Source organism: Podarcis tiliguerta (genome assembly GCF_965153285.1).
Source record: "Podarcis tiliguerta genome assembly, chromosome: 11".
NCBI classification, from domain to species: Eukaryota; Metazoa; Chordata; class Lepidosauria; order Squamata; family Lacertidae; genus Podarcis; species Podarcis tiliguerta.
Window position 1 is genome coordinate 3,650,871 of NC_139544.1, and position 256,488 is coordinate 3,907,358.

The window sequence follows — 256,488 nt, forward strand, 5'->3', positions numbered from 1 at the left end:
CTATTTTCATCAGATAAATGGGGGGGGTTATGATGTGTGGGTCCACAGTGCATGTGCGCCATGGAAGGGGGCGCTCCACGTCCTCTTTTTTGCTCTTCAAAATATGGCAACCCTAAGTCTGAAGAGGGATTTGCGTCAGGAAATACCTTACACAACCCTGAGCTTCCCTTTCAGCTAGCAGCACTAAAAAGTGTGTGTGCCTACTGTACAATTTGACCTAGTGGAATAAATGGGAGCCTTTTTTTTTTTTTTTTTTTTTTTTTGCTTCAATGATAGGTAATTGTAAAATTCTAGCATGGGTCCATTGATACAAATTTGTGTACAGCTTGCATATTCTAATTTAGAATTTAAAAAGATTTACAAAACCAAAAGACAAGGCAACTAATTTTGTATCCAGATTGACCAAAATTCAATTAATTTACACCTGACTCCAGATCACCCCTAAAATATTCCTTTATCCCCCAGTTACTTTCCCAACATGTCCTGCTCAAAATTAGTTCCCTTCAATTATCTCCATTCATTGCCCTCAAATCAACTCTAAATAAGATCATGTTAAATTGATTTATTCTTACAAATTAATACCTTACCCAATAACCCAGATCACCACCACTCGAGTCAATTTCCTGAGTTTATTTACAGTATAATCTTATATATATATGCTAGTATAGGTAATCTTATATGCTACTCAGAAGTAAGTCCCATTGTGCTTAATGAGTGTTACCTCCAGGCGAAGAGGCATGGGATTCCAGCTTTTTGGTGACTTGAGGTGTAGGAAGCTGCCGTGATCCCACATGCAGAAGTAAGGCCCATTAAATTCAGGTATGAGTACAGGACATGACATGTATAGGACTGAACTGCTAATAATAATATAAAAAAATGTTTCCCCAAGCAGCATTATTCAGCTGAGACTTTTTTAAAGCAATCCATATTAAATTGTTTCTCTATAAAAATATATGAATATTTTAGCAGTTGCTTTTAAAGTCTGTGGGCTGAATGAAGCCCTCAGGCTTTTACAGTTTCGTAAACACTTTCTACATTTAGGAAATTAAACTGAAATCTATGTCAGTTTGATAATGGCATCACTTAAAAGCATAACAGTTAATTAACTAATTAACAACTTAATTAATTTTGCATTTAACTCACTTCACTTAAATCCCTTGATGAAATTTAATGACGTTGCAGTGTGATTTCTGACTAACTACACAAATTGCGTGATGGGTCATTCCCTTATTTAGAAGATATTTCATGAAATTAAATGACAGAGTTCATTCCTAATGAGTTAACGGCTCAGTTGAATCTTACACAGGAGCAGTACCCACAGCAAAGATAATCCCATAAGGCATGAAGAGCTTTGTTTATCCTTCCTCCTCATAGGTGCAGGCATAAAAACTGCCAGACCAGGAGTAGGAAGGCTGTGGGATGCTCACTCATTTAGGGAGCACGAGCTCCTTGGCTGGAATGTGCATGCAGGTCTCCCATTCCTCACAATGGTCAAACATGGTACCTGCACCTATGCTAACAGGAACTGAAAGGGGTGGAAAGGAGACAAGCAGGAAACATGACTCTGCTATGCCATGCTACTGCTGAGCCTATGTAGTAGGACATGACTGAGCCCTTCAAAATGGGTTCTTTTATTGTTATATGACAATTTGGGGGTGAGTGTCTGTAGCTTTGTTGATTACAGATTTTTTTTTTAATCTGCCAATCTAGATTTACTGAAAATGATATGGTAAGATGTGTTGTCCTTGAAAATATTAATTCTACAAGGGGTGACCCACAACAAAATCTGCATCCCCAGCCCCTAACTGAAGTGTTCCTTTTGAGGGGTGGGAACCTTTTGAGGGGACAGTGAAGGGGGGCCATTAGCTCTGTGCCCTGGGCTGAAGGACCTCTTGGAAGCCTCTGAAAGGCTACTGTGGAAAATGGGCCTTTGCTGGACTCTAGAGAGACCTTTTGTTCTTTGCAAATTCTCTGTTTGTATTATGCATCACACACATATACCCATGATAATGATCCCAAGCCTCTATTTTTAAAAGGCTGGTATTAACATTGGCTATTTTGAACTCCTCTGGCATGGAGGTAAATTTTAGAGGTGAGTTATTTGAAATTTGAGTTATTTTAGAACTCACAGGTAGATGCTGTCCAAACACAGTGATTTGTTCATTTTGCTTTTGTCAGTGAGTTCTACGGGGGGGGGGGGGGACTTCAGGCTTGGCTGGGGTTTGAATGTGGCCCTCCAGACCTCTCTATCTGCCTACAGAATGCTCCCCAGGCCACACCAGCATTGTTCCAACAAAGGCTAAAGTTTAATCTTGCTCTTAAATCCCAGTGCACACCTGACAACTACCTAAGAGTGCTTTAAAACAACCTCTTTTATTGAGCACTCATCCTGATTTTATTGCAGGGAGATTAAATAGTGCTAGCTATTAACTAAGCATCCATTCTGATTTGTTTGTTGAGGAGGTTAGACAATATTGCATCATAGTGAGTATTATTCCACATTTTCTACTTCATTTCTAAGTCACATTTTTCAGTGCAAAAATGCTTATTTTTCATGGAAATCAGCTTTAATTGTACAACCTGAATTTGTCAGTATGTGGTTGAATCCCAACCAAAAATAGTGACGGTGTGTAAGTGCCCTGAGTCTCACCCATCAGCTGGCACTGAAAGCGGTGGAAAGGGGGCTGCCTGCTACAATACAATTGGACAGTTCAAGCTCTGTCTTGCATCCCAACCAGCGGCTTTAGGAGAGCTGGCAGTCTTGAAGATCAGCTTGGTTCCTGAAAGCATCACATCCGCCTTTGTGATTTATGGGGGGCTGTTCCATCTGTGGTTTGGGGATCTTGAAGAAGGTCTCTCCAGCTTGCATAGAAGGACTTGGAGTGTTTCTTCTGTTGGTGCTCTGATTCTTTGATATAGTTTTAAATGCCGTTAGCTGTCATAGGAAGATTATTGCATTTATCCAATCAAGTCATTCCATTAGCGCAAAGACTTTTGTCTGCACAGTGGAGCTTCCTGTGTCTCTTTTTTCTGTGTGTTCTCTGCAACCCTCATGCCCCCACAAATCTGCTCCACATGGTTGCTGAACCCACAGAACAGTTTTGAGGGGTACTGGGCATGCAGGACAAGAAGAGAAAGAGGACATTCTGTTGTGAAGGTGAAAGTCTTTTCACTAAAGGAATGACTTTACCAGATAGAACTCATTGTAGTTTGAACAGTGGGTAAATAAATTGTTGGCATCTGTCTGTCTCAAAAGATAAAATGAAGAATGAAGTCTTCAGGGATTAAGTCAAACCATTGGCGAGTTACACGACCTGCTGTGGCTGTAGAAAGTGATATGGGAGAGACATGTTTTGTTGCAGCTAGGGCAGATGAAGGCATCTGGTTGTGCTGTTGCAGGTGTAGCATAGTGTTTCTTCTCTCTGCGCTCCTCCTGGGGGTCACTCCTCCTCTAGTCACTGCAGTGAATACACAACCTGACTGTCTCCAGGTGCCGCAGTCATCTGCAAGGGATTCCCACACAAATTCCCACAATGTATTAAATAAACATATTGGTTGCTATTCAACCAACTTATACTTAGAATATACCCATTGAAATTACTGGACCTTGCATAGTCATGTTCATTCATTTTAATGGGTCTACTCTGAATAAGCATAAGCTGAATGCCACCCATTGTGTTAGAGCAGGGGTCAGCAAACTTTTTCAGCAGGGGGCCGGTCCACTGTCCCTCAGACCTTGTGGGGGGACGGACTATATTTGAGGGGGGGATGAACAAATTCCTATGCCCCACAAATAACCCAGAGTTGCATCTTAAATAAAAGCACACATTCTATTCATGTAAAAACATGCTGATTTCCGGACTGTCCATGGGCCAGGTTTGGAAGGCAATTGGGCCGGATCCAGCCCCCGGGGCTTAGTTTGCCTACCCATGTGTTAGAGAAATTGGAATACTAACTCCTAACAGATCATTCTAGAGAAAGTTTTGCTTAAGGTTTCTTGGGCCAAGGCATAATAGATGTAACACAGATCTTCTACTCTTTCCAGGTTTGATAGAAACCATGTGGTGGTAGGAGGGAGACCGCAGCTCTGGAGGAAGTGGGTTTCTTGAGCCCGTGTGGCTGGCAGGGCTTTTTTTCAGCTGAAGCTCATCAGAACTCAGTTCCGGCACCTCTCAGGTGGGTGCCATGGCTGTTATAAGCGAATAAGGAAGGCATTTGTGGTGAGTTCTGGCACTTCTTTTTCTAGAAGAATAACACTGGTGGTTAGAGTGTCGGACCAGGACCTGGGAGTCCAGGGTTCAAATCCCCATTCGGCCATGAAGCTCCCTGAGTGTGACCTTGGGCCAGTCACTGACTCTCAGCCTCACCTGCTTCACAGCTTTGTTGTTCGAATTAAATGAGGAAGCTGAGAACCACGTACACCACCTGGAGCTCCTTAGATTAAAAGGTGGGACATAAACAAACAAACAAATATTTCCCCTAGTCACAATCCCAGCTAGCTGCTGTTTACCATATGGGGAGAAGTTTACAGGTACCATGGGGATATCTTCTGCCCCAATCCTCACAAACACAAAGAGCAAATAGTAGTTTGGAGGGGAGGGGAGATGCAGGGAGAGAGTACCACACTCCTTTCCCGCCCTGATCACACACATACATGGTTGCTACTAACCTTTTAGAAGGGGCAAATGCTCAGGTCATAGACCTCCCAATTGCATATAATCACATTGACTTTTAGTAAGTTTTAGGTATGAAAAAGTTTCTCTAGATTCCAAAATCTGCTGTACATGTTTAACTTCAGCTGGATCATGCCATTTCTCTGTGGTATTCAGCAAGTACTGTCACATTGTTCTTATTTATTTGGAAGGCATGCAGCGTGTTCCCTGCCATCAGATCATATTGAAAGTAAAGAATAACAACGCTAGAGTTAAAAATCAATCTGAAAATCCAAAAACCATATATAAAATAAGAAAAAGTAGTTAGCGCAAACATAGCCAGATAAAAAACAAAAAGAAACCAATTGTATCAGCCAACACTAAATACCTTCTCAGATAAAAGACCTGTGCCAACCTACTCATGGAAAAGCCAAGAGAGATGAACTCAAGCAAATCTCAATTGACAAATTTTTTATAACGTGATCATCCCCAAGGAGGAACCTGCCCTTAGAGTCCTCATATCCACAAAAGGTAAGACCCAGAGCAGTGCCTTTTTGGATCTTTGTGCTCCTTGGGTTTTGAAAAACTTGTCCATTTCTTCCTCCTCCTTTTAAAAGCACCTTCCAGGAGATCCACGCACCCATATTTTAGTCACACTCCCTTCTGGGAAACGTCTGGCTGGTGAGGAGGGCTAGGTGGAAGACTGACTGACTGAATAACAAACAAGAATGTGTTGGGTCTGAGGGGGTATCAAATTAATTTCTACCAATTGTGTGTGAAATCGTTGCCAAAGTCTACTTTGGGATACACAGAGATAACTTACTTAGTTATAGGCACCCTGCTGACTTAGGAAAATAAGCCTTACTACCCAGTCAGCCATTTAATGTGGATGTTAAATCATTTGTGATTACTAATGTCTAAGTGCTTTGTCATTGCCAAGCTCTCATTTTCCATCAGAGCAATTCTAATTGATTTAAATGGTTTGTTTCGCCTTGGTGCACGCATGATCACGTCGTAAGTGGTCTTTAGGACTATTTTAATTGCCAAGGATGTTTTTCCTTAAGAAAATCTTGGTGCCCAGAGCAGAACAAATTATTATTGCCATCTACAAATACACAAACATTGTTTTTTCCTCCCCCTCCTCTCCATGTTTTGTTACACCAGTCTCTCTCTCTCTCTCTCTCTCTCTCTCTCTCTTGTGTTTTGGGGGGCTTGGGTCTTAATTTATGCAAAATTAATTGATATATCTTTTATAATTGATGTGCTGTAAAATTAATGAGTAATTTATGTAATTAGTCAATTAAGGATAATTCCAGCATATGTTCAATATGCCCAGAAGGTGTACTTTACAAGTAGTTATTTGTCCAGGAGTTTGATGCTGAGAAAACTACCTAATTAATTTTTTATGCATATCAGCTTAGTATCTGTTTAACAGCTCCCTTTGTGATAGCAGATTTAATATTTATCTTTCTAACATGTCGGAGAGGATGGAGAATGGATTAGCCTCATGGTGCCTTTAAAGGAGGCCTTCCACTCCAGTACTAGCTCCTGGCTTTAATTGTAAGAGATCTTGGTTTTCACTGGCCATTGAAATCCAACTTTCTCCACCAGCAGGCTCCACTAGCCAGTGTGAAGAGGCAATGTAAACAGTGTAAAAACACATCATTACAAAATGGTTACATGCTACCTAAAGACGATCTGGGTGTGTGTGTGTGTGTGTGTGTGTGTGTGTTTTAATTGTTCCTACTTTCCCTGACAATGACCCTTTAAAAGCATTTTGGAAGACTTGGGCTGTAGATGAGGCATAGTGAGATAGATCTGTTGGCTAATTAATTGACACTGTTTTGAATATTCATACCTAATAGAACCAGTATGCTCTTAATTACATTGTTGGACTTTTCTCAAAGGAGGCTAAATCACCAAAGACTTAATTAATGTAATGTATTCCAGAGCTGGCTGGCTCAAAAGGAAGACAGTTGCTGTCAGGAGTTGCACCATGACACCTGGCTGCTGATGAACAGTCTTTTGTTATTACTCTTTGCAAGAGGAAGTTTGTTCCTTGTTATTGCAGGAGTTAAGTCAGACTTAAAGAGACAAAGGCCTTGGAAAAGCAACTCAGAGATCATGAAACTGCACCAATATTCATGTGGTTCTCCTAAAGGGAGGGGAAAAGTCCAGGCCCCACTAAAAATGCTGGGGACAGGGTAGGTTTGATTACAAGTTAACATGAATTAGTCTCAACCGCTTCATAAGAAATGCTGGCGTTGAGGCTGAAATACTCTCCCAAGAACAAATAAACGGGTCAGTGCGTCTGGCTGTTAACCAGAAGGTTGGTGGTTCAAGCCCACCCAGGGTTGCTGTGGGCAGAATTCCTGCACTGAGGGTTGGACTAGATGACCCTTGAGACCCCGCCCCCCTCTACAATTCTATGAATCTCTGAAACTGTTTCTGGAAATCAGGCTAGTGACTCGGACAGGCTTAGGAACCAGGAAGGAACAGGAAGGCGACGAGCCCCGGTTGGCCGTCCCATGAGCCTTCATTTGCTGATCGACACAAACTCGTGACTCCCACCCGACGCTGTCGGCTCCCTGGAAATGCTTTTATTTCCCACGTCGAGACCAGCAGGACCCGAAGTAAACTCGCCTTAGCACTGTAGTTGGAAGTTTACTGTCGAAGGGGAAAGAGAGAGTCAATATTTCTTTCCATCCAGACTTCAAGGCCTCGTCCTCACCACAGCAACCGGCCCGGATCCGGCCCGTCTCGATAAAATCTTTGCGCTCTTACTTGGGAGAGCCGGACTCAGCCAGTGGGACTCGCTGCGAGAAAGACGTGCAGAGGATCATCGAACTGCAGGCTCCACTGAACCCAAGGAAGCAAGACAAGAACTGGAGCGGCGCTGGAACAGATCTTAGTCCACTCCTCGCCTTCTTCCGAAGTAGCGTGCTAATCTTTCCCAACCCATCACGCATCAGGAAATCGGTCTTGGCTTTGTGTTTTTCCTTTTAAAAATAACACAAACGGTGTTCGTGTTTAAAGATGTTTTGCTCAGATTATTTTTCAGTGGTGTTCATGTAAACCGAGGAGGCTGCATTAAATATACGAATTATATTTTTGACACTGGGTCTTCTATCTTTTCCACTCAAGGCGACGAAGAGAGTTAGTTACCAAAGTCAGTTTCACACCCTGCAGCCTGACTTTTACAAGTTGTCCACAAACTAAGAACTTCTCCTCTAAGGGGTTATTATGAAGAGGGAAAACAAAGGACTGTCTATCTGTGATGAGAGCTAAAGCGCGAAGGGGTGGTTTTAAAACCCCGAAAGTGTCTCATGGGCTCGTGAACAGTGCGCGAGTCCGATCCATCTCAGCAGAACAACCAGCTCTTTCTCAGGAGCAGGTGTCCTTCGCTGTAAAAAGGGCCCCTTTGCCCACCTACCCATCTTCTCAGCCTCGTATTTTCCAACATCTGCATGTCTTTTCCATTAAAATCCACAGAATGGTAGTAGACATGAGAGGCAGTTCCTATTCCCTTGGGGATTCCGCCAGCCGGATTCAGCCCCGGCCAGTAGTAGAAAAGCGCTCTCTCGCCTCCGCAGCCACTTTTGCGCTCCCGGCTTTGCTCCAGGATGCGTGCAAGGTCTCTGTTTCCCGCACCGCTGCGGGAAGTTGCCCGAGGCTCTCGCCCGTCGCCGGAGCCTCTTCCCTGACAGTTGGGCTTTGCTGCTGCAGACGACGCTGCAGCCAGGCCGGCACCACGAAATCTGCTGCCTGCCATGCAATCTGCGGCGGCAGCGCCCAGGGACGCGGCGGTGGCCCTTTCCTTTGGCACCGACCTCGGGCAGGAGCTGCCAGACTCCCCGTGCAGAGCTGGCGCTGGCTCCCAGGGGGGCAATCAGCCTTTCTTGTTGGCCAAAGGGGGAGGGTGTCACTATAGAAGAAGACGCATCTAAGCGAATGTAGGGGGGTGTCGCGCTAATTGCCCGCGTCCAGGGGGCACAGCCTGGCTGCCAGCCGCCGCCCCCCGCCCTCGACTCGGCAGCAGCCAATATTTGGATAACGTGTAATTTCTACTGCCTCCCCCGCCCCTTTGGAAACCCGAACCGGTCTCTGACTGAAGCCCGTGCGATTAAGGGGAGATATTTTGCCTGCGCGTAATTGCCTCGCAGGTTTCTCCCAGCAGCTCACGCAGACGGGATGCGGAGCTTGGAGAAGTTCGATGGGTGCCCAACACCACATTCAGTGGGGGCGGATTGAGGAACTGAGGGTGGCCCTGGCAGCAAGCAACGTGTGACCATGGCTAATCTCTTCTCTTTACTATTTTGTAGCGCTCTTGGTTTCAATAGCCAGCAGAGCGGAGAACGGGGGACTTGATTGGTCAGGGCATGACAGTTTCTCCAGCAATGCGGAACCATCAGTTTAGGAGCACTTAATACTTTTTTTAAAATAAATAAATACGGGTATCCTTTTCTCTGAACTGAAAAAGCATAAGCGTCATTTGAATAACTTGCAGTTTAAGTCTGTTACAAGAACAAGAAAGGCATTCAGCGAATTTCGCATTCCTTGTTGCGTTTTTTCCCCATCTTACTTCGCCTTAAAAGCGAAATGATGAAGCCAGGCAGATGTGCGGTTGTGCTCTTAAAGAAGCGCTTGGAAGCTCCCCCCCCCCGCCCCGTCTCGCGAGTATTCCCCGCTTCTCTGTTTAGGAGTGAACATGAAGACCAGATGGAACCCGGGTCATCTGTCAAGAACTAAGCACGGTGAAATACGTGTTCGTGGGTAACGTGTGAGTGTGACTGTGAGAGACCGTTGAAACGCCGGGAGGAGTTCCAAGAAACTTCCTCTCCCAGGGCCTCCATATCAACTCAGGTCCTTTTAATCTGTGGCACGCGCAGGGCGCCTGCTCCTCAGTCGCAAAGATCACAGTGGGAAGCCTTTGGGGCACAACACTTCTTGCTCCCTTTTGTCGGGGCTGGCGAGACAACTAGCGAGCTGGATTTGATTGCTAGTTCTGCCACTGTTTAAAGTTTATCTAGTCATATTCAGCGAAGTCTTACACACGTGCTTCGAGGACGATGGAACATAGTTCCAATATCCTGCTGAGAACGAGGTAGACAAAATGACACACAACCCTAAGCTTTCGTTAGAATACATTGAAGCTGCCAGCGGACCAGACTCTCTGTTCTAAGCCTTGAAAATGTCTTGAAATGAATAGGATAGATTTCCAAGGAAGATGGGATGTAACTGATGGCGTTATCCACCAACCATCACTAAAAGTATCCCCATCATGTCAAGTGGGAAGTGGATCTCACCCCTCCTCCTCAATCCATTGTTTTAAGTGAACTGCTGTGGGCAGGAGTCCTGGGTTCGACTGGATGACCGCAGGGATCCCTTTCAACTCTATCATTCTATGATGTCCGCTGAAGTACTTCAGCGTCCATCTTTCATTCCGTCTTCCACGCTCTCATCACACACCCTTTTACTTGGAAGCAAATCTTGTTGGGTTCGCCGAGACCTAAATGCTCTTGAACGGGGAATGCTGGTCGGGGTATAAACAAAACAAAATAAAAACCTCTCCCACGCAGGTCTATTCAGTCGGAAGTATGCTCCTCTGAATTAAAGAGGACCTAGGTAGTTTATCCAGGATTCCAGCCTTCGTCGCTAAATACACGACATCTGTAATCCATTGCATACGTATCCCATTAACACACGGGTTCACTCCAAGAAAGCATTCTCAGGGCTGGACTATGTCGCTCACTAAGCCATGGAAAGGGAATTCTAGGTGGAAGAGGTGTAATTAATCTATTTTCTACACAAAGCCTAAGGCTGCCTCACCAAAAACCTTTCTAGTTCAGCATTTGAGAAGTCAAGACCCTGACTCGGGTTCCGAACAGGCGTTTCTGTTTTCCTTGGCATCGCTTCTCAATAACAAGAAAGCTCAGGCACGAGCCATCTCCATCTCTACAGAGAGGAGCAGGCGGGGGGAGATTCCCAGGACAGGAGCGAAACCGAGCAGCATGGAGTTCAAGCGGCTGTGAGTGGTGGGCGCTGGGGAGCCGGAGGAGGGAGGAGGAGGTCGTCTCCTTGCCATCCTGAGAGAGGAGGGGAGGGAGGCAGGGAAGCGATTTAACGGCTCCCTCCAGCGTCGCCTCCCTGCGCTTGTCCCTGGCCCCACCTTGTCCGCTCAAAGAGTTAAGCGGGGAGGGGGAGAGAGAATGCGATCCGTGTCTTCTGGTGTTCCCTAAGCCTTTGTCATGTGATGCTAAAGAAGCTGGAACTGGGCGGGGTGCTTCGCTGTCCCGGCTAGGGATCGTCACAAAACGGAGCCGGGAAGCTCTGCCGAGCCAGAAGCCCACCTGCCACGCTGCCTTCTCCAGCCACCGTCGCCGACCTCTGCGCTCTGCCTCCAGGCTGCGCGGCGGCCAAGCGCTCCGGACGCAGCTGCCTGGCACTTCCAAGCAGCTCCTTCTTTCCTCGAGGGGATCCCAAGGGCCAAGCACTCACCACCAATCCGCTCCCCACGTAAAGGCCACGGCAGAAACTCCAGCCACTAGACACCCTTGCCAGCAGTGGATCCGCAGAATCTGACGGGAGGGAGTCTTAGCTAAATCCAGGTGGCCGCGAGTGACTTCTCCGCCTCCTTCCCGGGACCGTGCAGGGGCCGCTTTCGCCCTGCGAGGACCGTGCGGTGCGCCGAGCGGCTTCTTCGACGGGCCCCGGCAGCTCTACTTCGAGCGGTTCCTGCGCGGAGGGAGGCGCTGCTCGCCGGGCATTGAGTTCTGCCGTGGGACTGACCTCCCCACTATGGGCTGAAGTTCTTCGCAGAGTAGTGAGACATGGCGAAGGGGGAAGTTCAGAAAAAGACCCGTGCCAAAGAAGTTGCCGGATTCTGTCCCGCCGGCGGTAGCGAGACGGTTGAGGATGCGGTTCGAAAGCACCTTGATTTGGGAGCAGTGAACCCGCTTTGTATGTAGCATTGCAGAGCCAGTCCTAGAGGGAAAGAAGGGGGAAAGAGGGGAGAGATACGGATTAAAGGGGGTGGGCTCGCAATATGCATTCTCCGCCCGGGGTCGCAGATCTGCGGGGAAGGACGTGCCGGGAAGGCTGGACGTACCATTGCCGCCTGCACCAGTGATGCCTTGAGCGGAGCAGCGCTCCTTCGTGGTCGGGGAGAGATCTGAGTGCGCGGGTTCTTCTTCTCCAGGCGCCTCTGCCAGGGGCTGGCCAGGGCCATGCCTCGCCCGGGCAAGAGCTCCTACAGCGACCAGAAGCCCCCTTACTCGTACATCTCCCTGACGGCCATGGCCATCCAGCACTCGGCCGAGAAGATGCTCCCTCTGAGCGACATCTACAAGTTCATCATGGAGCGCTTCCCTTACTACCGCGAGCACACGCAGCGCTGGCAGAACTCGCTGCGCCACAACCTCTCCTTCAACGACTGCTTCATCAAGATCCCGCGCCGGCCGGACCAGCCGGGCAAAGGCAGCTTCTGGGCGCTGCACCCCGACTGCGGGGACATGTTCGAGAACGGCAGCTTCCTCCGGCGCAGGAAGCGCTTCAAGGTGCCGCGGCCGGAGCCCCACATGCCGGCGGCGGGCAAGGCAGGGGGCGTCCTGCACCCGCACCTCAGCCACTATTTCCACCCGCACCACCCGCACCAGCCGCCTCCTCTTCCTCCTCCTCCTCCTCCTCCTTCTTTGCAGCCTCCAGGAGCTGCCAAGGGCCACCCAGACTCCAGCATGGCTGCTGCGGCAGCAGCTGCAGCGGCGGCGGCGGCGGCTGTGGGGAGGCTGCCCCAGTTCCAGCCCTACAGCTCCTCGCCGGGCTTCAAGCACCCCTTCGCCATCGAGAACCTCATCGGGCGAGACTACAAGGGCGTGATCCAGGGGGGCGGGCTGCCCCTGGCCTCGGTCATGCACCACCTGGGCTACCCAGTGGCCAGCCAGCAGATCAGCACCATGGTCAGCTCCGTGTGGCCCCACGTGGGCGTGATGGAGTCTGGCGGCGGCGGCAGCTTGCCCCTCTCCCCCGCCGAGTACGGACCCTTCGGCGTGCCCATGAAGGCCCTCTGCCACCCGCCCGCGCAGACGCTGCCGGCCATCCCGGTGCCCATCAAGCCCACCCCGGCCATCTCCTCGGCCACCGCCATTCCCGCCCTGGCCGTGAGCCAGGTGGCCCAACAGCTCTGCCCGTCCGCTTCGCCCAGCTCCTCCTCTTCCCTTCTCGAACAGACTCCCACAAACTCCTCGGAAGGCAAAAGTTCCTGACATTCCGCCTCGGCCCATTCCTCAGAGGGGGCGCCTACAAGAGCGGGGGCGGCAGTGCTTTTCCCTTCGCCTTTTAGGAAACACAGATATTAAGGGCAAAAGCCCGGCCACAGCGGAGTGTTTGGGAAGATCGTTGCTCTGTCCTTATTCTTATCCTCGTTGTCATCTCCATTCTTTCAAGCTCTGTATTTTAATTGTTGTACAATCAGTTTGTCGAGAGCCAGGTTCAGGTAAGGGTCTCTGTGTTAACTGTTAAACCATTTTTAAAACTCAGATTGCTGGTGATCATTTAGCAAGTATGTTGATCATCAAACTCTCAAAGCTGCATCCAGGCTTGAAATGCTACACAAAACGACACCCTCCCTGAAAAGAAAGAAAGAAAGAAACCCTTTACGATCGGGTCCTAAAACCAAGGTCCTTAACACACTTCCTTGAAAGTAAGCGCCACTGGAGTCACGGAAATAATAAAATACTCCCAGGTATCAGAATGTAAAGTTTTCAACGCGAAGCCGATTCCTTAAAGGAAGTTCCTTGGAATGTCTAATCAGCCCAGACATAATTTCAGATTGGGTTTAGAAAAGAGGTGCCGAATTATTTTCTTGTATGGTCTGGTGGCCGTGCTACTGACTTCAGTGAGACTTATTTTAACGTAGACTTATTGTAGAATAGGGTGTTGCGGGGAGGAGTCTAGCTGGTATTATTTCAGGAAGTTTTACCTAAAAAGTATTTTAAGCATGACCATCAATCTGTGCAATCCGGGGCTTGAAAAATAAATAGGAACGTCGCCATGGTATTCATTTGGGCTCCTTCCGTGAGATAGGCCGTGACATCTTTTACTGGAACTTCCTTTTGCTAGCTTTAGAGTTACCAAGAACTCTTCATCGCCCAGGTCTGCACTGCCTATTCCAAGCTACTAATAATAGATCCAGCCCCGGTGGCAAGTCTAGATGGAGGAGCACAGGTAGCTTTGAGAAGTGAGCCAATATAAAATTTAGGAATAGGGTTAACTAGGAGATCGCCTGGAATCATTTGCTCACTCTTTGGTGAACTAACCTTTCAGAAACCTGGTTCAAACTGAAATGTGTACTATGGATTGAGAAAAGTCCTGCATGGGTGTATTGGTAACCCTCTCAGATTCACACCGAATCTGCAACCTCCCCACCCCCCGCCAAAAAATGTGACCAAATATATACAGTATTAATGTTGACAGCAGCAACCAGCAACAGATTAAAACCCTAAACCTTAAAGGAGAAATGAGCGGGGATTAAAAGTGGAAATGGGTTTTGAAACCTAAGAACTGTCTGATAGTCTATCTCGGTTTGAAAAAATGTGTCGAACGATGACATATAGAGACAATTTTTTCGAGTGGAAATTTCACATAGCGTTCTTTAGTGAAGTTTACGCGTTTGGTGTAATATTGTTGTGTAAACGTGCGAGACCTGTCTCATCATTACTCTGTTCCGAAAGCATTTTTTAAAAATCCTCTTTCTTGTAAGTATGCTTATTACAACACCTTTATTATCCCTACTGGTATACATACATACATACATACATACACACACATACATACATACATACATACATGGCTGCTTTTCACAGACTCCAACGGTCTGTACTTACTCCACTTGAATTTAGAAATTAAATGCTGATGGAGGGGTGTGTGAGGGTGAGGACCTGCGGGGGGGGGGCACAACTCTTACATGATAAGCACTTTACGCAGAAGAAAGTTCTGTGAGAGCTAAAGAATGGGTCAAGCAGCCGTTTCCCGAGCACAACTTTCTTTTGGGTTGGATTTCTGAGTCCTAGCTGGTTTGTGAAGTATTGTTGTTGGCGCTTCCTGTCTGCCTTACTGTACATCATTGTTTCAATTAAAAGATGACTTGTTGGCTTCCTCCTTCTAACCCCGATGCTTAGGGGGGTCTTTTTCTCCCTCTTAAAAATCCGTGGTTTATAGAGCTGTGTGCGCTAGAAAGCTCCCACATATGCCGCACCCGAGTTTGGGATGCGTTCTCTTGAATTGAGGAAGGTCTGATCCACAGGTCAGGGAGTCCCTTCGGGCAAAGCGCGTAAGGCGTTAACCAGCGCTGGTCGCAACAAAACCGCGAGAATTCTGTTGAAAAGTGCCCTGGATCGCGCAGACCCGGAGATCAGACTTATCTTACAATAAACTGGAAGGAGGGCCAGTTTATTTCAAGAAGACCGACCGCTGTGCTTGGATATCAATGGGCCAGTTAGATCCGGAGTTCCTAGCTTGCCTTTAGTTCAAATATACAGAGGCTTTTGCGTCTCTGCTAAGGCAAGCACCGGGGTGTAAAAAGAGTCTCTATAGAAGGTAAAAACTCTTTCTGGAAGTATGGGCAGGAAGGATGTGTGTAGTAGAAAAGACTAACTCGTTTTCTGTGAATTTATTGGAAGTAAATAACGAGGGGCTTTACACTGCGGCAACAGTCTGCTCAGACACTGGGAATAGTTTTGACAAGGGAGGCTGACCTTTTCAAACACTTCTGCTCTTCATTCTGGCCCATGGGTTTTGTATTCATGCAATTCTAATCCCGCCCTTTACCTGGGATTGAATTCAATAGGACTTGCTTCTGAGTAGACATGGTTAGCCCTGGGCTGTAAGATTGCATTAGTCCCTCAGTACAAACTCAGTGATGGCTCGCGGTCCTACGTGGAAATAAGTGCCAGGAAAAAAACCGTGCTGAACGTGGAAGATAATTAAAACTGACGCTGGTTTAAATCTTAGTCGCATCTGCGCTGCCGGCTCTAATGTCGAGTTATGGCCATAAGCATCCTTGGTCCGAAGTTAATTCTGTTGCAGTCAATGAGGCTCGCTTCCGAATAAACGTGCCTGAATTGAGGGTTGGAGTGTCATGCTTCCTTTCCAGACACGGTGGCGGGGAAGTAAACCCATTCACTAGCATTGCGAATTCTGCCACTCCATTCAAAAAACCCGTACAGTATAAGAAAATGCATTGTTGATTTAAATAACTCTTTTAATTTTAATCCTTCAGTTAGATGTACTAAGGATCAGAGTATTAATAGGGCAAAGCCATTATCCTCTCCATGACCTCCTCTTCTAATATCTTGGCATCTTTAGGATCAGGTCACTTTTGAGCGACCAGGAATCTCACCTCATCATTCAGCAACCTAGAGGTTTAAAAAGTCGGGTGAGAACACGAGTCCATATTTGTAGTGCCAGGTATATGCAGTCCCATACATATGTACTCAAAATCAAGTTCCATTTAATTCAGTGGGACTTACTCCCAGGAAAGCGTGCAGCATTCCTATTGTGGAAAGATTATGCATTAGTTATCGTTAAACCCATCAATCTCCCCTTAAATCAGAAAATGTTAATCCACATGCCATAATTCATTTTCGGGTCGATTCAACTGTTTTACGAAAACCTGATACTTACTATATTTCACAGGTTTCTCTCCAGGTTGTGGGGCGAAAGTTTCTGTGATATTTATTATTATTATTATTATTATTATTATTATTATTATTATTATTATTATTATTATTATAAAAACTTTAAAGATAAAAATGCTCCCTTTTTTGTTTGTTTTCTACATTACTCATTTCAGTTTCCTAGTTTCCTAACAGAAAATAAATTAATAACATCGGACTTTGGGTTAAGTAAGAATAGAATTTGAGCTCACATTAGTTCACATTAGGCTTAAAGAGATTCCTTCTAAAAAACAACAACAACAACACTGTTTGGGTGGAACAAGTACGACCTTCTTAAGAGTCCAGGAGCGGGGGGAAGTTCTCTACGAATTCTTGGAAGTCAGTCTATTGATATTTTCCAGTTTTTCCATCCTGAGCTAAAGTCTCCGGCTAAAAAGCACGTTTGCAGTCTAATATAATTCACGGGTGGCTGAGGACTGTTTTCTACCCATTCTAAGCGACTGTGGCCACCGCACCGCTTCCCCGTCTCTTTTGCCATTCACTTGAGGTAACAAGTGTAGAATCCTTGTGATCATCTCCGATAACCAACAGGAATGACTGCAGATGATTTCTCGCCCCCGCCGCCCGCTTGTGTTCGCGTGGACCGTGAACAGATTTCTCGTCTGATGTCAGCCGCAGAGGAATCACAGCATTGTTTCGGTTTGGAAACTCGGTTCTCGGCACAACGGCGAATGGAAGACTTTTATCTTCCCTGCTTGTAAGAGGAAGTATTTCTCCGCTTGCTTTTTGGTTCAGAAGAGGCAGAGACCACGTGAAAGAGATGCAGCAATCAGGATATTCGTGCTGAGTTTTTTCCGGCAAAGGAAAGCGAAGTTAATTTCAGTTCAAGAAAATAGAATACACTATGAGGAAACTGTAGGAGCCTTAGAATCAATGAAGGAACACGAAGAACGAGGCGAAACCTGACTGATCTCAAGTGGACACTCTGATGTTTTTCGCTTCCGGGCTGATTTCTGCAGAACTTCCGAGCGAACGTTCCTGACTTTGCGATATGGAGTTTCTTATCGCAAGGACAAGAGACCAGCAACCTTTTTCAGGCAGGTTTCAAGGTCTTACGCCCCTCACTCCCCAGAACCATGGGCCCCAGCCGGTTAAGGCTTGAAATAAGTCGTGGGACTTGCTTGGAACAGGCAGGAGGGCCCACTGAAACCAAATAATAATCATCATCATCATCATCAGAACTTTAGCTGGATCGGAGCCACCCACGCACACACGCACCCCAATTCTATGGGGCTTAAGGGGTAAGAGCTGCTTCCAAGTTAAGGTGCCAGTGTTTTTTAAATGACATGCTATCTAGAAACCAAGTCTTTCCTTCCCTAGGTAACGCACTCCTAAAGGAAGTAACACGGCTTTTCGCAAGGCTTCCTCGCCCACGCTATTTGTCGTCACGTCAACTTGAACCAGGGAAGCGGGACGGGGCCGAAAGTTGCCAGGGTGGATGCCATTTCAAATTCAGATTTTTCGGAGACTATTAGACCTGAGGTAGTAAGCCTTCATTCTCCTGAGAAATAAAAGCACCTGCTAATTCCAGTACTTTCTATAATTCTTCATTTGAGAAGGACTGAGAAATTGAAAGTTGGGATACTGTTATTTTAAGACACCCATGAAATCCTGTGCTACATAGTCCATAGATTATTACATTTATCTCCCCCGGGCATTATGTTGGGGAGAGTTGATACAGGAATGAGTGAGAAAAATTATTGTGAACTGCTGCTAATCCAGCTGGACTTGGGCTTCGAGTCTGAGGCGAGGATTTGAGTTCGGAGAGACAAAAGACGGTCAGTTCCAAAGGGCAACTGTTGTCCTACAGAGAATAAAAACTCGGGGGAGGCGCTTCCACGCGCGGGTCCAGTTCTGTAGAAATAGGCAGGGTGAGGTAGTGATTTAAAACTCTGAAAGTGTCACATGGAAGTATGAACCATTTCCTGAAATCGCATTTAGGGTCAGGATTAGGGCACTGATCCAGCAACAGAACAATGGGATCAAGAACTGGAGGAGTCCTTAGCCCATTCTTTTTCTCACCCACGGACTCCCTGCATCTTCCACTGAAGCCTACAAAATGTTAGTTAAGGGATCCAGAGGTGCTATTCCGTTGGGATGTCTTGAGAGTAGTAGAAGTTAGCAGTCACTTGCAGCAACCTAAAGCACCTTAAAGAGATGCTTATTCTGGCGGCCCACTTTAGGAGATGCACCTGGTCCGCGAAAGCTTGCGCCTTGATGAAGCGGGATTCAGCCAGGACCGGAGGGCTCTGTTTCCCGCACCGCTGCGGGAAGTTGCCCGAGGCTCTCGCCCGTCGCCGGAGCCTCTTCCCTGACAGTTGGGCTTTGCTGCTGCAGACGACGCTGCAGCCAGGCCGGCACCACGAAATCTGCTGCCTGCCATGCAATCTGCGGCGGCAGCGCCCAGGGACGCGGCGGTGGCCCTTTTCTTTGGCACCGACCTCGGGCAGGAGCTGCCAGACTCCCCGTGCAGAGGAGCTGGCGCTGGCTCCCAGGGGGGCAATCAGCCTTTCTTGTTGGCCAAAGGGGGAGGGTGTCACTATAGAAGACGACGCATCTAAGCGAATGTAGGGGGGTGTCGCGCTAATTGCCCGCGTCCAGGGGGCACAGCCTGGCTCCCAGCCGCCGCCCCCCGCCCTCGACTCGGCAGCAGCCAATATTTGGATAAGGTGTAATTTCTACTGCCGCCCCCGCCCCTTTGGAAACCCGAACCGGTCTCTGACTGAAGCCCGTGCGATTAAGGGGAGATGTTTTGCCTGCGCGTAATTGCCTCGCAGGTTTCTCCCAGCAGCTCACGCAGGCAGGAAGCGGAGCTTGGAGAAGTTCGATGGGTGCCCAACACCCACCCAATTCCAATAAGGTGTGTTGCATGATCTAGGTGGGGAGATGGGAGGGGGAAATAATGAAAGGCAGCAGTGGGACCCCCCAATAGGGCAAGACCTGTGGTTCAGCGGCAGAGCATCAGCTTCGCATGCAGAAGGCCTCAGGGTCTCCAGGACGGGCTGGGAATGTTTCCTGTCTGAAAACCCCGGCGAACCGCTGCCAGTCAGAGTAGGCCATACGTAGCTAGATGGCCCTCAGTGGTCCGGCTCTGTATGTGTTCAGGCTCGCTGAACTGAACTGAACTGAACTGAACTGATAGCCAACAACCATCCTTTGAATAAGGTGCAGTCAGGTAGAAGAACAAGAGACTACTCAGTGACCAAACCAATCTTACACCTCTCTCTCTCTCTCTCTCTCTCTCTGTGTGTGTGTGTAGAGTCCAGTGTTTCCCAAACTTGGGGCTCCAGCTGTTTTTGGACTACAATTCCCATCATCCCTGACCACTGATCCTGCTCATTAGCGATGGTGGGAGTTGTAGTCCAAAAACAGCTGGCGACCCAAGTTTGTAAAACACCTGTTTAGTCATTTAGTTTCCCGTAGATAACGTAACAGAGACCCCAGGGCAGTTTCTCAGGAAGTGCTGGGCAGGGGTGGGGTTCCTCCGTGTCTCTACAGAATTTCCACCTGCTCCGTTTGTTTAGGAGTCAAAGAGAATCCCGAATGAAACGCAGTTAACCTGTTAACAATTACGGATAGTGAAATGCGTGTCCGTGGGTTACGTGTGAGTGTGACAGAGAGGGAGAGGGGGGACGACAAAGTGGCAGCAGCTCCAAGAAGCGTCTCGCTCCCAGATCACCGTAAAGATTGAAACTTTCTCGCGCAAAGGCGAATGGAGATCCTTCGCGTCCCCTCCGATTGCAAAGGCTGGCGAGACACATCCCGGTGCTGGAGCTGAGCCTGATCCCCACTTTGAACTAACGCCGCTGCTCGACACTGACTTAGCCACCTGTAACCTAACCAGAACATGCCCCTCATTTGACCAAGATGCGGCCCCCTCTCGTTCAGTTCACCCGAAGCAAGTGCCCCCCCCCCGCCTGCCTTCTCCCCGGCCAAAGTGGCTCTCTTCAGATTCACCTCGTCGCGCTGCCCTCAGCTTGTTCGCTCCTCTCATCTGATCCCTGAACAGGAGGTGAGTGAGTGAGTGAGAGAGAGATTTTGATTTACTGTCCAGGGCAAGAAGAAGGGTTCCAAAACGGAGCTTTGTCCAGCTGCTGCTACAACTGCCTCTCCAGCCACTCCGCCCCCCCTTTCTGCCCTTTCCTCCGGGCTTCTCGGCCGCCAAGCGCTCTGACCAAGACCCAGCTTCTTTCTTGCAGGGATCCAGCAGGTCAAGCTCTCTACTGATCCAGTCGCCAATCGCTTCCCGGCTTAAAAGCCAGCGCAAAACCTCCAGCCACCCCACGCTGTGGGGTAGATTGGGAGAATCCTAAAAACGTCAAAAAGTCTCTTCTTTGCTTTCTCCCCAGGAATAGACAGGCGCCTTTTTCGTCCACGCGAGGACAGTCAGAAATTCTGAGGCAGCCTCCGGGCCAGTCTGCTGCTTCAAATGGCTTGGGGAGTGTGAGAAGGAGGTGCTGAGTTCACTGGACATTACGTTCTGCAGCGGAATTCACTTCATTTAAATGAATACACGTCAACCTCTCTGCTGATACATTGCTCCCTCTGCTTTGATGTTCTTGCAGCAGCTCTCCGCACTACAACAAAGCTCTCTTCCCTGGAAGGGATCCAGATGAAATCTGGTGGTAGGCTAGGGGCTCCATACCCCGGACTAGATCCCCTGTGCAGGTGGTGTGCCAGGCAAGGTTTACTCCCCTCTGATTGGTTGAATCCTGCCACTCTCCCACCCCAAATCTACCTCCTGACACATAACAATTGCATTATTTGGGAAATATATTGTCCATCGTTCCTGGCCTCTTTCGTGATGGATCCCAGGTTCTCCCTCCACATCTATACATTAGCATCACCTCCAGTCCTCTCTCACATACACTTCCATGGTAAGGCACATATGAGGCAGCACTAATACATTTGGTTCCTATGCTGCTTTGAAAGATGAAATACACTCAAACATTTACATAAGGGACTCTGAAAAAAATGCCCTTTGAAGTTGGTACTTCAGACTGGTACAACTGGATAAGAATCTGCACATACTTAAAGGTATGAAATGTGAGAAGTAAAATGCGTGCATTATAGTATTCTTATACTTCATGAGAAATTAGAATTGAGAGTTGCAACTGACCAGAAAATTGGTGCTACAACTGGTCTTGGAAACTTGTGGAAAGCAGAGTGTGGAATAGAAATAAAAGAAAATTAGTGGAATGCTTTATGGGGAAAGTCCTCTTTGAAAGCTCCTCATCCCACACGGAAGAGACAATGTTGAATATAATCTATAGATCATACATCACTCCTATTAAGCTTCCTAAGATCAACGCAACCTTCTACCACAAACTGACAGAAATGATGTAATGGCAAAGGTCTATGTCCACTGGTGATGAAATTCTGGAAACATATATTTAAAGGAATACAGCAATGACAAAATACCCTAAAAGCACGAGAAGAGCCTGATGGTTCAAGCCAAAGACTCATCAGTCCAGCACTCTTTCCTCCCAGTGGCTAGCCTGATGCCGTGAGCGCAAGAGAACTCTCCCTGCTTGTGAACTGACTGGCATTCAGAAGCTCCAACAATGCAGGCAGAACAAAGCTACCATGGATAGTAGCCATGAACCGCCCATAATTTTTCTCATCCTCTTTTCAAGTCACCCACGTTGTGGCCACCACCATGTCTTGGGTGTGTGAATTTCACAGTTTAAGAGTGCCCTGGGTAAGGAAGTGTCCTGAATCTTCCAACATTCAGCTTCCAGGGATGTCCCTGAGTTCCAGCATTATGAGGGAGGGAGAAAAGCTTCTCTCTGTCCACTTTATCCACACATTACATAATGTTATACACCTTTATCACATCTCCTTTTACTCCCATTTTCTCTAAAATAAAAAGTCTCAATTGTTTCCTCAAACGGGAGTTGCAAAGTAAAGACATATTTCTGAATAAATATAATCAATCAATAAATGTAAGGAAACTCCCACAACAGATGCATCACTTTTCCTCTGCCTTCTCTGCCCCTGCAACAATTTGGTGGTACATTCATGTTTATGAAATGCAATTTCTCTGATATTAAGTGTCAACAACCAGCTGCAGAAAGGATTCCTTGATGGCAGTCAAAGTGGATTGACTCAGGGTTTCTTCTGTAATCCCTCCAATTCATCATTAGTTATGCCTTAACCCAAGTCTGTATTTGATACCTGCTTTAAGCCACCCCATAGAAAAATGTTATTATTGTGCTATGAATCATGGACACCGCTTGCCATGAGATTCATTCGTACTTTGTTTCAGGCTGTAACTATGGTCAGTTACTATAGAATAAATTCTATTTTATGCAATAGTGCTTTTTCTGAGTAAACATGCTTGGGATTGTACTTCAGTTAACAAAAGAAATAACTTTTTCTGGAGTCTTTTCTCAAATCAAAGAAGACCCAATCCAAAAGTCAGGGTAGCTGTTAGATTCAAAGCAGTACAAACTCTGTCATTCCTTTTATAAATACCATATTTGCCTGGGATGAAGTCTGTAAATCACATGTATAGGGTGTATATTTTCTTTCTGGGCAATGAGACTAGAGAAGGAGCAAGGGATCAAAGAGAGGCATGAAAGCGACAGAGACACAGAGGCTTCTGAGAGAGGCTTCTCCAGGTCCCTTTGCCAGGGTCTGTAGAATTTTCAAGAACTGTGCAGCCTGCAAAACATTTAGAGCTCTAAAAGAAACAAAGGATCTGTTGGGACCACCCAGATCTTTGAATACTATAAAGGACTTTCAAGGGCCTTTTGCTAAGTTAAAATTGTTCCTCTCAAGTTTCTCAGAAACCCTGCATGAGCAGTTATCCAACATCACCAAGTGACAAAGACCCTTTTCTCTAGTCTTCTTAAAATACTTGAGAACAATTGCATTGGGCTGAAACAGTTCGTGATCTCCCTTTAACCAGAACAGAGAAGAAAAAGGAAACCCATCTGTATAATACGTTTGAAAAATAAATGATTAGTTATAGAATGTTTTAAAATACCCCTTTTCTCTGTTTGATGAGTGTTTGGAAACAGAAGAAACGCCTTTTATTTTATTTTACTTTGTCATCTACAAACTCAAAGTCATCAGATACTGGAGAGGAAAGATAAATCTGTGACTATGAATTTGGCAAGCAACACCAAAGCTCATAGCTCATAGATTCCAAAATAACAGATTTTGAACTTTCCACTAGGCGGTTATGCATTTATACTCAAATACACATGCATGACATCTTTTTCAGAAAGAAATATAAAGCTTAACCATTATAGAAAGAAACATAGGATACTTAGGGCATATTTGTGTTGTGGTGTTCCTTGCAAAAGCAGCATACAATATTTCTTTGCATTGTTCATATAGCAGGTCAGGTGTTTATTTCTTACTCACATTTGAAAAGGACCCTTTCACGGTGGGACTGCATTGTTGGTCTTTGCACCTGCAAAATACAGGGACAGTACAATTATGACAGATTTTTCAATTCATATACATCTGTGCACTGGTGTGTCAATTACCAGATGCCACTGCGGACAGTACAAATCAGATTGTGTTAAAGGGACATAAAAAAATAAAGTACTGGCACACAGTAACCTCAGGGCCCCCCTGCCATCTCAGTCTGATCCTCCCCAGAAATGGCAGTGGTGCTGCAGCCCTCCTGCCATTGGCCAAATAGGCAGGCAAGCTGAAATCAACTTATCGGGCCTGGGTGAAGCCCAAAAGGGTTATCCAAGCCTAGGAAAACCCCTCACCTCCAGCACAACTGCCGGATCCAGGGGAGGCGTTTTCGCTGCCCCACAACGGCCCCCAACCTAGCAATAAGCGTCATTACACAACAGATGAAACGTGTACTTGTGGGTGAACAAGGAGCTTTAAATATACAAATATGCATGAACCAAGAAATAAGTTTTAAGGACGAACTACATTATCTCTGTCCAGCTTGAATATGCACGATAACAATACCTGTTGTGTTTTGCAGCATCCAGTTACAGGCAGTTTGTAGCCAAAACAAAAACATAACATTTCATTTCTGAATTTCACAGATAAATAACAGATTTGTTGGCTTGTCTTCCATTTGGCATACATAACACTTATGACACAGAGAAATTTGCAACAAATTATATTCCTGTAGCCTGATTGTGTAGCTAACCCATCTGATGAAGGTGGGGAAGGGAGATAGGATGAAGTTTGGGCCTCTGTCCTTCAGCTTCTGTGGGAAGAGAAGGGCACTCTAGATGGGAAGGGCAGCTCTGATGTGTAGAGGCCTGGTCTCTGCCAGAGCAAGGCTACCACTGTGAGTCCTCCTGCCGGGGGGAGCTGGTGTATGGCCCTGAAATGGAGAGCTGGCACAGCAAAAGCTGTCAAACACACCCACCCACCCCATCAATCCTTACTGGCAGGAGTTGTCAGAACTTTGGGTGCAGAAGTGGCTCAGGTGGGGTTTGTCATGGAGGGAGTCATTTCCCTGATTCCTCCCTCCAGGCTACTAATCAATTACACACAGGCACCAAGCGGGTTACCAAGCCTTATTGGCTTTTTCCTTGGCATAAGTTACAGGACATCAAACAAGTCCAATAAACAGCGTGTTCTCTCCTGCCCCTGGCAGGTTAACTCAAAGATTTATAGGGGCTGAGGGATCTGGCAACCAGCCAGCCCCATCACATGCTCCCACTTTGGGATACTAACTGTTTCCACCTGCCTGAGGGGCCTCACCCAGCAGTACTTGCTCCCAGGATCACTACTTCATGACAGGCTTAGGATTGCTCTGCTTGATCACTTTGGATAATGTGCCATTGAATTAAATTAGTCATGAATCATTTTAATATAATTTTTATGTAGTGTTTCCATGCACACAAGCACATATATAAGAAGATCCAGGTGTGAATGCTGGTTTAGGGCTGTATCCAGCGCTGTCATTCCACTTACACAGCAGACTTCTGCTTGCACAACACATTTCCTCTCCTCCGCAGCCCCACATGCTTGGGGTTGGGGAACAGATTTTGGGGGCATATGGGGAGAGGAGAGAAAGCGGAAGTCCTGAATGAGTGAAACTCTGCACATGCTGCATTGGATACAACTAACAGTGATTCGTTACAAAACAATTTCTGAAAACTGCATTATTTGGCTATTTAGAAACATGTACAGAGCATTTAATCAGAAAACTTTCTTAATTTTTGGTTTGCAGTGATCACAAAACGGTAATAAAATTCTATTGCTAACCATTAAAGTAGAGGAGCTATATGCTGGTGGTAGTAGAGTTACCACACAATTTTCCAATTTTTGATACCTATTTTTTTTCCAAACCACTGTAGAAAGGTAGATAATAAATGCTGAATGATATTAGCCACCTTGTGATAAATTTCAGTCGCCAAAATAAACCAGAGTAAGCTTTTATATGTGACACCAGCTAAATTCTTATTTAAAAGCCACCTTATTAGCATGCAGAATAATATTCTCTGCCTACAAGCACAAAAGACCGCAAAGAGTATATTAAGGAAAAGCTTCATTCCCAGTACCTTTCTGCAACCTCCCACTTGCACCTGGCGCCTGGCTTTTTGTGCTTTAAGGAGGGCTATTTTGACTTGTAGAGGGAAAGACTTTCATGACTTCAAACATGGACATTAATCAAGTTTTTATCTTCTTACATAATCCTGCCTTTGATGTCACCAGATTGAAGCCTCTCAGAACAGAAAGAGAAAGCTGTGAAAAGAAGCTCAGTTAATTTATACGTTTAAGTGCCACTGTTCTAATTTGCTTGTGTAGCATTTTCATCATTTTCTGCTTTGCATCCTAAAGACAGGCTTACGCCCAGCAATTATGAATGGCCCCTCTGAACAAATAATTGAAATTCACAAGTGGTTAAACAAAGTCCTGGTTGGAGGTGTGAGGTCAGACATTCTCCCAAAGGCATTATTCAATTGTAGGATACTGTTTTCCTTTGACCTGAAATACGTATGTTTGTCTTACATTAGCTTTATAGTAACGACTGATCAGACAAGCTACATGACTAAAATGGCAAATAAACTGTGTGCAGCATTTATTTTTTCCCAATATTTACCCACCTAACTTTTTCTAGCCTCTCTTTCTCTTGCTAACAAAATTATATATATATATATATATATATATATATATGCATTGTGCAATTGGAAGATACTTACAGGGCAGCATTAATTATTCTGTCTTTTAAATCGTTCTTAGCCAAAGACCTTTGCAAAAATCCAAACTGGCTCAAAGGTATACAACAAATCATATGTGCAAGAACAAATGCTGAAAATTTACTATATAAATAAAATGCAGTAAATAAAAGCCAGACTCAAGGATTTAAAAAAAGATTAAAAAGCAAATAAAATAAATAAGAAAAGTATGATCAAATGAGGACACCAACATGTCAGTTTATAGCGATCTCCGAAAGTGCTTTTGCGTGGATCCTTGCAGCAGCCAGAATAAAAAGAAACACCGTGTAAGTCACAGAAAACATCAGTATCTGTTAATGGATAATGATATCTTTTCTGGGATGATTTTTGAGTGCAATCCCAATAAAAGAGTATCCAGAAACTTAAAATGTACCCCAAATAGAAAGGACAAAATGAGATGTAATTTGAAGGAGCTCCTATCTGACCAGTTCCCTAAGTGGAGCTGAACCAGAGAAGGAAGATGATATTGGCTGACAATCAGGGCCAATTTCATAATTTGAAAATGAAAAACTAAAAAGACTTTCCTGAGCACTGACAAATTATTATTATTATTACTACTACTACTACTATATTGTCATTTATTACAATTTTTTGTCTCAAAGTTGCTTACAATTCAAAAAAAATAATAGTCAGAACCCATGATGTTCTACCATGGTCCTTTTTACACAGACAAAACCACTGGGAAAATTCTGAACTTAAAATTATTGTTCCATCAGGCAGTGTGCTTTGCTCTGAAATCCTGCAACTGAGTTCAGCATCTGCGCTGAGGGTGATAATAAGACTTTTAATCTCAGATATGGAAACTGGGAACCAAGGAGGCAAGCATGGAATGTCCAAAGGGAATCTTGGCCACTGCGCTGAAGATTGATTCCCGAGTATCTTATTGTAATGCACATGAGTCACTGACATATATCTGCATGTTAGTTAGAGCTTTAACTGTATATAATCTTGTGAAACAAGATCCCAAAAGTTGGATTATTTCTTTTTGGGTGCAGTATGTCTGAATTCACCTCATTTTTGTGCAGTGTGCACCCTCTTTTTTCTCTTAAAAGTGCCTTGTATTATTACTGTAATAACATCACATGAATCATTTTACTAGTGGCCCTGTCTTTAACAGGATCATCAAGGTCATGTCATTAATTCTTTATTTGTATGTCTACGTTCTTAGTCAAACTACCTCTGCAATTTGTGCATATAGTATGGCCCAAAATAGTTTGTAGGTGCTGAGCTGAACAATATTTTAGTAAGAATATAAAACATCCAATTCACTGCCAAGGCTTCCTGACAAAGTATCCTTTCAAACAACCCAGCTGTAGAAGAATGTTATGTGGGTTGACCACCAAATTAGATTTTCACCAGTTTGGACTCTGCTCCCTTATTCCCTCCACACAATAGACTGGAAGAGACCCAAAGTATCAATTACCAGAATTGATGGATAATAATCACTGTCAATCCTGTTGCAAACCTCAAACCTATTTGATAGCAAAATAAAGAGAAGGAAAGTGCAATCTAATAAATGGTACTAGCACCTCAATCAGAAAAGTAGGTATGGGTTCCTAAAGATATATCATACTTAGTACTATGAATGCAGCAGAGTTGATAAAAGGATAAGTTTAAGGAATTTCAGGCCTGTTTACAGCAGGAAAAGCAAGTATAAGGAGGTTGCAGGGCTACACTTTGCGGTGCTTGCAGTGCTTGTGCTGGTGACTCACAAGTTCAGCTAAGACTTCTTCAACAAGGATCCTCTTGTACTCATGGATGCAGCAATGTAGGGGGGCATGACTATCTGCAGCCCCCATGACCTCTATTGCTCACTTTCCCTCTTTGTGCCAGTAACGAGTGCTATTGTCTTGGGTGGAATCTACACACATATAAAAAACGCTGTGAAAATGCTTTTTTAAAAACATTTTGAAAAATAGATTGAATTTGCCATAGCTCACAATTGCCATTTAGTGTCACATTTGTATATTGCACTTTACAACACACTTAAAATGTTTTATTTGCAGCAGTATAGCTGAGTCCTTGGTCAATATATACACATTCTGCCTGTAACGGTAAGCTAGTAAAGTTTTATCAAACTAAGGCAAGGTGCAACTAAATGTTTCCCTCTGATGCCTTTCAATGAAGGGTGGGATATACAGTCATGTAGAATCTTCTGAAATTTAATGCCCTGCTCTCCTCTGGTTCCTAATCTAATCAAAACCACACTGTACCAGGAATCAATTGGAGAGTCCTGAGAAGAGTCTTGGGCATAGCTGTCACAGATTTGAAAATAAGGGACCAGCAGCCTCGAAAATAAGGGCTCAGCAGCCAAAATAAGGGATTTTCCCAGCACAGGTATGTTCAACCTCTGAGCCCCCCCAAGCCAAAGGCAGAAAGCCCAGCCAGCAGCCAAAGAAAGCCTCAACCGGTGGTTCCCACAGCACAGCAACCTGGCAAAGGGGATGCAGCAAGGAAAACCACCGTCATCTCTCCACTGGAAAGCACTGAGCAAAGGCGAGTCCCCAGGCAACGTGGCATGCAAGCTCCACCCCCCCAGTCACTCTTAGACTTCTTATTGGGTGAGAAACGCAGCCAAGCAACACAGTTGGAGCCTCCCTCCTCCCTGGCTGGCAGGGAAGGGAGGGAGGGAAAGGAGCTGCTTCCTTTGAAAACCGGGAAATTTAAGGGACGTCATCAATAAGGGACAGCAGTGGGAAACTACGCTGGGATAAGGGACTTTCCCACCAAATAAGGGACGGTTGACAGCTATGGTCCTGGGGAAGGACTGTAGCTCAGTTTCTGAGCATCCAATTTGCATGTAGAAAGTCCCAGGTTCATTCCCTGGCATCTTCAGATACAGCTGAAACCTTGGAGAGCTGCTGCTAGACAACATTGAGATAGGTGGACCAACAGTCTGATTCTATATAAGGAAGCTTCCTATATTCCTCACTTTAAATTCCACCTACTTCCTACTTCCTTTGTTCACAGAATCATATAATTGTAGAGTTGGAAGGAATCCCAGGGGTCATCTAGTCCAACTCCCTGCAATGCCGGAATCTCATGACAAATGGCCATTCAACCTCTGTTTAAAAACCTCTAAAGAAGGAGAGTCCACTGCCTCTCATTGGAATCTGTTCCACTGACAAACAGCTCTTACTGTCAAAAAGTAGTTCCTGATCCCATTAGTTTGGGATCTACATTCTGGAGCAGGAGAAAACAAGCTTTCTCTACCTTCCAGGTGACAGCCTTTTAGATATTTGAAAATGGCTGTCATCTATCCTCTCAGTCTCCTCTTTTCCAGGCTAAACATACCCAGATCCTTCAACCGTTCCTCATAAGACTTGGCTTCCAGATCCTTGATCATCTTGGTCACACTCCTCTGCACAAGTTCCAGTTTGTCAACATCCTTCTTAAATTGTGGTGCCCAGCACTGGACACAGTATTCCACTTGTGTTCTGACCAAGGCAGAATAGAGTGCTACTCTGACTTCGCTTGATCAGGATACTATACTTTGGTTGATTTAGCCTGGAATGGCATTAGCTTTTTTGCTGCTGCTTCCCACTGTTGACTCATGTTAAGCTGGTGGTCCACTAAGACTTCTAGATCCTTTTCACATATACTGAGGTGGAACCACAGAGGCACTTATACACACATACAAACACTGAATTGCTACTGTTCATTTGGAGGAGTCTTTGGCAGGGCTTTTTTCCATATTGAACTTACCGGAACTGAGTTCAGGCACCTTTTTGGTATGTTCTGACACCTCTGTACCATTGTGGCACAGTAGCACAGCACCCGGGCTCTCGAGGGTGCGGAGTGGAGGCTGCGAGTGGCACAATCAGTGTGTTGCAGTGGAGGGTGACAGTGTAAGGCTCCGAAATCATCGAGGGTGAGGGGGCAATCTCAATAATTTTGGCTGGGTGCTCCCCTACTAAAGCTCAACATGTGGGTGCACAGGTAAGAGCTGTGCCCCCACCTGCACAGTCTCAGTCTGCACAATGCCACCCAAGCAAGCAGCAGTGATGCCAGAGGCAGAGGGGTCTCCAGGGCTCCACCCCATGTGCTGTTACTTTTTTTTCTGTGCTCCCGCTTCACCCAGTAAAGCTTTGCCATAGCCAAGGAACATTTATTCCTTTTCTTTGGGGGAGGGGGACTTTCTTGGCCCTCTTCTTCCTTGGTTTGGATAGAGAATAAAGAAAGAAAGTGATCTCTCTCTCTTGCTTGCCCTCTTACTGCATTGAAATTCTCCCTCTTCTTCCCTTCTCAGAAGCTAAGAAATTGCTGGGCCCCTTCCTGGGGGTTGGCAGCAATTCCACGACTCACCCTGCTTTTACTCCTTTCATCCATTCTGGGATGGCCTTCTAAAAGCAACTATTAAATCACAACTTTTCTATATTTTCTTGATAAAATTCCATTTCTGATCTCAGCCTGTTGCTCCCTGAGTACTTTACAAGGTCACACTGCTATCTAGACTAAATGATCCACGGTTATGCATGCTGTACTCTTTTATGTTTGAAAACATGATAGTTTCTGGCCATCGGTGTAGCCAGGATTTTTTTGGGGGGGCAGGCTTTATGTTAGGGGGCAGAACCAAGTTATCTGTGAGACAGTTGGTCAGTTAGCATTTTTATTCATCCACTTTATTTAGGGGGCATCTGCACCCCCCTGACCCCCCTGGCTATGCCCACGTTTCTGGCAACAGCCTCTCCTCCAGCAGAAGAAATCACAAGTCACTGCAGGAAAAATAGTTCCATTAACACATTTAAACTAAACCCTGTCACAAAGTAATTTGTGCCCCAAAAGGGCTTACTCCCTGAAACAAGTGTGGCAACAAATGATATTTATATAATTCATTGTATTTTATTGACTTTGCCCTTTACTAGAAATGAATATAGCCAAATGTGTCTTTTCTGGTGCTAAACAAAATGTTATCTAAAGCAAGTCTAACCTATTCATCTTAACCCTTGATTATGGTCTTTCCTAATGGCTATTAATTTTTAATTTCCACAGAGACATGTTCCCTTTTTCCCCTACTCTCTAATGGGAGGTTAATACATTTAGACCCTGTTTATTAAAGGTTGCTGTTCCAGACTTTATTTCTCAGGAGAAATATTGCTGGCTTTTATAGCTGACCATAAAACAAATATTTGACAATAACAGCAACCTCTGAATCACTGTGTCTGGATCTGTGCTAGTATTCTAACACCAGCCTTTTACACTTTATCTTCCAGAATCCATCTAGCCATGGCTATATGCACACAACTCTGCCCTGATCCATAAAGACTAGGTGGTGTGATGGATAAACATATAGCCCACGCATGATCATTAGTATGAAAGGGTTGCTGGTGGTGATAGAATCTTAGTGGTCATTTAACATCCGTTGAAAGCCTTTGATATGATTGCACATGTTCATGATGCATCTGAAGGACCTGACAGATGTTGCTGAACTGCACTTGAGAGCATAATGGGTGGCTGATCAACTCTTCCCAGGCCTGTCCCTGGTTTTATGCTGACTTCTCCATGAAGCTCTATCCAGGGAACTAAGGAGGCCTGTTTCTCACTGATACCTGGGTAGGAAATTGGCATGTATTCCTATGGATAGTGTTTTGAGCTGTCTTTGAGCAATTGTATCCAGAAGTGTTTGATATCTGATTATTTGAGAGGAGGAGATCAGAAGAGTTGTCAAGATCCTCAAGGAGGCAATACAGTGAATTCAATGGACATAATCAGTAGGCTTATATGATAACAACTAGACACTGCCATAAATATGACAAAGGGTGACTCTTAAAAGGCCAGACCCATTAACTCAGTGGTGGAGACTGCTGAAAGAAATAACTTGTAAGTACCTCTTATACTCTTAAACATATGACCCCCACATAACTATGGGGAAATAGCATTAAAATGCAGCGCATGAGAGCTTTCACTAGACACAAAGGATATTTATTTTATCTTCAGGGTAGTGTTCTGTACTGAGCACAATCAATGGGTTTCTGATTATAATGAAAATCTAGAGTAGGACCCTGAGTTTTAATTTAGAAAGCAAAATAAAATGCTTTTATATTTTACCAGCATCACAAAGAATAGGTATTGCAACTCTTACAGCACAATTATCCTATGTATGTTTACTCAAAAGTAAGTCCCACTATTTTCAATTGGACTTACTCCCAGGTAAGTGTGCACAAAACTGCAGCCTTAAAAGGTTTTCCTCCCTTCATTAGCTAGTGAAGAACTGAGGAAAGCAGATACATTGTGACTGGAAATACCGGTGCTGGAAATCCTCATTGAAAATCAGGCTTTGTAATTAGGCCTATATTTTACTATAGTTTAAATGATGAAAGAAAACTTTATGCAAACTTGCTTTTGAAATGATGGCATGATATAGTCTCTCAATGTTTTAGATTCTTTTGGGAAGTGCATACATGGGATTATAGAACATGAAAAAATAATAGTAAAAACGATGTCTTTCTAAAGTTCAGATAATTGTTCTCCAGTAGGCATTTGACCTGCTGGGTTGAAGAATTTGATTGGCACTGAGTTTCATATTATTTGCTGTTTTTGTCTTCATTTTATTGTTTTGGAATCTTTATCACATTTTGGTAATTATTTTCAACTTGTAAGCTGCCCCCTGAATACTGCAGGGGGAAGGAAGAATATACTTTTGCAGGGGGAGGGCAGAATGTACTTTCTTTCTTTCTTTTTTAGTAAATTATAAGTCAATGGAGAGTTTCAGAGGTGATTTTGGAGAGAATCAAACTTCAGATTCATTACAACAACTCAAGTCCCCACAATTCACAAGGTGCTCATCTGACATATGCATTTATTGCCGGCATTTGATTACAATAACATTTCTGAAATAATGCACAATTAATGTCTATGCTTATGATTATAATTGTGTCTGGAGAATGTCTGGGTAAAGCAACAGGAAAATGGGAAAGAGCAGGCAGTTTGGTTATTGGTTTGTTTGGTTTTGCCACTGGCATAGTGAGAACAGGATTGTCATTAACAAAATATTATAAAGTAATGGTTACTATACTTGGAAAGTCATAATTAAATTGTAGAAATGCTTCATTTATATTGAATACACAACCCTGCGTTCATTGGACTAAAGAGGCTTATGTGACATGCCATGAATAAAAGACATTTAAGATTTCAAATATCAATGTTACATTTTTAAAATATCTGTTAAATATGAATATCTAAATGAATAAAATATGAGCATATCAGTAAATCACCCTGTTTTTGTGAACCCTGACTGGAAAATAGAGGTTTGCATTTTTTCCTGATATGTGAATGGAGATGGAATTCAAGATAAGGTATTAATCATAATTAGAGAGACTATGACAGGTCTGCAACAATAAATTCTTAACAACGAGAAATAATGCTCATCCATAATGAACTGCTTAATACATTAATTTTCTTATTAAAATTGGCCTTACACTAATAGGTTCAAGACAAAGTTGATATAACTTTATATTTGCATTCTCTATTTTTATCAATTTTCATTTAAGTAGTATATTATTCAGAAAATTAAATAAATCATTAAAACATATAATTGCATATATATATTCTCACAGATAATTCCCCTAAGCAATATTGTGGTTATAAGGTGTCAGTGTGCATATTAATTCATCATAGCAACTAAGTCATGTTCATTTATTTGCTAGTAGCCCTTGGAAAAAGCACGCACTGTTCCTCTTTGAAAGTGCAAGGAGACCAAGTATTTGCTTCCTGCAGTTTATCAGGACTTGAAAATTACTAATTACTGTTCTAATATGTTTGTATGCATGACTATTTATGAACATGTACTAAGTATTGCATAAAATGATGCTTTGTGCTTTAATCACTAATTCATGTACAGAGAAATAATATTTTTAAAATCTGAATACTTCACTTCAGGGTGAAAGTATCCACGAAGGTATTTCATTTGATGTTTCTCAGCTGAATAATTGAACTTCCTCTCTTAAAAAGTATTGTGTGAAAGCAAATGCTAGGTAGTGTGAATGCTCTGTCCACCGTGTTTGATTTCACCACTTACTGCTGCAGTAATCAAGGGATAAAAATGTATGTGCCGTATGGACCCTGCCTAAATGCTTCCCTTGCATGCATGGTAGGGTTGCCACCTATCTCTAGAAAAAGGTGATTGCCCTTTTTTGGGGGGATAAAAGTGTCCTCTGTCCTGTTCGGACTTCAAACGGGATGCCTTTTATCACATATTCTAGCTCTTCGTCCTCCTCCAAACTGTGGGCAGAGGGTGGGTCTGGTGGGAAGAGGAGAGTGAGGGCCTGAGCAGGAGTTTGTGCGGGCAGAGGGCGGTTCCATGAGGAGGAGAACCAAGAGTAAGTTATTGCGGGATGTGGGCAGAGGGTGGAGTGGGGCTGGGAGAGTTGAGAGAGAGAGTTTTCATGCCGGCAGAAGGCGGGTTGCAGAGAGTGAGAAAGGGGGTTTGAGGTGCCCAGGCCTGCTATGGTGGAATCTCTTAAGAAACAGATTCACAAATTTTAAATTTCACAATAAAACGCAGTTGCTTAAAAAACAACAACCCTGGCTTTGTTTAAAGCAGTCTTTAAGCTCTTCTTTGAGAAGACTTTAAGACTAAAGTCCAAAAATCAAAATCTGCTTTCAAATACAATGCTGTGATATACAGAACTCTTTCCACTCCATTATGTTGCCAAGGGGCTCCTATAAGGGAAACGTATTGTTCTATAGTTACACATAGTTTATAACTAGCTTAGGTATTTTCGATAAATTGAAGGTCATTGCCATAAGATGTTAAGATAATAAATCTGGCTTATCAACACACTCTCCTGGTAGCAAGGCCATATCCTCCTGAGATCATTTATCTCCAGTTCATTATCTTGTCTGCATTATTCAGCAGCCCCACTCATGCTCAATTGGGTTTGAATAGCTTTTAGCTGCTGAAGTCTTCTTCAGTTTTGACATAATCTTTTACTTGTTCTTTAGTAAGAATTTGAGATCCTACTTTAATCGCTATCTAGATAATTGAACTGATGTCAGTGTTCATTGTTCCTTTCCTGTGCATCTCCAGTGTTATTGTTAAACATTTAATATTATCTTCATGGTTCCAAAGTAAGTGTGCATTTAACTATTATGATATTTTACACACACACACACACACACACACACACACACACACTTCTTATCTATAGAGGAGACAGGAAAAGAAAGCCAGCAAGAAACAGCTAAATTCCAACTATCACCCATAGAAGAAATGAAGACTAAATTTCTCATGGTTATATTTTGTGTACTAGCAATAATGGGGGGGGGGGTGCAGCTCCAGAGTAGCTCTCCCTCCACACATTTCAGAACAGATTTCACTAAATACCAAACTTTCACAACTTGGAAGACTTCTGTGGTGCTGAATATAAAGCAAGCAAAAGTTTCTCAGTTTGCTAAACATTAGAGGTACATCATTCTCCTTCCCACAATCACACAACAAAGACATAATGTTATAAAATCTTTTCTGTGAAGTCAGAAAACAAAATGAGCAGTGTGCATAAATAATAAAAATATAAAGTATAATATTGAATATAGTCATGTTTTTCTCAGTATTGCAGTGTATGTATACAGAAAGAGAGGTATCTCTTGTAGGGTTGGGAATATGTTCTTGTTAGAGGTCAAGCATAGCGGGAACATGACTGGAACAAGAGCGTCACTGAAGTCCTCACTCAGAATTAAGTGTTCATAGGTGAAAGAGATCAGATCAGGGGTGGGGAACCTTTGGCCCTCCAAATGTTGTTGAACTACAACTCCCATCATGCCCAGCAATTGGCCATGCTGGCTGGGATTGATGGGCGTTGCAGTTCAGCAACATGCAGAGGGCCAAGAGTTGCCCACCACTTGATTAGATGATGAAAACAATGATGAATGATTGCTGGGGAATCTATATTAGGACCATATATATTTATCATAGTTAATGCTGCACTTAGTGTGCTGACTGCTAAAACTGTAAGCTGGAAACTTTTGATCACACCCTTTGGTTTTGATTATTATTACTTTTTAAATTTCCACTGGCACAAACATCTCACACCCATTCTGTGCAAAGCCTATCTTTATCTGAGAGAGGTAGGTGAGTTCCCTGCAAGAAGGCTCTATTAACCTACAGTTTCTTCAGTTCAATGTGAACCTATTTCCTATTGTTTGTACCTAAACCCCTAACACTCCTGGTAACAATGTTTGACTACATGTTTACTGCAACGCATAGGTGCCAACTCCATGGGGCCCTGAGTGCCTGAGCACCCACAAAATTCCCCATGGCCCCCACTGTCAGGGGGCCAACCTGGCACTCCTGCTGGAACATGTTATATATAGGGCTGCTTCTGAACACAGTTCGGAAAATTCAGCTAGTGCAGAATTCAGCGGTCTGGTTGCTCACTGGCACAAGATGTTTTGAGCATATCACACCTATCCTGGTCCGACTGCACTATTAGCTATAAATTAGCTTCCAGGTTCAATTCAAAGTGCTGGTTTTGAACAATAAAGCCTTAAACAACTCAGGACTGCAGTACCTCAAGGACCGTCTCTCTACGTATGAACCTAGCTGGACCCTGAGAACATCTTCTGAGACCCTTCTTCGTCTGCCTCCTCCTCAATAGGTCCAGAGGGTGACCGCATGAGAACAGGCATTTTCTGCAGTGGCTCCCTCCCCATTTGTGGAATGCTCTCCCCAGGGAGGTTCGCCTGGCGCCTTCATTATACACCTTTAGGCACCAGGCAAAATGTTCCTTTTTAACCAGACCTTTGGCTGATTGACATCCAATGCCCTTTTAAAATGGGTTGGGGAGGGGGGATTTTTGCGTTGTTCTTGTTATATTTATTACATATTTTGTGTTTTTATATTGTGATTTTATGTTGTGAACCACCCTGAGATCTATGGGTATAGGGTGGTATACCAATTTTAATAATAATAATAATAATAATAATAATAATAACAACAACAACAAACATGTCAACTCTCAATTAGGAGAAAACAGAGATGTGTAACAGGAAAGCAAGCATGCTCAACCTCCATCATTTACCACAATCCTGAAACCAGTGAAGAAGGCAACCTAAGCAGAGCAGATTATAATGATGTATGATGTTCTCTGGACCTCCTCATTTGATGTTTCCTGCCTATCAGCAAAAGAATATTATACAGAGATATATCTCTATCAGATATATAGGACACAAGTCAGATTATATGAACCAATTAAAAGAAGTTCATTTATTTACCAAAGGGCAAACAGAAGGAGAGTAACAAATTTAATAAGTAACGTGACCTATAGAGACCAAAACAACTCAGGACACAAAGTAGAAAAGCCATGTGCTGAAACCAAGCCAATGCTTCCAAAAAGGGAGGGAAGGGGAAACAACCACCAAAGGAGCCAAATTGGGGACCCATCCCCAAAGACACACAGAATTTATTTTTTAATTCCTTGAACAGGTATACAACATTAACCCTATTCATTAATTTCATACCTGCTTCTTAAATAATGCCAGAATTACATTAGTGTTTAATATGATAAACAAAGTCCAAGACCACAGCAGCTGCACAGATAAAAATGCAATCATACGAAGGGTTATTGGCATTACGAACAGAGGAGTCTTGACACTACTTGACATTCAGTCTCAATTACCAGGTTCAGGTTTTTCTCCTTCACTGAACAATGCTATAGAACACCTCAAGAAAACGAGTGGATACTATGCACTCATCATAGCAAAAGTAGCAATCTCCACTTTTTCGAAGGACCTGGGTCAGCTGACAAAACATCAGACATTAAATTACATTTGACAGCACACACAGACTATGGGAAATACAACTTGCTCTTATTTTTTCCGATGGAAGAGAGCACTCACTCTTTTATTACAACAATAAAGCCACTTGTAATGATTTATTTTTTAAAAGGAAGAGGCAGCAGTCTTATTATTATACATAGCAGCATCTTAATTTCTTTTTCCACACTTCTTTTCACCTACAGGTACTGGTGATGGTGTTTTTTCAGAGCATAGAATTAAGGGCAGGTGATAACGAGCTGTCAGAGTTTGTACTCAAAAAAATTGTACTAAAAAAAAAATTACAAAACTAGACATTCAATGTATTTGAGAAATAGGAGTTGTGCCCAACTTCAGGTACGGTAGGCAAGGGCCTAATCTGGCCCTAATTCCAGCCCAAGGGCCTAATCTGGCCTGACAGGCCTCTTCACTTGGCCCCTGAGACTGACATGATGCCCACGAAGCGCCACAAAGGAAGCCATCTCTCCTCAATGGCCCTCTTTCATCTCATGGTGCTGAGAAAGGGCTCCACTTTTGCAATGCACCGAGGGGAAATGAAGCAATCTCATTATGCAGAAATTTTCCTGTATTGCCAGATCATTGTGTTTCAATGATTTTATTTATCCCTTTTCTAGGAGCACGGCAAGAAACTCAACCTGTGTGTGAAGAGGGCTGCTTTGTGCGGCGGCGCCCAGGGAGAGTGCGCCGGGGGGCAGGGGACACAGAGGGCAAAAGGAGCCCAGCGCCCGCCCAGCCCAGCCCCCCTCCGTGCCATTTGGCAGGGTGGCCTCAGGAGGGTGGCGCGAGAAGGACTTGTGATGCTGCCGCCCTCCCTGAGCCAGCTCCGCTTGGCGAGGTTCGGATCCAGGGGGGGGGGCAATGTGAGAAGGGGGCGAGGCTGGGCTCGAAGGGCAACGGGCGTCCTGCTCAAGCCGCCCTCCCCGAGCTGCTTTGTGAGGCTGGGACCTCAGCAGGGCTGATCAGCGCCCCCTGCCAGAAGATGCGCCCAGGGCAATCGCCCTGGCAGCCCACCCCCCCTCCCAGTTCCGCCCCTGGTGTGAGGAAATGATACCATGTGTTTGGCCCCAACCAGTTTGGATATTGACACCACCCACTATAGGCATGCCGATTCAAATAAGTTGGGCAATTACTACAGTTTAATCCTATTCCTATCTACTCAACAGAAAACACCACTGAGTTCATTAGGCCTTTTTGTCAGTGAAATGTGCATAGGATTGCAACCTTAAGTTATGAGAAAAAACTTGTCCTCCAGCCATTAGGAAATCTGACCCAGTTTGGGTCCTATTTACACTATGGATTTCACCACCTTCAGATTTGTGGACATAAGGAGCACTAGGTTTTTCTTTATTTCTGCTCTTGCCTTACAAGGGACTTCAATCTTTCAACAGGTGTTACAAGCAGATCTGAAGCACTGCTGAATTAATTTCCAAATATTAAAGGGAGGGTGTCAATAAATTTTTCATCCAAGCAATACTTCCAGCTACTGCGATATTTTGGTCCTGGGTTTATGAGAATCTTATTAAGATCCTGTGCACACAACTTGTGAATCATCCCCATTGAAATAAATATGACTAACCTTTGAGGAAACATATTTAAGACTGGGCCAAACATGTGCAAATTACCTCAGCAGCTAAGATAGTTACAATCTTCAGACTGGGCTTCTCCATCACACCCACCAAATTCTCCATAATCTATTGATTAATTTGTCTACATATTGTGAATTCTTGAGAACTCAAAGCTTGTGATATTCAAATACTCAAATATCTTGTGATATTTCAGTTGGTCCTAATAAAAATATTGTACTATTGTTGAGTTTTGATTTTTTTAAGGTAGTAGACAAATATGGTATCGTATTTACATACGATATTTGTCTTACAATAAGCAATTACAGTTGATGATATCTGATTTGTTTTTTTGATGGAATTACAAGCTTGGTAGATCAGAGAAATGTTGTGGACATAGTGTATCTTGATTTCAGTAAGGCTTTTGACAAAGTACCCCATGATATTCTCTTGAGGTAGCTGGTAAATTGTGGGTTGAATGAGGTAACTGTTAGGTGGATTTGTAGCTGGTTGACTGACCGAACCCAAAGAGTACTCATTGATGGTTCCACATCATCCTGGGGAAAAATGACAAGTGGGATGCTGCAGGGTTCTGTCCTGGGCCCATTTTGTTCAACATCTTTATAAATGAATTGGATGAAGAATTGAGGGGATGTTCATCAAATTTGCAGATGACACCAAATTGTGAGGGGTAGCTAATGCGGCAGAAGACAGAATCAGAATTCAAAATGACATTAACAGATTGGAGAATTGGGTGCAATCTAATAAAATGAATTTCAATAGGGACAAACGTAAGGTTCTGCGCTTGGGAAGGAAGAACTAGATGCACAAATATAGGATGGGAGCTTACTAGCAGTACATGTGAAAAGGATCTAGGGGTCTTGCTGGACCACAAGCTTAACTTGAGTTAACAGTGTGATGCAGCAGCAAAACAAGCTAAAACTATTCTAAGTTGCATCAACAGATGTATAGTATCCAGATCAAGGGAAGTAATAGTCAGACAACACCTGTAATAATGTGTCTAGTTCTGGGCACCACAATTTAAGAAGGATGTTGACAAGCTGGAACGTGTGCCAAGTAGGGCAACCAAGATGATCAAGGGTCTGGAAACCAAGCCTTATGAGGAACGGTTGAAGGAGTTGGGTATGTTTAGCCTGGAAAAGAGGAGATTGAGTGGAGATATGATAGCCATCTTCAAATATCTTAAGGTCTGTCACATGGAAGAGGGAGCTTGTTTTCTCCTACCCTGGAAGGTAGGACTCAAACAAATGGCTTTAGGTTACGAGAAAGTAGATTCTGACTAAACATTTGGAAAAACTTTCTGACAGTAAAAGCCATTCGGCAGTGCAACAGGTTCCCTTGGGAGGTGGTGGGCTCTCCTTTTTTTAAACAGAGGTTGGAGGGCCATCTGTCATGGATGCTTTAGCTGAGATTCCTGTACTGCAGTGGGTTGGACTAGATGACCCTTAGGGCTCCCTTCCAATTCTATTAATCTCTGATTCTATGACTTGATAGATGGGCCTGATCCAGCAGGGCTTCTCTTATGTTAACAGACAGGATAGCTCAGCTGGTTAGAGCGTGGTGCTCATAGTGCCAAGTTTGCAGGTTCGATCCCCATAAGGGACAGCTGCATATTCCTGCATTGCAGGGGGTTGAACTAGATGAGCCTCAGGGTCCTTCCCAACTCTACAGTTCTATGGGTCTATGATATCCCACTAAGTCACACTCAGAGCAGAAATTCATCAACTTAGATCTAATGTACGATCACTCAATCTGCAGACAGTTTCTAAAATGTAGGGTGGTTGAGCCCTCTATCTGTCTGAAAGCCATGCTAACCTTCCTAATCTTGGATGTACTGGGCAGGCTGTTGTTGCTTATTGAGGAGGTTTAACTCTGCACATTCTGAGAGACGTTGCTTTCTAAGACTAAACCATGGTAGCAATGAATCCTTAGCCAAGGGTTAAGTAACCTGAAAATGCTGAATATATTCTCTTAATAACAAAATGCTCTTACCTAGCATGAGCAGGTGAAAAATAAGTTAGAGCTCCTGCACCTTTAATGCACCTTGTATGACAAGTTGCACCTGCCAAAATTCCCTCTTCAACACAATTATTAATGGGGCAGATACCACCATTAACTCAATTCTGTTCAGTCACAGGATAAGTAACTGATAGCACAAGCTTTGGGATTACGCCTGCTAAGTATGCACACTAAGAATGCACACTATTGCAACCTTAGCGCAATCCGTGTCTACTCTATCCATGCTTCAATCTCCCACTGATTTCAATGAGGCTTACTCTCAGGTAGACGAGTGCAAAATTGCAGCTGTAAAGTAAGTTCAAGTTGACAAGAAAGAATTGTGATATACTGTATATTTATTTTTTGCCCAAAATTTAATTTATTTCCATTAAAAACTGGGAACTCTTCTTCCCACTGCCTCAAGATGTATGGACATTTTGTATCTTTCAACTTTCAGAAATCTTTAAAACAGATTTCCTTATGTATGCATGACTGGGGCAAATGTTATTTTTTGTTGTTGATCCTCGACACCATTCACTGCCATCTTCTGGCCATATAAAAAAGAGCAAGTATTTTTAAAAGCCACTGGAGGTAGAAAAGAGTGCTCAGAATTTAGTAAAAATAACTGCAGTAACAAATTAATAAAACCTACTGACAGCTCACATGTAGAAGAATTCTATTCTTCAGTTTAATGATATTTTCTTTCACCAAATTTCACCAAATTTTCATCTACCAAGTTAACAAAAGTCAAATAATTTTAATAATTTTAATACTGCCGTACTAACAGGATTTTAAAACTGCAGCAATTACAATGATTACAGTGGCGTCTTTTGCAATATTGTGATCACAAGAATTGGTGTGATAATATGCAATGGTCTACAGGAGTATTATCTCTCACTTGCTGATTACAGTATATTCATAGTTATTTCAATACCATAACCCAGAGCTTTCCAAACTTTTCATGTTGGTGACACAATTTTTAGACATGCATCATCTCACAATATAGTAATGTTTGACTAGCAAACCAGAAGTTAAAATAACCCCTTTCCAGTCCTGGGAGGAGTGCAAGGAGCGTTCATGTGACACACCTACACACTGCAGCTGACACCCTGTGTCGTGGCACACAGTTTGCTGGCCCAGGGTGAAAACTTCAGTACATAACACTTGGGAAAATGTCGCCTATCAAAATCTCCCTGGTCTGTCTGGATATCAGCCAGAGGAGGTTACCGGTATGCAAGCTCCGAGGACAGTGAGAGGAGCCAGCCTCTATGGGGGGGGGGCTTGCAAACCGACAGGAACACCCCCAAACTGCCCAAATGAGGCCTCAGCATAGGGAGTAGCCAAAGACAACAAAGAGTCCTGGGGTAGCTTAAAGACTAACAATTTCTTATCACATAATATTTCATGGGCCAGAAGTGTTCTAAATTGGGAGGCATATACACACACATGGTTGGAAGATGGAATGAAGAAGAGTGTGGTCTTAAGGAAATGTGAACCAAGAGTCAATATCTGAAGATGCGTGGTGTAATCGTAAATTAGGAGGCATACACACATACATGGTTAGAGAATGGAATGGAAAGGAATGAGATCAAACAAAATGCAAATATAGTAAATAGTGATACTTACTTAAAAGCTAAAGAGTTACCAAGACAAATATGTGGCATCGGGTCAGCTAATTAACATGTGTAGTTTGATTAAATCTTGGTTTAAGTCACTGGTGATTGAATTGAATTTCCTGATTAATTGTAATTCAGCAGTTTCATCCTTTGTTTGAGGATGGCCACCTTAAGAATTGCTATAGTTGTTGCTATTGTTATTAATAATTCAAATTTTTACCTGCTTTCACCATAACACCCCAGAGAGGGTTACAGCAATTCAAAACACCATGTTAAAAACAGTTAAAAACAAATTACAGTCACAGGAATAGTTACAGTTCAGTTTTGCTGCAGATGGCCATCTCTTTTTCCCTCCTAGAAAAAGAGCCTGTAGAAATCATTGTGGTATCCGGGGACAGAAAATTCAAATATGCTGTCTGCCCCAAAAGGTGAAATAGTGGATTAGCATTGGAAAAATGGAGAAATGCACCTTGGAAGCTGTTCGACCTCTGAGGCGCATTTGAAAATGGAAGCATTCACTTCCAGGTTTTCGGCCTTTGGCTTCTGAAACATTCGGCATCCAAGATGTTCGAAAACCGAGGTTTGACTGTATTTCAGAAGGACTAGTCCTTCATACTTCAGCATGAAGAACCAACGAAATAGTAACCATGAAAGGGAGATAAATTAAGTGATTTTGAAGTATCCAGATTTCAAGCCATTATTCCACAATGCAAAACATAAAAAACACCTGAAAACTGGTAAGTAAAGGTAAAGGTACCCCTGCCCATACGGGCCAGTCTTGACAGACTCTAGGGTTGTGCGCCCATCTCACTCAAAGAGGCCAAGGGCCAGCGCTGTCCGAAGACACTTCCGGGTCACGTGGCCAGCGTGACATCGCTGCTCTGGCGAGCCAGAGCCGCACACGGAAACGCCGTTTACCTTCCCGCTAGTAAGCGGTCCCTATTTATCTACTTGGACCCAGGGGTGCTTTCGAACTGCTAGGTTGGCAGGCGCTGGGACCGAACAGCGGGAGCGCACCCCGCCGCGGGGATTCGAACCGCCAACCTTTCGATCGGCAAGCCCTAGGCACTGAGGCTTTAACCCATAGCGCCACCCGCGTCCCAGCAATTGGGTTTTTTGTGTTGTTGTTTTTTTAAAGTTCCCCCCTACACCAGTACCTCAGTTAAAAACTCCTTTACTTTGGAGTATGTCTCACAGATTTACTTAGTATTTGGTACGAAGTTCCACATAATAGCAATTCTAAGTCCTGGCCAGGGAACAGCAGAATGGAGTAAAGTCACAAAATTCAGTATTGAAACAAATTGCAGTCATTTGCACTGGCAAAGATGGAGGGTAGAACAGTTTTTGCGGTACTTCTTTTTTGCTGCACCAGTTCCAGGCTGTTCCAGGAAATAATTAAATAATTATTTAATTAAATAAGGTGATTTAAACTGCAAAAAGGCGCAAAAAAGCCTGAAAAGAGTGGGGAAAGTGTCAGAATGGTGCAAAAATAAATAAATAGGAAAGCTGCTAGCAAACCCAGGAACCTTGGCAACTGCAACCCCCTGAGTCTTTGCATCAACCTCTGAGGACTGTGAAGAGTGAGAGATTGAGAAAGGAGGTTGGGGGTTGCAATTGTTGTGGATTTTGGTGGATTTTCAGCCAACGCTATTGACCATACTCTGTTATACCAAGAATCATTGTTCAGCCCATCACTGGTTTTCCAGTGGAATAACAGCAACCATGAGTCTCACAAAGCTTTTAGAAATGGCATAGCTCCCATCAGTCATGTTGCCTACAGGCAACTCTCCCAGTAATTGCATAATATTATCACTAAGCTAAGAAGTCGGCAACAATGTTTAAAGGAGGCTCCAGATGAATATATTTGGGGAAAATGTGTATAAAAGTGAAGATATTAGTGAAAATAACAAACTTGCATTTTATTTGAGAAATTGCTTGCAAGAATGTGTACATTAGTCAAAACTGCATATAAAAATATGTTTATTAGGAGAAATTTGCACTAAAATGGTGATGAATTTCCAGGAGGCTTTTAAAGTAGTAATTATAGCAAATTGCTACAAAATGTTGAGAACAGAATTTAATACAGTGGTACCTCGGTTTTCGAACGTAATCCGTTCTGGAAGACTGTTCATGTTCCGAAACGTTCGGAAACCAAAAACTTAATACGGAAGCCTCAATACAATACGAAAAACTCAATATGGAAGCTGCGGGGCATGTTTGACTTCTGAAAAGTGTTCGAAAACTGAAACAGTTACTTCCGGGTTTACCACGTTTGAAAACCGAAACGTCTGTCAACGGAGACATTTGAAAACCGAGGTACCACTGTATTGGAAAAATGAAAAACTGAGAGAACAAAAATTGGCAGATCCTTCCATCTCTCTTTAAGAGTCATTAGTATTTTCTCATCGAAGACTGGAACCCTTTGAGAAAGTATAGGTGCCTGATACAGCAAGACAGTCCAATTTTTCAAAGAAGCTGGACATTTCCCCCCAAGCTGGGAAAGTGCTAACTAGGCTTTGAGAAGGGGGGTGGGAGGATTCTAGGACCATGTCAGAGCCCTCTTGCCTCCTTCCCAAAGTTCAGCATCTCGCTTACCAAGCTATTTCTATGTTTTCTTTCCATGTTTTATACATTTCTTAAAGAACCTTTTGAAAAGTACTTAGGGCATTCTCAATTTAAGAAACAACCTTCCCCAAACTGATCACTGAACATAGGTTCTTGTCAGGGCATTCTAAACATTTATTTTTCTTCTAATGTGAAAACTAATATACTTCTCTGTACCCAAGTATGCAAAAACCACTAGCTCATTTTTGGTGGATCAGTTTAACTTACAATATGATAGGCATAAGACAATCGTAAGTTTGGTATTAAAGGGCATGCTATATATGTCTACTCGGAACTAATCCCAGTGAGTTCAGTGGGACTCAGCATATGGCCAAAGCTTAACACTTAGTAGAAAGCTTCTACTTTCTAAGTAAGTCAGCATAAGGTTAAAGCTTAAGGCTTAGTAGAAAGCTTCTGAATTGGATATCTGTTTAAGAAAAAGAAGCTTAATTTACCAGAAAGTAGACTTGACATTAAACATGGTCAACTTAAAGAAGAAAGTGAATATACAGAGCAACATATACACCCAGGATACAATTATATTGCTAGGGAAAGCCAAACTGTCAATTTCAATAAAATTGTAGCTTGCATGATCAGCTTCTAACTTGTGCATTCAGTAATGGGTGACATACGAGTATTGAATCAATACAGCACTGGAGCTGGAGCATGGAGGCACGAGAGGGGATGCCTCTGAACAAGGAGTTTAGAACTGTGGTTAACACAAGTAATCAATTCTAATTAATAAAAACATTTGGGAAATGTTCTGCCAAAGGAAAAATAGGAAATTGTGTGTCCACCAGATGGTGCTATTTGAATCAAACAATAAACAATTTTCTTCATTTTTGCTAGAAATTGTTCAATTTACATTTTCCCAAAGAATTTGTAAAACATAATTATACTTCTGACTGCTATGTTCTGGAATGGTGTCTGTATTTTACCTAGTACTGTAAAGTTACTTGAAAAATAGTGTCAGGGTGATAAGTTCTGCGGCAATACAGCCCTTTGTCTTCCATTTGCCTTTCCTACAGAACTAATAACCTAACAGAAAGGGAGTAAAATGAATTCATCATCATCATCATCTTTCCACTGCCAAACTCAAATGCAGCATTAAAAAAGGCAGGAAATTAATTTTAAGCAAAACATGCCATTTCCCCCTTTGTACATTTCATGCAGAACAAACAATAGTCAAACTAACACATTCACTAAGCAGAGCCATGGCTACTGGGGTACTGGGGATGCTAGCTGGTGGCTTTTTTGCCCCAGGTGAAGCCTCCAGAGGGGCACCATTGAGGCTTCCAGCCTGTGTTTGTGTGTACACAAATGTGTGTGGGGTGGTGCCAAACTGGGTCACTGACCCAGGTGAAATCAAGCATTTTTTCGCCCCTGCACTAAGCTAAGCGCTGAATTTGCCTTACCCAAATGCCCATGTAGCTGTGGGGTTGAGTTTCCTTACATAAAGTGAAAACTAGACCTGTATACTTAAAAGATTTTCCATTTCCATTTCCTTTTGCCAAATACAAAAATAGCACACAGAAAGCATAGATTATTTTTGCAGAGCAGGATACCATGAATTATTTCAAAACTATAAATAGGTATAGCAGACCCTCCAATAGTCCCTATTTTTCAGGGACGTCCCTGATTTAGAGATGCTGTCCCGGTCTCTGATTTGATCCTGGAATGTCCCACTTTTCCATAGGATGTCCCTATTTTCATTGGACAAATGTTGCTGGGTATGTGATTACCTGGAAGTAAGCAGTACTACAGAAGAGGGAAATGATATCCACTCTAATTCATTTGGAAATCTAGATATGTCAGCTATTATACTGGAATCAGCAAGGGAATCAGCAACCCACATGATCTGAAGGTGCTGCTGTGCAATGCCAGGTCAATGATTCATAAGACCACTGCCATCCATGACTTGATCGTGGATGGAGGACTTGACCTGGCATGTGTAGCAGAGACTTGGTTGGATGAAGCAGATGGGCCTGTCCTCGCCGCTGCTTGTCTACCAGGTTCCTCTTATGCACAGCAACCCGGGGGGGGGGGGGTTGCAGTAATTTTTAGGAAGTCATGAGTTTGCACCAGGCATCCTATTGGGAAGACCCAGTTCTCTGAGTGCATGTTCTGGAAGTTGGGCAATAGGGGCAGTATAGCATTCCTTTTGGTGTACCGACCTCTCCGCTGCACCAAGGATTCGCTGCCCGAGCTGCTTCAGGTCATGGCGGATCTTCTCCTGGAGGCTGGTTTGGTTGTCCTAGGGGATTTTAACATCCATGCCGACATGACCTTACAAAGGGCCGCTCGGGACTTCGTGGAAAGCATGGCCTCCATGGGGCTGTCCCTTAATAAGTCTGGCCCAACTCATAGCCGCGGACATGCCTTAGACCTGGATGTTGGTGATCTAACACTAAGGAAAAGCGAAACTAAAGAAGTGCCACGGTCAGATCACTTCCTGGTACAACTGGACTTCTCTGTGACCCTTCCCCTCTGCAGGGAGGTGGGACTGATTCGGATGGTCCACCCCCACCACTTAATGGATCCAAATGGTTTCCAGAGAGTGATAGGAAATGCTTTATCCCATGTTGATGGTTGAGCGCCAGTGCGGTGTAGTGGTTAAGAGTGGTAGTCTCGCAATCTGGGGAACGAGGTTCGTGTCTCCGCTCCTCCACATGCAGCTGCTGGGTGACCTTGGGCTAGTCACACTTCTCTGAAGTCTCTCAGCCCCACTCTCCTCACAGACTGTTTGTTGTGGGGGAGGAAGGGAAAGGAGAATGTTAGCCGCTTTGAGACTCTTTTGGGTAGTGATAAATCGGGATATCAAATCCAAACTCTTCTTGTTCTTCTCTTCTTTCAGCTGATTCCCTGGTGGCCCGCTGGAATGTGGAGTTAACCTGGGCTATTGACTGTTTGGCTCTGAAGAGCCCTCTCCGATTACATGGAGCCTGGACAGCCCCGTGGTTTTCCACAGATCTGAGTGCAATGAAACAATTGCTGAGACGGCTAGAATGCCAGTGGCGGATAACTCATCCTGAAGCTGACCGGACATGGGTTAGAGCTCAATGTCGAGCCTACCAAGTGGCGGTAGCGATGGCGAAGAAGACTTTCTTCACCGCCTCTATTGCATCTGCAGAAAACAGCAGGAGACTTTTTCAGGTGGTTCGCAATTTAGCAGAACCACCTGCTTCATCAGGGCCCAGTAAGGGTCACATTATCTCCTGCAATGATTTTGCAAAGTTTTTTTGCAGATAAAGTTGCTCAGATTAGGGAAGAGGTAGACTCCACAGTGGGAACAGGGCCAGGGTGGGAGAGTGCTAGAGTCCTGTCTAGTCAAGTTGTGTGGGATCAATTCCAATCTGTTACCTCTGAGGATGTGGAGAGGCTGCTTGGACCAGTGAAACCAACCATCTGTCTCCTTGATCATTGCCCATCCTGGCTGATAAAAGCTAGCCAGGAAGGTCTGGGCGATGGGCTTCGCAGGGTGGTGAATGCTTCTCTCTGTGAGGGAGCCTTCCCAGACCTGCTAAAAGAGGCGGTTATCAAAGCGCTTCTTAAAAAACCATCTTTAGATGCAGCCAATATGGCCAACTATTGCCCAGTCTCAAATCTTCCATTCTTGGGCAAGGTGATTGAGCGAGTGGTTTCTGAACAACTCCAGGCACGCCTGGAAGAAGTGGACCATTTGGATCCCTTCCAGTCTGGATTCAGGCCTCATCATGGGACTGCCTTGGTCGCACTGGCCGATGATCTCCAGTGGGCTAGAGACAAAGGTGAGAGATGTTTCCTAGTTCCGCTGGATCTCTCAGCGGCTTTTGACCCATTGACCATAACATCCTTCTGGACCATCTAGAGAGGCTGGGAGCACTGTTATACAGTGGTTCCACTCCTTCCTCCTGGGCCGTGTTCAGAAAGTGGTGGTGGTGGGATGAGTGTTCAGACCCCTGGGCTCTCACTTGTGGGGTGCCTCAGGGTTCTGTCCTCTCCCCCATGCTTTTCAACATCTACAGGCAGCCGCTGTTAGAGATCATCAGGGGGTTTGGGCTGGGTGTTATCAGTATGTGGATGATACCCAGCTCTACCTCTCTTTCAAATCAGAACCAGTGAAGGCAGTGAAGATCCTGTGTGAGTGCCTGGAGGATGGATGGTGGCTAATGGATTGAGGTTGAATCCCGACAAGACAGAAGTACTGTTTTGGGGGGACAAGAGGCGGGCAGGTGTGGAGGACTCCCTGGTCCTGAATGGGGTAAATGTGCCCCTGAAGAACCAGGTGCGCAGCCTGGGAGTCATTTTGGACTCGCAGCTGTCCATGGAGGCGCGGGTCAATTCTGTGTCCAGGGCAGCTGTTTATCAGCTCCATCTGGTACACAGGCTGAGACCCTACCTGCCCACAGACTGTCTCGCCAGAGTGGTGCATGCTCTAGTTATCTCCCGCCTGGACTACTGCAATGCGTTCTACGTGGGACTACCTTTGAAGGTGACCCGGAAACTACAACTAAACCAGAATGCGGCAGCTAGACTGGTGACTGGGAGTGGCTGCTGAGACCACATAACACCGGTCTTGAAAGACTTACATTGGCTCCCAGTACGTTTCTAAGCACAATTCAAAGTGTTGGTGCTGACCTTTAAAGCCCTAAATGGCCTTGGTCCAGCATACCTGAAGGAGCGTCTCCACCCCCATTCTTCTGCCCAGACACTGAGGTCCAGTGCTGAGGACTTTCTGGTGGTTCCCTTGCTGCGAGAAGCCAAATTACAGGGAACCAGGCAGAGGGCCTTTTTGGTAGTGGCACCCGCCCTGTGGAATGCCCTCCCACCAAATGTCAAAGAGAAAAACAACCACCAGACTTTTAGAACACATCTGAAGGCAGCCCTATTTAGGGAAGCTTTTAATGTTTGATAGACTATTGTATTTTAATATTTTGTTGGAAGCCGCCCAGAGTGGCTGGTGAAACCCAGCCAGATGGGCGGGATAGATATAAATAAATAAATAAATAAACAAATAAATAAATAATAATAATAAATTTCTTGGCAGGGGACTAATAAAGTATTTCAACAAAAGGGTATTGTTGTATTACAAAAACACTTAAGAAATAAATTTCAGCAAGCTGCAGAGCAACCATACTGAAAGGTCATCTATTAGAAATATGCTTACCCCAAATTCTGAACTCTGAAGATTTTCCGTTCCTAGAAACAATCTACCTGTATATGTTACGCTGTCAAAAGAACTGGTCTTTTGCCTCCTAGTTCTAGATCTATGTACTAAGAGTGAAAATCAATCTCCTGATCATCTCAGAGCATCTTAAATAAATTTAAAATAAATTAGATCATAAAACTTTGACTGTAATTTTAAAATCAATGCTCAGTACTTCATTGACTTGTTAATGGGGTGTATCTTTTACTTTGGAAATGTTACGCTGATAAGATGCACCTTAGGTGTCTTGATTTTGGCAGAATGCCTTTCTTTATGGACAGTATGGGAAAGCTTCAATCAAGTTTCATTGGGGCAGTGGTTTGGGTGTTTTAATTCTAAAATGGAAGCACTTTCAAACAAAAGAAATTTTAATTGGTGGCGGGATAGAGAGCGGCAGGCGTTGAGGCTCACCGGGCTGCCTCTTCGACGGAGATGCGTGGAGCACCGTGCGTTTTGCGCATACAGGCTGCTCCCCTCTTACGTTCGCTTGGGGCGGCTCACATGTGCATTGCCATTGAAATCGTGTGCATGTGCCATGTCTTGTGACTGATTATGTGGGGATGGGTCAGGTGCATAGCGTGGAGGAGCCGGGGGCCCATGGCCCCAGGCACAGATTTCTGAGGGAGTGCAACCAGGTGCCCCACTACAGACTCCCTCATTAAGGCCAGAGCCGTGGAGACCCAAGCCAAGCTGTGCCCGGGCCAGGCCTTCGGGGCTGGTGCAACAGGCTCCATTCACCTTCTGCTCCCCCCCCCCCAGCGTGCATGTGCCCGCCCCAGGTGCTGGCAACCCACACTACACTTATGGGCAAGACTTACCTGCCCCTAATACTTTATTCAAGTTGGCACCCCTGCCTCTGGGCAAGGAGGGAGGACAGTTCTCTTGCATTGCCAATGGCCCTCAATTGTTTCTTAATGGTCCTAGTTTGGCCAGGTTGTTTTGCATAGGCCAGCCCAGGAATTCCTCTGCAACATGTATTTCTCCCTTCACATCCCAAATAAACAAAATCCTACCATTTATTCATTTCTAAGGTTTGGGGGTGGGTCTCCCCCCAAAGCTGTAACAATATTATGTGCCTTAAAAACACATCTAAATTAAATTAAAGGTAAAGGGGACCCCTGACCATTAGGCCCAGTCGTGGACAACTCTGGGGTTGCGGCGCTCACATCACTTTATTGGCCAAGGGAGCCAGCATACATCTTCCGGGTCATGTGGCCAGGATGTCTAAGCTGCTTCTGGCGAACCAGAGCAGCACACGGAAACGCCGTTTACCTTCCCGCCAGGGCAAATGGGAGCTCACCCCGTTGCGGGGATTCGAACAGCCGACCTTCTGATCAGCAAGTCCTAGGCTCTGTGGTTTAACCCACAGCGCCACCCGCGTCCCTCTCTAAACTCAATATTAATGTATAATTAATATTAACTGTATAACTTAGCCTATCTTATATGTTTACTTTTTAGTGCACTATATATTCTGTTTTGGTTAGCCATAGGGTAGGGACATAGTGATAAACCGGCAACTGGTTTGTTTCACACAAAGCACTAAGTCATGGTTTATTAAACCATAGTTTGAGTGTTCAAATTGCCCGTAAGTTTAACTATGATTGTTTACTACATACAAACCACAATATGAAACTGTGTGGGACAAGTTATGGTTAACGTGTGATTTGTTAAACAACAAATGACTTAACATTAGACGTGAATCAGCGTGTTTACCTGAAATCTTGCTTAGCCCCCACTCTCATTTCTGAGATTTCACTAAGCACCGTCTTTATATTTTTAAGCCTATATTTACAGTCTTCTGTAGAGAAACACAATTTAAAGGGAAAGTGAGTGTCAGGGCAGGTTGAATTTCATACCCAGGGCAGAATTTCATACCCAGTAGTAATTGGTGAACCAAATGCCATAGTCCTGAATCTTATAATTATGTATGGTAAAAATGGGCCTGGTCTAGTTGGAGGGAAATAATTTGCATTCTAATAATGGAATTTGAGGCTAATTCTCTGTTGCACGTTCTTCCTCACCCTGCCAGATCTCTGAAAAGTATTCTTCATAGATTTTTTTAAAAGTTGAAGAACAGTTGTATAACCACGCTAATAAAATAAAATTTAAATTGAATCAATTATCAAACCATGTTGGTCAGCACTTGCATTTGAATGTAAACCTCATCTCTGGCAGCTATACAAATAAACACTTCAAGGAACACACTGCAGTTTAATGGTATTGTTCCTGCCATTAGCAAAATAATATACTGTATTCTGATGGTCTATGTGTGTGTTTTGAATGCAGCTATTTATGGACATAGGAACTTTAAGCTATGCCCACCCAAAGGAAATGTTGAATTTTTCAACTTTCAAATTCCAAAAAGGAAGGGTTGCGACATGACTTGGGAATTGAAAATATATTTTGGATATAAATATAATTTAGTTTTGCTTGGTAAGTTAAATTGTGTAAAACTGCATCGAAATAAATAAAAATGATTGCCAAGTACTTGCAGTTATGTTATGTTATAATTACTTAGCATTACCTGACATTTTCAGAAGGTAAAATTTATTTGGTTTTCCGAAAGCAGTTTATGTACTTCTTCATCAAATGTAAATTTACCATGCTAAATGTTGCCCAGGTGGATGGCCATCTGTCAGCATGGGTGTAGCCAAGAGGGGGCATCCACAGATATTATTGAAAAGCATTTAATTAACTGAGGTTCTGCCACTCCCCTCCCCCGTAACGCCTTCCTTTTCAGAAAAAAAGTTCAACTGAAGGAGGTGAGGACAGGTGACCTCACCTAGGCCCGAAGTCAGCCCCCCCCCTCAATAATCACCCCAGGCCTCAAAACTGCCCAAAATTCCTTTTGTCTTCTAAAAATCCACAGCTAAAGCTTTCTTGTTTTTCTCATAAGATGCTGTGCATAGGCAAAATGTTACTTTTATCAGCACGAGAATGCTTCAAAAACCTAATGGATGGGCTCTGTTCAAAGCAAGCCTGAGAACTGACTTTCATCTCATTCAATTGCAACATCTTGCTGAACCACCAGGCTCCTCAAGCCCCTCTTGGTTTCTCACCCCCTTTCCTGGGAAGAGTCCCAAGACAGGAGCTTTCTGTTCATGCTCAGGGGAACTTGAGGCAGGACTTCGGAGGAGGAGGAGAAAGGGGAGGGAACGAGAAGGGGAATATATACTCTGTGCACATGACTGTGAACCCGTGCATGCTTTTTGTGAGTTATCACACTTGCCCCTTCTACCAGCTCATGGATGGTAGAAATAAAGCTTTTTCTCCGAAACTATTCCTTGAGTGTCTGTTGACTCCCATTTTCCCTTTCCCGGGTGCAATAGTTTTTCCCACCCGAGGGCAAAGCCTCATAAGGCTACACAACAACTTTGGCTGACCCCTCCCCCCCATGTCTGTCATGCATGACCTACTTGAGATTCCTGCATTCCAGGGGGTTGGACTAGATGACCGGGTTCCAACTCTAGAATTCTATATAAATAGTTTCTTTTTTTTTAATACATAGAAACGTGTAAATAACACCCAGAGGGCTTTAGAAATCTTGAAGTGACATCGACGCACCCGGGAATTAAAGGGCTGTGCAGCAGACGGCAACCCTCTCGGTGCATATTGCACCGGCGCTTTAGACGGTTCGCGGGTCCCACGGATCTCTAGGGCGGCATCACCCGCTGCTTCCTCACCACTCCCTTGGGGCAGAATTATGTGGCCCCCCGTTAATGGCGCGGTGAACGTGAGGAAGGGCAAGGCACCCGCGGAGGGGGGCGGGCGGAGGGGGCAGTTTAACCGACGCCACAGTCTCGCGCGACGAAGAACGCCGCCCGCCTGACGGAAAGGGGCGGGAGGCCGCGCGTGCGCGCCGCCGCCAGCCTATCTTTGGCGCTGCCTGGGCGCCGCCTGGCTGGGCGAAGGGAGCGGCGGGAAGAGAGCGAGCGAGGAGCGCTTTCCTCATGGCCGGCCCTCGGTAGCGCCCCAGCGTCCCCGGTGCGCCTGCGCGGCAGGGCAGGGCCAGTCTGGCTCCACAGCGCGCTGAGGCAGCGGGCGGCGGCGGGGCGACCTGTGTCCGGCGGGCGGGCGGGCGAGCGAGCCCGAGCAGGGGCTCCTCCGCCTCCCTTGGCGTCCTGAGGGCGGAGCGAGGCTCGCCGGGAGCCGCTTCCCAGGATGGTGTTCGAGTCGGTGGTGGTGGACGTTCTGAACCGCTTCCTGGGCGACTATGTGGTGAACCTGGACAGCTCCCAGCTCTCGCTCGGCATCTGGGGAGGTGAGTGAGGGGCGAGGCCGCCCTTGCCTGACCCCTCGCCCTCCAAGGCACAGGCGGCGGCGGCGGCGGCGCTGCTCCTCCTCCTCCCGAGGCCGCCCGGGGGCGCCTCTCGGCCGGTGCTGCCTCTGCGTGAGGGAGCCCAGCAGGGCGGCTGCCTGCCGAGTCCCACAGGCGGCTGGCGCTGCCTCTCCGGGCCCGCCCGTCTGGCCGGCGCTCCCGCGCGCTCCGGGGCCGCGCCAGGCCCTGTCACGTGCGCGGCTCCTTCGCGCGCCTCGCCCTCCCCGCCTCGCCGACCCCAGCTCTTGCCCCCGGCTCGGAAGTTTGGGTGGCCGAGAGCCCTGGCCGCACCGGGCGCGTGAGGCAGGAGCACGTTATGGGCCCGCTCCTTGCTCCTTTCCACGCCCTGCCCAGCTCGGTTGGGTCGAGTTCTGGAGTTGGGGTGGAGCCCACCCAGCGTAGCTGCTTTTGCCGTTGGCACTGCACGTTTTTTTCCTGTGTATATCTGACCGCTCACTTTGTAGAAGCAAAGCATTCGATGTATTTTGGAGCGGCAGCGGTTAAAAAAAAGTTTCATTCGCATCCATCTGACCTAATCTCTCTGCAGTTTATTTCATATCCATCCTTTCTGCTTTTCAAGGAATTCAGAGTGGCATTCATAAAGTTCCCAGGCAGCATTCCACTCTGATCATATAAAGAACTGCTTAGTTTCAGCGAGGTTGCAGTACTATTTGCTTTCTTTTTAAAAGTGGAATACTGTATATAGAAATTAGTGTGTATTTGTATGATCATTCTGCATCATTTTGGTCCCTCATTTTGTGACACTAACCTCTCAACATTTTTGACGATGCAGCTGCCATGCTGCTTCACTGCATTATTGAAAACAAGTAATAAGTACTTTTTAAAACTACATTTGCCACAAATGAGTGGCTGTTTTTTAATGGGGCCATTGCTTTACTAAACTTTTTGTAGAAAGAAAGAGAAACACTGAAGGCTGCTTTTAAAGATTACCACTTTAGCAGGTAGATCCTGCAGGTCTGTAATGTGTGTGTATATTTAAAAAGCTGATGTGACTCTATATATTCGCATAATAATAATAACAACATACATTGCATACAATGAGCAGATGGCTCTCAGCCACATCTATATCTCTCAGCCACATGTATATACCATTGTGTACATCTCATGTAAAAGGGAACACATGGCTGCTTCAGATGTTGCAGGTCTGTAATGTATACTGGCTTTGAATGCAATAGAAGGAGTTATGTACAAAATGTAGACAAACAGGTTTTCCATCTTGTCAGTGTATTGGCATGGTTCGTTTCAACCAAGCAACACAAAATTCAGTCTAATCTAAGAGCAGGCAAATTCTGGCAGCTGCACTAGTGTGAAATAGGGTCACATGTAAACCTAAATCAGAATGGTTACTTGGCAAGACTTGTCTTGAGGTATTAGTGCCCGGATCTTCAGTATATAGCTTGCAACTAAGCCAGATGAATCTTGAAAGCTGTGTGTAAAAGTGCTTGTATTTAAAAGTATCTTTAAAGTGTTTAGAGTGAAAATAACTGTTGGGAACCGAAAAAAAGATAAAGTAGACAGTTTTGTCTGAACTCTGTAATTAACAAGAGGACATGCTGTGCCTATGTAAAGGAAATTCATTTTTTCCTAGATTTAATGTAATGTCTCTTAAACCTTATGTGATATTAACAGTAAATATCACAGTAACAGTAAAATTAGGAAGTTTGCTTGACAGAGTTAATCTGTACCTTCAGTTCCATCCACAGAATTGGCACTATTACAGGTGCCATGTAATACTCATTATGTGTAAGAACCTAATTGTCTAGTATGGAACTCTGTTGATATAAAGCAGGTGCCTTCAATATATTATTTTCAGTGCCTGCTAAAAATTCTTGTTTAGTCAAGCCTATCCAGATGCTTAGAAATGCTGATGTGAATTTTAATCTGCTTTAGTATTTTAACTTCTTGTCTGTTTTAATTTATTGTATTTTCCCCTGATTTTATGGTGTTATCTTTTTGTAAACCGCTTTCAGGTTTACCACAACCAAGCCATATATGCATAAATAAGAGTGACAAGGAGGTTCAGTTTGGTTAGCACATTTAATTGGCATAGGATCTGGGCTCATAATTTAAGAGGTAGAGGAGTAAACAAGAAACTGGCCTCAGTTGCTCATGCTCTGTTTATATTCTAGACTTGGCTACCATAATGTTCTTTGTGTAGGACATCCTTTAATAACAGTTCAGAAACTTCAGCTGGTGTAAAATTCAGCCACTAGAAATCTTGTGCAGACTACTTGGTTTGATCAAAATTGAACTAGTTATCTATTTGGTTCCAGGTTTAGATTAAAGTGCTGGTGTTGACCTTTAATGTTCTGAATGACTTGAGACAAGTTCTTAGGTCCAAAGATCAGCCTGAGAGGCCATGCAGTCTGGGCTACCATTAAAGTTGATCAGGTTTGCAATATTAGGGCCCTTTTAATAGTGACCCCACAATTGTGGATTTTTTTTCTTTGAGAATTGCACATAGCCTCACATTTGCAGTCTTTAACTGGAACTCAGCCTGATGATGTGGACAAGGTGCTTGCAATAATGCAGCAAACCATCTGTTCCCTCATCCCTTGTCTGTCATGGCTGTCTATAGTTTCTGAGGGAGTATGACTGGGTGGATACATGGAATTGTGGGAAGGAGAGATCCTGGCTATCTTTAAAGAGGCAATGACTTGACAGATCCTGAAAAAGCCTACCCTGGACCCATTGGCTTGTGACAACTACCACCTGGTTTCAAATACCCACTTTCTGGGAAAGGTGATTAAGAGGGTTGTGACACAAGGGTAACCAAATACTCTTGCATGAAACTGATTATCTTGACCCATTCCAGTTGGGGTTCAGGCCTGGCTACGGGACTGAAATTGCCTTGTTCTCCCTAACCTTAACAAGAGGACAGCAGGAATGTGACCATATTATTCTTACTAGATCTTTCAGTGGCTTTTGATACCACTGACCATGGTATCCTTTTGAACTGGCTATGTGAGATGGATATTGGGGGTTGTTGTTTTATAGTGGTTCTGATCCTATCTCCAGGGTCAGTTTCAGAGCATAGTGTTAGGTGATTAACTCTCAGTCCTCCAGCAGTTGTGCTGTGTGGTGCTGCAGGGTATCATCTATATGAAGATTTTGGTAGCAGTCATTTGGAGCTTTGGGGTGAGGTGTCATCAGTACCTTGCTAATACCCAGCTCTGTGTCTTTGTGACATCCAAATCAGGAGAGGCTGTGCAAAACCTGATGCCTGGTCAAGGGCAAGTTAACTGACATTGAATCCTGGGAAGATGGATGTTATGTGGTGGGCAGTTCCTAACTTGGGGTAATTTGTCAGTTGCCTGCTATAAAAGAGATTCATGTGTTAAAGTAGTTTGCTAATTACAATTATATATATATATTTCATAACAGGAGCTGTAGCACTTAAGAATCTTGAAATAAAAGAAAATGCACTGGTAAGTTCAGAGCAAACAAAACTTTTAACTATGTACTGTTGTCAAGTGTTAACTTTGTAGTAGGCATGGGGAACCTGTGGTCCTCCAGATGTTGTTGGATTCCAGCTCCCATCATCACCAGCCAGTATGGCCAATGACCAATGATTAGGGAGTTGTGGTCCAAGAGCGTATGGAGGACTACAGATCCCCTGTCCCTGTTGTTTAGTAAATGAACCAATACAGTACAAAACCTATTGACCTTGTTGCCCTTTCTAAACCTTTTCTATTTCCTGACCTACTGTCTTAGCACTGGACGTGTGTTGCAGAGGGAAATGTAAGGTTTTAAGTCTATGCACATTTACTTGAGAAACTTAGCTTGGTGAGACTTAGCTCTGAGTAAACCTACAAAGGATTGAATATATTTATATCCGTTTAAATCATTAGACCTTAATACAAGTAATTGAATATAAATTCTCACAATTTTAAAGCTAGCAAAAACACTGGGGTAGTTTGAGACTCAGTCATAATTAGAATAAATCCATAAAATCCATGGAGCTAATATTAGTCATGACTAAGTCCCACTGATTTCAGTGGGTCTACTCAATGCATAACTACGTCCTGAGCCAACCTGCTCTATAGAACATAATATATAAAGCAATACAGATAAAACAGGAAACCCAATAATCAATGTAAAACACAGTCAGAATTTTAAATTAGAAATGAAACATCTTCGAACAGATTTCACATGTATTTAAACAAATCTGGGCCCGTCTTTTGCAGCATCAAAATGCCAAATGTATATTTTAAACATTTTCCATGTTTAAACTCAATGGATAATCATGCATATGGTTTAGTAAATTCTTTTTACTAAATACAATAAATATATATTGTAAGGTAGTCTTTCTGTAGGGTCATCAACAGAGTGGTCTCTTATTATAGCTTACAGAAAACATTTTGTATCTGCAATTCCAAACTGAAAACACAAAAACTTTTCTTAAATTAGCACATCAAAGTTCAATCAAATAAGCATGTAATATGAAATTTAATATTTGCAAAAAGGGACAAAGATCTTTATTTCACGATGCTTGCTAAATTTTGATGAATGTGAGTCATCATTCCTAATATTAGCTTAAGATGGCTGACTACCAGTTTGGAAGCCTTCTCCTGCAGTGTGGAGAAAAAGGGTTCATGCCGTAAGACGTACAGGACCCCAGCATTGTGACCCTCTATTAAAAAAAGGTGACCACCATTATTGTATCAACTATAATACTGTTTCCCTGCTGAGTACTGTGGAGAAAGCCTTGCCTAGGTAGTTCTCAACAGATTACCGTCACTTGCTGACAAGATCTATCCAGAGTAAAAATGCAGCTTTAGAGTTCAGCAGTCAACAGTTAACATGATTTTCTCACTTCGCCAGCTGCAGAAGTGTCGAGAGCAGAGATGCCCCTTGTGCATCGCCTTCATAGACATGACAAAGGCCTTTCACCTTGTCAGTTGAAAATGACTTCACACTGCTGAACAAGATAAGATGCCCACCCAAGCTTCACAATATGATGTGTCCTTCCACAAGAACATGCATAGCACCATCCAGTATGATGGTTCATCATCAGACTCCTTCCCTATAAAGAAGTGGTGTGAAACAGGGCTGTCCTCGCGCCAACTCTCTTTGGCATATTCTTACCCTTGTTGCTCTCCTATGCCTTCAAGGAATGATGGGTTCTTATCTAGGAGATATTGTTTGTAGATGATGCAGCTTTGACAGTGCACTCTGAGGAAGCTCTACAGAGACTTATCAACTGTTTTGCCCAAACCTCCATGGAGTTTGGCCTCACCACCAGCAATAAAACTGGATTACTACGGATTCCAGATGTTGCTCTTGGGGAGATTGCCAGAAGAATACTATTGGGTGGAGGAATGGTTCTCCCATGACACATGGGGAAAACCATATTTTTCTCTATGCAGTCATCCTGACAGTAATGTAACATCATAGGAATATAGAAAGCTGCCTCATACTGTCAGACCAATCCTCTATCTAGCTCAGTATTGTCTACATTGATTGACAGTGACTCTTCAGATGGGTCTGCGGGTTCCAGATACTAGTGAAGTAAACTGGGACCTTTGTCATGCAAAACAGATGCTGTACCCCAGAACTACAACCTTCCTTGTGAAAGTTCATAAGTTTCCATTGCCAAGGATGAATCAAAATGAAACCACTTGTTTCTGTAAGTGAAATGGCAATACAGTATATATGAAATAAACATTTGCACAACTGTGCAGAAATTCACTCAGGGACATGCTTGCAGCTGTGTGAAAAAGTCTGGGTAGGGAACCCATGGATATCTGGGTGGTGCTGGACCACAAATCATAGCATCCCGCACTACTAACCATTCTGGCTGGGGCTATTGAGAAAGTCCAACAATATATGCAGGGCCACAGGTTTGCCAGCTCTGATCTATGGAGTCTAAAGTGAACACTGGCATTATAAAGGGGAAAGAACAAGAAATCTCTGACTTCCTAACGCTTCACAGAGTGAACATCATTAGAGTAAATAAGCAGAACGGTTTGTGCATAGGCACCATATGTGTGATCTAGACCCTGTTAACATGATCAAGAATCCAGCTTTTTTCAAGGTCCCCAGTCATGCATGGAGAGTCTGTGCATGGACAGACAATATACATGTGAGTTCTGTGAATTATGCTGAATGAGTGTAGTCCAGAGACAATGGGCACAATCCCACTTATTTTGTTTTCATCAATTCTGTGTTGTCACATCGTATCCAGGCTCTTGGGCTCACAATATTTGACCAGCGTAGTTGGTACCAGAAAGTTGTCTCACTTGCTGCATGATATTTAATTATTTATCTTCAAAGCTGAAAAGCAGTAAAATATATGTGTATGTTTTGTACTGTTAAAATAACTAATTTTGTTGCTGAAATAACTTTTTTTTAAAAAATTATCTTTACAGTATCAGTTTGATGTACCATTTAAAGTTAAGGCAGGGCATATCGGTAAGTTGATTTCTATCATATTTTGCTGCAATAAACAATTATTATATTTAAAATTGTCAACTTGGAGTTGAGTTGATTTTAGTTTGTTATTCTATTTTATTGACCTGTATTTGGATAAGCAGTTAATTGTTGACTTATTAGATTTTGATATATTTAGGATTTGAACATTTACTATGCAATACCATGCCTGGGACACGGGTGGGCGCTGTGGGCTAAACCACAGAGCCTAGGACTTGCCAATCAGAAGGTCGGCGGTTCGAATCCCTGCGATGGGGTGAGCTCCCGTTGCTCGGTCCCTGCTCCTGCCAACCTAGCAGTTCGAAAGCACGTCAAAGTGCAAGTAGATAAATAGGTACTGCTCTGGTGGGAAGGTAAATGGTGTTTCCGTGCGCTGCTCTGGTTCGCCAGAAGCGGCTTAGTCATGCTGGCCCCATGACAAGGAAGCTGTACGCCGGCTCTTGGCCAATAAAGCGAGATGAGCGCCGCAACCCCAGAGTCAGTCACGACTGGACTTAATGGTCAGGGTCCCTTTTTACCATGCATGTCTCCTTGGAAGTAAATCCTATTGACTTTAGTAGGACTTTATCTCAGATAAGTGGAATGGAGGGAGGCAGTCTTAGTTGAATGTGCCCCTAATTAAAGAGCAAACAGATTAAAAAAGTAAGAAATGATTGTTCTTAACACAAGTTCTTATAAAAACAGTAGATGCCAGATGTCATCTTATAGACGAAGCATTCCACCTTCTCTTGCACACAGAAAGCATGTTTTTCGTTCACATGCCAATTTATGCATATTGAATCAACTAAAATCCATATGATTAATTGGTTTATTCTGTAATCCTACTCCAGTTTACCTGGAAATAGACTCATTGAACGGATTAGAACAGGGTTAGGGTACCTCTGGCTCACGGGCCAAATTTGGCCTGCCAGGCCATTTAAACCATACATACCTGCCCTACATCTGATGTCATATGTGAAGTCTGGTACGATAGCGAGTCAGCTGGATTGGCTACTGCTACAGGCACCAGGATTCAACTCCTGCTGCATCAGTTTATATGCAGGGAGTTCATTCCTGATTGGTTCAGGTGCACTAGTGAGTGGGGAGCTCACTGGTACACTTGAACCCTGCAGAAAGGAATGAACTCTGTGCATCAGCTGATGTGGCAGGAATTCAGTTGTACTTGGTTTCTATCGCCTCCCATCCTCATGGGCAGCTTCAACAGGTAGGTGGGACAACCTACCTGACAGTCACCTGAAGTCACTTTATGATGTCAGATGATTGACAGGTGGGTGGTCTCCCCAATGTTCAAAGTTGCCATTTGGGGTGGGGGGAGATAAAGATTTGGCTCACAAAGCCATTAAGGTCCCCCTTCCCCTGGCAAAAAAAAAATTATGAGTAAATATTTTTTTATTTTGTTTAAAGCATTTGTATACTGCTTTTTAACTGACAATGCACCCAGAATGAGTTACAGAAAAAAACACACCAACAAATACAGTTTCTTCTCTCGGGCAGCAATATACAAGGAAGAACTGAGGAGGACAGAGGAGGAAAAAAGGAAATCCAGGCACCATTTCTTAACATTGGAGTTCTTATAACTACTTGTGAGGCTCTGTAGCATGATAGAATATGTAAATCTAAATATTGATAGGATTGCATTATAAGACTTCCTTATTTTGGTGTCAGCTCTACAAATAATTATTGAATAGCATTTTAATATGCAGTGTAGTTTTATTTGTTGTGGTCTACTAAATGTCCCATTTTCATACAATTTCATTGTAGGTTAAGCATTCAGTTATTTTTGTTCATTAAATGTTGCTTTTCATTGATAGGTTATAAAGAACCCCGAATTTCCCAATTAATACAGCTTTGGACCGAAAAGTATATATATACATAAACATGAGAAAATGCACATTTCATTTTAAAATAGCTATTTTCTTACTTCCAGAATAATTCGACCCTTTTGGGCAACTAGCAGTACATATGATGACTCATAGTAAATTGGTTTATAACTGGCAGTTTACAAATGACATTTAATTTACAGAAAAGATAATGTATCTTCTTGGTTTTCTCATTCTGTTAGATTTATCTTTGAAATACAGACTTTCTATTATATCAATAAAAAATTCTTGAATTCTGGTTCAAATATCCATATTGTTTGTTTAAACCTTTTCTGTTTGTTTCATATATATTTTTCTTGCTTTCTTCATTTGGGGCATTATTTGTTTGCATTTATTACATCTATCAGATGTCAAGGAAATAAACAACTATCTGAATTTTAGAAGACATCTGAAGGCAGCCCTGTTTAGGGACGTTTTTAATGTTTGATGTTTTATTCTGTTTAATATTCCGTTGGAAGCCGCCCAGAGTGGCTGGGCAAACCCAGACAGATGGGTGGGGTATAAAAAATTATTATTATTATTATTATTATTATTTTATTGGAGAATCCTATCAGATAATGTTCGCTTTAAAAGAAAATCAGAGCTGTTTGGTTTCCTGTATGATTAAAGCAGCTTTAGACTGTGGCTTTTTATCTTTTACAAACCTAATTAGAACATGAATATTAATCTTTTTAGACTTCTGACTATGAAATGGTAATTCAGACTTTGTGTCTGCAGTGGGAAGACAGTGGGGTGATAGAATGTGAAGGAAGGAATGATGCAACCTGTAGGAACTTCATTAGAACAGGACAAACATTTATTTGCACAACTTATTTGCATTCAGAAGCACCATCCTGTCTACTGAGTGAAACAGGATGAATAAAAATAGTGGGTGATGTGAACCATCTGAGCGACATGCTAGTGACATGACAGATGAGATCTGGGTTGTACGTCTTGACCCTTAGGATTCCTTAAGGAATCTTTTTCTCTCCACTAGTCAGTTCATTATAATGACCTGTCTTGCAGACCAAAATTGACATGCGGTTAGGACCACCCACGTGTCAGTCAAATGACATCATAAATGATCTCAGATGATTTTTCTGTAGTCAGGGACATCAAAGCACTTCACAGACAGCAGGGCCCTACTAAGTGATTTCCCCATTTGTTTTAATATCCCTACATTCCTTATGTGATGACAGGTGTAAGGCAGGTGGGTGTGACTTGACCAAAATTACTTTGCGGGCCAGTTGGGGAAACTTGGTGTGCCAGGTTTGGTCTGTGAATCAGAGGTTTTCCACAGCTGCCTTAAGGCGACTGTTAACACTCAGTCCTTGCTGTTTTCTTTTTTAAAAGAGTCAACTTAAAGTTATGTTTTTAGTGTTGGATGTGTAGTGAGGCCCTGATTGTGTAAATCATTGTAATAGTAGGATGTTATATTCCTTGGTTTAAATATGCATTTGGAGATGTTGTATTGGCTTAACAAGTGACCAGAAACAGGGTTAATTTTATTTATAAAAATAATTACATATGATTAAACATAATACAAATATTTGCAGCAAGAGTATATGTTCCTTTGTATTCATAGGTCAACTGAATTTGCAAATTCCATGGAAAAATCTTTATACTCAACCAGTTGAAGCTGTTTTAGATGAAGTTTTCTTACTTATTGTGCCTACAGCCAGTAAGTAGATTTGTTTCTTTATGTAATTCTGTAAGATAAAATCATGTTTATTTGATTGAATTTCTTTTTGTTTTTATTCATGCAATAGTTTTAGTCAGTATGATCTATATATCAGATATTACCATGTTTTGACAAAACAAAACTTCCCCAGTGAGTTGAAAATGCTGCCAGCCTTCCCAAGTTACCAGCCAACAATTTGGCTGGTAATGTTCAGTATTGTCAAGTGTCTAGCGCCATTACTAATGCCTGAGCTATCTTACTATGCCTATAGCTAGGTTACTAGTCATGGTTAAAGAGGAAAGATGCCCCTCTCTGCCAGCTACTCCTAGTTGCAAATCTATTCTAATGCTCTTAGTACACAGACACTGGCAGCTCCTATAATCAATGGCCATCCCAGAGTAAGGAAGAACCACTCCATAGAGCTGGACAGGGGTGGAATGGAATGTTTTGTTTTGTTTTCAAAAGAAAAGGAATGCAGTGGCTTTTGGTAGGTTTCCCCTTACTCTTAAGAATGTGGACTCTAAAGCACAAACACAGGATAGGACAAAATATAGAAATTTTGAAGTTACTTTGTGATTGAGAAATTCTATTAAACTGGATTCAGCATTAATATGTGAAAATGTCTTAAATCTTATAGCTTCGATTTGTTTAATAAATCATTTGCCTGTTTCATCACAACTTGGCTTTATTGTGATCTTAAAAATGTGAACTACTGTATTAATTCATCCATTTTGTCAGGTATTAAATATGATGCAGAAAAAGAACTAAAGCAGCAGCTAGAAGCAAAGCAGAGAGAACTTCAAAGAATAGAAGATGCAAAGCAAAAGATCGCTGACATAAGTAAGGAAAAAGAAAATACCAATTTTTATTTGTGGGAGTAGAAGTTGCCAAACATCTAAAGCTGCAATTCTGTACCCACTCACCTGGAAGAAAGTCCCATTGATGGGGCACACTTCTCAACAGAGATGTAAAATATTGTGCTCTAAGAGTGATGAGATTTACTTTTCATTGAAAGTGCAGAGGAATGAGGGTACTTTTAAAAAAAAGACTTTCTGGTAAAAGTGAAAGTTGAAGCTGATGTTTTGTGAATAGTTGAATTTATGTTGCGGTTATTTATTACTCAACTGTGATTTATTTTAGAAGAGTCACATTCTGAGTCTTTGGTTAACCAACATTATTTTTTAATTGTGGTGCATGCTGTTGCTAAAGATAAGTGTGCCACGGTTTGGCTGCACTTTGCTAAATCTTCTAAGAGGCACAACCCATTATGAATTATGGTAGATTGGTTTCCCATTTTGTGAATTATTTAGGTAACCATAAGATCTCAAATAGTTATTTGTAATACTAACATGGGATCATTCAATATCAAATAGTCAAATTTTTGATTATTTTCTTAACCTCATGTTGTCAAATTTTCTTAAAATTTTGTACACTTGTTGAACAATTGGAACTAAGTTTAAATCTAAAAATTTAATATTTTATCTCATCCTGTTTTTGTGTTATGAGAGTTTTAAATTTAAAAAAAAGAAGACAATTTTGGCCTTGCTGGACTAGCCTGACTAGCTTTCCAGATACCTTTTAATTGAATATCTTTTTAAACATATGCCTGAAGTAATTGATAATATGGTGTGAAGTCTTGTTTATTCTGTTACATTTTACTCCAGCAAGACCTATTTATCCTAAACAGAACAATGTAAAATACAGTAGCACCTTGACTTACGTTACCCTCGGGTAACATAAACTTTGGGTAGCGAAAGCGGCAAACCTGGAAGTGTTTTGCCTCGCGCGCATGTGCAGAAGCACTCTACCACGCCACACACCACACTCTACCATCCCGTCCGCAACCGGAGGTACCACTGTGTGTGTGTGTGTGTGTGTGTACATATATATATATATATATATAAAAACACAATGTGATCCCATTGAGATCCCAAGATGAAATTTTGCAAGAAGCTCATAGAAATATGAAATAATCAATACATTTTTGGGGAGATTTTTAATCATATTGATGTTTCAAATCACTTTCTAAAATTTTAAATTATGTAAATTAACTTTGAAATTTAAAGTACCTTCTTCATGTGCCATGTCATATTAAAGCCCATGAAGTTCTGAACAGATTGGTATATTTAGTTTGGAAATATCTCAGTTCTGGGCTGAGCGTTTAAAGTTTTTGTGTAGTCCAGCAAGGCCAAAATTGCCATTTAAAAAAAAAATTCCAACTCTCATAACTCAAAATGGGATGAGATAAAAAATTAAAAACAGAGATCTGGGACCTTCTCTTATACTACTTTTAGGAAAGTGAAAATGAAAGTAATGTAAAATGGTAAGGTGAAAGTCCTTGGATCACTTGACACGGAATGACCCATGGAACCTGTCAGTTTGATGGGCATATTTCTCCTTCTGCATTCATCAAATTCTATGTAGGTTTTGTGGTATGTCATGCTGAGAAGGTAGAGGTTGAGTACCTGGGTGCTCTTAAACAGTTCAGTAGTATAGACACTATCTGGCACCTTTGTCATACTATGACCACTCTGGTTCAAATGTGGGAGGTAGTGGGGAAAGTATGCTTTTTATTCCTAAAAGGGCAGCAACCTAAATATCCTAGATCCAGCTCTACTACATTTGCTTTCTTGTGCAGTTTTAACATGTGCATAGTCATTACTGTGAATTGCAATTGCTTTTCACTGGGTGAGCTATTCAACAGTGTGTTTCTACAGGGTGAGTCCTTTAAAAGAGGCCCCCGTGGATACAGAGTACACGTGTTCCTCGGGGCCTCTTTTAAAAGACTCACCCTGTATAATTGGAAGTGGTAGAACAAAGGTAACCAATGTTACACATTCAAACATTTTGGTCTATAACTCCCTTTAGTCCCAGTCAGAGAAGCCAAGTTGAGAGGAGTTGCAGAAGGGCGGGGGGTGTTGTTGTTGTTGTATATGACAGGCACGGAATTATTTATTCCTGCCTTAAAACATAAGGAGGCACCCAACAGAACAACAACAAGAAGAGCCCAAATCACACCTGCAATTTAATGTTCTAATATTACTCATGTTAGGTCTCTGGTTAAAATATATTGAATTTAAGTACATCAAATTGCTAATCAGTCAACATTGGTTTAGTCTCTGTAGAGAATATCCAATGTTAGCCATACTCAAAGTAGACCAATGTGTATTGATTTCAATGGGTACTCAATTATCACTAACACTGGATGCCACTCCTTATGCTTAATCATACTAAGTATTCATTAGTTGTGCTTTAATTTAGATAAACCAGAAGAGAAGCAAGACACTTTCATAGAAAAACTAATTACTCAGGTCATCAAAAATCTTCAGTTGAAAATTTCTAACATCCATATTCGCTATGAGGATGATGTAAGTATTTGTGTATGGAATATCTATAAATAATTCAAGATGTGGTTACAGATAATTTGTTATCAAACTTGCAAGCCTACAAAGAAACTGAACATTGCACTGCTGCAGGGAATGACTGTTAGCTTTCTGCATGTGACTGTGCATGATTGCAGTTTGGAGCTCTCCGGGAGAGGTCAAAATAGTATGTTAATTTTTTATGCTTTGGGATATTTGGAGGAGAAAAAGCATGAAGCTGCTCTATTAATCTATTATTTTTGCTAGGCACTGTTCCCAAATCAAAATAGATAAGGCCCTGTCATCATATTACGAGCCAGTTTGTGGATGGAACTGGAAAATGAACTATAAACAACAGTGTTGCTGTCTGTGGCAAGTGGATCAGTCCCAAAACACACATTTTAGGAATCTTTTTTTGCAAAAGGGATTGTAAGGATACCTGGATGAAAAACCAGACCACAATCTTGGATCTTCATTTGCAAGGACAAATAACTAGACCAAAAATGAATGTTAAAAGCTTTATTATCTAAAAATATTTACACAGCAAGATGTTCTTTTCCCTTGTGAAGCTTGATCCTGGGGAAAAAGGAAGTAGAAGTTGGAGTGAAGATATTGCCCTACATAGTACACAAACGTGAAAATACACAGAGGATAGAGTATACTCACACATACACATATACCATGGACCCAGGCTAAGAATCATGTAACAAGCAATAACAGGAAAAAGGTGAGGCCTGCAGATACCTGTTGCATCTTCAGATTTCTGCTTCTTTTAAGTCTTTTCTTAAATTGTCATCCTTTCTTTCAGTTGCAATCCATTTTCCAATTGGCTTCTTCCAATTGTCCTTCTTGGAATTGGTCTTCTCAGTTCCACTTGGTCTTCTCTACCATTGGCTTTTCCGCCCCATATTCCCTTCTTGGGGTTGGTATTGAGAGGGAACTCTTTTTATAGTCACATGGTGCAGCAAACAAACATTTCCCCCCATAAAAATCCAGAAATCCAGTTGGCTTGTTTGAACATAATTATTCTTTGTCAATATTCAGGTCTGAATTATTTCAGTACAGTGGACCCTCTGGATATGGATTTAATTTGTTCCGGGGGTCCGTGCGCACCCCGAAAAATCTGTAACCAGAGGCGCCGCTTCTGTGCATGCGCAAGCGGCGGAACCCGGAAAAATGCTTCTGGGTTTGCTGCTTTCGCAACCCGAAGGTTACATATCCAGAGAGGTACGTAACCCGAAAGTCCACTGTATTGTCCTTTCCGCACACACAGGAACTTTTCTTAACGTAGCCAAAAGGCTAGATTGCTGACATCACAAGTATTGCCTGCTTGATCATCTGCTAGGTCACACCTGCTTCTTTGCTTCTTAGCCCCCATGTGAGCGTGCACGCGCACACACAAATATGTAACTGTTCGGTTCTGGTTGCTATGTAGCCACTAAGGACTGAACTATTTCTTAGAGTAGAGCTTTCCAAACTGTATGTTGCAACACATTAGTGTTTGGGCTGCAATTTGTAGGTATGTTGCCAAAACACTCCCTGCACTTCTCCCAGGGCTGGAAAGGGGTTAGTTTAACAGCGGATTTGCTGTTAAAACTGAATTACTCTGTCATGAAATGATGTATGTCTAAAAAGTGTGTCACCATCATGAAAAGTTTGGAAAGCTCTGTTTTAGAGCTTATCTGTTTTTACCAGAAGTAACTAAAACATTGAACATTTTCTTGCAAAAGTTTAAACTTTTAACTAGGTTACAAACACAGCTTTACAAATAATTAAAGAATAGCATAGAATTTGAGATGCTTCATACCTGTTTATAAAAGCATCTGAAAGCATATTATGTAGTAAAGAATGTCCTCTTGCTATGCTTAGAAGCGACAGTTTGCAGTAGTTTTAGTGGGATGAACAGAATCAGGCCACGCTGATCTTTTAGTTTTTCATTTTTTATTATCGTTTTATTACCCTGTAGACATAAGAGTCCCCCCTCTCCCGAGGGCTCCATGTTTGTCTTTTGCAGCAAATGTAGCATCCTGTAGTCAATGAAAGCTTAACATTCTTGCAGTGGTGGTCTCATTCCTTTTTTATCTTGACATTTCCAACATTTACTTGACTCTGACTTAAACATTTTTGCTAATGTTGTCAGGTACCATCTACAGATCATTTCCATGTAATTTCCTTTTTAATTTACTGGCTGTGACCCAGATCTCTCACCCAACAGATCATTGTTGATTTTACCATTTCATCCTTTGTTTCCCATTTCAACAGTAATTTATACACCTTAGATATTAATTTATCACTATTTTCTATCAGATACTTTGCAAAATTGAATTCTGATCAATGAAACCACATTTTTTACCAGCTTTGAGCGTTTCATTTAATTGATGTTATTGTAACCAGTCTGTCACCTGGGTACCAACATCTTCAAACTTCTTCAATTTGGCTTCTTGCTCCATAAAGACCAAAAGTTCCTTATATGCTATCCATCTCCTTCCCAGGTTAAGTTTTTTTGTGAGATTGCGTCAATTGGAGAAAGCCATAAAGGTGTTTTTTTCTCTAGCAGGTTTTTATACTTCTCCCAAATTCTCTGTATATTTTTCCTAATGACATTCTTTTTTAAAAAATGTATTTACCTTTACCATATCACAAACATGCATTCCAGCCAAAATTCATACCATAACCCTCCAGATCCAATACCTGAGTGTTTTCCAACATTATCCACTCTTTTAACCAACACAAACATGCTGCTTCATAATATAAATTAAAATCTGGCAATGTGAAGCCCCCTCTTTTTTAGCATTTATTAATATTTTATATTTTATTCTGGGTTTCTTCCCTTGCCAGATAAATCTAGAAATATCCTTCTGCCATTCTTTAAAGCAGTCTGTATTGTTAATTATTGGAGAGGTTTGAAATAAAAACAACATCTTAGGTAAAATATTCATTTTTATGGCTGAAATCCTTCCCAACACAGATTCTCCCCTATATTTCCAGGTCTTAAAATAACTTCTTTCCATATTTTAACATAATTATCTTTAAATATATTGGGGGTTTTAGTTGTTAGCCATAATCCTAAATACTTCACTTTTTTATTCATTTTCCACCCACTCAGTGATTCTAAATCCTTTTTTGCCTACGCATCCATGTTTTTAACCAACATCTTAGTTTTCAATTTATTTATCTTACATCCTGCTACTTTATCAAAATTATTTATTTCTTCAATCACTATGGCTATACTACTCCCTGGTTCCTCTAATGTAAGAACTACATCATCTGCAAATGCCTTCAATTTATATGTTTGACATTCTACTCTCACATGTTTTATATTTGCATTTGCTCTTATTCTTCCTGCTAGTACTTCAGTACTAAAACAAACAATAGAGGTGATAGTGGGCATCTTTGCCTTGTGCCCTTGGAAATCTGTTTTGTTTTATTAGATAAATAGTCACAAATCTTAACGTTATCTTATCCAAGTTGCAAATCGTGTCTGTTTTGGTGAATAACCTTTTTGTTTATTTTCAGATTACAAATAAAGATATTCCGTTGTCGTTTGGTGTCTCGCTTCAAAATCTTAGTTTACAGGTACATAACTTTCAACTACTGCTGCATAACCCTATTTTAATTTTTTTAATCATGTTCTACACTCAAAGGTAGATTTTTTTGAACTTGCAATAATGATTGAATTTGCAATCTAAATTCTTCAGAAAATGGAATGTTATAACAAATGGTAAAACCTACTATTAATACAAATATTTTGGTTTTTGGTAGTTCCCCTTAGGAAATACATTTTTATAGCTTTGGGGCAATCATAGAATGCTTTTTTGAAAAGATATCATAATGGAATGGGCTTGTCTAGGGAGTGGAAGAACTGTGGTGTTACTCACCAGGGATTTCACAGATAGCAGTAGCCAAATGGAGACTGAGAGACCTGCTGGCCACATTCTGCTAAAATAGATGGGGCAAGAGGCAGAAGAGGGTGAAGCAGCTAATGTAAATTTTACCTGTGTACACTACACTTGTTCCATGCACAGTTACATAGTTGTCTCTATATGATAGCCGGGCAGGAGATTGAGGACAAATTCCTACCTTACAAAAACATTCATGGAAGGTGCAAAGCAGTCCCAGTAAGGCTGTAGCATGGAGAGGGTCCCAAGGGCGAGTTAAAGGAGACTGGAGGGCCACATTCAGTCCCTGGCCTAAGCTTTCCCACCTCTGCACTCAGCTATGGTTTAACAAGATGTGAATGAGCATTGCTTTCTTTTTGACTCTCATGCCCCCCCATACAATCAGGAGGACAAGTTTGGAAGGTTTTGCTTCCACTTTCAGTTAACCATAGCTTGCTGTGTCACCGACTGATGAAGTGTAATTCGCATTAACTATGGTTAGTCTAAAATAAGCCAATTTCAAACCACGGTTTTTGAAGCTGACCATAATGAAGGTGGGGTGCGCTCCCGTCGCTCGGTCCCAGCACCGTACGGGCAGGGGTACCTTTACCTTTACCTTTAATGAATGCTTATCACAGTTTGTCAGCTTGGGTGACATGATAAGCTGTGGCTTATCAAAAGTGGAAGCTTTGCAAACTCATCTTTGGTAGTGCAGGAGGGGAGAGCGGATCACTTATCAATAACTGGACCAGACTCTGTTCATAGAATCATAGAATTGTAGAGTTGGAAGGAACCACAGAGTTCATCTAATCCAACCCCCTGCAATGCTCATCACATCATTTCTGTCGACGTTTCCCTTTTTTTAAGGGAAATTCCCTTATTGCGAATAGGATTCCTCGCAAGTAAAGGGACAAGTTGACAGCTATGCATCACAGCAGTGTTCACATCACAAAGTTCAGTGTGATATGATGCAGCTGATAAGCCTACTAGCCTGTTAGGTGGCCAGGGAGAGGGAAGTACATTTTCTCAAAAATTTAATATTGTGCTTTATTGTGGGAAAAATTTTCAAGCTCAGTTGATCTTTGTACAGTATTAGCCATGTGGGTTTTTTTATGTGTTTATACTAAAAATAGGGACGCGGGTGGCGCTGTGGGTAAAAGCTTCAGTGCCTAGGGCTTGCTGACTGGAAGGTCGGCGGTTCGAATCCCCGCGGCGGGGTGCGCTCCCGTTGTTCGGTCCCAGCGCCTGCCAACCTAGCAGTTCGAAAGCACTCCCGGGTGCAAGTAGATAAATAGGGACTGCTTACTAGCGGGAAGGCAAACAGCGTTTCCGTGTGCGGCTCTGGCTCGCCAGAGCAGCGATGTCACGCTGGCCACGTGACCCGGAAGTGTCTGCGGACAGCGCTGGCCCCCGGCCTCTTGAGTGTGATGGGCGCACAACCCTAGAGTCTGTCAAGACTGGCCCGTATGGGCAGGGGTACCTTTACCTTTACCTTACTAAAAATAGAATTAAGAGATAATTTTGTAGTGCTTCTTTTGTAATAACTTCCTGTTTGTCTTCTAGACTTCAGATCAAAACTGGAATCCATGTATACAGGATGCATCTACTAAATTGTTTTATAAGGTAAGTCTTAGCTTAGAATGCTTCCCATATAAATGTGTGTTCAGAATGTAATATAAATAGCATATTGCATATTGCAGTTGCATATTGACAACCTTTCTAAATGCATATCAGTTGCTGTGTGGCAAATCACATTTTGTTGCAGTACAAGCTTTCCATAAACACTTCTGAACGTATCTGAAGAAATGTGCATGCACACGAAAGCTCATACCAATAACAAACTTAGTTGGTCTCTAAGGTGCTACTGGAAGGATTTTTTTTATTTTGTTTCGACTACGGCAGACCAACACGGCTACCTACCTGTAACTATAAACACTTCTGTTACTCGCATTTCAAATTTTCAGTAGCTATTGTTTTGTTTTTCTTATCCTGTCTGTTGTATTGCATACTGGTAATTTTAAATTACCAAAAGGCAAGCATAAAGTTTATTTGCATTGGTTGGAATTCATTTGCTCATTGGGTATGATCTCAACACTCTGCCCTGATATCGACTGCTTTGGCTTAATCCATTTTTATTTACCCCTGCTTAAATTTAACAGCCGTTTCCCCCCTCACATAATTGTAAATTACCAGAAATCAAGCATAAAGTGTTTCCTGTAGGTTACATGTTTTACATATGACTTCTTAAAACCATTAAATTTTGGAAGGAGTTTAGGTGCAAACAGACTGGCTGGTTTTGTGGCCACTTAAAAATATTTTAGAAGGGTTTTTAATGTAATTTATGTTAGAGGTCAGTGACGGACTGATTGTGGTTAAACAAGCTGAGACATACTCCAGATGAGATGGAGGTTTTGTTGATTCAGCCCATCAAGGAATAAGTGTTTAACCTATTCTAGATGTTGAAGGCAAATCTTTTGCATGCCTTGGTTACATCCAGATTAAGATACTGCCGTACAGTCTTTGTTGGGGCAAGTATCTGGAAAGTTCAGTTGTTGCAAGGTTGTTGTTGTTGTTTGTTTGTTAGTTATTTTTTTTACAGCTGAATGCCAAACTGAGCTTCTAAGTAGTTTAAAAGTATAAAAACAATCCCACCACACAGTGTTAGAAGCTGAGATATGAAAGCTAGGAGCTAAATGGCACCTTAAACCTAGGTTATGGGCAGTGCTTTTTTTCTGGGGGTATGCAGGGGTACGCATACCCCTAAGCATTTTGTAAATCTAAGTTTGGCCTCATTGAGGGGCAGTATTTCAATAGGAGTAGGAAAATGAGAGTACCCCTAAACATTTTTTAAGAAAAAAAGCACTGGTTATGGGCACCGCAATGGAGTGTCTAGGCGTGCTTTTTTATAACAAGAATACAAAGCTGAAAATGAATGAACTGCAGCTAAAATCTTGTGTTCATTTTTCACATGGTCTAGTCCTCATCTGAAGACTGCAAAAAACAAAGCCATACTTCCCTTGCCCGCTCCCCCAATATTCTTATGAGGGTCCCTTCTCCAATCTTCAAAGAGTGGCTGGAAGTGGGGAGGTGGAAAAAGGTCCTCCTTTCCTTCCATCGGTGGCAGTTTTAATCTGAAATCTTAGGCACAGTATTGCACCCAGAGCTCAGAAGCTGCTTGCATTAATAAAATTCCCTGTCTCAAAACATTAAAAGATAAACATAATTAAAATATGCAATGAAACAATCCCATTAAAACAGTACAGCAGTTGAACTCTCAACCAGAGTCTCCTGGTTTAAGGGAATGGCTCTGTAAATAGGTGTATCTTCTAAAGTACAATGCCAATACAGATCGGGGCCTCTTGTATTTCATCAGGTTCTATAAGAACTACCGTATTTTTCGCTCTATAGAACACACTTTTTCCCCTCCAAAAATGAAGGGGAAATGTGTGTGCGTCCTATGGAGTGCAGGCAGGCTTTCGCTGAAGCCTGGAGAGCGAGAGGGGTCGGTGCGCATTGACGCCTCTCACTCTCCAGGCTTCTGGGATAGCCACCTGAAGCCTCCGGAACACAGCGGGAGGCCCCACTGTGCTCTGGAGGCTTCTGGTTCCTTTTGCTGAAGCCGGGAGAGCAAGACTCTCCTGGCTTCAGCAGAGAGGAAGAGCGAGAGAGGGGGGGGAGGAGGAGCGTGGTCCAGGTTCCCTGTGCATCCGTCTCAGCCCCGTTCCTTGCCCTAGGCGGCAGCGTCCCAGTGCCTCTTTCTTCCGCGGCAGTTCTGGCAGCTCTGGCAGTGCGGGCTATGGGGAGAAAGGAAGAGCGAGAGAGGGGGAGGAGGAGGAGCGCCGTCCAGGTTCCCCGCGCAGCCATCTTGCCCCCTGCCTTGTCCCGGGCGGCAGCGTCCCGGTGCCTCTTTCCTCCGCGGTGGCTGTGGCAGCAGCGGTAGCAAGCTCTGGGGGGGGGGGAGGAAGAGCGAGGGAGGAGGAGGAGTGCCGTCCAGGTTCCCCGCACAGCTGTCTCGGCCCCGTGCCTTGCCCCGAGCGGCAGCGTCCCGGTGCCTGTTTCCTCTGCGGCGGCCGTAGCAGCGGTGGCGGGGTGGAGCGAGATGCACAGGCAGGACAGGCGGTGGCCCGGGGAGTGCAGCGCGTCAGCCACCTCCCCTTTCTGGCCATTCATCGCTTCCTCCACGCTCCAGTTGAAGAGGTTGCTTTTTAAAAAAACAAACAAACCACATGCCGCCGGGAGCCCAGTAGGAAGTTGTTCGAGCTGACATTCTCCACCCGCCCCTGTCCGGGCTGGGTGAGGCGGGCAAGCGGTGCATCTCCCCCCCCCCCCCCTTTCTGGAGCGCATGGCCAATTTGGGAGGGAAGGGGTGCTCTTCTGGGGTGGGGGATCCACTCCTGGTTGCACCGCCGTTGCATTGGGGGAGGATGCGAACCTGAACGAGGAAGCAGATCCTGTGCGGGGCTGCACCGAGGAATGGCACGCTGCGTCGAAGGTTCCTATTGAACTCAATGGCGCTCGCGCTTAGTTCACGGGGCCAGAGGGCAAGCCTCTCTGGTCTATTCAGAAGCAAGTCTCAGCGATGCTGAGGGAGTCTCACTCCCAAGATAAGTGTGCCGGCTGTTTCAGCCTCAGGCGCAGCAATCCAACTGTAGCTGCACTTGATGGCACACTTAGCTTACGTGGGAACGAAACCAAAATCAGGGACGGCGAAGCTGTGACATTCCAGGTGTTGCTGGGCTACAAATCCCATCACCGCTGGCTGATGGGAGCTGGAGCCCAACAATATATGGAGGGCTACATCCTCCCCACAACCTATATGTAAAGGGGGAGAGAGAGATACTAGGCTATCAGAGATCGCAAAGCTCTTGCAAACTATTTTTAGCTGAGCTGAGAACTGGTGGTATCAGGAAATCCTTAAACGTGCTCATAAACCATGCAAGCAGCTTTAAATTTCACTTCTGTTTTTTTTTTTTTTAATAAAGAGAAGCAGGACAAACTAAAAGGGAACTCTGCACTGCTGGGACATTTAAATGTCTTGCTTTAGCCCTTTTGCAAAGAGGAATTTAAAATGCAGCATAGGTTTTTCTGGTGTTTTCTTTTTTTACCACCCTGGCATCTTTCATGTTTAATAAAAGTGTTCTTGGTGAAATATGGGGGGGGGGGGAGCAGAGATGGAGAGCTGCGCAGTGCCTCTTCAGCCAAGTGGGAGGAGAAATGGAAGGGGCTCCATTTCTCCTGCCGCTTCGCTGAAGGGGCGCTGAGCAGAGAGGGGGAGAATTTTTTCCCTTGTTCTCCCCCTCTAAAACAAGGTGCGTCCTATGGTCGGGAGCGTCCTATAGTGCGAAAAATACGGTATATTTCACTTGGTTCTATAAAATTGGTTCTATAAAACCAGTGCCAACAGTAAAAAAAGCTTTCTTCCCCACCATCGCAAGCTGATAATCATTAGGCCACGGTAAAACTAATTGGGTTCTATTTGCTGATCTTAGTGTCATTACCAGGCAAGGTGAGCAATTTAGCATTGTGCTAAGCTGATCATTTGGCTTGCCAGACAGAATAATCCCTGTCCTCCCAACTGTGTGCTGTTCTGGGGGTTCTCCTAAAGCTCCCAGAGCCAATTTTGAGTGGAGCGGGAGGGGAGTGAAGCCCTATATATAGTGCTGGGGAAACCCTTAAGCTGTGCTTCTGCTGATGGGATACATTAGTTGAATCTGACCCATGACATCTAAATTAGATTGATGCCTACAAAGTTGTGACTGTACTAGGAGACACAGCCTTTGAAGATGGAAAAATGCTATAAATAGCCTGTTGATGCAAATGCACAACAGAAATAAGGGTTGTGTACAGACATGCTCAATTATAAGAAGGTACAAGATTTATATAATAAGCATCTTGTATAAGTAATACAATGGTACCTCATGTTACGTACCACCCCCCCCCTTGCGAATGCTTCAAGTTACACACTCCACTAACCCGGAAGTAGGTCTCCTTGTTGCATACTTTGCCCTGGGATGCGAGCAGAAGTTATGCTCTAGCGGCGCGCACGCAGCGGGAGGCACCATTAGCAAAAGCGCACCTCATGTTATGAGTGGTTTCCAGTTATGAATGGACCTCTGGAACCAATTAAGTTCGTAACCGGAGGTACCACTGTATAAGGAAATAGTTAAACAACATGGAACAGCTGATGCCATCATAGCCGTATAAAATTATTTTTGAAACAGATGCATCTTGCTGTGTAGCATTTGTTTTGCACCGATGTGTCACTAATTTCAGACCAGCAGTGGAGGTTAACTTGTCTATATAAGTGATAAGATGTCAGATTTCTTCTTCCAAACAAACAGTGGTTTGTTCACTCATTAGCAATCAGCAGACAATTGGTCAAATTCTTTAGTGCCATATCTTCTGTTGTCAGGGAGACCACAGGTATGTTGCTATTATCAAGTTTTGTGCTTTATGCAGTAAGTATTTTGAATGCACTTAATCTTTTCAGCTGTTCAGTTACTTTTAAAAAATTGCCTGGATCAGTCATGTGTCTGTCATGAAGATAGACAAAGGAGGGTATGCATGCAGTTTTGTTGCCATCCTTTTTAGCTTGAATAGGCATTTTACATCCATTAGACAATTTCTTTTGTAGCAGAAATAATTAAAAGCCCTGTGGCACCTTGAAGACTAGCAAATTTATTACAGCATAAGCTTTCATGGAGTACAGTCTATTTCTTCAGATTCTTGAAATGTTAACCTGAAGTTTGCAGGCATGTGGATACATGGTTGGTGGACAGAAATTGTTGTTGTTGTTAATATATTTATACTCTGCCTTTTCCCCTAGCAGCGACTCAAGGCAGCTTACAGATAAAAACAATAAATAAATAAAAACAATCAAACATTGACAGAGTTAAAACTACATATATCTATCTCTATAGCTATCTGTTTCTATCTTTCCAGACATATAATATACAAATAATTAAAACAAAAACAGCACAGGACTAGCCCTTTCATTACAAAGCAGTCAGTTCCAAAAAAACCTGTTGGAACAGTAATGTCTTCACCTGCTGGTGGAAGGACAAGAATACCAGTCTAACTTCTCTAGAGAGGGAGTGCCAGATTCTGGGAGGAGCCAGTGAGAAGGCCTAAATGTATGCCAAATAATTGCTGTGATCATTTAACTAAGCAATGTTGATGATAACACCTACTATTACAGCTGGGGTGCCTCGTTATATGGACCTTATGGCACCAATCCTCCCAAGTTACTTGCAGAAAACTACTGACTTTCAGAGGAAACTACAATCCAATCCATTGACAATCTCTTAGAGAATATTATCCTAGCTGCCAAGAACTTTGAGGCTCTTGAAATCAACACCTTCATAAAGATGAGCTATAAGCTACATATAGGAGAAAGATAAATTGTGCAGAGTAGATGGTGTAAAACTGCTGTCTGACAATGTATGTGAATGGCACAATGTTTGACTGGAGTTTTTCTTAGTCTTGATAATTTTCTGATGTTGACATGTTTTGGGCCACCTCATTTTTAACTTTCTATAGACCACCTTTAGTCATTATTTCCACCTGATCTGGAATTTGCACATTACTCTTCATACTGTTTACTCTTCTATTTAGTGTCATTTCATGCACAAAGCTTCCTCTCTATGGTTGCAGTGTACAGATCTGGTGCTGAATTATGGCAAAATAAGAAGCATGGCTTTTCCTTTTCTCTTAATTACAGACCCTTTATCTGCAATGATTAAAAAGGTTATGGATGCATCACAGTAAATGAAATAACACATTACTTTGCCAAATTATCATTATTTATTAACATGATACAGCTTCAGTGACATGACTCTGGAAGGGTTAGATCATTCTTCCGCTATCTTGCACCTGTTTTAAAAAGTATGACTTCAGGAATTACAGTCTCTCACAGGTGTGACAATGAGCGGGAATGAATGGGCTACTAGTTAGAGGACATTTCTTTTAATTGGGAAGCCTCATGGCAGTCCCTGCATGATTTTGTACCTTGGAAGATCAGGGCTCTAGATCATGTAGGGAGTCTTCATGAGTACAGCAGGCTCCCCACTTCAAAAGTTTGCTCTGCAGCTTGCACAGGGTGACAGAACTGGAGCTTGTCTTCCCTCTCTGCCATATGATGCTACTCAAGTGAGGGCTTATAATGCCTGCAGAGCTCTTACGTCTCCTATTCACAGTCATAACGTGGTAGGAGTTAATACAATTTGGGCATCCAAACAACAAATGATAGGAAATAAGTTGAATAGCAAATATGTTACAAGCCTGAAATAGCTTGTTTAAATTGGATAAGAACTCATTACTTCCAAGGTACAAGTAATGTAATGTTTAAAATCAGCATGTAATTTCAGTGAGCTCTGTTTCTCACAAGGCGAGGAAAATGGAGGTGATAGCAATGAAACTTATTTACTGCTAAGCCATTGGGCTAGGGGTAATTTTCAAATAAATAATGCATTTCTACAGATTTCTTGGTTATGTATCTAAGTCACTATTAATTTAACAAGAACAGTGACTGCAGTTTTCACTTTGGCCTAAGTATAGCTAGTGTTCTGGGAGTGTCAGTTTTGCACTGTTTATGCCCTTCCCTTTTGGAAGGAATTTCTCTCTCCTCCTGGTGCTGATCTCTCAGTCCCAGTGATCCCTCTTGGAATATGAAGGATTAAGGAAAAGATACTGCTTGGAATATTGCTGGTGCTTGGAAAGATGAGACGAAAGGCTCTTGCACTTCACACACCACCACCTGACCATGTAATATGATAGTACAACACAGCCATGAGAGCTGAATCCCATATGAGATACGGCATTATGGAGTGAAATATTCAACTTCTAAAAAGCAGAGGAACACAAAAAACAGGCAAAATTAAAAACTGCAAGAGCATACTGGAGAATTTTGTAAAACTGCCATAGTAGCTCATAGAAAAGTTGTTGCAATGGATTGATGTCTAGAGTGTATATCTGGTAACTAATTTGTACTGAATACTTGAGCTATTTTTGCATATTAATAGAACCTGGCCAAACTGCAATATGTTGGTATTCTGGAAGAAAAAGAAAAATGCTGATCCTTAAACCAGTCATAGTATTCTGACCCTTATCCTTATTTTAATCGATTTCAACAGGATTTGTTTTTAATTAAATGTGTCTGTGATCAGATTCTGAGGGTACCATGTTTTAAAAACTTATATGCTTTAATTAATGGCATTAATCCCCCAAAATGTGGCATGTGTGCAGAAGCTTCCTCTCAAACATTTATATGTTTAATATACCGTATTTTTCTGTGTATAAGGCTAGGCTTTTTCTTTTTTTTTTTTTACCAAAAATTAGGTTTAAAATTGGGGCTCATCTTATACATGGATAGTGCTGAGGGATGTTTTCTTATTTTGGAGTTTCTAAAAACAGGGAGTGTCTTATACATGGGGCTGTCTTATAAATGGAAAAATATGGTATATGGATCCTATGTATTTCATGGAAAAGTACTGAAGGTGACAATTCGGTTGATTCTGCTTAAATTTTTGATTTCAGCTCGTTCGATTGGACAATTTTTTTGCATATTGGAATGTGAAGTCTGAAATGTTTTATCAGGGTGGTTTTAAAGAATCTTTGGTGAGTGAAAAAAGTATGATATTAATGCCATAAATTGTTTCAAGAGAAGGTTTGCTCAGTAGGGATTGCATTTTGTTGAATGTGTTGGATTTGAAGTCTTCGGACTCAAAATGTATTGTTCTTTCTACTGTATTAACATTGCAGTCCTGTCCTAAATTACTTGGGAATAAGCCCTTCTGAACTTGGTAGAAATTACTTCTAAATACATGTGATTTTATTTATTTAAGGCATTTATGTACTGTCCTTCATAACCAAGGCAGTATCAAATCATTCTTAAATATCTCTCACCTTCAAATGATGTAGGATGCCCAAATGCAAAATAGGAAAAAGTCTCAGTGCCTTTAATTATTAGAGAGGGTGGGATTTTGACAGGTGTACATTGTGTAGGGTTGGGAGAGGTGGGGCTTGCTGAAATTCTTTCTTCCACACAGTTTTTAGAAGGTTTGTTACAGAGTCAAGTCTGACCTGTTCCTGCATCTTTCTAGATCATTCTTCTGGAAATGGGATATATATATACGTGTGTGTGTGTGTGTGTGTGTGAGAGAGAGAGAGAGAGAGAGAGAGAATGAGACACTTTGATTAGACAATCAAACCTTGTATCTTGAAAATATTTTTATATAGCTGCTGAGCAGGAAAGTACAGCTTGACTTGAAGCATTCTGCTCTTGGATGTTAATATTCCATTTTTACGCTTCATTTCTATTTCCCCTTTCCCCTACAAAAGAATAACTTAAAAAGTGGAGTTGCGGGCACTAACATGATTCCAGAAGGCTACAGTTTTGGTAAGTTCTTCATAGTATCTGTAATTTCACATATGGTTTCTATGATTGTGTAGCTCTCTAGCTCTGGCCCTTCTGATCATGTGTATATTTATTTATTGAATTTATATACTGCCCTATACCCAGAGGTCTCAGGGCGCTTCACAGAACAAAATCAAAATATAAAACCATAATATATATAATCAAAATAAAAACAACAACCCAATAACACCCACCAAAAGAAAAATTTAAAAGGGCATCGAATGTCAATCAAATCAACCAAAGGCCTGGTTAAAAAGGAACGTGCCTAAAGGTGTATAATGCAGGTGCCAGGCAAACTTTCCTAGGGAGAGCATTCCACAGATGAGGAGCCATTGCAAGGAAGGCCCGTTCTCATGTTGTCACCCTCCGGACCTCTCGAGGAGGAGGAGGCACATGAAGAAGGGCCTCAGAAGATGATTTCAGGGTCCGGGCAGGTTCATATGTAAAGATGCAGTCCTTGAGGTATTGCACTCCTGAGCCGTTTAACTTTGAATTGGGCCTGGAAACTAATTGGTAGCCAGTTCAGTCGGACCAGGATTGGTGTAATATGCTCAAACCATCTTTCTTCCGTGAGCAACCTAGCCATTGAATTCTGCACTAGCAGAACCGTCTTCAGAGGCAGCCCTATGTGTAACGCATTGTAGTAATCTAACCTTGAGGTTACTAGAGCATTGACAACAGTGGTTAGGCTATCCCTGTCCAGATAGGGGCGTAGCTGGGTCACCAGACGAAGCTGGTGAAAGGCACTCCGGGCCACTGAGGCCACCTGAGCCTTGAGTGACAGCCAAGTATCTAGGAGTACTCCCAAGCTACGAACCTACTCCTTCAAATGAAGTGTAACCCCATCAAGAGCAGGCGAACTCCCACCCATCTGGTTTTGGGAACCACCCACTAACAGTGCCTCAGTCTTATCTGGATTGAGCTTAAGTTTGTTGGCTCTCATCAAGGCAAGGCACTGGTCCAGCGCTTCCACTGCCTCACCTGCAGATGTAATATCAGTCATACCTCGTGCTGCGTTTGCTTCAGGTTGAACGTTTTCAGGTTGTGTCCCGCGGCGACCGGAAAGTACCGGAAAGGGTTATTTCCAGGTTTCGCCGCTTGTGCATGCGTAGACGCTCAAAATGACGTCATGCGCAGAAGCGGCAAATCGCGGCACGCAGACACGGGTTGCGTTCTTCTCAGGTTGCGAACGGGGCTCTGGAACGGATTGCGTTCACAGCCAGAGGTACCACTGTAGAGCTGAGTGTCATCAGCATACTGCTGGCAGTGTACTCCAAATCTCTGGATAATCACACTCAGTGGCTTCATGTAGACATTAAACAACATGGGGGAAAGGATTGAGCCCTGCTGAACCCCACATTGAAGGTTCCACAGGGCTGAAAAGCATTCCCCAAGTTATCCAAGTAGGACTGGAACCACTGCAAAGCGGTGCCACCCAGCCCTAGTTCAGAGAGTCACTCCAGAAGGATACCAAGGTAAATGGTATCAAAAGCCGCTGAGAGGTTGAGAAGAATTAACAGGGACATGTTTCTGTGCCAAAACTGGGCCTAAAGCCTGATTGAAATGGATGCAGAACATCAGCTTCCAAAAGCGCCTGGATCTGGTCTGTGACCACTTGCTCCAGAACCTTGCTCAGGAAAGGGAGATTAGCAACTGGCTGGTAGTTAGTTAGGTTTTCTGAATCCAGAGAAGGTTTCTTAAGGAGGCTTTACCACTGCCTCCTTCAAACAGGCAGGGAACACCCCCTCTTGTAAAGAGGTATTGATCACCTCACTGGCCCAGCCAGCTGTTCCCTCCCTGCTGGTTTTTATCAAGAAGGGCAAGGGTCTAGAGTGCAACTGGTCACCCTGACTGATCCCAGCACCTTGTCCACATCCTTGAGCCTTACCAACTGAAACTCATTCAACACAACAGAACTAGACTGTGCTCTGGACACCCCATGGGATTCATCTGCTATAACAGCCAGTCAAGGTCTTGGTGGATGCAAGTGATTTTATCCTCAAAATGCTTTGCAAACAAGTCACAGCGAGCTACCATCGGTTCTATCACCTCCTTTGGGGCAGCCTGTAAAAGGCCCTGTACAACCTGGAAAAGCTCTGCCAGATGACATAATGAGGATGCAATGGAGGCAGCAACGTCTTTGCTGCCTTCATTGCCACTAGGTAGGCTCGATAATGAGCCCTTACAAGTGTTCGGTTACATTCATTCAGATCTTTCCTCCACTTGAGTTCAAGCTGTCTCCTAGCTTGTTTCCTTGCTGTAAGCTCTGGAGTGTACCAAGGGCCCAATTAGGTTCCACAAAGTGGGAGAGGATCCTCAGGTGCAATTGTGTCAATAGTCCGAGTCATTTGGGTGTCCTAGAGGTCGGCCAGGGCTTCGACGGGGTGCCAGTCATATCAGTTGGAATGCACCCCCCCCCCGAGCTGTTTGGAATCCCACTGGATCCATCAGTCTCCGAGGGTGGACCTTCCTAATAGGTTCCCTGCTTCTGTGGAGGGGAAAAGGTGCTGACATCCTAAATTTCAACAGGAAGTGATCTGACCATGACAAGGGACTGATGTCAATGTCCCCCACCTTCAAACCACCCTCTTTCTGCCCAAGAAAACAAGGTCCAGAGTGTGTCCTGCAATGTGCATTGGGCTGGTGACATGTTGGGACAGCCCCATGATTGTCATGGTAGCCACGAAGTCCTGAGCTGTCCCAGAGCCGGCTGCTTTGGCATGGATGTTGAAGTCTTGCAGAACCAGTAGTCTCTCAGCTAGGAGAATATCTGTAATAACAGCAGGTCAGGGACTGTTATGTTGGAATCTTTCTCCACTATGAGCTTCCTGTTTTTACATCCTCCTCCTCAATAATAACAATAACAGTAATAACAACAATGGTAATTTCTTTAAGTAGGTAGTGAGGTATATAGCCCAGGTGTGGTCAGAAGGTAAATCAGGGGTTATTCTTAGTTCCTGGGTAATTTGCAGTAGTTCAACAAAAAGTTCAGACTCCCATCAATGTGCTGCACTTCTTCAAGGGAGCTCTCTGGCTAACATAAGCTGATCTATTTTATCCTTATATAAAGTTTAAACCAATAAGTTTGACTGAAAGTTAGGAAAGCTAGTGACTGCCTCAAGGCCATATTGTGTTTTGTTGATGAGGTCTGTTGAACCACCACATTCCATCTACTGTACCACACTGACAGCTGAGGAGGTTGCCTCAGGGATATTGGCTCATTCATAGGTTCCCTCATTTCACAACAGAACCTTTGTTCTGTGCATAGTTCTACTCATATAGACTACATTAGCAAGCACACTGCTTGTGATTGGGGAAGTGTTCACGAAGACAAGCGTTATTACCTGGTGAGTAGCAGGGAATCCTGTTTTCTTCGCTCACAATAGTCAAAAAAGAGAAGATCTACTCATAAATTAAATGATAAAATTGTTTACATGATCCTCTTCCCTTTTGAGTGCCTTGTTCTAAAATTCTGTTTTTTGTTGTTTTTTTGTTATAGTATTCCGTCCAATATCAGCTAAAGCCAAGCTCCGTATGAATCCACGATCGGATGTTGACTTTTCTGCACCAAAACTAGATCTAGACGTGAATCTCCAGGATATAGCCATAGAACTTAATAAACCACAGGTAACTTTCAGAAATGATTTGAATTGAAATAAACTTCATTTTTCTCATGGACCCGGAAGCACATTATAACTTGACATTCCTAACACATTCCCTGTTGCAGATGAACTTTCTAAAATAATAATAATATAATGATAACACCCCCACCCCTACAGCTGATCTTCATATGTAGATGGTGTGCCCTGGCTTTCATTGCTTCCCACCCCCTCTCACTGCCCCAGTTTCCCTCCCCAGAACTGTAGTGTGTGTTCTTCCTCACTTCCAAACCACAAAAGAGTTGGGATGTCTCCTCTCTCTCTCCCATCCATAGCTTCCCTTCAAAAGAATCTCTCTTCCCACGGTACCCCATTTATCTTTCTTTCCCCCCTATTCCCATCATCTGCTACAAAATGTCTTCCTAGGGGCCAGAGAAGGTGCAAGGAGAGGCCCTCCGCTCCAGGTCACGGAAATACCTCCCTCTCCTATACTCCTCCTCGGGTGACCCAGTCAGACTCAGGTGGATTTCTGCAAGGGCTGAATTCCAAATTCAGGCTCATTCCATGTGCCTCTTGCACCTGCTAGTGGCTTAGACAGACAGTACAAATTATATAGAGAAAGAATTATCAAATTTGTGTTCCTCATGTTGTACACTGCCCTAGAATCTTTTGATAATCTTTTGATAAAGGGTGGGGAAAAATGAATTGAATAAATTGAATAAGTCCGGTTTTCGTCCTGGTTTTGGGACGGAGACGGCTCTGGTTGCCCTAACAGATGATCTCCGTGGACAACTAGATCGAGGCGGGTCAGGACTGCTGATCCTTTTAGATTTGTCAGCAGCCTTTGACATGGTCGATCATGATCTTCTGGACCACTGCCTCGCAGACGTGGGGATACAGGGCATAGCCCGTAACTGGTTGTGCTCTTTTATCTCTGGTCGGGGACAGAGGGTGGCACTAGGGAGGGAAATGTCATCGCGCCACTCCTTGGTGTGTGGAGTGCCGCAGGGCGCAATTCTCTCCCCGATGCTTTTTAACATCTTTATGCGCCCCCTTGCCCAGATTATCCGGAGCTTTGGGCTGGGCTGTCACCAATATGCTGATGACACTCTATCTGCTGAAGGATGGCCACACCGACTCGGCCCCGAACACACTGACCAGATGCTTGGAAGCTGTGGCTGGATGGTTTCGTGGGAGCCGATTGAAACTAAATCCTTCGAAGACAGAGGTCCTATGGCTAGGTCGGGATGGCATGGGGCTGAGGGACCAACTCCCTTCTCTTGCGGGGGCCGAATTAGTGCCATTGCCTTCCGTTAAGAGTTTGGGTGTAATCCTTGACGCCTCCCTTTCCATGGAGGCGCAAGTTACAGCAACAGCCAAGGCGACATTTTTCCACCTTCGCCGCATCAAGCAGTTGGTCCCTTACCTTTCCCGCCCCGACCTGGCCACAGTGATCCATGCGACGGTCATCTCCAGGCTTGACTACTGTAATTCGCTCTACGCAGGGCTGCCCTTGAAGCTGTCCCAGAAACTCCAGCAGGTGCAGAATGCTGCAGCGAGGCTCCTCACGGGGTCTCTGCCATGGGAGCATATTCACCCAGTGCTTTTCAAGCTGCACTGGCTCCCGGTGGAGTACAGGGTCAGATTTAAGGTGCTGCTTTTGACCTTTAAAGCCCTTCACGGCCTAGGACCCTCGTACCTACGGGACCGCCTCTCCTGGTATGCCCCACGGAGAGCCTCAAGGTCCATAAATAACAACACCCTAGTGGTCCCAGGCCCTAAGGAAGTTAGATTGGCTTCAACCAGAGCCAGGGCCTTTTCAACTCTGGCTCCGGCCTGGTGGAACGCTCTGCCTCATGAGACCAGGGCCCTGCAGGATCTGATTTCTTTCCGCAGGGCCTGTAAGACAGAGTTGTTCCGCCTGCCTTTGGCTTGGAGCCAATTTGATTCCCTCCCTCTCTTTCTTTTTTCTTTTCCTTCTCCTCCTGCGATGAGGCTACATCTTAATATTTTAATGTTCCATTATTTTAATGTTGTATTTTACTTTTGTTTTTAAGTTCATTCATCTTGTTTTTATTATTGCTTGTAAGCCGCTCTGGGGAGGGCTGGGGCTGGGGAGGGCGGGGTATAAATAAAAAATTATTATTATTATTAATAATAATAAAGAAATAATTTTAATGTAACTGAATTGTGAGGCCAACAGATTTCATTCATTTCTGTGTACATAATACCATATTATATAGTGAGAGCAATAATACACTGAATGCATAAATAACATACAGTGGTACCTCGGGTTAAGTACTTAATTCGTTCCAGAGGTCCGTACTTAACCTAAAACTGTTTTTAACCTGAAGCACCACTTTAGCTAATGGGGCCTCCCGCTGCCACCACTCCGCCGGAGCACAATTTCTATTCTCATCCTGAAGCGAAGTTCTTAACCTGAAGTACTATTTCTGGGTTAGCAGAGTGTGTAACCTGAAGCGTATGTAACCTGAAGCGTATGTAACCCGAGGTACCACTGTATATCAAAAGAGACTGAATCTAATTATACAATCAATTCAGCTCAGTATCCAAAAACCTGGCTGCATTGATAAATTATTCAATACACTAAACAGTAACAGAGAAAACAATGAAATAAACTATGTAATCTTATGGTCCATGAGAGGCTATCTCAGGGACTGTAGGAAGCATTGGACCATCCTTTCCAAGGGCAGAGAGAGTGTTCCAGCCTCAGAGAGGGAGATCCAGTATTGAATGCCCCTTCTCCAGTACCACAGAATCTACTGCGGATATCACCCTTATTATTTTGGTAAAACTGAAAAGGCTGTGTGCTAGGGGTAGATCCAGCAACTTCTCAGTCCTCTGACATGCCCTCCGCACAAGCAATGGCAAAAACTACCCCCGTCCAGCTCTGAATGACAAGGAAATTTTTTTTAAAAGGAAATGAAAGGAAGGAGGAGTGCAAGAACATTTGTCTGCCCTCATGCCTGCCCTGCTGGCAAGGAGCACAACAGGGCATTGAATGAAGTGTATCAGCTGCTTTAGGTCTTTCCTCCCTGTGCCTAAAATAGTACAGTGGTACCTCAGGTTAAGAACTTAATTCGTTCTGGAGGTCCGTTCTTAACCTGAAATTGTTCTTAACCTGAAGCACCACTTTAGCTAATGGGGCCTCCTGCTGCCGCCGGTACTTAACCTGAGGTACTATTTCTGGGTTAGCAGAGTCTGTAACCTGAAGCCTCTGTAACCAGAAGTACCACTGTACTTAAAATATACTGTAATAAAGTTTAGAGGCAACTTGTTGCCACCTGCTGGATATCAGAGCAATATGCAGGAAAAATAACAAGTGTGTTCTATACATTGCAGACATACTCACAGTGACCCCCACACCCAGAGTAAGGCCTGAGCCAAGAAGGGGGACAAACAGGACAGGAAAGTCTGGGATTTAAGAATTGGCCACAACTTTATTGATTCCAGATGTAGGCTGGATTTGGCCTAGGCATTGGGTGTATATCGCTCACACCCCCTCACATGACAGGGTCAAGCCACGGGTCTACACGTATGACCCTCCCAAGCCGCTGAAGTAAGCTCTATGGCCCATCTGCTGCACACCTTGGCTTTTGGGATAGGATGAAGCTGTTGAGGAAATTTCTTCTTTTGCCTGGCTTCTTATCAGAAAGAAGTTTCAGCTTGTACTTCAGCTCATTGGTCAAAGACTATATAGTGCTAGTATCAGTCGGACATCTTGTGATTCATTGGGAACATCACCAAGTCACAGCAAGAGCCTTATCAACAATTGTCTGGGTCAAATAGGGAAATTTCTATGTTATGTTGAAAAGCACTAATAATTTCTGTTTAAAACAAATAATGGTTTGGCTCAATTCCTTCTGGCAAGATTCTTAGGTCAGGGTCTGACATTAAAGGTTTTGCTTCTCTGTCTTTGCTTCTACAGCAGTCGTCCTTTTGAATGGACAATTTGCAGTGCAGCATTAGCTGCTCATTTTGGGATAAATACTTGATTATGAGCATTCACGTGTCTTCCTTCACTGAGTGAGCGAGAAAAATGAAATTTTCTGCAAATTTCCATTTACTCAGTAAAAAGAACAAAATTCTGTTTCACCCAGTTTCACCCAGTAGTTAATCTATAATTAGTTAACCTTTGTCTCTAGAGCAGAACATGCTTTCACTCACATATTTGTCATGTTTAGTGTGATTTTCTTTTTTGGTAAGATGATGGTTAATGCAGAATCCTACTTGTATACCTGCATTTCTCCATTAAATACATTATTGGCAGTTTAAAAAAGAAAGTTCTGCTAACAAATAGCTTGTACTAAAAATAATGTTTTTAAGGTTCTGTTATAATTCTTTTGTAAGAAAACTCCTAAGTGTAACATTTTTTCCTGCAGTATTTCAGTATTATGGAGCTTCTTGAATCAATTGATATGATGACTCGAAATTTACCATACAGGAAATACAGGCCAGATGTTCCTGTTCACAACAATGCCAAGAAATGGTAATGTATCCATTTTTTAAAATAACTTGCTTCTAAAAATTACCTGTGAGGTTTTTTTTTTATCAAAACAACATTGTTCTTTCTGAGAGAAAAATCAGGCATGAATTCATTTTCAAATATATTTTCCAGGAGGGTTTTAGCTCATCTCTTGTACATATTAATTCATATGTCTTTAAGCTGTGTATTGAAATGTGCACATCATAATTACAACATATTTCAGACTGTTAAACAAGATAAGTTCTGTCCAGTTGTCATACTTGGAGTAAAGTCTTTAAAATTAGTGGACTTAAGTTAGTCATGAATAACTCAAGTTCATTTCTAATAGGTCTGTTCTGAGCATGGAGATGAGCATATTACTTGCCGTAATCTGGTACAACCCTATGATTGGGTTGTATTGTATTGTATTGTATTTCTGTTCTACTGCTTTTCTTTTGGAGGCTTAAAAAAAAGTTAACGCTGCCTGTCTCCAGAAGGCCTCTATTCTTTCGAAGAAACAAAAAGTATCACCTAGAGCTACTTTTTTTTACTATGGCTTTTCTGAATTTGTAACTGGTTGGCAGACCAAACTCAAAGAGTAGTCATTAATGGTTCCACATAAACCTGAAATAAAGTGACAAGTGGGTTTCCTAAGGGTTCTGTCTTGGGCCCGTTGAGGGGATGCTCATAAAATTTGCAGATGGCAACAAGCTGGGAGTGGTAGCTAATACTGCAGAAGTCATGATTGGGGTTCAAAATGACCTTAACAGATTGGAGAACTGGGGCCAAACTAACAAAATGAATTTCAGTAGGGACAAATGTAAGGTTCTGCATTTAGGCAGGAAGAACTAGCTGCACAGATATAAGATGGGGGACACCTGGCTTGCCAATAGTACATGTGAAAAGGATCTAGGGGTCTTCACAACCTTAACATGAGGCAGCAAAAAAAGCTAATGCTGGCGGTTCGAATCCCTGCAATTGGGTGAGCTCCCATTGCTCGGTCCCTGCTCCTCCCAACCTAGCAGTTCCGAAAGCATGTCAAAGTGCAAGTAGATAAATAGGTATCACTCTGGTGGGAAGGTAAATGGCGTTTCCGTGCGCTGCTCTGGTTCGCCAGAAGCGGCTTGGTCATGCTGGCCACATGACCCGGAAGCTGTACACCAGCTCCCTTGGCCAGTAAAGCGAGATGAGTGTTGCAACTCCAGAGTCATCCGCGACTGGACCTAATGGTCAGGGGTCCCTTTACCTTTACAGTGGTGCCCCGCAAGACGAATGCCTCGCAAGACGGAAAACCCGCTAGATGAAAGGGTTTTCCGTTTTGGAGGTGCTTCGCAGGACGAATTTCTCTATGGGCTTGCTTCGCAAGACAAAAATGTCTTGCGATTCCTGGGGGTTTTTTTTCGCTCCCCACCCCCTTTTTCTAAGGCACTAAGCTGCTAATAGCCGTTTAGCAGCTAATCCGCTAATCCCTTAAGCCTTTAATAGCCGCTAATAGCCGCTAAACCGCTAATAGCTCTAATCCGCTAATGGGCTTGCTTCGCAAGATGAAAAAACCGCTAGACGAAGAGACTCACGGAACGGATTCTTTTCGTCTTGCGAGGCACCACTGTATTCTGACTTATGTCCAATTCTGGGCACTGCAATTTAAGGAGGATATTGACAAGCTGGGACGTGTGCTGCAGGAGGCAACCAAGATGATCAGGGGTTTGGAAAGCAAGCCTTATGAGGAATTGTTGAAGGAGCAGGGTATGTTTAGCCTGGAAATGGGGAGACCGAGTGGAGATATGATAGCCATCTTCAAATATCTGAAGGGCTGGCACATGGAAGATAGAGCAGACTTGTTTTCTCTTGCTTGGAGGGTAGGACTTGAGCCAGTGGCTTCAAGAAGGTAGATTCTGACTCAGCATCAGGAAGAACTTTCTGAGAGTAAGAGCTGATTTGAGATGGTTGCTGATTACCCAAAGGGGTTGGATATTATCCCTCGTCACGTGATGGAGGCAGGAGAGCAAAGACCTCTGGGAGGCAGGTGCAGTCCCCTCAGTTTTTCTCTCTCCTGCCTGATGGATCAGATCTTTTCACCTGGCTCTCACTGATCTTCCTTTTCAGTTAACTTTTTCAAATTTCAGCTGTTCCTTACTGTGGTTTTTTTTCTGGTGTTTTCCAATTTTTCTTATTTCCCTTTAATTTCCTGCTGAGTTTGGTCTCTAACTTCCCTTTCTCTCTCTCTGCTGAGGTAAAAAAAATAAAAAAAATCCTCCTGTGTCTTGCCGCTTCACTTTTTCCTTGACTTTCCCTTCTTTCCTTTCATTCAGCCTCTATGAGAAAATGTGTCATAGTCCTGTCATTTTACATTTTTAGTGCAGAAAGTATTGATCTCATGTGTAAAGATCTTTCCTATTCTTTTCTATTCCGATCAATACAAGAAACTACAAGAAGCTTCTGTGTGTGAGAGAAGCATGGGCAGAAGGGTTAACAATTGTTTGGGTTATACCTTCTGGGAAGCTGCTTTGAACTAGTTCTCTTATCTCTATTCTGCAGAGTCATGCTGACTAGCAATATAGGCCAAAAGGAGCCTGCGTCTTCCTTTTCTCTTTCTCTCTCTTCCTTTTGGTGTGGTGTTTCTTAGTGCTAAGGTTTAGTCTTATTATGAGTTAAGTTCATAAATGCCGCAACTGGATTTTATATGGACTGAGCCAATCCTGATTGTATTGGATTTGATAAACCATTACGCTCATTTGCCTTCAGTGCAAGGAAAGCTCTGCTGAATGAAGTACTATTAGGACAATTGGTCTTACCTTTTGAAGCGTAGATTTGAAAGAGGTTGCTGATGATGGTACCCATCTCTAATGTGTACCCATCTCTAATGTGGTCTGCTGTAATATGGGAAGGAGGGGATTTACTATCTATTTTTGTTTAGACTGCACATGTTAAGCCGGGAGTGGGGGAGGTAGGCATATGTACACATTTTCCTTTCTGGCTAAGATCAATGTCTAATGCTGTTTGGCTCCCTCAGGAGCTGTGGACTCTCTTTCACTGGAGGTTTCTATAAGCAGAGGTTAGATGGCCAGCTGTCATGTACAATCTAGCTGAAATTCCTGCATTGCAGGAGGTTGGACTAGATGTCCCATGGGGTCTCTTCCAGCTCTACTATTCTATGATTTTATGAAATGTTACACATTCCAAAAATGGAAAGCTGGACAAATCTGGATTCTGCTGAAATCTTGGAGCTGTTGTGGTAAAAAGTTCAAAAAATTTGGTGGTGGTGGTGGTGGTGGTGGGGAATTCCATAAGCATCCCATAAGAACATATTAAACTTTCGTGTGCTTTGTAGGAAAATCAATAACTGGGTTCTTTTGCACCAACTTAAGACTCATAATAAGATGTGCTTTAAAAGGAAAAATCCTTTTTCATATTGTGCTTTCCCAAAATGTTTTCTCCCCCCCCCCCTCATTAGGTGGAAGTACGTTATAATTGGCATTCTTGAAGTAAATGTCCAACCGAAGTTACAGATGTGGTCTTGGGAACATATTCGTTACCATAGGAATAAAGTGAAGAGCTATAGAGATCTGTACAAAACAAAAATAACATCAAAGAAGCCTGCCGAGGAATGTTTGAACATGCTGGAAGTTAGTACTTTGAAATTACTGTTAATTTGGAGATTAACTTTTATAATAAACACTAAAAATTCTGTCTGCTTTTCCTGATAGTTTTCTAAATGCTGGTGTTGCATATTTACTTACATATTATGGTACACCATTTTAGTTTGTGGGGCATCATATCCAGTGGAAAGGGTGTTCATCCTGTCGCGAGACACTAGACAGGAGCAAAGATGTGTGGGAAGCAGGCTGGACTCTCAGTTTTTCCTCCTGTCTAGATGCAGACAGTACATTCCTACTGACTCAGCTAAGTTTTTTACTAGTTTCTGAACCCCCTTTTTTCTTTAGATTTACCTTATCATCGTTTTAGTTTTACAGTTCTTTGTGCGTTGTGGGCCCCCCCCCAAAAAAAAAACCCTTTCCGTTGCTCTTTACATTTGGTTGTTTTGCTTATATGCCCCCTTTCTTTTATTCCTTAGTTGTTTACTTACATTGATAAATTTTCCAGAACCGGTGCCCTTGCCGCAGCACCAACGGCCGTTCCCGCCTTCAGGCGCAGCGGCCCACTGCCAGCGTGCTCTTTTTCTTTCCCTCAGCAGCCTCTGCGGCCACTGCCATTTTTCTGGGGTCACAACTTTCGTTTTGGTGTGCGCGCTACTTGTGTGATGGGTGTGTGGCGTTTGCGTTCTCCTGCCCTGATTTAAAAACAACTTGGCCACCTCCTCCCGGATTGCTGTTTTTACACCGGCAACAGAGTGAGTGTCCCTGTTACGTCCTGCCTGCCTGCTTCTCTTGGCCTTTGATCTTGAAGCCTGGCAGCGATGGAGTGCCTGCCCCTCGTCCTCATCCTCCTGGTTGGCGGCCGTGACAAGGAGAGAGTGCGTAGCTTCTGTTCCCCCCCCCCCCACTCCTGCTCCACGGTGTGGCAAACCAAGTTGAGTGGTTTGGTGTGAGGCTTTTGCCTGCCTTTTCTCCTGGTCCATGGAGTGGCAAACGGAGACCTTTGGGCTGAATATATCTATTCCTCCTCCCGGTCCATGGTGTGGCAAACGGAGTTGAGTGTTTATTTGGTGAAAATCAGAAGCTTTTTGTTTCTGTGTGTGTGTGTGTGTGTGTGTGTGTGTGTGTGTTTGCTGTTCTAATGGCACATGGAGAACAATTGTGGCTGAAGCAGCTCACCTCAAAAAAAAAAAAAAAAAAAAAGCAAAAACAGTATGGTGTCCTCTAATCTGGGGGATTTGCTAAGACTGCTCCCCCAGACCTTCCAAAGAAGCGTCTTTCTTCCATAATTTTACCTCAGTCCCAGGCTTGCAATACAAAGCAAGCCTCAGCTCCTAAAAGTGCTTCCACTCTGTCAAATGCTAAGACTATACTGCCGCCTGCTGGCGAGGGACAGATTGATGCTTTATCAGATTCTGAGCCAGAATTATTAGGTCTTTCCGCAGAACAGGGACAAGAGTGTCATGTTCCCTCGCCAGCCACTTAAGGTGCCCCACTCCACCCCCCCCCCCACTTCTCAAACCTTTCCAGCCTCATTGATTGAGCAGTTAAAGAAAGCCCTAATTGCTTCACTGTCCTCTGAATTGCATTTAACTTACTTCCAAAGAAGCAGCCTAAGTTTTTTTTTTTTAAGCAACCTGTTCTGCCACCGGGGGGGGGGGGCAGTTGGAATTGGATCTTAGGGTCTCTTCCCCTAACACCTTCATCTCTATGGGAAAAGAGGCTGAGGATGAGTTTTCTTTTCCTTCCTCTCCACCCTCTTTGTTAGAAGCAGAAGTTGATGATGATTAGAGTGATGGTTCTGTTCAAGACGAATCCTTTTCTATAAGACTGTTCCAAGAGGCTAGTGCCCTCATCCTGAAATGTAAGATAGTGCACACATTGGAATTTCAACTCAGTCTGATAAAATGTCAGCCTCAAAACCAGAGAGTGAGGTGTCTGTACTAATAGCAGCACCTCAGCTAACTTTATGTTGGTTCCATCAGTATTGAAGGTGGTTGTTAAGTCTGAGCTTGACACGCCTATGTTTTCTAGAAAGAATAATGCCCTGGCTGACGAGTTATATGATATGGCTCCTGAATTCATGGCATATATTAAGATCCCTGCCACAGACTGACTGGGCTTAAATCTTTCATCTGATCCCTCGGGAGGGAGATGCCCAACAGGACATGACTGACAGGAGGCTGGAGTTCGCTCCATGTAAATTCATGAAGCAGCTGCCCTTTCCTTAAGAGCTTCCTGGGTTGCTTCATCATGTGACCAAGCATCCATTGTGTGGCTTGAGGACTTATTGCAATCAACGCCAAAGTCTGAGTAAGCTACTAAAGGCTCAGGCCTTTATGGCTGATGCCTCTGGATTCCATTCAATTTTCAGCTAGAGCGGTGGTGTCCCAGGTAGCGGCTAGATGCACTTTGTGGCTAGAGCTGGAATGCGGATGCAGCATCTAAAGTGAACCTTTCTACCATTCCCTTTTCCGGCGGTCACCTTTTTGGGAATTGAAAAATGTCCTTATTGAATCAAAGGGAAAATGGAAAGTTTTGCTAACTCAGAGAGATTACAAGTGACCAGCCAGTTTCTCAACAAATGCTTCTCATTCTCAGTCCTTTCTCCTCTTTGAACCCAAATAGACAAAGGGACTTTAGATTCTGATCCCACCCCTTTTGTTAACACTTTCAAGGTAGGCAAGGGTTCCGGCGGTTCCAGGCTTCCTCAAATGCAGACAACCAAACAATGAACTCAGTGACGTCTCTTGTGGACAGCTCATCTTTCTAGCTTCCTTCCTGCCTGCAAAAGTCTGTCTCCGACTGCTGAGTTAAGGAAATTGTTTCAGAAGGTTACCTAATAGACTTCATTTTGGTTCCTCCCGATCATTTCGTCCCTTCTCCACTACCAAAAAACAAACTTTGTCTTCAAGCTGTTTGGTCTTTGATTCACTGTCTTTCCATGGGAGCCATAGTTCCAGTTCCTCCCCACCAGCGTCTTTGTGGTCTCTACTCCATATTCTTCATTGTGCTCAAAAATAGGACAGAAGAAATGGCACCTCAGTCTCCTAGTGAAAGCGCCAACCTTTCAAGAAGCTCTCAAAATAGCATCCTTCTCAGCACCTTCTTGGATACAGTGAAGGGGGAAGTGTCTCTCCAGAGAGGATAGTCAGGATCAAAGCAGCAGCATCCCTTTTGATTTCATTGAAAGTAATGTTCATCAAATTTATTATGAGGCAGCCTGGTATATTTCCAGAATTCTTCTGTGCTCTTATTTCATTTATACTTCCATTCTGACCCCTGAAGCCCTAATCTTCCTTCATTTTCCCCAAAGCATTTTTCTATTTTCATAGCCCCTATTTTGCCTACTCCAAATTTCAAGTCACCATTTATATTTAGTCATTAAGTTTGAATTGTACTAGTACAGAAATGAATAATTAATAAATAAAGAAGGACTCCACTGGACTCCATTCTTTACTTTTCTCTATAGCATTCTGTAATTTGATTTCTGGTCTCCTGCAATAGGACCTACCTAAAGCCACCCAGCCTCTTTCCTATATCCCCTGTGTCATTCCCTTCAGTACTCCTGAAATTTGTATTTTACTATGGTGCCTTTTCAGAAAAGAGTTTGGTAGTAATTTAAATACTAATAAATTTATTATGGCATAAGCTTGTGTGGACTAGAGTCTATTTCTTTAGATGCAAGAAGTGTTACTTTGGCAGGTTGATGGAGTAGAGGGAGGAATTGTAAACAGTGAGATTAGAGGGAAATGAAATGAAAATTACAGTGGTTAATTGCTACATTAAAGTTTAAATATATGTAACTATTCACACAGTAGTGTTCATGATAATACAAATATCATTTAACCTTGATAAATTGTAACGCAGCTGTTTCACAACTTTCTCTCACAACTTCCTCTAACTCTGACCAGAGTGGTGGGGGGAGAGATCTACCATAACATTTCTCTTTTCATAAATAATTATGGAGGAGCCATTTTGCCATTTCTCTGTGTAGTGACATTTTATGTTACTTTCAACCCCCTTTATAGGAACTAGAGAAGACCTTGGACATATTCAACATCACTCTGGCAAGACAACAGGCAGAATTTGAGGTAACTGCTCTAAAGTGAATTTGATTTTATGGAAACCATGAGTTGGTTGTTTAACATCTTTGAGGTTAAAAAGATTCTATTTGCTCCTAGCTTGGAGAAATGCATAGAAGTCTTCAACAACAGCAAGCTCAAATTAAACTTCCGTGGAACAGCTTCTGTGTATACATTTCAAATAAGTTCCAGGACCTCAGTCTTGGCATCTCCTTTTGGAATGTCTATAGATTCAACAATTAAATTTTCAAGTTATAGTTACTTTTTAATATGTTTCCAATATAATTTAAATTACCAAGCAATAACATAGGGGTGCACTTGCTCCTCCAGAGCTCCCACATTCTGATACAGATCTTCTACACACTTGCTCTATTCAGGGCTTTTTTGAGCCAGAATGCCCCTGGAACAAAGTTCTGTCACCCCCAGGAGGCCTGGGAGGGAGTGGGGTAGAGACCTGAGCAGCCTCAGCAAAACTCTGCTGCACCTCTGGCTCATGAGACCCTCCCCAGATCCCAAAGCAGCCGTCTTCTGCAGCTCCAGAGAGGGTCTCCTCAGGAGCAGGAGGTGCAGTGGGGCTTTGCTAAGGCTCTCCCACCTAACAGCTGACCTCCCTCTGCTTCAGCTTTGCAAACAGCCCTGCTCCTCCTGCTTGCTTGCTTGCTTGCTTGAGCTGGAGAGGCAGGGCCTCTCCGTGAACCAGCTGAGCAGAGGTGCAGGGAAGTTCATTGCACTTTGCAAGCTGTCCTGTCTCTCCTTCTTTCTCAAGAGGAAGAAAGCACTTTTTCATGCAATTAAAGCTCCCTTTGCTGCATTTTGCCTGTTTGTGAGCTGAGCTACCCAGCTCAGGAAGCAGGATACTGCCTTGAGCAGGGGTCGGCAAGGCTTACTGAGCATGGGCTGGATCACTCCCGCCGGAGATCCCCTGTGGGCTGGACTGGCGCAGCGCGATGCCGGAAATCGCGTCTGCGCAAGTCCGTGGCGCCGGAAATCGCGTCTGTGCATGTCCAGATGCCGAAAATTGTGCCTGTGCCGCTTTAGCGCAGCGCACGGGGACTTGTCGAGTGGGCAGCTCGGTTTGGGGCCGCTCATGGGCCGGTTAAGCGACCCTCATGGGCTGCTTCTGGCCCATGGGCCTTAGGTTGCCAACCTCTGGCCTTGAGCCTTCCCTTCCCTCTTCCAGAGAGAAGCTGTTGCTTAAAATTAAGGGGTGGAGGAGGAAATTGCCATTACTTTAAATGCCCCTTTGCTCCATTCTGTGTGTTTGTGAGGTAGTGCAGTGTTTCCCAACTGGAGGTCATATGGTTATTCCAGGGGGGGCCACAGGTGAAAAATGTGTAAATGGGCCATTGCACAAGGCTGGGAGGCACAGGGAAGAGAGAAGTGAAGAAAGAAAAAAAATCATTTTTTAAAATCCTGATTGGCTGGCTATCTGCTTAGCCAATCACAAGCAGGTAAGGGGGCAGCCCACCAGGGCCTAGTGCTCCTTTTTCTTGGAGCAGTCCCGGTTTGTTTCCAGGGGAGGAGAGGGCTATTGCTGAGGCTCCCGCTTTGATCCAGAACCCCCATGTGGGGGTACATGTGGGGGTGGGGTGGCAGTGGGTAGGGCTGGGTGAGCCAGAGCTGCTTGTTGCCAGTGCTGGACCTGGTGGCAGCCTGGGTCTGACTCTGCAAGGCACAGGGTGCAATCCACCCCAGCACCTAGCAGAGTGGGGTCGCTTGCTGCTGCTGACTCCTTAATGTCCCCTTTAAAGCAGCTCATTTAAAAGTTAGGATTGCCTCTGAAATGGGAGAGAGCTCTGTTAAGGCTTGAGGCAAAACATTGGATGGAAAGGGGGGAAGGGGAAGGAGCTTCTGACGGGACACTGCAATCCTCACCATGTCTGCTCAGAAGTTAATCCCACTCAGTGCAGTGGGTCTCGCTTCCAAGTAAGTCAGAGTCAATCTAGGATTGTTGGTTTTGAGAAGATAGGATGTAGAGAAAGCAAAGCAAGGAGGTAGTAAAGAAAGAAAAAAGGGGGAAACCCCCTGAAGTGGACCTTGTGTGTGTGTGTTGGCTCTTGTGGATTCACAACAAGGGAAATTGCCACCTTGAGCGAAGGTGGAAGAAGCAAGGGACCAGACACCTAGTGAAAGGCGCATACTAGGAATCTGAAGTCACAGTGCAAGCCTAGCCATGTTTACCAGGAAGCAAGCTTTTTAAAGCAGGAACTTGGGGGAACTGAGTTCCCTTACCTTTTTAAAATTAATGGGGGGGACGGACTGGAACAGATATATACACCCAATGCCCAAGCCAAAAATCCATCTGCCTCTCTAATCAATAAAGTTGTGGCCATTTCTAACCCAGATCATTGTCTGCTTGAGTTTATTAATCATTTCTTACATTTGGGGGGTGGGGGTGGGGGGGGGGGTGGCACAGCATCTGTCTATCTAGCCATTTATTTATTTATTTAGTGATGAGTTCTACTTTTCCCCCCAGGAAAAAAACACTGGCTCTATTGAATGTTAAACTTTAAATAAGATTGTGTTGTTTTGCGTAATAGGCAACTAAGGCTGGATTAAAGATTTTCAAAGCAGGGGCTAAACAAGATGATGAAGAGTCTGGTGGCTGGTTTAGTTGGATGTGGGGTTGGACTGGAGGAAAAGGCAAAGAATCCACACAAGAACCCAAAGGTATGTATATGTCTATTTTGATTTAGGAATATTGTGAATGTTCCCAAATTGCACAGGTTGGGAATAATATGCTGTCAACAGAGGCCTGCTGAAACTGACAAGTCTTCAAATGGTGTATAGATGCCATCAAAGAGTATGGAGTTCACATCTTGCAATATTGCTGTGGGGAATACCCTGATTTTTTAAAAAAACAGCTAGATGCCAAAACCTGCAAAGAAATCCTTTTGTAGACTGGAGATCCAGGGACCATCCAATTGCACTGCAACTATTAAGAACGTAATGAGTTCTTTATGTTAAGAGATTTAACTCTTAATTGAAGTTTTTTTTTAAATCTTGAAATTTCTATTTCCTAAGATAATACAAGACCTTCAACTTCTGTATCAGTACCAGCCTTCCTATAAGTCCTCAACATTGAACATAAATCATAACCAGATTTAGCAGGTGACTGGAAAAGCTGAAATTGTTGGATTTCTACCTATTTAATTTATTGTTACTGTTACTGTCCAGACTGCTTTTTTCCATGATGAATATAAACCCAAATCAATTATCTGTCAGAAAGTCATTAGGCATATCTGTAACAGGTGAATAGGAAAGTTGTATTTGCTGAATTTCTGCTTATTTACTGAATTTCCCCTGAATATTTAGTACATTTTAATTCCTTACAAATTCGAGGTGATTTGTACTCTCAGTATGAAAATTGGTACAAAGGATCTCTTGGTAAAGGGATTGAAGCATTGGTAACTTTGAGGCTGGGCTACTGTAATGCACTCTATTTGGGCTGCCTTTGGGTATGATTCGGATGCTCCAGCTAGTACAAAACGTGGCAGCCAGACTGCTGATGGGGACTTCTGATCGAAAACATGTAAAATCATTGTTAAAACAGCCACAGTGGCTGCCCATCTACTACTGAAACATGTTCAAGGTTGAAAGCTCTGAGCAACTTAGGTCCCTGGTGTCTTAGCCATTACATCCCTTGATCACTGAGATCATCTGCAGGAGTGTTGTTGGTCATTTCCCGTGTTGGTGAGGCTCATTTGACAACAAGATACTGACTGAGCCTTCAGTATCTACTGGAAGCTCAAAGTCCTCTAAGTGGGAACAGTTGCAAGAAAGGGTTCTTCACATGGCCATATGTAGAGGCAGAGGTCATACATAAGTAGTAATCGCAGACGGGCAACTCCTCACCGTCTCACGGCGAAAGTAGTACAATGGATCAGAAGACCTGTACTCCGGATGTTAAGCAGGTTTCGCAACAGCTTCTTGGAGGGAGGGGCCGCCACCACTTTATTAGCAATAGGGAAAGCCAAGGGCCGTTCTTGTAATTTCCTTCACCCAATAAAAAGGATGCTTGTTAGTGGAAAACAAAAATAAAAACCCAGCCTACATGCCTGCTCCATGGGAGAATAATACTGTCAGTGTGTGTGTGTGTATGTGTGTGTGTGTGTGTGTATATATATATATATATATATGCAGGTTTTGGTGTCCTCGGGTGTCTTCCCGTGTAAAAGTTGGGGTGTCTAGGCGACGTTTCGACGAGGTCTCACTCGTCATCTTCAGGCTGGTGCTTTCGGCTTCTTGTTACTGGAACAGAGCAGGATCTCAGTGTTTGAGTTCCTATAAATACTGTTGAGGAGGTGTGGTGTATAGCCTCCAATGTTCTGGGCAGAGAGGAGGTTCCCAGGCTAGTGTGCCTTTTCTTCTTTTGTTCCTTAATTACTTGAGGGATATCTTGAGTGATTTCTTGAGTGATTTCCTGAATCCCACTTAGGTGGGTCATTAGGTGTGGATTAGTTGCTAAAGCCTTCGTGTCTTGAACTCTTGAACTTTGTGAAGAGTTTTTCTGAGAAGATGGCTGTACTGCACTTGGTTGTGCAGTACAGCCATCTTCTCAGAAAAACTCTTCACAAAGTTCAAGAGTTCAAGACACGAAGGCTTTAGCAACTAATCCACACCTAATGACCCACCTAAGTGGGATTCAGGAAATCACTCAAGAAATCACTCAAGATATCCCTCAAGTAATTAAGGAACAAAAGAAGAAAAGGCACACTAGCCTGGGAACCTCCTCTCTGCCCAGAACATTGGAGGCTATACACCACACCTCCTCAACAGTATTTATAGGAACTCAAACACTGAGATCCTGCTCTGTTCCAGTAACAAGAAGCCGAAAGCACCAGCCTGAAGATGACGAGTGAGACCTCGTCGAAACGTCGCCTAGACACCCCAACTTTTACACGGGAAGACACCCGAGGACACCAAAACCTGCATTCCTGTACCCGTGAAAATCTACGAAAGCATATATATATATATATATACACATATATATAAAACACATATGGAGAAGATTTTGTAGAAGGGAAAAAAGCAGCTCACCCGTAGCTGAATTAAGTATTACACAACAATGAAGCATCCAAGTTTATATATCAGAACAGTTTAAAATCTGTGCCCGAATGCTGGAAGATCTGGATTTGACAAATAGAGTTGAATGTCATCAGCGTACAAATGATATTGAAACCCATGAGAATGAATAAGCTGGCCCAAGGATAAAACGTAAAAAGAAACGGCAGGAGACCCAAAAGAGAACCTTGGGGAACTCCAACTGTAACAAGAAAAGTAAACGATGAATGACCTCCTGTAGAAACAATAAATGAATGGCCTACAGATACTAGGCAACCCACCTTAGAATATCCCAGGTCACTGAGAAACCCAGCAAAAGAGCTTGATCAACCATATAAAAAACTGCAGAAATAAAAAAAGGATTAAGGATAGAATATGAGCCTTTTGATTTGGCAATAAAGTCTTTACTGATCTTCATAAGAGCCATTTCAGTGGAGTATAGGGAACAAAACCTATATTGCAGGAGATTGAGGGCCAAGCTAGAAGAAAGAAAATCAAAACAGAAAGAATAGCGTGCTCCTAAAGTTTAGAAGCAAAAGGCAGCAGAGAGATGGGATGATAATTAGAAAGAGAGGAAGGCTGAATAGGTAAATGGCTGCTGCTTCCTATACAGTAGCTGTATACTATTGCTGGTGTTAAAATTTGAGCTGGACTTTCAGATTTTCTTGTATCTTCAATATTTATATGTGGGGTGTAATACAAGACTGCTTTTTGGCTCACTATTGTTTAATCTCTACATAAATGAAGGCTTTCAGTAGCTGTCTTGGCCCCACCCCCCAGTTGGCAGTCAAATTATGCAGACAATTTGGCTCTTATTTCATTATCTGAAGTAGGTGTAAGAACATTGCCATCTAAATTTGAAATTTATTCTAAGCAGGAAGGCTGATCTATTAGATATAAGAGCAAAATAGTTGTGTTTGCCAAAAAGCCTAGGCAGAATAAATGACTCTTAGATGGCTATACAGTGGTACCTCAGGTTAAGTTCTTAATTCATTCCGGAGGTCCGTTCTTAAGCTGAAGCACCACTTTAGCCAATGGGGTTTCCTGCTGCCACCGTGCGATTTCTGTTCCCATCCTGAAGCAAAGTTCTTAACCCGAAACACTATTTCTGGGTTAGCGGAGTCTGTAACCTGAAGCGTATGTAACCGAGGTACCACTGTATTATCAAACAGTGTAACTAATTTAAATACTTGGAGCTTAAATGTGGAAGCCACTTACAACATCTGCCTTTTTACTGGAAGCTATAGAGGTCGTTGTCTGATAGAATCAGTAATAAATGTTTTTGTTGCTAAACATTGTGACTATATTCTGTACAGGGCAATCACAATTTACACTGACTTACGCAATCACAGCTTCATGTAGACCACCACAAAATAAATAGAAAGGGGTGGGAGATTCTTGGCTACTAATCTTAAAGGCTCTTGAGATCTTGCAAGGAAATCTCAAGTTCTCTTGAGATCATGCAAGGAAAACCATGGAAACAGCTTGCATACTGAGCTCTGGGGCAGTTGTGTGAGGTCTCTGGGAGGCTCCTGCAGTGTCTCACAGGATCTCAGACAACCTCAGTCTCATGAGATTCTAGACAGTGGGGACAGTTCCTGGGGTTGTTCTGACTTTGCACAATTTTGCCTTTCCTCCAGGAATGTAACCCTTGCTTAAACTGCAGTTACATGTATTGTCCTTTATACAATTTTTTAAGGAATAAAGTCCTCCATTAATTTCAGAATTTTGTAGAAGGTCAATCTGATTGTTTTCAAAGGTGATTTTAAAATTTAAATAGTTTAGGAAACATTACAATTTTAAATTTTGATTATTTGCAGTTTTCTTTTGGGCAGTAGGACGCCTTGAAGTGGGATAGTATTCCTCCTGTTGCTTGAAGGCAATAAATCAGCACTCCAAAGGAACCTCTCTATTATCTGTTCCTTCTGAAAATTCATATACTTTAACTTTTTTGTGATTTATCTTGTAATGACAATTCACTACAAATAATACAAGTCTGACTGACAGACACATTGGGGAGCAGCCAAAGGTTCTCTTCCTCTGATGGAAGGAGGCTCTTCCATTCACAGAAAAGTACATTTGGATTCATCCATTATTCTGTACCCTTGATAATGCAAGGTTTTAAATTGGTGGCTGAATGAACTTGCTCTGAGATCAAATGCCAAGTCTTCAGTCTTATGACATTGCCTCTATGGAAAGGCAAAGTAGCATAAGTAAAAGCGGTGTGTTTACAACTTTTACTAAATTATAATAATAAAAAACCAATGTATTGATGTAGTGTGTCAGGTATGCCATGATGCATTATGAGAATTGAGGTGTTTTTTATACTGAACGCATTAACTGCATGATGTCTACGACAATAGTGTGTCATACAGAACGTAAACAAACTGAAAAAGACACTATGAATAAAAAATTGAGACACTATATGTACTTTTCCTTGTTTGTTTGTTTGTTTTGTGACATAAGAAAATATTTAATAAAATCTAATAATAATAATAATAATAATAATAATAATATCATTATTGTTTTAAATGGTAGGCATTGAACAGCTTATGACCCCACAAGAAAAGGATAAATTATATGCAGCAATTGGTTACAGTGAAACAGCTGTTGATCCAACATTGCCCAAAACGGTAGGTATTATTCAGTTTGTATAGTATAGCATTTGACTTTATCTAAAGTCATGGTATCTTACAAAAGAAGAACAATGATTTTCAAGTTTTCAAATTCACATGATCAGTATGCAAGAAATCTGTAGTGCTGGCTACCTCCCAGAGGTAGCAATATATGCACTCTATTTGCATACAAAAGTGCTCTAAACATTCTATATATAGTTGTAAATATACTGGAGAACAATCACTCTGTGTTTTATACATTTATACATATTTTTGGCAATGTCAGTGATTTTTAAGGTGTTAACCTGGTGATTACTGTTTTTCTCCAAATGCAACTGAAGAGGGAGAAAATGTCTGGTGAATTCTTTATTTCTGATGTAGCACTGTCTCATCATGTAATAAGGGGGGGGGGGTGAAGTTTTGACCTGTGTACTTCACTGCAACACTGCTTTATCTTTAGTAGAAATTCACTTGAGTCGTATCATGTCAAATAAAATTTGGAAGGCCATGTTTTAAAAAAAACCTTTTGCATGCCTTAAATTCTGAATACAGTTTTAATATTTTTGTTCCTCAAAATCTTTCATGTTAGATGCAGTTACAGTCATATGCTAGTCTAACAGTATTACATACATGTCATATATCTAACTCTCCCTGTGCAATGAATTTTTGAATTGTGAGCTGAGTTTTTAAAATCCAGTTCAGCATTTTCACATTAAAATACATGTGAAAAAATGCAGTTGCAACTGGACCTCATAATGAGTTTATTTTGGTTTCCCTGCCTATCCTTTTATCTTTTGTGTGTATGTTTGAAAGAAAGGGTGCATTTCCCCCTTTACTTTCTGTTTGTTCAAAAGCTTGTATAATTGATTTTATTAGTCAGGTATCAATATGAAACATCTTACATGTTGACCACATATATATATCTTGCAGGGTCAGACTATTGTCCAATTTTAGGCTTGTCAGAATTTTTTGTGAGCAAAATCCTGAAACCAGGGTGTGATTTCAGGGTATGTGGCAAAGTAGGGGAATTTGAGGGAAAGCAAGCAAGCAAATGCTTGTCGAAATAGCAGCTCTTCTTCTGTGCCCCTTTAACTCTAGAAGCCCTGCTTCTCTAGCAAAAGGGGCAACCAGAACTCTGCCACTTCCATATTTCTTCCGCCCAGAAAGTTCCTTTATAACTGTTAGAAAAAGAAAAGAATGAAGATATGCTTTCATTCACCTCCCCTGAACCCCCCTCCCAAAAAGGCTACTGCAATTAGGAATAGCAGTTAGGGAACCTATTTTGGTTCAAGCCTACTGTCATGGGACTCTGAATTTCATATTATAAAACTGTATTCAAGTTTGTATTTTATTAATATATTTTGCTAGTCATGATATATTTTTGTCAATTTGTGCAGTATGAAGCCATCAAACTTTATGTAAAACTATTAAGCATGACTGTATCAATAAGGGAAAACAATCAGAAACCTGAGCTGCTGAAACTTGCACTAATTGATCTGCGTACAGCAGTAACTCAACGACCTGGTGCTGAAGCAATAAGGTAGGCATTTGTTGCATTCATATTTATTCCTTGAAACAAAATTAGTTGATACTTCTGATTTGAAAACATAATTTTAAAATTTTCCAGTTTCATAATAAGCTATAGAGTGCATGGCACTTGGAAAATGTTACTAATTTATGGCGGTTGCTGATTATCCAAATGGGTTGGGTTACTACCCTCTTTACGTGACGGAAGCTAGGAGAGCAACAAATTGGGAGGTGGGCACAGTCTCCTCAGTTTTTTCTCTCCTGCCTGATGGAGCAGAACATTTTCTCCAGGCTCTCTCTGTACTTCACAGCTAAGTTCCTTTACTTTCAAGTTCTCTTTCTGGTTCCCACTTATTCTCCTTAACTGTTCTGTGATTATGTGTGTTGATTTCTATCTCAGTTCTTGTTTGCTTTCCTCTGTTGAGGTAAAAAAAAAGAAAAACTCACTTTGCTGCTTCACTATTACTTTTGGTTGCCTTCTGTTCCTTTGCTTCCCTTTTCCTCTGCTGCTGGCAAGGCTTTATTATTTTACTATTTCTTATTTTTCCTGATTGGACAAACTATTCCCCCCCCCCCCTTGATTTGTCCATTTGTGGCTTGGATCAATTCCCACCACCAATGGTTGCTGCAGTCTCCTGATTGGCCGATTTCAGACCAGTGCGCTGTGCTGTGCAGCGCAGCTGCGTACTCAGCATTTGGCCTCTTAACAGCCATTGGTTTACCACTGCAGTACCAGCTGCTTCCACTACACCAGAAGCCGCTTTTCTCCTCCTGAGTTGCCAACTGCTACTGCGCTGCATGCACATTTAAGTCACCTGAAGGACTTTCTGCCTGTGTCCACAGTACCGTATTCGCCAGAATATAAGCCGCACCTGCAATTAAGCTGCATCTTTAAAATTGAAGGGGGCGGGGGGAGAAAAAAAGACAATACACGGGCTGCTTTCTGTGGGGGGAGCCACGCTGCTTTGCTGGCGGCCTTCTCCGTTCTTTCCAGTGGAGGCTTGAGAGTGGCGGGTGGGCTGCTCTCCATTGCCACGTGCTCCTGGGCTACCCTCGGAGGGGGTGTGGGGGGGAGCCACGCCACTCTGCCAGCAGCATAAGGTCGCAAATATAAACTGCACTTATATATTATAAACCTTTCTGTCTGAATTTGGAAAAAAAACAGTGTGACTTATATTCGGGCCAATACGGTATTTGGCATTACCTCAGCAGTCCGCAGCTGTGTGCTGTTATTCGGAATGTGCAGTAGTGTTTGGGCCAACTGCACTCTTAAATAGCTCGCTCTCTAATGGAATCCATGGAGGTTGTGCATTGCCCTGTTAATGTGGCACCAAAAAAGGCAAAGAAGAAGGCAAAGCACATGGATCTGTCTGCAGAATTGCTTAAGTGGCAGAGATTGGTTATTAAAGGTTTGCATATCAGGCAACATCATGCTTCTGGATTGCTGTTAAGATCTAATACTCCACTTGGTCCTATTGTTGGAAAAGTACCTGCCCAGACTCAAAAAAAACATCAACAGTGGATTGCGAGGTACTGCTGCCACCATGTGGTAAACTCAGACCGGATAGTATGTCCTCTGGTTCTGAACCTGAGTTCATGGGGTTTTCAGTTAGTCAACTGGGGCAGGGGATGTCACACAGCCTGCCACCTATCTCAAGACTCTGCAAGCCTTCACTTAGCTGCTGGCATGATTCATCAGAGTAAGGATGCTTCCATTGCTTCTATTTCCTCAGAACTTCGCATGGGTTTTCAGGCCCATGATGCAAATTCCTTGCTTAAAAAACACAGCTCCAAGGTTAAAAGGGCTGTGGGTGACTCGTCCCCTAATGCCTTTCAAGGACCGGAGGAAGAGGTGGTGGCTCATGATGGTCTTTTACCATCCTCTCATTCTCAACTATTTGCTTGTGATGAGGAGGATGAATAGGGTGATGGTTCCTTACAGGATGAGAAAGTTACCACTCTGCAGTTTACTGAGTCCAATTTTTGTATATTGCTCCACTCTCTCTCCACATGGATGCGCCAACCTCCCCTTCTAAACAAAAACCTCAGTATTCTGGTTAAATTGCCGTGTTGGCACTTTGTGATAAATAAGTGGGTTTTGGGTTGCCGGTTGGGCACTCGGTCTCTAAAAGCTTCATCATCACTGGTCTAGAAGGAGCACCACTTTGGCAGATAAGCTTTATTGTCTGGAGCCAGATTTTATGGCATATCTTAAGACTTCATCTGCAGGCCATCCAGTTGTAATTTATTGCCTGAGGAAGGGGATGTTCAACTGAGGGATATGATGGATAGGCGTTTGGATTTTGCCTTGCATAAGGTGCATGACGCCACAGCATTGTTTATGTGGGCGGTGTGTACAGCTTCCTCTTGCGCAAGGGCATGCATGATTGGGTTGGAGGCTCCAGCAGACCTTAAATAAATTATTGAAGGCACAAGCCTTTATGGCTGACTCAGTTTTCTGCCAGGGCAATGTCACCTCAAATTGTGGCATGCCTTATGGTTAAAAAGTTGGCAGGCGGCTGCGGCATCTAAAGTCAATTTGGCCACTGTTTCCTTTGTGTGTGGGGGGGGGGACACACACCAGTTTGAGGATGGGGCATTGAAGGATGTGCTTATTGAATCTAAAGATGAAAGAAAGCTAATGAGTCAGAAGGAGAATAGGAGACATGCCAGGTGTTTCTTCCCATATTCTCAACAGCCTCAGTCCTTCTGCACCTTCTGCAATCAAAATCAGCAAAGGGACTTCAGGTTTAGGCCACAGGAGTTCAAACCTAGATTCAAAGGCAGACAGGGCTCCCAGTGTTTCTCCAGCTCTGCTGGTCCCCAAAAAAGGGCAAGAACACTACAAGGAGCTCAGGGTCATCTCCAGGCAGTGATGATGGCCCTTCAGTCACATGGATTCTTGATAAACAAGGGAAAAAGCTGCCTTGTTCCATCACGGCAGATTATCCATCTGGGAGCCATGCTGGACACAGTTCGGGGGTTGGTGGCTCTGTTGCCAGAGCGCATAATCAAGATCAAGGTGGTGTAATCTCTGCTGAGATTGTCCAAGGACATGACATCAAGCATCTGTTGGCAATTTTGGGTCTTTGTATGTTAGCTTCGCAGATCGTGCCATGGGTAAGACATCATGCCCATCTCTTTCAATGGTTTCTGCTTCCCTAAAGGGTAAAGGTAAAGGGACCCCTGACCATTAGGTCCAGTCGTGACCGACTCTGGGGCACTCATCTCACTTTATTGGCCGAGGGAGCCGGCATACAGCTTCCAGGTCATGTGGCCAGCATGACTAAGCCGCTTCTGGTGAACCAGAGCAGCACACAGAAACGCTGTTTACCTTCCCGCCGGAGCGGTACCAATTTATCTACTTGCACTTTGACGTGCTTTCGAACTGCTAGGTTGGCAGGAGCAGGGACTGAACAATGGGAGCTCACCCTGTCGCGGGGATTCAAACCGCCGACCTTCTGCAAGGTCCTAGGCTCTGTGATTTTACCCACAGTACCACCCGCGTCCTCTGCTTCCCTATCAATGGGTAATTACACACAACCATCACAAGGTGCTCAAGTTACCTCCACTACTCAATTTGTCCATGAGATGGTGGACAGTGGAATCAAATCTTCAGAAGGGAACTCCTTTTCACTTGGCGAAGTTCACCAAGGAACTGTGATCACAACAGATGCCAGTTTGCAGGGTTGGGGTGTGCATTGCCAAAGGCACTTCATGCAGAGGCTATGAACTACAGCAGAGCAGGTGCACTCCAAAAATTGATTGGAGCTGAGGGCAGCCTTGTTAGCATTGGTCCATTTTGTTCAGTTCCTGAGCATCGATCATGTGCTGGTACGCACCAACAACTCCACTGCCAAGTCACATCTGTCATCAAGGTGGAACAAAATTGACATGCCTACAGAGAGAATCATCACTCCTATTCAGTTGGGCAGAAAGGAATATTCTCGGTATCACAGCAGAGCATATTGCGAGGGAATGGATGCTCAACAGGCAGGTCTTCCTTGTGATTCAGGAGTGCTTCAAAGTACTGTTCTTGGTGGCCATCACCTCTACATGTCGTATATCAGAGTTATCTGCCTTGTCAGTGGCAAAACAGCTATGCATCTTTCACAAATATAAGGTGGTCCTCCGAGCAGACCCTTCATTTCTGCCAAAGGTACTTTCACATTTCCATGTCCAGCAGGAATTGGTTTTACCAATCTTTTGCCCAGATTCTAAGCATCCGAAGGAGAAAGCATGGCATTCCTTGGATGTTCGCCGTGTACTGAAGGTGTACATTCAGATAGCAAAGGACATTAGATCCACTGATTACCTATTTGTATTCTTACATCTATCAAGTATGGGAAAGAAAGTTACACGCGTCACCCGTGCGAGGTGGATTTGGGCTTGTATCATACGAGTGATACAATCTATCATACGAGTCACTTAAGTTACCACAGCCAACACATACATTGGCTCATTCTATTAGGTCAGCAGCAGCTTTGGCTACTTTTGCCGCTAATATTCCATTACTATTACTTCCATTTGTAAAGCAGCCACTTGGTCTTCACCAAGTACATTCACCAGGCATTACAGAATGGACCTGCTCGCTTTGGCTGATGCTGCTTTCGGCCGCACGGTCCTTCATCAAGTGGTTTAGATACTATAACTTCAGTTGGGGAAAGCTGTGGTATGTCCCGACACATTCGGATCATCAGCAGCCACTGTAAATAGGACGACTGGTTTAGTAGGTTGCTGATGATTTGTGGTGGTCTGCAGTTCCATTTGAAAGGGGCCCATCCCTATAGTGGTCTGCAGTTCCTCGCTTCTTTCCTTTTCTGTTACATTGTTAGTGTTAACTCTTTCCATTATCTTATTTGAGCTGAGCCAGTAGTGAGGTAGGCAGATATGTACAGATTCCTTTCCCGATATGTACAATATCTGATGCTGCTGGGCGAATCTGAAGAAACTGAGGGGGTTGTGCCTGTCTCCCAGAGTTCTTTGCTCTCCTGCCTCTGTCATGTGAAGAGGGTAGTAACGCAACCCACTGGGATAATCTGCAACCTACTAAATTTCTGCTTCAGGTAAGACCAATCGTCCTTTTCATGTGAGGTTAAGTACCATGTCTGCATTATCTTCAGCATTGTTTCCTTGATGCTGCTTGATACAGTTTTATAGGCAAATGTGCCCCCCCCAACAGCTTACTCCCAAGATTCATCCTATATTTTCATTTCCAAGTCTTGTTTCCCACATATGCTTTAGTCCCCCTGCTGAACACATACCTTGTTTCAGCAGTATATCATGGAGCTATATTCTTCTTTTTGTGTCTCTAATATCTGTTATCATGGTTTCCAATCACACTTTTATATATTACCATCTACTCATCAAATCATGGGATGGTAATATCGTAAACTTTTTTTTTTTTAAGGGCAATATAACCAAGAGTCATCTGCGACAGGACTTAACTGTCAGGGGTCCTTTACCTTTACCTTTTATTGAAAAAAAGCCCCATAGCAAAACCCCAACCTTTTGTTGGTACAACTGTATGTATATATGCTCATGTAATTTTCATAATGTGTTTTACACAGATTTGAATCTAGTGTAAGTGCATTTGAAGTTGAAGGCATGGCTCGGGAAAAAACAGTACCTTGCTTACTGTCATCTCACACAGTCCATTCAGAGCACAGTGCATCACTCTTCACCATTATGTTTGAGACCAATCCCTTAGATGAGACTGCCAATCAAAAACTAAGAATAGAGTCACAGCCTTTGGAAATAAAATATGATGCAGTAAGTAGAAATGAGTTCTAGAAGTTTTCAAAAATTAAATTATATATTACATTACCAATACATTTTCCTGACCTTTTATACTTTTTCAGATGACTGTGAACAGCATAGTAGATTTCTTTCGACCTCCAAGTGATGTTCATTTAGAGCAACTAACATCAGCAACTTTAACAAAGCTAGAAGAATTTCGTGAAAAGACAGCAACAGGTAAACATCAACCACTTGGAATAAGTTTTTGAAAGACTAAATTCTGTGTATTCATAGCACAATGAGCACTAGTGCCAACTTTGTACTGCGTAGTGTACATGGGTAGTTCTCACTATGTGGAGTTTATCTTAACATGGCTAAGTTCTTCATGGAATTTTTAAGGGTATATGAATTGGCCTTATTTTTCAAATATCTGCATCTGAAACTCATGTAATACTGTTGCACTGTAGAATGGTGAGGAGACACTTCCAGCCCATCAGCCTTGTTAAACCCTCCAGGTCTCCCCTTTAGTGGAGGAGGCTGTTTTCTCTAAGCCACATACATCTGCCTTACGCCTAGTGTCATATATGACATCAAGTGTGGGGCAGGTAAATAGGCAGTTTCCTCAAAAGAAGCTTTGTAGGCAAAATTAGTCAGCTGATTGGTGACAGCTGCAAAATGCTGGATACCTGCCTTTGCCCCACCCAGCTGTCAAACTTGGTCTGCAGGGATGGGAGAGGTGTGGCCCACCAGTCAGATCAAGTTCTCCATCTCTGGTATAGAAGGTCTTTTTTTGCTTAAATTTATTCACTCATAAATACAGTGTTCTTGTGATCCTTCTTAATTCTCATGCTTTTCTTGTGGTTTTCTAGGCTTAGTGTATATTATAGAAACACAGAAGGTTCTAGATTTAAGAATAAATCTTATGGCTTCTTATATCATTGTACCACACGGTGGATTCTATGAACCAACATCAAATAAGTTACTTTTGGACCTTGGTAACTTAAAGGTAAAATTCTCAGAAATATCAACTACTTAACACTTATTATTCATCTCCTAATTATGACTTGTATTTTATTGTACCCGATATGTGGATAGTTACACTTGTGCATGTGGTGATGACTTAAAATGGGAATTCAGTGCCATCTAGCAATAGCAAGCAAAATTGCAGCTCCAACAGAATTTTGAATATCCCTCCCTCCTTGGAAGCCAGTTTCTGATTTTGCCTCTACTGAATCTGTACTCAGAACATTCTCTGTCTCTTCATTCCTGCTTCAGTGTTTCTCAATTTGTGTTTTTTTTAAGAGTGTGTGTTTTATCCTGTGTCTTCTAGAGCCCCCTCCCCCCAGTGTTTCTTAATAAAAAAGAATAATTGGAGTGAAAAAGAATTTTTATCTAGTAGGCGTATCATTTCAGGAGGGTGTTTCTGGGCTCCTGAGTTGGGCTTAGGCTCCGCCCTGATGATGAGGCAGGAGGAAGGAGTTCTTCAGGGATGTGGTTAGCTCCCAGTCAGCTTTTTTCTCCTGCCTTCAACAAGCAGATCACTTCCGCTTCACTCCCATTCTTTCTGTAATATTTACTTAACCTTTTATCACTATCTTTTAAATTTTAACTTCTCCTAATCTCTTATTAGCTCTGCTGATAACAGTTGCCCATCATTCCTTTCTTAAGGAAAAACAAAAGACAAAAATATTTACTTCATATTCCCTCTGTCTCTTTCCTTTTCCTAAGAAAAAAACAAAAAAACACTTGCCTCAGATTCTCTCTGTATTCTGTGTTCCCACCATTTAAGTTCCGCCCTCCCTTTGCTTGGATTGGTGGCGGCTGGTTTTTTCATCTGCTCTTTTGGGTGGGAAAGAGAAGAAGGAGCATTTGAGGAGGTCTGTGGCCTCAACACCAGTCTCTCCAGAGCTTTATTTCTCCCGGTCTGCAGCCTCAGAGTTTGTCCCTTGATTCTCTACACGAGCTGCTGAGCAATGTCTCCTCCCAGTCTACTGAACTTTTCCTTCTGGTCTACTTTTCTATCCATTATCTGTCTGATCAGTCTGGCCTAAGGGTCATTCCACATCAAATCAATGCAAAAAATGGGTTTCGCCGCTTACTGTCTCAGATTTTGATGAAACTTGATGTACACTCATCCCTTATGGTTGAAAGAAACCCCCTTAATTTTTTTTCCTCTATCACAAATGGTTTTTATTTTATAGCACTTCAAAGTTTCGTGAAATCTGCATTTCTGTCCCTCTTGAGATCCTCTGCCTTCTGTACATCCCCCCCCCCCCCATAACCAATGATCCGATCTCTTTGAAATTTTACACTGGCTGTTTCTCCAATACAGAGATGGAGAGAACAGTGACGGCCTTTCATCCCACCCAAATACATCAGGGGGGTTGCATTTGAATTCTCAGTTAGTCAGATCAAGAATGCCTTAATTGCATCAATTGCTTGTGAGATGTGACATAGCTCCCCTTCTCAATTTGGGAAGCAGAAGCAACCGTAAGAGAAAACCCTCCTTCCCAGATGCCCCGTTGCCTGATGGTCATGGTGGTATGTCTCTTGGCTCTCCCAGTCCATGTGTCTTGCCCCCGGGTGGCACAGCAGGGAAAGTGTTTGCCTCATTGGCTATGCAGTCTCCTGGGAAAGGCTGCTTCCTTGAGTTGGAAGAGTGTGTGTGGAGTGATGGTAAGGTCGCTGAGGAACAGCAATCGCACCATCGTTTTCAGGAGGCTCGTTATATGCGATTACTTTGCAGAGCCCTGGCTGCTCTAGGTTTAATCTCCCCCTCAAGAAGCCCCCCCCCCTCCTTCTAAGGGAACTGCAGTGCTCCCAGGGCCACAGTCCTCTTCCAAGTTTATTCCAACCTCCACTCTGTTTTAAAAGTTGGCTAAATTGGAGCAGGATACCCCACTCCATCCTCGGTTTAAAAAGTGGTCCAGATTGTGACTAAATATGTTATTCTGAACCCTGAATTTATGTCTTCTTTAAAATCTCTTTGCTTGTGAAGGGGATTCTCAACTGAAGGACACCACAGAGAGTCTCATATACTTTGCCTTACGCAGAGATCACAAGGCTACTGCTTCTTCTTTTAGAGCAGCTTGTACTGCCTCCTTTTTCTCAAGGGCATCGATCATTTTGGGTTGGTGAATTACTGAATAACCCACAGCAGGATCCTGCCAGGGGTAGGTGACACCCCCCCTCCAAAAAAAATCCAGGGTGGCAGCCTTTATTGTTGATGCCACTCTGGATGCTACTCAATTTCCAGCTCAAGCCATGACAGCACAAGCTGTTGTTTGCTGCACATTGTGGCTCAATCATTGGGAGCCTGATCCATCTCTGGGAAAGAAAGTTTCATCTGCCACATTATCCAGATGCCTATGTGCTTGTATATCTTTGGCTTATGAGTCTCTCAAGTTAGCTTTTCCATCACTTACATTACCACACTCTACCAGATCAGTGTCAGGGAAGAGTTAGAAGTTTTCAGTTTCTCAGAGGGAGAAAGCATTCCCCAAGGGGGGAGGGAGAGCGGTGAATCTAATAGAAGGGAGCAAGAGGAACAACAGGGAGGGACTGGCTGTTCACAGGAAAGGCAAGGGTTCAGTTCTAGCTCAGATTCGGAGGAGGGGAGATACAGGCCAGCTCTAGCCAGGAGGTTAGAAAAAAGAGCGGGAAAGCGAAGGGAGAGGCGCCTTCGCCATTTTGAGGGTGGCTGGTCACGGAGAAGCAGAGCTCAGAAGGTATCTGAAATAAGTGACTCTGAGGAAGAATAGTTAAGAACCGTTTATAAGAATGTTTTGTTAATACACAATAAAAAGTTTTATAAAGAACAAGAAGCATTTGTGTGGTGATCTGAAGAGGACAACGACCAGTCCTGACAATCAGCATCTACGTCGGTGGCCTTTGCTGCCAATATGCCTCTCCTGGATATCTGCAAAGCAGCTAATTGGGCATCGGCAAGTACTTTCACTAGGCATTGCAAACTAGATCTATTATCCTCAAGTGATGCAGCCTTTGGCTGCACAATTCTTCATCAGGTTTTATAGTTAGCTCAACAGCAGTTGGGTCCTGCCCAGTTGGGAATCGCTGTGGTATGTCCCAATCTGAAGACTTCATCGTCCACCGTAATAAATAGGATGATTGGTCTTACCTGAATAGTAGGTGGATCATCAGGTGGATGATGCAGTCTTATCCTCAAAGTTCTCTTTCTGTTAGCTGTTACTTCTGTTCTTAGAGTATCTGGGTTGGAGGCATTCATCAGAAAAGCATTTATGTGTTTTCATTAAGGGCAGGGTGGTTTTGAGAACTGATCCCTTCTTCCTACCCAAAGTTCTGTCGAGATTCTCCTTATGTTTTATCCCAGCCTTTCTCACCCATTGGAAAAGGCCTGGCATTTGTTAGATTTGTGGTGGACCTTTGAGGTGTACATAGCCAGGACAAAAGAGTGTAGATTAACTGACTCCTTGTTTGCTTCCTTTAATCCCACTCCCTTGGGCAAAAAAGTTTGCTCTTCCATCTTATCTAGGTGGTTTAAAGCTTGTAGTGTAATGGCACGGGGAGCTTTGAAACTTCCTCCACCATCTTCTATTACAGCTCATTCCACTAGGACAACAGCTAGTTAGGCAGCTTTCTCTGCTGACAACCCTTTGATTGATATCTGTCAGGCAGCCACTTTGCCATCTCTTACTACATTCACGATGGAGGCTTACGCTTCAGCCGAGGTTGCCTTCAGCTTTATGAATCTGCAGCAAGTTCTTCCACCTTAGTACTCCCCATTGCAGTTGGGAACCGCCTTAGTTGGGTATGCTGTGGTACGTCCCAACGCGCTAGCCCAGTGACACCCTCCTGAAATAATATAGTTGGTTCTTACCTGAACTGTAGATTTGGGAGAGGTCACTGGACTATCGGGACCTCACTCTGGTGTGGCTGCAATGGCCTATAAGTTTGTATTGGATTGTCTAGATGTTTTTCCTATAGTTCTTAGTTTTTCCTTATTGGGATGAGAGTTTACTATCATTTTACATACCCTTACTGTGTTGCTCCGATGACTATCGAGCTTCACAAGTCAGTAAAACTGATTGAGAGCCAACCACATCCCTGAAGAATACTTTCTTCCTGCCTTGTCATTGGGGTGGAGCGTAAAGCCAACCCGATAGCCCAGCTATCCCTCCCAAATCTACAGTTCAGGTAAGAACCAACTGTACTGTTTCTTAATGGTTCATTGTATTTCCTAAAATTTCCTTTTGATATTCTGTCTTTAATTATCAGTACAGGATATCTCATTAGATCATCAAGAAGTCTGGAAAAGTCTTACAGGTTTTTTTCTCTTGGGGACAGTTTAAAAGTAAGCTTTATTTCAATAAATACTTAAAGATGCATATTTGGAAAACTAACAACTGATTATTGCTGTTATTTTCTTTTTAAGATGACAAGTAAAAGTCGGTCTGACATGTGCAATATCAAAATTGGTGAAAACACTCTTGAAGATATTATGTCAAGAGCATATGATATGTTTGACATTCAGCTCAGCAGCATACAACTTCTTTATAGCAGACATGGTAATTATTCATATAAATCAATGCTACACACACACACACATATATTAAAAAGTATGACAGGTTTAGCATAAGTTACTGTTAGTCTGATTCCAACAGTATGATCACTATTGTTCAGTGCATGTTGTCGGGTTTTATCTGATTTTAAAAATTTCTGATGCTTTATATTTATTTACCTGGCATTTAAAAAATAAATAGTAGTATGTGCATGAAAATGAAAATGAGAGAGATCTTTACATCACCCCAGTGAGCAAGAGGATGGTGACCAAACAGGACCCAATAGCCTAAAATTCATTTGGGGAAAAATACTTTAATTACATGTGCAAAAGACCAGTGATTGCATCTTAGTTTACTAAAGATGTATGCTTAAATATCGAAGAGGAACAAAAAACATAAAAGAATCTTGAGAAAATGGGGGGGGGGGGAATAATGTGTGCAGGAAAAATACAATACATTGGTTCAATGAGGGGGAAAGATGTACAGTATACAGTATTAGATTAATTACAACTTAACCATGGTTGACCCTTTCATCAGCCCACCTGAACACCACCTGACCTCTAGATAAGTTTACTACATTCCCAGCTGTTTTACATAGCTTTTTAAGGGAAGAATATAGCTTACCATCAAAAGTAGAATTCAGAAAACAGGCTCCTATAGTCTTAAATGCATATCAGCAGATAATTATCAGTTTATAATTATCACAAGGATCAAGAAAATCAACTTAAATGATATGCACACCACTTACGCATCTAGATGCACCCATGCATTTTGACTTCACAGTAACAAAAAAATACTACTAGAATTAATTAACAAATAAATTTGTGAAGTGGTCCATCATCTCTTTAAAACAACACGTGCTTTGGTGTGTATGCAGGCTGTAGGGAAAATGTGCATGAAACTGAGACTCAAGCATTGTAATAGACATCTTTTCTATCTTTAGATGAAAACTGGGAGGAAGCTCGAAACTTACGATCCTCATCTCAGCATATCATACAGCCTCTGGATGTGAAAATGGAACTGAGCAGAGCAATGGTTGTAACAGATGCAAGAATGCCCAAGTATGACATTCTTGCTGTTAAGTGAATTTTCAGGTTGCTGGCTTGGTAGGGAGCACAGTCGCTGCTTCCATTGTCCTTTACTTTGAGAACAGACCATTTATTTTCAGTTTCCTGTTCTTTAAGAGCTATTCTCTAGAACAGCTCTTATCCCATGACTCCTAAGTTTACTCAGAAGTATTTGTTGAGGGACATTGTCAAAAACTGTTTTGCCTGACAACAGTTTCTTTGAAACTGCTGCCCTGAATTCCTTGACAGAAAGGATGTAAGTTTTAAATAAATGCAAATAAAATAACATTTAAACCTTGGCAGAGCTGATCAGTGCATGTTCCATTTTTATTATGTCTTTCAGATAGTTATTTTAATGCATAGGTAGGGCTGAGGTCCTTTTGCCCTCCCCCCCCCAAAAAAAATTGAGGGGGCCAGCTCCCCCACGTTAATAGGCATTGCCATTCAAATGGTATGTGTGTGTCATGTCAATTATGTGCGGTGAGGCTTACCTGCCCCCCAATATTTTATTCAAGTTGGCACACCTGTTTCAATGTTAATTGTTCTTTTAAAAAATCATATATGCCTACCTGGAACCACTTGCGTTGTGGGGCTGGATTTAATTTATCAAATAGATTAATTCCCTAGTACATGGCCCCCTTTGTTTTCTAATTGCTTTGTCTCTTTGTGTTATAGGTACAAAATGTTTGGTGAACTGCCATTACTGTCTTTCAATATCTCAGATGAGAAATTGAAATGTATTCTGGATCTTATTGATAGTATTCCTTTACCAGAAGCTCCTCCTGAAACTACTGCTCCTACACAACCTTCCAAGGCAAGTGTTGTATTGAATTGGTAGAAACATTTGGTCAAGCTTCAACAATACTGGTAATTCATCTGCCACTTCATCATAGTGCTCTTTTTAGCAATGGGATATTTCTTAGTGTGGTAGAGGTTCACACTAAATGAGTTTTTTTACCACCATGTATTTGCTGTGGTAGTGCTACTCAGCAGGACTTTGTTTCATATCTGGCTTGTAAGCTGAGGTTAAAGCAGAATTTCCCAATTCAGATATAATAGGAAACTGTGGTTTAAAGAAAGCATGATAAAAATAGCAATGTCAGATGTACAAGAGGAGGGAGCTCGTGACTTGTTTGTGACCTGATAAAATACTGGAGCACTGACCCTATTGATAAGTTTACATCCCTCACCTCCAAATATTGCCAAAATGACTCCCTCCCCAAGTTTATTGACCGCAAAGTTACTTAGGGTTAGCAATATGTGTGTTTCCCTTTTACAGATAACATATTTCTAGATTTCCTGTTTTAGCAGTAAAGCAATTCCTCTTCTTTTCTGAAGCCTCTTTGCTATCCTTTATGACTTAGTCTGCTGCTCCTTAGAATGTTCTTTAAGTTTATTTACGGCCATATTCCCTTGAGATGATTTAAATCATTCATTTTGTCCAGATAGTTTCAGTAACTGGCAGTGTAGTTTAGTATGTGAATTCTTACACTTTAGAGTTTTCTGAGTGTGTACCAATACAGAATCCTGAAGAAATGTTACAGTTAACATGTAACTGCAGAATAAAAGTTCCCTAGTCTGGAAATCAAAAAAGAGAAGAACATTCCTCTTCCGCTGGACCTCACTCAGCAGCTTTTGATATTTTATTTATTCGTGACATTCATGTAAACAATCATGGTATCTTGGAATGGCTTCCCAGAATGGAATTTGAAGGTGTTAATTTTATACCTGACCATCCTAGACAGTTGTTTCCAGAAGGTAGTACTGGCTCTACGGCTGGCCTGTGACTGGTTGGGGCTGACGGGAGTCCAGCAACATCTGGCTAGCCAAAGCTTCCCTATCCCTGATTTATGATACCTATTTTGTCTCCTAAGCTGCTTTAAATTCTGTATAAAACTGGTGGGAGAAATTGTCCAGGGATTTGAAGTGCAATGTCTTTGGTATCTGGATCACACACACACATACACGCAAACTGTCTGTCTGTCTGTGTCTGTCTGTCTCTGTGTTTTTCTTTGCCTCCATCTCTCCTTGCAGCCTAGGAAGAGATCTTGGGGCTGGGTGTGGGCAAAGAAATAGAATCTTAATCCAGACAGGACAGAGGGACACCTGTTCTGTAGAACTCATGACCAGGGACAAGGATCCATCCTATGTTGGATGAGACTATACTTCACCTGAAGCCACAGGTTCATAGTCTGTGGGTGTTTCTGACCTTAACCCTGGATGCCCTAATGACAAGTGTTCTCAAAGGTGTCTTTGCCCTACTTGGGCTACAGTACCAGTTTCATCTGTTTCTTCAAGTCTCAGTTCTGCCCATGTTAACACGTGCCTTAATATCATGTCTAGAGTATGTAGTCTGCCCTATGCAGAAATTTAATTCATCAGTAACATAGCATAGAGGTTGTTAATTAAAGCTTCCTATTGGGAGCATGTAAATCCCCTTTTAAAGCAATTACAATGGCTGTCCATTTGTTTGAGACCAGTTCTCATGACCTTTTAAGGCCTTTGACAGTTTGGGACCAAGATATCAGAAGGACTGTCTTCTCTTGTTCAAAGCTGCCTGATCACAAAGGTAAACTCTAGAAGCTCTCTTGTCTGTTCCATCTCATCTATTATATTACTCCCAGACAAAGGAGAGAGCATTGCATTTGTGGTAGTCATGTCTAGGTTGTGGAAATCCCTCCCCATAAAGGTTGATTCCAGCTTCCCCTTTTGGCTTTCCACTGGTGAACACCTTCCTCTTTAGGAATGCCAATGGTGTTAAACAGAAAGTCAATTTATGTTTTTGGTGACTTGTTTCATTGTTAGTATTTCCTGTTGATGTTTTTAATTTCATTTTAATTGTCTATATTTATTGTTGTTATTTTTGTATCTTAAGGTTATTGTTAGCTGTCTTGAACAATCAATAAAGATGACATTTAAAATTGTCAAATAAAAAATATTAAGAAATAATAGTCATTTTGTACATATAAATTATTATTTTTTATTATTATTTATTAAATTTGTGTACTGCCCTTCAATCATAGATCTCAGGGCACTTCATAGCATAAAAATACAAGATCAAAATACATAATAAAAACAAGAACAAACCAAACTAAGAACGCTCCCCTTGCCCTACAATAAATACGTGTTACATATTGCTTTCTGTTTTAGCTTCAGGTATCATCACTGATAACAACACCACAAATGTCAACCTCTGTACTTCCATTTCTAGAATCTCTTTCGGTAGCTGGATCAAGTGGTAAATATTTTCTTCATTTTGTTTTTGGTTAATGTATGTTCAGAAAATGTTTATGATATCCTAATATTTATTATCTACATGTTTAAATTTTCAGGCAGTTTCTTTTCTAGGACCTAAACCAGACAAACAGATATGGTGCAATTTGGTGTGTGTGTGTGTGAAGAATTAGAGTAAAAATCTCACAAAAGTTGAACTTTTGAACCAGAGGAGTGTAGCTCAGAAGTGGTTATAAAAAAGAAAAAAAATCAAGCTGTGGAGTCATCCCACTGGAAGGATCCATCAGTTATCAGTACCTGCTCAAAGAAGTTGCCTCTGCCCTATTTCCAAGAATCCCTTCTCTCTTTGCCTCCTGTGCCATAATAGCTGATCCCATTCAACAAGATCCTCCAACGATTGGGATAAGTTTTTCAAGGACAGGAGTTGACATGAGAAGGGGAATGTGGGGAAGCCGGTCACTGCCAGCCCCATGATTTTAATCCATAGTTCATTTTCTATTGTATATTTAAAAGATCTTTAAAAAATAGATAAGCGGTTGCATTCATCCAAAATTAGTTGTACTTAAACTCAATTAAGTCAAATGTGAGACAGGCGCCATCTCTGTTGCCTTTTCAGCAACCACTGAAGACCTTTTAATCAACAAGGCTTTAAAGTAGAATTCTTTCCCAGTAAGCATCTGTATTGCAGCTGTTTAGTTGCTGTGCCTTTTATCTGATCTGTGATCCTTTACAGTTTTTTCTTCAATCCTCTTTTTATCCTGTAAGAATATGCTGGTGAATATGCTTGTGTATGTTGATGCAGAACCTGTCCTGCAAGGAGTTAAAAGATATCTGTCCACTTACAGTAGATGTTACCTTAGTGCTGTTCAATTTGCTAGAAATGTCAGAAGAATCCATCTCTTTATTATGCCAGACTCAGAACCTATGGGCTACTGTAGTCGTAGTTCCATGGCACCCATGTCTGACAGGATCAGCAACATCTAGGATGTGGTCCTAGCTATTCTTCCTCTAAGAACAGTAGGCCTCATGACCTTTACTCAATGGCTTGCTATGATAGCTTTCTGTACGGTCCATCCCGTGGACACACATCACACACACACACACACACACACACACACACAACATTTAGGATGGCTTCTCTTCCTAAGCCAGAAGAAGATCAGAGCCAAGCACCACAATCCATTACTCCTCTCTGCCCTCCTGAAACAAACTCTCATCCGGTGGCTGGACGCTGATCATCTCACATAGAACATTCCATTAAAAGGGCCTCAGAGAGCAGTAATCATTACTGATACAAGGCTTCATGGCCGGAAAGCTCATTATCTGCATCTTACAGCTCAGAGACAGTTGAGCCACTTAGAAAGGGAACACAGCTTAAAAAGGCTGGAGCTCAGGGTGGTGCACTTAGCTCTCAGACACTTTAACAACAGGCTTAAACAGATGCACATCCCGGTCCTAATGGACAGTGTCACCACTAGGGTAGTTCTCATCTGCAGCCGATCAGCAGGGAGGCTAGGAGAATGGAACATTGGTCATTTATTGTACATAGTTCTTATTTGGCAGCCAAATGAGCCTGTCACACTGCACCCTACATATGTGCTGCTCAGTCTTCATTCCTCACTTCTCACTGATTGGGCCTTGCCCTTTTCACACAATGGAGGATTCCTATTTCTTTCATTTCTGTTGGGGGGTGCCTTGGCTCCTGGTTCAAAAAGTGTTCAAGGGATTTTCCATGAACAGAAACTGTGGACACAGTTGAAATGTGGAAAAATATTAAAATTAATCTACAAGTTTCCTGCCTGGGCTGTTAGGAGATGATGTAACCCACAGTGACTGGCTCACATTATCTGCTAGAGAAGACCCTTTCATTATAAGCAACCAGTGCTCCGTTTGCAGTTGTGAAGACTAGCATGTGAGTTTACAAGCAAGTTTACAAGCTGCTGCTGCTCTTGCCTGCAAGTAGATACCCCAATTTATCACTTGATGTGCTAACTGGACAGATCTGCTTGGAAGGGACATAATTGGAGTGTTTAGATCATCATCATCATATTTATACCCCGCCCATCTGGCTGGGTTTCCCCAGACACTCTGGGCAGCTTCCAACAAAATATTTAAATACAATGGTCTGTTAAACATTAAAAGGAAGAAGACAGCCTTCAGATGTCTTCTAAAAGTCTGGTAGTTGTTTTTCTCTTTGTCATCTGGTGGGAGGGCGTTCCACAGGGCGGGTGCCACTACCAAGAAGGCCCTCTGCCTGGTTCCCTGCAACTTGGCTTCACACAGCGTGGGAACTGCCAAAAGGCCCTCAGCCCTGGACCTCATTACTAATTCATAAATTAGTGACTTCAGCAGCAAAATCTGGGAATTGTTATAGTGGAGATACTTTCTGTGATGAGGTCTTGATTGCATCAGCTGTTCCTGGTATGCCAGTGTTTCTCAAACTTCTCCAGCTGTTGTTGGACTAAAACTTCTATAATCCATGATCACTGGCCCTGCTAGCTAGGGATGATGGGAGTTGTAGTCCAACAACAGCTGGGGATCCAAGTTTATAGTTTATAAAGGCAATTACAGTTATGTAATTATTGGATTATGTTAAATATATTTATGGCTTAAGTGTAAGCATTTCATGATAACCATTTAAACTATTATCATTATTAGAATCTGAAGAAGAATTTTTTGATGCCCCAAGCAGTCCTATAGAAGACTGGCCATTTTTTGAAGCTTCTTTGGGGTCCTCAAGTAGGCCTGGCAGCTTAAAGAAAAAGGCAGTGAGACGGGAATCGTTGAAGAATATGATTGATTTCCAACTAAGATTTGAAATACCTGAGGTAATATACTATTTTACCTTACCGTATGTCTCTTCGTGACTGATCCTAACATACTGCTGTGTGTTTATCCTTAACTATGTTCCATTCTTTATCTCATTACTGCAGTCATCTATCTACCTATCTGCTTTGGAGTTCTCTTGACTGGACATGTAGAGGATTGCATTGTTTTGTAGTAATTGCCTGTAAATTTAAATTTGGTTCATAAAATATGAACATTGAAGAAATAAATACATTTGGAGGCAGGGCCCTTCATGACCAAATAGCATGCACTGGCACTGAGAATGAAAAAAAACCCAACAGCTTTTCTTCTTTATATTTCTTACTGGATGCAATTGACAACTTTTAACGGAATAATGGAATAAAAGATGCCTAGAATGATGTTCCAAATCAGTTTTGTAGGAATGTGTAAACCAAGGAGGATTTTTGAAACTGTCTTCTACACCATATTCTAAAAAGCTTTTAAAGCTTTTCTTACGTTTCTTCTCTTTATAAGCAGCTGCCCACCCCCAGCATGTCTGTTGGTTTGGTTGACTTAGCCCCATATTTTGTTTATACATAGGTGTTCCTTCAAGTGTCTCGTTTTACTGAAGGTGTTGAAAAGCCAATTCTTCGTTTGGAGATTTATAGTTTAGGCACTGAGCTTAAGCTAAGAACATATGATATGGCAGCCACTGCTTTTCTTAAAGAGATTTGCTTAATGTGTCCAGAATACATGGGTAAGTATTTACCTCTGTGTTAAAATAATTATTAATTATTTGTGGTTGCTATTTAGGTTTCTGCTGGAAAAAAGAGTTGTTGGGAAAATTAGTGTAAGGCATAGGAGGATTGGCAGACAACTCACAGCAAAGGCTTGCTCTTGAATATAGTCCTTCTTATCATTAGTTTATTTCTATGCCAGTTTTCCATAGTAAAGCACACTGGCGCAGCTCACACCAGTGCCAGGAAAAAATGTGTAAGTTTCTGTTGTGAGCAGAATAGCATAGACAGCACCTGGTTCAGAACCACCTCTAGACTGTGCACCCGTCCTTTCAGGAGAAGTATTATTCCATTCAGAGTCAGATCTAGACTTTGATTTTGATTGGCAGCTTTCCAAGCCACATTACTTCTGTCATAAGCAAATTGAGCCTTAGCTTGAGCCTCATTCATTCCAGTATCTCCTTCCCTCAGTATCCGTTCAGGGTTTCGACTGTCTCCCTGGAGTTACTAGGTGGTGGAAAAGAGAGATAGAGCTGTGCTATCATCTGCAAATTGATAACTCTTCAAGCCCAATCTCCTGATGAGTTATTTCAGTGCTCAAGGGATGGAATAGAACTACAGTGGTACCTTGGTTCTCAAACTTAATCCGTTCCGGAAGTCTGTTCCAAAACCAAAGCATTCCAAAACCAAGGCACGCTTTCCCATAGAATGTAATGCAAAATGGATTAATCTGTTCCAGACTTTTAAAAACAAGCCCTAAAACATAAATTCAACATGAATTTTACTATCTAACGAGACCATTTATCCATAAAATGAAAGCAATAAACCAGGCATGTCCAACTTCAAATAGGCTGCAATCTACCAAGTATCAAATACTGGCAGTGATCTACCCATTGTCATTGGAGGGACGAGGAGCACACGCGGGGTGTGTGTATGGAAGGAGGTGGCTAAGTGGACACGGGAGGTGGGAGTTTAAGTGGCGGGAAGGAAAGGGAGGCAAAAGTTATCTCTCCCCCCTAAAGCAGCTCGCTCCCCCTCCAATCCAGCCCTTTCTTTCTCCCCCCCCCCCAAGCAGTTTCCCCCCTCAAGCCAGCCCTTTCCCTCCCGCCCAAGCAGCTCTCCTCCCCGCAAGCCAGCCTTTCTGGATCCCTCCCCCCCGCAAGCACCCCTTTTTTTTAGTTTAGCTTCTGAAGCTAATTATAGAAATGATCTTACAATCTAATGATGATTAAATCATATATTGAGATCCTGTTCTGTCACTATTTATTGATCTGGCAACATAACTTTGAAAATACAATAAGTAACTCCAGTGAGTATGTCATTTTGGCTATACTGTTCTTTGTTTTTTTAGATGATAAAAATAAGCCAGTTTACCTCATTTCAACACTGGATAATTTAATTGATGATCTTCTAGCCATTGAATATGTAAAGGTAAGAGTGCTGAAGGGAAGATACAAATTTTTTCTTCACCATAATACTGATGTGTTTTAAATACTATTTAAATTGACAAATAATCTTAATTATCTAATAACCTAGAGACCTGATCCTGTTTGCTGTTTTAGCAAATGAACATTAGTTTAGGCACTCCATCTCAGAAAGGATGCTGTAGAATGGAAAATGTACAAAAAAGGACAGCTTTAGGGGGGGAAATGACTGGGGAGGATACCATTGATGTATGATGTGTATATACTTTCTTCTCTCCATTTACACTAGAACTCGAGGTCATTTAGTGAAATGTATTTATTTAAATTATTTTCATCCCACTCTTCAGCAAAGTGGGGTGGGGTGGGGAGGCTCCCAGGGTAGCTTCCAGATACCAGTAATAAGACAGGACAGACAGAAGAGAGTATCATTTCACCTAAGACATTAATTTATGTATAATTGTGTCACAAGATGTGGTGATGACCACAGTTCTAGATAGATTTAAAGTGAGATTAAGTAAATTTAGGAAGAATGGCTAAATGGAGCTTCCATGTTCACTAGCCATGTGCCTCTGGAAGGCAAATGACAAGGGGTGCCATTTTTCTTGCCTTTCGTTTTTGCTGTGGACTTCCCAGTGGCCAAGGTTGAAGACAGAATGCTGGATTAGATGGGCCCTTGATCAAGTCTAGCAGAACACTATTTAAGTTAGTATGCTAGTATCAGAACAAATACTGAGGAGCAGATGTAACAGCATTATCTATATTTCTGGATAGAGCTAGGTTGTATGGTATATAGTGTTTTCTCATTTTAACTGTCTTTATTTACCTTCTGAGAACAGGCAGATATTAATTGCCCAGATCTGAAAACTACTTATAAGAATGTGGTACAGCTCATAAAGGTAATAATGATGGCTTATTTTTGTAATTTTTGCTATGTCCAGGAAAGTGCATTTAAAACATATTCTTACTAAGATTACTTTGTTGTTAGGTTACTTTTTCTTCTGTAGATATCCATTTACACACAGAAGCACTTCTGAGTACCATGAATTTCCTAAATAGTCTTCTACCGAAACAAGAGACAAGTACAGTAGAGATCGTCCAGGAAAAAGAAGAAAAGAAGGAAGTTCTTAAGAAACTTAGTAAGGTCTTTCAGTCTCAAACTCTTGTATTGCTAACTTTCTTCTAGCCTCATTTCACATCCTAGGCTTTTAAAAAGTGCATGCAGGAAAGTGTTTCAGGCTGGATGACAGCAAATGAAAATTGTGGGTCATGTTCATTTGCCCAAACCCTAATCTAGAAAATAATTCTCGAGTTTCTGTATAGAGTCGGAGTGGAAGTGGAATGTGCTTTAAACATGGTACTTCAGAATCAATAAAGTGCACATGGCAATCAGTAAAGTGCACATCAGTTACTCTGATAGTGTAAGCATTACTGAAGTGTATTGCCTACACCTCAGGAGAACTTTGTTCCTTCTTATTTCCATGTGTTATTTGAAGGACGTTTAGTTTGAAGAAATCTCTCATGTACAGATAGAAAGTTGCATTTTGCCAAATCTACAGTCCTTAACCAAATCTACAGTCCTTAACTAAAACAGTTGGATGGCACCTCGTACGTCTCCTTCTGGCAGCTCTGGCAGCTAAGCTTGTGCCAAGCATATTGCTCTCCTTTCCTTTGTATCACATCAGCAAAGCCGAGGGGGGTTGGTCATCATCTGGGCAGCCCAGGACCTCCATACACACTGCACACTCCATACACACTACCCAATGGAGGTGCACTCCATTGTCTCTCAACAGATGGATGCCAACAGCACTGTCTTACTCAGCTTTGGAATCCTAGTATGTACTGAGGATTAGAGAAAACCTATGAAGTGACAGCCTCTTCTCTGCTTATGTAGCCTTGCCTGTGTCAAGTCATGCCCCAAGGAAGGAGGCATAAAGACATTATTTCTTGGTAATATTTAGTCATTTCTGTTAACTTGAAAGATACTGCTTTAACTCTAATGGCATGTTGCACACAAAAATAAAACAAACCAATCTGTAGAGCTACTACTTTCATAGTTTGCATTCCTCTCTGTATTTGTGCACTCTATGTTTTTGTACAACTGTGATCCTCGTTGGAATTCAGATCTCTAATTCCAAATATAACATTTTTTGCTTTCAACTTTCCCATAGCTTCAAAAAAGTCAAAGTATGAAGATGTTTGTGATCTCCATGTTTGTGCAGACATGTCCTGTTTACGCATTTTTATAAGAGAACAAAAAAGCTGGATATCTGAAATCCGCATTGAAGGTAAGACTAAAATGCCAATTGCAATATTTAAAGGTTACTAGAACCCAGAGGAAGTACCTTGAAGATTGTGCCATATTAGATTTGTTAATGAATACTGTTAAATTTAGGTCTTGATAGTGAGGTGAAGATGAAGAAAGAAACAACTGAAGTATCAGCAAACTTAAAGAATATCGTTATTTTGGATTGTGATGAGGCAGCACTGCATAAAAAGGTATGTGTGTTCATTTAAAGGGCATGCCAGGCTGTGTACAGAAAGCAGTGTACTTGCAATATAAATATTAGGCTTCAGCCTGGTTTAATTGATAATGACTTTAGTCATTTCTTGCTTATCCTCATGCTTGGTGTGGTTTCTGGGTATATGTTTTATACCAAAGAGTAGGGACAAAAAAGCCTGTTAACTTAAACTGAAGCCCTTCAGCGAAGGACTTACTTTGTGACTGCCACACATATATTGTATTGAATAGTGTGCAGTAGAGAAAAGACATAGGTTGGATTATGTAATGGACACACATCATTCTTGCCAACCTTTTCCACTATGCTCCCCAAATATCTGCTCCTGGAGGGTTGGTGAGAGGTGTCATAGGTGACTGCAGGGAAAGGGAACTGGCAGATGTTGTCTCTTCCACCAACACTTCCAATGAAGGACACCTGTGTTTTATCCAAGCCCCTTGTGTGAACAGAAAGACTCCTTATAAATGTAAGAACACCTTTGGATGCAGCCCATTACCTTTATTTTGCGCACACCTTGTAAATATTATACTCTTAACATTGAACACTTTTTCTGTTCCAAGGCTCTGTATATTACAGGCAAAGAGGTCTTCAGTTTCAAAATGGTGACGTACATGTATCCTGCAGGTGGCATTTCGTATACGGATATGGAAGCTGTTGACAGCCAGGTTTACTTAACTGTTGGATGCATTCAGATTGTTTTTGTCAACAAATTTGTCTCTGCTATTTTGGTAAGCTTTCTTTTTGTTTTAGAAAATACAATAAGGTGAAGAGATTGTTTTACTTAACTTATAGTGGGAGCAATGGTGTAGTGGAAGAGTAGTGCACCTCTGGGACTTATTTTCAAAGTAGGTGCAATGATGCCATTAGTTGGAGTGGTAGAGTGACTGACTCTCTTGCTCTGGCAAAGAGTGACTGACTCTCTAGAAACTTTTGTTTCTAGATTATTGGCATAAATGAAGTGAGGGAATGGGTCCAGTTTCCTAATCTATGACTGTCAGCTGATCCTTATAAATTGGGTATTAAGCTATGTATGGCTGCTAATTCGTGTACACAAGTTTGTATACATACGTGCATTTTTGTACTGTCATTGGGGTGTGTGGCTATGCAGAGAACATGGCTGTGTGACGGTCACGATGAGCTGTACCTTAAAATTTATCACTACACCACTGATTGGGAGATCCATTTCTGTTTCTCCTAGCCCATTTAATTGAAATTGACTATGAAACCGCAGGATCTGGACAGGGATAGTCTAACTTTTGTCATGTATGCTCTGGTAAACTCTAGGTTAGATTAGTCCATGGGTAGGCAAATTAAGGCCCGGGGGCCGGATCCAGCCCAATCGCCTTCTAAATCCGGCCCGCGGATAGTCCGGATAGCGTGTTTTTACATGAGTAGAATGTGCCCTTTTATTTAAAATGCGTCTCTGGGTTATTTGTGGGGCATAGGAATTCGTTCTCCACCCTGCCTTCAAAATATAGTCCGGCCCCCCACAAGGTCTGAGGGACAGTGGACTGGCCCACTGCTGAAAAAGTTTGCTGACCCCTGTTAGTCCAACACATTATATGTAGGACTGCCTTTGAAGACAGTTCAGAAACTGGTGCAGAATTTGACTGCCAGGTATTTCAGCAGGCCAAGATGGTTTGAGCATATTACACTGATCCTGGTCTGATTGCACTGGCTGCCAAAGAAATAGATCCGAACGCAATTCAAAGTGCTGGTTTTGACCTATAAAATGTTTTTGCTTGGCACCTAAAGATATGTAATGAAGGCACCAGGCAAAAGCGTTTCTCTATAACTAGGCCTTTAGCTGATCAACATTCTAAAGCCTTTAAAATGTCCTTGTTGGAGGGGCGTTATTGGTCTATTTTTGTTTCTGTTTTATTCTGTATTATGTCTTTTCATTTTGTTTTTGTTGTTTTCGTATGAAGAGCACTATACAAAGTTTATAATAAATAATATTCACTAACTCATGTTGTATCCCAGTACTAGTTAAGGAATTATTCAAACTAGAGTTGGATTTTCAAATTTACGCTTGATGTTTATATTCATTTTAGCCACATTGATGTCTAGCAAAACCTTGGGGATTAAAATTAAGTATGTCAATATCAGTGAAAATATGCTTTCCTAGTTGTTGTGCAATGCTTAGATAATTCTTTGTTTAAAAAGAGGTATAATTTTGTTATAACTTAATCCAAATGAGTCTATGGTGATAGAAAACTAAAATTGGAAGTCAGCCTCTGAGACAAACATGATATTTCAATACCTTGTATAATGTTGCCACATGGTTATACCTTTTTTCCTTTTTATGTTTTGTTAATTTGTCTGTGTACCAAGGAACTATATCATGCATTTTATTTTTTTTCTCCTACTCTAAACATGTTTATTGCTCAACTGTGTGGAAGATGGAAAGACAACACAGATAATTTGTAATGCATAATGAGCAAACTGATACATAAGTGATGTATTCTTGTGACTGTTATCCTCATCTGTTGCTGATTTCCTGTCCCCTTTCTAGGCTTTTGTAAACAATTTTCAGACAGCAAAGGAAGCAATTACTGAAGCCACTGTCCAAGCTGCTGAGAAAGCAGCTACTGGTGTAAAGGAATTGGCTCAACAAAGTTCCAGAATGGCGCTGGACATTAATATTAAAGCACCCGTTGTCATAATCCCACAGTCGGCAATATCTACTGATGTTATAGTTGCTGATTTTGGGTTGATCACCATAAAGAATGAATTCCTTCTCATTAAAACGTCGCTACGATATAGTGTCCCACCTATTCTTGATTGTATACATGTGAAACTGAGTGACCTAAAGTTGTACAGGTAATATATAAAGATGATTTTCTAATGAATTCTTCTAAATTAAGTTCAAAAGTAACAAAACTGAAGAAAATGTACTAAGTAAACACTATGTTCTACTTACAAACCAAAGTTTTAATTTTGCTAACTAATATTCTTAAAGAGAGAAGATTCTTCCATTAGATGGAACTACTGAGGTCATCTGGAGGTTTAGGATGAGGTGTCATCAGTGTGCAGTGACACTGAATTCTTTTCCTTTTTATCTAATTTATATGAGGCAGCAGTACTAAATTAGTGCTTGGATGTGGTGTAGTTGACTGGATGGGGGTCAATAAACTCAGTTTCAATGCAGACACTGTGAAGGTACTGTTAGTAGTGAAAGTAAACCAAAGTGCACTACCAAGTGTGTAAGTTGCATTACTGAGAAAAGTGTGAAACCTTTGTTTCATTCATACACTGAAAAGAGAAGCACCAGGGTGCTAGATTTAATCTACAGTGATGTGTGTGGTCCACTCCAGTGACATAGCATGCGGGGTGAGGCTAGGGGGCTGTGGCCCCAGGCTTTTTTTGAGGAGGTGCAGTGAAGCACCCCCACAACAGGCTCCCTCTTCAAGGCAGGAGCTGTGGGGAGGGAAGTTCCACCCTGGCATTCGAGGCCTGGATCCAGCTTCCTTGCACGGTGGCCCAGCACTGCCAGCTGGCTGCAGCTCCACTCCTGAGTCAGGCCTAACTCAGGGGTGGACGTGGAGGAGAGGCAGAGGCAGCAACACCCCTCTCTTCCACTGGGCTCTGGCATGCAAGTGCACCTCCCACGCTACGTTCTAAGGTTGGGATTAGATAGTCCAACCCCAGCCATGCAGGGCTGCAAGGACGCCATGTGTACGCCCAGATGGGTGGCAGGAGCGGGAGGCCCCATTAGCTAAAGTGGTGCTTCTGGTTAACAGTTCCAGGTTAAGAACGGACCTCCGGAATGAATTAAGTACGTAACCAGAGGTACCACTGTACTATGTATACATCTAGGCTATGTAGGTTAGATTGCTGCAGTGTGCTTTATAAAAAGTTACCCTTGAAGAATGCTTGGAAACTTAAGCCAGGTTGCTGATTGGAATTCTACCCTTTTAACTCCAGTTTTGGCAAAATCACTGGTTTTCAGTTCATTTCTGAGTCCAATTTAAAGTGCTGGTTTTGACCTGTAAATCTTAATATGGCTTAAGAGCTTGATACTCAATGGAACACCTCTCTGGAGATAAACCTACCCAGATTTTAGGTTCACTATCTGAGACACTTTTCTGGGTACCCCTTGACAGAACTTTGGAGGGTAGATACATGGGAGAGAGCCTTTTTTGTTGTGGCCTTTAGTCTATGGCATGCTCTCCTCAGTGACACTCACTTCATGTAATGTCAGAGCAGATAGAAGGAAGAAGATTAGATAAACAATGAAGTGGGAAAGAATGGCAAATGGGACTTCTTTATTCTTTTCTTTTATTTTTTTTTTAAAATGAAGCTGGAATGGCAAAACAATCCAATAACACTTTCACTGATAATAGCAATTAGTGAGAAAAAATGCTGGGGAAAAACTGACGGAACACACAGAAGATTAAAAGTTACAGAAGCCTCAAAGAATAAAGCAAGCAAGCACAGGCAAAGGCTGTTACCACACCAACATTTGTTAAACAAACACATATACAGTTATGTAAGGTAAAGGACCCCTGGACAGTTAAGTCCAGTCAAAGGAGACTATGGGGTGCAGTGCTCATCTTACTTCAGGCCAAGGGAGCCAGCGTTTGTCCACAGACAGATTTCAAGGTCACGTGGCCAGCATGACTAAACCGCTCCCTGTGCAACAGAACACTGTGACGAGTGCCAGAGTGCACGGAAATGCTGTTTATCTTCCTGTCACAGTGGTACCTATTTATCTGCTTGCACTGGTGTGCTTTTAAACCGCTAAGTTGGTAGAAACGGGGACAGAACAACGGGAGCTCACCCCGCTGTGCGGATACGAACCGCTGACCTTCTGATCAGCAAGCCCAAGAGACTCAGTGGTTTAGACCACAGCACCACCCGCATCCCCTTTACCTTTACCACAGCTATGTACAAGCCCCAGAAGACAAGAAAAAGGCACCCTCTAAGGTCCACTCCAAGCAAAGACAGGAACAGAAGGAAATTATAGTCAGTGAGGACAAAACAGCTTCAGATTTAACAGATCAGGTTCAGTATTAGAATAATAATCTAAAACAGCAGGTTGTTCATCTGATAATTGGCAGGCACTAAAGCAGGGGTAGGCAACCTAAGGCCCGGGGGCAGGATCCGTCCCAATTACCTTCTAAATCTGGCCCATGGATGGTCTGGGAATCAGAGTGTTTTTACATGAGTAGAATGTGTTTTTTTATTTAAAATGTATCTCTGGGTTAGTTGTGGGGCATTGGAAATTGTTCATTTTTTCCCTTCAAAATATAGTCCGACCCCCACAAGGTCTGAGGGACAATGGACCGGCCCACGGCTGAAAAAGGTTGCTGACCCCTGCACTAAAGTAACATAATCACAAGCACTTGGCAAACCTTCCTGCAGAAAGCTTTCCACAGCTGGGTGACAACTGAGATGGTCCTTTCTTCAGTAACTCCACCTACTGCATTTTGGATGGTGGGATAACCTGGAGGACGCCTTTGATGAAGATCTTAGTTCAAAGCTGTGATGGGCTCTCAGTGTCAAAAGAACTTCAGATAGGGCCTGGGAAACTATTATTAGTACCTAACAAAAATAGGATGTGACCCTACCAGCCTTGCTAGCCAAAGGGAAATAGTATGGTTGGTATCTACCTGAAGGGTAACTTTTCTTTGACTTAGCAGGGCTGGTAGGGTTGCACCATAATTTAGTTGACTCTGGAATGAAACCTGTCCAGATAGGGCTGTAGCTGGGCCACCAGTGGAAGCTGGTGTGCTCCACATCATGAGGCAGTCTGCCTCAGATGACAGTAATTTATTCAGGAAAACTTCAAAGTGGTACCTCAAAGTGCACCTGATGCTTCAAAGAACAGGCTTAACTCATCCAGTTAGAGGTACTACTCTTTAAATACTATCTCAGTTTTTTCTTTATTGAAGCCTATACAGTGGTACCTTGGGTTACATACATTTCAGGTTACATAGGCTTCAGGTTACAGAGTCCGCTAACCCAGAAATATTACCTCGGGTTAAGAACTTTGCTTCAGGATGAGAACAGAAATTGTGCTCCAGCGGCGTGGCAGCAGCGGGAGGCCCCATTAGCTAAAGTGGTGCTTCAGGTTAAGAACAGTTTCAGGTTAAGTACGGACCTCTGGAACGAATTAAGTACTTAACCTGAGGTACCACTGTATACTGTTTATAAAATAATATATACTCCATGAAGCAAGTACATAAGTTAATAATAATAAATAATAAGAATAAAATAATAAGAATTAATAAAAACTTCAGTTTATTACAAGAATCAGGCACACTGGATCAGCACGTCCATCTCACTTGCAGAAGATTCAAAGGAGAAATAGATCAGTGCATCATCAAGATGCTAATGGCAGCACACTCCAAAGCTCCAGATGACTCCATTCAGTGGTTTCATGTACTTGTAAATTTAGTACTGAAAACCACTCTGTGTTTCTGTTTGAAAGATGGGATAGAATTTACAATAATAAATCAAATCAATAAAAAATATATCCACTCCAAATGAATATCAAGCATTGTCCTACACAGAGTATATTGTTGGATGTTTAAAGGTACCCCTGCCCATACGGGCCAGTCTTGCCAGACTCTAGGGTTGTGCGGCCATCTCACTCAAAGAGGCCAAGGGCCAGCGCTGTCCGAAGACACTTCCGGGTCACGTGGCCAGCGTGACATCGCTGCTCTGGCGAGCCAGAGCCGCACACGGAAACGCCGTTCAACTTCCCGCTAGTAAGCGGTCCCTATTTATCTACTTGCACCCGGGAGTGCTTTCGAACTGCTAGGTTGGCAGGCGCTGGGACCGAGCAACGGGAGCGCACCCCACCGCGGGGATTCGAACCGCCGACCTTTCGATCAGCAAGCCCTAGGCGCTGAGGCTTTTACCCACAGCGCCACCCGCTGTGGGTACACAGGTACAAAACACTTAATGAAGTATTTCATCAAAGCTGCAATCCTGAGCCCATTTGCAGATATTGCAGTCCTAAATTTTTATATTTATATTTATATTCCACCTTTTCCCCGACAGGCACAAGGCAGTTTACAGCTAAAATGGAAACTGTCTGAGAACAGGAAAAAAATAATAATTAAAAAACAATTAAACTTGAATGCAGCCTAGTGATGACGCTGATGCTGATGATGATTATACCATCCTTCATTCAAAGATCACAGGGTGGTTCACAAAATGAAAATACAAAATGAAAACACAAAATCCAAAATAAAGCAAAACAAACCAATAACCCCTTCCCCCCAGACACATTTAAATGGCCATAGAATGTCAATCAGCCAAACACCTGGTTGAAGAAAAACCTTAATTGGATTGTGACTATTTTTTCATTTTTATTTACAGATCAAGTTGTATAAGTGGTTTATTGCAAAATGAAATACAGCTGCTGCAACCATTAAATCTTGAAGTTAGTGTTGAACGCAATTTAGCCGCTCTCTGGTATCATGAAATTCCTGACATTAAAATATTTGGACGTCTCAAGCCAATGAATGTAAGTTCTTAGTTGCAAAGATGTATATTCTTGCAACTATTGTCAATATGAATAGGAATTAAATGCAGGTTTGACCCCTGTCATTTCATATATCCCAATATTTCTTGTATCTTGTGATTTAGCAGCATATATATTGTTTGTGATTTGCTGCAGATGTTACTTTCTGTGAATGTAAGGAGTCTCTTCCATCTGTTTATAGAACAGAACATTTGAATACAACTCAAAGGTCATCAAGATTTGTTAATTGCTTAATGAACATTGTTGTTTTGTCATCCAGGCATTTGTGGTAGATTGAGGTGTATTGGATTGTATTTTTCTTGTTCCTTTTTTTTTTTTTTTACATGGAATTCATGTTTGCTATATATGTTTTAATGTCCCCCCAGGAGCTTTGGGTGAAGGGTGGATTATAAATATAGTAAATAAACAAGGTTTCCATATATGGTACAAATTAAATAAGCAAAAATATTAGGTCTTCCAGACCACTTCTGTATATAGTGCAAAATAAATAATTAGTGCATGTTTCAGTGTTTGCTTATTCTTGGTCCCAGATTCTACAAGGAGAGATTGGAAGTGGGAAGTGTGCTTCATATTTGTATTCTTTCCTCCCTTAATCCTTTTATTGCAGGGGAAATGAGCCATAGAGATAAAATATTCAAATCAATACTCCGTTTCAGTTTTATCCATGGACAGGGAAGGGAGTACATGAGCCCAAGATCTGCTCCTGGTGCCGCTGCCCCACCCCTTCGCTTTTGAGGGCAAAGTATAGTTTGAACAGTCCAAGAAATAAGGAGAGGCAGAGCCTCAATTTCAATTTTCTATTATTTTGAAATTTGCTATGTATTCAATAAATATTTTCTCCGCACAAGCATTTGAAAGTAAACATGGAATAAATTTTGATTCCCCCCCCCCCCATACACTCCAATGCAGTAGCAATGCATGAAGTGGTGGCGGAGGTGCATTTGCCAGGGCAGGATGGGGCAGGATGGTGATGTTGGAACCCTCGGTTGGTGGCAACGCGCACCTGGCAGCTGCAGGGTGCTGCCAGCCCAGTGGTCCCTACCCTGCTCTATCCTTGCTCCTGCAAATGCAGCACTACTGATGCTGTTCTGCCCTCCTTGTCTGCAGCTGGTGCTCCTATACATGTTGTTGCTATTATTATTATTAAACTTAAGATGAATTTATAATCCTTATTACATGGAAAAACTTTTTGATTCTAGAGGACCTGTAACATTTAATACAGTTATATATACTCAGCCTGCAATTAAGAGTAATCAACTTCTTTTCAAAGCTGATTCTGAGTCAGGATGATATAACAACTATCTTGAGAACTATGAATGAAAATATAGGGGATAGCTCTGGCCCTCCACCTCCTGTACCAGAAAAAAAAGATGTACTAAGCATCCATAGTGGAACAGCAAGTGTTTCCCAGCATTCTGGAGGTATGTGTTTTAAAGCTTAAGCTACAGTTCAATTATCTCTTTCCAATAGAAGAAGTTATTAATTTAATTTAATAGTTACATGAACTATAAATTTTTGTTTTGAGTGAATTTAAATGAATATCTTACATAAAACTCACTTGCAACATTGGGTCTTGATCTACATAGTTTTACTATTTAATTCATAGACAAAATTCTGTAAATGGGTTGGTGAGCAGTATCATCTACAGTTGGTACGTCATGGAGAGTTACACCACTTTTGCTATATTTTGACAGACCCGTATTATATTTCATATATAGAAGCCTGCTCGTATTAATCTTGGACAGTTTCTTTTGAAATCCATTGTTTACTTCCCTTTTAATGATTCAAACATTCTTTCTCACATGCTGACACACTGGGCACAGGTGTGTTTACCTCTCTCTATTGCTCAAAGGCAAGAACATACTCTCATCTCAGGAACTTCTAACTAGTCCATTCCAGGAAGCCACCTCAATTACGTTACTGAGTTATTGTGCAAAGCAGTAGCTTAGTTATTTTGCCATCATTTCTGATTTTGCTTGTGTTATTTTTCTGTTAGTTGTGTGTGTTCAGGACAGGTGATTTGTTTTGTGTGGCTTGTGCATGTTTGCCTCCTTTTGTGGGAAGGGATTCCTCCCCTTCCTGGAGTCATCACTTCAGTTTAGTCTGTGATTGTTTCCTCTTGCTAATACTTGCTGGTTGATAGCTTAATTAATTTTCCTGCTGTAATTTCTTCTGTTGATTTCCCTAGAGTAATTTCTTCTTGAAATGATTTATTTCCTGTAATTGATTTAATAAGATTGATTTTCCATAAATGATTGAATTTAATAATTAATTCAAGCTTGGTTTTGTGCTTTGACTGAAGGTAAGGCAGATGTTGGGTTATGGTGGGCCCATGAGGCAGTGGTCTTAGCCATAAGGGCATCTTGTGCTGCTTCTGCCTTTGTTCGTTCAACACTTATGCCTTGATGATGTCCTAGATCAGGAGTGAGGAGCCTCCATCTTAGCGCACCAGGGATTCCAGTTCGGCTTGCACACCCAACTATCTATCAACTGACATCACTGGTGATGTCAACTGATGGGCAGGAGGACAGGGTTTAATCCTGCATTGGCTATGTGTCCTGCTCCCAGCAGAGAACAGGATTACACAGCCAAGGCATCCGGATTTAATGCCCACTAACCAGCAGATGAGTTGAAGTTAATGTGCTTTTTAAAAGCACAGTTCATATGCTTTTTGACAAGCAGGCAAGTGGAAGCAGCAGGGTGGTGGGAAGAGTCTCCCCACCCTCCCCTCCCCTGCTGCTCACTTGCTTGCAGGAGAAGCAGTGCTTCCACTTGGAACCACGGAAGCTGCCTTAAAGCCCTTCTCAAAACAGCTGTTTGAAGTACCCACACCCTTATAGCTATACTTCACAAAAAAGTATGCAGATTGGTGGGCATCATCACTTGCTAACCTTTTTACTCCTATAGACCAATATGGAATTATTCCAAAATTTTCATTCTGATTCCTTGCCATGGATGCTCCTTCTCTATCAGTTCCTCTGTACATGGTTTAAGTTTTGGTTCCTCATGGCAGTGGCATCTGCAAAGGAGTATGTCTGAGTTGAATGCTCTGTTTGTGGCAAAACACCTGCACACCTTTCTCAAACCTGAGTAGTGCTGAGGATGTACCTTCCTTCGTCCGAAAGATCAGTTCTTCTTTCCATCACCAAGAGGAGCTCATCCTTCCTATCTTTTGCCCTTCCTCTATCCACCACATCAATGTCATGGAATCCTTTTAAAAATCTACGTTTTCCAGACTTGTCCCTTCAGTCAAACTAAATCATTTGTGACCTTTTTACCATTGAATTACAATAAAGCAGTTGCAGCAGCTGTGGCCTTTCCCATTCACTCTCTTCTTTATTAGGTTTGTAGGGCTATTGCATGGATTAAACCTAGTATGTTTACTCACCATTATAAAATGTTTTTGTGTACATCTGATGAAGTGGCATTTGGGAAGCAAATACTGCAGAATGTTCTTCCTCTTAGATAACCCTCCCTATTGGTTCTGGTCAGCTTTGGAGCATCCCTGCTGGGTCCAGTATGCCAGGGTCTCTTGGGGTTATCTGAAGGGTGTGTCTCCAGTCTGTTATCCTAGACCCAGGGCCACATACTAGATGTGCCTAAGCTTTCTGCCATGTTCACATGTTTTGCTTGTGGGTGGGTGCTGTGTATTTCTTATTTATGTAGCTTGGCAAAACACGCTTCCAGAAATGGGCTGCTTAAAAGTTCCTTCAAGATTGGGGGGGACTAAATCCACCTGAGTCCAGTATGGGCTGGACCTGTTGTGTGTAAGGAAAACAACCTTAAGAACCCTGTAGCCTATACAAAATCAGTTAACTGAATAACCATGTGTTAAGCAGAGTGTTTCATAACTGTCAGTCTGGCAAACTTATTGCTCTGGTGATGGTCATTGATGGCAAAATTGTTTTATTTACATTCATCTAGTTACATTTATTCTCTTTGAAAATGCAGTGCATTAGAGACTATAACTTTTTCTTTTTTCTTATTATGGTAATTATAATTGTGTCTTATGTTCCTAATGTTTTTAGCTGGAGTAAGAATAGTGACATCTGCTGTTGTAGAAGCACGTTCCTCAGTTAAGACTAAAATAATGCTGAAACTGGACTTCCAGATTGATTCCCTGACTCTAGTTTTGTACAGTCCAAATTCCAACCAGGTAAAGAAAACATAATTTTCTATAAAATAAACTTGGTGGGTTGGATTTTCTGCAACTGGCTAGAGATATGGGAGGAAACAACTACACCTTCAAACCTGGAAAATAATATTTTATAGGTTTGTACTAAAATGGAATGTAGTGCTGCCAATTGAGCAGAAATAAAATTTGGGGTTACTGGAAATACTTTGCATGAAATGAGTAGTTCAGTTCTTTTGGCCTGAATCTCGATTGGAAGAGGACCAAATGGTCCACATCCTCCAGGAATGCCTGGAGTTGTTAAGCGTCCACCCACTCAATCACTTTGCTCAGGAATGGTTTAATAACCACTTATTTAAGGGGGCCCAGGAAGACTCCCTTGCAGAGGGAAGCATTCACCACCCCATGGTGCCCATTGCTCAGTCCTGCCTGGCTTGCTTTTATGAGCCGGGATGAGCAAGGATCAAGGAGACAGGTGGTGCCTTGGCGCTTGCCCTTGGTCAACATTACAGCTCTCTTGTTAATACACCAGAATACAAGCTAAATGGTCACTGTGGAGGGAATGGCAGCAGGTAGGATAGCAGAGTGAGCAGGGGCACGGTCCCAGTAAAAATAAAAGTGAGTATTGAAGTCTTTTAAAACTAGCAAGTTTTTTTATATTGTGACAAAAGCAAGCATATCCCAATAGGGAACTTTTCATTAGGGTTTTCTTCATAAGTCCTGGCCATTAATGTTTATTTTCAAATGGAGCCTTTGTGTGTATCCGTTGTATGAACAAGAAGCCATGGGTATACTTTGGTGCAACCACATATATGTTATGCAAATCACTTGCATAAAAGTTTGTGAAACAGCACTACTAAGTAAACTCCTTCTGGTTGCAATTCTTTCAGTCCAACATTATATGATTTACTAATTAAGTTTTGATCTGATTGCAGTAACAGAATTTGTATTTTTGCAGAAACATTTTCTTTAATCCATGCATTAAACTATCCATTTTCTTTTCAAAGCAGCCTACAAATCAGGGGGAACGAGATGGTCATTTGAAACTTGCAGAATTTAAACTGTTGTTAATATCAGCTGCTGTCAAAATGTTGTCAGATGGGTCAATGAATGCCTCAGTCAAATTAACAAACTGCACTTTAGATGATAAACGACAGACAGTCCAGAACGCTACACCAAGGTTGGTTTTTCCTCAATTTTATTTTATTAAATCAAAAGAAAAACATATAAAAGAATACTAAATTCTGGTTTATGACACTATAGCGATAGTACATAAAATAAATATCCACTTTCATATTGTTAGCGTATAGAGTTTGTATGTAGCAACTGAAATTAACTTTAGTTAATTGAAGTTTTGCTTGGAGCACATCTTTGGCTGAAAGGTATTTTGACTGAGACTTGGTATAAAATAAGAAAGCTTATGTTTATTAAAGGAAGTACATTCTTGATAGGGAAGGAGTTCTGTACTATTTAGTTGAAGCTAGCTATCTACTAAAGAAACAAAAGAAGCCATGCTTGCCCCTTTGTTCTCAGAAAATAAATTCCTTTCACCTCTAGGTTCAGAGAATGAATTTGAGGAGGAGCAGGAAGTTGTAACCTGGATGCAACCTAAGATTTATCCATCTAAACATCAGAGAGAGAAGTCAGCATAGCAGTAAACTTACAGGGATAGTCTGGGAATCTGGAGATCCCCTACTCTATGTATCTTAACCCATGCAAACCCCTCTCAGAAACTGAGTTGAATGCAAACTTCTAGCACTTATTAGTACCAAAGTTTTTATTGTCATTAAGAACACTAGTGGGCAATGTAATCCTTTTCTAATTATAGTATTTGCTCTACTAACTTGTCTTTCAGAATGGTAGAAATGAAGCGTGAATCCGAAAAGAAAGTCATGATGGATATATCTTATAAGCAGGCGAGAGATGGCAACACTGTCCTTGACACAGTTGTTAATGAGACATATGTTTGTGCTAGCATAGAATTTCTTCTTACTGTTGCGGATGTATTTCTAAATGCTACTGCTGAAAGTGCCGCTGCGCAGAAAAACTTCAAGCAAACTTTGGCTGTGAAGGAACAAGGTAAGTGATCAGTACCAGGAGGACACTGCGGGTGCAGACTGAAAACCTAGTTAATTATAAGTATTTCTGTACTGCCCTATCGTAAATATCAGGGTGGTGTACAACAGTAAAACATAAAACACTACTAAAAACAAAACGCATAATCATTAAAGTGACAAGCTGATCAATTTAAACATCTGCAAAGGCCTGTTAGCAATGCTATTTTTCTAGAAAAAGAGGTGCTGGAACTCATAATGAATGCCTCCCTCGTTCCCTTAGCATGGCAATGGAGCCTACCTGAGAGGAGCCAGAACTGAGTTCTAGTGAGTTAGCCCTGTCTGTTAGCATGACAAGGTCTTCAAGGGACACCTGAAAGTCAAAAGCAAGGATGTCTGCCAAATCTCTGCTGGAAGAGTATTCCACAACTGTAGATACGGGCTTAAATGTTACTTTTCTGTCTTTCCTAATAGAATCGCCGTCTATCTGAATTTCTCCCTTTGGTTATAACTTGGTATATGTTAAACTCGCCACATGACACCCCAACACTTTTCATGTATTTCTACTTTTACATTTTATCTATCTTGGAGGAAAACCTAAGTCTTTATTTTTAAAGTACCACAAGGCTTATGTATGATAAAAATAATATGAGATACAAGATATACATCTTAATAGTGAGAACGATCTTAAACATAGGAGGAACCTTTTGACGGTAAGAGTTGTTCAGCCGTGAAACAGACTGCCTCAGAAAGTGGTGGACTCTCCTTCTTTGGAGGATTTTAATCAGAGGATGCATGGCCATCTGTCAGGGATTCCGTAGCTGTAATTTCTGCATTTCAGGAGGTTAGAATAAATGATCCTTTGGGTCTCTTCCAACTCTACAGTTCTATGATTCTATATTCAAAGCACTGGTCTTTTGCTGCTAAATTAAAGCTTTCTGTAACTCGCTTTTTATAGCTAAATTATGTGATAGTTAATTTAAATTGAATTGAATTTAGAGTGAGTTTCTGACTATATAGTCTAAGCACATCTTGTTTGGCAATTGACACCTGAAGCTGACCCATTCTTCTGTCCCATTAGCGTTCCTTTCTCTCTGTTCATGCGCTCCTTTTTCCCTCCCTGGATTCCAAACTTCTTTCCCTCTATGTAGTTTCAGAATAATTAGAAAAAAACAGTATTTTATTTTATAAAAACAAATCTGTTGTGGTGCTGTAGTTTATCCTGACAGTATGTCTTTGGAAAAAATGTTGTTTTCCTCCCAGCTGTCTGAGAACAAATTAGTAGGCTTTTGTAATCTCTGTGTGTATACAGCACATTAAATCAGGAAGGATGACTTTTACTTGCTTTCCAGAAAGCCAGTAAAGGCTAGTAGAATAGAATATCAGTGTATTGTGTATAGCCAGAGGCCTTTACAATGTACAGCAGAGGATAAGAACAAGGCTTTCCTCTGGAATCACACAACATGACCTGTAAAAGTTTACAGCATAAGGTTTTAAAATTAGGAAGCATTAGCATATCTAGAACAGAGCTTCTTAGCTGGCAGAGCAAATTTGGCTACCAGATGTATAATTTGAAGATCTTTTTCAGCTAAGAGTTCGACTGTCACTTCCTGGGGGGGTCGGCCTGAGAAGCAGTTAAGAATAGATGATTAAGAATTTTACCTGGGCATTGTATATAAGGAGCAAATCAGCAGGTAATGCATGATATCCTTGAACTGATTGCATCCATAAATGCATTCGCTTTCCATATAGGGAATTCCCAGGTATCTCCCCTACAAATATGCTGAGGGCATCTGTTGGAACCTTAGTTCAACAAACGTCCCACACAGCTGCAGGAAATTCAGTATCTCAAAGTAATGGGACCTTGAGAGGTTGATCTTGATTTGGGGGGTACCAAATAGAATAATGGGCAGCTATAATGGATGCTCTATCTTGATTGGCATCCTGGTTGAAGATCCAGGCACCAGAGGCGAAATGCTCCTGCAATGAGGGGGAGGGCAAACTCTGTAAGGGCTTCTTGAGGAGAATCCCTTGTGCAGCCTCCCCTGCTGGGCAGAGGGGGATCTTTCCAGATTTAATGGTAACTGATCACTCACTGTGACAACAGGCCATATAGTCTAGCATTTGTTTGTCCACTGGGGGAAACAGAATGCTGGACAAGATAGACCTTTGGTCTGATTCAGCAAGGCCGCTCTTAAAATATTAACATTGGAATCTATCATCATTTTTACTTAAAAGCAAAGACTAGGGATGGATTGATGGTTGTGAAGTAAAATTGGATTAATTGTACTAAACGTTGCATTTTTAGTTTCCGTACAACCGGTATCCACAATGGAAATAAATGTCGTCGTTAAAAATCCTGAGATTGTGTTTGTGGCCGATTTAACAAGAAGTGATGCTCCTGCACTGGTGGCTACAGCACAGTGTGAAGTCTCCATGAAATACGGCCCTGAAATGTATAAAATGACAGCTGCTGTTAAAGATATAAAGGTGAAAGCCTGCCCTTTTCTTCCAGAAATGAGAAAGGGCAGTATTACTACGGTAAGATTATAAGATAGCTAAGGCAGAAATGTGCAGTGCTGTGCAGATGTAAATTAAACCTGTGCTTATGGTATATAACAGGATGCAACATAAATGAGTCTCTTAATACTTACCTTCTATAGTGACCCATAGTTCAGTGGTCCTTATCTGACCTCCTATCACTGCAGTTGAGGAGGGGCGAGAATGTTGCAGTCCTGCTGCTGCGTTTGCACCTCACCACTCTGCCCTGAAGCTAGTGATAAGAGGTCGGGTAAACACCACCACCCCACTGACTGCTACTGGTCACTGTAAGGGCAATACCTGTACACTGTGACTTCTATGGAGATGTGCAACTTTATTTGATTACAATATAGGTAAGATTACACTTTATCATGCATACTGTGCAGTGCTGACGGGAATTGCACTTACTTCTTCTGAGTCTGCACCCACATCGCAGACCATGAGCTTGGTGCTGCGTGTTCAATTGTCAATCTAGCTCAAATTAACAGATAAATTACATGAAAAGGATAACAAAGACTTTAAAAGAGAATGGGAACCATTTACAACATATAGGAAGAAACACCATAAAGAATTAGACTTACTGGCAGGGTTTGAATAAACAAACACAATTGAACATAACAAAAAGTAAGATTATATTGGGAAAATTTGGGAAACAACACGCAGGGTGAGTAATATGGAAATAAAACAAAGTGGGACTATGAGGGAAGTCCAGGGCAGGAGGGAGCAAAATATGGAGAAATATTTGGAGAAATATTGTTAGAGGATGTATACATGGAAAAACCAATAAAAATATATTTTTAAAAAATTCTCAATCTAACTCAGAAGCCTCCTATGTAGCCCTAGAATTTGCTTGAATAGCACCATGTTGTGTGCTTGTATCTCCCTTCCTTCCAGGCAACTACCCATAGATAAGAAATTTGTCAAATGTTTTACAAGTTAGGATGCCTGCATTTGTTTCACAGACTGCTGTTTTGCATAGGAAATGTATATGATATTCACTGTGCATTTAGAAAGCATTTTTGACCGGCAAATTTATATTTTTCAATTTATTGTGATTTATATCCAGATATTACAGCCCTGTGACCTCTTCTTTGAGATGATACAGTCAGGTGGAGATCCTCAGAAAGCTGATCTGTCAATTAAATCCCTCACAATTAAGGTACATTTAAAATTGTGTCTGGATTCATTCCTGGTGGAAAATATGGTATTTTTTGCCTTTACAGACCATTTTATACATGTCCTTACACTTTTTTGTTTTTCAAGTTTTGAATCCATCATAAGACTAAGACGTCCCTTGGAAAACTGAACAAATAAGTTACTCAGAGGATAGTACAGTGGTGCCCCGCAAGACGAATGCCTCGCAAGACGGAAAACCCGCTAGACGAAAGGGTTTTCCGTTTTTCAATGCGCTTCGCAGGACGAATTTCTCTATGGGCTTGCTTCGCAAGACGAAAATGTCTTGCGATTCTTGAGGGTTTTTTTCGCTCCCCACCCCCTTTTTCTAAGGCGCTAAGCTGCTAATAGCCTTTTAGCAGCTAATCCGCTAATCCCCTAATCCCCTAAGCCTTTAATAGCCGCTAATAGCCGCTAAACCGCTAATAGCGCTAATCCGCTAAACCGCTAATAGGGTTGCTTCGCAAGACAAAAAAACCGCTAGACGAAGAGACTCGCAGAACGGATTCTTTTCGTCTTGCGAGGCACCACTGTATTACATTGTTTCAGTCTTTCCACTGCCAATTTCAAACATATAATCCTATTTGTATATCTATAATAATACTATATTTGTATTTCTTCTAATATGTAGTGATTTCTTGATTCACTAAGTCAAATTAGAAATACATAGCTCTTCATTTGAGAATAATCTTTGTTTAAACTTAGGTGACGCCAATTATCTTAAATACAGTAATAACCATTACATCAGCACTCTTCCCAACGAATGAGACTACAGAGAAAGACATTAGTCCAGTACCTCCAGATATTTGGGATCAGAAGAATATTAAAAATCTGAAAATGTGGTTTCTTGAAGAGTCAAGTGAAAATAAAGATCCTGATTCTGTAATTGAGTTGGTCCCCACAGGAGAGACGATGAAAATGAGAATTGAAACTGTTGTCATAACCCTTGAAGCTGGGGTTGGCCACAAAACAGTGCCAATGCTATTAGCAAAGTCATCATTTTCTGGAGAAGTTCGAAACTGGAGTAGTCTGATCAATCTCTCTTCACGTCTTGAATTAGAGGTGGGTAGAGTTTTGTTCTGTTACGGAAGAAAAAGGCAGACATTTAAAGCTGTTTTGTGAATTGTGTCTACTGTGCAGAAACTGTTAGAGACAGTATTTGCATGTTGGGTGTAATAGTTGCCTAGCTACTTTGGTAGTAAGAGTTCAGCTTTCCCCACAACATTTCAAATTTGGTAACCTTTTGGCACCAGATGGCTACTGAATAATCTATACCATTAAAGCACAGTATTTAGTAGTTCTGTCTTCAGATACCACATTGCAACGTATCCTCCTTGCCCAGAAAAAAATGGATTCAAGGTATCATGCAGTTGTATAGGTCATTATGATGCCTCAGTGCATTAGGGCAACATGGCATTAGAGTATCTTTCACATATTTCCTTGTCCCCTTGAAAACACATGGAGGGATCAAGCTGGGGTTATAACTTGAAATATAGTGTGGTGTTGTGAACGTGCCCAGCCACTTTCACAGGTAGGATTTAGTTGGGAACAGTGGCACCACCTTGCACTGAAGATTGAGGGCCCATTGTCACGTGTGCGAGGCACACTTGTGACTCACGCGGCACATGTGACATGTGCTTGTGACATTGCACAGTTGAGAGAAAGCCAGGCACTGTGGCGTACAGCAGAGTGCCCCGCCATATTGGGAGGGTGTGGGGTTTCCGCCCCTGAAAATGCCTATGTATGAATTTGTTTTATGTGTGAAGATCAGTGCATGCTAATCAACACACAGTCTTCACAGTAAGGCGCTATTCCGATGGCATGAGTATCACAATGACCTGTAGATTCTTATCTGCTGTATCCTTCATCCGCCTTCACAGCCGCTGTCACATAGCGCTTGTTATCTTCTGCCTGTTCTGCCATTGAAGACTTACTGGATCATTCTTTCTAGCTCCTCCCCTTTGACCTTACTGCAGTGGGTGACCCTACTGGGAGTATGAGACTCCCGATGGCTTCGCTCACAGGGATAATAGAAACGTGCAAGCCCATTCACCATGACAAGGTGGTGATCCCATGAGTGAGAGGCTGGGCGCAGCACCAAGCTGTGCGCCCAAGCACACCGCGGTCAGGAGAAGGATGATCACAGTGGCGCGTTCCAGAGCACCAGCACCCTACACATTGAGGGGGCCCAAAACAGCTCAGCCTCCATGAGTCGGTGCCCCTGGTTGGGAAGCTTCTGTAGGCGTGGCCAATGCTGAATGTCTTTTTAGAATTAACTTATTCTTAAGATATTTTAGTGCTTTGGGATATAATTAAAACCAAATGTGTTACTCTAAAGCAGAGCTTTCCAAACTGTGTTGGCTGCAGTGTGTGGGTGTGTCACACAAATGCTCCCAATTCTTCTCCTGGGGCTCGAAAGGGATTAGTTCAACTTCCGCTTTGCTATTAAAACTGAATTACTGTATCACGAAACGCTGTATGTCTAAAAAGTGTGTCATCAACATTAAAAATTTTGAAAGCCTTCTCTAAAGTTTTTCCTCCAGTTGGGCAAATTAATAATATAGGAATAGTGATGGTCATACAATAATAGTCCATTGAGTTTTTAATAATGTTTTTCATTTTCATTACGTGCTACAAATGGATATCACTCATTGTACAGATTAATTAAGTTTTGTATTTTTAGGTACATTATTACAATGAGATGTTTGGTGTTTGGGAACCATTGCTTGAACCACTGGAAGTTGAAAACACTGATGAATTCAGACCTTGGGTTCTAGAATTGAAGGTATACTTTTAGAAATACAAATTCATTTTGGTATAGGATAGATGTTTGAATAGATGTTCTTCTTTCTCCATTTTATATAATATTTCAAAATATTTCTTTATTTCCATTTATTACTCATTTCCAATATAACATATCAGAATGATTTAACAATAAAAACATAAATAAGTTCATATTTGTGATCCTGCAAACACATATACCGTATTTTTCGCTCTATAAGACGCACCAGACCACAAGACACACCTAATTTTTGGAGGAGGAAAACAAGAAAAAAAATATTCTGAATCTCAGAAGCCAGAACAGCAAGAGGGATCACTACGTAGTGAAAGCAGCAATCCCTCTTCCTGTTCTGGCTTCTGGGATAGCTGCGCAGCCTGCATTTGCTCCATAAGACGCACACACATTTCCCCTTAGTTTTTAGGAGGGAAAAAGTGAGCCTTCTAGAGCAAAAAATATGGTACTTAAAATTCTTCATAATATGAAAACAATAGTCTTGTACCTGTTGTCACTGGGTAGAAATATATCCTCACTTAAGAAGTAAAACATGGAAAGGCACGCCTGTCTTTGAAGCAGTTTTAAAGCTGCATCCATTACTATGTACTGAGGAACCTGACCGAGTTCTGTTTTAGGCTGGAAAGAGTTATGTTGAAAATTTGCTGCTTCAGTCTACTTCATGTCATTTACCAGGCTGCAATTCAGGAATTATGTATTTATCATGCTTTATTCTGTCCTTCCTCTTTCATGTAGCGTAGACACACTGCACATGCAGTAGGGGCCCTGCAATATTAGTTCTGCCTCTCCGCACATTGTCATACCTGTCAAGATTCTGAGCTTTTCTAGTAAATAAATTAATTGGAACTGAGGTTATGAGCCAGACTATTATGTAATGTATTTTTCACTTTTCTTTCACTATCTTTAGTCTTTAGGATTCACAGAAACTTGAAAAGTTATGTATGGACTTAATTTCAAACTCATAGCCATGGAGGAGAGAACAGCTTTTGCCTGCCCATATTTTCAGTGTGCACAACGGAGCCCTTAATGCCACTAGAGCGCGCGCGCACACACACCCACACACACACACCACCTCTGAGGCTCAGCAAAATCAGGTAGAGGGGCACCTTCATTGTATCCAACATACCAAGAGTCTGGATTGCTGTGCCCATATTGCAAATGTTCTAAATGGCATCATCAGCTTTCTACATCTAGTATTAATTTCTCCTCTCTTCCCCTCCCCTTTTTCTTTTAAAGATGAAGAAGAAAGCCAAGAAAACTTTAGTTGAATCAGTTGCTGAAGAAGAACAATACAAAGTCCCAGAGTACAAGACAGTAATAACTATTTTTTCTCAAGATCAGCTGAACATTACATTGTCCAAATGTGGTCTACTAATGTTGAGTAACCTCGGCACGGTAATAAGACTTTGATTTGCATCTGTAACCTAAATAAAGTAGTATGTTCAATTTACTGTGGTGGACAATGAAGGCACTGGATTGGATAATTCCCTCATCACGTGACGGAGGCAGGAGCACAGAATTGTGGGAGGCAGGCTCAATCTCCTCTGTCACGTGATGAGCGAGTTACCCCATCCAGTGTGTTCATCATCTATCTTACGAATCTGCTCTTCAGGTCGGTTTTTTTGTTTGTTTGTTAGTTAATTCATTATTTCACATCTCTTTTTTTGGCTAGGCATTTGCAGAAGCAGCTTCACAAACTTCAGAAATCTCCAAAAAAGACCAGGCCCCCTTTGTATTAATGAATTCCTTAGGAGTCCCCACCACTGTCTTGCCTAGTGACTCCTTCAATGTTCTTAATGTTGACTCAAAGGGGAATTCATTTCATCTTGAAGATGGGCAAAGTCTAAGTATGGAGTATGTCAGAACTAAAAGCGATCAAGACCAGTTTACAGCAATGACTACCCTAAGCAGCAGAGTATTCTACATCTGGCTCAGTAAGTAGGCATAGTATGTATTATTTGGTCTCTATAAGTAAATAAACTTTGCTTAGTGTTAGGTCAGCAGTGGAAATTCCAGTCCACAAACCTTATTAAGCCTGCCGGGCCTGTCTATTCATGCCTATAACCAGGGCCAAATTTAAAAGTAGAATTGGGAACACACTCTAAGTTCACTCCTGATTCTTCCCTTCCAGCCACTGGTAGAATTTGGTGTCTTTTGAATTCTGTGGTGAGAGGAAAAGGCACCAAATTCAAAAAGTGCTAAATTACACCAGAAAGGAAAAATCAAGAGTACACTTGGAGCATGTTCCCAATGCTTCCTTTACACCCACAGCTTGTTCAAGCTGCATGGCTCTGCATTAGGTATAGTGATGAAGTAATAACTAACAGCTTACTTTAAAAAGTACATTTTAATTTTGAAATAAACTTTTTAAGGACATTATGTCTACTTATGTGGCCTGTCTCTATATTACGTCATTGGATATAATGTTTTTTAATCCAGCCAAACATATTGTTCACTAACAGACTATCCTCCCCCAGATAGTTCAGTGAACATTCATATGTATGCCAGGAACAAATTACATTTTACTTTGGAGATCTGTGATTGAATCTCCTGATTTGTATTTTTCTAAGCACAGCTAGAATTGGATTGAAGTGAAAGGAGTATGTTAGCAAGTTGAGGGGCAATTTGCTTTGGGAATTTTAACACAACAGGAAAGGAACTAAGTGTTAGCATCTAGCACAAATTAGTGAACATAGGAAATGTTATCTACTTTCCCCACAACAATACCCCACCTTTAATGGACATGTTGATATTTTCAAATTTTATTTTTCAAGGCAGGGTGCTCTCCTTTCTAGTACAGGTGGCCACGGGTTTGATTTTTTTAAATAGCAACAGCACAGGTGAATAGCTATCCTCCTTTCAATTAGAAGGACAGAATATTTCACTAAAAGCACTGGGTCAGCACTGGTGTGAGTATAGAGCTAAGAATAAAATGATTTTTTTAAAAAAACTTTGAAAGACCTCAGTCCATTCACTTCAACCTATATTTTTCTCTTTATGAAAGTGCATCAAGTGGGAGTTTGCTGCCCTCTAACTTATGAAAGCTGAAAATGCGTCAAATTCAGAGAAATAGATACCTCTGCTTGCTTGCCAGTTCGTTTTCAGCAGTTTCATTTCAATACAATTCAGTGTATTGCCTTCTGTTTCTAGCTCCTCAGAACCACTCCACTACAGAAAAGATTCCTCTGACAAAAGTGGGACGAAGTCTTTACAGAGTAAGACACAATGACTCTGGTGTTGTGAGATCTGTAGTTTGCCAAATTGACACCACTGAGGGGAGCAAGATGATAACAGTGCATTCTCCTATTCAGGTAAGCTTTGCTCACTAAACATGATGAACCAGAGTTCATAAATTAAAGGTTTTTCCCCCCACCTAGATTAGCAAGAGTTTCATTTTCATCCTGTTGCCTGGCTGAGTAAGGATATATTTGCTATGTGCAGATACATTTTGATATAGAGGTGCTTTCAACCCAACAAACACATACATACTAAAGTAGCACACACCTTTAAGAGAGCAGTACCCTTTGTCTTCTTGCACAGTTGAATAGGCCCTCTGTTGGTGGTGGTCTTTGCTTATCAGTGTGAAAAAAGAAATTTTAGCATTTTATAATATGCACTGTTATTTTTCCGTATAGATAAAGAATCATTTTTCAATTCCCTTGAAAATATTTGAAGATGGAAAATGTTTAGGAATGGCTCTACCAGAGGATGAATTTAACATACCATTGACTTCTTACAGGTGATTTTTAATTTCCTTTTTTATTTTTCTCACTTCATTACATATTATATGAATGCTGACCATCCAGCTAATTTAAAATGTATATAGTTATAGTTTAATACTATTGCTGCAGCAATATTCTATAGATAAACTGACTGTTTGTTGGTTTGCTGCCTTCCTCATAATTTATTCTTTCCAAACAGAACATGGTTGAAGTTTCTCATTCTCACTAGTTTGATTCCACTTTAATATTACCCACTCACTTATGGATTTATTGAAATGATCTCTTCAATGTATACCTATGGAGAAGATGAAATAACTTGTCAAACAAATGTGCGTGTTCCTGGAGCAACTATCACAGCCACTGAAATCCTCCCCCAGCCCTACCATTTTATGCATGGATAAAACATGAATTGGGTTAGCATTGCATCCAAATCTGAGTTTGTGGATTTACTTGCTTACTGACAAGCTGGTGTCAGTCAGTATTGTGGGCTTTAAACAGGCACTGTGACTACTCTTCCCTGATGCTTGAGCTTATTTTAATGCACAAAATCATTGAAATTACTGGAGCAGCTCAGGAAGGAAGATAGTAAAGCAAATGATCTCACAGTGACCTTCCTATGAAAGCATGTGTTCCTCTTTTTCCTGTGTGAGCAGCCAAGGTTGCAGAAAGAAAAACAACTGCCTGTGCCTTGATAACAGTTGTATGAAAGTGGTCAGAGTTCACTATAGGACATCACTAGTCAAATTTTCACAGATTTCAGTTGCATCACACCTTTCCTCCAAATAGGAACAGGGTGGTAAACAAGTAAAACAATAAAAACATCTTAAAACAATTCTGATTCTGGAAAGTACTGGACACTGGGAAAGATCTTAACCTAAAAAGCTTGTTGAAAGAATTTTTAGGTGTCTGGAGAATACATTTTAGCATTCAGTAAAAGCATTGCTTTTAAATTGACAAGTTTTTATGGCTGCTTCTACAAGTGCTACATGCCTGTCAAATCAACCTGCTAAAAGTTCTGTCAAGCAACTACCGGTATGTGGTTCAAATTGATTGTGATTGTTTTATTTATTTCTTGTAAATATTTATTTATTTATTTCTTGAATGTTTCAATGACATAATAACTAACTTCAGCAGAACCTGTAAACATGCTATCTAAATGAGTCATTGTGTCACACTGAATGTTTTCAACTGGAAAGTGAGATGAGGATAATAATTGGTCTGCTTATTTACAGAGCGCTACTGTTTTTTCGACCAGTAGCTGATGAAGGCGGAACTTCCGGAGAGTATGCATCAAGTGAAGGAGTTAGCTTTGATGAAATGGTGAAGAATTTTGGCAAAGTGTTGCAGAAGAAATGTCAGCCTACAAAATCATCTAACCACCCACTCATCATCAATATTGTTCCAATGCAAGATACTCTGATATCTTCAGTTTGTATAGATGATCAATGGGATTTACCATATGTTGTTCATTTATGGCCTTCTGTTCTTCTCCGCAATCTTCTTCCATATCAGATTGCTTATTCCTTAGAGGTAGTTTTCTCTAATTTTTGTTTTCCAATTCTTCTAAGTATATAAAAATACTATTTTATTGTCTGGAACATCACAGTGCATGTTCCATAAATATAAAGCATTCTGGTGATATCCTAAAATGTTCAGTTACTGGTTACCAGATTCAGTTACTAGCTTCCAAGGGTACAAAATTGACTTTGGAGTGCCTAATCTTTCGTAACAATCCTCCTTTCTAACTGGTTCATATCCACCGTTAGTGTACAGTTTGATTTACCTGGTTGCATGCAGGAGGCATCCAAGACTGGGGTAACCCCCCCTACCCACAGCCTTCAACAGGCAGGAGCATATGAATTTGAATTTAATAGGGCAGCCAGCTCTTTAGAATCCTCTCCAGTTCCTTCTCTGCTTCCCTTTATTGGTTATATTTGCTGTTAGCTTATTATTTATGAATAAGAATTTGCAATCTTTCCCAGTTGTAACCTTTTTGTAATATGTTCCACATGTTTAATAAAATTGCAGGAGCAGAAAGGTATCTATTTAAAATGCTACCCTTAGAAACAATACTAAGGCCAACCAGATATTTATGCAACCTTTTATTCAAAACCTTCATAGGCATGTTTCCAAAGCAGCTTATTTCCAGTAACAAGTCCATAAGACTACAGCATCAAATACAGTTGTACCTCGGATGTCGAACAGAACAGTTTTGATAGTTAGAAGCCGCAGAAGCCCCGTCAGACGTTTGGCTTCCAAAAGAACGTTCAAAAACCAGAATACTCACTTCCAATTTTTGATCATTTAGGAGCCGGAATGTTCGACTCCTGAGGCGTTCAGGAGCCGAGGTACGACTGTATAATTGGGAGGATAGATACCAACAAGAAAGATATGAAAGATACAGCATGGTGTCCAAAGGAAAAACCTGAACACATGACATGGTTACCAATGTCATCTTATTGTGGCTTTTCAAACATAGTTGAAGCTAATGATAAATAATTGATCATTCCCCCATGTGTTTTGTATTTGAATAGAAATTGTTATTGAATTAAGGACTGTATTGACCATATATTTGAACTTTTATTTCAAAGGGACACAGTACAACCTGCCATACTCTAGAAAATGGATGTTCAACTCAGATTCATAATGCAGTATTAGATCAGAGCAAGCTGCAATTACATTTACTTAATTATCTTGGTAAAAATTGGACTGCTGAATACTACACTCGAATGAATCAGCAAGAAATTAGTTTCATCACATTCTCATGCATCACTGATGTTGACAGGACAGAATTGGATATTGCTGTGCACATAACCTATGCCACGGGACAAGTGATTATAGCAATTCACAGTCCATACTGGATGGTAAATAAGACTGGTCGAATGTTGCAGTACAAAGCTGATGGCATTCATCGCAAACATCCACCTGATTACAAGATGCCACTTCTTTTTTCTTTCCAACCAAAACACTTTTACCATAACAACAAGGTACTGTTTTAAATCTCAGAAAATTTAATATCTCTAGAGTCAAAATAAGTTATACAATGCATTAAGCTCTCAAAATAGTATTCCAGGACTGGTCAACATGATGCCTTCTAGATGTTTGACTTCAAGTCCCATCGCCCCAGTCAGCTTCACCAGTACTCAGGAATGATGCCATTTGAGGTCCAAACAACATCTGGGGGGCCCCCAATTTTTCCTGTGCAAGGAAAAGGAAAAGTTTAATTTTTCCTTTTATTATCTCAAATTATTATCATGCAATACAAACTAATGATAGAATACATCAGTATATTTCAAGCGATATATTGTGCTCTCTATTCCTACTAATAAGGGATATTATTACTTTCTTATATTTATAAGTTGGGTAGTGGGGATTTTTGCAAGAAGATTTTAATAGAGAAGATGCTAGATAATAATGTCATTAATAAATGCATAGTTATTCCCAGTTAAGAAAAATCTATCTATTGGGCATAATGAAGGGTTTGAGATGAAAAGATTCTCTTGAACTGTTCTTGTATTTGGAAGACAATAGTTACTACGTATACAGTGTGTTAAGCGTGAACTCTGATGCTCATTATGACAGCCACTAAGAAACAAGAGAGAAATATCATAATGCTTAGAGGAACTCCAAGTTTTGCAGAAGTACATAAAACCCTTAGGGCACAAAGTGGGGTACTCAAAGAACCCAATGAGGACTTGACCATGCTCAGCGCTCACAGAATGCTGGTGTCTTTTGTGGTGACAGCAGAACAGGATGAAATTGAATGTCCTGAATGAGAGGACATGGCTGGCTGGAACACTAGTCAGGAGCATGTAGGTCCCAGTTGCTGCCATCTATTATTCATTTTCAAATGACAACCAGTGTATTTTTCCTTGCTTTAAATTTCATTTGTAATGAAATGAGCATAACAAATGTTCTCCTTACAGGTTCAGCTTATGGTGACAGACAGTGAACTTTCTGATCACTTTTCTCTGGATACTGTTGGCAGTCATGGTTTCGTTAAATGTAAGGGCAACAAAAACGAATACCAAGTGAGTTGGTTTAACTAATACTGTTAAATACATTGTAGGCATAATTCTATGCATGTTTAATTGAAAGAAAGGCCATGCTAAGTTATGATGTGTGATATATGATTTCTTTAACAGTCTACAAACAAACCATAAGTTATTACGTCAAAGATCAAACTAAGGCTGGCATTGTAAAAGCTGGGTTTGTCCCTCTCCCATCCATTCTTTACTGCCTGCCCAATATCCTGACTGTCTTTGGAGAATTGTAGCATTGGCATCATCTAAGCACATCACCAGCTCTCTTACCATTGGCCACCTGCATGAACTGGGCGAGATGTTTTAGTTTGTGGGGCATCATATCCAGTGGAAAGGGTTTCATCCTGTCGTGAAACACTAGACAGGAGCAAAGACGTGTGGGAAGCAGGCTGGACTCCCTAAGTTTTTCCTCCTGTCTAGACGCAGACAGTACGTTCCTCACGGCTCTCCTGACTCAGCTAAGTTTTTTACTAGTTTCTGAACCCCCTTTTCTTCTTTAGATTTACCTTATCATCGTTTTAGTTTTACAGTTCTTTGTGCGTTGTGGTCCGTCCCCCCAACCCCTTTCCGTTCCTCTTTACATTTGGTTGTTCCGCTTATATGCCCCCTTTCTTTTATTCCTTAGTTGTTTACTTACATTGATAAATTTTCCAGAACCGGTGCCCTTGCCGCAGCACCAACTGCCGTTCCCGCCTACAGGCGCAGCGGCCCACTGCCAGCGCGCTCTTTTTTTTGCCTCAGCGGCCTCTGCGGCCACTGCCATTTTTCTGGGGTCACAACTGTATTTCTGTCTTTTCGTTTTGGTGTGCGCGCTACTTGTGTGACGGGTGGTGTGGCGTTTGCGTTCTCCTGCCCTGATTTAAAAACAACTTGGCCACCTCCTCCCGGTTTGCTGTTTTTACACCGGCAACGGAGTGAGCGTCCCTGTTACGTCCCTGCCTGCCTGCTTCTCTTGGCCTTTGATCTTGAAGCCTGGCAGCGATGGAGTGCCTGCCCCTCGTCCTCATCCTCCTGGCTGGCGGCTGTGACAAGGAGAGAGTGTGCAGAGAGTCTGTTCCCCCCCCCCCACTCCTGCTCCATGGTGTGGCAAACCAAGTTGAGTGGTTTGGCGTGAGGCTTCTGCCTGCCTTTTTTCCTGGTCCACGGAGTGGCAAATGGAGACCTTTAGGCTGAATATATACAAGACTCCGTTTTGTGACTGACTACTCCCACCCCCAAAATGTGGATGAAATTCAGGAGTCTTCAGAGAAAAATGAACAGCAGAGGGACACAGACAGTGCATTGTTAAACATACTAAATCACAACATGCCCAAAGGTAAATTCTCCCCTCACCATTGAATGAGAAATCAGAATTCTGTTCCTCATAGTGTTCAAAGGCAGGAAACCTCACTCAATGGAAGCTGATCTGTCTCTTACCTCTGGAGTGGCAGTTTGTTCTTGTCTTTGTCCAAAGCAGTCTCTCTTCTAGCTTGTGCTGCCTTTCTGGCTTCTTCTATCTCAGGCACTTGCTTTTTGGAGTGTTTTTCTGAGTTACTTGTTTGTGCAACTGCTTCCTCCCTAGTTGTTGGTCTTTGTATTTTCAGATGAAATTGTCTCTTAGTGTGATTAGCTTTGTGTGCTCCCTCAGAATCATGCTTGAAGCCCTGGAAAGTTTCTGCTAGTCAGTATAGTCAGCACTGACAATAATGAGCTAGATGGAACAGTGTTATGCTTTGGTGTAAGGCAGTTTCATGTGGTTAAATATATGTTCATTTGCTCCAAGCGGTGTTGGGGAGTTCGTCATATGGATGTTTATGACAGAATTTGCATTGATCTGTAGAATGCTGTGTGAATTGTATCCCCCAACTCTTCTTGCAAAAAAGTTCACAGATTGTGCAAACAACAATAACTACACACATACAGTTTGGGGGCACCCTTAATAGTAATGAGACTGATGTACACTAAACATTTTTTGTCTTTCCCAGGTTGGTGTCACTATACATAACAGCAGTTTCAACATCACTAGAATAGTGACTTTCACGCCTTTTTTTATGATCACAAACAGAAGTATACATACTTTAGAAGTAGCTGAAGAGGACAGTGAAAAGTGGATACCAATAATTTCCCAACAGGTAAGTCTTTTGGGATCTTTTTTATTTTGAATTTCTTCTAGTATCTGGGGCACTTGTAAACCATTTCTTCTTCCCATCACACACACAGTTCACCACATAAAGTGCTGCTCATTCTAAAGTTGTCTGATTCTGAACTATACTATGCAAGCTTAAAAATAATAGAAGGTTTAAAATCCTTTTTTCTTTGCCTATCTATTTCCTTTGCTATACACATCAAAGGAAACAGTTGCACTACAAACTGTATATAGCACCCTGTTAGTAGCTTATGTTAACAGCAACATTTATTCTGTCTTAGTCTTCATTAGCTACTAACATGAGTTTGACCAAACTGTGGGAGGCAGTGGAAGACAGAGGAGTGCCTGGCATGCTCTGGTCCATGGGGTCACAAAGAGTCGGACACGACTAAACGACAAGTTTTCATCAACATCAATATAGGATTCTGTAGCCTTCGTTAATTTTCAGTTCATTTGTTCTCCCTCCCCACCTTTTTTTTAAAGCACCAATTTGTAACAAAGTGTTGGTACCATTTTGTTCATCTCTAAAGAATGACATTAATGTATTCATTCTCTCACATCAGAAATTAACTAAGGGTTAATAGGCTCAATCCACTGGTTGTCTCTGCAAGCCGTCCTGACCCTTCTTGACAATGTACTCACTTGAGCAAAATTAGTCTGTGGAAATGGGAAGTGATGACTACTGTAATTGGCAGCAATTCCTATGAATGCAGTGTTTGAGGAGAAAAGAAATATCTGGCTAATTAAAATTGCAACTAAACATGAAAACAGTCTGGTCAAACTTAAGTACTTCTATGTTCCACTGAACTAAGTTAAATGGGTGAAATTGAGGTATTTAATGGTACTTAACCTCGGCTAAATAATAGTTGTGCTTGCCAAGTTGCTACATTTCTCCAAGTAAGCACATACTTATCAAGGCTCTTGTTGTTATTACACCATTTGTGTACATGATGATTTCCTAAAAGGATGGAATAGGTCTGTTGCCCGTAGCACATACAATTTAAAAATGTACACAAAGAAGGCAGCAAAGGAAGGGAAAGGAAATTGATGGAGGGGTAAACAAGAGAATAATAATTTATTATTTCTATTACATGTTCTTACACCAGTTACCATAGGGCAGAGGTAGCCAACATGGCTTCAGATAATGTTGAGCTACGCCTCCCTTCAGCCCCAGCAATCATGACCAATGGTCATGAATGACGAGAACTGAAGTCCAACAGCATTTGAAGGGCATCATATTGACTACCTCATGTTATTCGGCTATTTACCAAAGGCTTTGAAGGAAAGGTGGGGTTTGAGGAGAGATTTGAATGTTTAAGAGGTAGCCTCACAAAGGCATTCTAGGGGGTTCTTCCAGCCACAGTGGACTGCACAGAACAAGGGATGGGGTAGAGGGAGCTGAGGGTGATTAAGCTGGATGAGCAAAGGTTTGTGATGGGATAAGAGAGTGGAGAGCTGGGGTGAGGCCAGCTGGGGTTTTGAAAGTGAGACAAGATTGTTTTGTAGGGTCCTGAAGTAGACAGGATTAGAGATTTAAGGAGAGGATTTGTGCAGTTGGAATTACAAGAGCGATGAATAATTTTGTCAGTAAAGTTGGATCGATTTCAGGGTAGCAAGGTGATACAGTGGAAGAACAGAGGTGATGTGATTGCAGTAGTGCAAATTTTGACTGTTTTGTGGGAGACATTCAAAGTGAGTTAGCATTGGAGAGTAAACAATTCTTAAAATGGCCATTTCAGTATAGTTACAGTCCACATATTTATACAAATAGTATAAAATGTAGTCTTTGATTGAGGGCAATGCCCTTTGCTTCTGAAAGCTTGAGTGAGTATGCCACATTTTTTACTTTAGTGTTCTTGTAGTTTTCTTCTAGTTTTATGGTACTAGCCTGTGCAGCAAAATGCCAGGCATAAGCTGCTCCATGAGAATGGAATTTATCTCTATCTACCTTCTCATTTGTTTTTACCTTACTCTTACTAATTTTACTCATCTTCTAAAGAACAGATCCATGCAGATTTCTAAGCTGAAATTTAAAATAATTGTTTCATTTCCCATGTCCAAATGATGTTTAGTAATAGAATCACAATCCTTAAAATTACTTAATATTAAGGTAAAAAAGATAAAGGGTTGATTTTTGGAGGCTGCTCTTTATTTTCCATTATGTGTATCCTTACAAAATCATGTATTTATCCTTTTCTTCCCCAGTGCACTCCTTTTTGGCCTGAAAAAAATGAAAGCAAGTTACGTGTTAGAGTAGAACATTCTGACATTCCACCAAAAATTATACGGTTTGATAAGCAAGAAAATTGTTTGCTGCTACATTTAGACAACAGGGTGAGTAGCATAATTTACTAGCTACATAACTTTTAAATGCATGTTCTACCTTTTTCCTCTATCCAAAATGCATAGAATTGAAGGGGATTGCCATGAGTCTGATCCCAATTCCACCCCAAGTTAGTTGCACTTAGCTCCCATTGAAACAACTGAGACATAAGTAAGTCATGATAACCTATCTTTTCATATTGATTTCACTGGAAACTAAGTGCAACTATCTTGGAGTTTAACCCAACAACTAACTAACTTGGAGTGGAAGCCAACAAAGTACAGTCGTACCTTGAATCTCAAATGCCTTGGCTCCTGAACAAATCAGCTCCCGAATGATTAAAACCTGGAAGTGAGTGTTCCGATTTTCGGAAGCCAAACATCCAGCACAGCTTCTGATTGGCTGCAGGATGCTCCTGTAGCCAATTGGAAGCTGTGCTTTGGTTTTTGAACGGTTTCAGGAGTCGAAGAGACTCCCAGAACGCATTCTGTTTGAGAACCAAGGTACGACTGTCATTCAATTAGTACATTTCAGTTACATTTCATTTGTGCAAAGGAACTTCTCCTTTCTCCTCTTCCTGTGCACCTGCTCCAAATTTGCACCAGAGAGTTGGGGGAACTTCCAGAACAGTTTTAAGGAAGGTGCAGTGGTGAACAGGAAGAAGAGAGAAAGGGGATGTTCCGTTGGCACTGCCAGAAGTCCTTCCCTTGGCTAACAACCAGCTCCATATAAAGAAATCAAATGAATACTTTTAAATGAGCGAAATATGCCAAACTAATTCAGCTTTTAGAACTAAAATAATTGTTGTGATAATAAATGAGACTAATGAATAAAATCAATTTTAATGCACTGTTTTCATATCTGATAGCTTGGAGGCATTATTGTGGATGTTACACCAGCTGAACATTCAACAGCAATTACATTCTCTAATTATCATGATGGTGCAGCTCCCTTCCTGATAATTAACCATACCAAAGAAGAAATTATTGAATACGGGCAAAGGTACGTGTGGTGAAGGTAGGGGGTGGTGGTTTATTTATTCTACAATAACAAAACACAGCTCCTTCTCCAGTGGTCCCCCTAAACTCACACCACTGCCACCAGTCTCACTTATTTCCTCTGAATCTTTAACTTACCAAGAACCTGGTAGGGTCAGATACAGGTACTACATATGTCAGAGGTATGGAAATATATTTATTACACAATGCCCATTAAAACTTAATTCAAATAAAGAGAATTTATTCACATGATATACAAGATTTCCTTCTAATTCTATAGAACACAGAACACTGTAGGATTTTGTTACATAGTTGCAGCTGGATAACTCAGTCTTGGTAGAGCATGAAACTCTTAATCCTACGGTTGTTGGTTCGAGCCTCGCGTTGGGTAAAAAAATCCTGCATTGCAGGGGACTGAACTAATGACCCTAATGGTCCCTTCCAGCTATACAGTTCTATGATTCTATCTGAGTAAATACTGGTAATCAATAATACAAATTCTTTCCTGTATTATCTTACTAGTGCTTCACTGACAAACAGGTATTGGGTATCTTAAAGTAGTTATTTGTTCAATTTAGCAAAGCAAGAGAAGACCATAGGATACTTAAGAAGTCGGTTCTGTCTCTGATGGCTTTTAACATCTGACCCTAATTCAGCAATCTTTCCCAGCCCCAGACACTTTACGCATGCTGGTTTTTGAATTCCATTCAAAAAGGGAAGGTTAAACTTCTAGGGAGAACCTATTCTACATTTGTTACATTTCTATACTGCCCATATAACCGAGAAAACAATTAGATAGGCAGTTTACAGACCATTACTGTTACAAAGTATAACACAGTGTTTTAAATGATAAAAACAAACAAACAAACACTAAAACCAATGTTAAATAAATTAAAACAACTAAAATCTCTGTGAACAGAGCAGTTTAGGCCAACATCTAGCAAGCATAGGAAATAACTTGGTGTAAGAACCTAAAACCACTTAAATAGATATTATAATTAATATTATACCTGGGAAAGCAAAGAAGTTTTCATTTGGTGCCTAAAGGTCCATAGTTGCTACCCAACTCACATCACTTGGCTGAGTAGCCTGAGGAAGTAGTGTCTTTCTTCAGTGAAGATCTCAAGGACTGGCAGGAAAAAGTCATCCTTCAAGTAGTCTGTCCCCAAGCCGTCTAGAAATTTGACAACGGTTACTGAGGACCTGAATGGGTTGGGTTATGACCCTCATCATGTGACAGAGGCAGGAGAGCAAAGAACTCTGGGAGGCAGGCACAGTCCCCTTCAGTTTTTTTCTCTCCTTCCTGATGGATCAGGTCATTTTCTCCCAGCTCTCTCTGACCTTCTCTGTCAGCTGAGTGTTTTTAACTTCAACAGAACTTTATTTCTACTTCTTTACTGTTCTCTCCTGTATCCTTTTTATTTCTAGTATTGTGATTTACTATGTTTTTCTTGTTTTTTGTTGCAGTTCTTACTATGCAATGGAAGATGTTCTGTCCCCTAATAAAGCAGTTCTGTACACATGGGCTGATCCTGTAGGGTCTAGAACATTGAAATGGAAATGTGGAAAGAGCAGTGGGGAAGTAACTCAAAAAGATGTATGTATGCTACTATTAATAACGCTCAAATCAGTGTTGTTTATTAACAGTCAAAGAATCTAATACTTAAAATGTTTTGGCGTAGTCAGGAGCAAAGATCCAGCAACTACAGACAAAATCCATGAGTCAATTGGATCTGGGCTATACCTTTCGTTGTAAGATGGTTTGCAGTGAGTTATACAGGATTAGCTCTAACCTGACCTACACGGTTATAGAAGATTCCCAGCTAATTGGGAGCTTTGTTTGTAGCTGGTTGAAACCACACTTTCTTTATGGGATGCATAGTTAAGGCCTCATCTGGATCAAGTGACATAATTCTGGTTTGTACAGATTGATTTGGGGCCATGTTGGCCACTGAACCAGTAGCTGTGCCAGATGTGGATTGCAGCAGCTGATACCTAACAGTAGATGGAGATAAGCCAGAACCATTTTTGAAAAGATTGTAAGTGTATCCAAACTTGCAAATATATTTATTTCAAATATTTTTATACCCAGCCTTCATACAAATCTAAACCTAGTTTACAAGAGTAAAATCCAACTTCAGAAAATAAGATATTAAAGGAAAATAAAAGCACCTCACAATGAATTAACAGAGTAAAATACAAAGAAAAACAATCACAGTAACCAAGCAGTCTCTCAGTGTATGGTATCAGTAAACTACAGAATCCTTGGTGAATAAAAGCATTTTCTGGAGACTGTTGTCTTGAAAATGAACATTTGCTTGTCTTCCATTTTAGGACTTGATGACACCTATCCAAGTGGGAAACAAAACGATTTATTTAGTTTCATTTTTTGAAGGCTTGCAGCGAATTATTCTGTTCACTCAAGATGAAAAGGTTTTCAAACTAACGTATGAAAGTGAAAAAGCTGAACTGGCAGAACAAGAAATCATTATATCATTACAAGATGTTGGGATTTCTTTAGTAAATAACTATTCAAAACAGGAAGTAGGCTACATTGGCATCACAAGGTAATGTTGCTTTAATTTTAAAAACACAATGTTTTCATTTTAACTACATATGTTTAAAATGCTTGGATTCAAGTGAACCTGCTTCTGGATGATATAACATAAGAATATGGGCATGATTCAGCCAGTTAAACATTTTTAACAGTGCATTTCTATTACTTTCTATTCTGATCTCAATATAACCTTACATCCAGGCAGGGGCATATAGTACAGTATTGTACTCATTTCAGTGGAACAGTATTAGACACATGCTTAAGTCTTCTGTCAAAATGATTAGGATTTGAAAATGCTTAAGTATGGCTGGATTGTGCTCAGTATAAATACAGTAAAGCCTCAATTGGGGCAAGTTAGAATTGTATTAGTTTCAGTACTCTAAAAATGCAGAATAATTTTTGGAGCTTCCAAAAAGTTTTATTAGTGATTAAAGAGATACCGATACTTTTGGAACTGGAGTTCTTTTTGCTTCTAACAAAGAGCTCAATTTTCAAGGTTAAATAAATTTCAGAGGGATCATGAAACATCATTATTTATTGGGTTATCAGGTGATAGTTTTGTTCATATATTTTTTCTGCAAAATATATTGTGTTTGATAACTATCAGGCAGGGTGAGGTTTACTGTTCTATTCTTTATTTTGTTTGCAAGTTCTGATATAATTTGGGAAACAAAACCTAAGAAAAAGTCAAGATGGAGGCCACTGAGTTTGAAACAAACTGAAATGCTGGAGAAAGAATTTAATGACTACTGCGATCACTCACCAACAGAAAATAAAATAGTGGAGCTGGATGATAATACTCCGGTAATGTTAAGGGGAATTTTGTTTGTTGTCCATTTAAAATACATTCGTAACATAAAGCTTAGCATAACTGGATATTGCTCTTTTACTAGAAACTTGTCAGTACGGGGTCATATTCAACTATGTTTTACTCAGACACGTTGAAATTAATGAGCATGCCTAAGAAAGTTCCATTAATTTCCATGTGTCTACTCGGAGTAAAATTAGTTGAATCTTCTGCTCCTTGCCTTGACTTTGTGTCCTGCTGTAATTTGTTCCACAACAGAGGCTTACAGCCTGGTCTTACTTATATTCACTCCGGGATAAATTCCACCAAGAGTAACTGCATAGAGTTATGACTTTCATCTGCCTCCTGCTGTCTGGATGGGGGAAAGGCATGAGCACCCTGACCCCTGGTTCTCAGCAGTTTTGGTTCTCCTTCATGATCTCTATATTGTCCCACAGTATTCTACCAATGCATCTTGTCAGCATAAGGATTTCTGCTTGTACAATGGGACTTTCCCCCCTTTCCTCCCCCCATTCCCCAAATCTCCAGATTTAGGGGGGGGGGCACATGGCGAGGGATAGGGGGGAGAACATCCTGTTGTACAAAGAGAAATCCTTCGGCTGATAAAACGTTTGCCTTAGCTCTATGCTGGGTTCCACCCATGGATTCTGCACCTGGGCAGAGCAAAAGAACTTTTTAGTAATAGGTAAAAGTATATTCTTGACCACCACAAGAGTAAATGCCACTTTCCTCTGAGAAAGTATGAGGTAGGTCCTTTGTTCCTGTTTCTTTTCTTTTTAATTTGTTTCTTCTATTTGTTTCTTCTATTTGTGTTTTGGTCCATTTGCACTGTCGGTGCCTTTGCTGCACTTAAGTGGGCACATGTGTTGCAACAGGCACATTTTTAGAAAGATTCTGCTTATAGTAACCTACTGCCCCACCACCCCACTGCCTTGGTGATGGAGGTATAATGAATATGTGCCCCCATTTCCAGCATTTTATCAAGCATATGTGCCATAACCACTTGTGTTTGCCTGGAACTTCAGTTCAATGTGACATGCCACCATCATAGACTGGGATGGGGAAGCTTTTTTAGTCCATGACCTTCATTCTCTTGAGGGCTGCATGTTAGTGGTGGGTGGTGCCAGAGGCAAATGTGGGCCCAGCAACTAATGTAAATTGTACTTTTATATAGTAGGCTAGTTTATTCACACACCCCTCCCTAGCTTCCATCTTCCTTTAAAGAAAGAGTTGGAGGTGCCTAACAAACAAAAAAATATGTCTAAGGAAGCAATAATAATTTGATTGCATACACCATGCAAAAGGGGATGAGCAGCCAAAGGCCATGTATGTGATCAAATTATTCTTGCTTCTGTTAAATACCTCCAGCTCTACTCTTTCTTTAATGGAAGAGATTGAATCTATTCTCCCAAAGGAGATAGTGGAACTGTTGCTGATTCTACAAGGGCTTCTATTCAAAGCATTCTTCTGTCACCGTCCATTCTCTCCAGACAGCTCCTCTGAGTACTTCTTCCTCTTCTGTTTTTCATGTATGTGCATGAGATGTACTAAAATGATGGGGTGACAGAGAGATAGAAAGAGTTGTACACTTCTCTCAGGTTACAGACTGCACATATTTTTTGTTTTGACCACATCTAACATCTGCTAAGCACCCCAGTTGTCTTCTCTTATGTGTCAGAAGCCCTTGAAAGAAAAATGATTCTCTACTGCTGCTTAAGTACTTGCTTAAATGTGTCTCTTAAATAACATTGACACTTAAGTGGTTATATTTGGCTAGATTTTGACTCATGTTGTATTTGAAAGATTTATAAGAAATGGCATTAAGATCTGGACATCTTTTTCCTTTCAATATGACAGGTCTGCTTGACACCTACTGGTAATAACATGAAAATGCTTCAACCAAATGAAATCCCTGTAAGAAGAAGCTTCTTGCCAGCTTTAAAAGTACAATATAGTACATCTGAACATCAGTCATCTTTCAGAGTCCAGATTTATAGAATACAAGTATGTTTCAAGGTTACCAATAAAGAATATTCAAAACCCTTTAATGTAACATCATAATTGAGACAAGAAAGATAATAAAGTAGCTTTCAGGGTTTTTACCTGAGAATGATGGATGACATTCCTCATAGGGATGCCTCCTGATGGAAAGAATAGGCAGGGTCCACTGAAGTCTTTTGCCTCCTCTCCCAAGGGGGGGAATCATCCCTCTCACCAGACTGGCCCTGCCTGCAGATGGTGATGGTTGGAGCCTTTTGTTCTCTCTTGAATATTTGGCTTTTCTTGGTCCTGCACATTTCTTATTGCATATTTTGTGAGTTGTGTTTTTAACTGTTACTACTGTTTTGCTTATATTTTATTTCAGTATATTACTCCTTTGCCCTGTGTGTGTGTTTGTGTGTATGCTTCATTTCTTTTTTATTCCGCCCCCCCCCCCGGGTTTTCCCCCTTGTTGTCTGAGGGAGAATTGTGTCTTCACAAGGGGCGTTTTGAATTCATCACGGTTCCCTGGGAGCCCTTACTTTGATTTCTGAAGAGCATGAAGCTTAGCAGGTCCCTCATTTACATTTACAATACTGAGCAGAGCCCCCATTTTGTTTAAACACTTGTTGCTCATAAAACAACCTACCTAAGTGGGAGCACCATTTTCTCTTTGATCACCATTAATTAAGCACTTTTGCACACCAAAACACCGCATCATTGCTTGGTTCCTGCCCCGCCCTGCATCATTGATCAGTGTGCTTTGAATTTCAGCTTTCTTTAATCCTTTCAACATCCTCTGCCTTTTGAATTTCTGGGGGGCTGATCAGTGCATGAACAGTTTGTGCATGGCCAGCTTCTTCCTTCCTTTTTGGCTATGCTCCTGCATAACCGTTATGGCTTTGCCTGTTGTTTCTGCGCCTCTGACCGTGAAGATTGTACAGGAGGCTACTAGTCAGACTCCAATGTCACCTTCTCTTGGAGTGCCTGATATTATTAGGCAGGAGCCTCTGATTCACACTCTCATTCTGCAGGTGGGGTGAGTCATGCTGCTTTCTGTGTGAGTCATATTGGTTTCCTCTCATGGGGGCACTTCTGTTTTTTAGTATATGTGCTGCCGAAGCAAGCACACATGGGGACACTTCTGCATTCACAAAGAGGTTAAGGACTCCTTCCCTTGTCGTAAACACAGAAGTCAGAAGCACATAAGGCCCATAGAAAGCCCATAAGGAAAAGAGTAAGCACCATCCTGGAGGTATATGAGGAATGTCGTCTGTCATTCCCAGTAAACAGAAATTCACAGTAAGACAAAATTCTGTTTTTACAGATAATGGATTACATGCAACTGAATTCTGTTCAGGACCTGAAATTAATGTGCTAAGTTGGGCTGCAATCCAAAGTTACTCTGGGCTGTGGGGATGAGGTGGGATTCAGCAGAGGCATCCCTCTGCTCACTTCTGCTTCTGCCATCATTCCAGCGGTACAGATAGCCCCATTCATGTCCTGAACATGCATGCAGAAAGTATCTGGAGGTATCTCTACTTGCAGGGTCCAGCACATAACCTCAAAATGAGGTGTCCTGAGGGCAGAGCTGAGCCAGCCCAGTACTGGCTGCATCCTGATCTGCTCTCATAGCCATGGCTAGCCAGTCTGTCTGCCCCACTTTCCAACATGATGAGCTGCCAGACTATGGATGCAGGGATAGTCCTTGAGCCTTGGTCATGACCATTAATTTCAGTGGGACTTCTCTGATTGTGATCAAACCCATGCAATGATGCCTTCTTGACCACTTCATTCTGAAGAACTGACACTGTTACAGGTGCCACATAATATCCATTCTGCATTTGTAAGAAAATTGTAAGAAATCAATATTTTAATGTGGCAGCATCTACATTTTTGAACTCCGTGACATTTGCCAGGTGCCTTCCCTGTACTCTTTTTGGCACCTGCTAAAAACATTTTTATTTAGACAAGCCTACCCAGATATTTAGAATGCTGTTGTGTTTTTAGTTGATTTATTTTTTTGAATGTTTAAATTATTTTTACTAATAACCTTGCTGTTTTATTTTTTCCTGTAAACCACTTTGAGGTTTTCTACAACCAAGCTGTATATAAATTTTATAAAATAAATTCAGAAATAACACAATCAGTATAAACTGGGCTTCTTGAAAGCATCTTTAAAATAGAAAACATTTTTTAATTTTTAATTTTCAAATGACAAAATTTGAAAATAGATGTTTTTGCAAAGTGTATTAAGTGCCAAGTATTTTATTCAATTCACCTTACAAATATTAGAATTCGGAATAATATAGGTTAAATGATATACAGACCTTCAAAATTTAGAATGCAGCCTTCATGTAATGGAGAAGCTAATAGGAAGTATAATTGTAAATTAGGACAAAAATAAGCATTTGCAAATGAACATCTAACATGCATCATATTGTCATTACCCTTATCAGATACAAAACCAGATTCCTGGAGCCATATTTCCCTTTGTGTTCTATCCTATTAAACCTCCCAAGTCCATCTCCTTGGATTCAGGTTTGTTAATACAGTTTAATGCATTGTTATTATTTTTCTGCATCTGTAATAATTAAGAAGAAGGAAACATTGAGATCTTCATGGGGGGAAGTCATTCATAGCAAGATTAGAAAATAAACTACATTTTGTTGATGGGTTTGCATAGTCCTAAATTTGCTAGAAGTTGAAATGTCTCAGCATTTCATGAAAGCATATTATGCAAACATTTGTCTTTTTTAACAACAATAGGTTCTTGTCAAAGAACAAGACCAGTCAGACATTGCTATATATAGTCTCTTTATTGATTCCAGTCCTAATCTGGAAGTAATCTGTGGTCTTGCGAGACACAGCTTCTGCCATTTGTATTTTCCATGGTCCTTGTTCTGGGGCAATGAAGGATTCACCACCTTTCCCTGAAATCTGTTAGCTGTAGATAACACTTGCAGACAACATATGATTGTCAAGCAAGAATGTTCTCCTAGGATGGATTGGGAACAGCAAGGGACTCAGTGCCCTTAGGAAACCTAGAACTTACTTTGAGACCTATACAACTGATGCAGTTGGAATTTGAAAATAACTTCTATGTAACTTCATTAAACTGTTCACAGTCAGTGTATATCTGCTGAACTTAAAATGAAAATATTTGTGGATGTGCACTCCTCATTTTAGAAAGTAGTGTCATTTCTTCCCATATATGCCTCTATTACCTTAGACCATTGGTTTGTCCAACCCTTCCATTATATCCTTTGCAAATGAACTCAGTTCTATATATTATAGTTTACATGTCAAAATAAATTGAATTCTGCATAAGTATGAGTCATTTTTACGCACTCCTGTTTCCTGTTTGGAATTTTCATAGAACCCAAACCCTTTACTGATGTCAGTATTGTCATGAGAACTGCAGGGCATTCTCAAATATCACGTATAAAGTAAGTATATATTCCTTTTTCATTCTTAAATCTAGACTGCCTTTCTACTTAATCCATATGGTTTCAGTTGGAACTTAGTATTAATTTATTTCTGGTGTCATGCAGGCACTGGATTGGGAAATATCTCTTGTCACATGACAAGGCAGGATCAAAGAATTCTGGAAACTTAGCTCATCCTATCTCCAATTTTCTCTCCTGCCTTGTTGAGAGCAGTCAGCCTTTTTGTTTGCTCTTCATTACTTTGGCCTTTTCTCTTACCTTTGGATAATGTCTTCATGCTACTTGACTTTAATCCTGTCATTCACACCAGTTAGGCTTATCTGAGCCTAACACCTGAGCTCCTTCAGGGCCTCTCTCCATTCCTTCCAGAGTAGCTGTTGGCTTCACTCCACACACACCCTCACTTTTTTTTTCTTTTGCAGCCAATTTTTCCACAAAAAACTTAATGCATTTAAAAAACAAAGCAAAAACATTTCTTCCTTTTCTTTGTCTTTTGCTCCCTTTCCTTGCTGCTGCTATTGAGTAGGAGCAATCAAACAGGAAAAAAGCCTGAGTAGTTTTACTGCTTGCCTGCAGTTTCCCACCAAACTTGCTGTGGTCCGTGGCCTCCCAGCCCTCCCCTTCCAGTACAGATGCGTGTATAGCTTTGGGTCTCCTGAAGGGCTATTTTATTGATTATTATTATTAAATGGCATCAGAGCAGGAGCTGGTAACAGTAACGGTACCTGAACCCTCTCGTGGATACAAGGAAAGCAATAAAGAAGTCTAAGCACATAGACTCTGCTGAAGAGGCATTGCACAGGCAGAAAAGGGCACACTGCACTGGGGGACCCGGTAAGAGCTACCTCTGTTCCCCCTCTCCCTCTGTGAAAGGCTGCAATGTCTTCTGAAGTACCTGGGGCACAATCCCGGCTAAATGTGTGGGGATTACCTCCACCATCAGAGGAATTGTTTAGTGCCTTTCATTCTTCCTCTTCTGAGGAGGATGAATTTGTGGGCTTTTCAGAAACAGTTGTCCCCTAGGAAATCCTAGTGCTCAGCCTCAGCAACTGGGCAATGCAAGGGGCTTCTTATAGTCTTCTCGAGTTTTTAAGTTCTTATTGACTCTAGTCTAATGATTTAGTCCATTTATCATCTCCAATACAGTGCGAGGTCCCCCAATCCACAAGCGCCTCCCCCCCCCGACACATGTAAGCAGCCCTCCAGCCATAGGGCACCGCAGGAACTTGTACTTCCAACTTTCTATCCATATCCTTCCCATCCTCCGGAAAAGACACAACACTCTTTAGATGTTAGAAGGGCACTGAAGGTGCTTTTAGCCAGGACAAAAGACATTACATGTATCCATCCTCTGTTTATATCCTTTCACCTGCATACATTGGGGAAGAGGGTTATTTCTGCTACTCTATCTTGGTGGATTAGGGCTTGTGTTTGCTTAGTTTATGGCACTCTACAGTTGCCCTGTTCTAGCTAATCTGATAGTGCACTCCACTAGATTGGCAGCAACTTCTGCTACTTTCTGCTACCTTTACCAGGCCCTACAAAATAGACCGGTTGGTCTCTGTTGGAAGTAGAGTCCTCTAATGGTTGTTTTTGCTCTAATTGGGAAAGCTGTGGTATGTCCCAACCCAGTGCTTGCATGACACCATAAATAAATACAGTGGTACCTTGGTTCTCAAACTTAATCCATTCCGGAAGTCCGTTCCAAAACCAAAGTGTTCCAAAACCAAGGCGTGCTTTCTCACAGATTAATCCATTCCAGACTTTTAAAAACAACCCCTAAAACAGCAGTTTAACATGAATTTTACTTTCTAATGATACCATTGATCAATAAAATGAAAGCAATAATCAATGTACTGCACTATAAAATAAAACAGTATTGTGCATGATACCTGCACTGATGATAGTCATTGTTTGGATGGGGGGCTTTTATACATTTCCACAGTCACACAGTCAGTCAATCAATAGCTGAACTGTGTTCTAGGTAAAGGTAAAGGGACCCCTGACCATTAGGTCCAGTCGTGACTCTCGCTCATCTCACTTTATTGGCCGAGGGAGCCAGCATACAGCTTCCGGGTCATGTGGCCAGCATGACTAAGCTGCTTCAGGTCACAAAAATTAACTGAAAAAGCCTCAAAAACAAAAAAAATGCAAAATAAATAGCAAAAACAAAAGCACCAAATAATAAGCTCCAAATATCACCTCAGAACCCTGCAATCGGAAATGAAAGACTTGAATTACAATGGGGGGACGCAAATTAGCATCGCAACAGTAAAAACAGAAGCTCAGGGCTGAAAACGGAGTCGGTTTGGCTTTTGAAGGAAAGTTTGCAAACCAGAACACTGACTTCTGGGTTTGCAGCATTCGAGTTCCAAGTTGTTCGGGAATTAAGCTGTTCGAAAACGGAGGTGCCACTGTAGTACAATTGGTACTTATCTGAAGTGTAGATTTGTGAGGGTGTCTTGCAAGCCTCTCCCTAATATAGATTACAAAGGGGTCAAAGTAATGTGTGCATTACAGTTGTTAGTTTTAAGGTTCATTAGTTGTGGGAAGTGGGTGCTTCTTTGCTGTATGCTTTCCAACTTTTCCTTCATACGAGACTCTGGTTACTGTCGAGCTTGGTGAGGGTGTAAACTGGAGATAGGACAGTCCACTTCCCAGAATTCTTGGCTCCTGCCTTGTCACATGACAAGGGATGTTATCCAACCAAGTGCCTGCATAACACCCTCACAAATCTACGCTTCAGGTAAGTACCAATCAAACTTTTTGAAATCACTTGGCCTACAGTCTTGTGTACTCCATATTGGGAATAAGCCCCAGCGAACCGTGTGGGACTAATATCTGCCCACATGTGCATAAGATTGTACTTTAATGTTGTCTTTCATTAATATTTTTTTTATATATTTTTATGAACTGGTGGATTTTAAAGACAAAGACATTATTAACAAAACAAAAACAAACTATTTTGCAGGTATTTTAAGGTCCTAATTCAAGAGATGGATCTCCGATTAGATCTTGGGTTTCTTTATGCATTGGCTGAATTCTTTACATTTGCAGACGAGGTGCCCAAAGATCAAGAGGTACAGATTATTGTTCAATGGAGTTAAAAAGCAACAAACCATAATGTGTGTTGGCTCAATTTTTTCATACACTGTATTGAATATTTTGTACCAAATGGTGCTTAATGAGAAATATGGAACATGCGCTACATTGGACATATAAACAAGGTCAAACACTGTTTGTCATCAAATAAGAAATAGAACATGAAATATTTCTACACATAGACATCAACCCAGAAGGTTCTTTAAACTCAACAGAATAGCTATACCATTTGTCATGAAACTGGTAGTGTATAATTTGGCTTTAAGAAATGCTGGTTTTAAGTTAATGAAGGAGCATCTCCACCCCCATCATTCTGCCCGGACACTGAGGTCCAGCACCGAGGGCCTTCTGGCGGTTCCCTCACTGTGAGAAGCAAAGGTACAGGGAACCAGGCAGAGGGCCTTCTCTGTAGTGGCACCCACCCTGTGGAACGCCCTCCCATCAGGTGTCAAAGAAATAAACAACTACCTGACTTTTAGAAGACATCTGAAGGCAGCCCTGTTTAGGGAAGTTTTTAATGACTGATGTTTTAATGTATTTTTAATCTCTTGTTGGAAGCCGCCCAGAGTGGCCGGGGAAACCCAGCCAGATGGGCGGGGCATAAGTATTATTATTATTATTATTATTATTATTATTAATTATTATTATTATCTTCACAGATAGAACTCTTCAAAAAGGATGTAGAATCTGTACACGAGGAATTGAAGAATATATCATCAACAGATACATCACAAATCAGCCTATATGAATATTTTCATATTTCTCCAATCAAGGTATGTGTATGTCTAAGTAACTAGATTCAGTTGCCAAATAAGCCAATTGCCAACCTCCCCTTCTTCAGCAAGGTTCTTGAGCAGGTGGTCATGGACCAGATCCAGGTGCTCTTGGAGGAAACTGATTTTTCTAGATCCATTTCAGTCAGGGTTTAAGCCCAGTTTTGGCACAGAAACTGCTTTGGTTGCACTGCATAATGAATTTTGTCTGGAGAGAAACAAGGGAAATGTGTCCTTGTTAATTCTCCTCGACTTCTCAGTAGCTTTCAATATCATCAACCATTGTATCCTTCTGGAGGGGCTGTCCAAGTTAGTGGTAGGTGGCACTACTTTGTGGTGGTTCCAGTCCTACCCACTACTCCAGTGGGTGATGCTTAGGGAGTGCTATTTGGTCCTGTAAAACCTTCAATGTCGCATTCCTCAGAGTTCAGTGTCTGCTGTTTACCATCTACATGAAACCACTGAGTGGGGTTATATGGAGTCTCGGAGTATGTCAGCAATATGCTGATGGCACACAGTTCTACTTCTCCTTTACATCTGCAGGTGAGGCAGTGGATGTGCTGGAGCATTGTCTTGCCTCAGTGATGGACTGGATGAGAGCCAACAAACTAAAGCTCAATCCAGATAAGACTGAGTCACTGTTAGGGGGTGGTTCTGTCCTGCCAGATGAATGGGAGGTGTCTGCTCTTGATGGGGTTACACTCCCTCTGAAGGAGTGGGTACGCAGCCTGGGGGTACTCCTGGATCCTTGCTGTCATTTGAGAATCAGATGGGCTTGGTAACGCAGAGTGCCTTCCATCAGCTTCAGCTGGTGGCTCAGCTGTGCCTCTTATCTGGCCAGGAGTAGCCTAACTTCTGGCTATGGTTTGGGAACCTCTAGGTTAGATTAGGGCTTAATTGGTGCGGAATTCAGTAGCCAGCTGGCTCACCAAGACAAGTCGGTTTGAGTATATTACATAGATTCCAGCCTGGCTGCCAGTTAGTTTCCAGGCCTAATTCAGAGTGCTAGTTTTGACCTATAAAGCCTTAAATGGCTCAGGACCACAATACCTCAAGGTCCTCTATTTCCCATATGAACCAGATGCTGATCTGAGGCTCTTCTTTGTGTGCCCCCTCCATGAGAAGTGCGGAGGGTGGCAACAGAAGAACAGGCCTTTACTGTGGTGGCTTCCCATCTGTGGAATGCTCTCCCCAGGGAGGCTCGCCTGGTGCCTTCATTACATGTCTTTTAGTGCCAGGTGAAAACATTTCTCTATCACCAGGCCTTGGGCTGATTAACATTCCATGGCCTTTTAAATATGTTTGTGGAGGGGGAGTTATTAGTCTAGAATGTAGCTCAGTTGGTTAGAGCTTGGTGCTGATAATGGCAAGGTTGCAGGTTTGATCCCCGTATGGGACAGCTGCATATTCCTGCATTGCAGGGGGTTGGACTAGATGACCCGTGGGTCCCTTCCAACTCTACAGTTCTATGATTCTAGTTTGTTTTTATTTTATTATGTATTTTGTATTCTCATTTTATATTTTAATGTTGCGAATCGCCCTGTGGTTTTCAGCTGAAGGGTTGTATACAAATTTAATAAATAAATAATAATAGTTTTAGTTTTGCTGCAGCTGATCTTGCAAGGCCAGGGCCTCAAAAGTGCACGGCAGCTCTCTTATGGAAGCACTCCACAACACAAGAGCCCCAGGACTTCTAGTGAGATAGATGCCCAGCACTATATATCCTTACCCCGAGGTCTCATTTGAGGATTTGAAACCTCATAGCCATAGTCCTAGTCATACACTTTGTACCATACTAGTTGATGGTTTATATTTTTGTGCAACAGCAGTGGTAAACATTCTTATCAAGCTGACTTATATGTAAGATATAATAATGCAATATCATAGCAAAAATATTTTTAAGATCTAAGGTAGCATCCCACATACTACTGGTGTTTCCCATATTTCATCCCCTCCCCTGCTCTCATTTCAGTTACACTTAAGTTTTTCACTTAGCACTCCTGGAGACGATAGCAACAAGGAAGAGGCACGCAAGGAGCTAATTCCAGTTCAGTCCTTAAACCTCTTGTTAAAGAGTATTGGGGCCACACTCACAGATGTGCAGGATGTTGTTCTTAAGTAAGTAGAATATTCACTTAGTTGATTTTAATTAAAACATTACATACAGAATATATTTTATTTTGCCATTTTAATGTAATTTACTTGTTCTAGATTGGCATTCTTTGAGCTCAACTACCACTTTTGTACTACAGAGCAACTGCAGTGGGCTGTAGTTATGCATTATTCAAAGCAGGTTAGTATATCATGAACCTAACATGAATTGACCATTTTGCTTGGCACCTTCATTACATAACTTTAGGTGTCAGCCAGGAAAAAAAATAAATCACTTTAACCAGGCATTTGGTTGGTTCTGTGGGTTTTTAAATGTGTTTGTGGGAGGGGTTTGTTTTCATTTTATTACATATTTTGTATTCTTATTTTGTATTTTTCTGTTGTGAACCACCCTGGGAGCATAGGCTAAAGGGTGGTATACAAATTTAATTAATAATAATAAATAGCTGCGTAGACAGACTCACAAAAATGAGTTATTTGTAGATTCATATGTAGATTGAAATTATATGCCTTAAATATATATTTTCTATAACATGTTTATTTGCATTTTAGGCTATTAAGCAAATGTATGTTCTTATTCTTGGACTGGATGTTTTGGGCAATCCATTTGGATTCATAAGAGACTTGTCTGAAGGAGTTGAAGCATTCTTCTATGAACCTTACCAGGTGTGTTCTCCACCTAGTTTTTCCTCAAGGCAATCTAAGACAGGCTGTACTAGTATGTAAATATTTACAGTGGAAGGCAACAGCCACTTCACATAAAATTCTGCCAAAAGTGTAGAAAGATACTGAGTTTTCAAAAGCCTAATCACTGTGGAAGGAACAAATTTGTGGTAGATGTCCTTTGGAATATTGCAAGACTGTCATGAGAGCGCCTGGACTAAAATTTGTCATTCAAAAGCTTTATTCCTCTAGTTTATCACCACAACAATGATTAACATTGGGCTTCAGCAAAGCAAAGAATTTAATTGGACAGTGCCTATATGACATTGAATGACAAAATAATTTGGCCAACAAAAGAAATTTTGTCAATGGTATGATTATTTCTCACCTAGTCTCCTTGACACATTGACACCCTACTTGCAAAATTTAACAGTTCCAAAATACAGACATGCTTTCACTTATGCAAGATTGAACATTCTGTACTTGAGGGTTGATTTCAAAAAATTCCGCTAGAAAACAGTTTGTGTCCATGTGGAGATGGCAGTATTGAATTGCCTGCTTCTTGGGAGAAAAGTGATGACAAACCTAGACAGCATCTTAAAAAGCAGAAACATCACCTTGCTGACAAAGCTCCGTATAGTTAAAGCTATGGTTTTCCTAGTAGTGATGCATGGAAGTGAGAGTCGGACCACAAAGAAGGCTGATCGCCGAAGAATTGATGCTTTTGAATCATGGTCTGGAGGAGACTCTTGAGAGTCCCATGAACTGCAAGAAGATCAAACCTATACATTCTTAAGGAAATCAGCCCTGAGTGCTCACTGGAAGGACAGATCCTGAAGCTGAGGCTGCAATACTTTGGCCGCTTCATGAGAAGAGAAGACTCCCTGGAAAAGACCCTGATGTTGGGAAAGATGGAGGGCACAAGGAGAAGGGGACGACAGAGGACGATATGGTTGGACAGTGTTTTCGAAGCTACCAGCATGAGTTTGACCAAACTGCGGGAGGCAGTGGAAGACAGGCGTACCTGGAGTGCTCTGGTCCATGGGGTCACGAAGAGTCGGACACGACTAAACAACAAACTGCTGGATTGAACTCTTTATAAATATTTGAGGAGTGAGAATCTAGGGATCTTGGTGGAACACAAGCGTAGTATGAGTCAACAGTGTGATACAGCAGCAAAAACAAAGCTAATGTTATTCTAGGCTGCATCAACAGAAGTAAAGTGTCCAGGTCAAGGGAAGTAATAGTCCCACTCTATTCTGCCTTGGTCAGACCACACCTAGAATACAGTGTCCAATTCTGGACACTAAAATTTAAGAAGAATATGGACAAGCTGTAATGTGTGTCGCGGAGGGCATCTAAGATGACCAAGGGTCTGTAAGCCAAGGCGTATGGGGGAAGGTTGAAGGAGGTATGTTTAGCTTGGAAAAGAGATTGAGAGGAGATATGATACCCTTCTTCAAATATCTGATGGGCTGTCACATGGAGGATTCCAACGAAACATCAGGAAGAACTTTCTGACAGTAAGAGCTGTTCGACAGTGGAACAGTCTCCCTCGGGAGGTTGGATCCTTTCACTGAGATTCCTGCATTGCAGGGGGTTGGATTAGATGACGCTAGAGATCCCTTCCAACTCTACAATTCTATTATTCTTAGCAGAAAAGAACTGGTTGTAGGTTATCAATCAGAATATTTTCAAGATATTTGTCTTTCTTCTTCTTAGGGGGCTATCCAGGGTCCAGAAGAGTTTGTAGAAGGAATGGCACTGGGTCTCAAAGCCCTAGTTGGTGGTGCTGTTGGTAAGCAGTCATTTTTCTACACATAGGTAAAAGCTGCAAAAGTATTCTTTGCATTTTTTACTCCTTAAAACATTGAATTTTTTTCTTCAAATCTCTTATGCTAATAGGTGGATTAGCTGGTGCTGCATCAAGAATAACTGGTGCTATGGCTAAAGGAGTAGCAGCAATAACTATGGATGAAGACTATCAGCAGAAGCGAAGGGAAGCCATGAATAGGCAGCCTGCTGGCCTGAAAGAGGGCATCACTCGTGGTGGAAAAGGCTTGGTGTCTGTAAGAAACATCACATAACGTATTTTAATATTGATAGGTTGAATGGTTTCAACGCTAGTTCTTCGGCAGATAGAGTTGCAGTCACAAGCTGCATAAATTATATTCTCATTCACATCAGAAGTGAGCATGATGGGTTTCTGACAGCAGAGTTGCTGCTCCCTCGCAAAAGAGGGAAGAGGCACAGCGATGGGGAGGTTGGTGAAATGCAAATAGTGTGACTGCAAACAGCAGTGACTCAGCTGTCGGGAGGTCAGGTGAGCTGGCCCCACCACACCATTTGCTATTGATCCATGCTCTAATTAAGGTAAGATTGAAAATATTGCTATGATTTAGAGTAAGTGAAAGTTTATATTAGGAATCCAGTCTCCATTATTTTTATGCTCCAGTACAGGCGTAGGCAAACTCCAGCCCTCCAGATGTTTTGAGACTACAATTCCCATCATCCCTGACCACTGATCCTGTTAGCTAGGGATGATGGGAATTGTAGTTAACATCTGGAGGGCTGGAGTTTGCCTATGCCTGCTCCAGTACTTTGGCAAATGAGTGTTCAGACCCCTGGGCTCTCACTTGTGGGGTGCCTCAAGGTTCCGTCCTCTCCCCCATGCTTTTTAACATCTACATTCAGATGCTGGGAGAGATCATCAGTGGATTTGGGCTGGGAGTTCATCAGAATGCGGATGATACCCAGCTCTGCCTCTCTTTTAAATCAGAACCAGTGAAGGCGGTGAAGGTCCTGTGTGAGTGTCTGGAGGCAGTTGGAGGATGGATGGTGGCTAACAGATTGAGGTTGAATCCTGACAAGACAGAAGTACTGTTCTTGGGGGACAGGGGGTGGGCAGGTGTGGAGGACTCCCTGGTCCTGAATAGGGTAACTGTGCCCCTGAAGGACCAGGTGCGCAGCCTGGGAGTCATTTTGGACTCACAGCTGTCCATGTAGGCACAGGTTAACTCTGTGTCCAGGGCAGCTGTCTACCAGCTCCACCTGGTACGCAGGCTAAGACCCTACCTGCCCGCGAACTGTCTCGCCAGAGTGGTGCATGCTCTAGTTATCTCACGCTTGGACTACTGCAATGCACTCTACGTGGGGCTACCTTTGAAGGTGACCCGGAAACCAACTACCAGTAATCCAGAATGCGGCAGCTAGACTGGTGACTGGGAGCAGCCGCCAAGACCACATAACACCAGTCCAGAAATACCTACATTGGCTCCCAGTACGTTTCCGGACACAATTCAAAGTGTTGGTGCTGACCTTTAAAGCCCTAAATGGCCTTGGCCCAGTATACTTGAAGGAGCGTCTCCACCCCCATCGTTCTGCCCGTACACTGAAGTCCAGCGCCGAGGGCCTTCTGGCGGTTCCCTTACTGCGAGAAACAAAGATAGACGAAGAAGAAGAGTTTGGATTTGATATCCCGCTTTATCACTACCCTAAGGAGTCTCAAAGTGGCTAACATTCTCCTTTCCCTTCCTCCCCCACAACAAACACTCTGTGAGGTGAGCGGGGCTGACAGACTTCAGAGAAATGTGACTGGCCCAAGGTCACCCAGCAATTGCATGTGGAGGAGCGGAGACGCGAACCCGGTTCCCCAGATTGCAAGACTACCACTATTAACCACTACACCGCACTGGGAACCAGGCAGAGGGCCTTCTCGGTAGTGGTGCTCACCCTGTGGAATGCCCTCCCACCAGTTGTCAAAGAAATAAATAAGTATCTGACTTTTAGAAGACATCTGAAGGCAGACCTGTTTAGGGAAGCTTTTAATATTTGATGAATTATTGTATTCCCCAGAGTGGCTGGGGAAACCCAACCAGATAGGCGGGGTATTAATAATAAATTATTATTGTTATATAATCAACATCACAGTCTTAAATCATGCTGAGAAATCCATTTTAGAACAAAGTTGAGATGCCATTTTGTTTTAACTTACAGGGTTTTGTCAGTGGAATAACAGGAATAGTAACAAAGCCAATAAGAGGTATGATCGTTCTCTCAGTTCGTACTGTGTTATTTGAACCTAAAGCTGCTATTTGCTGAGATATACTTTATGTGAAAAACAAGCTACTTTTTACCTGCTGCTGACAAATGAAGCAAAATAGAAAAAAAAATGTATGTTTACAATTGTTATAATGGTGTATCATAGTTTTAATTAGCGCTGAGCCAAAATAGCCTCCTGTCTATCTACCATTTTGCAGGCTGCGATTGGATGGGAGTGCATTTTGATAATATTTAGGAGAACTTACAGAGAGGGGTGAAGTTTTATTCACCATTACCAGCACTTACCACATTCCCTGCTGCTGTTGGACAGCATTTCCCCCTTATTCCTTTAACTTCAGGACCAGACCGAGGGCTGAAAGTACTGCTTGCACTCTGATTTGGATCCAGATATCCTCAATGTTGCAGGGGGCATGCATTTTGTGAAACCTTTTATACTCTTCCTCTCCCACAGCCCTCCTTTAAGCTGGAAAAGTTTATGAAATAGCTCACACCTCAGCCTTAATTGTAGCAAATGATAAAATATGCTTTCTTTAAAAAGAAGTTCATTTATTTGTTAGAGTGTAGTGCTGATAACCCCAATTTTGCAGGTTCAGTCCCCGTATGGGGCAGCTGCGCATTCCTGCATTGCAAGGGGTTGGGCCAGGTGATCCTCTGGGTCCTTCCCAACTCTACAATTCTGTGATGCTGTGATTCTATTTTATGTTTTGTTGTTTGCTGCTGTCATTGTTTTCTAGGAGCCCAGAAAGAAGGAGCAACAGGTTTCTTCAAAGGCGTTGGGAAAGGATTAGTGGGAGCTGTAGCAAGACCCACTGGAGGAATAATAGATATGGCTAGCAGCACCTTTCAGGGAATCAAAAGGTAAGAATGTATTGATTACCATTATTTGTGACCACCACCATCGCCATACTGTTCACATTTCAGTCCTTGATCAGTAATTTTATTTAAACATTCCTTAATAAAATTATCAGCGCTGATAACACAGGTACTTTAAATAAAATGAGAACAATTTTTTTAATTAAAAAAAAATCAACAGTTGTACACATGATAAATTTCATTTTATAATACTTGTATTACTTTTCTTTGATATATTTCCCCTAAATATGAAACATATTATTAGCTTGGAATAGAAGTACTTGAAAAAATATAATTTTAAATATGTCATTATGTGTTAGTGTGTGTTTCTCAGCTTGACATAGGAGACATCCATGTGGACAGTTGTGTTGGGGTTAGCTAAGTTCCATGTGCTCTGCCCTTTGGGCTCCTTCGCTTTAATTCCTGTCATTTCCCAAGCCATATGTGTTTTTTCTACTCTACACTATTTTTTTGCCTTTTGAGCTCAGGTTCTTTCTTTTCGCTGTATTTCCCTCTACTTTATTCCTTCTTTGCCTTTTCAAAAAAGTTTTACTAAAAAACAATAACCCTTACCTCTTACTCCATTCTTTTCTTACTGTGCCTTCAGATTGTCATAGTTCATACCAGTAAAAACTACAAAGTAAAAAAAAATAGCATAGTAAGAGAATTATGCGAAATTTGCTGTTATGAACCGTTTTGTACCAGTGTGTTTTATTTTCTTTGTGCACTGTGTGAAATATGAATAAGCCAGGGCTGAATTGATATTACCCTTGCTGGTACCTTTCCCGGGAAAATCAGAGGCTCACTATGTCAGGTTCCTATTGGAAGACCGGACAAACGCTAGAACATTAGCAGTGGCAAAGTTTTTATTGGTGGTTGCAAGAACCAATGATCCCTATCTTTAAGCCTGAACAAAATGCTTGTTTAACCTGGAGGTAGGCTGTCTGAACTGTGCATTGCTTTGTAATGATTTGTTGGGTCTCTGGACTGTAATAAAGATTGATTGATTGATTGATTGATTGATTGATTGATTTTCTTTGTGGTGAGAGAGCCTCCCCCATAATAGAGATATTCAGGCTCCCCTGCTCTGTGTTCTCTCCCAGCAATCAGGTCTCCACTGGCTCTTGGTACACCCATGCTATGGGAAATACACCTACTGGAGCTAGAAATATATATATAAAAATAACAATAAAAGGTCCAGTAGCACCTTAGAGACCAACTATGTTTGTTCTTGGTATGAGCTTTCATGTACTTTCATGTACACAGCTACCTACCTGAACCTACTGGAGCCAGTTTTAGTTTGTGGGGTGTCATATCCAGTGGAAAGGGTGTTCACCCTGTCGCAAGACACTAGACAGGAGCAACGACTTATGGGAAGCAGGCTGGACTCCCTCAGTTTTGCCTCCTGTCTAGACATAGGCAGTACATTCCTACTGACTCAGCTAAGTTTTTTACTAGTTTCAGAATTTGTAATTTGTATTGCTTAGCTATTTAACCTTGTTTTATATGGATGTTATAATTTATTAAAACATTTTTGAATATTCATGAAAATATTCTATTTCTGTAACGCAAAGGTCTTAACTTTCCTCCCCCTCAGAGCTACAAATGCTTCTGAAGATGTTATGAGCTTGCGTCCTCCCCGCTTCTTTGGTGAGGATGGAGTCATTCGACCATACAGATTAAGAGACGGTGCTGGAAGTCAAATGTTACAGGTGAAGAAACTAAACCTTCAAGGAGACGTAATATAATACACTTTTTACATGCACATACATTCCTCTTCCATACTTAAACATATATTTTTTTAAAAAGTATTAGGAACAATTATTCCTATTTATGCATTCAGGAATGTTTTCGTATTTAGTCAGTGGAGACCATTTTTTCAATTTGCATTAACAGTATATGTTACCTGTTGGTTTCAAGATTATTTGACATTTTTTATTTAAGTTTTTGAAAATAATAATAATCTGCTTTTATAATAACAGGGAATAAGTCAGTCTATCGGCGCATCCTTCTCTCTCCATCTGTTGCATGTGTGTCTGTGTGCAGAACTATGGATGCACATTACTGTATGCTCCAGATGGCCTGTATTGTCCCTCTCATTTTCTCTGTGATAGCACGGTCCACAAGACAGATGTGTTTATTAGACATAAGAAAGCTGCTAGATTTCAAGATAAGAATTTTTAGTTAAAATACATTAGAAATGTAGCTTAGAGAGGCAGCTGAAATAGCAGTCTTTGGTTTGAAGGAATGTGAAAACAAAACAAAAAATCAGCTACTGCAGCTGATTTCACTTTGTTTTAACCCTAGCGTGTGGGATTTTTACTGCAGAGATCTTGGATATCATATAAGCATACTTGAAGTTAAGTACGTATCCTAAGTGCTATTTTTTAGTTGTTTAATAAAAATAGAGATTTGCGAAATGGCCAGTGTGAGGGGATGTAAGTAGGATAACAGATCCAAAGTAGTGGGGGGAAATCAACAAGATTTATATTAAATTTTTTTCTAAAGCCTTAACTATATAACATACACAAATGCCTTAATGAGAAGGGACACAACAAAGAATAAATATTGAGATGAAAAGAAATGCACTTAATCTTTTTGAAATGTTTTTATATTTATAGAAGTCTTTATTTGAAATGTTACTACAGTACTTCAATACAGGTTTTTATCTTATTTAAAAATTATTTTTTATAGTCTATAAAACTCATAGTATTTTGAATATTGGCCATTGTTGACTAGTTTTGATCTAGAACAATTTTTAAAAGAAAAATAAATAAAGGGGTTTATTTTACTATGAAATTGAAACATGATAGTGGGTAGTGGAATTAGTTGTGAGAAATAAGTGTATCGAAATGTTGAGAAACAAAGACTACTGATGGAAGGAGCAAAGTAGCTGCAAGATTCTCTCTGGGAGCTCACACACTCATGCCTACCTGCTAAGACAGAGTCTCTTTTAGCATAATGTGTGAACCAAGCCACTGTGTAGTTACTGTTTTCCTGTGTTTGATCAATTGGAACAGTTGAATTGAGAACAATTCCCAGATCCTTTTTGTTAAGTTTTGGAAAGTTCAAAATTGTTAAATCTGTGGCCTCATAGTAAAAAATGGGAATTTGAGTATATTCCCAACAATTGAGCAGCTGCTTCCACGTGTGCAAAGGTCACTCAGTTCACATCCTACTATCTGAAAGTGGTTGTGCAAGCATTGGTCACAATGATTTGTTTTTGATTAATTAATACATTTTATAATAGTTTAGACACTCCATATTCAGATAAAGGTTTCCGTAAGTAGATTTACTGTACTTGAGGGTACAGTGAGACAGACATAGAAATACATTCTATAACTCTCCTGTGATTTTGGCAGGAAGGGAACTCTGGTATTGGCACCACTATCCTTAGTAGTACATATACGCTTAGATTTAGTCTGTTGTGGTCACATATTAGAACTGGATAAATGGACACGGGCTGAGTCCTGATACCCCTTTCCTGCTGTCAATTTACTGGGAGAGGCAATTTAGGATCATTACAATTGACTGTTCAATTTAGTCTGGGAAACATTGGGGATTCTGGCCAGTGATGAGGTGGACTTCACCATCTTCTCCTATCCCACAGTACTTAATTAATTTAAGTAGTGTTGTAAAATTGGCTCACAAGGTGGCTTGATCAGCTTATGTATGGAGTGCTTCCATGTGCTCCACCATAAGTTGAAGCAGCTATGGTAAACCAAAGCAGTTATTGTAAACCAGATTTACAAATTGCAGTTCTGGAACTGAATAATGTCTGACTGATGCCAGCAATTTATGGTGCAGAACCAACAATTTATGAGTACAGAAACTTTCATATGCAGAGTTCCTCTGCCTGTGGAGACTTATCTATGCATTCCAAGGTATTAAGCAAATCTGTGTGCAGATCAGTGCAAAGAAAACTCTCTTACTCACAGGTTTCCTGTTTTATACTTTGATTTATAAAATCTATGTGGTCTAAAAATAGAAAACACAAATAGAGTAGGTTTTATATAGTACAGAAAGCTATGGTTCAGCTGTGACTGTGCTTTGTAAGTTCCAAAGTCTTTTGAGCAATAGATTTTGAGATTTGCATATATTTATAGAAAAAATAAACTTGGACTTATTTTAGTGAGTGGTGAAATATAGGATTACATTTGTACTAACTGAAATTCTTCTTCTGCATACTAAAAATTCAAAAGTTGCATCTCATCTTTCTTTTTTTGCATTTTTAAAAATAACAAATAATTAAACTTTCCAGCTTCAACTAACACTTCTGCTTCTTTCTTCTCTTACCATGCTTGCAGAAAAGACAGGCCTGCAGAAAATGGACTATGTGTCATATTAGTGATAGTGATGATGATGACAGTTAGAGTAATATGTACTTTCTCTGCTGAATTATCAAGTTAAATGCTGCCACTTTAAGTTTAACTGCCACAGAAAAGCAAAAATTATAGTAGCTGTTTTACAATTGTGTCTTAAATGTAAGTTTAAAAATATACACTAATGAAGTCTAAGCACAAACACAAAGAAAATTGTTGTTTTAATTGTCTTTATTTGAATGCTGTTGCTTTGACAGTACTTTGACAATAATCTTGTAACTATGATTTTTCCCCAGTCAAAATATATACTGTTTTTAAATAGTATATTTTCCATTTACATCATTATTTTAATTTTATGCATTAAATTTAAAATCATTTGTGCATTTTTACGCAAAATGCCATTTAGTTATAAGTACTCAGTGTTGCCCTATAACTGTGTTTATTGTTGTTGTTAAATTTTAGTTTTAGGTATTGAAAATTGTGTATGAATATTCTGTAATAACAATAAATGAGTCTATATAAAAAAAGATTGATCTGATCTGTTCAAACATCCCTACCATTATTTATTATATTACCTATTTGTCACTTGCTTTATCAACTTTTATTTTTAAAAACACATTTATAGTTTACATCCTTTCATTTTCAGAAACTTGGTTTAACATTTTTGCCTTAAACTTTCATTTAGTTCAAACATCTTGTGAAATATAGTATGAAATATGAGGCTTTTAATTCTAACCCTGTGGTTCAAATTGAAACTATTGATGATTTGACTTTTAAATGAAGCGGCTACAATCACAAGGTGCTGCAAGGTGGAAAAGAGCCAGTGGAAGAGAAACTCACTTGGAAATATTTTGATGATCAGTCACTAGTCCAGCCACTAATCAGCCAATTTGCCAGAGGAAAATAGGAATATGTAAAGGCTTTTGACTGAATTTCAAGAATATGTAAAGGCTTTTGACTGCATAGAGAGAGTAGATGCCCTTCATTTCTTCTGATCAGTGTACAACAGGAAAATACACAGAAATGGTAAAGTAGGGAACCAGTGTCATCCTGACCAAGACAACTGAAGACATATAAAAGACCTAAATGAGTTTATTGCCACTGTGCTAGTAGGTGAGGAGGAGAAGCCTGGGTGGGGGACTGTGCATGGCAGAGTCTGTGGTTGGCTGTCACTATTACAGGAGCTGCTACTCTACTTAAATGTTTTATTTATAGGTGCTTCATAATGTTTTCTTTCCATTCAGTTACACCATGTGATTATGATAGTATAAGAATATGCCTTCTGTAAGCATATCATTGAAACATTGCAAGGTTTATCTATCTTGTGAATCTGAGAGAAAAGAAATTTTTGACTTAGATATTAATGCTTTTACTTTTCAGTAATCCCTAGGGAATGGACTGTCATCTCTGTAGCAGTGCAGCTGCTGATAAGCCAGAGTCAGAAACTGGGCATCGGTGAAAGCTTATTTCCTTAGATTTATGGACCAATGAGTAGGGATGGGAGTTTTCAGAAATCTGAATGTCAGGATTACCTGCACATATATTTTTTCTGACAACCATCTCACTCCTTAATCATAATAAGAAGCAAGGGGTTTATGTATTGATCCACACAAAAAATGATCAATTTGTGCATATTATATGCATTTATATATTTATTATTAGACTTGTATGAATGTTATACACATGTACACTCCAGGTTTCCTAAACGACCAAGCACATAAAAAGATTAATACAAAAAGGCATATGACTATTTTAAAAGGTATGTATTGATATAAAATTACGCTACAGAAATATCATACAGCATGAGGCTTTCCTCTTTAAGCAAACCCAAGCATGAGCTGCTTGGCTGTAAGTGTGTGTTCAATATAAGAGGTTATCCAGTGTAAGCAAAGTCCAGTTGGGTCAGAACCACTAAATTCCATGTATAAATCGACAATAATATTTTGAAAGGGGGAATAAGTTGGGTATTTTAAAAATAAAGATCAGCTATGGAGTTGTAAAACAAAATAGTATGCACTATTCTAGGCTAGAAACAGTGAGGGAAATATAAATAGCCAGTTTTCTCGTTCTCGAAAAATTGAGGGCGATGGCCAAAATTAATTCTACCCAGAGTAGATCCTAGGAAATAAATGGACATGGGGGGTATGTAACTACACTCACCTTTTAAATGTTATTAAAACAATATTTAAATTATTCTAAAACATCAATACATCTGGTTTCTCTTTTTGCTTCCTTTTCTACAAGGTCTACCCAGTTTCTGGAAGGGCTAGCTCTGCAGTGCCATCTGGTGTCACATTTTAATAATGCATTATTAACATTAGAAAACAACTTCATATGGCTATATGGTTATCTCAACCATTCTTTAACTCCTTTTTAGCATTCAAAACCATGGGTGTAGGTCCACCCTCAGTGAGTTGTGGAGGTAGGAGCCTACAATGGGAATTACAATTCCAACACCAATTTATATCAGAATATTTTAATTATAAGATTTCTATTAGATTCGCAGATTCAGTGCTAGAATCAGGGCAGCATTCCTGCAAGGACCCCCCCCCCCCCTTACTGGCCCCTGAAGCCCATTGCCCTGCTCCTTTATGCTGTTGTTGCCTGTTTCCCTGTCCTCTTAAGAGTGCAGGAAGCAAAAGGAGCAGCAGGGGAAGTAACATCTGCTTGCCATGTCTTCTTGGAGGCAGTAATGTAGATTGGCCCTGAAGGCAGAGGGCCAGCAAATGAGCAGTGTTGACAGTGCTAGCCAGGGTAGCCCACTGGGGACAACTTGCCTAAAGGCCATGCAAAACCTGGATATAGTACGGAACAGATTTTCAGGAAAGAGAATCTTGACACCTAGTTTGGAAATTGGCAAATGTGTAAGCATCTTTGTACAGAACAGAAACAAGCTAGTCTCTCCCTAGTGATGGTGCAATCCAGGCTTGGAAATAGTTATGAGAAATGTTGAGGGATAAAAACTACTGATGGTGAAGTAGACTGATTGCAGTGAGAATGAAGGTTCAACTGCGCCCTTCTTCCAGGTCACAGCAGCTGACTTCGCAGAATCCTTCTTTTGCAGCTGTCTGACGGATGATTGTAACTCCACTGGAAGACTGAAGAACATTTTACCTAGTGCTCTTTTCCATTTCCACCCCTCCAGTGAAATTTGGCCTTTTTCCTATGGGATACATGTTGCCAACACAACAGTCTTTATAAATAAACAGTTTAATATATGAAAGGTTTACATGTATTTAGGTCCCCACCCCCAATTTCCAGAATAAGTGATTTGGGATATATATAAATTGTATATTGTTTGGTGTATAACTTCTTCAGCGTCAAAGCCTTAAAGAGACAGTAAGAAGGATCCATCAAAGGAGATCTATGTGTAAAAAATGAACCGCTACACAGATTACTTGTCTGAAGCTTTGATATAGCAGTAACCAATTGTCACACTACTATGTGGCTGCCATTCTCTATTGTTCTCACTTTTCTTTGCTCTGCACATCTTTCCAAAAGCACTGTTGTGATTCCAGTTCAAATAACCCAATCCAGAAGAAGTGTGGTTAATAGAGTAAGGAGTAGCTTCAGGATGTGATTTAGTGGCACTAGTAGTCAGAATAATGCTGTTATTGAGTCCTTCCTCTTTTGCCTTGGAAAAAATACTACGAGCTATGAGCAAGTAAGCCATTCTGAGCCCGGCTTCAGCTGGGGAGGGCAGGATATAAATAAAATTTATTATTATTATCATTATTATTATTACTATTATTTGCTTGAAGAGAGCACAAGGCATATTGGTCAATGGCTACAGGAGGATAAAGAAGGGTGAATGCTTAGTGGGGGTGCCTGAGTAAATTAAGCGATATAATCAAGATGCATGAAAGCATTCAAAAATTAAGCACTTCATGCAAATAATGGGCTCTTCTAAGTATTGAACTTTCAGTTTCAAAATGAATTATGAAAGCGACAGTAGGGTGGCATTTGAAAAGAGTGGTAATAACAAGCAGCAAAGAGCAGGTAAAAAACATGGAAGGAAAAATACGAAAGAAAAGCTGAATGATGAGGCAGAACTCTTTATAATTCAACCCAGTTAACATCAGGTTTCTGATACTCTTCCCCCCCATCCAATCTTCAATCCACAATGGAATCACATAGTTGAAATGAGGTATTTTAGGGTGCTCATCAGTCCTATTCAGTACCAAGATTTCTTACTCTCTGGTAACTGCTTTTTCTCCTTGGGAAAGGGATGCACTGAACTTCCCTAAGCAGCTGAAATATTTGCTATTTTGCTTCCTTTGTTCTGTCACTGCACATAAATTTGTAAGTCTGAAATGTCTGTTCACATATAACCTGAATGAAGTATTTCTAGTGGCTGTAGTTAAAGAGAGCTAGAGCCATGTGAAGAATGTGAGCTGGGAGGTGGGAAGTATAAATCTCACCACTGCCATCTCTGTCTCCCCCTCCCCCCCTCCATAGGCAATGTACGGATAATGTTTTCTGAGGATTGCTGAGATTTTATTTGTGAAATAATTTGGTCACTTGGATTAAAAAATAAGTTCTACAAAGCAAACCTGCTAGTGTATTGGAATCCTCAGATTCACCTTGTCTACTATATAATAAATGGTTCTATATCAGTGGCTAGTTTGGAATATATTATGGATTGCAGTGTTTTTGTATGTTTTGTAGAATTTCTTCTAATGAACTTACTGTGAAAAATTAGCATTTTTATAAAGTATAATTATCTTACAATCTACTCTCTCTCTTAAATGCACCACCAAAATTGTTTCTATGCTGTATTTATAGGATTTAAAATGTTGTTCCTTCTTATTTCCTTTTCATTCTAATTTAAAATCTAAATTAAACTTTTGGTTTTAGTTCAAGAAAACATATTTAAATATATCAGGCCTGTTCTGTAAAATCAAACCACCCATTTTATGTATAGATGTATAATTGAATTTTTATGCAATATAAAGTATTGCTGTTTGACTTTAAGGAGTGTATGAATTGGGGACTTTTTCTTCTCTCTCTTTCTCTCATTGGTGTTGGGGGACTGATAACATGATGTAACATTTGTGCTTGAGACTTTTTGAAAATACTGTATAAACAGTTGAGGAACATTTCAGCATGGGATGGTATTATGAGTCAGAGGTCAGCAGCTTATTTTTATTCACCTCATGTTAAAAAAAAAAATCAGCTATGGCTTAAGGAAGATCCACCAGTCCAGATTGCATGCCTCAAACACAGTTTACTCCTTTAAAACCAACATATATGATTGGATGATTATGTCTGAAACCATGATTATTTACATAGTTATATTCCATTTACTGAGAAATACAATAAGAAATGGTTTCTGTAACAATTCAGGTTGAATTTGAATGGTCTTCTCTTTTGAGTATTACAGCATTCTGTAATCTGAAAATGCATAGTACTTTCAAGGTTACAAACATCTGAATAGCCCAATATTATGTACTCATAATTTTAGATAAAAGGTTTTTCACATTCCAGGATGATGAAGCATCATGTGGAAGGATGTTTACAGTTAGGTCAACTCTCTATTACAGAACTACTAGGTGTGAAAGTTCTTCTTAATCATGGCAGATATTAAATGTTCTCAATATATGTGATGTTTTATGTTTTATAATAAGCTGAAATTAATAACAATGATGTTAGACATTAATATTTTTCTCATAAAGAACTTTCTATACTCTAGGGAAATTCTATACAACTGTCTTTCTCTTTTAGAATATTGAAAATGGAAGATTTGCCAAACTGAGATACTTTACACATGCAATGGTTAATAGTACAGATTTACTAATGGTAACAAAGAGGTAAGGTTCCCCATTTGTCCAGTTAACTTTATAAACTGCATGCATTGTTACACTTGTTTTTTTTTTTTTTCTCACTCAGTAATAATATTCCGATAAATAGTCTGTTTAGATTTTCCCTTAGCATTTAAATGAAAGAAACTCCAATCGTTCTTAAAGGTATAGATACTGAAGGCTATATTTTACAACAGAAGACCAAGATTTAGAATGTTTTTATGTTACCTCAAAGCACTTGATTAGAATTTTCACAGTAGTTAAGACTGGAGATTGTGTTAAGATTGTTAGTGTGTATGTGAAAATCTGGAACTGATAAACGGTAGTCGGAATAACAATATTCCTGGGATAAGCCCTCATTTATTCTCTCTCTCTTAAGAATGATTCTACCATGTACTTTTGTAACTGATGTGCTTCAATTAAGTAGTTCCTTGTGGGTGCAGGTGTCCATATATATTGAAACTACATCAGCGAAAGCTTCCTTGTTCAATTTAGTAGAAGGGACAGTTCCATGAGTATAAAGAAATTTGCAGTGTCTCTGCCTCTCTTGACTGAAGAGCAAGGGCCCCAACAGGATTTTTTGTGCTCAGTGCACAGCATGGGAAGTGGGATATCTGAGCTACTTGTAAAGGAAACCAATTTGCATAAAATTTAGCTATGCTTTGTGTCATATGCAAATTTGTGTCCTTTTTTGCAAGTAGCATTGAGAGCTCTCCAGAACATGAATAACGTATGCTTGATAAACATGTATATAATTGTATCTTCATACTAGAAAATACTTAACATGTTGAATTTCTGCCTGCCTCAAAGGCACAAGAATGACATGGCAGAAAACATGCCTAAACCTCTTTGCAAAGTTTTCACATTTTATATTTGCCATTTTCAGGGAGGAGGTGGGTTCTTTAACACCTACTGTGTAGTAGTATTTGCAGAAAATAACATTTAAGTATATGATCTTAGATGATAAAAGAACAAACTACTTAGATACAAAGGGCTGGAAAACGAGACAGAAGGGGAGGGAGAAACAGCAGCTCCTTTGGATTCCAGGGTTTCCAATCACCTGGTTTCCAAACAACTCACTCGTCTATCTCAGCCCTGACTTCACTCATTGGCGACACTAAAAGGTGGGAGCAGTCAGGTTGGCTCATCTCAGAGAAATCACTTAGAAGGGTACCTGTGCATTTTGTTTCATAACTTGCTTTCCAGGAGGGCTAGAGACTTAAAAAAATAATGAATGGAAGCTCAGAGTCTGGGCCCCCTTCATGATGTGGGCTCAGTACATCAGTACTCCCTGTACTCACATCTCAGTGGTCCTATGAAACAGAATAGGAAAGCAACAGGAACTCTGTTTGATTATTAGAACAGGCACCTTGAAATCAGCGGAATATATATTTAGCGGTAGTGCATTAGTTTTATTCTTACATAGGAACCAATTCCTAGGGGCTGTGGGAGCTTCCCCCCCCCTAAAATATTTGAGAGGTCTGCCCCCACCCCCCACATTGATGGGCACTGCCACTCAAATAGTGTGTGTGCACCACATCGTGTGATCGATTATGCAGGGCGGGGCCTACCCACCCGCCCCCAAATTTATTCAAGTTGGCACCCCTGCATAAGAAATGGTATGTCACTTTGAAGGTATACAGCTAAGTTCCCCCCCCCCCCAAGCAACAGTTGCTATCCAATATTGTGCAAGCTCATTTCCTTTTCCTGCCACTGCAGTTTCCCACACCACTTCAAATATTCCCTAGGGTTTCTCAGATTTCCAGAGCAAATTTGGAAGGATAGGCACAATTGGATACCACTCCACATAACTACAGTCATACCTCGTGTTGTGTTTGCTTCAGGTTGAGCGTTTTCAGGTTGCGTCCCGCAGCAACCCGGAAGTACCGGAAATGGTTACTTCCTGGTTTCGCCGCTCGCGCATGCGCAGACATGCAAAATGATGTCACATGCATGTGCAGAAGCGGCAAATCGCGACCCGCGCAGACGTGGGTTGTGTTCTGCTCATGTTGCGAACAGGCCTCCAGAACGGATCCCGTTCGCCTCCAGAAGTACCACTGTAATTCCACATTTACAAGGGAATTTATGCCTTAATGTTTCTCAAACATTATCCCCATCCCATCATGCTTCTGAAACTGAAGGAAATTTCAGATGCACTTCGTAATATGGCATAACTATCCCACTACCATTAGACGGATAATGTTATTAACCATGCATAAAGCACCTCTCTGGATCCTGACCAGAGTTTTGGTTGACAAAACTTGCTTTATTTTCTAACTGAAGTATTATTGAAACATGAAACCCTACAAGCTTTTTCAAGGAACTAACAAATTCAATTCAGTGAAGACGCAGGAACACTTGGTTTTTTTTTTGTAGAATGTATTTGACCTTAATTATTAGAACATGACTGAACAAAAGTATGTGTTCAGTTCAACTATTGCTGCTGCCTGGTTATCATTCTATATGCCAGCTGTTCCTTATTATATATTGATTTCTGCATCTTTAAAGTAGAATGTAGTTGTCTTCTTTGACTGAATTAATATACACACATATATGATTAGGTTCCGCTGGCATCATTGTGCAAATCCATATGTGTGTATTTCATTGTGGAATTAATAAACCATCAAACTGGGTGATAACAAGTCAACTTTTAATTTTTTATTTAAAAAGTAATTGTTGTATTTCTGCTTGCTTTGTTTTAATGGTTTATTTTGTATTCTTGTTTAGTGGCATATTATTTGTGACAAGAGGTACATTTGGACAGTTGACCTGTGAATGGCAGTACACCTATGATGAATTTACCAAGGAGCCATTCATTGTCGATGGACGGAGGTTGCGCATTGAAGCAAAGGTACCGTGAGAGACTTCAGCTTGTTTTAGAATGTATTAGATTAGCTTCGGAGTATATTTTAAAAATAAAAGTCATTTGTCTCCAGTAGAATTCAGCAACTTAAATGGCATGTTGTTTTCCTTAACTTGCTAGTTTATTATATTGTTGTTATATAACAAGTCAAATTTACCAAGCTAGTAATACCACCTATGAAAACTTACTACACTAGTGTTGTTGTTTTTTAATTCAAAGTTTCATGGTCAGATAAAGGGGGCTTCAAATCTCCCCCCCCCCCCGTTTCTTCCTTTCTTCACACACACACACACACACACACCGTTAATGTTTTCCTGCATAGAGAACAAGACTCTTCTGGAAGGCACTCTCTTTTTCAGCCCTTGTGTTCTCTAAAGTGTTTCTCAACTGGGGGGCATATGGCCCCCAGGATATTCCAGGGGGGCACAGATGAAAATTGCATAAATGGGGGGGGGCACAGAACAAGACTAGGGGGCCACAGAAGGAAATGAGAAGTGGCGAAAACAGAAGTGACCAAGGAAAGAAAACAGGAAAGAAAAAAGAAAACAGAGAAGTGAGGAAAATAGAAAACAGAGAAGTGACCATGCTTCCCAAGCAAGGAGATTATTACAGGGTTTCTTGGAAAAGTCAAGCAGTATGCCACCAATATTGGATGTCAAGAATTCAGAGTTTTCCTCTTTAGCAGTTAATGATGAATTGAAAAATGAAATAATGGTGTATGTGAATCATTTGAAGCCGCTTTATAATGATATGGAAGTTTACTTCTGTGATCTGCTGGACTTGGATATTCTGGCCTGGGTAGCCTCCCATTGGTGCTCCCTACCTTCTGCCCCAATCCCTCCCATCCATTAGAGAAAGCCTTACACTCAGTCGATGTGCAGCGCGCCCTTAAGGTATACATCATCTGGACAAAGGAGTTTAAATGTACACACACCATTTGTCTCCTTTCTCCCTACTGCTGCCAGCTAGAATGATTATTGCTCTATGCTATCTTGGTGGATATGCATTTGCATCTTGATAGCCCATGAGTGCCTAACCCAACCTCACAGGCTTACAGTCCACTCAACTCAGGCCACAGCTGCATCTGCAGCCTTCTCCACTAATGCCCCTCTTGGGGAGATAGGCAGGGCAGCCACCTGGGCATCCCCCAGCACAAGGCACTATAAGATTGATTCCTTGGCCGAGGCTTCCTTTGGTCACAAGCTCTTACAGCAGGGCCTCTAATGTTAGCTCAAGTTGCAGTTGGACCTGCCCTAATTGGGTAAGCTCTTTGAAATCCCAAGCCAGTGTCCCCCATGGCGCCAGTAGGAGATAGTACAATTGATACCGACTCAAAATGTAGACTTCTAAGGCATCATGGAATATGGATTGCAACGTGCTAATTCGTAAGCCCTTTACAAAAAATAGTTAAGTTAAATGTTTAAGAGGAAAGTGGGCACCTGTTATTTCCTTACTACTTGTGACTCCATTGACTGTTCGAGTTTGGCAAGTCCGCAAACCTGATTGGGAGCTGCCTCTTGCTCACGGTGGAGTCAGTGTGCAGTCCACTACAAAGCTGTGAGCTGTATGCTGGGAAAGTAAAATAACAGAAGTATTACATTTCATTTTACCTTAGAAAGCCAAATTAATAGGAAACTTATTTATTTTGTAGGAACGGGTAAAGTCTGTATTCCATGCCAAAGAATTTGGAAAAATTATTAATTTTAAAACGCCAGATGATGCTAAGGTGAGTATCGAATACTACTGATCTAAGTATGTTTACTTGAAAATAGTATACAACCATAGTCCTAGATTCAGATAACCAAAATGTTGATTGTGAGGGTGGCACCACGCATGTGTGACAATAGTTCTCAGATGTCACATTGATGCATGTATAGCCCAGCTGGGAGTCTGGCAGCAGCCCCAGAAAATGGGATTTGCCAACATGTGGACTGACTATATAGTTATATACTAATGTTCTATGCTATTAATATTTAGATGAATATGTTGACTTACTTTCATTGTCTAAATTTTCTCTCAAATTTTCATAGTGGGTTCTCTCAAAACTGGAAGAAGTGAGGGAGAACCATCCAAAATTGTGACCATTTGTGCAAGATTCCAAGATGGACAAAGCAGAGAGTGCCAAATTCAACATTTTGATTGAAGCTTAGCAAGTGACATTGCTAAGACTATGAAGGGGATTGTTGATGTCTTCTACATAGCCAGAGTAGAAAAAAATCTGCCATGGTCAGTGTCATTTAAACTGTTCTAGAGCTGAGAACCTCTGCCAAATTGTGGCTTACTGAGCTTTTTATTTATAAATAATACAGAGTTACTTATATCAGGAGTAAAAATGATGTTTTCATGCATATTCTGTCACATGATTTAAAAAGACTAAGTCTAGATTAATCTTGTGATTTTATGTGATAATCAGGGTTCCCCCACCCTCTAAGCTTTATTTCTCCTGTCATCGGGATTTTAATTAATATGCTATAATTGCCACATTACATGTTAATATAATGTAATTCACTGAAATTCAGTTAAATTCTTCAGGGAAAGACTGATTTAACCAGCAATGCTCTTATATTATGAATGATCTTGCTGATCTGTTTATTCAAGAAGCCTTTTTATTTACCAGTATATATATCATGAGGTTATTTAGTTTTTTTAATACAAATAAACAGTTTGTGGTACTGTAATATTATTTTTAACACTCACTTTTTATATGATGCAAAAAATTAGCAAGGTGTTCTGGTACCTCATGATGATGGATAGATGTACACAGATAAACATGAATTATTGAAATGATAACCTAGGCAGGGATGTGTCTTTGCAGCAGTGCTTTGAATGGCATGATCTTTACTTTCAATACATAAAATTTTCAGCAAAGTCATCGAAACCTTCTAAAGAGCAAGTTTTGAAATGGTATATAAACCTAAGGAACACTCTTGAATGAAAAACTATTTTGAGTGAGGGGAATCTAAATTTCATGCTCATGCTGAATGCATTGTCATTAATTTAGAAAAAGTGAGAACATTCATTAACTTTGGGATGCTTCCAACTGTTTTTCTTAGAATAGACCCACTGAATTTCATGGACGTAAATTAGGCAAGTCTCTTAATTTCAGTGGGTCTGCTCAGAGTATGACTAACGTGGGAATACAACCCATTTCAGCATTTAGACCCAAAACAATTCATAAGATATTTTTAGTTCTGCATGAAAACAACAAGATTTCAGTATGTGGAGGGTTGCATACACGTTTATTTTAAATTGATTTTGCTAGGCTATACAATAATGCCTATAAATGCACATGTAGATGAAGAAATCACGTCATAAAAGGGAAAAGAATGCAAATGTATGTAAGTGTATTGCCTAATCCAGATTTGACTTGTTTGATGCATGTAGTAAATGTCTGCTCCAGAATATTCTTTCCAAACTCCTGTTTGGAGGATTGAGGTGAAAGAGATTGGCCCTCTTGAATTTGCTGGTGGTACTTAAACTCCTCAAACTGTAGCTTTGTTGTAAAAGCTAAATAAAGTAAATGGCATGCCAAATGTAATTGTATGTATTTATATAAAAGTCTTGCTTGCTCCATTATGTAACCACCTGAGGTGCTTAAAGGAATACATTGCAGTCTTCCCCATAACATTTTATTTCTTGCTATACAAAATGTATATTGAATTAATGGTTACTGGATATGCCAAAATATAACTTGTGTTGTGTCTCAAGAACATGAACGAACTCTTTCCAGATTCATTGGTTTAACTGACAGTCATATCATACTTGAGCATTTACACTTTGAGTTGTGGCCTTAAGCTGCAGACCAACCATACAGATCACTTCTTCTAAATGTGTACAATAAAGAGTGTGGTGCCTCCTAGGCTGATTACACATTATTTTTGTTTGTGCTTATTAGATTTCTGTCCCTTTGTCTGCTAGACCTGTACAGAAAAACACATACCTGTGCTGTCCCAAATACTGAGGTAAAGGTAAAGGTAAAGGTACCCCTGCCCGTACGGGCCAGTCTTGACAGACTCTCACTCAAGAGGCCAGGGGCCAGCGCTGTCCGCAGACACTTCCGGGTCACGTGGCCAGTGTGACAAGCTGCATCTGGCGAGCCAGCGCAGCACACGGAACGCCGTTTACCTTCCCGCTGGTAAGCGGTCCCTATTTATCTACTTGCACTTTGACGTGCTTTCAAACTGCTAGGTGGGCAGGCGCTGGGACCGAACGACGGGAGCGCACCCCGCTGTGGGGATTTGAACCGCCGACCATGCGATCGGCAAGTCCTAGGCGCTGAGGTTTTACCCACAGCGCCACCCGCGTCCCAATACTGAGTTGGTTCATGTCATTTTTAAATTTTAGAAATGTTCACACAGTGAAGAGATGCTAATTGAATTACCACTCTGTCAAACATTGTATTCAACATGTTATCTTTCTTCAAACAGTTTATGCTGCATTACTTCATATGAAGGGGTGACATAGCAATAGTGCAAATGATGCCAAACAAGTGGTAGGTCTTAACTATATTTATTTATTAAATATAAAACAAAGGAGAAGCAAATAAAATGGGAAATGAACACTCACTGCCCTTGCCAAAAATGGCCACCAAAAGGTCCCCCCAATGGAACTGGTGAATGATAGATGCCATTCAGGGGTGCCTTGATACATTTTGGAGTTGAGACAAGTGCACCCTTTCCTCCTCCAGTCACGGAAGCAGTTGCTTTTTATAGGCTCCAGCAGAGGGCAGAAGGGAGCTTGTTTTTATTTATTTTTTAAATAACTATGCCCCAAAGTATATAGAAAACAACAAATATTAAACATATTGGTAGCTAGCATTTTACTTATGAATAAAAAATTGCACAACAAGCTGCTGTGTTTCAAGGAAAATAAGATGTATGTCATGTCCTTCGAAGAGGCTTTAAAAAACTAAAGAATTATATAAATATAGGCTATTTTTCATTCAGCTTAGTCATGTACCATAGTCAAATGACAATATAGCATCCAGTCTTCTGTAACTAAGACATCTCTGGCTAAAAGATTATCAAATGAATTAAATTAGCGGGTGCAGGAAGTATCTATAAATAAATGGCAGATATTTTTTCTTAAATCACCTCAAAACTAAAATTATGCACCTCATATCAAAAACTGGAGAGAAAAAACCATTTTGAAAGTGTATACATTAAAAATCTGTAAGTATCATATCTAAATTTCCATTTTTGTTAAGTAAATATTTTATGGTTAACAGGGACACAAACAATTGCTGCAAATACATACATGGAGTTTTAAATACAATGCTGGGTCCCTGTGGTTTATGCCAGATTGAACTCCTTTAGATTCAGTTGTAGTATTGTGTCTCTGACAGCAGCAAAGACAAATCTAATGTTTTCTGTGTCTGTAGCACATGTAAAATGGGAATAAATCACTTTCTCTTTATCTGTATTCTGATCCTGGTATAACTTCAGAATGAACTCTCTGGCAGCTTTAACATCTTGCTTTGGTCCTGCTCAAAAGCAAAAAATGACACCGTTAAACAGAGAGAGAGAGACTCCTTGCAATCTTCAAATAAATTTATATTTTCACTAGTGTGTGCAGAGTTAATTAATTCCAATTAACTATTTTCAAATATACTAATACACACAGGTCCTGCTATCCAAACACAATGCATTCTCAGGAAATCATTTGTTAGGTGACTATTTGCATAACGAGTCAATGATTTCCAGTTATTCCTAGGGGAAAATTTATACCATGTTCCCAACCACAGAATGTTTACCCCCAAATTTTGAAAAACCCCAGGAAAACCCACTGAAACCTTGCAAAAGGCAAGGAGGGAAGGAAAAGGATGCTCTCTTATTTGTCTGATCTTTCCCCCACCCACCATGGTTTTTGGTTGCCATGAACTAGCAAAACACAAAAAGTAAGTCTTGTTTAAGGCTGCTCATTTGTTTACAGTACTACAACTGTGTCTGGCTGTCTTGATATCAGAATCTGTGATGCGTGTGTAGCGAGGTTTGGGTACTCATTCCTTATGTTTGGGTATGTAATGACCGTTTGGGCAGTAGGACTTGTGTGTAGTAACAAATGCTAACTTCCCACATTGGGAATATGGATGTGCATATAATTTTAATCATTTGCTTGCAAAAATAGGTACCGTATTTTTTGCTCTATAGGACGCACTCGACCATAGGACACACCTAGTTTTAGAGGGGGAGAACAAGAAAAAAAAATTCTCTCCCTCTCTGTGTAGCGCCCCTTCAGCAAAGCGGCAGGAGAAACGGAGCCCTTTCCATTTCTCCTCCTGCTTCGCTGAAGGGGCGCTGCACAGAGAGGGAAAGCTGCGCAGCGCTTCTCCAGCGAAGCGAAGCCAGGAGAGCAAGAGGGATTGGTGCGCACCAACCCCTCTCGCTCTCCAGGCTTCAGTGAAAGCAACGCGAAGCCTCCGGAGTGTGGCGGGAGCGCTCCTGCGCTTCAGAGGCTTCGCGTTGCTTTCGCTGAAGCCATGGAGCCTGCATTTGCTCCATAAGACGCACACACATTTCCCTTAATTTTTGGAGGGGAAAAAGTGTGTCTTATAGAGTGAAAAATCGGTAAATGTTGTCTGTTATAGCGTAGCCAACAACTGGGGTAGCTAACACTTCACATTAAAGTGCTGGTCATTAGTGAACTGGCAAAGCAGCTACAATAATTGCTTATCAGATGTAAACCACAACTGGTTTACCTGTGAACTCTGGAAAATAGGTGCTTAAATGGGAATGCATAATCTTCTCTTCTAAAAGGTCTTTTTTATTTAAGAACAAGATGACTGAGGAGTTCAGAAACCAAGGGTATGTGATTATTGTTTGAAATAAAGCCTTGCTTTCTTCCAACCGATTCTGCAAGAAAAGTATGAAATGTTAGCAAAGTAGTCTTAAAGAAATTAGTGGGTGCTGATTTCTGCTTGTGTAACAGAACTTCACCTTCATACCACTGCTTACACTTAAAATATGCTCCAGGGGTTTGGGGGGCCCTCAAGAGCACATTTTGGGGGTGAATGGGGGAAGGAAATGCAGGGCAAGTCTATTGTGTGAGTGGAACTCTAATCTGAGCACAGAAATGGGGTGCGCAGGCAAAGTGTAATTATTTCACACCCAAAACCTATTCCCATCTATCATTATTTTCTACCCAGACATGTGTTCCAAGTATAATTAATTATAACACTAGCTATTCTTCCAGTGCCGCAAACAAAGTGTAAATGAGCTCCTTGGAGGAAAGGCAGGATATAAATGCAATAAAATAATATGAAATACAATGCAATGGATGCTATATGTGCAAGAATGAAAAACTAAGAGTGTGTCTGTGCCAGAATTTCGTCAGGATACACCTACAAAAATTGGTATTGGGCATCGAACAGGAGAGGATGACCATTCTATGGAGAGATGCATTGAGAAAATAATCTGCCACAGTAAAATGCACTAACTGAAATAATCTAGAGCACTCTGTTCTTTTACCTCATTGTTGGATTCTGCCAAGACTTGATCATATTCACTAAGAGCAACCAAGAATATTATTGAAGTAACACTTTCAAAGCAGTGTATCCATTTCCTTCGTTCTGATCTCTGTCCACCAACATCTACCATTCTGTAAATAGAAATAGGAGTAACTTTGTGCAATAAGCTTCCAGGGCACCAACCAAACAAAATAAACCCAACTCAACTTTGCTGTGAAGAAGACCTGATAGCGGAACAAACTGTTTACAGTAACCTGAGATGCCGATAAAGTTGCTCCAGGACCAAACTCAGAAACCATGTCTAGAGGCTCACAAAAGCCCACATTCAAAAGGGCCTTTTATAGCCGCCAAACTCTTCAGGTTTAGATCAAAATCTAATTATGTCTGATGCTAATAACTGCAACCAAGCCTTCTCCAGGATGAACTTTCCCCATTTGGTTCAAATTTGGTGCTGCCGTATCTGGCTACTCAATACTCCTTTACCTTGATTAGTAATTTGCATAACCAAACTTACCTAAAAGTAACATTTTGCAACTCAAAAGGATATTCAATAATTCCAGTGGTTGGCACTCTCACTCTGAGAATATCTTGCTCGTTTGGCACAAATGATGGTGCGGCAATACGGTCAAAGTCTGAAAGGTAACTTCCAAGTCCAATACAGACACACTTATTTAGCAAAGTGTTACATGTTGTCATAAACAAATTAACATATGTTGAAATCAAATATTTAAGTAGAAGATTAATTCACAAATAAATGAGAGCTAATAGACCACACAAGGTAAAAGATTAAACAACATGGACATTCTAGATTCAAAACTCAGTGCTACTGTTAATGCACAACTACCATTACACAAGGCACTTTCAGCCACAGCGCTCCCCCCACCCCACCCCCCAGACCGCCATGTATGAATAACAATAGTGGCCTATTTTCAGTTATGCTATTTACTTTTGAGCTGACTGTATCAAAAAGAAGCTTGTCAATTTATATTCACATTTTCCACCCATTGTCCTCATTTACAAAGTACTAAGTTTAAAACATTTAAGTAAAGACCAACATAATTGCTATTTCACTGTATAAAAACTAAAATCCTAACCCAGCGGGGGGGGGGAGTGGGGGGGGGCGACAGTGCAGACCAAGATTGTAGCTTGGTCTCCAAGCTCCTCTCTTTAGTTACTAGAATTCTTAAAAAAAAAAAAAAAAAAAGCATAAAAGAATAAAAGACTCGACAATTTCAGACTTAATGCAAGGGACTTAACATTTGCTCTAAGACGCTTAGAAACTATTCTGAGACTAGGAAAATAACTGGGCCTGATAATCTGTTTGATGGAACTGATAATGGTGCCCTAAACTCCAAAACTATCCAAAGATGAAGAAGAGTTGCTCTCTGAGATCACATTGCAAATAACGCAAGAGGATTTAACTGAAATAATTAAACCACCGGAGGAAAAGGTACATGAGGTAAATAGATGGGGTGCCTATAATGGAAGCATAGGATATCAGCATTAAGTTCTCAAAAAAATGGAGAGTGCAATTCTTATGCTTGATGTAAGGTTGGAGCAACTGGAAAATAATTCACACAGACTGACCCTGATACTAGGGGGATTAAAGAGGGCTCAGAACAGGAGGACGTGGTGGACTTTTTAGTAGTCTGGTTCAATAAGCAATTTCTTGAGCTGGGGTACAGCACAGATCAAACAGAAAGCCCATAGAGCCCTCTCTCTGATAAAATTCTATGCAGCACTATTGTGCTGTAAAAGATTGTATAATGAACCTGATCAGAGAAACTAAATCCACTAAAATGCTGGCAAATTATATAAAGCAAAGTATTGCAGAAATGTGTTGAACTGAGTTTAATTTTGGAACAATGAAACCAAAAATGCCAGACTAGTCACTGTAAGAAAGTAATATTATTTAACATATTAAATCCTAAGACCTCCACTATCCTGCACAGCCCCCAATTGCCAGACCCTTGACTATTCAAGCCTAACCCCTTCAGCTGAGCCAAAGATGTCTTGCTTGCCAAGCTCAGCTGTTGAGTCACCCCCTTGCTCCCTAGGGAAGTTCATAAAAAACTTTTCTTTAAAAAATGCCTGCTCCAAATGTCTTATCTTACTACACTAGGGATTATATAGCTATCTCTGAAATTTCATGCATATCAGTTAATATCTTGACCCTCCTCCATGAAAATAGCCGTTTACTTGGCCATTTTCCTATGGCTGAAATTTCAATTCAGTGGAGCAGGCATTTTTTAAAAAATAAGTTTTTTATGAAGTGCCCTACTACCCACAGTTCATTTGCTATCTGGATCATGCTTCACTAAGAAACTATAAACTCTTCTTACCTCGAGCAAAACCAAACTATTGTATTTAGCAAAAAAACCAAAAAAACCCCCACTCAATTTTCTACTAATATACCGTATTTTTCGCTCTATTGGACGCACCGGACCACAGGACGCACCTAGTTTTTAGAGGGGGAAATCAAGGGAAAAAATATTATTCCCCCCCCCCCCCAGCCCCAAAGACCAAGGGACAGGCTGCGTGCAGCCTGTCCGCTTCTCCCAGAGCTTCTCGGGGCTGCGGGGGAAGCCTGGGTTTTCCCCGCCCCATCCCCAAAGAGCAAGGAAGCCAAGACAGCGAGCGGGATCCATAGCCGCTCAACCTCTCCAGCCAGGAGCTAAACCTTTCCAGCGCAGCTAAAGAAGAAGACAAGGCAGCGAGCGCAATCCATCCCGCTCACTGCCTTGGCTTCCTCTTTAGCCTTAAGCAGCATCTTTAGCCTTGCGCAACGGGATGGATCGTGCACGCTGTCCACCGGGGCTGGACTAGATGACTCCTGGGGTTCCCTTCCAACCCTGCAATTCTGTGACCTCGGATGTTGTTCGGGGTCTCCACCACTGGAGGCTTTTAAGCAGCGGTTGGGGGACCATCTGCCTGGCGTTCTTTAGCTGTGATTCCTACATTGTGAGGGGGCTGGGCTAGATTACCCTCAGGTGGCCCTCCCAACTCTATACAGTCCTACACTTCTGCAGCAGGAGATCCACAGCCACTTCACACAATGCCCACTCCCAATTTTCATTGGAGAGACATGTGGCTTCACTGTCTAGGTAGGTACCCCCCTACCTGCCACTCTTCCCTCACCCCACTTAAGCTGAGGGAATTCCTGCCCAGAGAAGCTCCCAGGTGAGGCAAGGGTTAAGATCTACCTCTGGTAAATGGCTCTGTATCCTCCCTCTTTCCCTTTTCTCTTCTTCTTCTATGCTAGTTCCTTCTCTTCTGTTTTGTTTACCGTAATCTGTTTTTATTGTATACTAAAATAAAAGCTGCAAAGGTTCCTTTTTTATAATATTCCCCCCCCTCCAAACTAAAACGTTAATCTAGATAAAAACACTGATCCAGAGGAAAAGAAGGGGGTGGAGAAAGGAGAAAGATAGAGAGATTTTTTAAAAGTTGGCTTCTTTAGCCTTGCTCAGCCTCCCGTGGCTGGAGAGGCACGCAAGGCTAAGGAGGAAGCGCGCGCAGCGAGGGATGGATCGCGCTCGCTGCCGGGCTTACTCTTTAGCCTTGCTCAGCCTCCCGTGGCTGGAGAGGTGCGCAAGGCTAAGGAGGAAGCGCGCGCAGCGAGGGGATGGATCGCGCTCGCTGCCGGGCTTACTCTTTAGCCTTGCTCAGCCTCCCATGGCTGGAGAGGCACGCAAGGCTAAGGAGGAAGCGCGCGCAGCGAGGGGATGGATCGCGCTCGCTGCCGGGCTTCCTCTTTAGCCTTGCTCAGCCTCCCGTGGCTGGAGAGGCGCGCAAGGCTAAGGAGGAAGCGCGCGCAGCGAGGGGATGGATCGGGCTCGCTGCCGGGTTTCCTCTTTAGCCTTGCTCAGCCTCCCGTGGCTGGAGAGGCGCGCAAGGCTAAGGAGGAAGCGCGCGCAGCGAGGGGATGGATTGCGCTCGCTGCCGGGCTTCCTCTTTAGCCTTGCGCAGCCTCCCCGCGGCTGGACAGATTGCGCAAGGCTTTTCTAGAGGAGGGAGAAGGGACTGACTGACCGTGTCAGTCCCTTCTCCCTCCTGGGGAAAAGCCCGCAAGAGCCACACGAAGCTTGTGTGTGGCTCTTGGGGGCTTTTTCTGCCTGCCTCCCCCCCTGCATTCGCTCCATAGGACGCACAGACTTTTCCCTTTAGTTTTTAAGACGGAAAAACTGCGTCCTATGGTGCGAAAAATACGGTAATAAGAGAAATAGATTGTATGTATGTATGTATGTATGTATGGGAAGAGTAGCTGCTCATCATTTCCTTACCCATAGAAAAGAAAACTAGTAATATTAAAACAAAACTGTTCTTTGTTAATTCATCTACATGAAGAGACAGATGTGATTTCATGCCGAAATTTGAGTTACAAATTGGGGCAGGGGGAGAGTTGGCAGTACAAGCCATCATAATAATACAATCTGGCAAAAGTGCTTGAATGGTAGCAAGATTGCAGGGGGCCGGAGACACTCACCCTGGGTCTGTGCTCCTTTGGAGAACTGAAGACACAAAGAAATATGATTTATTCACATATTTACACCTTCACTCTGCATGGAGGGATTCCAGATCTTACAGCTGGTCATCTCAAGAGGGGCTTCTTCCCCACAGCAGTGTAGCCCTCCAGTCCAAGGCATCTCTCCTACTAATTCTGCTGTTCCTTATTCAGTTGCATCCTAATGCTCAGTTCTTTTGGTGCTTTGGAGTACTAATGATTAGCCGCCCCCCCCCCCCAGGTGTCACCTAACAAAGGAGTTCCCCTGAGTTCCCACTTGTTGACTGACTAAGATTAAAGACTGGTACACACTTAGGACATTTATCTAGGTTAATTAGCTCCTCAAATGCTAACTGTTGATGCTCAGAAGTGGGTCCACACATTCCAATACACGAGTCTTGATTACATTTTCAAAGTCTGACACAAGTCTTTACACAAACACTACTTGAACACCTCAACCCCTTTGCATAACCCCCTTTCTAATACCCTTTGAGACGGTCTTATATCCCAGTATACATACAAGTAGGGCTTTTTTCCAGCTGGAACTCAGGAGGACACCATTGCCATTATAAGAAAACAAGGGAGGTGCTCATGGTGAGTTCTGGTACCTCTTTTTCTTGAAAAATAGCACTGCATATAAATTCTAGTTAAATCCTAATATTTACCAAAGCTAAACATTTCAGACCATAGATCTATTACTGTAAGATACATACTATTTAGCCGAGTCGGACAACTGGTATTCTCTTCGCCTATCATAGCATTCTTGGATTCCTGGATCCTCCCATAGCCTTTTAACGGCTTCCACAAGTTCTCTCTCCAGTGTTGTTACTGTGTCTACATTCAGCTCTTCAATCATCTGACCAGCCTCCTGCAGCAGGATGGGGGGGGGGTAGTTAGGGATTTATAATCAATTTAGTCAACATGGAACTGCAAAATTAGACACTGCTGGTCATTCAAAGCACAACCAACAGTCCCAAATGCCAGGTTCACCCTTCATGCACTAACTTTGACCTAGAACCACTCGGGGAAGGGGGTGTTGTTGTGAGGGTGAGTGAAACAGAAATACCCTGCACACTGTATATGACTGAATCAATGGGAAACAATGAACTATTCTGTTGTTTCTGTGATGCATAAATAACATTACTGTTCCTACCTCATTATTTGGATGTTTTATTTATTTATTTTTAAACACTTCTGAATTAGGTTACATACTGTAGCAGGAAACCCCCCCCCCCATCATTCAGTTTGTACAGACTTCACACACACTCACACTCACACACTACATACGCTACACTTCTGTTATAAATTCATAGAAAATCAACCATACATCAGATTTGCACTGTTCCACTTTTATTTTACTCCATGAAGGAAGGACTACAAAATGGGGAAGGTTTGATACATGCCACCATTATCCCTTGAGCATAGCAGCACATCCACAGGAGCCCTGCCCAGTTGCTATGCCAACCCTGATGGTCCTAGACAGAAGACCATCAACCCTGCATACACCAGTGGATTCAACACGGACTATAACAAAAGAACAGTGATTGGATTCCCCCTCAGGGGGCAGGAAACTGCAACTACCTTTTGTCTTCAGAAAATGACTCATGGGGGGGGGGAGAGGGGAACCAGCCAGGTGACAGGACACTCAGGTTACCACCACAACTCCTCCCTCAACCCCTCCTTTCTGTAATGTATGCATGACGTTTCTGGGGGTGGGCTTGACCTAGAGGAGGGGAATTTCAAAAGTTTTTATAAGGTCTTGCACACCATTTTCTGTGTCTTTCCTCTCTCCTGCGAGTGAGGGGAACACCCTGCTGCAACAGTACAATAAAGGCCAAGCCTACAGGCTGCTGATTTGCTCCAATTTACTCTGGTTGGTGTCTTTACTTTTTGTCCAAGGGAGCCCTCGGATTTTTCCGGTAACAATACAGATGTACATAGCTTGATGGGAAGGTGTGCTGGGGAACTGCGCTCACTTTTGGTCAGGGGAAGGTGAGCTCACCTTGCAGCAGGGGGAAAAATACACTGGTCCTTGTACGTAGGTATATCAGTATGTATGCACTCTATAACTGTGCAAGCTTAGAAATGGACAGCAATGACAGGTAAATAATTCTGCAGTGGGACAATGGTCTGGACAATGCTTTTTTGTATTTAATTTTGGCCACTGTGACACAGGGATGAAAGTAGGCTTTATTTCACCTGGGTCATAAACCCAGTTTGGCACCCCCATGTGCATTTGTGTACACACACACACACACACACACACACACACACTTGGAGCCTCAATGGCACCCGTCCTGGGGCAAAAAACCCCAACTAGCCCTGCCCCTCCATAGCTATGGCTCTGCTGTAACATACCAGGAAACTCTATCAGATACTTCAATCCTAACATAAAAAGAAAGCTCAGTCTTGCTGGATTATGTTTCCAACTGAGAGGTCTTTCACATGGTCAGTGGTGGAGCTTCAAGCTCAGACAGGGGCGTGGCTGGCGCGCGTCCTGGGGGCGTGGGCAGCAGCTGTGATGGCACCCCACCAGGATGCCATTTAGTTCTTTTTATTGCAGCACTGCAGAAAAATACCATAGAGGCTTCCTCCCAAGCCAAATGCTAGAAGGTATTTCATGCTGAATCATCGACAATGTGCCTTCTCTTTGGTAGCAATATTCTGTGCACAAACATAGCTGACTATCAGTTTCCAAACATTCTGAATCTTGAACAGCACATTAGATGTTTGCTTTTCCAAATATTTGATTTATTTCTGCTACCACAAGCCAAGAACAGCACACACAGAATCCCTAGGGAAAGATTGATGCTTCTGTTTCAGAAATAATGGTCTGGTTTGAACCATCATTGCTGGCTTCATTAAATCATGGCCTTCCTTCACCCCTACCTGCTCCTGCCATGTGCAAGGTTTAGAACAAAGATCTTGCTCTCCTTTACATTGCATTTCCATCCTCTAACAACTTCCATCTGCACCATTATCTCGTAGGGAACTGAATGCTATTGTTGCTATTCTCTCTCCACATGTTGCACTAACCATTTTGGCAACATATAGCTCTGGAAACTGCAGAACAAAAAATCTCATTGGGTGCCCTTAAAAAAGCCCTGGGTGAAGCTTCCAGACTGCAGGGGTCAGCAAGGTTTACCGGCCACGGGCCAGATCACTCCCACGGAGATCGTCCATGCCGGAGATCACCGATGCCGGAAATCGTTTCTGCGCATGCCCAGACACCGAAAACCACGCCTGCACAGGTTCAATCCGGCCCCGCCGTGGCAGTATATGTCCTGGGGTAAAATTGTAAAAAAAGCTCAACAACTTTGGGGTTAAAGTTCACTTCATCAAATCTGGCCCTCTTTGAAAAAAGTTTGGGCACCCCTGCTTGGGACCTAAAATGACTAGAAAATTATCACTGAAAGGTTTTTTGAAGGGCTGCTGCAAGCATTACTATACATGTGAATTGGCTTGAATGCTAAAATATTTATGCTAAATATTTATATCATCATCAATGCCTCTATACCTCAACCTTGCATCTATAATATTGGGATAATATTATTGACTTATATCTCACATCCCTTTACTGTTGCTTTTGTTATGCTTGAATAAAAATATTGTGAGAGATGTACTAATTATTAATAGACGTGCTGATTTTTCTAAAGTTTGAATCAATATTTTATTTTAGTATTTAGAGAAACAGAAGCCCCTATCTAACCATCCTTTGCAATCTCCCTCTCCTTTCACCGAGTGCTGATCTAAACAAGGGAGTCTCCTCCAATTGCCAGCCAGCCTGCAAGTGAAGAGCTGTGCTCACACAAAAGTTGCAAAGGTTCCAACTACACTGGGAGCATGCAATTTATATTTTAACAGCTCTACAACTGTGGCTCTCATTACACTGGCCTGCCTTTCTGTGCAAAAGCTTTAGGGTTTCAATGTATTTTAAGACCATACAGAAAGTCAACAACAAAAAGTTGGAGATTATAGCCTAATGCAGGCATAGGGAAACTTGGCCCTCCAGATGTTTTGAGACTACAATTCCCATCATCCCTGACCACGGGTCCTGTTAGCTAGGGATGATGGGAGTTGTAGTCTCAAAACATCTGGAGGGCCGAGTTTGCCTATGCCTGGTCTAATGACACATTAGAAACTGAGGCTAAAACATGATCCCATTGATTAACTAAGATGGGGCTTATTAATTATTTATTCCATTCACTTCTAAAAGTCTGTATGTCAAATTGATTAATAGATACTAGATAGCTATATAAAGTAAAAGCCTCAAAGGATTCAGTCAAGCGTTCAGGTATCTTCGTTGTCTTGGATGCTTTAAAAGCTTCAGGCCCAAATGCAGATGTTAGCAAATGCTGTAATTGTAAAAACTGCCACTGTGTCATTCCCTCTAAGCGATACTTTTATTTTAAAGTAGCATATGTAAAAAACAACACCCATTGTTCTCATCTATTAATTTATCTATAGATAACATACCTGCATCCATCCAATTTTTCTATACTACCATTTCCCACCCAATTTTTAAAGTTGGATTTCCCCATAGGGTCAATTTATTGTGAGAAAATTGATCACGTTTATTTTTACTAGCCATCATGTTCTATATATTTCCTGACTCATCAAAATCCTGGAGAGGCTGTGATGGTAGTGTCCCAAAATCCAACTTTTCTGGACATCAATCATACAAGAAATATGCAAAATAACTAAACAGGTATTAGAACTCACCCAGAACTGCTGCTTTTGAACATTTTCCAAGATGATAATGCCCACTCACATTATAAAGAGCTTATAACCCACCTACTTGCAGCAGCCAGAAGCATCATAGCCAGGCACTGGAGAGACCTGTCAGGAGTGGACCAGTGGTACTACATCATATGGGAAACAACCTTACTGGAAAAGCTAACCAACAGACTGAAACTAACACATTGACAAATAGAAGAGGACACCTTCGTCCCAGTATGGCTCCCCTTTATCACGTACACAGCCCAACAAGACAACAACAAGAATCCACCGACAGCATACAAATCAATATGGCTAACTTGACCCAACAATCACCCCCCTCACAAATGCAAACAAACCTCACTGCAGCCAAACACAGACAACCAACCACATCCTGGGCCCCACAATCCCTCTCAATACCAAGGAAATATATTAAGTGAATAGAAAGAGAACCTACCCAGTTGATGCTGACACAACCCCCCCCCCCCACACACGTACACCATGGAAAAGAATATAACGTATTTTTCGCTCTATAGGACGCACTTTTTCCCCTCCAAAAATTAAGGGGAAATATGTGTGTGTCCTATGGAGCGAATGCAGGCTCCTTGGCTTCAGCAATAGCAACACAAAGCCTCCGAAGCGCAGAGGGAGCGCTCCCACCGTGCTCCAGAGGCTTCGCGTTGCTTTCGCTGAAGCCTGGAGAGCGAGAGGGGTCGGTGCTCACCGACCCCTCTTGCTCTCCAGGCTTCAGGGATAGCCGCCTGAAGCCTTTGGAGTGCAGCGGGAACTCACGCTGCGCTCCGAAGGCTTCGGGTTCCTTTTGCTGAAGCCGGGAGAGCAAGACTCTCCTGGCTTCAGCAGAGAGGGAGAGCTGCGCAGCGCCCCTTCAGCCAAGCGGGAGGAGAAATGGAAGGGGCTCCGTTTCTCCTGCTGTTTCGCTGAAGGGACGTTGAGCAGGGAGGGGGAGAATTCTTATTTTCCTGTTCTCCCCCTCCTATGGTCCGGTGCGTCCTATAGAGCGAAAAATACGGTAAGTTTCCCCACCTCACCCCCTTCTCTTCTTTCCCAACCTTATACTGTATACAACACTAATGTCTCATATCAAATGTAACCGATCTATAGAAAAGACTCCACAACATGAAAAAAGAGACAATGCATGTACTTTTGTAAGCCAAGAAAACCTTCATAAAATTATTTAATACTGGGACTCATTGCTCTATACTTCATTTTAAACGATTGGCCAAAATCTTGCCTGCTTTTTCACCGTTTTTCCAATATTTCTGCTTTGTACATGCAAGCATGATTTTTGTTTGCTATGATAAAAGTATTATTTAATTCATATTTCTTTTTTTGTACAAAAACTTAAACAAATGTGAAGATGTCTCCACTTTACTCTTTTCCTTAAAAAAGAACATGCAGGGCTCCTTCCTTTTGTACATGCTTAAGTCCCTAAGTAACCCACTCTTCCATTCTAATAAATAGGGATACATGAGGGCGCTGGTCTAATTGTCTTGAAACGTTCTGGCAGAACATTCTTCACTTAAGATTCTAGTTTCTCAAAGAAAACAATCTAAAACCAGATGCACCTAGTATTTATTCATTATCAAAGAAGTCTTAGCAGTTCCTTTTTCCAAAGTCAGTTGTTTAATTTGTTTTTAGTTTGTATCAAGTGAACATTGGAAGAAGTCACTCCACTTGTATTATTTAGCCATACAATCAGTGCCAGATTCACGTATAAGCTAAATAAGCTATAGCTTAGGGCCCCACTCTCTTGGGAGCCTCCAAAAAATTTAAAGGGGAAAAAACCTGGATGTACATTTCCAAAATATAAGTTCAAAAATTACTTTGATAAAATACATATTTTGTTATGTGCAAATGGCTTTGGATACCTATTAGGTCCATAAATTACCATATAGCATATATTCAACACAAAAAACAGCAAGAATTTGTTGTTGACAAAGGGCAGCTGGACATATAAAGGGCCCCATTACCTTCAGTAGCTTAGGGCCTCATCAAACCTAAATCCATCCCTGCATACAATTGATTGAATTCAATGTGAACCACACCAATATGTTTGGAAGCTATTTATGGTGGGATTTGTAAAAATAAAAATATCCAAAGCCCCTTTACTTGTTTGACAATTACCGGTATATTTGAGTGGTTTTCAAAGTGAAACCACCCAATGGCAAATTATTATTTATTTCCTTAACCAACTTCTTAGTTCCAGTGCCTGACTATAAAAACAATAACCAAGCACACAAGACACAAGTCATATTCCTAGATGGGCCTTTGATGTGATTTAATTGCATTCACCCTTTGCTTGAGAGCCACATTGCATTTTCAACAGGCAAAGGTGTGATGCCTCTTAGCAGATAAACACAGGTAGCACTTCACGTTTGCATGCAAAAAGGTCTCAAGAAAGACCTCAAATTCTGGCATATAATTCTGATTTGTAGGGCAAATGCAAACGACCATTTGCTCAAAAACAGGAGGGAAGGGAGACAATCATGGCATGGATTGGAGGGAAGGCGGGGGAATGTGAAAAAAAGAACCTGCTCATCTCACAGCAAGTTTAAGATCAGAAGCGAAATGGCTGTGGCAGAAAGAGATAAATGGGAAAGGAATGTTCCTGGCCCTGCCTACAAATAACCACATGGCCCCAGACACACTACTGTACCCCTGAGGGAATGAGCCCCTGCCCTCCCCACCCCCACCCCAAAATTCTCACCTCTGCCTTAAATCCTAGTCTGCTGGTTTGCATACCTATATCTAAATCAGCTTAACTTGAGAATCCTGTTCCAACCATACCACTTTGTAAGTAATAATCACAGATATGTATTGGCATTGCTTTTGGCACAAATATGTTTCAGTGCAAAGATGCAGAATTTGGAATTGTGTGGGGAGGGACATGCAATTACGCTGTTGAATAAATAAGTGGTGTCATTTCATTTGTTGCAATTTGAGCCCACTTTAACTGAAATGTTTTTCTGGATGTTTTAATATTTATTGTGAAATTATCCACCATCTGGAAAGGGTTGTGGAATTCTAGAATGTGTCTCACAGGGAGCATTACTGCCACCACAGCAATTTTCATTCACTTTCTATTATTTGTTCAGATTGATCAACATTTCCCCTGTGCTTTGTATTATCAGATGTATTCTGGTAAATTTGTATGTTTCAACAACATAGAATTGTAGAGTTCATCTAGTCCAACCCCCTGCAATGCAGGAATCTCAGCTAAAGCATCAATGACAGACGGCCATCAACCTCTGCTTAAAAACCTTCAAGGAAGGAGAGTCCACAAACCCCAGAGGGTTGTTCCACTGTCAAACAACTCTTACTGTCAACCTAATGCAGATTAGGTTGCAATTGTGTAGTCACTTACCTGGGAGTAAATCCCACTAAACTGTAATAAATGAATTACATATCCCTAAATATGCTACAAGTAAAGATATGAAATTATGAGAGCCATAAGAACAAAAAGCAATAAGCAAAAAAAGAGTTACTCTGTTCTCAGCATCCTTGGACTTCACAAGCTAGTTCAAGCTTCTTAGTCACAATACAGAACCCACACTATCATTCAACGACACCTTACAGATGCCAGACAATTTGTTTCATGATTTCAAACTCTCTCATGTGGTAAGATTGCCAGAGAGGCGACTCTTGATAGTTCTATCACCCTTGGAAGCTTGGAGAGGTGGCCTGGGAAAGGGCATTCTCTCTGGCCACCCCTAGTCTGTGGGATTCCATCTTCAAAGAGGTGGATGTGGCAGAGGGTTGCCATATTTCAAAAAGCGAAAAAGACGACACATTTGTAGGCGAGTTGAGGTGGGGGGGGGGGAGAAAGAGAAAGAGTAATAGTGGGCACTGCCATGTTCAGTCTCCTCTGCACTCTGTCGCCTCCACCAGTATTGCTGCCAGCGCTGTGTGCCTCTTTCCCTGGCTCAGGCTGGCAGTGGCTGCGGCATGTGGCGATGGCTCAGCACTCCCACCCACCAGCCAAGTCAACACCGGGCGGTGCTTGCCACCCGCATGAGCCTGGGAGCTCCCCACATGTCAATGGGCAGCCACCGCTGGAAGAGCCACCCACACCCCAGAGGATGCGGGGTGGGCACCAGCTACGGACCGCACCACTCGGGGCAGCCAAGAGTGGCACACACACCCTTCTGCCTGCCCTGCCCTTCTAGGCTCTGGCACTTGCCCGCCTGTGTGCCCAGCTTCCTGCGTTGGTGGTCTGGGCTGGGAGAAGCTCTACACGTGGCAGCCACTGCCACCCCAAGCCTACCTGCCTGATGGCTCTCCTCCAATGGCTTTCCTCCTTCCAATGACTGCTCTGCACGCTCTCCTGCAGCCAAAGCAGCCACTCCACACAATGCTTCTGCTTCCGGGGCACAGGAAGTGCCACAATCCACCCCTCAACAACCCACCCCCTAAAAACCCCCAGACATTTCCTGAAAAAGGCAAAAAATTGCCATATTGACCCCCCCAAAAGAGGACATGTCCAGGAAAACCCGGACATGTGGCAACTTAATTGTATTGCTTTTTTGTCATATGCCAAAGACACACTTCTTTCCTGAAGTCACATGTATATTTGCATTGTGTTAGCGGGCACAAAGACTATGGAAAAGACTGGGGAGAGAAGAGATGCCATATGCTAGATTCTCTGGCCAAGGTCTAAAACTAAGAGCATAAGAGGTGGGGAAGTACATTCAATGAACTGTTATTTGGGGAATTTCAACTGCTGTATTTTCTGTGTTATTGACACCAATAAAGAGTTTAGTACCTTATTATGCTCAGATGAGTATGGAATTTGTAAAGTATCCATAGCTCTGATCATAGTTTGCATAGCGGAAAATATGTTTTGATAAATCAATTTTGTGAAGCCTTTCCGGTCTTCTTCCGTATAGCCTGATCCGTGAATAATCCTCATCTGCTTAATAAATGTACTCTTTCCGCTTTCTCCTGTACCTGCAAGAAAGCACAAGAAGAAAGCGTATCTTTCAAATTAAACACAACAAAGCACAGAGAGCATCAGCTTCACAGCAGCAGAAGAGAAGAATCAACAAATTCTCTTGATGTATCAAAATCAAGTTATGCACACAATGGTCTGTGTAAGCGTGATATTTGTAAATAAATTAAGTGAGCACTAAAAGTAGTTCATAAAACACCCATATAGACAATATTAAACAAAATAATAAAATATTAATATGCATATATGTCACCATAAACTTTGATTAAACACAATACCAATAAAATTTCCTGATTGACACCCAAAAGCCTGGAGAAACAGGCATGTTTTTAAAAGCCTTCTAAACATTCCTATGCCCTGCTTGCTGTGCATCTTGTGGAAGAAGATTCCTTAGGAAAGGCCCATTTAGAGAAAGCTCCAGTTACAGAGAAGGCTCCTAAGAGTGCTGCTGCTGCTCCCCTCACAGACATGTCTCCTGACATAAGAGAAAGGGAGGTGCTTTTTGCCAGCACCCCCCTCCTGCTGCAGCCCCCTCCCCCAAAAAAATCTGTCCAAGAGGATTAGCAGACCCTCTCCAACAGTATGGAATATGGCATAGAGTGCTGCAAATGGAAATGAAAATCCCTGCAGATTCAATGAAGATCCCTCCCCAATGAGAAACCAAACTTCAGGCAGCTTTTTTTTTTTTTTTTTTTTTAGCCCTGGACCAGAGCACGCCAGGCACTCCTGTCTTCCATTGCCTCGCGCAGTTTAGTCAAACTCATGCTGGTAGCTTCGAGAACACTGTCCAACCATCTCGTCCTCTGTCGTCCCCTTTCTCTTTGTGCCCTCCATCTTTCCCAACATCAGGGTCTTTTCCAGGGAGCCTTCTCTTCTCATGAGATGGCCAAAGTATTGGAGCCTCAGCTTCAGGATCTGTCCTTCCAGTGAGCACTCAGGGCTGATTTCCTTAAGAATGGATGCGTTTGATCTTCTTGCAGTCCATGGGACTCTCAAGAGTCTCCTCCAGCACCATAATTCAAAAGCATCAATTCTTCAGCAGCTTTACTAATACATTATTATGCCCATACACACCAAAGAGTGGTAGTACACAGTGTTAATGCCTAATTTACTTGGATCGGCATGAGTGCAATCATATGCATTGCTTCCTGGGATCAGGCTCCGCTGAATCCAGCTGTGCTTACTTCTGACTGCATCATTTCAACTTGCAAGACACTAGTTTAACTTAACAGATCTTCAGCCAGCTGAAATGTTAAGCTCTTGTTTAGAAATGCAAATATTCTTCCCAAAGAATTACCACAATTTAAAGCTAGTATAAAGTAGGAACCTCCTCAAAGAAAGGAATGTAGTAGTCAACCTTTGCTTTGTTATTATTTTCTGATTTATTCTATTCTAATCTGTCAAAAACCAAACTTGAAGGCCTTAATATCACCTCATTTACTTGCCAATGCATAGAAAGCTTGCCAATTACCTTGGTGTTCCAGCAGCTGATGTCATCATTCCTGCCCTGAAAAACCATTATACCACTTCATTGCCTTAAGGCACGGGGGAAGAGTCATAGCTCAATGGCAGAATACCTGCTCTGGAGTAAGACTAGCCCAGGTTCATTCTCTGGCTGGAAAAGACATTTGCCTGGGATTCTGCATTACCACCACCAGTCAGTGCAGACAGAGCTGACCTGGGTGGACCAATGATCTCACTTGGGACAAGGCAACTCCATGGAACCATAATGCACCAATGCATCTTTTATTCAATCAACAAAGCTCCCAAAAGTCCTATAATTCTCATTGTAGTTCTCATTATTATAATAATGACATTTTTTAGTATAATAATAATAATAATAATAATAATAATAATAATATCTTTATTGTCATTGCCCCCTTCGGGGACAACGAAATTACTTTGCTGCTCCATAAAAACATATAGATAACATGTCCTGCCGACTATAAACAAGTCTATTTTGGCAAGACAAAAAAGCCAAATTCTGAGTATAGTATATAGTATAGTATAGTGCCTATGGTTCTACAAACAGTAGACTTCGTTCTTTCCACAAGAGTCTTCTAAGAAAGTAGACGACCAGTTGAGGGCAGAAAAAATTATAAATGATAGATTAGATGTTCAAGAGTAATGCAGCCAGAGGACACCAGTGTTTCATCTGCCCCCAATTAATTGGAAGTGTGTCTGTCAAAGAACCAGAAATGGGTACAGATAGAAAGTGCCCACACAAGACCACCAGCTCATGCCTCACATGGAACAAGAAAAGGTGGGCAACCCATTTTTAAAAAGGAGCGTTGATGGCGTGGCAAAATTGGAACTCAGGTCTGGCTCCTAGGCCTTCACCATTGATGTCTCTGCTAGATCACCCCTAGTTTAAACATGCAGCTCCACCCTTACATCTAAATAATTAATTTAACTGATTTTATATGTACTGCTTTTTGTATTTTTACTGTTGCTACAATAACTGCTTTTGTTTCTGATGTTTTTAATCTGTTTTATATTTGGGTTTTTTGGGTTTTTTTGTTCTCTTTTGTAGGCTATCTTGAAAATCTAAATTAATAACATTTATTTTTAAAAGAAAGAAGGGGAAATCCCAGAAATGCCCACTCTCACTCTGGCAGTCATGTTATTGCATAAATTTTTGAAGGAAAAATAAAAGACGCTTGTCAGTATCACTACTGACATATTAATCAAACTATTTAGCATTTCCCACATGCCACCACTAGAGGTCATAAAATACCTTAATGCAGAAGTAAAAAGGTAAAAAGGACCCCGGCCCTGACCATTAAGTCCAGTCGTGAACTACTCTGGGGTTGCGGCGCCCATCTCGCTTTACCGGCCGAGGGAGCCAAGAAATACTGAAAAGTAAAAGATTCATATATGCCATAGCTGTCAACTCTCAGATTTGAAAATAAGGGATCAGAAGCCTCGCCTGTCCCGGGGACAGTCTACGGGATATCTAACAATCCGGGATAGCAGCGGGAAGCGGTGGGAAACGGCGCTGGAATAAGGGAATTTCCAGCCAAAAAAGGGAAGGTTGGCAGCTATGATATATGTTTTATATCTGCAGAAACATGCATCTCTGTGTGGTCTATAAACTGTTTCAAAATTCAATAATGAAGTGAAATGTCATCTAGAAATCTGTTGTTGAACAACTTTAAAAGATTCACTATACTTAGTTATATGCTTACCTTACAAAGTGTTTTAAAATATATATAATTTAATTCTCCTCTTTCTCATCTCCCCTTAAGACTGCTTAGCAAGTTTTTCCTTGTTAATCCAGAAATTTGACCAATTCAGCTTCTAATGGGACTTACTGTTCCATTGCTCAGAAGCATCAGCGAGGCTCCTTGAAGCTGAAGGTCAGCGCTTGCTGAGGTAGCAAAATGTGTCTGGCAGTAGCATTTTAGACTGGGCTGCACGTAACATATCTCATTATTTTTGCCCCCTCTCTTGCTCTATATAAAAACTATAGAATACCATGGACAAGACAAAGCTACAACCCTTCTCTGCATCTCACTTTCAAGTGGACAGAATTATGTGAACCACCACCTGCAAACTAAAACAAAACATATCCCAAATTCAAGTTTACCACCTCACAGAGAGCTAGATTTCAGTGATAACTGATAACAGCCCTGAGCTCATTTTGGCACTTGAACTCATGTGGAAAAAGAACAAAGCTTTTATATATGCTGTGTTCAAGTAAATAGTTACTGTGATCTGACCAAAGTGATAAAACTTTGCTAGAGGCAGTCTCATCATTGCACCAACCTGCAGCTATCTTAACAAATATGCCAAGTACAGAGAACTCACACTTTCCTGGGTGTGCCAATTCTAATAGGAATATAGAACGCTGCCTGATACTATTGGTCCATCTAGCCCAGAATCATCTATACTGACTTGTCGTGCCTCTCTGGGGTTTCAGATAGAAGTCTTTCCCAGTCCTACATGCAGTACTAGGGATTCAACCTGAAACCTTTTGCATGCAGCTGCTGTGCTCTAGCACTGAGCCAAGACAGCTTACCACATTTGGCCCTTCCCAGAACTTTCACTACAGGTTGCCCTAAAGATGATTACTTACAAAAACAGTTTCCTATTGCAGTTCCTTTAGGCACCAGTGCAAATTATCCCTCAATCATTCTGCTTTTCTAATAAAACGCACAATCTGAAAGAAAGGCTTTGCTCCCCCATACCATGACCTCAAGCAGAATTCGCAATCTGCATATGCCAGAGGTTTTCAGCCTTCTTGAGCCCATGGCTTCCTTGACCAACTACATTCTTTCTGGGGTGGGGAAATGCCCTTTGAGCCTCAGAAGCCCAGTTATGTCACCCCTTGCCTGCAGAGCCGGCAGCCCCTCATCCCTTTTCCTTGTGGAGTGTTCCCTCAGGCTCCTCTCCCCTTGTGAGCCAACCCCCCACTCCACATTGAGGAGCCTCCAGCCTTAGCAGCCGAATGGAAACTGGCCAAAGGTGAATGTGAGGCCAGCACCTTACTCACCTTGGGAGGCTGCAGTGGAGACAGCTGGCACTGCTGGGCCTGCATGGCGGAAAGGCTCCCTTTTGGCACCGGGCACTCAGCTCCCACACAGACACTGCACACAGCAGGCACAAGAAAGGCCTGCCTGCCCGGCCTCCCACTAGGGGCCACCCATTGTCACAGCCAGGGCTGGTTTACTGGCTGGCTGGCTGGCTGGCTGGCTGGCTGGGCTCCCTCACCCACTTGCTTGCTTACACCAAGGTTGCCTCTGCTCCTGGCAACCAGCACCCCGTGGCCAGCCCCATTCGCCTGCAGAGCTTGTAGCCAGGGCCGCTGCAACAAATAGCTGTGCAAGCCTTTGGGAGGCAGAGATGTGAAAGGGCATCAGAGGAGGAGGGAAGAGGGAGAGCCCAGTGCTGCTCACGACACCCCTGACCATCATTCAAGTCACCCCAGGGCACCAAAGCACACTGGTTGAATACCACTGGCATATGCAATGTAAATCCTAATAGTGGTGGCTCCATGGAGGCTTTGAAGCCCCACCATTTCCCTCTAACATCAAGCAGGCAAGATTATCTCCAAAAGCAACAATAAAGGCCCTTTGCTTTTCCATTGATTGGGGTTCATCATCTACAATGAAGCAAGGTTTACTTTCACTGCACATTTTGATGCAGTACTGTTTTACTGCCTTTTAATGAACAGAAGGGCTGGGCGATATCAGCTTTTCACATCATGGTGTATCGCCAGCCAAACATCACTGTTTGGCGATATACCGTGATGTTGAAAAAACAAGATGCATCGGCCTCTGCCCACAAGACAGCTCACTTGAGAGCTGAGGCAGTTTCATCCAGGCTCGCAGGCTGCGACAATGCAGCTAGTTTGCACCGCTCAGTTGGGGGGAGGGGAGGTTCCCCCCCAGCTGAGACAGCCCCGGTGCTCTCACTACTCACACACAAGTGGGCGGAGCATCAGGGCTCCTTTAACTGCTCACTGCAGAGAGCAGCAATCACACCCCCCTCAGCTGAGCAGTTTCACGGAGCCCCCACCCTGCCGCCAGCTTGTGGTAGCCAGTGCTGGGCTAGGGGCTCCTTTAACTGCTCGACTGAGGCAAAGGCAGCTGCACACTCCGCAGCCGAGCAGTTTAAAGATGAAGAGGGAGGAACAAGCTGTATCAGCACCTCAAGGACACAGCTTGTTTCTCCCTCTCTGTTGTACAAGGGCAGAGTGGGATGGTGGTTTCACCAGCGATGTGAAACCGCCGCTGCTCCCGAGTCCCGGCTGGAGGAGGAAACTCCTGCATTTACAGCACATTACTTTCTGTAAAGCATTCCAGGAACTGTGGCTTGTCCCTTATGGAGCTACAATTCCCAGCATCCTTTACCTTTCTTAGCTTTTTATTACTATTAATTTCTAAGTGAGCCTGATAAGAGTTCACAGCTTCCTCCCTGAGCAGTCTATGTGAAAAAAGTGCACACATTATTCTGTGAGAACTCCTTTCAGAGAGCCAATTAGGAACAGGGAAGTAGGGCTCTCCACAGTCTGCCAGTGTTCACATCTGCAGGGCTTCACTGAAGAAGAGAAGAAGAAGAGTTTGGATTTGATATCCTGCCTTTCACTCCCCTTTAGGAGTCTCAAAGCGGCTAACAATCTCCTTTCCCTTCCTCCCCCACAACAAACACTCTGTGAGGTGAGTGGGGCTGAGAGGCTCCAGAGAAGTGTGACTAGCCCAAGGTCACCCAGCAGCTGCAGGTGGAGGAGCGGAGACGCGAACCCGGTTCCCCAGATTACGAGTCCACCGCTCTTAACCACTACACCACACTGGCTCTCCAACTGCTACATGGAAGCTGTACAGATGGATTTCTCCCCTCCATCAAAGAAAGAAAGGGTTTTAAAAACAAACCACAGGACCTATATTTTTGACTGTACATGTTCTGCGGGAACTGAGAGATTACCTAGCCTAGAACATAAAACCATGCACCGTTATTCCACAGTTGTTGGAATGTCACAATGGTGTTAGCATAACCGCATTAGTGCATACCCATTTGGGTATATTCTGCAGCATTAACTTGACACACCATGTGTTGATCACTGCTTAGTGAATATGTTTGGGCAGATTTAACTACGCAACAGAGATAGCAGCTATGCTTCTGAAGAACCTGAAATGTTGGAATGACTGGGCCCTTGTCTGGAAAGCATATGACAATTTGCAGTTGTTCACACTGTTTATTGCATCTGTACCACACTTCTTAGCTACAAAAGTCATCAAGGTAGTTCACATGCACAACCACTTAAAAAACCTAATAAAGGTCATAATATTTGAAACCAACATTTACTGGCTTCCTTCCACGCCCCTGAAAAGAAAAACCCTCATATAAAAATATTAGTCACAAACAGATAAACAAAATTACGTGAAATATAAGTATTCAAAAATACACACACACAGAGAGAGAGAGATTGTATCAACTGCTATATTCATCCTTAGTGAAGCTGAAAAACCAACAGCGTTTTTTGTTACCAAGGAAACATGTTATAGCTCCCTCTTCATCCCTGAATGGTTTTTTTTATATCTCAGAAAAAGCATTGGTTACATTTATTTTTCTGCTTACAAAAACAAAATGGCTATAGTGAGAAAGGTTGTTACAGGTATGGCGATAGTATTTACTCTCTTGCAATAGCTAACTTTTGAAAGAAAAAGTATCAGGTGACCTTGATGAGCTGAAACCATTATGAGAGGCTATCAAAACACTCCTTCTTTCAAAGAGTATGTGAGTTAATCCAGATCATCATATAAAGCCCCTTGTTTGAGAACAATAGACCACCCAAAATTCTGCATGGAAAACATTGAAACACTTGAATAGGGAGTGCTTTTAAAAAATCATTCTACCCATGTATAAATTGGGCTCACTTAAGCCAAAATCACAATAATTGCACTGGCTGCCAATTAGCTACCAAGCTAAGTTCAAGGTCCTGGTTTTCATGCATAAATCTTATCCTACTTGGGACCAGAATACCTAAAATATCACCTCACCCATATACACTGTGCTCTGCAAGTGAGGGCCTCCTGTAGTTACCATCTTATCAGGAGGTCTGCTTTGTACAATATATGAAACAGGTATTCAGCGTTGTGGCACCCAACCTTTGGAATCCTCCCCATTAAATACAATGGTACCTCGGGTTAAGAACTTAATTCGTTCCGGAACCTGAAACTGTTCTTAACCTGAAGCACCACTTTAGCTAATGGGGCCTCCCACTGCCGCTGCGCCACCGGCGTGCGATTTCTGTTCTCATCCTGAAGCAAAGTTCTTAACCCGAGGTAATATATCTGGGTTAGCGGAGTCTGTAACCTGAAGCGTCTGTAACCTGAAGTGTCTGTAACCCGAGGTACCACTGTATTAGACAGGCACCATCTCTGCTATCTTTTTGTTGCCTGCTTTTTACAACCCTGGACTCCTTTAGAGGGAAAGACAGGATATATATTTAATTAACAAATATATTAGTTCTGAACTTAAGCAGTTCAGCAGACTCTACTTTCCATGCCACTTTCCAGAACCAGCATCTTAAAGAGGCATAAAACATCTACCACAATGTTGCAGGAGATGGCATGAGGGTAGCTGTTGATAGAGCAGCTCTACTTTTGGGGCAATGTAACGTAAAGGTAAAGGGACCCCTGATCGGTTTAGACCACAGCGCCACCCAGTAGTTCCAATGTTTAAGGACCCCTGACCATTAGGTCCAGTCGTGACTGACTCTGGGGTTGCGGCACTCATCTCGCTTTATTGGCCGAGGGAGCCGACCTACAGTTTCCGGGTCATGTGGCCAGCATGACTAATCCAATCAATTAACAGGTATAGTTGAGTAAAGTACCAATCCCATGAGAATTTGGTGGGGGAAGTCAGAAAACCCTGAGCAGGAGCAAAAGGGGAAAGGCATAACTCACGGAAGTAAAGTGCAGCAGTAAAACTGCTAGCACATTTGCAAAGCTAAGCAGGGTCCAGTATAGTTTTAAATTGGATGGGGGACACCATGTTGAGATTCCTGCATTGCAGGGGGTTGGACTAGATGACCCTTGGGATCCCTTCCAACCCTACAATTCTATGATTCTATAAAATCTTATGATGTGATTATATGATGGCGACCCGCACTCCTTCATTTGGTTTCCCATATACTTGCTATTTCGACACTAGTATGTATCCTATTAGTTCTTTGAAAACCATTTTCATAGTGTTTTCATACAGGTAAGATAATATTTTATTCATCTCCTGGGCTGACTAAACAGAGCTAGGTGTACAGAATTTACATGTGTATCATGTTCATCCAGGGGACATTATTTGCCTAAAGAAAAATGAGGTATAGTTAGAGCCGTGAGCTTGGTTTTGAAACACCTCTGTTTACTCTCCAACTGCAATACAGTGGAAGCTTTTCTCCTATAGCTCCTTGTGAACTGCAGTCTTGTTGATGGCATTCACATCCTTACCCATGTATAGCATTAGAGAATAAGTGCATCTTACACTGTGGTTCGGTTCCAAGGAATCCACGTATACTAAAAAATGCATATACTCAAACTACCCCTTTGGTGCTGCCCACCCCTGCCAAGGGGACGCGGGTGGCGCTGTGGTCTGAACCACTGAGCCTAGGGCTTGCCGATCGAAAGGTTGGCAGTTCGAATCCCTGTGACGGGGTGAGCTCCCGTTGCTCGGTCCCAGCTCCTGCTCACCTAGCAGTTCGAAAGCACGTCAAAGTGCAAGTAGATAAATAGGTACCGCTCTGGCGGGAAGGTATACGGCGTTTCCGTGCGCTGCTCTGGTTCACCAGAAGTGGCTTAGTCATGCTGGCCACATGACCCGGAAGCTGTACGCCAGCTCCCTTGGCCAATAATGCAAGATGAGCGCCGCAACCCCAGAGTCGGTCATGACTGGACCTAGTGGTCAGGGATCCCTTTACCTTTACCTTTACCCCTGCCAAGAAAGGCAGAGATCTTAAATGGGTTTTTTCACCCAAGCAGACCTGGAGCTAAAAAAAGCTTTTAAGCTTTTTGCTCCATGTTCCTTGCTGCATTTAATGTGCAGAATTTCAACTGCATATGGTTGAAATTGTGTAAGTCCAATACATGTAAAATGTGATCATGCTGTATTTTAAAATATATATCCTGTTGTGGCTCTAACTATAAAAAATATAATATGTACTAAGGCACATACTTATGCATGTTTAGTCATTCTTACCACCACTAGCACATTATATAGGCTAATGGCAAAGAAATACACTATGTAATTCTCCTTCAATCCAAGCCCCCCCAAAGGATGCCAAGGACTGAACCCGGGATCTTTCACTGGCAAAGCACATCTTCTACCACTGCTCTAGGGCCCTTCCTTTTAGTTCTGCCCTAAGAATGTCTCACACATGAACAAACATCTTCAAATTTTTATTCTATATATGCACCCAAACCCATACCAGATGTTTGCCCCCCCCCCAAGTGTCATTACTTTTAAGTGTTTGTTGCTGTTGTTAAGCAAAATAATTATTGGACTGTATGGCTGAGCCGTGAAGAGGCTGAGTCAAAGTCAGCATGCCTCCATCTAGTTTTGCTCATGTAGTTTTTAAAAGTTATACTGTACAGATATTCAGCAGCAGCACCTAAAATTATGTTTTGCAGCCTTTTGCTTGCCCACCCAATTGAAGCTAGCATAAATGAAATGAATTGCTCACATTGACATTTTTGATGTTTTCTCAGTCCCTTAAATCTGTTAAGGACTGACCATTTGACTTTTAAACAAGATTTATGCAAAACAAAAGAGCTAACAGGATAGCCATTTTTGTTAATGGAAATTCCATTCTTCCCCTCTGTCACCAAGGACAGGTATACAACAGCATGATATTTGAAAGGCAAACTTGTGTCCTTACGGATGTACTATTTAGCATAGACTTCCTAAATCACTATTGGCAATCAACACTTTGCAGAAACAGGATATAAGAGAACTTTAGTTTACTTAATTAAATGATTGCAACCAGAGAGTTTACTACCTTCTTACAAAGTCTTTCATGTTCCATGCCTGGTTCCTATGGAAATCAAGATTAGAGAATGCAACCTGGGTGATAACAATATAAATTTATCATTCTCCCTTTAAAGTAACAAGGAAGATGTTCTCAACCACATATCACAAAATATGAAACTATTGTCTCAATGCTTTCACAGAATAGTCATAAAAGCCACAAAGTGAAAAACAACTATTAGATGTTTTCATTTTATGCCTGGCACATTCAAACCCTGCCACAGCAAAAACTAAAAAACTAAAAAAATAAAGATTTCTAGATCAGTTGGTCTTAGCAGAGATTGTAGTTATACTTCTGAGTATTTTAGCTGTACCACTTCAGATCACTATCAACAATTTTCAAGATTTGAAAATTACCTTGAGGGTATTAGTCATAAAAGAGTTTTAAGCAAACACAATGACAATGGATTGTATGACAAATAAATGCTCTTGCTTTCATTGATTTTCAAAATAATTGTATTGAGAAATAGAAATAAGATTCCAAAAGATTCAGTCAGGAAGATGCAGCTGCTCCCAGAAAGAGATTAAACCTGACTCTTATCAAGTCAGCTTCACTTACATGATTTAGGAAGTCTCATCAGAACTTTTTAGAGCTTTTGCATTCTTTGACTTTATCAGATACCAGAAGTGTTGACCTCCATTGGCTGATATCAGCCTTTTGCATTTCTATCTAGACGTCTGTCATACTGGCTCTAAGCATTCATTTGAAATCCCAACTTGGGTACATGGGGAATTGTGTTGTACCAGGTCAGACCACTGGTCCGTCTAACTCACTACTGTCTGTACCAGGAGTCAGAATCCCATTTGAGCCTGGGGCAGCATTCCTCATACATCAACACTTATGAGCTGCACACCAATGCTTGGCAGGGGTAAAGCCAAATGTAAAGGTAAAGGGACCCCTGACCATTAGGTCCAGTCGTGGCCGACTCTGGGGTTGCGGTGCTCATCTCGCTTTATTGGCCAAGGGAGCCGGCGTACAGCTTCTGGGTCATGTGGCCAGCATGACTAAGCCTCTTCTGGCGAACCAGAGCAGAGCACGGAAACGCCATTTACCTTCCCGCCACAGCGGTACCTATTTATCTACTTGCACTCTGGCGTGCTTTCGAACTGCTAGGTTGGCAGGAGCAGGGACCGAGCAATGGGAGCTCACCCCGTCACGGGGATTCGAACCGCCGACCTTCTGTTGGGCAAGTCCTAGGCTCTGTGGTTTAACCCACAGCGCCACCCAAATGTAGGCAGGTCCAAAACCATATACACATCCCACTCACAAACTTCCACCCCCAAAACAAGTATTAAGGCTACCGCTCCCTGCAGCTCAATTCAAGAGGTATTTCTCCTCTATCTCTGCCACACACCAGGTAGTTCAACTTCTCCTTCCATCCTTTCAGTATTGCTCTGCAGCTGGCCTGTCCCACCCAACTCAATAAACACAAAAATACATTCAGTGCTAGTAATAAAAAGAGAGAAAGATAAGCACTCCCGATTCACTTTCTCTTCCACACTACTTACCTGGTAAAAAAAAGAGTGTCTCTTCTCTTCCTTTTCTTATGTACAGGTCTGAGAGAAGGCCACTTAAGGCAACTCCAGCTGTGCCCACTATCATCATTTACCCCAACAAAGATGGAGCTGACTCAGAAGGTGCTTGAATTGAAATTAGTCAGGCTCATGCAGCAGGGACAGTGCACAGTTTTGCCAGCCTCATCTATTTCCATACCAGCTGAGTGAAAACAGTCAATTCTTCTGTGACCAGTATGGGGCAGGGGAAGAAGCAAGTGTATGCTTTGTTTTGCCAAGCCCAATGTCCCAATGCCCTGCTTCACTGGCCAGTCACGGAAGTGGGGAGAGAAGAGTCTTGCAGGGCATATGGAAAGGCCTGGTGGACCACCTTCATTTCAGGACCAGGCAGGGGCGTACGAAGTGGGGGGCAGAGGGGGCTGGCCACCCCGGGTGCCACTCTGGGGGGCTGACAAGATGGTCCCTGCCGCCCCCCAGCTGTAGAGAGGCTGAGGGTGCGCACAGTCAGTATGGGCACCACTCGCACAGCGACCATACGGGCTGCCGGGCGTGCGCACTCCGTACGGGATGCCACTCACACAGCAGTCCATATGGTCGCTGTGCAAGTGACAGCCCATATGGACGCCATGCGTGAGTGGCAGCCCGTACAGAGTGTGCGCGCGTGGCAGCCCATATGGTCGCCGTACGTGGGCACTCTGTATGGGATGCCATACATGTGCACTCTATAGGTATGTCGTGAATGTGTCACCGGGCGGTTCATCCCGCCCTGGGTGCCAGAGAGGGTTCCTCTGCCACTGGGACCAGGGGTTCCCCACTCCTGGTCTACAGTGTCATAAGAACAGAAGTTTCTGGAAACTGCAGGATGAGAGAATGTTTGTTGCCCTTGGGTCCTGTTTGTGGGCTTCCCACCAGCACCTGGCTGGCCCCTGTGAAAGCAGGATGTTGGACCTGAAGGACCACTGGCCTGACCAGCAGGACTCTTCTTGCTATGTGGACCCCAGTCTGCTTTGAAATGAATGAAGTAAATTGATGGGAAGAACTCAAGTCGCCCTGCTGGAAAAGGGCTCCAGTGTTAAACTATTTTATTTCTTTAAAATGAATATTCAACAAAAACCATCTATTTCATTTGCATTAAACTAGTATAGCAGATGGTTAGTAACCTGCAGTCTGTTTTCCAAAGGATGTGGATATGGGCCGTGCTTTTTTGTTTACATACAGAATACACCACTCCTTGTTTGGAATACAGTAGCTATTCTTGGCTATTTGTTTGTCCTCTTGCATTTACTAGTTTTCATTCTTTAAAAGTACTGTAGTAGTAGTACTATGTTTTGGTATATGCCAGGCACCTTTTTATATAATACTAACAGAAGCTGCTCTTATCTTCCATGAATACCCTCCTTGGATATTGCACTGTCCAAGCAAGTTCATGTTCAGGGATAGAAAATGAGTATCAGATGCTAAGGACACATATTGGGGAAGGGGCAGTTGTCTCATCCTTTTTGGGAAGGCCGGGTGAGTGATAGTTCAACTTTTTAGCCTCCCCCAATAGCTCAGTTGGTTAGAGCATGGTGCTGATAACACCAAGGTTGCAGGTTCGATCCCTGCATGGGGCAACTGCATATGCCTGCCTTGCAGGGGCTTGGGCTGGATGAACCTCAGGGTCTCTTCCAACTCTACAATTCTATGATTCAATTGGCAAGTGGTCTAGCTCAGCAGCAGAGCACATGCTTGGCATGTAGAAGGTCCCAGATTCAACCTCTGGCATCTCCTGTTAAGGTAGGAAAAACTCCTCTCCAAAACGTGGAGAGCCACTACCAGACAGGAGTGGGAAATCTCTGGTCCTTAGCTGAATGTGGCCTCTTAATCTGCCTAGCAAAATAAATTGAGAGCTCAGACACCTATTAGAAGAGCACAACCCATTTATAGCAATCAAAGTCCACATCCTCAACTAACTTCACTAGGACATTTTTGCATACGTTGAGGTGGGTACTATGGCTTTGAATCCTAAACAATTATTTAAAACCAATTGCTTAAGAAACATCTAAAACTTCTAGTAATGTTTTATTACCGCCTTGCCAAAACCCACTATTCTGTCATTTCTGCTGATTGTATACATTGTGCAACCACATTAAAGAACTAGGAAATGACTGCATGAAGAGTCTTAAATTGAGAGAGAGAGAAATGAAAAGGACAAAGCAATGCGTTATTAAAAAGTTAATGAGTCCCACTGACAAACAGCGGTGGAGCAAGCTGATTGGGCTCCTGGGGTGGCGTGGATGCGCCCAGGGGCGGGGCCAGCCGGGGCAGGACGCTCTGTGGGGCCTCCGAGGTGTCTGCCTGCCTCCTCCCACTCAGCGGCCCAACAGCTGAGGGGGAGGCAGCGGGCAGACCGTTTGGGGCAGCGTGGAGCTTGTGGGCACCCAAGCCACGGCATCACTCCCAGGAGAGACGTGTGGCTCGGGTGCAGTGAGTGCTGCCTGGCATTTTGTCACCCCCCTCAGTGGTGACACCTGGGGTGCCCCGCCTCCACTGCACCCCCCTTCCTCTGCCCCTGTTGACAAAGCATCTTTACATGTATACTCCATTCAACACTGACTCTAAGGTCACCCTTCAGTACCTGACTGATACAAAGCTACTGCTGCTGCTGCTGTGTGCAAAGTTAAGGCCCAAACTTAAGCCACTTAGAAATGCTAATGATTAAGTGGCACATAAATGCTGGAAACAAACAAACATAGTCTTTGAAACAAATTTCAGTGCATTCAATGGCATATGTTTCCCAGCAGGTGAGTCTGGAGTGGGGACCAGGGAGAGCCAATTGGCGTGGGCCTACAAATTTGAGGGGACTTATTCAAATCCCCCTGCTAAAGGCAAAAGGAAACCCTTTGGGAAAGATTATTTAAATGAGGCCTACACATTTCCTACATTTCCTGGGTCTACCAGCTTTGCACAGCCCTGTTTCTCAGTAAGCATTTTCAGTATTGCAGCCAGCCATCCTGGCTCTATGCATGGAAGACAGTCACAATGGGACTTACTGCCAAGTAAGTGGGCAAAGGATTCTGCTGTTAACAATGATCTTTTCTTTGACAATGTTGTTTCCATGTATGTCCACAGAGTTATCCTTAATTAACTGATCTTGGCTCAAGCCACATGCATTTGGAAATTTAATTTCTATCTCAACCACCTTTTTCCAAAGCATATGAAAATTGGCTAATGAAATTCACTTTCATTTGGGGCAACAACAAAAAGAGCTCTCTTATTAAGCTTAAGTGAATCAAACTTCACTCTATAGTTCCCAGTAAACTTACAGGAAAAAATATACGGCACAGTAAGTTCTGTGTCTGCAAAATCATCAAGTATCTTCCCAAAAGAATCATTTAAGATTGTAGCTTCTGTAAGCTTGCCGAGCTCCACACGTTTGTGTGATGAGTCAAGGCTGGTCCATACAGGCTTCCAGATGTGGTCTTGCACAATGGCTCTCTCAACACTGGAGGGAGGCACAGATGAAGGAGAATGAATGGGGCTAAATTGCTTTCTGAAACCTCCCAGGGTATGGGAGGAGCAGGCTGGCCAGAGGCAGACAGAGGCACTGGGTGCTAAGGACCTCACCCTGATGCAAACCCCACCCCCCATCACCATCAAGAGTGGAGGTTCTCCTAATAATTGGGAGTCAATTGCCATCAAGTAAAGGCGTGCACCAGAGGAGATGTGGACAACTGTGGATTATCCAGCTGTGTGGAACTGAGGTTTGAAATCAGGAGAAAATTCTACTTGTGTTGGCAGTGGATGGCAGGGGCTCTCTGCTATATTATGGAATTTGGCAGCCCTCTCCCAATACAGTATAAAGTTTAAAGATATACAAGTGAGGATTGTTTGATTCACAATGTAACTTTGATATTTAAAAGAAGATTTGAGGCTGCATGTGGACTGAAAGGAATGAAGGGGGGGAGCCTTTTTGTTTTGATGGATGTCATTGGGAAATTAGAGCTTATCCCCTCCCCACAAAAAACATGAACTGAGAACATGAACTTAAAGAGATGTTGAGATACAATTTATTATTAAGAGGAAGGATATTGGCTTAAAGAAAAATGCTACCTTGGAGGGGAGAGGAGTTCAGTACCTGTGAGCAGAGGCGGAGCAGGGTCTCTAGTGATGCTGCTAAAGGGCAGGTGCCGCCTGACTGTCAGTGGTCACATTTGGAGAAAAACGTATTTACCTTTCTAGACTGAGGAAGAAAATGGCAGAACCTTGAAATTTGTTTATTCAGTCAACTAACTGAAAGAAGAGGACTGTTGTTCCTTTGGGATTTCCTGAGAATTATGGGATAGAAGGGACGAGGTGAGCAGAGGAGGAATGGAGGAATGTCACTGGCCTCAGTTGCACCTACTGAGGTTCCAGATAAATTGTAATTGAGAGGTCAGGAGCAAAGGTGACCACTGCCTTGACTTGGTCAAGGTATAAGAGCAGAGGCAACAGCTGCATGAGCATCAACAATCCCTCATTTAGCGATCCCTAATTTAGACACAATCATTATGAACACCCAGAAACTTCGTTGTTTATTCCTCAACTTCGTTTTGGAGGCTGAGATCTCATAAGCTCCCACACTCCTGTGTGGGTTAGCAGAAGCCAGCACAAGGGCTCCCCCAAGTGCAACAGGGCTTTCCCACCTCCTCCAAATCCACTCTGGAGGGGTGGGACAACAACTACAACGGGGGGGGGGGGGGAGAGAGAAGGGAATCAGTCCATTTGCCAAGCAGAAATGCTGGCACTGACAATTTAGAATGATGTTGAATACCTCCCTGTGTCTCTCTGTACCAGTCATCATCATCAAAGCTTTACCTCAGTAGCAAATGGCGCCTCCTCTTTTCTTCAGTTCTTGCCACCAGTGTCTAGTACTCTGGCGCTAGCCCCCTATAGTGTTATTGTCCAAAGGAAGTCATATATTAAAGCACTTCTGATAGATTAACTAAAGTTCCATTTTTTTCTGTGTAGAAACCTTCCACCCCACTTCACTACTCTTCCTGCTTGTTCCTGGGTTTTCCCATTAACCTTGCATGGTGGAGTATAGGACCTGCAAGGTCAATGCTGATTGTTAAAATAATAATTATTATAAAATTAAAGAGCTGGAAGGGATCTTGGTGGCTAGACAGGGCTATACAACCCTGTATTGGGGAGTTTTTAATGTCCCAGAGTGGTTGGGGCAACCCAGTACAGGGGTACAAATAATAAAATTATCATCATTATCTAGCCCAACCTGCTGTTCAGTGCAGGATCCACAATACAAGCTGCAATTACAGTTTCCCTGGCAGACAGCTGTCCATACTCTGCTTAAATGCCTCCAGTGAAGGAGATCTCAACCTCCCTAGGCAGTCCGTTCAAACAGACTTTGGAAGGTTCTCCTTACATCTAGTCAAAATCTGCTTTCCTGTAAGCAGCACTCACTGGTTCTAGTCCAGTGAGAAAACGAAAAAACGTCTGCTCCACCTTCTGTATGAAATAGTCTTCAGATATTTGAAGACTACTATCAAGTCTACCCTTGGGGATGCATTCAACTTAGTTCTCCTCTGAGTAACTGAAATTAATGGACCTAAGGTATCCATGTTTATTCGTTTGAATGGATGTAGTAGTAGAACTAATACTGGATTTAGCCTTAGCCTTCTTTAGGCTAACCATTAATTATCCCCAGTGTTCTTTGCATACCAATCCTGTGAGGTAGATTAGGCTGAAAGATAGTAACTAGTCCAAGGTCACCTCAATGGGGATTTGAAACTCCATTGAGTCCACATAACATCTATTCACCGCGTCAGATAGAAGGCCTGCAGCTGCCACACCACAGAGGCAATAGAAGAACTCAGCCTTAGTGGCACCACTGGAAAGTGCCTGTCCAACCATACTGGAAATCTAATGACAACAGAGTGGTGAGTAAATCATACAGCTACACAACTAGTGCACACAAACTCTGCCCCTATTCCTTTAACCCACTTTTTAAAGCTCACTTTCAAACCTGAGTTAATTGGCCTTCAAGGCCCACCCTGAAGATTATGGAATTACTTAGCCATTCCAGATAGAGTCCAGGGGATGGACTGTTGCTCCTCCCCAGACAATTAGTGAGGCAGCTTCCTGCATTCCGCTCTCTGTATCTGCATTAAAAACAAAACAGGTGGGAGATGTAATGCTAGAAACAGTTCTAAGTGGCCTTGTACAAGTATCTTCCTCTTAGTATACTAAGTTCACTTCCAGACAGTCATTGTTTTCAGCTGAGCTTCAATCATATATCAGCAAATTCAGGCTGTGCAATTAAAGTTGATTTGGAGGTCCTGCAAAGCTACCCTGCTTCCAAAAGAGATAGAATGTTTTTGCAATGCAGAAAGTGATGGGAAAACACACTGGAAAGTGTGGGATGATGCTTGATGCAACAATGCCAAACCTCGCCACAAACAAATCAGCCAGTTAACAAATTAAGCTCAATTAACAGCCAATGTCATCTCACCTCCCTGCAAAGAAAGGAGGGAGATCCCCTGGAAGGAACTTCAGTCTCTGTCTCAGCTTAGAGCAAGGATAATCTAATTTACAAAGTACCCAAGCAAGAATGCAAAACACCATGCATGCACATTAAAGGCAACATCTTGAATGAATAATAAGTAGGTTTATGAATTGCAGTCCAGATTTTTTTCAAATCACTAAAGTGATTTTAAAAAACACTGCAAATGTGCTAACGGTAATGCCGTCTGCACACACCCAGAGCCTCGAGCATCGTTTCACCTGTTGCAAGACGGGTTGGGCCGAGCTGTTCTCGCCGGCTCAAGTTATGGAAAAGCAAAGCCGGAATATCCTGCAAGCGGAGAGCTCTCGGTGAGCATCCTGGCTGGAGAGCGCGGGAGGCTTTCCTCGCCCAGAAACTCACCCAGCAGCAGCAGCTTGAGCTCCTTGCGCGAGTCTCGCTTGTCCTGGCGCAGCCGGCGCTCAATCTCCAAGCTCAGCATCCTGTTCGCTTTCTCCTCCGAGGATAAGCAGCAGCACTGCCCGCCCATGCCGAGGAAGACGCTCGCCTGCCAGGGACACGCCGAGTCCGGCTCCGGCTCTCGGGCCACGGAGCGCGCGCAGCTGCCGCAGGGAAGGCGCCAAGGCGGACGGGCTTCGCGCTTTCTGCGCCAGACGCTATCGCCCGCGCAGCGCAAGCTCCGCCCCGGCGGCGGCCCCGCCCCTGCCCCCGATCCGGAGGCGCTGCTCGGGGCCGGTCGCGGGCTGGGCTTTCTTCGGCCGGGGCGCGCCTGGGGATCATATTTTCAGGGTTTGCAAACTGGAGCGCTAGCTGGGCCAAAGAGGCTCTCCGTCAGCTTCGCAAAAGAAGAGCCCTGCAGGCTGCAGCCTGAGGTGGACCTCTCTCGGGGGCTCTGAGCTGGGAGGTGGGGGGCTCCCATTGAGGAGGGACCCAGAAGAAGGTGCCTTAGGCAGAGTCCCGCCATTGGGCCCTCGACGCGGACTGCAGCCAGCATGGTCCAGGTCATGGGAGATGCATCGTTCCTGTAATGTGGCGTCTCTTGAATGATCAGCTGAGAGAGAACTTACAGGAAAACTACACGGGATGGTGAACAAAGATGGTTTGGGTGAAGCTGACGGTGGAGAAGTTAAATAGTGCTGGAGTGGGGGGGGGGGGATACTGATGGAGGATTGCCAGAGCAGAAGAATGGCATGGGAATGCTGGAGGTGTTGGGAGGTCAAAGTGTGGATTTATGTCAGAGGAAGGAAAGGAAACCACGGGTGGAGAGATTAATGAATATACTGAACTGGCAGACGCAAAGCTGAGAAGGAAAGGATTCTGTAAAATTTGGATTCAAATTAGAGGAAAATGCTTCTAAGCCACTGACAATGCTTGTGGAAAAAATGGAAGAGTAGAAAGCAGAAGCCATTTTTTCTCTCTGTAAAAAAACCCCCAATAAGTCATGATTATGGCAACACAGCAAAGAAAACCCTGTGGGGATAAGGATTTAAGGAAGTGTTGTTTCTCAGTATTGGAGGCAAAGCTGGTATGCTGAACTGGAGGAAAACTAATGTTGACTTCCATTGATAACGGTGCTCAGAACCTCTTCTGGACTTTTTGTGTGGATGGAAAATGAACCTGAGATGCCCATCATCCAGCAGGAGGAGGAATAACTGGCTGTTATCTTGGAGTGATCATTTCAAATATTTTGAAGAAATTTGTACGTACAATAGGGTTATAACGTTTTTGTTCCTGAACTTTTGACTAAAAACAAAGGAATGAACTGTCATTTCCAAATATTTTGAAAAAAGGTCACCCTAAAATCAATAAATTGATTTTTGTATATGTAACTGTATTATGTAATATGCATAACATGTATTATAATACAGGTAAAATTGAGCTTGCAAATTTTCTGATACTTGTACAATGTTTTGTACATTGTATATCACTTCTTTTTTTATAATTTTTATTAACAGGCCTGTCAAATCACATTAATTCCAAATCACATTAGTTCCAAATTATACAGCCAAATTTTTAAAATTTTGTTGGGGGTACCCATACTTCGAGCTCCGAAAGGGATCCAAACATCACTCTTGCTGCTGCTTTAATTACACAGTTCTGTCCAGTTCTGTCCAGATAGTCTCTTTGTTATTTTCCTCATCTTCTTGTTGTTATCATATATTCCTTTCTTTGTGATCTCTGATAATCTTTACAAGCGGGTTGAAAACAAACATATCCTTTGTGGATTTTACACTCTCCAAGAGCCATATCACATAAAGGACAGATGCCATTTCCACACCTCCGTAAAGAACATTCCCACAGTCTGTCCGTTGATTTCCACAGGCCTGCCAATCTGTATCTCAGGGGGCCCTGCCAGGTCAAATTCACATTCCGATAACCATACATTCACATTCCGATGACCATGGTCCTCCTCCCCCTCGTCCTCCTGTGGGCAGGCCTGTCATAACGAATCTCCATTTGTAACTGCGTCACAAAGCGTTCTTTCCATTCCCGATGATTCCCACCAGTCCTCTCTTTGATCAGTAATTCATTTCCACACAGTTCTTAATCTCCTGCTTAGTAATTTGCAACGATTCTTTCTCTCTGGGGGAGTGTTATTGGGTACTCACATAAGACAAAAAAAGAAAAGTTTTTTCCTCCCCCCCTTTCCGTTTCGCTCCGACATACCGATCTTTTAATGATGAGTCTTCACTTAATTTATTGTCCAGCCCGTCGCTCTGCATCACAGAGATCACATTAATCAGCAGTCTTTACTTCCGATCTTCACTTGAAGTATGTGCATTTGCTTCTTTTTCCAATTATATATTTCGAGCTGATGCAAACCAGTGCGTGATTAGAGACAGCGTCCGGGAGAACTGACCCCACCCAAGGGCTTCGTGCCTAGTGCCCTCACCCCCTTCTTTCAAATCCGGGGGTGAATTATGGGCACAGCAGGCAAGGCAGTGCCCCCCATTCCCTTGGGGGGCAAGGGAGGCTGCATACTCCCATATCAGCCTCTTAATTACCTTGTGTGGGTTGGAGAAATGTTATTGTCAGCCATCTTCCAATGTGCCCCCTGGTGCCCCCCCCCCCCCGCATATCACTTCTTATTGCTTAGAATAAATCGAGGCTGCAGTTTGTCTGTTTCTGCTGCAAGCTCCATTAGGTTCCCACATCACTTTGATTGTATGTTCTGTGAATTGATTACTTCTTGGTATCTGAAGTACCAATGGTTCCTGCTTCCAGTGATTCTCTAATACCCACAGTGCTTTTTTGTAAGGTTTCAATATTTCTGGCAAGTTATTGAAGTCATTTTCATTGTACATCTGATTAGTAAACCAATAGACTGCCCAGCCATATGAAACGAGTCTGCGTACTTTCTCCAAAGTCTTCCTTGTTATAGGTATAAGAATGAATACAAGGACAATGAGAATGGCTCTTGAATTCCACCTTGCATTGCTTTTGTTAGGAACTTCCATAAACTTAACCAATGGGGGGGAAAACAACCCCTTTTTCCTCAAGGAATCTGAACACCCATGTATGATAGTATAAAATGTTCATGTCATCTCTCCAGCCTGCTTTACTGAGGATTTCTTCTGTTCCATTCACAAACTTTGCTTTCAATTCCTCATACTTGTTCATCAGTTGTTCATCAGGTGAGACATAAACGGATATTCCATATTGGGAGATCTGTTGTTACCATCAAGTTCCCTGTACATGACCACTCTGAGAATTTTGTCCAGAACGTGATGCTGGCAACTGATAAGTTGTGGTTTGTTGACATCCTTGCCTGTTGCAATTTGACAACGCCATTATTTCCCCTAGTGTTAACACTGGTTGTATCAGCAATTATAATCTTTATTGCATTCCATAAGTTGTATTCATCAAGAAGTTGGAAGTCCTTTGTATTTGTATTTTATTCTTTATTCCTCTCTGATCCTTTTTGTGATATTTGTTCCTCCTCTTTTTTGTGTTATTTTGTTTTTGTTTTGACTTATTTTCTGTTGCTGTTGTCCTCTACTCTGGATTAAAGAATGAATTGCATGCATTATTATTATTATTATTATTATTATTCTGTAAGCTGAGTCACACAACACAATAAGCCAAACTGAGGCTTACTGAGACTGCAAATGTGGGCTTCCAGAGAGGGGCTCACTGCCACTTTAGTTCCCATGCTCCCTCAGTTCTTTTTACTGATGCACTGAATTAAGCCAAAAATTGGTTTAGCAAAGGTGTGGAGCAACTTTGGCCCTCCAGATGTTGCCAAACATCCCTGGCCTGCACCTTTGAAGCCTCAGTAAGCCATAGCCTGGCTAACCACGTCATGCAAATGTAGTATGTATAGCAAACTTTGTTCATGGGACAGCATCCCAGCAGCTTCACCTGTAAGTGAAGAAAGCGACTGCTTGTGAGAACTACCTTATGCTGGCGTCACATTTTAAAAAATGGTTGTAAGCCAGCATTAATTTTCCAGCTTTTTTCCTTCATTTTATTTGTTGCTTTTTCAGGCTTTGCTCTTCTTGTTTCTATTTGCCTTCTCATTCCTATTCTCCCTCTTGCACTTGTGCCTTCACAGGTTGCTGTTGAACAGAACAGAAATAATGGAGCTGAACTTTTGAACTCCTGATGGGTAGATGCCAAAGTTACCTTTGAGGCTCTTATAAATGTTGAGGCTCTTATAAAGGGTCCTTGAAACCACAAACAGAACAAACAAAAGCCAACCTTCATTTGAAATGCTTACCCTGGAAGGCTATGTTTTGTATTATTCAACTCATTTTTGTTTGTTTGAAAAATATACTACTACATTTTAACACTACATTTAAATATTAATTTCATATTTTTCATAATTTAGCAGCACAGTTATTCAAGTCATTCCCACAACAGCCTGCAACAACCAATGCCCTGAGTCATTGTAAGGATGGGCAGTTGCTAAATTCTGAGATTAACATGAGTTACGGTAAAATCTGGGCACGAGGTTGCTCTGCCACCCAGCTCGTCGGACTAAGTTCGCGGGTCCCTGAGGAGGAAAAATGAGCTCAGCCGGAGACTGGAGCAAGCTGCGGAAGATCCCAGTTTATTGCGCAACAGGTTCAAGGCGAGATTGAACAGCGAGAAAGGGGTGACATGAACTTTTAAAACTTCCCTCCATTTCCCGGGGTACAGTGCAAAATACATCATAGTGACATCACGAATACATTAGGGAGAGGTTGGGTTACACAGATCGCGTCATGAATATATTAAGAAGAGGTTGGGTTACACAAGATTAACATATGGAGGAGGGAGGGGGAAATATGCAGAGCTGGTGATATGCGTAGATAAGTACATCCTGAGTACCAGTGATGAGAAGACAATGGTCCATGTATGCATAGTCTGCCACCTGGCACTGCCCGGAGGAAGGGCTTGGCAGAGCGATTTGACCGGATTAGGGTCTTCCTGAGTATGTGACACCTCGCTCGGGGGATTATGGAGGCAGGGAAGGTGTCATGGAGTCCTGAAGAGACTGAGCTGATTGAGACCAAGAGCAAGGAAATCGAAGTTGTGGTTGATTTCATACGAATTTCTGAAGATTTTAGTCCTTTTCTAGTCCATTTTATATTGGTGATTGAAGTCGGAAACAAAATAGATACATTGTAGCAGGATTTGACACTTTTATGAGTTCACGGGTTTCAGTTCCATTGTTCTCCCAGCGGGGAGCCGTCAGCAGCTTGTCAAGAGGTTAAATGAGGCGTGCAGGGCTCGCTGAGCTAGCTCTGCAAGGACGAGTGCATGGTTCTGATTGGGTAGAGCACAGCCATTGAAAGCAATGGGGATTTCAGCTTTGTACGGTCTACCAATGATAAAGATAAGGAAAGGCATAGGAATTTGGGCTTATTTCACCCGTAATAGCGGATCGGTACAGGAAAGGACACTTTATTTATGGGGCTTGGGGTATAGTGTGGTGCTTAGGTAACAGTGTGGGGCTGAAAGGGTCCTCGTGGGGTTGGGCTCCCTTGAGGTCATCGCCTCAAGTGTCCGGCGGGAGGGTGAAGGAAGACATGCCCCCCTTCCCGTATCACATGTTAGGGCAGAATATCTCAAAAATTCCCTCCCCAACACACACTTTAAACTTTTATGCACTGCACAACCTATGCACTTCATTAGCCATTTCTACACAGCTTCTATGCCCCTTCAGTCTTCCTGCCCACTTTCCCCCTTCTCCCTGTACCCTCTCTGGTGCCACTGGAGTCAGGCTTTAGGGCAGAGGTTCAGGAACCTACTAGCAGAATGAACAGAAGGGTTCCCAAATGCAACAAGTGAGTGAAGTGAAGGGAGCTCTATTAAGTCTAGCTTTGCCACAGGGGCTACTTACTCTCCAATTCCCTCCCCTCCCCCTTACACAGAGTGCCACTTTCCCCATGTACACTCCAGTTTCTCACTAACCTCTTCATGTGCCACAGCTGTGTTACCCGAGAAGTGAAAACCCCCTCCTCTGGGGTCCTGCTATGTTGTTGTTGTTCTCTGCAATTAAAAATTATGCAAAAAATTGGAAGGCTATAAAAAGTGCATGATCTTTGCAGGAGAAAATCCAGCTTTCCCTGGGGCAAAATTTGAGACCTCCTACCCTGAGCACAGTGAAAGTAATCTGATTCTAGAAACAGAGGCTTCAATCAAAGGGCCTGGTGTAAAGGACTTGTGCATACTTGCTGGGTTTTTTGAAGCAGCTAGTGATTGCATATGGCATTTTTGTTGTTAAAAAGTGTGGCACTTACTGTAACAATTTCATGGCACCTATTTTTCTAGGGGGAAAAGCACTGGATTGTGTTAGTTCCACTCATGTCCCAGTGAAACCAGTGAGACAGGCTAGTCATGACTTAAGCCTGTTGATTTCAATGGGAACAGTGACTGCAATCCTTTACAGACTTACCATGGAATATCCCCCATTGAATTCAGTTGGATTAATTTTTGATCCCTCTTAAAATATTTATGTATTCAGAGGTTTAGCTTGCTGTCTTCTGAAAGAATGTGGTGAACATCAAATTGGGTAATTGGTTCCATAAGGCAGTTCCCGCATCATTCAGGTTGGGGCATAGGAAGGGGGGCAGTGGGGGCAGGCCGCCCTGGGTGTCATCCCTCAGGGAGGGTGACAAAATCCCCCCCCCCCGGGCAGATCGCCGCCCTACCCCCTGGGCACTTATCACCTCCAATGGCCGCCAATTGCTGTGCCGATCACCCCCAATGGGCACAGATCACTGCTCTGATTGCCCGCTGGGCGGCTCACCCTGCCCCCTGGGTGCACGGCATGTGTGCTGCTCCGGGTGCCCGAACGGGTAGCTCAGCTGCTGCATTCAGGCAGTGTACAAATCTAATTAATACAGTAGTGATTAATACTTCAAACATGGGGTTCATACTTAACATAAACTACAAACCCCAAAATCTGGAATCCCCTCCAAACCTGTGCCAAACCTTTGCAGTTGTTTTGCAGTGAAAACCCCAGGTTTTGTAGTGCCCCACAAACTGAGCAATTGCTATTCCAGCCTAGGGTCATAGCTTTCCAACTAAACAGGAATAACTTTTTGATGGTAAGAGCTGTTTGACAGTGGAGTGGACTCCCACAAGACTCTTCTTCCTTGGAGGTTTTTAAGCAGAGGTTGGGTGGCCATCTGTCCTGGGTGCTTTAGTTGAGATCCCTGCACTGCTGAGGGTTGGGTTAGATGACTTTTGGGGTCCCTTCCAACTCTACAATTCTACGATTCTATGAAATAGCATTGACCTGTTGTGTATCATGTTTCCTATGATGCATATAGGATGCATTATAATTTTCTTCTTCTTCTTCCTCCTCCTCTTCCTCTTCTTCTTCTTCTTGGGTTTCTTAAACTCTAAGTCTTCTTAAAGTTTCATTAGAGAAATGCAAGTTATGTTGGGAGTTCGGAAGTAAAATGAGGAAGGATTTGGCCTTGCTGTTTGTTTTGGGTCACTCACTCTCAGCCTAACCCACCTCGCAGGGGGGTTGTGAGGATAAACTGAAAGGGGAAAACCATGTATGTTGCCCTCAACTCCTAAGGGCTCTAACATCATAACAACCACCTTTACTACCTGGAAGCTTTGGGCATGACATAATGGTCAGGCATCTCATGGTTTTGTTTTGTTTTTTATATTTGTTAAGTATGGGGCACAGGATGGCACAACCAGCTGCAAGGTTGTAGTCCTGAAATTTCTAGCTCGGACTTTGTCTCCTATATTAATATTCATAGGAACAAAATCTAAGGATGCTGCTGAAGACCTCCATTGGCATAGTGCTGGAAGGGATAAGTGATCAGTGGTGAACACCCAAGGATGTTACATATATCTTAAACACGCAGAGGCAAGATAATTACTTCTGTGGCCTGCTGCTCTGCTCCACCAAAACTTTTTTTAATCATTTGCTCTTCACAGAGCTTGGTATATTTTGGCCAACAGTGCCAGGGCACGCCCAGGATGGGAGAGCAAGCGCACCAGAAGCAGGCTCCAATATGCAGGTCTAAACCATAACTCTGATATTTCATTAGTTCCATTGCATACCAATTTGATTCTGGGCCTAATTCAAGAAGCTATTTTTGGCATTTAAATCTCTAAATGATTATGAATCAGTCACCTTAAGGAGGGCCCGGGCACCAAGGCTGCAATTCCAGCTCCACTTACCTAGGAGTAAGCTCCCTTGAATTCAATAGCACTTGCTTCTGAGTAGACATGGTTAGGGTTGCACTGTGAAATGAGTCCCTGTTCTCACTGACACTTACTTCATTGTGTCAGGCAAGCATAAGAGACATGGCTTTTTGTGTGGTGCTGCCATGTTTCTGGTCTCCTTGTTGAAATCCATCAGCGACTCTCCTTGATTCCCCACCCCCACCCTGGAAACTGAAGGTATTTTTATTTTTATTGCCCTAGGCTTTTAATGTGTAATTGTAGACCTCACTGCTGCCTGACTTCATTGTGATTTTCCTGTGATAATGTATTATCTGTTTCATACTGTTAATTGCTATGATTCTTTTTCATCTACACTGTTAGCCGCTCTGAGCATCAATAGAACAATAAAATCACAATAATCAATTATGCAAATGACTACTGTGCTTCATTTCTTCTATTTTCTTCTGTATTGCTTAAATTTCTATACTGCCCTTCATCTGAAGATCACAGGGTGGTTTACAATATAAAAACACAATATATAGCATAATAACAAAGAAAAACAACCCCCGCAGCTTAAAAGACCACTGGTTGCTTAATTAGCCAAAGGCCTGGGAGAAGAGGAATGTTTTTGCCTGGCACCTAATTGATATATGATGCAAAGAGAATGCATAATCTTTAGATTTCCCTTTAGATTTAGATTTCAAGTTTTTATGTGGAGATTGCAGTTGTCATTCTGGCTAGTAGTAATCAATAAAAGCCATTAAGTCATTATTATAAAGAGGAAGAGCATGAAATTATTCAGGACATCAACATCTAAAGAGAGTATCATGGGTGGAGATGCTCGTCCTGTTTCAAAAGAATTTCAGAGAACAGGATGCATTCTTCACAGCGTACTCTTCAACGTTTGCCTTCATGACAGTAACACTTCAGTTAATTGTACTGGAAGACCGACTCCTATATTCAAATATATAATTTTTGGATTGCATCCAGCATATTACAGTATTTCTGGAACATTTCCCTGTAACCTTTTAATCCATTAAAACCAACACACCTAACCCCATGTTAGTTCAGATACTGTGACTCCCACCCAGAGGATAAATTGCACATTACATACAATGCTCTTCCAAAGGTTGTTCAAATATTAAAATCAGCCTTTGAAGTTGCAGTACTGTTTGGAAAAGTAGTTTGGGGAGAGACTGTGCAAACCAGGAGTAGGAGACCTCTGGATGATATAAGATCCCAACTCCCATTTGCCTCAGCCAGTTTGACTAATGGTCAGGGATGTAGTCCAACAAAATCTAGAAGGCTGCGGGTTTCCCACTTCTAGATTAAACCATTCCCCACTGGCTGGTTCCCACGAAAGTCATCTCAACAGGGCAGAACCCGTGGCAATGACTCATTCCACTTACATAGAATACAGTCAATAAGATAGCATGCGAAAGCTACAACTGGAATGGAAAGGAAACTTGCATTGAAAACAGATGGCAGCAGCATAGAGTTTAATGCAGGGATGGGAACATGTGGCTCTCTAGGTGTTAAGACTCCCAACTCCCATCAGCTCTAGCCAGCATGGCCAGTGGTCAGGGATGTTGAAAACTGTAAGCCTAATAATATCTGGAAGGCCACATGCTTCCCTGTCCCTTGTTTAACCTGACAAGGACTAAAGGGTAGGAAGGCACTGATCCACAAAAAGTAGCTACGGAATCTAAGGGCAGTGCCAAAAGTTTGGAAGGTGATGAGAAAGTTTTAAGGCTGTTGTGTGTGCTGCAGGTGACCAGGGTGGTACTGGAATTACACTTGTGCCTTTTATCAGCAGCTTGTTCTGCAAAAATCAGCAAGTGAAGGTCTTCAGGATATGTAGATAATAAACACATTTTGCACCTAACAAATGCCTCCTATTCCACAAAGACTTCTGCTTTATCATAGAATCATAGAATAGAATCATAGAGTTGGAAGAGACCACAAGGGTCATCGAGTCCAACCCCCTGCCAAGCAGGAAACACCATCAGAGCACTCCGGACATATGGTTGTCAAGCCTCTGCTTAAAGACCTCCAAAGAAGGAGACTCCACCACACTCCTTGGCAGCAAATTCCACTGTCGAACAGCTCTTACTGTCAGGAAGTTCTTCCTAATGTTTAGGTGGAATCTTCTTTCTTGTAGTTTGTATCCATTGCTCCGTGTCCGCTTCTCTGGAGCAGCAGAAAACAACCTTTCTCCCTCCTCTATGTGACATCCTTTTATATATTTGAACATGGCTATCATATCACCCCTTAACCTCCTCTTCTCCAGGCTAAACATGCCCAGCTCCCTTAGCCGATCCTCATAAGGCATTGTTTCCAGGCCTTTGACCATTTTGGTTGCCCTCCTCTGTACACGTTCTAGTTTGTCAGTGTCCTTCTTGAACTGTGGTGCCCAGAACTGGACACAGTACTCCAGGTGAGGTCTGACCAGAGCAGAATACAGTGGCACTATAACTTCCCTTGATCTAGATGCTGTACTCCTATTGATGCAGCCCAGAATTGCATTGGCTTTTTTAGCTGCCGCGTCACACTGTTGGCTCATGTTAAGTTTGTGGTCAACCAAGACTCCTAGATCCTTTTCACATGTACTGCTCTCAAGCCAGGTGTCACCCATCTTGTATTTGTGCCTCTCATTTTTTTTGCCCAAGTGCAATACTTTACATTTCTCCCTGTTAAAATTCATCTTGTTTGTTTTGGCCCAGTTCTCTAATCTGTCAAGGTCGTTTTGAAGTGTGATCCTGTCTTTTGGGGTGTTAGCCACCCCTCCCAGTTTGGTGTCATCTGCAAATTTGATCAGGATGCCCTTGAGTCCATCATCCAAGTCGTTGATAAAGATGTTGAATAAGACCGGGCCCAAGACAGAACCCTGTGGCACCCCACTAGTCACTCTTCTCCAGGATGAAGAGGAACCATTGATGAGCACCCTTTGGGTCCGGTCAGTCAGCCAGTTACAAATCCACTGAGTGGTAGCATAGTCAAGACCGCATTTTACCAGCTTCTTTACAAGAATATCATGGGGCACCTTGTCAAATGCCTTGCTGAAATCAAGGTAGACTACATCCACTGCGTTCCCTTCATCTACCAGGCTTGTAATTCTGTCAAAAAATGAGATCAGGTTAGTCTGACATGACTTATTTTTCAGAAATCCATGCTGACTATTGGTGATCACAGCATTCCTTTCTAGGTGCTCACAGATTGTTTGCTTAATGATCTGCTCCAGAATCTTCCCTGGTATTGATGTTAGACTGACTGGGCGGTAATTATTTGGGTCCTCTCTTTTCCCCTTTTTGAAAATAGGGACAACATTTGCCCTCCTCCAGTCTGCCGGGACTTCGCCTGTTCTCCAGGAATTCTCAAAGATGACTGCCAGTGGTTCTGAGATCACATCTGCCAGTTCTTTTAATACTCTTGGATGCAGTTCATCTGGCCCTGGAGACTTGAATACATCTAAACTAGCCAAGTATTCTTGTACTATCTCCTTAGTTATTCTGGGCTGTGTTTCCTCTGCTGAATCATTTCCTCCAAATTCTTCAGGTCGGGCATTGTTTTCTTTATCGGAGAAGACTGAGGCAAAGAAGGCATTGAGGAGTTCAGCCCTTTCTGTGTCCCCTGTTTGCATTTCACCATCTTCTCCTCTGAGTGACCCCACTGTTTCTTTGTTCTTCCTTTTGCTACGAACATACCCATAGAAGCCTTTTTTGTTGCTTTTAACCTCTCTAGCAAGCCTGAGTTCATTCTGTGCTTTAGCTTTTCTGACTTTGTGTCTACACGTGCTGGCTATTTGTTTGAATTCCTCTTTGGTGGTTTCCCCCCTTTTCCATTTTTTGTACACATCCTTTTTTAATCTTAACTCAGTTAAAAGTTCTTTAGATAGCCACCTTGGCTTCTTTAGGCACCTTCCATGTTTCCGTCTCATTGGTATTGCCTGAAGTTGTGCTTTTACTATCTCCCTCTTAACAAACTCCCAGCCATCATGAACTCCCTTTCCTTTTAGTATTACTGTCCATGGGATCTCACCCAGCACTTCCCTAAGTTTTATGAAGTCGGCTTTCTTAAAGTCAAGAAATTGAGTCCTAGTATGCTTGGCTGCTCCTTTCCGTTGTATAGTAAACTTCAGAAGAGCATGATCACTTGCGCCTAATGATCCTTCCACTTCTACCCCATTAACCAGGTCATCGACATTGGTTAGGACCAGATCTAAAATGGCTGTTCCTCTTGTTGCTTCTCCCACTTTCTGGACAATGAAGTTGTCTGCAAGGCCAGTGAGGAATCTGTTTGACCTTATGCTCTTGGCTGAGTTTGACATCCAACAAATATCTGGGTAATTGAAGTCCCCCATTACTACTATCTCCCTTCCTTTTGCATGCTTGGCCATCTGTTCCAGGAAGGCATCATCTATGTCCTCCGTTTGGCTTGGGGATCTATAGTAAACTCCCACAATGAGGTCACTATTATTCTTCTCTCCCTTAATTTTGACCCAAATGCTCTCACTTTGGCTTTGAGGTTCTAAATCTTGGATCTCTTCACAGGTATACACATCCCTGACATATAACGCCACTCCTCCTCCTTTCTTGTCTGGTCTGTTTCTCTGAAATAGATTGTATCCCTCCATTTTTACATTCCAATCGTGGGACTTATCCCACCAGGTTTCAGTGATGCCTATTATGTCATATTTAGTTTGCTGTACCAAGAGCTGAAGCTCATCTTGTTTATTTCCCATGCTTTGTGCATTAGTGTACAGACATTGAAGTCCATTAGTCATTCCCCCGTGTCTCTTATTTAAGGATTTTTTCCTCCCACCACTAGGTCTGCTTGCTTGCTGTTTGCTCCATTTGGTCTATGACATTTGGATGATCATCTTCATCAATTAATAGACTCCTTCCTTCAGGAGCACTGTCTCCCTCCCCCACATTAGTCAGTTTAAAGCCCTCCTGATGAGGTTTCTTAGTTTTTTGGCAAAAACATTCCTCCCAACCGTTGTGAGATGCAGCCCATCGCTTGCCAGAAGTCCATCCTCAAGAAACTGCAGTCCGTGATCTAAGAATCCAAACCGTTCCTGTTTACACCATTTGCGAAGCCAGCTGTTTACTTCCACTATTTTCCTCTCTCTCCCTGGGCCACGTCGTTCAACTGGGAGGACAGATGAGATGACGATTTGTGCATTTAATTGCTTCAATTTCCTGCCCAGAGCCTCGTAGTCTCTTTTGATCTTCTGGAGGCTATTGCTTGCAGTGTCATTGGTTCCCACATGAACCAAGAGGAAGGGGTATTTGTCAGTGGGTTTTATGATTCCTTGCAGTCGTTCAGTTACATCTTGGATCTTAGCCCCGGGGAGACAGCACACTTCCCGAGACATCTTGTCAGGCCCACAGATCACTGCTTCTGTTCCCCTCAGTAGGGAATCCCCTATCACCACTACACGCCTTCTCTTAGGTTTGGTCAGGGTTCTTCCGTGAGCGGTCCGTTCCAAGGTCGCCTGCACATTCCCTGAGGACTGGCTTTGCTGCTCATCTATCAAGGGAACTTTCCTTCCCTCTCCTCAAATCTCCTCAGGAGGGTTGGGGTAAAACCCAGAACAGATTTTTTTTGGGGAGGGGGGGAAGAGAGGAGAGGAGGAGAAGAAGGGGAAGTTCCATTGTATGAATGGAATGACTTTGTTGGGAAAACCCAAAGTTTGCATATCAAGCTGCTGTTAAAGCAGAAGAGAGGAGCTAGTCCAAAGCAGGCAAGCCTTAATCAATTTACATACATTATGGCTCAAGGTGTTTTTTTGTTTTAAAAAAACCTCATGTGTAGTCTCTCCCACCACTGTCTTATCCATCAATGAATTTTCTTGTGAATTCTAGTTAGAAAGTGTTCCAGTTAAGGCCTCCTGTTGCCTTCACCTTTCCACTGCCTCTAGCATTCCTCTGCCTCTTCATGGCAGTGGTGGCAGTGATGGCCCCTTCAGTGCTGGTCCCAGCTTAATTCTCCATTTTTGCTACCACTTTAGTGACAGTTACCTTCGTCATATTACATTTTCCCTGTTACCTCTGCTTTAGTGGTGAAAGTGTTGATAAGCTCCATTGTCTCCACCAACTTTCTTTCCGTCTTGCTCTTTGAAGGCAGGAGGTGGAGAACCTCGAAGGGATGCAGGAGCAGCTGGGTTGGCCATCAGCCCCAGGACTCCCCTAGACATAGGGCCTTGGAAGGGGGTGTTTCCCCCTATTAAGTTGCCCATCAAGTCCTTCACTAAATGAAAGTCCACAATTTATACAACAAATTTCCTACTCTGCTCAGACTTTCCTTTCATTACATAACTTTCTTGATACATGCTACAACACAGCAGAGATTAAGACATATCCACACTAATAATTATATGAGTAGTATAGGAATTTAAGCAGTCATGGCTTTCCCCATACAATACTTGGAATACTCAACATAAAGCCTCTTGTGTCACAGAAGCTTAAAACCCATCTCCCAACCTGTAGACTCTCTCTCTCTCTCTCTCTCTCTCGGTGTGTGTGTGTGTGTGTGTGTGTGTGTGCCCACACATGCAAAGAGAAATGGAAATGCAACCTATTATCTCCATTGGCTTTTACTTTATACCTTATCACCTCTACTCCTTGCAGGCTAAATTTGAAAGGTGGACTGGGCTGGGAAAAGGGCATCCCAAATCAAACTGCCACCCTTGCCAGGCCTAAACTGACCTTCAAGTTTGAGGTTCTCCATCACTGCTTTATTGTAACTGAAATAATTTATATCAGCCATAATTGGTGTTTCAATGTACATGACTCTCCTTCCCACACTCCCTGTTACTTTTTGGAAAGGAACACCTGGAAGAAAGCAGGAGGCAGGGTGGGGGCACGGGGTGGGTGGGTGGGGTGGGGAGCACAATCAGAAGCGATGTGTCTCCTGGAGGCAAATGATGGAATGCTATGGAGCAGGGGTGTCAAACTCAAATTCATCGGGGGCCGCATCAGCAGTTTGGTCACCCTCAAAGGGCCAGTTGTATCTGTAGGACTATGTGTCCGCCGCCGCTCCTCGGCTTCCTCCGGCTAAGCTTCCCCTGGTGCACGGGTTTTGCTTTCGTGCTCTCTTTATTTATTTTTTTGCAGCAGCGACCCGTCGCGCGTGGGTTTCTTGGAGGGGGGCGCGCACAGAGCGACCCGCGCGGCTTTCCGAGCCAACCCTCCTCCAGCCCACCTTAACAAGGGCCTAGGCTTGCTAACTTTGCGGCTAGACCTCGGTGTTTGTACACACAGCAGAAAATGTGCAGCACTTTAAAGGTGCAGCGACCCTCCCGCATCCAGCCTGCCTTTCTGGGAGGAGAGGAGGAGGAGGAGGCGGCGGCGGGGGCGGGGGCGGGCGAGTCACCCATGCAGGAGGGAAGAGCGAGCAATGGCCCGGGATCAGGCCTCTCCGATCAGGGCCAAAGGTGAACTGAGGGAGGGAGAGAGAGAAGGATCCCTAGCCTCGTGTGCAGCGGCGGTTCTTACGCGCGCGGACCCCGTGATGGCGCAGCCGGTGTCGTGTGCTTTGCTCCGTCCAAGCGGGCAAAGCGAGGGCGGAGAGCCGGGAAGCAGTCCACATTTCCCAGAAGCAAGCGCCGCAATGGGTACTGCGAGCCAGACAGGCCTTGACAGCGGAGGGCGGTCTCGATTCGGGGCTCGGCGAGGAGAGGGAGAAATCCGAAAGGGCACCGCGCGGCTGAGTTGGGTTGCAAATCAAGTGCGTGAAAGAGTTGCCTTTTGCAGAGCTGGACAGGCTTGGAAGGAGCGTTCCTGCCTTTGTCATTGATAAAAGGGCTTGCGGGGGAAGGGGGGCGGCCCTTACGGACACCAGGAATTGCTGGCTACACGGGCCACATGACGAGGTCTGGCGGGCCGGATTTGGCCCGCGGGCCTTGTGTTTGACACCCGTGCTATGGAGTGTACTTAAGAGTGCACTTCTATATGCATATACTTGAAAGTAACAGTTGTATGCAAAGGACTTACTCTGTGGTGTGTTTATGATTGCAGTTCTAAAGTTCCGCTGTTTAATGGCCCTTATTCAGAGTGTGCATAAAATTGCAGCCAAAGATATATATTCGCTCCTAATGTTTCAAGTGAAAAATCTGAGTGCATGAAAACCAGCCAGTTGTTCAGTATTAGCCAGGTGGGAACTCTTCAAGAGACAGTAACATAGTCATGGCTATGAGATAGATTACAGCAGCCTCAGGGCTTTTTATTATAGTGGCAAAGCCAAGGAGCAGTGAAATGGAAAGTGGAGGGGCTCCCAGCAGTAGGATAATTCAGGTCACTTTTACTCATAGCCAAGCAGGAACTCATGAGAATGTGGAGTGGTTATTTAAGGCAAGAAAAGTACCTACCGTATGACAGCTTTACCAGGTAGCACTATTGAGTGATTTATTTATTCTTTAAGGAAGCAACATGAACTATTTTGCAACTGGTATTTAATGCTAGCAATGCACAACACCACCAGTGTGGTGTAGTGGTTAAGAGCGGTGGACTCCTAATCTGGGGAACCGGGTTCGCGTCTCCGCTCCTCCACATGCAGCTGCTGGGTGACCTTGGGCCAGTCACACTTCTCTGAAGTCTCTCAGCCCCACTCACCCCACAGAGTGTTTGTTGTGGGGAAGGAAGGGAAAGGAGAATGTTAGCCGCTTTGAGACTCCTTCGGGAAGTGATAAAGCGGGATATCAAATCCAAACTCTTCTTTAAAACCAAAGTGCTGGTGACGTGGCCATTTGGTTTCTCATCTACCAATAAATTTAAGGACTCGTATCATATCTAGTAGGACATGCTTAATACCATGTGACTGTTATCCCAGCATGGATCCTTTGGTTGAGCAGTGCTGTCACGAGATATTGGGCGGGTGGTATTCCAAAAGGGGAAAGGTCTCGGCCGGAAAAGACGGCTTTCCGCCTTCGCAAACTCCCCCTGCATGACTCTCCGTTTATTTCTCTTATTCGTAACCACAGGGATTTATTTACAAAAGTCTCCCCTCCATAGCCTCCGACATTTCTCCGATGGAAATAGGGACGTCCCACAGAACAGCGGAACCTTCCGGGATCCCGGCAGAAATTGGGCTGGATTCTTCTATCCCGGGAGAGAAAGGGGTGCTCGGAGGGTCTGCTTCCTCGGGCGGCTTTCCCTTCTAGCCACTCCAGCTTGGAGGGCGGAGGGAGGAGGAGGAGGAAGAAACGCAGCTCCGGGTTCGCCGGGCAGACCGGGCGGCTTCCCGCTTTCCCTGGGTGGTAGTTTTGATGGTGTTCGTTCGTTCCTTCGTTCCTTCGTTCCTTCGTTCCTTCCTTCCCTCCGTCCCTCCCTCCCTCTTCCTTCCTTCCTCCCCTCCCTCCCTCCTTCCTTCCTATAACTGTGGTTTTTTTGGGGGGGTTATTCAAGGGAAATCTGAAAATCAGCCAGGGTGTGTGTGTATTGGGGGAGGGGGGCGTCCGCTGCCCGGATTTGGGAGCACGGGATGGAAGAGCTGGAAAGGGGAGCGTGGGTCATGTGGCCTGACCCGCCGCAAGGGAGCTATCTCGCATCTGGAACACGGTACCGAGGGCCGTACGAACCTCCCAGGAAGAAGGAGAGAAGGAAAGAAATCACCATCATAAATCATCATCA

At 42.2% G+C, this 256,488-nt stretch overlaps 3 protein-coding genes and 2 long non-coding RNA genes across 7 annotated transcripts; 2 read left to right on the forward strand and 3 right to left on the reverse strand.

The window, feature by feature from the left end:
- The first annotated feature begins 11,304 nt into the window (after window positions 1-11,304).
- Window positions 11,305-14,429, forward strand: FOXB2 (forkhead box B2). Its single transcript, XM_083403518.1, has one exon. The coding sequence runs from the start codon at window positions 11,879-11,881 to the stop codon at window positions 12,911-12,913; it is 1,035 nt and encodes a 344-aa protein (XP_083259644.1). The 5' UTR covers window positions 11,305-11,878; the 3' UTR covers window positions 12,914-14,429.
- Window positions 14,430-20,235: 5,806 nt separating this feature from the next.
- Window positions 20,236-49,820, reverse strand: LOC310659780. Its single transcript, XR_014502998.1, has 4 exons — window positions 49,493-49,820; window positions 47,032-47,170; window positions 25,882-26,078; window positions 20,236-23,807 (listed from the first exon to the last, which is right to left on the reverse strand). It is a non-coding gene; the product is annotated as an uncharacterized lncRNA (long non-coding RNA).
- Window positions 49,821-50,971: 1,151 nt separating this feature from the next.
- LOC310659799 lies at window positions 50,972-55,133 on the reverse strand. Its single transcript, XR_014503017.1, has 2 exons — window positions 54,685-55,133; window positions 50,972-54,070 (listed from the first exon to the last, which is right to left on the reverse strand). It is a non-coding gene; the product is annotated as an uncharacterized lncRNA (long non-coding RNA).
- Window positions 55,018-201,920, forward strand: VPS13A (vacuolar protein sorting 13 homolog A). Of its 3 annotated transcripts, none has more exons than XM_083403280.1 (72): window positions 55,018-55,578; window positions 59,041-59,084; window positions 62,028-62,070; window positions 65,533-65,628; window positions 66,367-66,468; window positions 68,890-68,996; window positions 72,507-72,566; window positions 74,432-74,491; window positions 82,403-82,483; window positions 83,207-83,264; window positions 86,782-86,909; window positions 91,285-91,391; window positions 94,822-94,993; window positions 98,995-99,057; window positions 101,589-101,718; window positions 106,651-106,745; window positions 108,125-108,267; window positions 113,825-114,026; window positions 114,116-114,230; window positions 114,863-114,999; window positions 119,407-119,539; window positions 120,477-120,594; window positions 121,276-121,414; window positions 123,751-123,838; window positions 126,493-126,662; window positions 127,222-127,378; window positions 128,710-128,789; window positions 129,619-129,678; window positions 129,768-129,918; window positions 130,951-131,067; window positions 131,175-131,278; window positions 131,859-132,026; window positions 133,814-134,121; window positions 138,631-138,778; window positions 140,067-140,217; window positions 142,825-142,952; window positions 143,936-144,108; window positions 144,784-145,007; window positions 147,291-147,523; window positions 148,590-148,682; window positions 149,402-149,758; window positions 151,380-151,481; window positions 152,727-152,885; window positions 153,163-153,424; window positions 154,641-154,801; window positions 155,126-155,229; window positions 156,445-156,742; window positions 157,804-158,199; window positions 159,139-159,243; window positions 161,220-161,366; window positions 163,586-163,714; window positions 164,572-164,705; window positions 166,169-166,298; window positions 167,036-167,268; window positions 167,909-168,062; window positions 169,924-170,070; window positions 172,506-172,587; window positions 173,426-173,495; window positions 176,467-176,575; window positions 177,257-177,370; window positions 179,343-179,488; window positions 179,582-179,663; window positions 180,035-180,148; window positions 181,868-181,943; window positions 182,051-182,214; window positions 184,142-184,187; window positions 184,942-185,065; window positions 186,657-186,771; window positions 195,106-195,191; window positions 197,910-198,033; window positions 199,697-199,771; window positions 200,076-201,920. In XM_083403280.1, exons 1-72 carry the CDS (start codon window positions 55,479-55,481, stop codon window positions 200,124-200,126), a joined length of 9,582 nt encoding a protein of 3,193 aa, XP_083259406.1. In that variant the 5' UTR covers window positions 55,018-55,478; the 3' UTR covers window positions 200,127-201,920. The 3 variants fall into 3 exon arrangements, with proteins under 3 accessions (XP_083259406.1, XP_083259407.1, XP_083259408.1); XM_083403281.1 differs by having other exon boundaries at window positions 143,939-144,108; XM_083403282.1 differs by lacking the exons at window positions 195,106-195,191; window positions 197,910-198,033; window positions 199,697-199,771; window positions 200,076-201,920 and adding an exon at window positions 189,367-189,908.
- Window positions 201,921-202,542: 622 nt separating this feature from the next.
- On the reverse strand, window positions 202,543-238,846 carry LOC310659730 (guanine nucleotide-binding protein subunit alpha-14-like). Its single transcript, XM_083403514.1, has 7 exons — window positions 238,637-238,846; window positions 219,514-219,698; window positions 210,728-210,882; window positions 206,025-206,153; window positions 205,512-205,641; window positions 204,743-204,896; window positions 202,543-203,527 (listed from the first exon to the last, which is right to left on the reverse strand). The coding sequence occupies exons 1-7, from the start codon at window positions 238,761-238,763 to the stop codon at window positions 203,337-203,339; spliced, it is 1,071 nt and encodes a 356-aa protein (XP_083259640.1). The 5' UTR covers window positions 238,764-238,846; the 3' UTR covers window positions 202,543-203,336.
- Between the last annotated feature and the right edge of the window lie 17,642 nt (window positions 238,847-256,488).

Bases quoted from the DNA above. Each gene is read 5' to 3' on its own strand.
- FOXB2 (XM_083403518.1), top strand. From the start codon at position 11,879: ATGCCTCGCCCGGGCAAGAGCTCCTACAGCGACCAGAAGCCCCCTTAC.
- LOC310659730 (XM_083403514.1), bottom strand. From the start codon at position 238,763: ATGGGCGGGCAGTGCTGCTGCTTATCCTCGGAGGAGAAAGCGAACAGG. The intron at 219,699-238,636 runs GTGAGTTTCTGG...GCTTTCTTGCAG, and splicing joins GCTCAAGCTGCTGCTGCTGG to GTACAGGAGAAAGCGGAAAG. The intron at 205,642-206,024 runs GTAAGTTTGGTT...TTCTATTTACAG, and splicing joins TTGCAAAATGTTACTTTTAG to AATGGTAGATGTTGGTGGAC.
- VPS13A (XM_083403280.1), top strand. From the start codon at position 55,479: ATGGTGTTCGAGTCGGTGGTGGTGGACGTTCTGAACCGCTTCCTGGGC. The intron at 115,000-119,406 runs GTAAAATTCTCA...TTTCTTTTTAAG, and splicing joins TGGACCTTGGTAACTTAAAG to ATGACAAGTAAAAGTCGGTC. The intron at 185,066-186,656 runs GTAAGAATGTAT...CCTCCCCCTCAG, and splicing joins ACCTTTCAGGGAATCAAAAG to AGCTACAAATGCTTCTGAAG.